The 288358-nt window shown below is 44.6% G+C and overlaps 2 protein-coding genes across 3 annotated transcripts; one reads left to right on the top strand and one right to left on the bottom strand.

Moving 5' to 3' along the window:
• The first annotated feature begins 28963 nt into the window (after window positions 1-28963).
• On the top strand, window positions 28964-44838 carry C4H11orf58 (chromosome 4 C11orf58 homolog). The gene is made up of 5 exons (XM_012780709.3): window positions 28964-29258; window positions 34622-34705; window positions 37863-37923; window positions 42621-42730; window positions 43807-44838. Exons 1-5 carry the CDS (start codon window positions 29196-29198, stop codon window positions 44038-44040), a joined length of 552 nt encoding a protein of 183 aa, XP_012636163.1. The 5' UTR covers window positions 28964-29195; the 3' UTR covers window positions 44041-44838.
• Window positions 44839-62700: 17862 nt separating this feature from the next.
• On the bottom strand, window positions 62701-277081 carry PLEKHA7 (pleckstrin homology domain containing A7). 2 transcript variants are annotated; one of them, XM_012780675.2, is made up of 28 exons: window positions 276966-277081; window positions 276770-276846; window positions 276633-276690; window positions 149021-149104; window positions 136060-136171; window positions 135153-135257; window positions 132713-132785; window positions 130856-130956; window positions 122460-122635; window positions 109010-109480; window positions 101467-101989; window positions 100845-100931; window positions 97987-98040; window positions 87379-87447; window positions 87124-87204; window positions 85823-85972; window positions 85107-85208; window positions 80329-80437; window positions 79948-80174; window positions 76610-76798; window positions 76407-76524; window positions 75381-75484; window positions 74335-74535; window positions 71155-71313; window positions 68680-68813; window positions 67800-67945; window positions 66136-66246; window positions 62701-64133 (listed from the first exon to the last, which is right to left on the bottom strand). In XM_012780675.2, the coding sequence occupies exons 1-27, from the start codon at window positions 277049-277051 to the stop codon at window positions 66146-66148; spliced, it is 3897 nt and encodes a 1298-aa protein (XP_012636129.2). In that variant the 5' UTR covers window positions 277052-277081; the 3' UTR covers window positions 62701-64133; window positions 66136-66145. The 2 variants fall into 2 exon arrangements, with proteins under 2 accessions (XP_012636129.2, XP_012636132.2); XM_012780678.2 differs by lacking the exon at window positions 66136-66246.
• Window positions 277082-288358: the final 11277 nt, after the last annotated feature.

Here is a 288358-nt window from a genome sequence, read left to right as displayed (position 1 = left end):
TCAGTGAGTTGCAATCTTTGTGCAGGTAGAGGGTCTTGCCTTGATGTTGACGGCTGCTGACTGATCAGGGTCATGGTTGCTGAAGGCTAGGATGACTGTGGCAATTTCTTAAAATAACCATGAAGTTTGCCATATTGATTGACTCTTCCTCTCATGAAAGATTTCTCTGTAGCATGTGATGCTGTTTGTTACCATTTTGCCCACAGTAGAACTTATTTTGAAATCGAAATCAATCCTCTCAAATGCTGCCACTGCTTTATCAGCTAAGTATATGTCATATTCTAAATCTTTCCTTGTCACTTCAAGAATATTTAAAGCATCTTCACCAGCAGTAGATTCCATCTCAAGAAAACACTTTCAACCAGGTACAGTGGCTCATGCTTGTAATCCTAGCACTCTGGGAGGCCGAGGTGAACAGATTCTCAAGGTCAAGAGTTCAAAACCAGCCTGAACAAGAGCAAGACCCCCCAACTCTACTAAAAATAGAAGGAAATTAATTGGCAAAATAAAAATATATACAGAAAAAATTAGCCGGGCATAGTGGTACATGCCTGTAGTCCCAGCTACTCAGGAGGCTGAGGCAGAAGGATTGCTTGAGCCCAGGAGTTTGAGGTTGCTGTGAGCTAGGCTGACACCCTGGCACTCTAGCCCAGGCAACACAGTGAGACTCTGTCTCAAAAAAAAAGAAATCACTTTCTTTGTTTATCCATAGAAGCAATTCCTTATCTGCTCAAGTTTTATCATGACATTGCAGCAATTCAGTCATATCTTCAGGCTTCACTCTAGTTCTAGTTCTCTTGCTATTTCTACCACATCTATAGGTACTTCCTCTAATGAAGTCTTGAACCCCTCAAAGTCCTGCAGGAGGGTTGGAATCAACTTCTTCCAAACTCCTGTTAATGTTGGTATTTTAACCTCCTCCCATGAATCACAAATGTTCTAAATGGCATCTAGAATGGTGAACCTTTTCCAGGAGGTTTTCAAATTACTTTGCTCAGTTTCATCAGAAGAATCACTATCTATGGCAGCTAAAGACTTACAAAATGTATTTCTTAAATAAGACTTGAAAGTCAAAAATTACTCCTTGATCCATAAGCTATAGAATAGATGTAGTGTAGCTGGCATGAAAGAAACATAATCTCCATGTACATCTCTATCAGAGCTCTTGGGTGACCAGGTGCATTGTCAATGAGTAGTAATATTTTGAAAGGAATCTTTTTTTCTGAGCAATAGTTCTCAATGGTGTGCTTAAAATATTCAGTAAACCATGCTGTAAAACAAATGTGCTGTCATCCAGGCTGTTTTTCTATTTATAGGACACAAGCAGAACAGAGTCAGAACAATTCTTAAGGGCCCCAGGATTTTTGGAACAGTAAATAAACTTTGGCTTCAACTTACAGCTACCAGCTGCACTAGCCTCTAACAAGAAAGTCTGTCTTTTGATGCTCTGAAGTCAGGCATTGACTTCTTCTCTCTAGCTATGAAAGTCCTAGATGGCGTCTTCTTCCCATAGAAGGCTGTTTTGTCTCCCTTGAAAATCTGTTGTTTAGTGTGGCTACATTGATCAATGATCTTAGCTAGATCTTCTTAATAATTTGCTACAGCTTCTACATCAGCACTTGCTGCTTCACCTTGCACTTTTATGTTATGGAGACAACTACTTTCCTTAAACCTTGTTAACCGATCTTTGCTAGCTTCAAACTTTTCTTCTGTAGCTTCCTTACCTCTCTCAGCCTTCACAAAATTGAAGATAGGGCCTTACCCTGGATTAGGCTTTGGCATAAGGAAATGTTATGTCTGGTTTGAGCTTCCATTCAGAGCACTAAAACTTTCTCCCTATTGGAAATAAGGCTGTTCTGCTCTTATCATGCATGTGTTTACTGGAGAGCAGCACTTTAAATTTCCTTCAAGAACTTTCTCTTCACATTCACTACTTGGTTAGTTGGTACAAGAGGCCTAGCTATTGACCTATCTCAGCTTTCAACATGTCTTTTTCACCAAGTTTAATCATTTCTAGCTTTTGATTTAAGGTGAGAGACATGTGACTCTTCTTTTACTTGAACACTCACAGGCCACTTCAGGGTTATTAATTGTCCTAATTTCAATATTGTTGTGTCTCAGGGAAGAAGGAGGCCTGAGGAAAGGAAGAGAGATGGAGGAGTGGCCAGCTGGTAGAGCAGTCAGAACATACAACATTTATCAATTAAGTTTGCCGTCGTTTATGGGCTAGATTTGTGTCACCCCAAAACAATTACAATATCATCAAAGATAACTGATTACAAGTCACCATAACAGATATAATAATAATGAAAAACTTTGAAACATTGTGAGAATTACCAAAACGTGACAGAAAGATATGATGTGACCACATCCTGTTATAAAAATGATGCCGACAGACTTGCTGGACACATGGTTGCTACAAACCTTCAATTTGTACAAAACACAAAATTAGCAAAGTGCAAGAAAGTGAAGAGCAATAAAATGAGGTATGCCTGTATGTTCTAGGGACAAGGCTAAATGTTGACAATCAAAAACAAATTCTACCACTTACTGAAGATTTATGTGACAGGCACTATGGTAAACATTTTACATATGTTTTCTCATTTATTTTAGTCTCCACAATAGTTTTAGGCAGTAGATGTTATTACAGCCCATTTTATAGCCAAAAAACTGTGATCTAAAGAGTTTAAATAATAGCTAGTTAGTAGTAGATTCAAACCAACGAATCTTTGACTCCTAACCCATATGCTTAATCAGAACATCATGCTGCTGCCAAGAAGCTTATGGTCCAATATTTCTCCATATGTAGTGCTCAAATCACTTGCACTAGAATTACTTGGGTTGCTTATTTAGTATGTAGATTTTCAGCTCTACTCAAGTTCTCCTGAAATCACTATCTAGAGTGGAGCCTGTATTTGAAACAAGGGACTCTGCTGTGATGATTTTTATGTATACTAATTTGAAGCCCAATATACAGTTTATGATTTGTCTACATGAATGAATTAAGTATTTAATAAATTCCCACCATGTACAAGTCATACCATGTTAGATACTGCGTTAGATACATTATTGTATGATATATTTTGTGTCTGATGGGTAAGCAAGAGAACTGACAATAACACTTAAAAATACATACAGCACAGAACAGTCCTATAATCTGTGAGATCTTGCCTTAACTGCTACAACTGCTGTTCTGTAACTGCTCTTGTATTGTTTATTTTGCATGTATTCTCCTTATAACACAGAATATAAATCCTTTGGGGGCTTCTATCCATCTTTTATTTTCATTTGTTCGTTTAGCAAATATTTAAGTACTCATTGAGTATAAAACATTATGTGGATACTAGAATATACTGGTAAACAAAAACAGATCCAGTCCCTTCATGGAGCTTTTAGTTTAGTGTGAGGAAAGCCATTTGTTAAATAATCAGACAAATATAAATAATGGAAATAATCAGACAAATGTAGTAAATGTAAATTACTACTCTGATACATGATACAAAGAAAAGGTATACTTGGCTCAAAGAATTTATTTAAAGAGATTTGGTATGGTCACAGAAAGCAGGGAAAGCTTCCCTAAGGAAGCAACTTCTGAATTACTCTCTGAAACATATATAAACACTAACTATGTAAAATGGAAGGAAAGAGAAGGAAGTATCTGAGAAGATAGGGTACATACAGCATGTGGAAAGACATTTGTGAAAGAGAGAAACATGGCAAGAACAAAGGATTGATAATAGCCAGTAAAACTGGAGTGGAGAGAATGAAAAGGAACTAAAAGAGGTCATCAGTCAAACAGTCTAAGGCCTTGTAGTCCCCGAAATTAAAAAAAATGAAAATGAAAATGAAAAACAAAGAATTTTGTCTTAATCCTAGAAACGATAGCAAAGCAATGAAAGAATGTACTGGTTATTCTCCATTTGCTCTCCCTCTCCCCAAACTCATTCTCCACTTAGAGCTCTGAAAGGCTAACCCCATGGACTGCATCATCTGGGATCTTTGTTGAGCTTCTGTTTGGATTTGGACAATGGGAAGTACCTTCAGGAGACTGGTAAGAAGAAAGAAAAAAGTATTTCTTCTCTATTCCCAGTCTGCTTTAGGGTCTCAGTTCTAATAGTGTTTGCATATCTGGACAACTATGGCTCCAGTCCAGCGGGCTCTGCTCTAGGGGTCTGGGCCCCCAATAACACTATTTTGATTCTCTTGTCCCTTCAGCCTTGAGGATGGTAATGGTTTCCTGCTGTTGCTGGTCTCTGGGTGATCCAGCATCTCTTGTTAGTTTTCTTAACCCTGAAATTTGATCCGAATTTCTCAGTCCCAACCAACCCACAGTCTTTATTATAACTTATGGGAATGCAAGGGATTTCCCCAAACTAATAAATACTGGAGGATCTCTAGACTTGCAGGATTAGTGTAAAATTCAAAAATAATCTATTTTAGGCTAGACATGGTAGCTCACACCTATAATCCTAGCACTTTGGGAGGCCAAAGCAAGAGGATCGCTTGAGGTCAGGAGTTCAAGATCAGCTTGAGCAACATAGCTCAAGATCCCATCTCTACAAAAAATACAAAAAAATTAGCAGGCATGGTGGCATGCACCTACAGTCCCAGCTACTCAGGAGACTGAGGCAGGGGGATCTCCTAAGCCCAGGAGTTTGAGGCTGCAGGCTGTAGGAAACTATGATGATGCCACTGCACTCTAGCCTGGGCAAGAGAATAAGACTGTCTCAAAAAAAAAGCCATTTACCCAAGAAGATACCAACATACATGCCTACAATAGATTGATATGTGGTGGGAAATCTGAATTATATGTTATAGTTGTAATGCCCCTGTGACCACTGCAGAAAGACTATTTGATTGAATACCTAAGTAAATGCTATAAAATGGAATTTTCTGCCATGATGGAAATGTTCTATATCTCACTAGCCACATGTTACTACTAAGAATTTGAAATGTGACTAAGACTAAAAAACTAATTTTTTTGTTGTTAATTTAAATCCAAATTTAGATAGCCACGTGGTGGCTAGTAGCAATTATACTGGACAGCACAGGCATACATGTTTTGCTTTCCCTGAAATACACTTTGATTATTTGATAAATTATTTGTGAGTTTCCTAACTTTGTAACTATTATTGTTACAGTTATTTTGTAACTTTGTAACTATTATTCAATTATAATCAATTATTTATTATATTGTAGCCTTCAATGTTAAATTTTACTTTCAGTGGCAGGCACAGTGGCTCACACCTATAATCCCAGCACTTTGGGAGGCCAAGATGGGACGATTCCTTGAGGCCAGGAGTTTGAGACCAGCTTGGCGACATAGCAAGACCCTGTCTCTGGCTAAAAAATTAGCCAGGTGTGGTGATGCATGGCTGTAGTCCCAGCTACTCTGGAAGCTCAGATGGGAGGATCATCTAAAGCAGGGGGATTGCCAGAGCTCAGAAATTTGAGGTTGCAGTGACCTATGATTGCATCACTGCACTACAGCCTAGGCGACAGAGCAAGATTTCATCTCTTTAAGAAAAAAATTACTTTAAAAAAAATCCCACATTCTTCAAAAACTAACCAACTGAAATTGAGATCTCGCAAGTTATTTCCCTAATGTAGAACAAAGGACTAAAGCCTAGGTCTCTTATTACAATTCTAGTGCAATTTAAACTACATCACACTATATTATCACCTACTAGATTATAAATTCTAAACAAAGAATAAACTTTCCAAATGCAATATACATGTTTTCCTATTATTGACTTTTATCCTAATTTTAACAAGGATCTTACAGCCTATGAAAGCCACAGCAATTTACTTCAGTGTTAACATTCAATGACATGAGCACACAGTTTAAGGTCAAAAACTCATGTTTGAAAAAAAAAAAAGAAACTAACTGGAAGTTTTCTAAAATAACACACACTTCATTATATAGTTCCTGGAGATTGTCTAATTTAAATGTTTAAAGAATTTTATTTAATTATTTTAAAGTGTTCTTAAAATTTGAAGGGAATATTTTATTAATAATTTGATAAATTGCACAAATGATTTACAAATAAAAATTAAAATTGATAAGTCATATATCTAATAGTATTATTATCATAAAATATCTATTATATATACCAATGTTCATGCAATTTTGCTAGGCACTATTCATATTCAAAACAAATTGCCAAATCTTTGTCATCTATGACTTCATATTCTAAAGAAAAGTTTACATGTATTTCTAAAAATCCTATAGTGGTCTTTTTTAGAAGAGGTCCTTTCTCTGAATTGTTTTAACCCTTCTATGAAATAAGCATACATCCATATACCAGCAAATAATGAGGATACTACATGGGAAAAACATGATAATTATGTAAATTGTTAAATTTACTCCCCCAAGTCAGACCACTGGAAAAGATTTCTACAGACATCAAAACTCTTCTCTTCCAAGACCTTTTTGCAGTCCAAGGACACTGGCTAGCTCTGAAATTCAGTCACTTTTTTCCATTAGTATCCTCTCATTCCCTCTGGGCATGGAGAATTTGGAAAACTCCCCATTCCAAGCCCACTGGCCAGCCTTGTTTTCCTGAGTCTCCAATCTTCTGAAGGTGTTTGATGTCCCAGACACCTTCAGAAAGCCTGTGTTGTACTGTAATATTTTATGAACAAGGAAAAAAAAATCCTGAATATTGTATTTTACATCTCAACTGAAATAGTCTATGTCCAAGAAGCTACCTATGCCATAAATATATATGTAATTCTTACCCACATATCTCTTTAAGTAATGTTTCCCTTGAACATTTAGCAAATAACTAAATAAATAAGCAATTATTATAAGATGATAAATACTATGAAATTTGAATTTACTGTAACATTTAAAATGTATCTTATATATATGCACTTTAATAAGTTACATAGTGAGTGCACAGAATGTTTTTTACTACAACATCAAATCACAAATCAGTGTGATACATTATAAGGAAAATATATAGTTCACAAATATGGATTAATGACCATGAGGGAATCCCAAAATATTTTATATGCTAATGCTAAATGATCAAATTATACTTGTAAACTGGTTCATGTAAGATTCTCAGAACACCTCGTAATGAAAACATTTTATTATTTTTATGAATGCATAATGCCTCAACACTGCCAGAAACATTCTTTTAAATTTTTGTTTGATTAAAATATGGCTGGTGAATATTTTTTATGAAAAAGACTATTCAAGATATAAAAAGACCTTTGTGCCAAGTCCTAGCCCAAAAGGAATTTTTAATTACAAAGACTTATTTAAATTACAAAGACAGTTTTAATTTTTTAGTTTCTCAAAGTATATCTTAATAATAGAAACTGGAAATAGAAACTACAAAGGAGAGGAGAAAATATACTGTCTTGAATGTTATAAAACAATGTATCTTTGGCTTTTACTCTTCTCCCCCATTAAAAACAAACTTTTTTTTTTTTTTTACAGACAGGATCTCACTCTGTGGCCTACACTGGAGTATAGTGGTACGATCATAGCTCACTGCAACCTCAACTTCCAGGCTCAAGGGACCTCTTACCTCAGCGTCTTGAGTAGCTGGGACTACAGGCACAAGCTGCCACCCCCAGCTACATCAAAAACAAACTTAGGCCGGGCGCTGTGGCTCACGCCTGTAATCCTAGCTCTTGGGAGGCCGAGGCGGGCGGATTGCTCAAGGTCAGGAGTTCAAAACCAGCCTGAGCAAGAGCGAGACCCCGTCTCTACTATAAATAGAAAGAAATTAATTGGCCAACTGATATATATATAAAAAATTAGCCGGGCATGGTGGTGCATGCCTGTAGTCCCAGCTACCCGGGAGGCTGAGGCAGGAGGATCACTCGAGCCCAGGAGTTTGAGGTTGCTGTGAGCTAGGCTGACACCACGGCACTCACTCTAGCCTGGGCAACAAAGCGAGACTCTGTCTCAAAAAAAAAAAAAAAAAACTTAATGGCTCATGCCTGTAATCCTAGCACTCTGGGAGGCTGAGGCGGGCAGATTGCTTGAGGTCAGGAGTTCGAAACCACCCTGAGCAAGAGCGAGACCCTGTCTCTACTATAAATAGAAAGAAATTAATTGGCCAACTAATATATAGAGAAAAAAAATTAGCCGGGCATGGTGGCGCATGCCTGTAGTCCCAGCTACTTGGGAGGCTGAGGCAGTAGGATTGCTTGAGCCCAGGAGTTTGAGGTTACTGTGAGCTAGGTTGACACCATGGCACTCACTCTAGCCTGGGCAACAAAGCAAGACTCTGTTTCAAAAAACAAACAAACAAAGTTAAAAACTTTATTTGTGCTTGTTTGAATTTATTTCATCTTTTTTTACAATGCACTTAAACCTTGTAACTTATGTTTTAAATTTTTACCAATGAAGTATCATTTATGAGTCCCAATACATGGGAATTTGCATTTCTCTCAATAATATCACTATGTAATATACCTTACAAATGGCATTCATACACCTATAATTTTCTATTTTTCTCTACCACCAGTTACTCAATAAATACTTGTTGAATGAATGAATAAGCCTCAGTGAAGTGCCCTAACTTCTCTTTCCAATAATACAACTTCCATCTCACCCTCTCACCTTTGAACAGTTCTTATGACAAATCAACAAGTCTAATCTGCTGCTAAAAGCACTGTTAATTATACTCAGAATCAGTTACATAAAGATCAATGCAATAAATTCCTCTTAGAGTTGAATGATAGAGAAAAATGTGTATCTTTTGAGAAATCCATATGCTTCCTTTTTATTAGATAGCAATACTATGATTTTCATTTATTCTGGATAGCCAGGAAGCTTAAAATCAGATATTGTACTCATTTCAGCTAAAATGATTTTTTCCATTTCATATTTAATTCCTTGAAAATAATTTACTTTGTTTCAAGAATTACAATGAGTGTCTTTTCTGGAAATACATGGAAACCTACTCTGTGCAAACTACTTAAATAAGACATGTTCCCTATTCTCCCACTTACATTTGTATTGTTAATTATGAAGCAAAAAAACGCAAAAGACCAAATGGATAGTAGAGTGACAACAAGCTAAGCAAAAAATAGCAAACTTTTATTTTTCTTTTTGAGACAGGGTCTCACTCTGCCACCTGGGCTAGAGTATAGTGGCATCATCACAGCTCATTGTGATCTCTAACTCCTGGGCTCAGGTGATCCTCCTGCCTCAGCCTCCTGAGTAGCTGGGACTACAGGCGTGCACCAACACACCCATCTAATTTTTCTACTTTTTATGGAGATGTGGTCTACTCTTGCTCAGGCTGGTCTAAAATGTAACCATTTATTGAACATCTTTGTATCAGGCACTTTGGTAGACATTTGCTTACACTACCACAATAATCCTGCAGTATTATTATGCTGTTGTTGATGTGAGAAAAATGAAGCTCTTAGCACAGGACTTGGCACATGCCAGGTATTCAATAAGTATGTGCTGAATGAATAAGGCTTTTCCCTACCTACCCAAGTAACAAGTTAAGAAGGGGTGAAGCATTATATGTACCTTGAGAGTTTCCTATAGAATACTCAAAGTGACAATTTTATAAATTAATAAATCTAGACTGGATTCTACCCAACTTAAAGGTGGACTTTATAAAACATAGTTCAGTAATCAGCACTTCTGGATAAACGAGGGTTTACATTAGAACTTACAGGGAATTTTTTGGAAGGTAAAGAAAATTTAATGAATTTTCCAGCAAGAATATTCAAATACACTCTCAGCAGCTTCTTAAAACACTATTTAACAGCAAAAAAATCTATTGTTATGAAGCAAACTTAAAGAAACTAGAGATTATCTAGTCTTTCATCCCTTCTGCTCATACTCATAAAGAAGTAGGCATTTGCCTACACATTATGATGAAAATATTCCCTTCTATCTCAAACATTCCAACCAGGTGCCTAAATTTCATCATCAATATATTTGTGTTAAATACTGCCTTTTCCTTCTACCCAAAAGAACATAAGTCTCTCTATTATAAAGACATCTGCACCTGAATGTTTATGGCAGTACAATTCACTATTGCACGGTCATGGAAACTACCCAAGTGCCCGTCAATTCATGAGTGGATAACTAAAATGTGGTATATGCTCACAATGGAATATTACTTAATACTAAGAAACGACAGTGAGCTAGCACCGTTTATGCTATCCTGGATTAAGTTTAAGTCCGTAATACAAAGTGAGATGACACAAGATCTGGAAACGGGGCTACACATCTACTCGCCATCAAATTGGTACTGATTGACTAAAACTACAGTGCTCAAAAAATGGTAGTGTTCAGCAGGGATTTGGGGGGGAGAGAACCACATCTTAAGGAAGTGGCGAGCATTGTAGGGTGGAAGGGATTATCTCTATCCCTTTTTAGGGAGAGATAAAGATATACATTGTAACCAAAATGTCTGAAAAAAAATCTGTAATGGGAAATGGGCAGGGGGAAGGGGTGGAGGGGAAGGGTATGTACTTACACGGTGGGTGTGGTGCACACCACCTGGAGGCTGGACACGCTAGAAGCTCTGGCATAGCGGGGTGGGGGAGGGGGCAGTGGCAAGATATGTAAGCCTAACAATATTTGTACTCCCATAATATGAAGTAACAAAAAAATAAAATTAAAAAAATAAAAATAAAAGATCTTAAAGGAAAGAATAGCCTGGTATCCCTAACCTCTTAAGAGTAAATGAGTTTATCAGATCTTAGAATGACTAGTATCAAATGAAAGCACTGGGTATCTGATGGGTTGGGCTTGTTGAAGGAAGGAAAGGGATCAGAAAGAGAAACCATGAGTGCCTGAATAACTAAAGACAGAAGAATAGGTAATTAACACCAGTTTCTTCCATATACCCTTCATGTCCTATTCTCATCTAGTTAACTTTCACACTTCTTTTCCTTTTTCCCTCAACCATCTGTACTGACATATCTATATGTTTTCTTCTATCTACTCTAGTTTTAACCCTCATTCCCACTTTCTTTCACTAACCTACACAGACCATCTGTAAAGTGAAATTTATCTGTGGATTTTTTTCACTCTTCCTGTAAACACCTGGTGTCCTCTTGTTGCTAGTCCTAACAACTTCTCTCCCCTCTTTCTCAGAAATTTCCTATTTTCAAAAGAAAGGAAAATCCTTCTTAAACACCCAATTTGTTCCACTTATCTGCCACCTGACAACCCAGTGTCTTCATTACATCTTCCCTATCCTCAAAATCTCCTTTAATTCCTGTTTCCTCGAGGACTCCTACCCACATTTTCCCAGAACTCTCACATAATGTTTTTGTATAACTGTTTGCAATATAACTCACATATGGTATAATTTGCCCATTTAAATTGTTAAATTCAATGAAGTTTAGTATATTTACAGAGCTGAGCAGCTATCACCACAGTTTTAGAACAGTTTTATCACCCAAAAAGAAACCCCATACCCATTAGCAGTCACTCCTCATTTCTTCCCACCCCACAGCCCCATGCCCTAGACAACCATTAATCTACTTTCTGTTTCTATAGATTTGCCTACTGTGGACATTTCATATAAATGGAATCATATAATGATAGTCTTTTGTGACTAGTTGAACTTTCATAAAATTGTTTTTTGGTGTTTTTGTTTTTTTGAAACAGAGTCTCACTCTGTTGCCCAGGCTAGAGTGCCACGGCATCAGCCTAGCTCACAGCAACCTCAAACTCGTGGGCTCAGGCGATCCTCCTGCCTCAGCCTCCCGAGTAGCTGGGACTACAGGCATGCACCACCATGACCAGCTAATTGTTTTTCTATATATTTTCAGTTGGCCAATTAATTTCTTTCTATTTTTTGTAGAGACAGGGTCTTGCTCTTGTTCGGGTTGGTTTTGAACTCCTGACCTTGAGCGATCTGCCAGCCTCAGCCTCCCAGAGTGCTAGGATTACAGGCGTGAGCCACTGCACCCGGCCAAACTTTCACAAAATTTTTCCTGTACTTTTCTTATGATTCTCATTTTTTCTTCCTTGTTATTTCTTCCTTGTTTTTTCTTCCTTGTTAATGTACACATCTTATCTTTCTGCTAGATTTATGCTCCTTAAAAGCAGAAGCATGTTGGGAACACCCTCAATGCCTAACATAGTTACTTATACATAGTAGATGTTTGATGAAAATGAATGAACAGATGAATTTTTTTCACCTCAGTTCTCTTTTACTCTTTCTTTTCCCTTTTTAGCTCACTGGTCTTACTCTTCCTATATTACTTTTTATTATAAATCATCTTCTATGTGAAAAAATTAACAAATTTTTAATATTTCCTCTATTTTTCAATAACTAGATTTTCTTTTCACTTCTCTGTTTATAGTCTTTCTTTTCTTACATTGTTTCTTTCTTTGGCTTACTCATTCCCTTAAGATCCTTTTTACTTTTTAAATTTTTTTTAGAGACAGGGGTCTTACTCTGCTGCCCAGGCTAGAGTACAGTGGCTCCATCATAGGTCACTATAGCCTGGAACTCCTGGGCTGAAACAATGTTCCAGTCTCTCAACCTATCTCAGCTATGACTACAGGTGTGTACCACCATGCCTGCCTAATTTTTAAATTTTTTTGTAGAGAAGAGGTTGTGCTATTGCCCAAGCTGGTCTTGAATTCCTGGCCTCAAGCAATCCTTATGCCTCAGCCTCCAAAAGTGCTAGGATTACAGGCATGAGCTACTGTGCCTGGCTCCCTTAAGATCTACCTCCACTTACCTTAACACCCCTCTGTACTCAAAGTAAATAAATGCTGAAGCAAAAAGGGACTGGCTCCCTTCATTCCTTCATTCTATAAATATTTATGAAGCACATTCTGTGCATCAAGCACATCTGTCTGGGCAGTGGGAATATAATATTTAAAAAGATAAACCAGATCCTTACTTCAGTGAGCTCTTGTTGTGAAGACATAGAATAAACAAAGTACATGATAAATAAAAGAATTTTAGATTATTATTGGTGATTAGAAGGAAATAAATAGGTTGTAAAATTATACAATTAGAAAAAGGAAGATCCCAGAATCCTGGAGAACCTATAACCTATACAAACATATCCTTATAGTCTGCCTTCCATTAGAAAAGGTGAAATGAGAAATCTTATAAGCACTAATGCTTAGGTAATAAAGGCTTCATTAAAAGCCTGACTCCAAGGCCGGGCGAGGTGGCTCACGCCTGTAATCCTAGCTCTTGGGAGGCCGAGGCGGGCGGATTGCTCAAGGTCAGGAGTTCAAAACCAGCCTGAGCAAGAGCAAGACCCCGTCTCTACTATAAATAGAAAGAAATTAATTGGCCAACTGATATATATAAAAAATTAGCCGGGCGTGGTGGCGCATGCCTGTAGTCCCAGCTACTAGGGAGGCTGAGGCAGAAGGATCGCTCGAGCCCAGGAGTTTGAGGTTGCTGTGAGCTAGGCTGACGCCACGGCACTCACTCTAGCCTGGACAACAAAGCGAGACTCTGTCTCAAAAAAAAAAAAAAAAGCCTGACTCCAAATAGCATACAGAATTTCACATAGATTAATAAAAAGAATAATATTTACATAATAGTACATTGTTTACAAGTACAATTCTTTGATCAAAACTGATCATGTAACTTTAATCAATTTAAATTCAGCTCCTGATTTCTATAGACAATGCTTAAGGATAGTTTGTGCTTTGATTTTTCTAAAGATTATAAAAATTATATTGTTTTAAATTAAATCAATGAAGGAAAACTTTTTATTCTTATTGATAAATTAACTGTTTTAAAATATTTTATATATTCTTTCAATAGCATACCATTAGAAAACCAATTTTTTCCTACTATACCTGGATGGCCATAATAAATTATTCTAGGCAAAAATTTTCCTAACTGCATATTGACTCTTAGCAAGTTCATTGTCATTCCTTTCTCTATGTTACTGATTTATTTTTGCTTTTGCTTTTGTTTTTACTTTCAGAAAGGAAACATACACATTGGTGAACAAATGTACCTTTCCATAATACTATTATCACTTTAAATAAGTTCAATAAAGGGTGGTTCTTAAAGACAGTGATCTAGTTCCTATTTATAACCCAGTTCTTTACTCTTTCCCAGTAGTACGCTAAAAGAAATGCCAAATAAAATCCTTAATATAGAATTTCAGTTCAAATGCTCACAAATTAATAAAAAAGTCAGTGTTTTACTTAAAGTAAATTTGTCACTTTTTCCAATTTTTGTTTCAGCCCTAAGAAATGAGATACAGTTAATTTTAAATGTAAAATTTAGTACACTATGCAAATCATATCTGTATGTCAAAGAAAAATAACAAACTTAATGAGGAATGTTAAAAAAAAAAAAAAAAAGCTGAACCCATTAGTTTAAAGATACATAAGAACAGCCAAAGATGACAAACATGCATAAAATTCAAAACATGGTGGGAAAGGGAATAGGCCCTGAAACACATAAATCAGTGTTTTGAATTCTTTTTCTCCATGGGTATAATTGTACCTTAGTTTCTTATAATGATTTATTGAGGTAAATATTCTGTATGGTTTAACAGCTACAGCTTCAAAGTGTCAGGCACAAGCTCTCCTTTATTCATGAGGCAGCTGAGTATTGGGATGTGAATTCACTTCTGTATTCTGGGACCTGGCAAAGTTTGTTTTTAAGGTCCTTATAAAGAATTCATGTTGATGCAGTCTATTTAAATGTGAAAAATACTGTGCTGTAATGAGCAAAATAGAAAACCTTTACAGTAATTCTGGAGAAAAAAGTAAATAAATTGAAGTAAGCCACACAGAATTACTTTCAGTAAAGAATGCCCCTGAGTTCATCTCAATCTCCTTTTTTAGATTTAGGGATAACTACAAACCCCCTCATCAGATGGCTACTAAACTGGGAACTGAATCCAATAACAATACAAAAATAAAATAATCAGAGAGAAATAGAATTAAGTCTCTGTTTGTAATATTCATATAAGAAATCTTTTGGGTTGATTTTCAATTTGCACATGCTATTGCTTTGGGACTAAGGTATATCCAAAAGCAACCAGTAATAATAGTTGCACAGGAGTTTATTAAAACTATCATATATTAATAGCAACTTTATAGTTTGAAAACAGGGAAAAAGTAAATTTACCAAATATATTTCCTTTGAAAGCATCATAGCAACAGAAGTTATACATGGATACTTAAGGCACAGAGACCTAAGAAAACCTTGGAATTCATTGATCTTATGTTTGTTTATGCCAAGTCTTTCAGCAGAAAATTCAGATTTTTGCCAAGGAATACATGTGCCTTAGATGTATAGGCTCGGCATGAAATGGAAATTCAACCTGCCTACACAGTGGTTCTCTGGTGCATCCATATTCCTACTCATCTGCCAAAGTGGCTTTATGATTCCCACAAGATAGTTTGCCAGTTTAGGGATATGGGTGCCAACTAAAAGTAAATCTTTTGAAAAATTAAAACATATAGTTTAAAATATACTTTCATTTTTGTAATAGGATTCAATCATTTCCAGGTAATATATATTATGCTTTCAAATTTTGTTCAATTGAGGGAGCATTTCACATTATTACAAAGATGCCACTAATAAATGGCTTTTGTCTTTTTGCTATTTCCTTTTAAAATTAAAGATTTCCTAAAAACTATGCCTGCTAAAAACTATTCATTAAAATATAAATTTTTTAGTTATCTTCACAGAGCCTAACATAGTCATACATGGGGTAACTGATCAGTAAATAAGGACTGACAGCAGGTAGCAACTTATTAGTTTTAAATGGCTCTAGAAAAGTTTTATTACTTTTCAGATATCTTTTTTCCCAGAATAATAACTTTTCAAAAAAACGCACACTAAATAAACACAGTATAAGATGTGATGCTTTGACATTACTTTCAGACAAAACACTCACAGATACTCAATACAATTTCTAGTTAGAGAACATCATCTGGAAAAATTTGCATTGTGTACCACGTTTAAATGACCCAAAATGTTTTGCATTGCCAATATGTTAATAGAATGGAGAGGTAGCATCTTGTACAACTCTGAAAGTAGCTTGCTGTCATATAACTTAATGTTAAGTTCACATAAAGGCAAGATAATCATGAGTCCTTAAAAAGCTAAAAAATTGGTGGAGAAAATATTACAGAAAGAACACACCTTCCAAAAAATGAATGCCTCACAGTCCTCCTCTACCAGCCATCCATTATCAACTCTTCTTTTCTCCCTTCAGCAAATATAATACCTTTATTATTAAAATACTGTATGGTATATGTATAATCTATATTTATTTGCCTTCAAATGATATTTATTATTTAAGCTTGTTTTCATTGTTCATCAAATGATGTATCCTTTTTCTATCTGTGAAAAGAGTTTGGGTATATAGGGTTGGTATGAAATACATCATAATTTTTCCCATTAAAATTAATGAAAATATTTTCAATTTTATAGTTTTTCACTAAACAGAATTTTCAGAAACAAATTAACATCTTTAAGCAAGAGATAGGTGTACTCTATTCAAAGTTTCAAAAGTTATCACAAAACTAGAGAAGAAAGGAATTAATATCAACTGAGCATCTTATATTTGTCAGGCATCATTCAGGTAAACACGTTAGTTCATTAATCCTTACAATAACCACATATGAGATGTATTGTTATTCCATTTTGAGTAGATGAGAAAACTAAGACTCAATATGAAATGAAGTGTTCAAGGTCATACAGCTAGTAAATAGCAGGGCTTAAATCAAATGTTGTCAAATCCAATCCTCTGTACTTATGTTGATTTTACTTCTCATCAGCATTCAACACAATCAACAACTCCTTCCTTCTTGAAACCCTAACCTCTCGGCCTCCAAATACTATATCTCCTGGTTTATTCCATCCTGACTAAGAGCCACTGTCTCTTAGCCTCTACTGTTAAATCTACTCTTTTTACCTGTCTTATAAGTTCTAGTATTCCTCAGACTCAGGCCAGAGCCCTCTGAGACTTCTCTGTCTGGATGACTTCATCCATTCCCATGGACTTAAATACCATCCCTATAATGATTATATATACATATATATATAATGTTTATATATATATAATATTTATATATATAATGTTTATATATATATATATATTCCTGACTTATATAAGCTTCAGTTTCACTAGCTAATTATCTACTCTGTTTCTTCATATCTCCACCTATATATCTCCAAGACATTATAAACTTAATATTCCCAAAGAAGAAATAAAAAAAAACACATAATTCCTACCCAACCAAATCTGTCCATCTTCCCCTATCTGGGTAAATAGAAATTCTGCCCATAGGTTGTTTAAGCTAGAAACCTAAGAGCCATCTTTCATTTCTTCCTTTCCATCAACTCCATTACCTCATCCATCAGCATGTCCTGTTGTTTCTACTTCTAAGTTATATCTTGAATTGCTCCACAACTGTCCATCTCCACCACTACCACATTAATGTAGGTCCCCATTATTTCTCCCCTGGAATATGTAACAGCTTCACTTATACTCCTGACCTTCTCTAATCCATTCTCCAATAGCAAGCTTCTTAAAACATCAAATTAATCACTCTTCTACTAAAAACATTACAATGGCTTACTTAAGTTCAATTCTTAAAATGTGGCACTTAAGATAAAATCCAGACTCCATATCATGTTCTGTCTATCTTTCCAACCTTACCTTAAGGCACTCTCCTCTCTTTTCACTACTCTAATACACACTGTTCTTTCCATATCCAGACCACACCAAGCTTCTTCCAGCCTTAAGGCGTTCACATTCTGTTCTCTCTACTTAAAACACTTCCCCATTAATTACCTAGCTAGCTCTATCTCATCATGAATCACTACCTCAAAGAGACAGACAGTCCCAAACCATACTGTTGGAGTTCCTTGTTTGTTTCCTTATGGCACTTATTATATTTTGTAATTGATATACATATTTAGTTTTCATTGTTGTCTACCAAAATAGAATATAAGCTCCATAAAGGCAGAGACTAATTACCTAAATTATTTATATTGTTAATTGTTATATTTCCCATGCCTAGTACAATATAGCTCTCAATAAATACTTGCTGAGTGAATGAAAGCCAGATGTGTCTGATTCCAAACCAATGTTCTTTCTATTGTATCATGCTGCCACTTTAAAGGATCTTAGAAATCATCTAGTCCAAACCTCTTATTTTACAAATGAAAAACTGAGAGCCATAAAGACAAGTGATTTGCCCAAGGCCACACAGTAAGTGACAGAGCCACAACGACCCCAGGTTTCTGACTTCAGATAAAGGCTTTTTCTTAGATAACATATTGCCTTATGTTGATAGTCCCACTCAAAAATATACCCAAGAAGTTTTCTGCAAATATAAAGTGGCCAAAAATAACAGTAAAAATTTTAGTAACAATTTACAAAGTCAGATAACACTAGAAAAGAAAAAATATATAACAGTAGTACACAATGCATTTGGTTGCCAAAATCTTTCACATAAATGTTTTTTTAAAAAGTTGCAAATACAGACAAAATTGTTCTCTATTTTACATTATAAATGATATACTTCACAATATAAACAACACTTTATTTTGTAAGAATAATACATTTAGAGTAAACTTTCTTAGATAAATCACACTTTGTTCCTAAAACTTTACTGTAAGTTTTCTTGATAGCCAGTAACTCTCCAAAATTCATATGAAATATAAAATTTGTATAATTTTGAAACTAAATAAGAAATTAAGCAAAGGATCTATAATTAACAAAAATCACAGATAAAAGATAAAAGAAGGAACAACCAAACCTTAGAATCCTATACAGCCTACTTCCAGAATCCAGTCACTAGTCTACAGAGCACTTAGCCATATGTAAATCTACTTAATAGATGAAGCAACTACATTGTCACATCTGCCTACTGCCTCCAGCTCTTCCATTCCCCCAGAGCTCAAATCAGGTATTGAGCACCTCAAATGGTACTAAACCATCTCAAGCTGCTACTGTCACCTGGTGACCAATGAAGGAAACTTTGATTCAACTTTTCTTTGCCAAGAACTTTTTACTTCCTTATAAGCACATGGTTTCCACACTCACTATCATTCCTAAGTGTGAATATATTTTTTAATTTCCATAATAAAAACTAGAAAAAACAAGCTCTATCATTAACCATTTAGTTCTTAAAAATAGCTATGTCTCTATCTACCTTCTTCCTCACCATCTAAAGAATTCTACATAATTTTTCAAAAGTATTAGAATAAAATATAAATTCTTTTAGTATTACAATAGTATTTATTATTACAAATGATAAATAATTCAATTATATTATAGTTCAAATAGGTTTATCTAGACTATCCCAGTGAATAAAAAATTATGTACAACATTGTTCTATGAAGAAAATTCTGCTTCTATGGGACTTTCATCTGACTGATGTCCAACTTTCCTAAAGTTACTATGCTAAACTTTCATAGTTCTTTTCATACAATCTGCCAAGTTCATTGTTTTTCCTTTATAACAATTTCACAGTTATTATAAATACCTTTGTTATTTACCTACCAGTAGTTTCAAATGTTGTATCTTTTAATTTTCATTGGGTCTTTTATGTCCACCAGATATGTCCCTTGCTACTTCTCATGAAAATATACGAATTATCTCAGAATATACTGGACTTCTATAGATTTCAAGGCTCTGATTTAAAAGTTGTCATTTAGAATCTGGCAAAACAGTCCTGGTGGAAAAGTTTCAAAAAATGAATTTCAGTAGTTCAGAGCCTTTTCCTACTCATCTTTAAAAACTCAAAATCCTATGTCAAACATAGACTAACAACCCGTTACTATAGTTTATTACAGTAGAATACTGCTAAAAAGGTGAGTAAATCACGTCTACCTTGTACAGCATGGAGCACTCTCCCATTCTATCATGGAAAGACTAAATCTATATTATCCAACATGGTAGCCAATTGCCACTCACTTGGCTATTAGGCAATGGAAATGTGACTAGCCCTAACTGAGATGTGCTGTAGTATAAAATACATACCAGATTCTTGAAGACTTAGTACAAAGAAAAGGATGTAAAATATCTCAGTAACTTTTGTAATGATTACACACTGAAATTATGTTATTTTAGATATATTAGGTTACATAAAGTACATTATTAACATTAATTTCACCATTTTTACTTTTTTTTTTTTTCCTCACATTTTTACTTTTTTTTGGTGTGGCTACTAGAAAATTTTAAATTACATATGTCACTCACATCTGTGACTTACATTATCTTTCTATATAACAGTACTTTCCCACTGTAATAATTAGGATTTTTAGTTGTTAGTTTTTGGTGTTTTATTTTCCTGAAAGAAATAGCTTGTGATTAATGTGTTGTTGTAGATAACCCATAGGAAGCAAAGTCCTTAATGAAAACTTATACTTCCAATGAGAATTAGAAAAAAAAAGGAGGAGGGAATAAAAGAGGGACAGAAACATTGCAGGAATAGACAATAAACATTAACTTTCTCTCTGCTAAAAGCAGAAAGTACTATGTATTCAAGAACATTATAACAGCTAAAGGAGTTTATTATTAAAACACTACTTAGCCAGGCACAGTGGCTGAAGCAAAAGAATTGCTTGAGACTGGGAGTTCAAGACCAGCCTGAGCAAAAGCAAAACCTCACCACTACAAAAAATAGAAAAATTAGTCAGGTGCAGCACACCTGTAGTCCCAGCCACTTGGGAAGCTAAGGCAGGAGGATGGCTTGAGCCCAGGAGTTTGAAGCTGCAGTGAGCTATGATGACACCACTGCACTCTAACTAGGGTGACACAGAGAAACCCTATCTGAAAAAAAAACAAAAAACAAGCAAACAAAACCCACTACTTAGCTAAGGAAGTAAAAAGGAAAATGAAAACAATAGTTTAATAATTTTAAAGTTTTACTTTTTTCTAAACATTCTCAGTTCTCTGAGGGAACAAAAATTAGCAAAAAAAAAAAAAAATCAATTGCTTTTCCCTGTATGAAATGATAGGTAGTGAGAAATTCCAGAGTTCTAGTCACCAAAGAGTAGGACTATAATATTTTTAAAAATAAGCATTAGTAGCCAGATGCCATGGCACACACCTATACACCCAGCTGCTGGGGGGGGGGGGGGCTCAAGCAGAAGGATCACTTGAGCTCAGGAGTTAGAGGCCAGCCCTTTAATAAAGACCCCACCTATTAATAAAAAGCATTAGTAAGCTTGATCAGTATCCATATACCAGTTCTTCTGAAAAAGTTCAAATGCTTCACATTAGAGATCATTTCATTCTAATAGTCACAAAGGAACTGTACAAATTCTATGGTCTGAGCATGTCGAAGTATAAATTGGTACAAGGTATCTGGAAAACCTTTTGACATTATTTTCTACTCCTAAGCATATACCCAAGAGTAATGCATGCACATTGATATAAAAAATGTTCATAGAAGCATTATTCATAATAGCCAAAAACTGGAAATAATCCATATTCCCATCAACAGGTGAATTCATAAAATGGAATGTTATATAGAAATAAAATGAACCAACCACTACTATATAATAACAGTAATGATTCTCACAAATATAACATTGTGTAGAAGAAGACAGATATAAAATCATATATACTGTATGATTCTATTGAAATAAAGTTGAAAAACCAGAAAAATTAACTTATAGTTTTAGAAGTCAAGATAGTTACCTTTGGCAGGGGCAGGGGGCCAGTAATTGGGAGGGAAAGAAGGCTTCAAGGGCACTGAAAATATTTCATTTCTTCACCTGAGCAAGGGTTACATAGATATATTCATCTTATAATGAAGTTATGATTTGTGCACTAAAATATTTATTCAAAAATAAAAATCTGTGATCATAGTAAAATTTTGTTTTATATTTCTAATTAAGACATCATTTGGAATTAGAAATATTTTTGCTAAATTGAGTTTTTTTGGTTGTTTTTTAGAAAGAGTGTCTTGCTCTGTTGTCCAGGCTGGAGTGTACTGGCACAATCATAGCTCACTGCAGCCTTGAACTCCTTGGCTCAATCCTCCCATCTCAACCTCCTGAGAAGATGGAACTACAGGCACACCACCACACCTGACTAATTTTTAAAAATATTTGTAGGGACAGGGTCTCACTATGTTACCAAGACTGGTCTTCAACTCCTAGCCTCAAGTGATCCTCATACCTTGGGCTCCCAAAGTGCTGAGATTACAGGCATGAGCCACTACACCCAGCCTGAGATTTTTTTTTTTTTTTTTTTTTGGAGACAGAGTCTTGCTTTGTTGCCCAGGCTAGAGTAAGTGCCGTGGCATCAGCCTAGCTCACAGCAACCTCAAACTCCTGGGCTCAAGCAATCCTCCTGCCTCAGCCTCCCGAGTAGCTGGGATTACAGGCATGTGCCACCATGCCCAGCTAATTTTTATATATATATATATTAGTTGGCCAATTAATTTCTTTCTATTTTTATAGTAGAGACAGGGTCTTGCTCAGGCTGGTTCTGAACTCCTGACCTTGAGCAATCTGCCCGCCTCAGCCTCCCAGAGTGCTAGGATTACAGGCGTGAGCCACCACGCCGGCTTGAGATTTTTTTTTTTAAGGTGATTTTTATCCTTAACATTACTTTCACATTTATTTAAACTGAATTACAGAGCTTTAGAGATAGGAGAGACTTAGAAGTTAGGTGAGTTGGGCAACACCAAATTAATATCAGTAACAAGACAAAAATTTAGAACTTTCATATTATATTGCAAGACTTTTAAAGTTTTTAATTTGAGAAAGATTCTATTAGAGAGACTTGGATTTCTTCGGAAATCTTGATGATTTATAATGCTAAAAGAAAAAAAACCACAAGTCACCAAATGTCAGTTATTCATTCTTCCATTTCAGTTATAATAAAATAATGAATAAATCATTAAACAAGGAAGAAAAGTCATAATTGGCCTTTTGGTGATGAACTTTACAAGAATTGGTAATCCACGTCCTTTGAACTTGTTTTTCAAAACTTACTCTTCATGAAGACTTATAGAACATTTGTGATCAATCAAATACTGTATTAAAAAAACAGAATAGTCTCAACACACTATTCTCTCTTACTTTCTCTCTTACTTTTTGCAGCCTGTTTGTAAACACGTTTAGGAGCAGCAGAATCAAGAGATATTGGTTCCTGCTGGAAAGGCACCTACATTTGCGCTATTAGCAATTCACAATATCCAAGCATATAACCACTCATTCTCTTTGTTTCCTTCAAACTTTAAAATATGGCACTTCTTCCTCTTTGTTTTTGTTTTTAAGCTTTTCTTCTGGCTCAGAAATTTAAAATAAGCTGTGGCAACATCCTTTACATCTGGTCTTTTCCTGTTTAATTTTCCTTTCCCACCCCCCACCCCCAACTATTTTGTTTTGGGGGAGGGAGAGAAAGGAGAGTTCTAAGAAAAGCTTTTATAACAGGTTCAAAAGTATAAAAGCCATTTCAAGCTCCAGACATTTGTAGCCTTTATTTCTTTAGTCTTTGAAAGGGCTTTTTAAATGTTAACAGCTAGGATAGAACTGCTTTCCTATACTGATGTTCCAGGCTTCATTTCCTTTGTAGTTTCTAGTTCTTTCCCACCCTCAACCCCCTAATAACCTCCATGCCAGCTTCTTTTTCAAAAGAAACAAACAACAATAAAAAAAAATTCATTCACCATGATGCATGTACACAGACAGATTTCTAAGATCCTATACACAGTGTCCACCTCTTCTAATTCAGAGACTTAAAATATATTGCTTTAATTGGGTGATTTAATATGCCCATTTAACATGTTTTCATTTCTAAAGTAATGACATATGTCACCTGCAAAGTTATTACAGCTAAATTAGCTAATAAGAAACTTTGTGGGCCCCCACTCCTCAGAAATGCTGAGATACAATCTTTGAAATATAACCATCAAAAATATGCTCATTTATGTACTCAAAATTTTTAAAAAACAGGCTTAAATCAATATGTACAGTATTATCCTTGAGTAGAAAAATATTACATAAATACCAAAAACAAGTTTGAAACATTTTATTTCAAGATCTTAACAATATTATTATTATTGGATGGTAAGATTATAAATGTTTTTTAATTTTCTTCTTGCTTATAAATATATATTAATTTATCATCAATGTACATGCATTGTTTGTGAAAAGGGAAAATATTACTCTTAGTTTAAAAAAAAAAGTCCTGTTGAATCTTTTCAGCACATCATATAGGTACCTTTTTTTATTTTGAGACAGGGTCTCTCTCTGTCACCTGGGCTAGAGTACAGTGATATGATCATAGCTCACTGCAACCTCAAACTCCTGGGCTCAAGTGATCCTCCTACCTCAGCCTTCTGAATATCTGGGTCTACAGGCATGCACCACCGTGCCCAGCTAATTTTTCTAGTTTTTTGGTAGAGACAGGGTCTGCTTCTTGCTGAAGTTGGTCTGGAACTCCTAGCCTCAAGCAATCCTCCCCCCTCAGCCTCCCAAAGTGCTAGGATTACAGGTGTGCGCCACCACACCCAGCCCCATATAGATACTTTAAAAAAATCCATACATATGCACACTTATATTTAACTACTTATACTTGTATTATATAAATAATTTTAAAGTATAATTTCCAAAATTATAAAATCATGATTCTCATACAAATATATAAAGAACATGAATAAAGATGTTAAGTGTCAGAGATATTATTTAACTTAGTAATTTTTTGTAACTTAGTAATTAATAAGGAAACCAGTAAGAAGTTAAAACCAATTCATTATAGAATTTGATTTACAGAGATTTATATTCTCTACTGGATAAAAATCCATTTGCATTGCCAAGAACAAGAATCATTTGCATTGTTATGGGTGTTAAATCAGCAGTCCCCAACCTTTTTGGCACCAGGGACCAGTTTCATGATGGGGAAGCCTGAGAAGGGGTCAACAGCAGAGGTTTGCAGCGTGGCCAGGGACTTGGGGACTGCAGGATTAGAGGCGGGGAGGTCATATAAACCTATGAAAGGGATGATTTTAACCTGAACACATGTAGTGAGAGATTCAAACTCAAGGTTTTTCATAGCCTGACTTTGATTAGCCTACAGAGTTTTGTCTCAGAATATAATACTTTCATGCTTATCAAGTTTCAGCATACTAGACACTATCCATTACTAAATACAAGCCCCACCCGGCCCCCACTGTTTTTCAAGGCCTAGCCCAAAAACTTTGGGAATAAGTTTATCATTCCCTCAGCCAAAACAAACTGTTTCCATAGCATTTTATTTATAATTTACTGATGCCACTTAATCATTCCTCTCCAAACTGTAAAGTCCTTGAGATAAGGGAATATATATTATTTATTGTGGTTTTCCTCAAATTTGGCATACTTGCTAATACATACTGAGTAAACACCATATAGAAGTGTTGGATTATATTGGCAGGTTGGAAAGTGCTTTTGGGGTTAGACAGATTTAAGGATTGAATCCCAGTTTAGTCATGCACTCACTAGCTATATGACTTTAGGCAAGCATTAACTTTTCTTAAGCTTCATTACCTAAAATTACCTACATTTTGAAAATTATAAAATTTTTAGATCAATTATAAAAAGCACCTATAAAAACACCTACCAAAGTACATGGTACATGGTGGGAATTCAATAAATGATAGCTCTAATTATGGCCCTAGGAATTTTTTCTTTAGTCTCAGATAAAACAGCAGCAGGGTTTTTGTACAGAGCATATTCTTTTTTTTTTTTTTTTCCCAGAGATGGGGTCTTGCTCTGTTGCTGAGGCTGGAGCACAGCAGCACACTCATAACTCACTATAACCTGGAAGCCATCTTCCCACCTCAGCTTTTCAAGTAGCCAGAACTACAGGTGCACCATGTTCAGCTAATTTTTCTTATTTTTTGTAGATATGAGGTCCTGCTACATTGCCCAGGCTGGTCTCAAACACCTGGTTTCAAGCAATTCTCCCGCCTTGGCCTCCCAAAGCACTGGGATTACAGGCATTAGCCCCTGTGCTCAGCTAAGACCATATTCTTTAAAGTTTTTATTTCTTCTTCAGGTTTGTTAAGTATGCTCAATTATGACTACCCTTGGTTGAGAGAATGTACTCAACAAACTTTTTTTTTTTTTTTTTTTTTGAGACAGAGTCTCACTTTCTTGCCTGGACTAGAGTGCCGTGGCATCAGCCTAGCTCATGGCAACCTCAAACTCCTGGGCTCAAGCGATCCTCCTGCCTCAGCCTCCCAGGTAGCTGAGACTATAGGCATGTGCCAACATGCCCGGCTAATGTTTTCTATTTTTAGTTGTTTGGCTAATTTCTTTCTATTTATAGTAGAGATGGGGTCTCGCTCTTGCTCAGGCTAGTCTGGAACTCCTAAACTCAAGCAATTCTCCCGCCTCGACCTCCAGAGTGCTAGGATTACAGGCGTAAGCCACCGTGCCTGGCCTCAATAAACATTTTTGACTGTCCACTACATGTTAAATGTTGGGTAGATAAAAAATGAGGAAGGCATGGTCTTTACCCTAGGAAAGTATTTTCAAGTTCTATTAGTCTCCTCTCTTTGTCTTTACTAAAGAAAGACATTGCTGAGTTTCTGACCCTCATTCAAGATACCACTCTCATACTATATAATTTCATCCTTCCTATATTAATGGAAAAACACTTATTAACAACTCTGTGGCCGGCATTGTGCTAGACACAAAAAATGGAAATGGAACAATCCCAATCCTAAAGAAGGCATTTCATAGTTCCATTCATGATAAAGAATATCTTTTCCTTGTTTTTACAATGCAAGAAAGAAGAGCATTACTAAGTTTCTGTACCACATATGCAGTTCTATTACTCTATAATTTCATCCTTACCTATAGCCTTCTGTATATGAAACTGAGTAAAATCTGATAAAATGATCCAGTTTTTATCTTTTCCTATGTTACTTTTTGGCTTGTGATCTTGTTTTATGGTAACTTGAAGACAGTCATCCCAGTGCCAACAATTCTGGTGAAAAAATAAAAGACATGTTGCTAGCTCAGTAAAGTTTTCTGGACTTGCACCAATTAATAAAGTTAGAATTGTTTACTAACTACTAATCTTATTGATAGTCCTTTTTTATTTAAAAATTCTTTTAGCAGTATAGAGTACCTATTCAGCCATTCCATTTGTTTATGATAGTATAGCTAAGAGTTTTAAATTGTATATATTTCAGTTTGTCAAACCCATTAAGATGAACTGTAGTCCATCCTACAAAACTCTGTAACTTAAAAGTAATGTAATTGTAATTATATTTATAGAACCTTAGTAGAATCAAGGGGTTAATGGACAAAATATTTTAATTCTAGCAAAGAGCAAGCAACTACTCCAAAAATGCTTTTTCTCCTGAATTTTGTCTTCTCCTCCATTATTTATGATTTATTCTTATCACAGAACTAATAGATTAAGGTGCCTTTTACTTCGTTATACTTACAAAATATGATCCTATTTTTTTTTCATATACTAAATAGTATGCTATTCCTCTGCTTCCAAAATAAAGAATTTGGATCTATAACTGCATAAATTATTAAAAAGCTGTCTCTCACTGGTCACACAGTTCCATAAATGGTTCAGTGATCTGAAATCTGGGAGACTAGTATTTGTACAAAGAAGGTCAAATTAGAATAACTGCTGCATTCAGAAGCTGAGGGCTAATCACTGTTTCACAGAATGTTCTCAATACCAAAATGCCATATCTGTACTATTATACCACTTACTGATTTTTTGCTTTCAAAAAATACTTAAAAAAAAATTTTTTTTGAGACAGGATCTAGCTTTGTCACCCAGGCTAGAATGCAGTGATACCATCATAGCTCACAGCAACCTTAAACTCCTGGACTCAAGTAATCCTCCTGCCTCAGCCTCCAAAGTAGCTGGGGCTAGAGGCACGCACCATCATGCCTAACCAATTTATTTTTTTGTAGAGTTGGTCTCGCTCCTGCTCAAGCTGGTCTCAAACTCTAGGCCTCAAGAAATCCTCGGCCTCCCAAAGTGCTAGGATTACAGGCCTGAGGCACTGCACTCTGCCAAAAAAATATCAAATTTTTGACCAAGGTCAGAAAGCTTCAGGATAAGTAAGAACAAAGATGTTAGGTTCAGGTCCGGTTAAAAATTTAGACACCTTGATACTACAGGAGTTAGTCTCCAGTATCTGAAGAATACATTCAGACATAGGTCTTTCTGAGCAGAGTAGTGATTGCCCGGGGCTGGGAAGGGGAAGGAATGAGGAGGGACAAATAATGTGCACTTGGGTTCCTTTTGGAGTGATGATTCATCTTTGAACTACATAGAGGTGATGGGTACTTAAGACTGTGAATGTACTAAATGCCACTGAACTGTACATTTTAAGATGGCTAATTTTATCTGAATTTCACCTCAGTAAAAAATTATTTTGAAAAAAAAAGCAGTCTCTTCTTACAGAGATAGACTTGGTTCAGTGAAGGCCTCAACAGCACAATATACACCAGCAGGGACATCAGATACCATCACTCCCACTTCACACAAATCCCTATGGAAAACTTACAGAATTCCCTCAGGTGGACCCCCGTTTCAATAATAGTCAATTAATTAACACTCAACGCCATACTTAATTCATTTTGGTAAGCATGAAAAAACAGCAAACTATTCATCAGAACTTTCTAGAAAGCAGCACCACCGGTTACCTAGAAATCCCCTACAGGCAACAGAGAAGGAACACCAGAGTGGAAATGGTAGAAGCCATTTTCTTAAAGGTTTTTGTTCTGGGTGGAGGGTACTCGGTGAGGATTCAATAAGCCTCAAACATTACAATTTAACCTAGGTGCTTAATTACAACGGACGCATTTGCCGATAGGGCAACGTCTCACGGTGAAATGCGAAAACCCACTCCAAGAGTCCTGTGGCGACGAAGCTCTCAACCAACGCTCACCGCCATACCCATCGGCGGGAAAGCTGCCTCCACCAGCCAAAGAGGGCGGAGCCTCAGAGGGCACTCCCGCCACGAAGCGCGAGCTGAGCCGCTGAGCTTCCGGGGAATCGTAGTTTTAGTCGCCCACACATCTTTTATTCTGGCCAGTATAGAGTAACTCAGAAAACTACAACTCCCAAAGTGCTTCGGGGTGGCGAGCGGCCGCCGCGGTGACGACTGTGGCGGAGAAGGCCCGGAGAAGCTCTGCGTTCTGGAGTAGCTCTGCTTGGGCCGGTGGTAGATTGCAGGCTGCTGGTGTCGCGGCTGAGGAGAACGGCGAGTGGGTTCGGCATTTCCTGTCGGGATCCCTACAAAGATGAGCGCTGCCAGAGAGTCTCACCCGCATGGGGTGAAGCGTTCAGCCTCCCCAGACGACGATGTAAATAACAATGGCGGAGTGGAGGAGGGTTGAGGCCTACTAAAGGCTGGGGTAGGCCGGGAAGGGTGGATGGAGGAGGAAGCGCCTGAGGCCCCGAAGGGGGAGGACCGAGGGGGAGGAACCAGAAGAATGAGAAATATCTCCCTTTCTTTATTAGAGTCAGAAGGTTTGTGGAGGTCCACACGCTAATTGCTGGAGACCTGTGTGGGAAGGGAAATTGAGGAATTAAACCCTGAGAGGGTCAAGAAGTGAAAGAGCTTAGTCAAGGGAGCCTCATGTTTGCGTTTTCGAGGGTTAATGAAGCTACGTTCTTGGGCCTTTTTACTCAGGATAGAGACGGCAAGACTCCTTGTTTAAGTTTAAAATCTTTCTATGACAGTGTCAAAATGTTCGTGCACAATTGGACAGATTTTTCCAGCCTGGATGAATTTTGCAATGTACTATTAAGAGTTAACCTTAACTCTTAACTGTACTAGTAAGAGTAAATGGAGAACAGTATTGAACCGAAAAAATATGCCAGGGCTGTAATTTGGTCCTGGCGTATGGTGGTGCAGTCTAAGATGAGATCTAGCAACCCATTTTGATGTCAAGTACCTCCTCCTCCTTCTAGTCTTCCCCTCAAACACTCCCTCCCAGCTTACCAATTTAAATAGCAAACCATTCGTCCCGTAAAGTAACAAATTAAATATTTACTACTGTGCCAGGTGTTGGGAATTCAGAGATGAATAAATATGGTGCTTATGTTAAGCTTTTTTGTATTGTCCTAGCTCCTAGTGCAGTGTCATGGAAACTGCAGGTAACCAGTAAACGTGAAACTAGGTCCTTCATACAATGGATAAAATGCCTTGGGAAAGTCCGTGGGGAAATTACTGGAGGGCGTTTGGAGAGGTCCTATTTAAGGATGATGAAGGGAAATCTAGTTTTCATTGATTGTTTAAATCTGAATGTTTAGAGTTTATTTTCTAGAGTACATTTCAGAGCCTTTCATAATATCTGACTTTGTGAACCATGAAAGGCTCACTGAATACTACTTTGTAGCAAACGAAATGGTGTTTAACATCCACCCCTTCTTTTGGTGGAAGGTGGGGTGAAGACTGTCAAATTAAGGGTATTTAAAGCAGTCGATTTTAGCTCTGCAGAAAGATTAGTAATCAGTAAAGATTTGGGGATGAATGGTTATCTAGTGTGGTTTATTCATACCCTCTCTTCTCTTGGCTGCTAGTTTTTAACTCTTTTCTTGTTAGTATGGTAATTCAGTTTTTGTCAGGAATTTATCCAGGCTTTGAATAACTTGGCAGCCATTTAAAAAGTTACTACATTGTTTTCCTCCTGGTATTTAACTGACTTGATTGTTAGGATGTTAGACACCTGTTTGGCTAGACTCAGAAATCAACAACCTTTAGCTTGACAGAAAACTGGTGATATTATGCAATTTAACAAAGTTAGAGGGATTTAGTAATTGCTATAGCTTCTGATGAGGTCTTTAAGACCTTTTCAGATCCTATAAGCATTGTCTTTTCAGAGGCAGCATTTGAGGACATGGTATTTACTGTTGGTACTTTAAGGTCTTTGAAGGGAATAACTGAAAGGACTTAATGAGTTTTTTAAAACATTGGGATTAGAAATTGTAAATGATATGGTTATTTATGTAAACATTGAAAATGTTAGCTCTTTTAATAGCAACAGAATCCAGAAAGTTGGTTTTTAGATAATTGTTTTGTTTTTAACTTAATTCTATACATTTTATAGTAGTTAATAAACTACTTTCAATATTCTACCTGGTTTGGTCATATACAATATGATGAAGAAAAAGTAGAGGATGGCCAAAGGATCAAAGCAAGTCACTTAGCCCCTCTGTGTCTCAGTGTCCTTACTTATTAAATGGACTGTTGTTAAGAAGCTCTTGAGAAAAAGTAAGTGAAAAGTGATTTGTAAGTTATAAAGCACTGTAATTCTTAGGTCTTATTATTCTTTTTTTTTTTTTTTTTTTTTGAGACAGTCCCGCTTTGTTGCCCAGGCTAGAGTGAGTGCCATGGCGTCAGCTTAGCTCACAGCAAGGCTCAAGTAATCCTACTGCTTCAGCCTCCCAAGTAGCTGGGACTACAGGCATGTGCCACCATGCCCAGCTAGTTTTTTCTATATATATATTAGGTGGCCGATTAATTTCTTTCTATTTATAGTAGAGATGGGGTCTCACTCTTGCTCAGGCTGGTTTCGAACTCCTGACCTTGAGCAATCTGCCAGCCTCACCTTCCCAGAGTGCTAGGATTACAGCCACCACGCTGGGCGGGTCTTATTATTCTTAAGGTAGTATTTTAAAGAAGCCTCTCTTTGTAGATAAGGAATTACAACTAAATGTCAGGTCATGGCTTACAGAGCAGATGATTTAGTGAGAATCAGAACTGAAGCTTCACTAGTACTTTTTTAAAAACTATATTGAGGCAGAAATAGTTAAGAACTAAATGGCCTATAAAAAGATATGAGGAGTCAGTCACATGGGGAAAAGTAGAGATTTGGAACTTAGGTAGCCAAAATTATGTCAGCATATAAGCCCCTCCACCAAAAAGAATTTAGAAGAACTGCATGTGGGTCCAGTATGACACAATGCTGTAAGTCTCATCTGCCTAAAAGAAATTGTTATTAGTGTTTTTTATATGCTTTTTAGTCTTTTACAAATAATTTTCAGAAGAATAAAGGAGTAGTGAAAAACTTTATTAGCAATTTTAATAGGAATTTAACAATAGCAAGCCCAGATTTCTAGTCTATATTTTCCTAATTTTGATGGTTTATACATTTGTCACACCATGTACTTATGGGATTGGTTCCAGGACCCACCCACCCCCATACCCAAATCTGAGCGTACTCAAGTCCTATGGTCAGCCTTGTGACCCGTGTATAGGCAAAGTTGGTCCTCCATTTACAGAGGTTTCACCACATGCCATTCCATGTTTGGTTGGGGGAAAAAACACATATAAGTGGACACTTGAAGTTCCAACCCATGTTGTTTGAGGGTCAACTGTATACCCAAAATGATTAGCAACCTCTGAATATAGCTAATTACTCATCAGCTGTCACGTGTGAACCTAGAACATGGCATAGAACCTATAATCATATCTCATACCTATTTCTAATAGGTTTTAGCTTTTAGTACTTTTTTTTTTTTTTTTTGAGACAGTCTCACTCTGTTGCCCAGGTTAGAGTGCCGTGGCATCAGCCTAGCTCACAACAACCTCAAACTCCTGGGCTCAAGCAATCCTACTGCCTCAGCCTCCCAAGTAGCTGGGACTACAGGCATGTACCACCATGCCTGGCTAATTTTTTCTATAAATTTTAGTTGGCCAATTAATTTCTTTCTATTTTTAGTAGAGACAGGGGTTTCGCTCTTGCTCAGGCTGGTTTCGAAATCCTGACCTTGAGCCATCCACCGGCCTCAGCCTCCCAGAGTGCTAGGATTATAGGCGTGAGCAGTCGCGCCCAGCCTTATTACTTCTGGTTCTTGCATTGGCATCATCAGAATGTAATACTTAAGAAATTTTTGAAATCTTTGATTGCTTACAATTTTGTATTGAAGATGGGTTTGTTACCTTTCTTCCATAATTGCAAAGCATTTTCATTTTTAGATTATAAAGTCAATTAGAATGATCAATGCAATGAATGTTTTTATTAAATATTTTTGTATCATCTTTTGCCTTCTAGTCACCTTTGTATACATCCCTGTCCTCACCCTTTTCCCATTAACAAACCAAATCAAGTATATTTTGATTCATACAGCATCATAAGAAATTAAATAAAATAGTCACACATGAAGGTAAGTCCTTCCTGCTGAATGACTCTCCTAATGAGAGCATCATATTTCTTGTTTGTCTCTTTTTTCTTTGTCTTTCATCAGTTCTTAGGTTGGAGAAAAGTCATCAGGTATTTCGTCATACAGGGACTCATAGTCTGAGATTTTTGCACAATTTCACCATTATTATTAGTTTAGAATACTACTACTTGTCATTTTGCGTTTGCCTTCTTATCCGCCTGGTAATTGTGAAATGCCTTCTGTCAGTATTTTTTTCTTTGCCATAATGGTGGAAAATGAAAAATTCTAAATTCTCATCTGTGTTCAATGAAAGCTAAAAGCAGACAACAGAGGCTTGATGTCTTCTTGAAAGTTGATGATATAATACTTTGGACAATGTACTGAGAAAACTTTTCCACTATTCTGTTTTCTTATTTTAGTCATTTTTAAGGATTAAAATAGTTATTAGTGTGTTGTAATAATTGATGAATTATAATAATTCTTACATTTGTTCCAAGATGTAGGGAAAAATATGATCACTAGGATTCCATAATGTTTCTTAGATATATAAAAGGGTTCAGTGGACCTTTTTTTGGGGGACAGAGTCTTACTCTGTTGTCCAGGCTAGAGTGCCATAGCATCAGCCTAGCTCACAGCAACCTCAAACTCCTGGGCTCAGGCGATCCTCCTGTCTCAGCCTCCCAAGTAGCTGAGACTACACGCATGCGCCACCATGCCCGACTAATTTTTTCTATTTTAAGTTGTCCAGATAATTTCTTTCCATTTTTTTTTTTAGTAGAGACGGGGTCTCGCTCTTGCTCTGGCTGGTCTTGAACTCCTGAGCTCAAATGATCTGCCTCGCCTCCCAGAGTGCTAGGATTACAGGCATGAGCCACCACGCCCCGCCCAGTGGACCCATTTGATAATTGCAAGATAGAATGGGGTTTAGTCTATTTTTGAAAATGAGTAAATTTTCTCTTTATTCTTTAGAAGACATTTAAGAAAGAATAAAAGTCATGACATCTCAATCCTAACGAATAATTAGAACTGCTAAAAAAAACAAAAAATTAAAATTGGGTCTAGTGGAATGTGTTGATATCCTGTCCCTTAGAATATCACTAAAGATAGAATTTTTAACTTCAACCAGCAACTGTGGCAGCCTTCTAGTTTCAAAGTGCTAGATGCTCTAGGGCCCTGCAAGGCTCTAGGGCAGTGAGTCTCAAAGTATAGTCTCCACATCAACAGCATCAGCATCACTTAGGAATCTGTTAGAAATTCAAATCCTTGAGTTCTCACCCCAGACCGACTGAATCAGAATCTCTGGGGTTGTTTTAATAAACTAAGTGATCTGATACAAGCAAACTTTTTGAGACCCAGAGCTCTGGCTGCACAAGAACTAACTAAAGGATTCTGCTGTGAGGCAATAGAAACAGAGTAAATTTGAATATAGTATATAGGCTTAACGTTCTAAGCAAGAAAAATGTACCTATGTATAGTTAAACCCTTGGCATTACAGGTTTAAAATTTTTAATACTTATTTTTAATGCTAAAAATATTAATGTACTAATTTCTTTCTTAGCTTGGATCTAGCAATTGGGAGGCAGCAGACTTGGGTAATGAAGAGAGAAAACAAAAATTCTTGAGACTGATGGGTGCAGGAAAGGTAAGCATTGGATGGTATGCATTTATCTTTTCTGTGAAAAATAATGCCGGTTTTTTTGTGTGTATGTTTAGTGAGAAGAACTGAATACACTTGGATCCCATTTTCTTATTTTGCATGTTTACTTTTGGCTTTAGGAAATACACCCAACCTAACCAACCACTTAAAATTTATATTATTTCTGAGCTACTTGTAGGATTCTCAGTGCCTTCTATCAGTGAAGTTTGGAGACTATACAGAGGAAAAATTTGGTTCAAGGATTCTCTGTGAAAAAAAAGGATGTTGAATCTTAGGACTTGTCATCTGCTAGCCCGGTGATTTAATAGAAAATGTTTCTTCTGGGCAGGTTATCTTGTGGGAACTTGGTCAAAGTCAAAAGTGTATCATATTTTATACCTCCCTCCAGCCCTTGAAGTAGTAACCAAGGGATTATTTCTATAGTGAAGTTTCTCTGAATGTATAGACCACTAGGGAAAAAAACCTCCAATTCTAAAAATGTTCAAGATATTTTGAAATGCCTCTCAGTTTGATTAATGTAATAGAAAGGTGCAATTGACCCTTGAACAATGCAGGGGTTGGGGGTACCGGCTCCCGTGCATTCAAAAATCTGCATATAACTTTTGATTCCCCAAAAACGTAACTACTGATAGCCTACTGTTAACTGGAGGCTTACTGATAATGTAAATAGTCAGTTAACACATATTTTGTATGTTACATGTGTTATATACTACATTCTTACAATAAAGTAAGCTAGAGTAGAGGAAATGTTATTAAAATCATAAAAGAAATTATATTTATTATTCATTAAGTGGATATGGATCAAAATAAAGGTCTTCATCGTCATTTTCATGTTGAGTAAGCTGGAGAAGGAAGGATTGGTCTTATTGTCTTGGGTAGCAGAGACAGAAATAAATCTGAGCATAAGTGGACCCACACAGTTCAAACCCATGTTGTTCAGTGGTCAACTGAATAAAATACAGATGCCAGGAAAACGCCTATTGTAAAAACCTTTATCCTAGCAATTTATTTTTACACATAAATACAGTGGTCTGTGGACATTTATTTTTTATAAGCAAGTAATTATTTTTCTAACATTGTCCCAATAGTCTTTCTACGAACTAAATAGGAAAGAAATAGGAAAACATTTTTTTCTCTTTTAAGCATCTTAAAATGAAATTCTGCCCTTTGTTTTGTTATACATATGGGAATACATACATGCATTTTGCCAAAAATTATTAACTACCTACTGCATGCCAGGTACTGTGCTGGGTCTTGGGATCACATAGAGCAAAAATACATGTTTGGAGCCATCATGCAATGGAGGAAACCAGATAATAACAATACAGAATTATACTTACTATGAGAAAGCCATGCATGTAGTGCTGTGGGATCACACAAAAGGATAGCTAATTCTGGTGTAGCAGTATGAGAAGGCATCCCAGAAATAGAATTGATCTGAATCTGAAAGGATGAGAAGGCGTTTGCTATACTACAACAGTAGGATTGGGGATAGGAAGAGGTCATGTAAAACATTGAGACCTATTGAAAGGAAGCATTTGTATACTATCTCATTAAACCAGATTTTCCAGTAATTTGTCATAGAAAGTAGTCTTGGTTTTTGCAAATACATTAAGTCCTCACTTAACATCCTCTATAGGTTCTTGGAAACTGAGTTTAAGCAAACTGACATAGAGTGTGTCTTCAAATAAAGTTATTTTATTATGATATTGATGAGGGGAAAAAATGGTTTTGTTATTCATTATTTCACTTAAAGTCAAAGTTTTGAAGAACCTATTGATGAAGTTAAGTGAGGATTTAATGTAAAAGATTTGCTAATGATATATAATGTAATTAATAGTTTAGGGGGTATGCATAGTCAACCTGGTAGAATGAAAACTCTTCAAATACTTAAGAAGAATATCCTAATATAAAATTTGGCTATCAGTAAATGGATTGTTTAGCATACATGAAATTCTTTGCAAGCAAGGCCAAGATTATAGCTTTTACCTTCATATGGGCTGTTTAGATTTATTCTGTTTTATGGCCAGAAAGTGTAATCCTAATCCTAGCCAGCTGCCATGAATATTTTATTGGTCACAGGGAGAACCAGCTAAGAAGTATGAATAGATCAGTGCAATATTATCATCACCCTAGAATAACTTAATTCCATTATATTTATATTCAATTCTTGTTAATGGGGTATCTGTTTTGCAGTCTAAAGTTAGCAGCACATTGAGTGATTGATTTCTTTGTGTGTTAACGGCATATAAGGCAATGAGGATTAATGCTTGAAGCTTTTCACTAGTATCATGCTTGCGTATGGAGAATGTCTCTGCCATTGTTTCAGGAAGACTTGTTACTATCATCTTTACAGATGATTGGTTAATAATGGTTTGCAAAGTCCCATTTAATCCTTGCCTTCACTCTGTTTTAATGAACAATTTATTTCTCATGAAACTAAATATGAACCATAAAAAGTGAATTGGACTAATAAATTGAGAGTACTTATATAGCCTGATTAATTGGTAACTTTGAATCATTTATTTTTATGTTTTATAGTACTACATTGTTTTTTTTTTTCTTTTTTTCATAGAAAGTACTGGAGTGAAAACTACATTGTTTTTAATTCTGTTCTTTTTGACAGGTTGAGGTAGCAGTTTATTGTCAAATAGTAAAGAGCTAGCTAGTTGACTATGCTATATATTTTAAAATCTATCACTTTGTACATTATAAGTGTGTTTTTTCATTTTTGCTAAATTTTGTTTGCTTTCTCTTCATGAGATATATTTGAGTCAGAAAGAGAAGGTGGGAAAGTTAAAGCAACTCATTTTACTGGCCTTTTAGAAAGAAAAATGTTAGATTGACTCAGTTTTCTTATTTTATATCCTTCTCATTTAAAATTCCAACCTGATCTCCACACCTGACTGTTTTTAATTCCACTTACTACCTTCTAACATATTATAATTATTATGTTTTTGTGTCTCCCCTCCCCATTCCTACCCTTGCTAGAATGTAAGCTCCTTAAAGGGAGGGACTTTAATTTAGTCTTTTGTCTTCAGTGTATCCCAGAAACCTGGAATTGTAATAGTTCCTGACACAAACACCAAATAGTGTTAAATTAGTAGTCTCAAATTCTAATAGATTTTCAACCTTTTTATAGAAAGAACATACTGGTCGTCTTGTTATAGGAGATCACAAATCAACATCACACTTCCGAACAGGTAAGAAAGTAAAATATAATTAGACTGGAGGTGTTAAATTTGGAATATTTATACATATTTTGGGATATTCTAACTTCTGTATATAATTGTGTAAAATAAAATGATTAAAATACAAGGAAATGGATTTGGAAATGTGTAATACATAAACATGTTATATATATCGCATAAAGTATCAAGTATCACATACTTTGATAAAAGAAGGTAGAAGATATATCAATATGATATTCTAACCAAGAAACTAACCTTTTTTTGTCTTTATGTTTACTGATTTGATTCAAAACATATATTTTAATTGTAGTGAGGTTTTATGCCTTATCTTGCCAACTGTGGCATATATAGAATTTTTTTCTCTATATAAGTTATTTAGCATATGTTATAGTTGGCATACTGTTATGGTTTGGAGTTTATTCACTAAGTTTTTTTCTGAAATCTTTGAAGAATATAAACTAGTTGCAGAGCATGAAGAAATAAACTTATTAAAAATAATTTTATGGGCTGGGAGCGGTGGCTGACACATATAATCCTAGCACACTGGGAGGCCGAGGCAGGTGGATTGCTCAAGGTTAGGAGTTCGGAACCAGCCTAAGCAAGAAAGAGCAAGACCCCCGTCTCTACTAAAAAATAGAAATTAATTGGCCAACTAAAAATATATAGAAAAAATTAGCTGGGTATGGTTGGCACATGCCTATAGTCCCAGCTACTTGGGAGACTGAGGCAGAAGGATCACTTGAGCCCAGGAGTTGGTGTGGGGCGCGGTGGCAACGCCATTCCAAGATGGCGCCCGCTTCTTGGTCAAACCCTGCTGTTAGTCTGACAAACAAGTGCTCAGCGCATGTGCAGAGTTTGTCTCCTCCCTTCCAAGTGCCTTATCCAATCAGACAATGCCCAGTGTACTTACTGCCTTTATAAGCAGCCGCTGAGAATGCCTCAGCGTCTTCCGTATCATGTAAGCCTAAAGGGAACCCCATTAAAGCACGGTCAGAAGAACTCCGGTTGCCGCGTCTTCCTTGCTGGCGAGGCGGGCGCGACAAGTGGTGCTGAAACCCGGGAACTTGAAACAACTTTGAGGCACCAGCGGACGACGACCTCGGAAGAGGTATAGTTCAGAACTGACGTGTGGGACGGCCAAAACTCCCCTGCTTCCAAAAAATGGGTAATATTCTGCTGCGGCACTTTTTGTGGCCTATTATCATGAAATGCCTGTATGATGAGACTTCAGGCCCGCGCGTAGCAGCTAGCCAAAGTGCACTGAGTGACTTGCAAGAAGCAAGCTCAGAGAGAAGCAGTAAGGGAGGTACCGCGGTAAAAGGTGGAAAAAAGGAATATAGAGCTCAAAAAAGGAAAATGCAGGGAGGGAAAGCGCAGCCCGACCTGCAAAGGGAGAGAAAGAAGAAAAGGGAGAAAGAAGGAGAAAAGGGAGAGAAAGAAGAAGAAAAGGGAGAGAAAGAAGGAGAAAAAGGGAGAGAAAGGAGGAGAAAAAGGGAGAGAAAGGAGGAGAAAAAGGGAGAGAAAGGAGGAGAAAAAGGGAGAGAAAGGAGGAGAAAAAGGGAGAGAAAGGAGGAGAAAAAGGGAGAGAAAGGAGGAGAAAAAGGAGAGAAAGGAGGAGAAAAAGGAGAGAAAGGAGGAGAAAAGGGAGAGAAAGAAGAAAGGAGAAAAGGGAGAGAAAGAAGAAAGGAGAAAAGGGAGAGGTAGAAGAAAAGGGAGAGGTAGAAGAAAAGGGAGAGGTAGAAGAAAAGGGAGAGAAAGAAATGTAAAGGTATCAAAAATAAAAATGACAAAGGACAGGACAGGACAGAAGACAGAGGAGATGCCTGCTTGACTACTGATACATTCCTGTTCCTGTTGAAGCTCCTAGCTCTATGACTCTGTTTAGATCTCACAGAGATTTCGGGATCACAGCTGCGATTCATACTGCTCAGGCTCAACAATCTATCTGCTGGAGTAGCCGCAGCCCTCGACACTCAAGCCTGAATCAGCGAGTGGATTTAGTACAGGACCAGGTGGACACTCTTTGGCAGCTTGCGCAGCTGGGTTGTGAGTGGAGAATGACCGGCCTCTGTGTCACTTCTGTGCTCTATGAGAACTTTACCTTTGCCGCTAATCTTTCTAAACAGCTGTCTAGGCATCTAACAGGCAACTGGTCTGAACAGTTTGATTCCTCACTCAGAGACCTGAGACTGGCCATCGTGCACGTGAACTCCACTCGTGTGGATCTGAGCCTTGCCACAGGACTGACAGCATGGATTCAACAAGCCACCCATCATCTGAAGGAATGGTCCGGTCTTGCAGCCGTGGCCGTTTTGCTGATCGTTGCGGCTGTTGGCGGACTGTGGTGCATCTGTAGGCTACAGGCCCAGAGACGGAGGGACCATGTGGTATTGGCACAGGCATTTGCTGCGCTTGAACTGGGACAGTCTACACAGGTGTGGTTGACCATGCTTAAGGGTTAGCCTAGGTTTGGGTTGCACCCGCTCCTACCCCCAGGCATTTGGCAGACATGGCCTTTGCACCAGAGAAGGCATGTCCTCAGTCCCACAACCAGCCTTTGCACATCTCAGAGTTTTGCTCATTGCACGAGGTAAGGTGGTTGTTGTTGGGTAAGTGAGGCTCTGCATCCTTGCTAAACGGTTGCTCAGTTCTCATTTAATTAATAAAATAGGGGGAGATGTGGGGCGCGGTGGCAACGCCATTCCAAGATGGCGCCCGCTTCTTGGTCAAACCCTGCTGTTAGTCTGACAAACAAGTGCTCAGCGCATGTGCAGAGTTTGTCTCCTCCCTTCCAAGTGCCTTATCCAATCAGACAATGCCCAGTGTACTTACTGCCTTTATAAGCAGCCGCTGAGAATGCCTCAGCGTCTTCCGTATCATGTAAGCCTAAAGGGAACCCCATTAAAGCACGGTCAGAAGAACTCCGGTTGCCGCGTCTTCCTTGCTGGCGAGGCGGGCGCGACAAGTTGGAGGTTGCTGTGAGCTAGGTTGATGCCATGGCACTCTAGCCAGGCAACAGAGTGAGACTGTGTCTAAAAAAATAATAGTTTTATGGAAAGTTTTTTTAAACTGAAAATGAATTTAAATTTTAATTCAGTCTGCTGAAAGGTGAAATTATCACCTATATAAAAATTAACCATAGGCTAGCCATGATGGGTCACACCTGTAATCCCAGCTACTCAAAAGGCCAAGGCAGGAGGATCGGTTGAGCCCAGGAGTTTGAGACCATCCTGGGCAACATAGCAAGACTTCGTCTTTACAAAAAAATAGAACAATTAGCCAGTCATGGTGATACTCACCTGTAGCCCCAGCCACTTGGGAGACTGAGGTGGGAGGATCACTTGAACCCTGGAGTTTGAGGGTTCAGTGGGCTATGATGCTACCCCTGCACTCTAGTCTGGGCAACAGAGCAAGACTCTGTCTCAAAAAAATAAAATGGACCCTAATCTTGAACATTAATAACAAGGCCAAATGACCTAGATTAAATTTAACAAAACTTTGAATAGCTTTATACTGATGTAGCATATGTAGCACATTTTAAAAATTAATAGATCTTTTATTTTTCTGGTGTGAAATAATTACTTCAAATTAATTTGCATTGCTGTATAAGGCAAAAAGTATCCTGAGCTTTGCAGAATGGAAAAATATTTCAGCTGTTGCATTTACTCTTTTAAAATTGGAAACATTAAAAATAAGGCAAATACCCTTTGTAATTAAATCTGAAATTCCTTTTTATATTTGTATTTACAAATTAAAATATAGGCCAGGAGTGGTGGCTCATATCTGTAATCCCAGCATCTTGGGAGGCTGAGGCAGGAGAATTGCTTGAGGTCAGGAGTTTGAGACAAGCCTGGGCAATGTGTAGCCAGACCTTGTCTCTATAAAAATTCTTTTAAAAATTAGCCAGGCATGATGGTGCACACCTGAAGCCCTAGCTTCTTGGAAGGCTGAGGCATGAGGCTCACTTGAACCTGGGTGTTTAAAACTGGAGTGAGTTATTATGATACCACTGCCCTCAAGCCTGGGGAACAGAGCAGAGACCCTATCTCCAAAAGTAAAAAATCATGCACGGAAAGCTCCAGTGGTATTGGTAATATTCTTGTTCTTGAGTGGTAGGTTTAGTAATTGTTTAGTGTTCTGCTTTATAACTTGGATACAATAGAATAAATATAAAACATATATATCTCAAATGCCGCATAAGAAAATTTTTTTTAAAGTTAATGTTGCTTCAGTAAACGTGATATGCAAAGAGAGGCAGAAAGAAGAGCCATCATAGGATTGTTTTATTTAGCCATTCTCTAAACAAGATTGCCTGCGTTTTTTCACTATTTCTGTTCAAAGTCAGATGCTTTTGTTTGTTGCAGGAGTTTTTTTAGGTGACTAGGAGAAAACTTTAAGGAGAACATTCATTTGTTATACTGTAAATAAGCTAAAACATTTAATAGACAAAGTGCTTAGTAATTAACATTTATCTTGAGGCAACTCTTTCTGAGACTTTTTTGTTTGAATTATCACATAGAAATTATTTTTATTGTCTATTAGGTAACCACCTGTGATATAAAAGCATATTCACAAAATTCATTATAAAATTAGTCATAATTAGAGAAATCAGCCCTGAATATAATAGCATCTGTATTATGGGTTTTTTTGTGTAATCAAATGTTTTTGTTAATTCGACTAAACATAACCAAAGTACACTGGACATGCAGGGGAAGAAGACAAGAAAATTAATGAAGAACTGGAGTCTCAATATCAGCAAAGTATGGACAGTAAATTATCAGGAAGATATCGGCGACATTGTGGACTTGGCTTCAGTGAGGTAGTAATTAACTTATTTTCATTGACTGGGAAAATAATTTTCAATTTGATACCGTTTATTTTTGTTGGATTACCCTAGCAATCAAAAACTCTATGTATACAGCTCCCTTTATACAGTTACTTAAAATAATTGTTATATGCCTTACTGAGTCCCTGTAGATAATTCAGAAGAGATGTTTTTAAGGATTTAAAAATAGATTTTCTAATACCAGCTTAATGTAAATTCTGCCTAATCATTAGGGCACATTTTTAATAGGCATGAACAACATGTTCACAAGTTAGATAAAATATTTCATATAGGCCGCATGTGGTGGCTCACGCATGTAATCCTAGCACTCTGGGAGGCCAAGGTGGGAAGATCGTTTGAGCTCAGGAGCTCGAGACCAGCCTGAGCAAGAGCAAGACCCCGTCTCTACTAAAAAAAATAGAAAGAAATTAGTTGGACAACTAAATATATATATAAAAATAAAATTAGCCGGGCATGGTGGCGCATGCCTATAGTCCCAACTACTTGGGAGGCTGAGGCAGAAGGATTGTTTAAGCCCAGGAGTTCGAGGTTGCTGTGAGCTAGGCTGATGTCACGGCACTCTGGTCCGGGCAACAGTAAGACTCTGTCTCAAAAAAAAAAAAAATTCTCATATAAGGTTAAAATACTGGTTTAGGAGAGTTCTTTCTCAGTTGTTTCCTAGGTGATCTCTTCATATTACAAATAATGTGTTACTGTTTACTCAGTATAATATGTAAAACATTGATAGTTGATTTCCACATAAAGATTAGTGGTTAACTTGCCTTATTTACTTAAAAAATATTATTTCAGGAAGATAACAATGGTTTTCAAACTGGGAGGATGAGGGAACAAGTGAGTGGTTATCAGAGTTCTTAAAATCCTACTGCAGTCTCAAGTATAAAACACACGAAATGTGTTTGATTCCTCAGTTCTTCCCTTAGCAGCCTCTGATTATAATATAGTCTTAAAACAAAGTGGACTATTCTTAAGATTGATAAAAATTGGGGTCTTTCTCAGTTTTTATACTGGCTAATAGTATTTATTCTTAAAAGAGTCTGTTAATGTTTTAGGTAGAAGATCATGATGGAGAAGGTGATGTGGCTGGAGATGATGACGATGATGATGATGATTCACCTGATCCTGAAAGTCCAGATGACTCTGAAAGTGATTCAGAGTCAGAGAAAGAAGAATCTGCTGAAGAACTCCAAGCTACTGAGCACCCTGATGAGGTGGAGGATCCCAAAAACAAAAAAGATGCAAAAAGCAACTATAAAATGATGTTTGTTAAATCCAGTGGTTCATAACTTCCAAACACTCAGTCTTTGTATTAAAAGTAAGCCTTATTGTTATAATGCACAGTGGAGGACTGCTTATAGAGCACAGACCTTTGTATTATAATTTTTAAAAAGGCCCTTTTAAATAATTACAAAGAGTGTTTGCTTTCAAATGCCATTGGTTACACTTTTATGGGCATGACTATAACCTTTTTGTAAAGAGTAAGAGTTGTATAAAATAAGAAATAAATACAGTACTCAACTTCCTTTCATATTAGCATCATCAACCCTCTAATCTCACCTTTTTACCCCTTCAGATGCCGTTATGGGGGAGACTCTTCTTTTTGTTTGTGGTAGCTATTTTATCATTTTTGTTCCTTCATATTTTTCTCTTATAAAAATTTGATACTGTGATATGTTCATGAGAAATATTCTTTAATTATCCTTTGTTATAGTAGAACTATTCATCATGGATATTTCTGCTGCCAATCACAATGTTAGCAAAATATTAGTTTCCTCTTACTCTGCTCTTTGGACCAAAGCAACAAGAGAGCAAGTACTTCACACCTATTAGGATGGAGTAACAACTGTCATACATTTTGAATGTTATGATCCCAAGCAGTCTTTATATAATTTGAATTACATTTTGTTAGATTTTTGATAAAATTTGGCCAGTTTTTACAGAACGAGTTAATTCTGTAGTCATTTAGTCCTACCTATTGAAAAATATGTAAAACTGGTTTTGTTTTGTTTTTTTTTTTTAGATACTATGTGACCAAAGTTAATTTTGTCCCAAAAGTCTAAATAAAAAGAAAACAGTTTCCCATATTTGGTTGTGATACCTTTATCCTCATGTAAAAATGAGGAACAAGTTTATTAAAGAAGCCGGAGTAAGAAATTCTATTCATTTTATATTCCAGTGCTGTTATATTGATTATCTAATTACTAAAAAGGAATATTACTTTCTAATTTTATTGCTGTTTCTGTTGGACGGAGATTAGAATCATCTGACTGCTGTTATGTGCTTGATTTGTACAGCCAGTTAACACAAACTGCATTATGGGTTAGTCAGTGGATCTTTGAATAATTAGATCCAAAATCTTAATCTTTCTAAGTAATAAGTTCAGAGTCTTGAGTCAAGCCTGTGAGCTGAACTGTTACACATCTAGATACTTAGGTATTTGCCATGTTGGATTTTTAAAAAATTATTTCTGTGTTTTGAAATTAAGAATGCATTAGGAGTATAGCAACTAGAACAGGTGGTTTCTGGTTGATAGACTCCATCTTGCAATATTTTTCACATCAAACTCTCAAGTTTTTTTTTGTTTTAGTTTCTCACATTGTTTTAAAATAGGTGCTACTCTCCATAGTAAAATATGAGTCAGTGGGTGGTTGACAATATGTGTGACATTTAAGAAATAACTTGGTTTAAAGAAGTTTGGATTTATTCAACAATTTTAGTTTGCCTATTGATTTTCAAATACCTAGTTTGCGTGGTTGCTCATTGCATTTTAAGTAGAAAGTGAAGACTGATTTATGTTTAAGAATGAAAGAGGGAGGAAGAGAGAATGGTATTATGTTTTAAAAAGTATTTTCATCAGTTCATTGTTTAAATATGCTGGGTTAAGTCTTGATTCTAATAATGTAAATAGAAACACCTTCTTCTGAAATAACTATACTAGAAGACTTTTTTCTTCATCTCTAAATAGAGAAATTCTGATTTCAATTATTATAATTCATGTATTGGATGCTAACAAAGTTTAGGGTTGTAATAAATTTAGATCTGTTGATCCATGTGACCTAGTGTTCCAGCACCACATTAAACATCATGGTGTCTCTTAAGCATAAACATTGGGGTTTTTTTCCTTAGCAAAGTGGAAAAATAACATTAAAAGAAGACTGATGTCATGCCATCTTGATATCCCTACTAAAAAAGTATCAGTGGGAAAACATACTGTTCATGGGAAAGTTTGGTGGCAGCTTTTCTATATCATTGATAATTGCATACCTGAAATACACTTCTTTCAAGTGTTTGCCTATATTCAAGTGTTTACCTGTACCAGTGCTCTCACAGTCTTTTTATTGACAATGTATTCAGGAACAGATTGCAATGCTTATATTAGGTTAAAAGTCCTCAAGTATAACTTTTAAAATCTGGGAGAATTGAAAGTACAGAAAAAAATCAAATAAGTAAACCATAGCTTGACAACAGAAAAATAGGTCACATTCTTTGAGTAAATTTTGAGGAAATTTCAGCTACCTGGTTAGCTTCAATTACTACTTACACATAGGGTGTTAATTATTACTTCTCTCCACTATAGCCATATTCTGTATATTTTGAATACCCAGAAACAACTTTACTTCTGAAATCACTAAAAATCTCACTTTTGACTTATTACTCTATTCCTTTACATCTGCTCCAAGTAAGGCCATAGGCTGTTTTCACCTGCTTTATAAGCCTGTCTAGACTTACTGATGTATCAATTCAGTATCGTGATTGTCAGTCTCCCAGATAACCCTTCCTAATGTCATACCTTCTGGAAAAATTCCAGGCAGTATCCAAACCCTTACAAATTATTCCTGCAGAAAGAACAAATCTTTGTTAGTAAAAATTGGTTTTAACTGACCTAACACTGCCTGTAATCCTTATTTTCTCTAGTCAGCTCTTCTCCCATTCTGCTTTACTGTTTAAAACCTCCACTCTGGTGGCTCATGCCTGTAATCCTAGCACTCTGGGAGGCCAAGGCGGGCGGATTGCTCAAGGTCAGGAGTTCAAAACCAGCCTGAGCAAGAGTGAGACCCCATCTCTACTATAAATAGAAATTAATTGGCCAACTAATATATATAGAAAAAACTAGCTGGGCGTGGTGGCACATGCCTGTAGTCCCAGCTACTCGGGAGGCTGAGGCAGCAGGATTGCTTGAGCCCAGGAGTTTGAGGTTGCTGTGAGCTAGGCTGATGCCACGGCACTCACTCTAGCCTGGGCAACAAAGCGAGACTCTGAATCAAAAAAAAAAAAAACAAACCTCTACTCTGAACCTTGTTAACCCTCTTTCATTCTTAACATGTCCTTGCCTTCTGTCTTATATAAAAGTAGAGGCCTTCAGGCAGAAATTCCCTGAACTTCAACTAAATCCAGAGACATGGACAAATGCTATAGGTCATATCCCAACTTTACCACCTCAATGATACACTGAGTGACCTTGAGCATAACTTGGTCTCTCTGGGTCTCCTTTCTGAATCAGTAAAATGAATATAGCAACAGTAACCACCTTGAGTGGTTAGTGTGAGATAAAATGAGCAAAAAGCTTTAGTGCATAGATAGGTAATATCAGTAAGTGCTGGGCACTATTAATCTTTTGCACCTTGTGAGCCTAGTGATTAGCTTCCCTTGAGCCTTCCTCTCAAATCTTTTGACCTTTTTCTGTGAGCATTTGTTCAAGTATTTAACATCTTTTTTAAAAAAATTGCTCCTAGGTACCACATACTTCAGCTGTAATCCTTCCCACACCTATATCCAATTTTAATAACTTGTTGCTATTACTGTCTCTATTTCCCTCCCTTCCATCCCCTGCCTCATTTTATTCCAATATGGCTTTTACCCACCCTTGACACAAACACCCTGAAAACTACTTTCATCAAATCAGTGATTCTCTTTTTCCTAAGACAGATCCTTTTCAGTTCTTTTCCTTACTTGACTTGTTAGCAGTACTTGCCATTGTTAACCAGTAGAATATACACCCTCCTGGAACACGTGAAGGAATTCAAAAGATAACTTTCGTATCCTTTCTGTCTGTATAGAGAACATCTGTAAAGAGAACAAAATCAGGCCCTGCTTTAACAAACCTTACATTCTAGTGGAGGGGGAGACACAAATATTTCAGGTGGTAGTAAATATTAAAACAAGGTAAAGATGCAATGAAATCACTAGAATAAGCTAGGGACAGCAGAGGGTTATGAGATAAGTTAAAAGAGAGCAGGAATTAAGATCATTAGAGCCATGGTATGAACTATGGATTTTATTCTGAGGAGAATGAGAAGAGCTTGGAGAGTTTTAAATTAGTGACATGATCTAATTAATAGTGCTTAGGCGGCTGTGTTAAAAATATTGTAGGGAGGCTGGGTGTGGTGGCTTATACAAGTATTCTTAGCACTCTGGGAGGTTGAGGTGGAAGGATTGCTTGAGGTCAGGAGTTCGAGACCAGCCTGAGCAAGAGAGGGACCACATCTCTACAAAAAATTGAAGAAATTAGATCTGTCTCAACTAAAAATAGAAAAAAATTAGCCAGGTGTGGTGGTGCTCGACTATAGTCCCAGATACTTGGGAGGCTGAGGCAGGAGGTTCGCTTAAGCACAGGAATTTGAGGTTGCTCTGAGCTAGGCTGACACCACCATACTCTAGTTCAGGCAAGAGATCAAGACTGTCCTCCCTCCCCCCACCCACCCCCCCAAAAAACTGTAGGGAGCCAACTGCGAAAATGGAGAGCATGGTTATGAAATTATGGCAGTATTTTAGGTGAGCCACAAGGGTTTGGACTAGGGTGCTAATAGTGGTAGTAGTGAAAGTAGTGAGAAATGGATTCTGGATATATTTTGAAGGTAGAGCCAACAGTATTTGCATAAAGATTGGATGTAGCATGTGAGATAGGAGTCCAGAATGAGCTCTTAGAATGGAATTGCCATTTACCTAGATGAGGAAAACTGATGAGTCATCTTCAAATGAGGTTCCTCCAAGGTATTTGTAGGATTTTCATGTTGGAGAGGATCCAGGCTAGCAGAAATTTATTATGATTCAAGGTCGTATGTGTGAACCTTTGTAGTCCTGCCTGTGAACATCAGATGTTCTAGAGCTGTTCAGAATGTCAGGTTTCTCTTTTTGTCCCTCCTGCCACTTTGACAGACTGGTCCTGCAAATGGCCTCACCTTTAAGAAGACACTCTGACTAACTTTCTCAGATCCTGCAAAAACAGCCATCTTCCTGTACTCTCTCATTCCATATTCACTACTTTTTCAACTCTTTCACTCAATTTAGAGTTAAGAGTTTGAGATGTCTCCTAGTTTTGTTGAAGCTGGAGTTTGCACTTCTTTTTCTCATTCTCCTTTTTGCTTTTGGGTGATTTCCCAGAGAAGAGAGAAATGACTTCATTCTTTTGTCTCCAAACTGGAAGTAGACATTAACTTTAACACCCAAATTACTATGGCTTGAACCCCCACTAGCTTGATTTCTGTACTTCAGCTCCCCACCCAACTCTCAGAAAGCATCCCACAATTATTTCTGGCACAGGAAAACCCAAAGGAATACCTCTTGTATGCTCCCTGCAAAGTATGTCCAGCATTACTGAACAATGCCTTCCCTGTTTTCTCCAGCTCCCACAACTGCTGTTCTCTGCCCTCAAAGATGCTTCAGGGAGCCTAACTTGCACCACTGAAAATGGAGCCTCTTGTGCTGTTTGTTACCACTACCAGGAGTTTCATATGGCAACATTTTGCCTGCCAATCTCTTCAAACTACGTGAAGCCATTTCCAAAATAATCGTTATATTAGCAATAAAAGATCAGTCCTGAAAATTGAGGCATAGTTAACGCAGTAAACATGAAACTCAGCTTTGAGCTTCCAAACAGCCGAAGCCAGAGAAAAACACACAACTTGTTATAACCCACATCTCTGCTTAAACTGGTGATGCACTTTCTTTTATCAAGCATACTAAATTCTTCATATTAAGTTCCAAGTGGAACTTTTTCATGTGAGTCTCTCTTGCAACCAGGAGTGATTTTGCAACACCACCTCCCACCCCAGATCAAGGGACATCTGACAATATTTGAAGATATTTTTGCATGTCACAATTGGGAGGTGCTATTGGCATCAAGTGGTTAGAGGCCAGGGATGCTGCTAACCATCCTCTAATGTACAAGACAGACCGACACAACAAAGAATTAACTGGCCCAAATGTCAATAATGTTGAGATTGAGAAATCCTGCCCTGGACCCAGGTAAGAGGGGCTCCTGCCTCGGGGGCCCATGCTTTAGAGGGCCCTGTATATCACAAATACACCCATATTTATCAAAGAGCACATGGGTGCCTATCACTCAGGATCCAGCACTAAGGGGGTGATGAGGAAAATTCACCACACCTTTTGTCGAATGTCCTTGAAACAAAAGGTGATTGTCCAAATTCCAGGAATGTTTGTAAGTTTTGCCACTGTGGATGTGAGAGTTAGACACTGCTTCAGAGTACAGGAGAATTTGAGTGGCAGAAGCACCTGAGAAAAGACTAATTTGTCAAATCTTTATAAGGATGTAATGGATTTTTGCATAATGTATTGTTTCCTAGGAGTGGGAAATAGAGGATAGAGTAAAAAGGGCTAGTATGCATATAATTGGGAGTCCCTGAAAGAGAAAGGAGAGTACACAGAAAATCCGTTTTTAAAGAGATGAGGCCGGGCACAGTGGCTCATGCCTGTAATCCTAGCACTCTGGGAGGCCGAGGCGGCCTGATTGCTCAAGGTCAGGAGTTTGAAACCAGCCTGAGTAAGAGTGAGACTCCATCTCTACTATAAATAGAAATTAATTGGCTAACTAATATATAAAGAAAAAATTTACCGGGCATGGTGGCGCATGCCTGTAGTCCCAGCTACTCGGGAGGCTGAGGCAGGAGGATTGCTTGAGCCCAGGAGTTTGAGGTTGCTGTGAGCTAGGCTGATGCCACGGCACTCACTCTAGCCTGGGCAACAAAGCGAAACTCTGTCTCAAAAAAATAAAATAAGTAAAAATAAAAAGATATAGATGAGAATCTTCCCAAACTGACAAAAGACACCTACCCACAGATTTGAGAGTCCCTACAAAGCCCAAACAGAATAAAGACCCCCTTCTCCCAAAAAGAAAATCACAGCTAGGTATGTTATAGTAAAAGTGCCTTGAACCAAACAGAAGAAGAAGAGAAAGCAAAACACATTATCTTTAAGGGAACAAAAATAAGACAATTGACTTCTCAACAGAAAAGAAGTCAGAAGACAATGTAGTGATTCAAAGCACTGAAAAAGTAACATAATGCCAACTGAGAATCCTATACCTAGTGAAAATTCCCTTCAGGAATAAAGGCAAAGAAATTTGTGTTGGCCGACCCACACAGGGCTTATGATCTAAGAGAAGGGAAGCACACAGGGTGAGTCCCACATTCAATCCAGATGTCTCTTAGGTCACTCCAACCCATGGTGAAGGAAACAAGCCCAAACAGAATTAGCAATCTTGCTTGGTGAAAGAAACAGCATTCGGGGCTGTTCAGGTGAATAGGATTTGGAAGAAAGAGTACTGGAGATAGGGGAACTTTAGAGGCCCCCCAAATCTTTACAAAGATACCCCTTTGGGTCCTTGGCTGACTCCTAAGATGCATATGAACAGGGTAAGACTATGAGAGTCTTATCAAAGAACAGCTGCTTGGAGACTAATAACTGCTAAACAGCTTCTCAGGCCCCCAGCCACAGGTTTTGGGGTGGACAATCCACCTGTGGGGAAAAGTGGTACCAGATGCTGAGCTGGTGCACCCTACCTTTCCTCCTTCCCTCTGCATCATGGCTCCATAAATTTCACTGCCTTGATAGCTCTCCAATGCTTTAAACATGTTTTTTTTTTTATATATTTTAGCCTGCTTTTCTACTTGTTCTCAGTGGGAAAGTTGGTTCAAAGCAAACTCATCCACCATTGTTAGAAGCAGGATGATTTTTTTCCCTATAATACATTTTGAAGAGAAAATTTTAAAGGCCTAGATAAATGAATGGATAAATCATGTTCAAGGATTAGAAGAGAGGGAGTCAGTTCTCTCTGAAGTAATCGCAATGCAACTCAATTAAAAAAAAAAAAATCCAAAGGCCAGGCATGGTGGCTCACACCTGTAATCCTAGCACTCTGGGTGGCTGAGGTGGGAGGATCACTTGAGCTCAGTAGTTTGAGACCAGCCTGAGCAGCAAGACTCCTATGTCTATAAAAAAAAAAAAAAAAAAACTAGCCAGGTATGGTTGTGTGTACCTGGAGTCCCAGCTACTATGGAGGCTGAGGCAGGAGGATCCCTTGAGCCCAGGAGTTTGAGGTTGCTGTGAGCTAGGCTGATGCCATGGCACTCTAGCTTGGGTGACAGAGCGAGACCCTCTCTCAAAAAAAAAATAAATAAAATAAAATAAAACTTCTATGGAAATGCAAAAGACCAAAAATAGGCAAGAGACTTGTGAAGAATAAGATAGAAACCTTGCTTTTCTGGATGTCAAAATTTACAGTGAAGCTCTAGTAATTAAAATACTGTGATATTGGCACATTAGAAAGAGAGACAACAGAATAGAAAAAAGAGCCCCAAAATGGATTCACACATACAGATACTTGATTAATGACAAAGGTGGCACTGTACAGCAGCTGGAAACAATCGATTCTTCAGTAAGTTGGTTATCTATAGCTATATGGAAAAATGAAACCTGGTGACCACTTCACACCTTACCTAAAAATCTATCCCAGGTGAATTGTAGATCTGTGAAAGACAAAACAAATAAAGCTCCTAGAAAATACCATAGGACAACACTTTATGACTTAAGTACAGGAAGACTTTTTAACCACTTTAGTACGAGCGTCGACTGTAGCCGACAGCGTGATATGAAGGCGCACAGCTGAGCATCCACTTTAGTCTATAATTTTGAATTGACTTTTCTAATTTTTTATTTATCAAAATAAAATTGTGAACATTTAAAAATAATGTAATGAAAACATATATGTATATGTTAACTATTCTCATTTACATGACAAGTGAAGCTGCCTATGAAGTAAAACAAGCTTTCAGTGCTTTCAAGCTTTCCTCATCACACAAGAGCAAAAAGGACTCGTCGTCAATGCACAGCACAAACTATCGTGGGGACTGTGAGTGCCGGCTGTGGGCAAGGTTTCGAGGCCGGTGAGCGCCGTTTCGAAGTGGTTAAACAGAATGCATAAAAACCACAAACTACAAAGGAAAAAGTTTACAAACTCAACCACCTGAAAATTAGTAATGTCTATTCGTCAGGACACCGTGAAGAGAGTGAAAGAGCCAGCCACAGTGTGGGAGAAGATTTGTGCTGCGCGGTAGAGCCTTCTCGGGCTCTGCCTCACCTCCTCTCAGCCTACGTTTTACTCTGTCACTGCTATTACTACTGCAGGATGGAATTTTCACTACCCCTCTCACTCTGCCCCAGGGCTTCTCAGCTGCCCCTGTGTGAGGTTCATGTGGGAATCACTCTAGTGTGTGATCTGGAAAATTGAGGGGCTTAACACTCTACAGGGATCCCTTCTTCAATGGGGGCCCCTGAACAAATGCTCCCCTCTTTCATGTCTCAGGTGGATAATTTTGAGGTGCATTTTACATGGCCCCCCAGAAGGTCTCAATGATTGAGCCCCAGTTTCCCACAACAGTGACCAATTTGAAAAGGCATCCTTCTGTTTCCCCTCCTTTCCTTTCTGCTTCTATTCCCTAGGATATTTCCCAAATAGCCTACCTGCCTGCAAGCCCTTGCCTCAGGTTGTTTTCTGGGGGCACCCTAGGCTACCCTACAAACCCAGAATCCCTACAAGTCACTAAGAAAAACATACACAATCTAATAGAACAATGGCAAGAGACCTGACAGGTGCTTTGTTACAAAAAAGGAAATCCAAATGGTCAACGAACATTTGAAAAGGTGCTCAACATCACCAGTGACCAGGAAGATGCTAATCAAACTTACTTCGTACTCATGAAAATGGCTAAAATTTTAAAACGCCAACTAAAGGTTTTGGTTAGCATATTAATTGCCCATTCCCACGTAACAAACTGGTCTAAAATAGAATGGCTTAAAATAACAACTCACAGTTCCCCGGGAATTTGGGCTCAGCTGGTATCTCTGGCTCAGGGCTCTCACAAGGCTGTGATGGAGGGGTGATCTAGGGTTGCAGTCATTCAAGATTTGACTGGGGGAAGATCCACTTGCAAGCTTACCCACGTGGTTGTGCAGGCCACATCCTTACTGGCTGTGTGTCAGACATCAGTTCCTTGCTGGGTAAGTCCTGCATAGGTTAGCTCACACATGGCTTCCCTCATAATTAAGCAAGTGAGAATGCAGAAGTGGGTACCCAAGACAGTAGCCGTGGTCTTTTTGTAACCTCATCTTGGTTGGACATGACATCCCATTGCCTTCTGTCACATCCTGTGCAGCAGAAGCAAGTTACTAACTCCAGCCCCCACTTAAGGAGAGGGATCACCAAGAGGTGAGGCCCACTGGGGAGGCACCCCACCATGGGGATGGACAGCAATTCTCACATGGGTGGTGGAAACATAAAGGAGAACTACAATTTTGGAAAACAGTTTGGCATTTTAAAGATATGCTTGTCCTATGACTTAGCAATTCCATACCTATGTATATACCAAAAGAAATTATTAGTGCACATGTATCAGGAGATATGTGTAAAAATGTTTATAGCACCATTATTTGTAATAGCTCCAAACTGGAAAAGCCCAAATGTCTTTCAACAGTAGAACAGATAAATAATTGTTGAATATGCATACATTGAAATACTATACAGTAGTGGAAACAAGTGAAAAACATAGTTACATTCAACATGGATAGATATCACTATGTGATATGATAATATGATAATGTGATGTTTAATGAAAAATAGCTAGACACAAAGGAGTGTGTTCTTTATTATTTGTACACACTTCAGAAAACAAATCAAACTAAGCTATAGTATCTGGCATGACTGCTTAGATAGTAAAACTCCAAAGAAAAGTCAGTAAGTAGTTACGATGAAAGTCAGGAGAGTGGTCACCCTTTGCAGGAATGGAGGGCCCACTGAGTGGCAACGGGCAGGAACAGGCTGCGTGTCCGGGCAAAGTTTTTGTTTCTTGACTGAAGTGTGGTTACACAGGTATTTGCTCTCTGATCACTCACTGAGCTTTATGTTGTTATTTTGTGTAGCTTCTATATGTATGTTACCTTTTGCTATAAAGTTAGTTTTCAAAAAACTATACACAAACCCACATCCTATTAGCCAGGCATGCACAAAAAGGGGCCTGGCAGAGTAAGTGCTCAGTGAATGTCAACCAGTATCTGTCTCCTGGGCTCATTCGGGTGGGAAATCCAAGGCATATTTGTGTCTGCCTCGCCTCTGTCCATGCCAGACACCAGAAGAAAAAGAAGGCCACAGAGCCCTGCCGTTTCCACCAGGGTTTGGCCTTGGAGGGGCAGAGGCCTCTCTTCTTGCGAGAGGGCCCAGTCTTCTCCCTGGATCATGGCAGGAGGAGGGAGTGTGAGCGGGGGTGGGGGTGGCTGAGGGGACCTGGGGCTAGGAGTCAGGGATAGGGAGCCCTTTTGGAGCAGTCACTGGAGCTCAGCTGTCAGAGACAAGCTGCCTGCCTCAAGTGGCTTTAGTGAGAAGACACAAAACCCCTCTCTAACCGCCCCCGCCCCTCCCCCTCAACTTCAATGCAAAGGTCAAGGGAATTTTCCTCTCCTTTAAATGGAACGAATTTTTCTTGGGCCCAGAAAGAATTATTTATCAGGTGTTCACGGCATTCCACGTGCCTTTACAGGGCCCAGCCGTGCTCTGAGGCACAACAGACAACTTTTTTCCTGAAAGCTCAGTTTATAGGCCAACTTCAAAGCCCAGGTTCTCAGAACAGGGCATGAGGCTTCAGTTTGGGGACTGACATCAAAGGGACGTGCACAGGTTGATGTGATGTTGGGTGGACAGCCGCAGGGCTGCCGGAGACAGCCTCGGAGGACTTGCCCGTCCTCAGCACCTGCAGCGCTCAGGGAGGCAGAGTGGCATGGCCCGGCCTCGTGAACCCCAACTTCAAAGGCCCTGCGCCATTGCTGTACCCAGTACTGGTGATCGTCTGAAATGGCAAGCAGTGGGTGGAGGGTACAAGACCAGGGTGGGAGGACAGCAGACGCCCCCAAACCTGTTTATCCTGCCCAGTCAGGGAAAGGAGAGGGGGTCTAAATGGAGAGGAAGCACCTCAAGCCCAGCTGTTCATAAGGAGGATCCTATATAAGGGCAAAACTAGCAGGCCAACATTTATGGAGTACTCCCAAGCCAGGCATAGTGTGAAAGGTTTATCTCATTTAGTCCTCACAATGGACCACATTAAGGGAGGTACAATCATTCCCATTATTTAGATGAGGAAGCTTAGGGAGGTCAAGTGACTTGCCCAGCAGGGTCACAGAGTTAATAAGGGTGGATTTGAATTTCCAAAAGCCCTGCTCCTCCCTACTACTCAAGCAACTTAAAAACAAGGGAACTGGGGATGTTCTCTGGGGGCTACAGTATAAAACACAGAACAGAGCAGAGCACGGATAGGCCTAGGCATCCAAAAAAGAGAGACAGCTCCCTGGCCAACAGGCCTGTGCTTCATTCATTCATTCATTCATTGAACAAATCATTTCTTAGCACCTTATTTGTGACAGGCATAGCTCTGGGCACTTGGGGCAATATAGTGAAGGAGATGATGTCCTTGCTCTAATGGAGCTTGTGTTCTTGTGAGGGAAACCAGCAATAAATAAATACACAAATAATAAATGGAAGAATGAGTGTTAAATGACTTTAGCTTAAATGCAGATAAACTGTAACTAATATGTGCATTTTTTCTATTCCTCATATGGGGCTGGGAACCATTCTCAGCATTTTCTATGTCCTAACTCATTTAATCCTCACTATAACTCTACCGAAGTAGGTATGAATATAATCCTTTTTTAAGTAGAGACAGGGTCTCACTCTTGCTCAGGCTGGTCCCTGAATGCTTGAGCTCAAATGATCTGCCCCGCCTAGGCCTCCCGGTGTGCTAGGATTACAGGCATGAGCCACCAATCCTTATTTTGCAGATGAGGAAACTGAGGCGCATGGAGGGGAAGTAACTTGCCTAAGGTCACCGGGCTGGAAGACCAGGACTGGATTCCAGGCAGCCTGGCTCCAGAGCCTGTGCTCGTTACTTCCGCGCTAAACTGGCTCCTTTCCATGGCATCAACCTACCGATGAGAGGATGGCCAGTCACAGTCACACAGAAAGGGGACACCTGAGGTGCAGTGCCATCTTATTCTGTCCTGAGAAAGGAAGCCCTGGTCTGGAAATGTGGGCACCCTGTCTGTGGGGCATGGGTACCCTGCAGTGAAGATGGCAGCTCAGTGACACTAGGACTCTCTAGTCCAGACACTGTCAGGGAACCTTCCAAGGAAGGTGTGAACCTCCAGGGTGGGGAGGTGGTGGTGGTATCAGTGAGCACCAGTGGCCAGTCTGCCTGGCACTTGGGTTCTCATCCAATTTTCTCCATCTCCCAACCCGGTTGATGTGACTGTAGCCCTGAGCAACAGTCCCACTGTTAGTGCTGACAAATCTAGTTTCTGAGCCCTAAAACCCAGGGACCTATGGCTGGGTCACGTGTGCCAAAGCAACACTTCTCCATGGGATCCCCAGGCAATGCTCAATGTCGGATCCCAGCCACGGAGGCGGCTTCCATTCGCTGAGCACCTACTACACGCTAGGCACTGTGTTAGGCACTTTCCCATAGATTTCTCTTCAGGCTGTCCTCATCGATTTCATCAGAGATGATTCTATTTCAAGGGACTCAGAATCCAGGTCTATAGGACTGTTTTCCCTTTTCCCCATCAAAATCTTCCTATAAATCCCCAGAGAGCTCTTCTCTTTTCTTCTTCTGAAGGTAACAGCAGCCACTACAGTGGTTAAAAGCTCTCTGGAGTCAGACAGATACAAAAGCTCAAATTTCAACTCAGTCACTTACTACTCATGGAACCATCGTGCCTCAGTTTTCTCATCTATAATATGGGAATAATATTAATAATACCTACATTCTGGGTAATCTAGATGATGCTACAGTAGAAAATAAACCCTAAAATCCCAGGAGTGAATACATCAAAGTTTATTTCTCACTCATGTAAAGTTAGCTATGGGCCTTGGGGCCTCTCCCAGGCCATTCTTTTCCCAAGTGGAGAGTTAGAGCTAGTCAGTTTGCACCTTGTGGTTCCCCCACCTGGAATCTGTGGCCTCTAGGTGGCCACTGCAGGGAAAGGGAAAGCCGGAGAGGCTGCACTGGCTCTTAAATGCTCAGCCCAGAAATGACACACATCACTTCCATGTGCAGCCCACGGACAAGAGCTGGAGACGTGGCCGTGTCTGGGGATAAGGGCCCAGATGATGTGGAGGAGCATGCTGCTATTCACAAGTAGAAACTGTACTTGGTGCCGAGCGTGACACAAAGTTTCTGATACAGAATAAGCACTTACTAAATGTAACCAGCCTCATTATTAACTATAATCATAACCTGGGAAACTATTCTGACCTGATGTTGGTGGAGCTTCAAGTATGAACTAGATTCATCAGCGGTGGGCAAGTGTCAGGGAGAAGGAAGAGTTGCTGGAGTGGAACCACAACTGTGCATCCCCAGAGCCAGGCGCCAAGCTCAGGGCGTCCACTCTAGGCTGCAGCTTGTTCACCGTGCAGCTCCCCACCCTCGCCATCAGCTCACTCTGCAGAGCCTTCTGCATTGTCACCCCAGGGCTGGTCCTCGTGGCACGGTGAGAAATGGGGAAGTGGGAGGCAGGCGCCACAGCACACCTGCCCGCTCCAATCTCACATCCCATCCCCCGAGCAGTCCGCAAGTGCCTGTGATAAGCTGGGCACTGAGCAAGAGGAGGCCGTGAAGGAGTGCACAGGCTGGCTCGTGAGACGGGCACATGCGGGCAGACACAGTATGGCGGTTCTCCTGTGGGTAAGGCTCACGGAAACCATCCCATGTTGTGAGGCTTGTGCTCTAAGCAATGGCCAGTTTGCAAGGAGACTGTCTCCCTCTGCTTAACAAGTTTTCCTCTAAAATAGTTAACGCCTGAAGCCTTAAGTTATTATCCAAGCTTGAGTGGCCATTGGTACCTACTGATGTCCAGGCCACTCTAGCCTGACCAGCTGATGTTTGCCTATCCATGGTGCCACAGCCAACCTGTTTGAGATATGTCTGCAGACTTCCAGGAATACCCAGGGGAGACCCCTGTGGTGGGCAGAAGGGAGCAGAGGCCATAAAATCTGTGTTATTACTGTCATTGGGACCTCATTTGTGCCCACCAGCTAGTGTGGCCCCAAGAAACACAAGTACCAGCAGGAAGGCCTGAAAGCGATGGCCAAGAAAACGCATCTCAGAGCAGACATGGAACATCCCTGGGGGCTCCCAGAACAAGGAAGGACTTTGAAGGGGGCTGGTGTCCCCACAACTGTGGGCCGAGATGAACTCAGGGAACTACTGCTTTTTACTGTGATTCTGACTGTGTCTCCCCCAGGCCAGGGTCTTCCAGGCTGGAGATTTGGCAAAGACATTGAAAGGATTTTGCTGACACACCCAAGCTTTGGGAGTTTTCCGTGAAGGATGTGATTCTCCAGCTCCTCCCAGGGATGACTCTGTCTCTGAACCCAAATTCTAGGCCTAGGAAGGGGTGCTTTCTAGGTCTAAGAGGCCTCCGGAGGCAACAGCGACTCAGACCAGCAATGAGCCAGCTCAGTCAAAAGGAGCCGTGCCCTTCAGCGAGCTGTGAGAGCCGCCCTCTGTGTGTAGAGAATGAGACTTGGAGGATAGTTCCAGGGCTTTGGGCCAGAATGGCAAAAGGGACCACTGCTATGGCCCAAACAACTAGCAAAACGTCCAAAGATATTAAACCAGTTAAGGACTGAGATGCAGCTTGGGGCTCAAGGGGAAAGCATCTGCGACTGATTAGTGAGGTCTACCCAGGGGCTGGAGGACAGGGCAGGGCTGTGTGTGACTGCAGACAGTTGCAGCAGCTTCCTGTCTGACTCGGTGAGCTCAGCCAAGGGACTTTGCCTCCGTCGTTCCACCTCAGCTCTAAGGCAGAGTGTGAGACAGTGAGCAGCTAAGCAACAAGGAGGCACTCGTGCACGCGGACAAAATCTCTTCCATCAGAAGGAGCCCTCAGCATGTGCTTCCTGCCTCTCCACATGAGCCTTTGAGAAGCTCAGCTGTGAAGCCCCTTTCCTGTCACTAAGCTGTCCCTAGTGTGCTCAGAGAGGTCCCTTTTAGGGGTCTGCATGTGCTGTTCCAAAGCATGGGGCTCAGCGTCTCTCCTCCAAGCCTGGCTTTTGACAGGCTGGTCCACGCCCTCCAGCCAGGGCTGCACCCTCCCCTGCGCTGTCCGCTCCCATCCTCGCCTGCTCCCACCTCATCTGCATTTAACATCCCTTGTTGGGTTGTGGCAGAGAATACTCAACAGACTCATATTAAAAATGCCCTTTAAAATTCAAAAGCTTTGAACTAAAGAAATACCTCGAGAAGTTTTCATGGAAAGTTCAGCTCCGCTGGTTCAATTCACTACACTTAGATGCACCTTTTCAAATAATAGGGAAAAAATGTAACAGGGTCAGACCCAATCAATACGCTTGTTCAAACAGAATTGCGGGGACTGTGATGTGCACACATTTTGTACTCTGCCTTTGTACCCTGCCACTCGCTCTGAAGAAAGGTTTCTTTGCTAGGAGAGCAATGAAAGTGGTAGCCTTTTGAGTAGAGGCGGCAGAGCAATGGCATGTTTACTGGGCCGGGAGGGGCTGCCATTTTTCATGTCTTCCCCAGCCTGGTCTCTTTGTTCTTTTCATAATGGCGCACTACCCACATGGGCAAAGTCCCTCGCGCACCCCAGCGTCTGATGCCGAGTCGGAAGCAGAGGGCTCGCTCCATTTGTCTGCCACGTCTCAGAAATGTGATTTGTGGATTAGACAAAAAATTTGCTGCTTCTGTCCCACCCTTGGTGAGAACACAAAAGGACTCGCCATGAGTCCTGTGCTGTGGCTATGGGAAACTCCCCAAGCCCCAGATGGGCTCTTGTCTGGCTGAGCCAAGGTCTGCATCCACCTGGCCCCCTCCCCTTCAGGTCCTTGGAGCCACCTGGGCAGACAGATGATGCCCTGGCCTTGGGCTGCTACAGAAAACAGCCGGGAAAATTGTGGAGACCCTGAAGGCAGCCAAGGGATTAGAGGGAGTAGAAGGGGCCAGGCTGCCGTTTATACTCCCACAGCCAGACTCCAAGGCAGGCGGAAAAGTGAATGGCTGGGAGAAAACAAAATGCTTGTTTGCAGCATCTGCACTAGCCTGGGCACGTCTACGTCATACACACTCACAACCCATAGGCACGACTGCAATCCTTTAAACAGCGTCCTAGACGCTCTGAAAATCATGGCAGTTCAGGAGGTTCAAGTGGGCATAGGGAAAAGATTTTAGTCCCAACCTGTTTTATACTAGATCCTAAAACATTCTTGTTGGTTCTTGCTACAACCAGACACCCTGGGCCCGTGTTACAGTTGGAGTTGAGGAGCGAATGATGCCAGCAGACGAATGCAGGAGAGGCACATTCACGTCCCCCGTGCCAAGTGCAATCCCGTTGCTTAAAACACTGCTCAGGCCCCGGGTCTCCTGAAAAGAAGGGAAGTTGGAACTGCTAGGCCACACCCTATAGGGTCCTTGGTCAGCCAGTACTTTCAGGGATGGCCCCATCTTACCTCCAGAGACGAGAGTCCTCTCAAGGGTTTGAGACGGGCAGTGACACGTTGCACGCCCACACGGGATGCGGCTCGAGTGTGCCTTTTCTGACCCCGGGTGCTCTCCGCCACATCTGAGCTGAGGGCCTGTCACGCTCTCTGTAGACTGAAATCTGGGCCACAATTCTTATTAAACAGGCTACTCCTCCTACTGGATGGAGCACTCCGAAAAGAGCAATTGGTTAGGGGGTTGCCATGTTTCTTCTTACATGAGACTGTATGTGAGAGACAGAAACTGAGAGCAACAGTAAGGAAACCACTGGCATGCTTTCAGTGCGAGAATGTCTACAGAATACCATCCTGTGTGGTGGCACTGCCTCCTGGGCTTGTGTTTTTTTGGGGGTGGGGGGTGGGCTTTGCACTCAGCTATGGAATCATCCCCCCTTTCATCTGTTAGGGAGACATCTCCAAGTAATGCTTAAAATCAGAGAGTATTTTTTATTTTAAAATTCAAAAAGAGACCAGTAGCTTAAAAAGGAACCATATCCCCTGTTCAGAATGCCTTGGAATCTACTTTCCCTAATTTAAATAGTTGGAAAGTCATTCCAAACCTCGGGTGCTCTTCTTGGCAGTGGAGAAAAACTGCCATAACAACAAACTTGGAAATATACACATCTCTAAATCGAACTGGCCTCTTGCCTTCTGTTTTAAGCACACATCACAAGTCAAAATGAATTAAATACGAATCCAGTTTGCAATGGTCCGTCACTAACCCGCTCCATTGGAACAAGCTGGCGGCGTGTGGGTTGGAAGGGGGCCCGTGGCATCCCCTGTGCTGTCTTGGATTGGATTGCAGTCTGTCTGCCAAACCAGCCCCACACGGGAGTCCAGAGCCCCGCAGCTCATCGACTGGGGTTTGGTGGGGTGGGGGGCCACCCCGAGCAGCTGCCGAGGCCCAGCCAAGGGCCCAGAAGCACAGGCCTCCTTGCCCCAGGCCTCCAAAGTCAATCAAGTGTCAAGGAACTGTCATCAGGAGAAACTTTGCATAGGTTAACACAAGCAGGGTTGAGAGCTAACAGTGGGGATTTTCCAAAGAAACGGAAAAAAACTAACAAAGGCCACTGGAAGAGCATATAACCAGCAAGAAACAGGAAACGTATCAGGTTAATATTTTAATCTGTACATCACATTTGTTTTTGCAAACCATTACACTTTTATTTAAATTAACGTTTCCTTGCAAAATATTCATTTCATTTTTCCAACAAAATCTTATAAAGGCAAAAATAAAATTTCATTTTGGCAAATGTCATGAAGTTGATACTGGCAGCATATGGAGTTAGTTAAAAATAGACGGCAACTTCTAAATATATTCAAGATTTTTTTTTTTTTCTGAGCGTAGTCAAAGACAAATTTTCATTAAAGTGTGGCTCCACCTGATGGAGGTTTTTGTTGGTTGTTGTTGTTTCCTTTTAAACATTTTCTGTACGCAGAATATCATGAGAACATGACTTACATAAAGGGCCACACACTCTGCACCTGGCTTGGTAGCCCCCTTCCTCGTTTGTGGCTGGAGTCAAGCCAAAGACCTGCCATGGTGGCCCTGCTGGTGGCAGGCGGTCAGGGATGCTGGGGGCGCCCTGCCTGCCCTCCCACCACCAGACCCAAGTCCTGGGGCAGCCCCACGGCGGCAGCAGAGGCTCCCAGCGCGGCCTGGCTGGAGGGGAGGCATTCAGTCAGGGATGCTAGGTAGACGTTACCCAGTGTGGAGTTTATTGCTATGATACAATAAAAGTTGCTTCCTCTCACCTTTTCTGTACTTGAAAGTGTATTTTTTCTTTTCTTTTTTTTTTTTTCTAATTAAAGCAAACTGCATTTTTCTTTCTGAGAAGAACCCTTTGCTGAGGGAACCTGGTGGGAAGGTTGTAGAGCCCGGTGCTCCTGAACACACTGTTGCCCTGAAACCAAACTCAGGGGCCAAGGCACGGACTTGGGCTCCACACGCCATCCTGGTGGATGGAGTTCCACACGGAACTGGTCACCAGGTCAGGGACAGCTGCTCTCTGCAGCCAGGGGCCCCTCTTCTCCCGGACAGCACGCCGACAGGCCTAGCGCTGGGATCCACTGCAAGCACATCCTCAAATCCAACTTTCACCTGAGTTTGTCGGAAGTTGGATTGGCCTCTGCTCCCCCTGCCCTTCTCCCCCACCCACACCTGTCACCCAGACGGTACCTGAATCTGTATGTGCCGCTACAAAATCCTGCGTCCACACCTTTCCAGCCCTTGAGGTGAACATTATAAAATATATTCTGGTGCTAAAATACAGTGTCAGTATTTTACAGTGTGTATCAAAAGTGCCTTTGTCACATGTAAAAAGGAGTCTGAACTAAAACTAGTGGGCACGTTAGGGCCTGGCCCTGTGGTGAACACTCCTCAGCTGGCGAGCTGCTCCGTCCCCCAGCCAGAACCCTGCTTGGCTGGAGGGGGCTTCCTTGGGGGCCGAAAGGTCGATCTCCTCGGAGGAAGCTGGTCCACTGGGCCCCGGGGCTCCAGGCTTCTCCTCTGCACACTGGGTCACGGGTCGGGCACTGCCTGGGCTGGCAAAAAGCACAGGAGACGATGAGAGGCTGGCAGGAGCCCTGCTCCCATCTGGGGGCGGGCGGCAGGCACGCCTGCGCACACACGCGGAGGGAACGGCAGACAGGCTAACACAGCAGCGGAGCGGGGGGCTCAGGCGACGCGGCTGCTGCTGGGGGACCCTCAGCTGCTAGAACTCATGGGCTCAAGGCCCACCCCCTCTGCTCCTAGACACCTGCTGGCCCCTAAATTGGGCTTCTGCCCAGACAGGACAAAAAGCCTGAGCAGAGACGCTGATCCCAGTCCGGCCCTGCCCTTCATTCACTGAATGACTGTGGATAACTCCCTCAGCTTCCAAGGGCTTTGTTTTCCTAACCTAAAAACAGGGTGATCACACCCACCTCCTAGTGAGAATGCGTGAGGGTGAGAGGAAACGTGGATGTGCCAGCTCACAGCCACGGGGGACCGACGCTCTCTCCTGCCTGTCTGTGCCTGAGCGGCGTTACATGCTCAGATCTCCAGGAGAAAACCGTGCACCCTACCGTGGCCCTGGCAGGTCTCTGTGGCCTTTATGAAGGACCTGGCTAGAGCACTTCCCTACGGTTCCTCAGACCTGGGGCCTGCTCTCCACACCTCCTGAGAGCCGGGCCCTGGGAGGCTGACCTCTTCCGCCCACACTCGGGCTGGCTGGGGCCTGCTGACTCTGCTCCAAGGCTGGGGGGACACCCAAGCCAGGGGACACCTGCTGAAAATCATGCCCTGTCCCCTGTAACACACTCTGTCCCTGATTTCAGTCTCTTCTGCAAACACTCCTGGGTGTGGCCCAGACGAACCCACGAGTGCTGATGGAGAACAAAGGCTCTGGACTCACATGGAAGGGGTTCAAGCCCTGACGCTTAGGGGCAAGCTGCAACTCCGTGGACAAGTCCCTCAAGGTCTCTGAGCTTCAATTTCTCATTTGTAAAATGGAGGTGAATATCTTTTGTTAAATTTTATTTATTTTTTGAGACAAAGTCTCACTCTGTTACCCAGGCTGGAGTGAAGTCGTCATAGCTCACTGTAGCCTGGAACTCCTGGGTTCAGGCGATCCTTCTGCCTCAGCCTCCCAAGTAGCTGGGACTACAGGTGTGTGCTACCACACCTAGCTAATTTTTAAAAACTTTTTGTAGAGGCAGAGCCTTGCTATGTTGCCCAGGCTGGTCTCGAACTCCTGATCTCAAGCGATCCTCCTGCCTTGGCCTCCCAAAGTGCTGGTGAGGTGGGATGTCAGGGAAAGGACTACCAAGGCCTCCAGTCTGACCCTCTCCTGTCCAGGTGGGGCGATGGACTCAGAAACAACAGGCCCAGGCCAAGAACTCACTGGACCAGGTGCCTGGCCTCCTGACTCCTAGACCAGGGCTCCTTCCCTGATCCCACCTGCTTTTCATCATCAGACGCTCACGTGGGCAGGACTTCGCAGGGGTGGGGCCAGAACACTCCGACTGGCTGAGGGCCAATTCCACATCGCCCTGGGCTTTCCTTTCTTTCTCCACTTTGGTGACAAGTAACTAAAAGGACAGTACCAGTCTTTGCTCTGACACCACTTCCGTGTGACCTGAAGTGAGCCCCAGGCCCTCACTGGGCCTCTTCCAGTCTTACAGTTCTTCAGTCTAAGCCAAAGCCCCAAGAGGCCAAGATCTAATGCTTCTTTTCCAACCCTGTGAGGCTGGTGGTCTGGTCCCTGGGCCATCAGGCTACACTGGGGAAGGAGAGCAGGGTGGGAGGGGCACAGTTCTGGGTCTAGAGATTTCAGGGAGGAAAGGGGCCTGGATCACCCAGTCTCTATTGTATCCGGGCCCCTGAGGACTGAATTCCTAAAAAAGCATCAGTTCCCCATTGGCTACCAGTGCAGGGTGGCCCCCCCAGCAGCTGCCTTGCGGTGGAAGGAAGCAGCAGCAGGAAGCACTGCAGTCATCTCGCAGTAGCAGGGAGGCGAGGCGAGGGCAGGGAGCAGCGAGGGGCACGCCAGGCGGGGGCTCTTACTTGGAAGGTGTTAGACAAAGGTGTAGTGGAGTCCGTTGGTTAAGGGGGGGTAAGTTGGCACCATCCTGGAGGACAAGGGGGCGTTAGGCGGGAGGAGGGCCAGCTGCTGCGCTAGACGGGCAACAGGAATTAAGTGGTGCGTTAGACTCCTCAGAAGCCCCCGCAGAACCAGGTGCCCCGTGTGGCAGGGCTGGGGTGGTGGGCGCCCCGATTCCTACCACCAGTGGCCTGGGCTTAGGGGGCAGATCCATGGGGCCTGATGGGAACCGGCTGGGCCTGGCCTGAGGTTTCTGGGTGTGTCCCTGAGACGAGAGGCAGCAGGAGTGAGAAAAGGCTGCAGCAAAGAACGTCGCTGAGCAGGGAGGTGAGAAAGGTCCCACTAACTGGCGTGAGCGCTGGGCGTGCTCGTCGGCTGGTGGTAAGGAAGCCGAGGATGGCAGAGCCACAGTTAGGCCAAGCACAGGTGAAAAGAGGGTGCTTTGTGGTAAGGAGTTGCCCCCACTGGAACCCTCCACACAAGGAGGAGCTCAAGAGTTGCTGAGACGCGCCCCGGGTTGTTAGGAGGAGGGTCTGGCTGAGCTATCTTCTGAGTCCCTAGCCACAGAACGCCACACGACCACCTCTCAGCCTACTCAGCATGTCCTCCAAGGGGACCAGGATAGAAAACAGGCTTCGACCGACAGGTTTTGGACCCTCCCCTTGTTGTTGGTCACTCTCATGGCCTTCTGGCCAGGGGCAAAATTCTGTTCCTCAGACCAGGCTCCCCAGGCAGGCTCTACCCTAGGCCACTTCTAGCCCCCATGGCCAGGGTTGGAGAACTGGGATGGGATGTGACACCACTTCAGGCTCTGTGATGGCCCTCCCCCGAAGGAGCACACCTGGCTGGGGCACCAGCCAAACACACAGTGGCATCAGCATCTGGGAGGAATGGTACTAGGTGAACTGTGAAGGCAGGAGGTACACACAGGGAGGGGAGATGTGGGTAAAGGGAAGAGTCTGGAGTCTCTTTCCTGGCTGAGACAGAGAGCAGCCTTTTTACACACATGCGCGCGCGCGCGCACACACACACACACACACACACACACACTCCTATCCCATGGTGGTGTTTTTTCCAGTTGGCCAGCAAAGTCCCCCTTCCTAAGTTCTGCTTTCTGACACAGGATACTCTGACAAGGTGAACAGCAGCTTTAGTTTGGGGACCAAGGCTGGGGTCCCAGGGAGGGTGAGGGGGGGGTCCCCCTTGCCTTGCCCTAGCAAGAAATCCAAGCACCAATGGCTTTCCTGTCCCCTTCTTGATGAGATCAGAAACTTTGGCCTTGGCTCCTTGGCCCCAGGGCCTGAAAAACCTGGCCATAGCCCGCAGTCTCTAAATGAAGGTGAACAGCAGCACCACTGCTGGCGCTCTTTCCCCCCAGCACTCCTGAGCTCTGGGCACCCCACGGTCTGCCCCACTGCCTGGCCTGCCCCACCTCCCCTTCCAACCCCTGCTGTGCTCACGGGACAGGACATCCTCTGGTCAGGAGAACACACCACTGACCCTCAACGACCAACACTGACACCTTATTTTCCACCGACTCCCTGGCTCTGGGACAGACCGTGCTAGGCCAAGCCCCAAAGAACAGTATGTGGACCTGGGCCTTGGAGGCTGGCACCCGTGGCCTTACCTGCCACCTGCTTGCTGCGCTGGGAGGCCTCGGAGGCCAGGGCATAGGAGATGTTGATGATGCGCTCCTGCTCCTGCATCTGCGAGTCCAGGTCCGCCATGCTGCTCCTGTCCTGGCCCGACGGTGCTGGCTGTAGGTTGCACATGCTGTGGGACGGGCAGGAAGCAAGCTCTGGGTCCTCGCACCCCTGGGCATCAGCCTCAGGAGGGGAGCGTTCTCAACATTTTGTGGGGCATCAAATACTGTGGACTTTCTCCCTAGACAAAGGTGTGCATGCTTCTCCCCAAACACCCAAACGATCACAGCAGCTTTGCTCCTCTTTTAGGAGGGCCACAGACCAGACCTCAAATTAATAACTCCAGCTGGAGGTTCCTGTTAAATTTGGATATGAAATGGCTAACCTAGCTCTAAAAGAGAGGCTTACAAACAAGACGTTTCTGAAGCTATGGAGGCTGAGGGGGCAGGAAAGCTACTTCCTAGGGCCCCTGCCCAGTGTCCAGGGAAGTGGGCAAAGCCTCTGGCACCCTCTGGACAAGGCTGGGGGCCCTGGCTCTGCTCTGCCAGTCTGCATGAGGGGGCACAGACCCAAATGCTGGGAGGATGATCACTGGAGCTGATCTCCAATCAGCTGCGCTTCACTGCCATGCTTGGTTCCATTCCCTACACTTGCTAGGGTCACTCAGAACCCAGTTTAGGGGGCGACAGCCCACAACAAGAAACCGCTGAGTGTTTCAGGCCTTTTTAGATGACCTAAGCAAGCTTCCTCACTGATGTGGTGGTGACGTGCTCGGTACCAGCCTGGCCCGAGGCCCATGTGGTTGAGACACCACCTACAGCTGGTCCTAGCGAGCTGTCAGGACTTGAGCGAGCAAGCGCTAACCTTGACCGGGCGAGGATGTTGCGGATCTTCTCAGCCTTGCGATACCGGGCCTGCAGCTCCTCAAGGCTGGGTGGCTCTTCGGGATCCAGCTCCACGTAACGCTCAGGGATGGAGACCTTCTCTGGTTTGGACAGCTGGGGAGAGGGCCAGGGGGTGGCAGGGCGACAGGCTCAGATGTCTAGGTTTGGAACCTGATTTCCCCAGCCCCACCCCCCTTACCATGAGGAAGCAAACAGAGTCCATAGGGGTTAAGTAACTTGCTAAGATCATACAATTAGTCAACTGTGGAATCTGTATTTGAACCTGAGTCTGACTCTGAAGCCCATGATCTTTCCACTACACCAGATGACTTCCTTCAGGCGAGGGAAGTGAAGGGTAAGGCAAAACGACAAGACGGGTCTGGATAAACATGACCATTCTTGATGCCACCCTCAGGGACTAAGTGATCTGACTACCTGACTACCTCTTCAGCCACAATGACCCACCAGTTCCTCCAGTCCCCCTCCCGCAGTGGGGCCTCTGTCCTGCCATTTCCTCTGAGAGGTTCTTCCTTTTGCTCCACTGACTCTCATCTTCTTGACCTCACTTTGAGAAGCCTTCTCTGGTCCCCCAACCTCTCGCTTTCTGTTCACCATTATCTCTGGCAGGGTCCTGGCGCTTAGCAGCCCTTTGGCAAATACTCCTTCAATGGATGAGGAATGGATGGATGATGGGTAAATGGATGATTGACAGATGGATGGGAGAAAGCAATAGTGCTTTTTGTCCCTACAAAAGCTCTCCCCATCTAGACAGGAGGCAGCTGTGCCGTATCTGCTGCTTTCCATAGGAAAATGGCCCCAAACTCCCCACCAGCATCTCATGCTGACCCGGTGGCAAACAGCTTGATGAAATCTTCTTGGACTAAGAACACCAAAGGCTACTTTTACATGCCCCGGGAACTTTTTCCTCTTTGAATTACAAAAGCACATTAAAATGGGGTTGGTTGAAGCTCCTGAAAACAACCTAAACCCAATCCCAGAGCTAATCTGGACATGGATTTAAACCCACACGCAGCCCTTTCACTCCACTGAAGGTGGCAAGAAATAAGCTCTTCTCTGTTATTACCAATGAAGGCAGATCTAGAGGAAGGAAGTAGATTACATTGTAGCAGGAGGGATTTAGGTTAGAGATAAGGAAAAACTTTTTCTCCGGGCTGGCAGGCCAATTAGGACACTATAGAACATACTGCCACTGCCAAGGCAGCATGTGGAAGCTTCTTTTGTGAATCTAAGAAAGCAAAGATTTCTTTGGCTGTTTCAGGTGCCAACAGGAAAAGGCCTGGGGGCAAGGGACTGGCCTTATTGAACCCCTGGAGCCCCAGCTGACCCCAGAACTCAGCGAGTCCATAGGCATCCATTTACCAACACACTGCTCCTTTGTTTCCAAAGACGGAGTGAGCCCCTAACACAGTGAGTCAGGTAGATCCCACTGGCTAAGTCAGCTGTGCACAGGCCCACCCAAGAGGCACCGACAGGCACAGGTCCTCTTCGTTACTCACTGTGCTGTCAGACCTGAGGGGCAGTCTTACTGAGGGCCCTCCTAAGTCCGTCCTTCATGTGGGTGAAAACATTTCCTGTCGTGCAGCTTCAGGACAGGCCAAGTCCTCACACAAATGTTTGCAGGACATTTACGGGCCACTGTGTGATGCATTCAACACAGTCTTTGTTCAGCAAGTATTTGCAGAGCACACACTGTGTGCCAGGCCCTGTGCTAGGGATACGAAGGTGAACCCAGCAGCCATAAACACCGCCCTGCAGAACTTACAGATGGTACAATGTGGGCGACAGGAGACCACCTATGTCTTGAGGGCCCTGAGTCTGTCATCCCCAGAGTTCCCTTTCTCTTCCCTTGGGTGGAGATCCGGGGTTACACGCTTTCCTATGCCTGCCCTGTCATGATTCATGTGAGCCACCAGAGGGCACCAGAAGAATTCAGACGAGAACTGTGCACTGTCTCCTAGCTTCTGCCAAGGCTGGAAATTTCACCTGTGATTTTCAAACCTGCCCCCTATTTTCCCCAGCTCAGATCGCCCACGCTGGCCTGACCCAGCCAGTTGCAAGGCCAACCCCTGGTGTAACAGTAACAACTACTGCACCACATGCCTGCTGTGTGCCGGCTTTGATCATTACCCAACCTCTCAGGAACATATTGATTCACTTAATCCTCACTACAACCCACTTCACTGTTGAGGAAACCGAGGCACACAGGAGTTAAAATTACAATTTGCCCCAAATTACAGAGATAGATTTGAACCTTCATCAAAATGCCTGGGCTCCTTTTATTGTCTCAAGCTGCTATCCATCCATTCTCCTGGGCCATGCTGGACCTGAGCCTGTCCCCAGTCAGAATATATCCCACAGTGGGAAGGCTGATAAGTCTGGGAGCACAAAGGCCATGTCTCCAGCGAGGGGACATGAAGGCAGCCCCTGCCCTCACCTCTCTGCTGATGTCCAGGTCATAGTCTTGAGGTTCCAGGTCCAACTCAGTGACAGGCATGGCCTGCACTTTCAACCAGCCATTCTCCTCCTTGTCCTTCCTTTCCCCTTGCATGGCCCGTTCCAGCAACTGCAGGTCAAAGTCCTGCTCACGCTTCCACTGGCAACAGAAGGAGAAGGTTAAATGCAGTCACTTCTGACTGCTGAAAGAGGCACACTGGTCCCCTTTTGGATGGGCCTTGCAGGCACGGGGGCCTTGGGAAGACAGACCCGTGACCCATTATGAAGAGCTGTGTGCCGTAACTCTGTGTGTGACAGAGAACAAGGCCTCTGTCCCCTTCATATGGCCTGTTCTAGATGTCTGATGGCTCTCTGATCTGGGTCCCCAGAGGGTTCAAACATGCATCCTCTGGGCACAGATCTAAGACCCACGACTTCAGGTTCACAAAGGTCCCCAGGAATGTAGAAGTTTCCCAGCTGAGAGGGTGACCCCAAAACAACACGGGACAGAGTTTTAGAGAAGGCATTTGCCCCTTCAGCTGCCCCACAGCTCACAGAAGGCTTTCTGGTTCAGGAGCCGCATGTCCCAGGCTCAGAAATAATGGAAAAAAACCAAGCCCTTCAAGGCCCTGATAAGCAAGTGGAATAACCAAGAGCCTCTTTATCGGGAATTTCCAACAGGATACAGTAGGGGATATTGCACCCTGAGGTCAAGCAGGAGCAGTGTGGGGCCAGTGAGGCAAATTACTGTGTAAGATGGTATCAGTTTGGGATATTTTCTTTAAATTAGGGGGGGGACCCTAAATTATATAAAATTGAAATGTTAAATCAAACAATGTTTCCAAGACTCTTCCACAGTATCAATTTTGCCATAAGCTTTATAAGAAGGAAAATCTAACCCAATCATTTTAAGATTCAACCACCCCTGTCCAGCTCCATGGTGGCTTTCTGCTCACCCATGGCCTGTATCCTCACAGGCTTTTGACTGCTGAACTGGTTGGTGAGACTAGAACAGACCTGAGCAGAAGCTAGGCAGATGTTTACCCATCCCAGGCCCTCTGCTCCCTCCCCCTACCCACCTCACAGAGCCCCAAATGGGCAGGATTGTCTTTGACACCCCTTTTAGTCCCTCCAAAACCCCAAACTCAGGGTCCTATCAGCACATTTCACCCATTCATGCACAAGCTCTCAATACTGACTCCAAACCAATCTGACCAGTCCTAGGTGATGGCTTTCCAATTACAGTTTGGCAGGATTAGGTAATTGAAGTTCCAATAATGAAAAATTAATTTAATGACTCACAAAGAAAACACACATTTTCTTACACGCTCACAAGTGCTCCAAACAGAGACAAGTCCTCATTTAAACCCAGCCTGATTGTTTCCACAAACAGGAAAAGTTCACTAGACTCTACAACATATCCTGGGGAAGAACCACGCCAATCCATTATTATTAAGCAACACGTTTATTGGCGTTGATGCAGAGACTTACACGAGTCTTTTTTTTTTTTTCAAGAGAAAAGTTACAAGGTATTCCAATTACGATTTTTAGATAATCTCTACATTTGAGACATCAAATTGTAAAAAGTCAGTTTTACTTCATATGACATTTGCTTATAAAGTTTAAAAGTTATCAGGTTTGCAGCTTTTAAAGATATGAGTGTTCTGGGATTTACCCCTTTGGTGTCTGACTTAACAGCTACAGAAGGGCCCTCTGAATACATAGGATATTTTGCTACTTGTTCAAGTTATTAAATACCAGAAACACAAAAGTTTTCCATAAGAAATTGTGTGATTGGACTAGAGGAATGATTTTTTAATATTTTTGGAGGCAGGGTCTTACTCTGTTGTCCAGGCTAGCGTGCAGTGGCCTCATCATAGCTGATTGTGACCTTGAACTCCTGGGCTCAAACAACCTTCTTGCCTCAGCCTCCAAAGTAGCTGGGACTACAGGCATGCACCATGTGCCCAGCTAATTTTTTTGGATTTTTTGTAGAGACGGGGTCTCCCTACGTTGTTCAGGCTGGTCTCAAACTCCTGGCCTCTGCCTCCCAAAGTGTTAGGATTACTGGTGTGAGCCACCATACCCAGCCTGGACTAGAGAAATTAAAACCGAACAATGTCAGCCTTGGTAGAATGTATTCAAACGTGCAATCTCTGAAGTCCATGTTTACTGTCCAGGTGTAAGGCATGGATTTTGATAAATTCATAGTGCCCAGACCTCTGCTAATGACTGAGGTCTGAAGCAGCGGGTTGGCTCAGGCTTGCGGGGAGGCTTTTGGGATGAGAGGATTACAAATCAGTAGGTCTGCACGAAGGAGGGCAGCAAAAAGGTGAGTCACATCTGGGCACGCTCTCTATGCTATGGAGACAGAGCTGCTATTATAAGCCTGGTAACAAATAGCACAGGCCAGTTAGAGAATGTTCAATGCAAACCAGAAGCTTCTGTAAACACAATCAGGCAGGATTAGAGAGGCAATGAGCGGTAACACTAAAAGCAAAAGAGCTTGTGCAATGAATTAGGGAAAGCACAGTCAGGCTAGAGGTTTAGGGAAGTACAGGATTTCCAACAGGAAAAAGCCAAATGGAATGTTTCCAAGAGGGACCTAAGGCGACTATGGACAGGATGCAGCACCAGGAAGCACCACCAGGGGGCAGCTTCCCCAGCTCTCCTGGGCACCCTGAGGCCTCAGCACCAGGAGCTGCGGGAGACTACCAGCCCTCAGGGTGTGGGCACAAACCTGTGCTCAGTTGCCCCCACTGAGCATCTGCTTGCAGGTTTGGGGGGCTGGGCTGTTCGCTTGTGTTTCCCCTCATTGAACCATATCACCTCTTCCTCCTCTATTCCCTGAACCCTGTAGTACCACGTCTTCAAGTCAACTGAGAGATTTAGAATACCTGCAAAGGCCCCTCTCAAGCTCGCCTCAGAGAACTGACTGGATATTTTCTCAGGCTCCTAGGTCTCTGCTCTGAGACCCTCACTCCTGCGCTGGTTCTGAGTCACCCTCTGCCCAGGTCACAGACGGTGGACAAGCAGCCCGTAGGGTGTTCTCTGAACCATGTAGGTGCACAACCCGCTCGTTGACTCGGGGGTATGACACGCTTGCGTTTGGGGTGCCTGGGGCAGCTCTGGGGAACCTCTGCCTCTCTCAGCCCCGCCTGCCTGGCCCCTCCTAACATACTGAGCCAAGATCTCCAGGGAGTGGCTGGCTGAGGTAGCGGGACGAGGGCAGGCCTGTCCTCTCTCCTTGGCTCAGCGTCCTCTTGCGCTCCCGGACCAGGGCCTTCTGGTGCCGCTTCATGCGCTCGAGCTGCTCTTCCGCGCTCATCTTGCCACGCTGGTGGTCCCCTGAGTACAGGCGCTCCAAGGCACTCTTGGGTCTCTGAGGAGCAGGAGGGCGAGAGACACACAGGGCTGCTGGGCTGGAAACACAGATGCAGCCACCCCCCGCTGGCTTCCTCCTTGTTCTTTGTCTCTCCCTCTCTCTCACTCACTCACTCACTCACACACACACATACATACACATACACAGCTCCTCCACAAAGACCCACTTCCTCTAACACATTGACTGCCACACTAGAAAAAACAAAAACTTTTCCCTGGAGCCATGGTGTTGTATTACGAAAATAGAATAAAAACTCCAAAAACAAAATGATCCTTTCTAATTTAATGAAAAATTTGTTATTTTTTATTGTTTTCTGTGCATTGAGTTATATGCAACTTGAAAAATAGTTCCCACAGCTCCCAAGGTGAAGAGATGTGTGAGTTACACATCTTTCAAGAGGCCCTGGGCTCAAAACTGGCGTGAGTTAAATACAACTCACGTGGCAGTTAACGTGCTAAGCGCCATGATGCTCCTGGCCCTCATGAGCTTTCTGGGCAGCACCCCACTCTGCAGATGTAGACGCTGATGCCCAGGCCTGTCCAGCTGGGCTCACATGCAGCATGTGATGAGGCCAGAACCCAGGGAGCAGACTTAAGTTCCCTCCCGTGACCCTGACAGGCTGGAGAGAAAGGTGGGCAATCTTCAGGAAATGGAGGGAACAGCAGGATGCCTTTCTTGGTGGGGAGTGGGTGACAGGGACCCTGAGCCCAAGAGGGGCTGACGTCACCTCAGAGGCCACCCCCAGGGCTCACGGGATCACCAGTCACTGCCCACCCATCTCAGAGCCCCTCCCTCAGCACATGATGGAGCAGTGAGCTTCCCGACAACTCAAGGCCACTCACAGGGAAGGTCACCTTGCTGCTTTCAGCATTTAGACCCCTCCGGAGCGTGACGTAGGGAGCAATGGTGGATGACTGCTGGAGCCTTGACGTGGACCCTGAGAGACCTTAGTGAGAAAAGAGAAGTGTGGTGGGGTGGACAGGCACCCTGCCTTTCCCTAAGCAGCCCCCGCCCCATTCTTGTGAGAGGACCAAGAGGACCCAGCCAACAACTCAATCTTCTTTCTCTTCTTCCCCAGGGCCTGGAAGGGCTAGGCCCTAGGTGGAGGATGAAGGGACAGACGGCACCCCTGGGCTGACGGGCACAGTATGCCTGCAGATCTGTGGACTACCCTAGGCTTTCCTTCCACGCGGAAGACCTGGGCTGCCTGACAGGTGGAAAGGCCGAGGGGCAGCAGTGCCCTTCGTCCCACTTCCTCCTGGTGCACTCTTATGCATCCCGCACAACCCAACTCCAGATCGTGGAGGACAATGGGAAGGAAGAAAGGAGAAACTGAGGAGAAAGTGTTTAAAGACAGGACTCACTGAGTCTTAGAGTGACACAAGAGGGAAAAGCCCTCAGGAAGGGATGAGATGGCCAAGCTAGTACCAGTCACCCAGCACCCCAGCCTGCAGGGTACAGCAGCTCTGAAGCCAGAGCACTGGGGTCATCTTCTGGCTCCATCACTGATCAGCTCATTAGCAAGTTATTTAATTTCTTCTGAGCCTTAGTTTCCTTATCTCTAAAGTGGGGATAGTAATAGTACTTCCTTCATGTGATGTTGTGAACATTAGGTATCCATAAAGTGCTTAAACGGTGCAGGGCTTTATAGTAATTGCTATCATCCTTGTTTCCGGGGACAGATAACAAAGGAGGAAGCGAATCAGGATGGGGGCCAGAGGAGGGCAGGCCAGGTCCTCCCTCCCAGCAGCCCCGACCGGCTGCTCCCACGCCTAGGCCCAAGCTGCAGGCACGAGGGTGAGAGGAAGCAGCTGAGGGTTGGGAGCAGTGTGGGTATTGTGGGTTCCCTGGGGAGGGCCTTGGCTTACCTCTGCCTGGCAGCGTCTGGTACCTGCTCTCAGGGCCCACAAGTCCGAGGGAGGGCTGGGCCATGTCCCCGCTGAGGGTCGCCAGCTCAGGCTCACTAACGTACGACCGGAGCTCCACCTGTGGGCACAGCCGCAGGTGGTCATACCTGCCTGGCGTCACACCTGGCATCACCCTCCCTCTCCCCAGGGCCCTTCCAGCTCACCCTGGAGTCCCCGTTCACACACTGCCCCAGCTCCCGGTCGCGCTTCCTCTCGTCCGACTGCCGCTTGAGGCCCCGCACAGAGGTGTGCCGGATGATGGTGGCCTCTCTCGGCAGCGGTGGCACGGCTGGGGGCTGGTCCTCCGGGCTGTAGAGTTCGGGGAGTGGGGGCCTGGGAGGTGCCTCGTCTTCCTGCTCAGAAAGAGAACCAGAACCACAGCCCAGTGAGAGGAGCTGGAGGGCCGCCACAGGGGTGGCCCAAAGGGCAGGAACAGGCCACTTCAGAGCCCTAGAACATGACCACCTCAGCCAAGGAGCTCGAACACTTCCCCTGGAGATGCTGTGAAGAGTGGGGATGCTTCTGCTCCATCTCTATTCTTCCCTTCTATTCATACATTTTTTTATTTTTCAAAGTGTCACCTCCATATACTATATCCCAAAATCAAGAACTCAGGTCTCCAGGGTCCAAGCTCTTGGCACTGTGCCAGCTGCTTACTCTCCTGATTTGGACAGCACCATAGGGAGGCAGGCTGCTGCCTCTGCTCTCACTCCTAGGTTAGTGGCAGCACCCCCACCTGGAGAACATACATCTGGCCCACTTCACAGTACTCAGCCCAAGCTGGCTCACTGGCCCTGCAAACGTCTGGATCCTTCATCAGGTTGGAGGGGGCAAGGGCAGAGTCCACGCTCTCCTGCCCTTCCCATCAGAAATGTGCACGGTTACAAAATATTTCCTCCTTCCTGACTCAGACAGAATAGGCGGTCAGGATGAGTGACTCATTGCCTACCAAACGGCCCACTCCCGAGAATGGGATGAATGCAACTATTTTCCTTGAAACTCCCTGTCCACAATGCTCTCTGAGGGCTGTGGTTCCTCTATACATCAACAGACTGGCTCCCGATTGCCATGAACACCCACTCCTGGGACTAATGACCATCAATCATGTCTTCCTCCTCCTAAACTCCTCTTAGTCTAATTTGGCTTTGTTTTTCAGAATTTTGCAGAGTTCAGGAACGGGCACTCCAAGTTTCCTTGGCAAAGGTTTACCAGCATTCTTTTAAAAGCAACACGCTTCATTGATGTGTGAAAGTTAGGCCGTCTGCCTAAGATACCCACTGTTCTCCAAGGATCAGCAGTTTCCAACCCTGACAAGACATCAGAACCACTAATTTCTAAAAAGATCCCAGATAGATGAACACAAAATTGATTGCCTTTGAAGAGAATTGAATGTCTGGAGACAAAGTGTGGGAGACATTTTATTATATACTTTTTAATATCTTTTGTTTTTGTACCTTTTGAGAGTACTAGCTAGTAAAAAAAAAAAAAAAAGGACATTAAATTCAAGAAAACAAGCCAGATAAAAAGGAAAAAACTATAGCTACATGCAACAATGTGGATAAATTGTAAAACATAATGTTGAAGAAAAATGCAACATATAAGAGTATAGTATTGTATACCAGCATAATTATAGTATTCAGGAATGCCAGTATATAGGTAGTAAAACTTAAAAAAAAAAAAACAACAGCAAGGGAATTATCATCCAAAAAGTCAAGATAATGGTCATTTCTGGCAGAAAGGAAGCAGCCAGGACAAGGAAGGAAACCACAGGCTGCTTCTGGTTGCCAGCAAAGTTCTATTTCTTGGTCTGTGTGTTAGTATAACATGGGTGGTCTCCATTATTATTTGTGAAATTATATATTCCTGTTTAATGTCACCTTCAGGATGGATATTATTGTTTCACAAATATAAATGTTAAAAACATGCCAACAACAACAGCAAGTGGTAAAACTGGTAAACACACATGTATCACGAGAAGGAGAGAGAGAGAGACCCCTGGTGCCCGGATGCTCGTCCACACTAAAAAAGCCTGAGAACCACAGAGGACCACACTATGAGCAGGAGCCTCTGGGACCATCTGCACGAGGGAAACTGAGGGGGCTCAGAGGGGAGATGGGACTTGCATGAGAACACAGTGAGAGAACAGGGACTGGAATTCGGGTGTACTAGCTCCTAGGCTATTGCTATCCCTTTCTGTTCTTTGTCCCAGCTGGTGGCACCTTGCCCTATGTCAGCAGCCATCTGCCCCAGACTATTGTTTTTACCTCCTTGGTTGGTTTTTTTTTTTTTTTGGTATTTTTTTTCTTACCTCCTCTTTTATAGCTGGAGCTCCAGACTGCCTCTAAGATCTGGGATTAGAAAGGAGATCTCAAGCTGGAAAAATTTACAGTGACTCTCTGGCTAGGTCATGGGCCACACCCTGGGTCCAGCTCTGGGCCCTGAGCCATGGCTGGAAGCAGGTGGATGGTGAGGAGCAGGGTACGGGAACACGTGTTTTACCCAGCACTGTGCACCAACCTCATCAGAGGTCCTAGGCACACATAGCGCCCTGGCAAGGCTCCTCCCAAGCCTTTGCTGGCAAAAACCTGGAGGCCCCCATCCCAAGGTCCCCTCTGTATGGCTTCCCTACATTTGGATCAGATCCCTTATGTTCTCCAGCCAAGGCTGGCCTGGTTCTAGAGGTGTGAGCTATCATGGTACCTGGCCACATCTTCCATTTCTTTAAAGTCTCCTGTGTCCCCAGACTCTGCCAAGAGCTTGGCCCCTCTCTGTGCCAGGCACACCAAGGTGTTGGCCCAGGCAACTACATGGGCCATAGATCTGACCTGGGACTGAAGGTCCAATTACATGAAAGATGGCACAGAATAAAAAAGCATAGCCAGGAGATAGGATTGGAGCCAGTAACTAACATGGAGACCTTGAGCAAATTTCAACGACTAGAGGTCTTAGTTTTCTTATCTCTGGGATGAGGATGCTGCCCTTCTTACCTATACTCTGTGAGGTCACTGTAAAGATCACAAGTATCCTGACAACCCAGCACAGTGCTCAACGGCAGGTGAAGGGAAGGACACTTTTCCACTGGAATGAGCTCGTGGCCCACGGGCTCATGCAACCGCGGGACAGCCCTCCACAGATGTGCAGAGCCCTTCCCTGGGGAAGCCTCGCCACAGCCACGCATCTCTCGCACAGCAGAGACCACAAATGCCACCCTACTCAGAGCGGACACTTCTTGCTGGGCCTCGGTTTTCCCAACTGCAAAATGAGGGGGTTAGATCCTCTCTCAGGGACCTTCCAGTTCTGGACGTCTAAGGCACAATGGCAAGGCAAATATGACTTCTTAACTGGCTCACGACTCAGGGCTCCCTTAGGCCTCTGGCTGGTTCCATCTCTCCAAGTTTTCCCAAGAGCTTCTCTGCCGGGAGAAGCTGATCCGAGGGCAGAGAGGGCAATCAGCCACCAGAGAAGAAACCGGGGCACTCGGCTCCCCGTCACCACTACTTACAACTTTGGGCTTCGTCTTTGTTGGTGACTGAAGGGGGGACGTCACTTTCCTCAGCTGGGGCGGGTGAGGTCGGTAGGGCACGTAGGTTTGCAGCTGGGGGAAGAGCCGAACCTCCAGAGGGGTCCGCACAGGGCTGGTGGGAGGGCTGGGCTGCGGGGGCGGCTTGCTCTCAGCAGTCGAGGGTGAAGGCACAGGCGGATGAGGAAACAAAGGCACCGTTTTTCTTTCTGAGGGGCACGGAGGGAAGCAAAGCATGGGATGGAACAAAGACCCTCTTCCTCGGAGGACAAGCAGAGGGACTTAGGACCACAAAGACCTGGCCCCCAACACTCCCACCCCCACCCCACGCTGGCTCCCACACCCAGGAGGATGGCCACTCACCCGGATTTTTGACCGATTCCACCAGGATTCTGAAGTTCTCCTTATTTGCACTCAGGCCTGCAATGACATCTTCAATCCTCCACAGATCCTTCTGTATCTGTGATTTCTCCTGAGGAAGATAAGATTGTGGTTCACTCATTGCCTTCTTAGCTCCCTACAGGAAGCTTCTTCTTAGAACTTATCCTGTCATTTCAGACACAGCCCCTCATCCTGGGGGGCAGAACTCCCTTTGGAAACCCCACCTGCCTCAGCCTCCCAAGTAGCTGGTACCACAGGTGCATGCCATGACACTGGCTAATTTTTCTATTTTTAGTACAGACAGGTCTTGCTCTTGCTCAGGCTGGTCTTGAACTCCTGAGCTCAAGTGATCCTCCTGCCTCAGCCTCCCAGAGTGCTAGGATTATAGGCGTGAGCCACCGCACCCGGCCAGGAGTGACTGTTAATAGGTACAAGATTTCTTTGAGGGGCTGATATAATGTCATGAAATTGATTGTGGTGATGGCTGTATAATACTGTAAATATACTAAAAACCACTGAATTGTATGCTTTAAAAGGGTGAATTTTATGGTATGTGAATTATATGTTAAAGCTATTGTTTTTTTAAAGTACAATGGGAGGACAATTATTATGTGTCAATTTACAAAAATAAAAATAGGACAGGCATGGTGGCTCATGCCTGTGATCCCAGCACTTTGAGAGGCTGAGGCAGGAGGATCACTTGAGCCTTGGAGTTGGAGGTTGCAACGTGCCATGACTGTGCCACTGTACTCCAGCTTGGGCAACAGAGTGGGATCCTATCTCAAAAAATAAAGTAAAATAAAATGAAAATAAAAAATAAAGTCCAAAAACTAAAAACAAATGAAAAATAAAATAAAGATAAATTAAAATAGTTGATTCTGCAACTAGACTCCACGTTCCTTGATACATTCCCCACAGGGCCTGGTACTTAGCAAGTTCTCAGAGCAGGTATGTGGAATTGAATAAGGGACCAATCATGTAAAATTCCCTGATCAAATACTTTCCAACAACCACGACAACAGACATCCGACGCCTCCCATCCCAAGGAGGCTTACACTCTCACCCTACCAACACCAAAGCACATCCTCAGGGCTGACAAGCAAATAATGGGCTTGATGCATGAGCGTCCTAAAACAGATAGATGTGTTACTGAACCTAGCGAGCGTGTGTGTGAGAGGGGATTATCTCCAGGGCTGACATCCCCCAGACGATGGGATGTTGGGAACAGGGGAAGGGGGATCAGCATCAGTCCTCTCCCCGCTCCACAGCTCCCTGGCAAAGCTCCCCCAGCAGCTGCCCCATTTTGCCTTCCCGTTACCCCACATGTAAGAGAAGAGCAGAGAGAAACAAAGGCTGCAGAGCTCCTATCTTTCTCCAGGGTGATGGAATTTCAGACCATAATGATGAGGAGAGGGGCACTTTGGGGGAGCAAGGAGGTGGAGCTTCATTCCTGCCTCCTCTTACCACGCTGGGTGGGAAGGCTTCTCAGTACCGTTTTCAGCGGAGGCCTGAACTCACCATACAGAAGTTGGGAGGGGAACGCCTACAGGTAGTCTCAGCTATCACTGCCTGTCTCACAGTTCCCTGCCACCAGGTGGCTGTATGGATCTTTGTAAATAAAGCCACCCTACTTTTCTGAAAAGGCTATGGATTTTCTCACAGCAAAACCTGGCCAAAGGAAGGTGAGTTTCCAAGCCCGGTTACTGAGAACTTGCATACGGGGCTGGAAGCATGTCTGCAGTGTTAATGATTTATCTAGGGCTCTAACAGCTTGCCTGGCCTAGGATTACACCAAGGGAGCCAGCACAGAGCCTGCTCAAAGCAAGGCTTCCTGAGCTTCCCCTTCACGGTGGCAGTTAAAGAAAGTGTGAGCAATGCCACAGGGCAGGGTGGGGTGGAAATTAAGCTGCAGGCTCCAGGTTGGCCTTTCTGCTACTAACTTATGAGGCTAAGTTCTCCTGGTCATCTGTGATAAGACCTGTATATTGTACCAATTTGCTTTTTGGAGGGGGGAAAAAGGATTCTGGGCCTGCTATAAGTTAAATTACCATAACATAAGGCACAGTAGAAATACAAATGGCTAGCAGTCACAGGAATAGGTGTTTGAACTATTAGTAATTAAATACAAATTAAAACAAGACATCATTTAATAGGCTGGCAAAAACTAAAAAGACTGATAACATCAAGTGCTGATGAGGATGTGGGCAAATAGGTTCAGTACTCTCATTTGCTGTGGGTGGGAGGGGAAATAAGTGGAGTCCTTTAATAGGAGATTTGGCAGTATCCACTGGCTTTTAAGATGTGTACTCATTCCAACCCAGCAAGTCCACTCCTGGGAGCCTATCTTAGATAAATGCTTGTAAACCTGCTTGAAAAGGCAGTTACGTGGATGCTCACAATGGCACCATTCATAAAAACAAAACATTGAAAATATTTTAAATGCCTGTCAGAAGAAGAATGGCTAAATAAAGTAGGAAACACTCAGACTATGAAATAGTATGTAATAGTCAATAAGAACTAATTTAATTTAAACTGATGATGTCTAATATGAGTTTCTGAGATGATGGAAATCTTCAATAATCTGTAGTGTCCAACGCAGTAGCCACTAGCCAGCCACATGTGGCTATTAAGCACTTGAACGAGGTTGGTGTGAATGAGGAATACATTTTTAATTTTATTTTTAATTCATTTATATTAAATATTATATTATATTGGGCAGCATAAACATGGGGGTATCTTTCCTGGAAAGTTTCCATGACATAAAGCTATGACAAAAAAGTGAGCTGCCAAGCAATGTGTGTGATCTTCTTTAAGTAAGCCTTTGACCTGGTCCCACCCCCAAATAAATAATTCTATGCATGTGCCTATTTTTGGAAATGCATAGAAAACAGTCTGGAAGCAATACCACTGGAGGCAATACCACTAACTAATAGCACCAATTACATATAGGGAGGGTGAGAGGCCTAGGGCTGAAAGGCAGGGGGAAGAGGAGTTTTTGTATCATTTTTTTTGTTTTTTCTTCTCATGTTCTAACCTTTTCAGAGAGACGTACTCAGGAATTACTTGTATAATTATAGAAACATACAGCCAGGTGAGGTGGCTCACGCCTATAAACCTAGCACTCCGGGAGGTTGAGGTGGGAGGATAGCTTGAGGTCAAGAGATCCAGACCAGCCTGTGTAAGAGTAAGACCCTGTCTCTACTAAAAATAGAAAAAAAATAGCCAGGTGTGGTGGTGGGCACCTGTAAGTCCCAGCTACTCAGGAGGCAGAGACAGAAGGACTTCGTAAGCCCAGGAGTTTGAAGTTGCTGTGAGCAAGGCTGAGGCTACAGCACTCTAGCGAGACTCTGTCTTGATTAAAAAAAAAAAAAAAAGAATGAAAAGCTAAAAATAAAAATTACTGCTAAAATTAATGTGGACCCACTGATGTCCAAGATGATAGGTATAACTGGATGAGATAGTTTTAGGAACCTGTAACTAGAAATAATTGAAGGACTTGGTCAACAATGTTCATCTAGTATTTTCAAGCTATTATGTTAAGTGCTGAACATACAAAAAGGAACAGTAAAACGTTAGCCAGCTTGGATGAAGGGTAATTGGGGAGCAGGGAACAGACCCCAGCAACAGCAAGAGACAGACAAGTTCAGGGGAGCCTCATAGGCCATCCCTGAGCCACAGGCAAGATTCTTCTTCACGTGGTCCTAGACTGGGCTTCCTGGGAACCATCTCTGGGTGCAGGGACAGCAGAGCCCTGGGAAGAGCCACAGGGCCTACAAACCTAAACTCCCTTGAGAATCTCATTCACTTTTCTGGGGTGAGGCTAATGTCTGGAGAGGCAACATATGCATTAAATCACTTGAACAGAGAGCCTTGGCTAGAACAGGGCTCATCAATTAGCAAACCCAGCACCCAAGGTGGCCCAGCATGGTGCCTCATGCAAAAGCAGCCTCAGATAGTGCTTGCTGAATTCAAATACATTACACAATTTAAGGGTGGGGTGGAAACCTGGGTGGGCACCACAATAGGGGAACACTGGGCAGGTGAGGACTTGGCCTGGAAGAAAAGAAACCACACAGTGCCCTTCATTGTCTCACTTTTGGGGGACAGAGGCAGCTATTAATGGGGTGGCCTGATTTTTAAGGGTAAGGAGGTAGGCCTCTAAGGCCACCTTCCCAAGTGGAGCAGGGGCCACAGAGATGGGTATCACCCAGCCTGGCTTCCAGAAATGCAAATGACCACCTGGAGACCAGAGGCACCTCAATGGGCTGAATTCATACCACCTCCTCAGGCACGTGGTGACAGACTTCTATCTGCAGGAATCAGAGGAGAGAAGGAGGTGGGGGCTTCCTGTTACTGTCTAAGTGAGGAGCTAGGAACCAAGATGGGGCCAAGAACCACGGGAACACAAATCACTCTCAAGTTGCTGTAAGGTGTTCAAGGTTGGCATTTGTCTCCTGTTGGGTCTGTTTCCCCAAATGATCAGAAGTAAAATCTTTCTGAAAACACTCAAGAGCTTGTCTTTGAGAGTGGAGAGGCAGGGGAGCTGGGATGAGGTTTCTCATCACAGCCTGGCTAAGGAAAGGCCTCCACGAGAGCGAGCTTGGGGTGGCCCCTTTACAAGGGTGGTGAGTCCAGGGCCCAGGAGGAGAAGGCCCCTGAGTAGTGCTCACAGCCCCCACAGGTAAGGGCTCTCTGAAAAAAAACAAACAAACAAACAAACAAAAACAGAGTTCACAAGGGATGAATAGGCCTTGGATCACCTGAAAAAAAAAGGCTCTTCTGTGTTGCTCCTGTAGGGTCTGCTTCAGCTGCTCCACGTCACTCTCCAACTTCAGGTACTCATTCCAAGCATTCTCCATCTCCTGTTGGCCAAGGAAATGCTTCTGGTTCTTAGTTTTTCCTGTGTCCCCAGCCCCCTCCCCAGGCCTCATGAGCCCCTGTGCTCCTAATCATGCAGACCCAGCCCGGGAAAGAGGGGAGGGGACTCAGTGGGCTTGCGCAGGCCTGGTGGGGGAGAGGCAGGAGCGGGAGGTAATGTGACATCTTCTCATTCCTGCTCTGACCCTGGCCACCTGCACTGGACCCTCTTCTACCCTGGGGGTGCTTTGATTTCCCAGCCCTGGCAGAAAGCGCCTGCAGCACATCAGACTGGCAAATGAAAAAGTACAAATTCTGCTGCCTTAGAGTTCACTGCACACAGTTCAAGGAAATAGCCTGAGGTTGCTCTGAGAAATCTGTTCCCTTGGGTGTCATCAGCCATCAGGAGCTGCTGATGGTAAGCAGCGTAAGACACAGGTAGAGACGGACATGCCACCCTCGGACAAGGGTAAGCTAGTATCAGGAGGCAGCCTGGAGAAGTTCTGCCCCTCCAAGACTCTCACCCCAGCCAACAACTCAATGACAGCTTGGGAGATGAGAAAAGCAGCCCCTTGCCCAGCCCATCCTGAGGGGGAAGTGTCTGCCACCCTCTACGTACAGTGATCTCCCTGGAGAGCTCAGCTCGGATGTGGACGAGGTCCTCTTGCAGCAACCTCTGCTGGTAGGCAATCTTCTCCAGGTGCTGAGGCTGGTCTCGGTACTGCTCCATCTGTCTGTGCAACACTTCCAGCACGGATTCTAGCTGGTCCTGCACCAGGAAAGGCCAAAGAGCAACAGGATATGGGGACAGTCCCCAGAGGCCACCCCACACCACACCAGGAACCAAACAAAGCTGCTGGATCTAACCAAAGCTGCAAGGGCCAGAGCCAGGCAGGGGCTGACAGGACCTCTGAGGCCAGCTCTCACTCCATGCACTGGGTGGGCTGGGGAAAGCACCTAACAGCTCTGTGCCTCAGTTTCCTCATCTATAAAGTGGGCACAAAGGCATCTAACTCCTTATCGGATAAATTATGAGGATAAATCAAAAAGTAGACAGAAAACTCTCTAAGCTCTCAGGGAAAAGGGTATGTTAAAAATTGTCACCATCACATATACAATGCCTTATTAAAATGCAGACAGAAAAAAAAGTCCACTTTAAGAGCTCACACCTGTAATCCTAGCACTCTGGGAGGCAGGCCGAGGAGGGTGGATCGCTCAAGGTCAGGAGTTCAAAACCAGCCTGAGCAAGAACGAGATCCCGTCTCTACTATAAAAAGAAAGAAATTAATTGGCCAACTAAAAATATATAGAAAAAATTAGCCGGGCATGGTGGCGTATGCCTGTAGTCTCAGCTGCTTGGGAGGCTGAGGCAGAAGGATTGCTTGAGCCCAGGAGTTTGAGGTTGCTGTGAGCTAGGCTGACGCCACAGAACTCACTCTAGCCTGGGCAACAAAGTGAGACTCTATCTCTAAAAAAAAAAATAGTATAAGAGACCAAACAATGGTAGTCTTCCAGTCCAGACTTGCTGTCTCCATGGCCCACATTCTAGGTAAAAAGGAGCTTTAAGAAGTGAGGGCCTCTGCCCTGTAACGACTGCAGCTCCTTCTCCAAGCCAGCCTGCCTCCCTTCCCTGGGGTCAGCACATACAAGCTGGTGGAGCTCCTCCAGGGAGGGGTAGGCCAGAGCAGAATCGGGGCGGGGGGAGCTGCAGTTCTTAGAACAAGTAGGCTGAGGTATCCCTGTAAGTTCTCCCTCTAAGAGAGAAACCCTCAAGAAGTACCATTTCAACACAAAGACATTGTTCTGGATAAGCTAACACCTGTTGTTCTATACTAACATGAGAGTCCAGTCTACACCTTAGGAATGATAGGACAAAATGCCCCTTCACCCATCCCAAGATTATGCAAAATTTATGTGTACTTTGTTCTCCTTGAGGGCTCGTATCTTGTCTTCCAAGTCCTGGAGGATCCTGTCTTGTTCACAGAAGATGCTCAGTTTGACCTATAAGCAAGAACAGGTTAGAGAGGGCCTGGGAAGGTGAGACGAGGGCAAGGCCTTGGGAGTGTGATCAGAAAGCCTTCGCTATAGAACCATCCAAACCCTGCCTGAAGCCGCCCACCCTGGGTCTGGGTCAGGAGGTGGCCGAGGGGTCAGCACCTCACTCTGCTCACTCACATCAATGTCACTCTCGGCTATCTTCACAGGCTTCAGACTTCGATCCTTGAGGAGGTCTCGGCCTGTCATCTGGGAGGTGAACAATTTAAAAGAGATTTGACCATAATGTTTGGGATCAGAGCTCAGGAAGGAAAGGGTGTGGAAGTCCTTGGCAGTGACAGGTAGGGTCATGGCATGGACAGAAACTCGGGCAATACCTGCTTTATCTCTATGCCTTTTTCATTTTAGTAAAAAAAAAACCCAAAATCTTTTCATGATCCAGGTAACACTTATAAATTCCTCAAATGAAAGAAAATGCAGATATTTGAGTTACAGGATCATCAATTTTAGAAGCATATATTTGCCCAAAATGAGCGTGATAAAATCTGTATGAATCTTGGAAGATTTGCCACTGATAAGACAGAGGTTTGCTACTGAATGTGGGGATAAACACATGGTACAGAAGTCCATCACCCCCTGCCCAGGGTAGTGGAGTGGGAGAGCCAGAAGGAACAAGCAAATCCCTGAGCACTATCGACCCTTAGTTCGAGGAAGTCTCTGAGCAGCCCACTTTCCTGTGAGTAAAGTCAGTCTTCCTCACCCTACACTATTTGGGAAGACAACCTGGCCAAGGGAAGAAGAAACACGGATAGTTCCCAGCTGGGTTTTTTAATTGATCCCTGAGTCTAGGGTTTACTTGTTACATGTATATCCCTTGTCCTGTCAAGAAAGGAAATCACAAAGCAATAGACAAAAGTCACCCAAACTGCCAATGGGATCTCACAACATTTCCTATCCCTTGCTTGACTCAAAGTGGGCAACACCTTGCTTATCTCTCAGTGACTCCTAATAGCTAAATCCAACTCATTCCATGTTTTCATTTCCCCCAATCTCCTCCTTGCCAAAAGCTGTGCAGGGAAGGAGGGGGATGGCTTTTTCACAGATGTGCCTCCCAAAGCCAAGACCAGGTCAGGGACAGACAGGTCTAACGTGTCACATGTGGGGAAGCCACCTCACTGAGCTCTGTTTTACAGATCTGGCCAGGAAAACAAAGGGTGGAGCTAGTGGCATCAGAGACAGGTGGTGTGTGTGCTATGAAAAGGGTCCCAATATGGATGGACAGACAGCTGCTGGAGAGATGGTCTTCGATCTCTCCTCTGGAAGAGATCAGTAAGTCTGGGAGGACCATCTGGGAGGACCAGTAAGTCTGTCAGTGTGAATCAGGAGCAGGAATATACTAGCAAACCTTCCCCTTAGTGCTCAAGCCCTTCGTGTGTCCCTCTCCCAGCAAACCCAAAGGTCAAGGGAAAGTGACCTCTTCCTGCCTTGGACTGATTCTGGGCTGCACACCCACCTCCACCCACTCCCATGGTCCCTTTGGTCAGTCACACAGAAGAGGGTGGGGACCATTGTTTTATTTGTCTTGGTAAAGTCAGTTCTGACCATAAGACCTGGCACAAACTCAGCAAATGCTTATTGAATTGCACATAGGTCAAAGGGGAACACATGTAGGTTGGTGTTGTAGAGTTCCTGGAAAAAATAGAACTCCCGCCAAATTCTGCTCTTCAAACTGGCAGATTGTGTACATACATGTATACACACAGTTGCAGAACACATGGACTAAGCAACGACCCACAAACAAATAGACTGTGCTGTCTCCTGCAATGGGGGCGGGGGAGGAGAGGAGAGGAGGTGGGGACAGGAGTGAAGAGATGAGTGGGGAGGAAGGGCGTGAAATTAATCCTGGTGAACCACAAGCAGCTGAACTTCTCAGGCAGGACTTGGGCTTAAACTCAGGGGAAACCAGGAGAAAAGCAGGTGAAAGCCATGTGAAGTCTTCGCTCTGTCACATCAAAGTGGAGGACAAAGAGCTTACCTACTCTCCAAAGGGTCTGACCCTTCGCTCATTTCCTGGGTAGAAATCATTTTCAAATTGAGGATTTGAGGATTTTTCCCCCCTAGCAAAACTCTTCACCTTATTTCACAGAAGCTTTTTACAGAGGATATCTTTTTGATACTTAAATAACAAGGCAGAAAATCTAACTGAGCAATGCCTCATTTATCCAACACCATCAGGAAAGGAATGAGACATTCTACACAAAAAGGGCATTTTGAGCAAGCTGAATCTTCTAAATGGTACTTTTTGATGGAAAGCTTTCTAAAAGTATGCCCCCTTTGCTGCCTTCATAGCATACTGCATATACATTCAACCCCTACCCCCAGGTTATTAGTATTCCCTCTTTTCTAAGAAGTAGATTTCTTTTGTCCCCTTTTATAAATAAGCACTGCTTATAAGGTGTTGTAAGGAATTCAAAGAGCTAAAAGAACAGAGAGGAGCTAGTTCTGTCTCTTCCCTCCCTTTAACTGGGTTTGGTGCCCCCCAGGGTGTTCCTCCCACGCGTTGTGCCTGCTGCTGCTATACTACTCAGCTCACCAGATTAGGATGTTCTGTTTGCTCATCTGTCTCTCCTCACTAGACAGTAACCTAATTAGGGGTGACTGTGGAGGCTGATGTATTTTCTCTGGATCCTCAAAGCCAGCCAGGGCCTAGCATATCGAGGTTATTTGGGCAATATTTGCTTAGTGAGTTCATAAATGTATCAAAATAAAGTGAGTTGGCTCTGCTTCCTATGGCTTTAGAGCACAGGCTCAGCGATAGCTGTTTACACGCAGCTCGGAGGCCCTTTAAGCTTCTGAATTTAGCTCTGTTCCAGAGAGCCAGGACTACTAAGAAATACTATATCCACAGTAGTATATTACTCTAATTTTCCTTTTAAAAGTATGATATGTATATTATGATACATGATACATGAAAAGTATGATACATGAAAAGTATGATATTATGATAGCAATATTTAAATTCATATAAAACATTAACTATGGCTGGGCGTGCTGGCACATTCCTGTAATCCCAGCTATTTGGGAGGCTGAGGCGGAAGAATTGCTTGCACCACCTGGGAAATAGAGCGAGACCTGTCTCAAAAAAATAAAGTAAAACAAAATTTCAACTATGGGTCCTCCCAGCAACTCTGTCACTGGAGAAAGTAAAAGTCTGTGGGCACCCATCCATTTGAAAAAGTCTCTGCATCAGAAGGGAATCAAAACCCCCCCAAGGCATCTTACCTCCCCTTCACCACATCCCAACACACTTCCTCGGGGCTCAGGATGGTTGGACACCATGCCTGCTTCCCAACCTGCAGTCTTCCTTGGAATGCTATGAGAGTTGGCCATGCTGCAGTCACTACTTCTGTATCAGTCAAAGGGGGTATAGGGGTGGCACGGTGTTCTAGTCTAGCTCCATACTGTTATCCAAATATCAATGCCTTACCCCCCAGAAAGAGCCCCTTTAATCCCAGGACCACAGTGGGATCTGAGGATATCTTGGCTCCTGCATGGTGATCAGCAACTGCTGCTCCCTCCCAAGAAACTCATGCTCAACTCTGTCTAGGTGAGCCCTCACTGTGGGGGCAGACACGCGAGAATGGAAACACGACACAAGCTGGTGGCAAGCCAGGCAAGCTCCCCCACCCCTTGGCAGCACAAAAGATGAAGTCACAGAACACCACAGATGAGAGGCTCAGCCTGGTGCATCAGCCAAAATGCTGAAGAGTGCTTCAATTTAAAGAAAATAAATCAAAATGACTTGCGGGAAGCCTGGGGCGGTCAGGAGAGCAACTGGTTAAGCAAGTGATGGAGCCGGCACTGAGCCAGAAGCAATGGAATGGCCCCGCTTGGAGACACGGATCAGATCATCTTACGCTTCTCCTGGGCCGACAGCCCCGTGCTGACTTCTTCAGCACTTTGTAAAGCACGTTGATCAAAGGTTCATTATTTTTAATCTGTTCCAAACAAAAAGGCAAACATAACAAAACACAACAGGTAAGACATCAAACGACACTTGAAGCAGCCAGAATTTGGGGAACTGGCAAAGTGAAAACTTTAAGGAAGATGTGAGTTGTGCAATTATAACGACCAGGTGCGCATCTTGGTGATGCTCCTTCCCAGACTTCAGTTCTCTCCCCTACAAAATGGGAATAACACGCTGTGTGACGGGATCTTTGTGCAGGCTGGGTTAAGTGACAGTGCGGATTTCAGTGCTCATTTCCTTCCTGGTTCTGCTGCAGAAGGCAAGGGGGAACAGGACAAAGGGGAGCTTTGCTTCTTCCTTCAATCCCCCCCCCATCACACTCTGTAAGAGACCAGTTTGAAGCAGTGCCAGGCATTAGTCTCACCCCCACCCAACACTGTCCACTTTAAGTTCCTCAGACCCCATTACAGGGGCTGCCATACCTGTGATGCATCTAAAAGATTATATCTTACCAATGGTCCCAAATGTTTACAGCTCCTTTCAGAGAACATTGTCCCCACCCTCTAGGACAGTCGATCTCAACCTTGGCCTAACGCTGGAATGGCCTGGGAAGCTTTAAAAAATGCTGATGGCTGAGTCTCACCCCAAGAGATTCTGGTGTAATTGGTCTGGGATGAGGCCTGGGCCTTGGGATTCTTTTTTTTTTTTTTTTTTTTGAGACAGAGTCTCACTTTGTTGCCTAGGCTAGAGTGAGTGCCGTGGCATCAGCCTAGCTCACAGCAACCTCAGACTCCTGGGCTCAAGCGATCCTTCTGTCTCAGCCTCCCAAGTAGCTGGGACTACAGGCATGCGCCACCATGCCCGGCTAATTTTTTCTATATATATTAGTTGGCCAATTAGTTTCTTTCTATTTATAGTAGAGACGGGGTCTCGCTCTTGCTCAGGCTGGTTTTGAACTCCCGACCTCGAGCAATCCGCCCGCCCGCCTCCCAGAGAGCTAGGATTACAGGCGTGAGCCACCACGCCCGGCCTGGGCCTTGGGATTCTTAAACACCCTTCTGGGCCATCCTAACCTGCAGCCAGGCTTGAGAGCTGCTGCTCTAAAACAGGGGTTCTCAAACTCTAGTGTGCATGAGAAGCACCTGGAGGGCCAACACACAGATTCGCTGGTTCCCGCCCTTGGAGGGTCTCAAGAAGCAGGTCTGGGCTGGGACCCAAGATTTTGCATTTCTAACAAATTCCCAGATGTTGCTGATATTTCTGGTCGGGGAAATGGCACTTTGAGAACCACTACTTTGAAACAATGTTTCTCAATGCTGGCTGCTGCACATTAGAAATACCCAAGGAGATTTAATTTTTTGTTGTTGTAAAAGAGTAATATACCTGAGTATTAACAATTAAATATAGTCTCTAAGGGGTAGGACCCAAGCATCTATATTCATTTTTAAAGCTCTTAGCAGTTCTAGTTCATGGACAGAGGTAATAATCTCTGCTCCAAAACAAAAGACCTCAAACTTTAGTGTGCACAAGAATCACACCAGAGCTTGATTGAAAAATGCAGAATTCTGGGCACCAGAGGTTCTAATCCGATAAAACCCTCCATGTCTGGTGTTTTTTATTTTTCATTTTTATTTATTTATTTTTCTGAGACAGGGTCTCACTCTGATGCCCTGGTTAGAGTGCAGTGCCATCATCATAGCTCACTGCAACCTCAAACTCCTGGGCTCAAGCGATCCTCCTGTCTCAGCCTCCCTAGTAGCTGGGACTATAGGCATGCGCCACTATGCCTGGTTAATTTTTCTATCTTTTTATAGAGAGAGAGTTTCACTTTTGCCCAGGCTGGCAGATCCCCATTTTTTTAAAATCAAGTTCCCAGGTGATCCAGTAGGTGGCATCCCCAATCACAACTTAAGAAACTCTGTCTCAGGAGCTGCCTCAGAAGCTGGTGGAAACAGACCCTGAGCAGAAAAGCCCTGACCTTGGGCTCAAATAGTCAGGATGAGGCCAGAGTCTAATAGACCTGGAACCACTGATGGCACCTCCCTCACCAGAGATAAAGACCTCTTTGAGGTTGACTGCAACCTTCTCTACCTACAAAGGGTACCCACCTGAGTGGCAGCAGGTACCCTCCTGTACCTCACCTTCCCAGCTGTTCATGCTGTCAACAACAGTGAACCCTTACATCCCACACTTCTCACCCAGCTAAGGTATAAGGTTCTAAAGATGGGAATTTCAATGCCAGAAATACAATTCAACAAATACAACTTTAGGGTGGACAAAGCACATAGTATATGGAAAAAGAAAGACAGGTGTAAAGTCAGTCACTGGGTCCAAATTCCAGCTGTGTAACTTTGCGGAAGTTACTTAACTTCTCTAATACTTGGATTCCTGGTTATGACATAGGGATAATTCCTATTGCCCAAGGTTGCTCATAGGATTAAATAAGATACATGAACTTTAAATGCCCAAATACTGCCAGGCAGGAACAGATGCTTAATCAATGTGGAGTCCTTTTCACCCTGGCACCACTGAGTAAAATGCCAGGGAAGTAAAGATTTCCAAAGAAACCCATTAACGTAAGTGTCTTCAAAGAGAGTGGAGTGTGGCCTTGTTTGATCACTTGGCACCACCAAGGAACGCTTACTTCAGGAAGAAAAAGCTCCACAACATGTAAGGAAACAAACACCACCGACTGATTGTGGAAACTGAGCATCAGTTGATCAGAGGAAGAGATGGGTTCTGGATCTTTGAGTTGATGGCCTCTGGGACAGGGACATGGGGACCCTGAGCCAGCACAGTGGGGGCAGGGAGCAGTCAGATGCAGGGAGGCTCCTCCTCCAAGGAGCCTTATCTCCACTCACCGCCCTCCCCCAGGACTGGGGAGGGACCTCTCACAAGCAGCTGGTCCAGGGGGCTGTGCTTGCCTCTGTTTTATGCCCAGAGTGGTCTACAGGGCCCATTCAATTGTGATTGTGTTCAAAGGGGCCCTCAACTCAGGGACATTTTGTGCCAATAGGCCTTGGGGTTTCCCTAATCCAACACCCATCCCACTCAGTCTCATCTAGCCTCTGTTATATCTCAGTAATAGGAATTCACCCCAACCCAAGGTGGTCCTCTTAGAAAAGTCTTTATTAAACTCAAACTTATCTACTTGTAGCTGCCATCTACTTAATTCCCCTTTAGGGGAATTAAACACATGGTGACATCCCAGAGCTTTACATACTGCCTCTACGCTTCTCCTGAATTGTCCCTAACTCCATCACTCTGCACTGTAGCTGTGCCAGCTGCTGCTGTTTCTTTTCCCTGCCCAGCATGCCTCCCCATTAGGAAACTCGTCCCTTGCTCCATGGGATGCTGGCTGGTGAGGAAGCAAACTTGGGTTTGCAGGTGGCCACCTTCCCTGCCTGTGTCAAAGTGGCTCTTGTTCTCCAAGAAAGGAGGAGGCTAGCACACCAAGGAAAAGTAGAACAGTGACATGTGGCCTAAGCTCCTTGAATGCAGCCCCTGGCTATGTGTGTTGGCATATTCCCTTTTTATTTACAGGTTGATTTGGACTTCAGAACCTGCAAACAAAGGTACCCCACCCTGTCACACCCAGCCATGGGTCTGCAGGCCCTCAACACCTCTCCTCCATGATTCCAGCCCTTCCCTCGTGTGCCTCCTGAAGTGTGACATCCCTCTTGGAACCCTATACCCCAGCAGGGTCTGAGCAGGGCAGAAAAGAACCCCTCCTTCCTGATCTGGGTCCCCTGCTCCTCTGAGGGAGGCTGATGGAGGCTGGGTGGCTGGGGGAAGTGGAGCCGGCCTTTCTGGTGGTCATGTCAGACTGATGACACACACTGAGCACAAACCCCAGCGTGTTTCTCACACATGCAGCAGGTGAGCCAGCCTTCTCCTAGGCTGCTGGAGCAGGCAGTTCATCTGGGGGACTAATTCTCTAAGAGGAGCTTAGTAACTTGAGTAGCAGCTACAAGAACAAGGAAATTTTGGTAACAACACAGCTATTTTTGATGACAAATAATGACAACTTCCAAAAAGTCCAAATCACTAGATAATGTTCTGACCATGTACAGCTCCTAGCTAGTAAAACACCCCAAGGATGCAACTTGTCTCTCTGTATCCCATCAAACACATTTCTTGGCATAATGACCCAAGCCTGGCTCCATGAAAAGCTTAATGTCTCTGGGTCCATAGCAGTAGAAACGGCATTTTAAGAAAGCCCATGTGGCAAAGTGCTGAAGAGCCTAACACCAATCCCTGCAACTGCTTGCGTGGCCTTGGGAAAGTCATTTACCTCTCTGAGACACAGTTAAAAGATGATACCACCAGTTCCCTTACAGGGCTACTGCAGGAGTTAAGTAATTCAACAGAAAACGCAATGAAGCTGGGTGCGGTGGCTCAGGCCTGTAATCCTACCTCTCTGGGAGGTCGAGGCAGACAGATTGCTCAAGGTCAGGAGTTCGAAACCAGCCTGAGCAAGAGCAAGACCCCGTCTCTACTATAAATAGAGAGAAATTAATTAGCCAACTAATATATACAGAAAAAATTAGCCGGGCATGGTGGTGCATGCCTGTAGTCCCAGCTACTCGGGAGGCTGAGGCAGTAGGATCGCTTGAGCCCAGGAGTTTGAGGTTGCTGTGAGCTAGGCTGATGCCACGGCACTCACTCTAGCCTGGGCAACAAAGTGAGACTCTGACTCAAAAAAAAAAAAAAAAAAAAGGAGACGACGCAACGACTGGTACACATTATACACCCTATTGTTAGTAAGCTTCTGTTGGAGTCGGGATACATAGGGACTCCTAGTGTTGCTATCCTGTGACTCAGTTTCTCTCTCCCTAATCCCTTGTAGCTCAAATTCTATGATCCTGAATTTAAAAAAACCTGAGGTGGAGCTTCACTGTTGGACCAATGCTGAGTTTCCACTATCACATACAAGCAGGCATCAGAAGACAGATATTTTCCGCTACTCTTGCTCAGGTACATTATTAAGTTCTCTCTGACACTGTGCACAAAATACTCTGATACACCTGTGTTTCAAGGTACACCTGTGCTGTTGGTGAGATAAGGCCCTCCCATAGGCCCAGGTACAACGTGGGTAACTCTATAGGTACGTCTGGGCTGACCGTGAGGTCCCGGGGTAGAGGTGAGAAAGAACTGCCCAGGCAGCTGGTGACTGACCGTCAGGGAGGTCAAGGAATGAGGACGTGGTACTGCCCGGGGTGGGTGGAAGCTCAGGGCTGGTGGATCTCTCTCCATGGGCATGGTAGGAAGGACTCTGCTTCTCCCAACAGGCTGCAGGAGGACTGGCTGAGCTGCCACATTTAGCCCACACAGCCATGGTTGAGCACTTTGAATCCTAAGGAATTCTAAGTATTCATACTTAGAATATTCCCTTAAGCTCTGCATGACCTGTCAGGTAAGCTGGAAAACCTCTTGGTCTGGAGAGAATGCTCCTTGTTCTCCTCATGTCCTAAAGCCAGGTCTGACTTTTTGTTCACTGTACCTTCCCCTCCTAAAGCCTAGGACAGAATCAGGAGCCTGCATCCTCTGCTGTTACCCCCCTAATCCTTACTGCCCTCACGACACCACCATGTCCTGCCTTCCCTTTTAATCTCGACCAACCCAACCCTCTGGCTCTTCAAGGCACCACATGCATGCCACCTCCTCCCAGAAGCCTTCCCAGCACTGCAGCCCACAGTAATTCTCACCATCTCAGCTCTGAGAACTGGGCCAAAGAGATTATACATGTCTGTTATTTGGGGATATTTCTTTTCTCAACCCAGATTATTTGGAGATTTCTCAAGACCAGAGAGCCAATTTTTCTCTTGCATTTCCCCATGTCTTTTGCAGAACTGGGTACAGAACAAGTGTTCAACAGATACAGAACTGCACTGGCTGGTTTATAATCAATGGTCCCGATTTCAACTCAGCATGGGGAGGCTCCTCCCACGTGCTGCCTCAGGTCCTGATATTCATAGCCCCGTTTCTAGGAGGCTGCATGGAGATCCTTATGTTTAAAAGCTCTCCGGCCATGTACACTGGGGACTGTGGGGAGGCATGCCCCTGTGGCAGTCACCTGGGTGGCCCACGGGCCCCTCACCCACCCTCTCAGACCCACAGCTGAGTAAAGGTCACATTCCTCTAGTCTGTTTCATGGCTCAGGCGTAAGAAGTGCTTTTCACAGTGGGAGCTTTCAGAGAGCGGTGGGAAGGGAACAATGGCATTCTCTTTCAGGCAGAATGCCTCTCCCGCCTGCAGGGGCTTTTGCGGGTTCTCTCTTTGCTATGAAGGCTGATTTAGAGCATGAAGCTTTATCACCTATAGAGAGGGGCCCAGCGTTCATCTCCTAGATGGAAATGGGAGACTACTGGTGAGCCTCAAAGCCACGTGATTCCACGTGGAATGTGCTCCCCAGCAACAAAACCGAAGGGCCCACCATACCACTCCATCCTCCTTGGTGGCTGAAAACTCACATCCGTGGCACCCTATGAATCGAACACACACACACACCATCCCACTGGAGGCTTTGAAGAAACAATCACTTATTTTTGGAGGGAGCTTTTGGTTCTAACCAAGGGAAGAAAGAGAGTCAGGTCTTATGCCCTCATTCTTTAAGCCAGAGATCTCACAAAATTCACAAGAAACTGAGAAGTCAGAGTTTGAAGCTACAAGAAATAGATTCTTCAGATAGAAACAGGAGATGTCTTCACGTGTGATCCAGATTTGACAAGACCTATGTGGCCCTCGGACTCAGCTCCACTGAGGTGACACTCTCAGTAAGGTGAGTGTCCAAGGAAGGTAGGACCTCTGATGTCACTCACCTTTAGATCCAGGTACTCCAGGTCTTTCTTTAGCTGGAGGTAGGTATCATCAGCCTTCAAAGGAACAGAGAGAGGGGAAAAAACCCAGTCATGAATACCAAAAGTTTACAAAACTCGGGGTTTCATGTATGAGTCATTTACATTGTGCAGCTTGAGGGACAAAAGACCACAGCAGACCAGCACATCCAGGGCCACGGAGGAAGCACAAATGTCTTGGTGCAGCTCAGAGCCCTCTCTCAGCATGGCAGGTCTTGCAGGTCACCATGGGGAAAGCCAGCTTGCCCCCCACTGGCTGCAGGGACAGTTTGGCAGGGAGGATCCCACTGAGTGCTGGGGCAGCAGTGCAGCTAAGGTGGGGGCGGCACTCCTGGGACAGAACTGGGAAGTCTGCCTGGAAGAGCACATGCCACACCTGAGCTAGGGCCCATTAGTACCAATGCTCTAATTCTTCTCATCAAACCTTCGGACGGGGTCACTTCACATGCATGAAGTAAGATGACCCTGATTGGTATGCATGGATGCCTAGAAGAGGCAGGGAGAGGACCTCGGTGACCCAGAAGATTGCAAATGTGACCCTGGGTTCTAGAACAATAAGCACCAGCAGCCTCTAAAAGTATGGAGCCAATAGAGCCATGTTGGGAGCTAGTTGAGGAGCTTCCAGGTCAGACCTATTGGCTTGTGGCATCTCTGACAGTTTGTCGAGTTCTTCAGTACAAATACCAGAAGCAGGGAAAATAAGGAAGAGACTCTTTGGCTTTGAGAACTCATGCTTTCCCGTGTAGTAGATAATAGCAGCCAAATGTAAGGCAGCGGGGCTGTGAAAGCTTAAGGAAAATGGCCCAGGTGCCAATTTCTCCACAGACTAAGAGGGTCTCCCAGGCTAGCAAGCCAGGGCTGGGGAAGGTGGTCCTTGTTGACAGCCCTGAGGTAGGACGACCACACAAACAAACCACATGAGACATTCAGGTGGTGCTTTTATGCATAGGAGGGCCTGAAGGACCATTGTCAGGAACACTAGTGGCTTGCAAGGTTTTATTTCTGTCTTTAAACTGTCCTCTTAGCCATCCATACTTTCCCAATCAGCCCAGTCCCTACACATGTTCTACAGGAGTAAGGACAGAGCAATGTTGTTAAAAATCACCCAGATTCACAACTTACGGTTTTTGCACTTATATTCATTTTTCTGAATACATTTCCTGAGTCCCTCATAACTCACTACAACAGGGCAGGGAAGGAAGGTGATAGTCCTGTCACCCTCCTCATCTGTCCCCTGCCTATCTCTGTGCAGCCTAGAGAGACCAGCCTCATGTGGCTGAGCCTATTCCTGCCAGAGGACAGCCTCAGGGAAGAATCAGTTTCTTTTAAGCTTCTCAATATGCCAGGGAGAGCAACTCCCTGGCCAGTCCTCGAGGAGCTTGCCTGCAAAGCCCGATGTCCTGGAAACAGCTCAGAGCACGGTGCCAGACAGGACCTGGATCTGGCTCCGTCTGCATGCTGCTAGCTGAGGGATCCTGGGCAACTCACCTCCCCTTCTGGATCCACTGGCCTTGGGTGTGGTCATAACTCCTATCCTAACTAACCTCTCTCAGCTTACTGTGAGGTTTGGCAGGATACGAGATGTGAGGATGCTCTGTGAGCCAGCAGGGCACTGTCCAGATAAGAGGTGGCACCCCACCTTCTCCCTCTGGGCTGGCCCACACATGCCTTGCAGCATCTCAAGGAGTGCCCACGGTGGCAACAAGGCTAACAGCCCTTTGGACATGACCACACACCAGCCTGTCAGTAACTACTTACAGCCAGAGAAGCGACAATCTCCCACCACATGCAGCCCTCCTCCCCAGCGCCAGAGGGGCGGGCTCCACCACCACCACACAGGTCTGGCAGGAGCATCCAGAAGCAACAGGCAGGGAGTGAGCGAGGGAGCCAGACAGCAAAGACAGACTAGAGCACGGGCACGAGAGAACACGAGCCAGCATGTCACTCCCCTGCCCCAGCCCCGAGAGGGCCCACCAGCGCTGACCTGGCAGGTGGGAAAGGCCAGCTGGTGCTGCAGTAACTGGCCCACGGCGAAATTTCGCACACTGGCCAAGTTGGCCTGGTGCCGCCGTAACCGGGAGAGAAGCAACGAGAGCTCCTCCAGCTGCAGGTGTGTAGACACAGCACGAGGAAGTTAGCCACCGCAGGGGCACACCGCTAAAATTACATTCTTCACCCCAGTGCCGGGACAGCACTGACGTGACACTGTTAAGCAATTATTACATTAATTCTGTCACGAGGACAAATAAAGGCACTGGCAGCAAAGGGGCTGCGGGAAGTTGTTTTTTCAGGAAAGCAACAACCAACAGTGCAACCTCACCCACACTCGAGCTCTGAAGATAACAGTTAACTACTCAAAGCAAAGAGCAGGGAAGAAACGAGCAGAGCTAACAGGAGAAAGGGTGGGTGGCTAGAAAATGTGCCCAGCAAAATTCTACTCAAAAGAAGTCCAACATTCCCCCACGCTTCCCCCCAAGCTCTTCACCTAATGTGGGAGGACCCAATGCCAGCTGGGTGACCCTGAGCAAGTCATTCGATTTCTCTGAGCCTCTCAGTTTCTTCATCTCTAAAATAGAGATTAGGGCATGTTTTCTCAGGACCTCTTGAGGCCATGTGCTCTGGGCCAGTCACCCACATTCAGCTCAGAATAAACCTCTTTAAATTAAAATACATAAAAACTTACATATATAAAGGGAATGGGGGTTGATAGCTGCCCTGCAGATTGCATCTGACTGGCTCAGAGGAAGGAAAACACCAGATGACATGGGGCCTAGTAGGCTATATCATATGGTTCACCTGGAGGGGGATGAGGTGCTGCTTACCGATTTTCCATGTAAACTGGGAGCGCTGACTGTGTGGGTCATGTAACCCATGGAGGGCATGGAGCGGCGGTCTATGTGAGAGGCGTTCTGCAGGCGGGGAGACAAGCAGTCACACTGATGGCCGGGCCAGGCACCCTGCCACCCACGCCCTGGGAAGCCTACCACTCGCTATTTTCCCCTCTCTGAGCCTCAGATGTCTCATCTGTGAAATGGGGACACACACCTTCCTCATGGGGGTATAACAACGCTAAACTGTGAAAGCTTCTGGGAGAATTATAACTTAGGTTGGGTTGTTATAAATAACTGAACTGATTGAACACAGACATCTTTTCCTGCCGTCTAAGTTGCAAGGAAGCAGATTTCTAGTTGTGTGACCCTGTGCAAGTTACTTTGTCTCTCCATGCCTCAGAGTTCTCATCTGTGAAATGGGCATAAGCATAGCACCTGCCTCATAGGGTGGTGGTAAGAATTAAAGCAAGGCCTTTAGAACTACGCCTGGCATCTAAAAGTACTGCAAAACTGTTAGCCATCACTATTATCCCGAATTGCTCAAATTTGTGTTCAAATCCCAGTGCCCCTACTGCTGGACCCCAGCAGCCTGGCAGAGCGCCCAGAGCCTCACCTTGATGGCATGGCCTCGAGCCTTCCTGGGAGAACCCCCCAGAGAGATGTCCACGCTCCTCCTTTGGTCTGGTGGCTTCACAGTGACCCGCTCCGCTGGCATGTGTGGCTGCCGGGGTGGGAAAACCCTCGGGGGCCCCGGGGGAGGGATGTCCGAGGGAGACGGAGGCACAGAGATGGAGCGGGGCACCTCTAGCATGCTCCTGCTCCGGCCCTGGTCGGTGAACTCCGGGGAGCCGATGCAGATGGGGGCGGTGGGGCTGCCGTGCCGGAACTGCTGGCGCTGCTGCCACTCGTAGAGCTGCCACACGGTGCCATCCCGGTGTGCCCGGCGCTCCTCACTGGACATCTTCAGGTGGCTGGCTCGGTCCTGTGCGTACTTATAGTCACTCGGCAGGTTGCGGGGAGGGGGCGAGGAGCCCCCGGACGGGTGTCTGGTGCTCTTGGGAAGAGTTTGGTAGTTTTCTGGGAAGGACAGGGGCTGGCCAGGACCCTGGCGAGGAAGCGTCTGGTCTGAGGGGAGGCTGAGGAGAAAGGGGAAGAACGGGTCAGGCGACCAAGCAAGGGGCCTGCCATGCTTTGGGGACACAGCTAAGTAACTCCACAAAGCCAGGCATGTGGGGGCTCTCACAGGACAAAGAACTGTCAAAGCCAGCGTGCAAGACTTCAGTCATTCCCCCTCTTTCCAGTAGACTCCAAAACTGCAACTCTCTGCCAGGACGACTTGGCTGCCCCAGGCCCATCACTTCAAGTGCAATGTGATTAAACCTGCCAGCTCCTTCTCTCCTGCTTGCCAGCAGTCAGTGCTTCCAATGGATGTGCATACTTCTAGGAAAGGCCTCACGATTCTCTGGGTTACCAAGATTCTTTCTCTGCCTGGTATCCTAGCACCAAGTTCTGGAGGTTCTTTAAGGAAGTCGCTAGCATCAGTTCTTTCCTTTTTTAAGACTCCTCTAGTCCAGATACTCCTCTCCCCAGACAACTTTGAGACCCTCCTAACTAGTTGCCACCCTGTCCACAGTCAACTCCTCTGATCTAATCACTCCCTGCCCCCCTAAACCTCCATGGTTCCCTGCCAATTGTGAAATACAATCTAATCTCCTGAACACTGTACTCACAGCTTTCTAGCACCTGACCTCAACCCACCCTGGAGTCCTACTGTTTGCTCACTGCTCCTCCTAATAAGGGCCAGGCCAGATGCCTGGGGCCCAAAATTGAAGGAGGTACTCCAAGGTGTGCCCCCACACTTGCCAGTGCCTGAGAGAGGGGCCACAACCTCTCCTTGGCCCAGGCTCCTCCACACCTGAGCAACTTCTCACAGTGGGAAAAGCAAAGGTAGGTAATCTGACCTGGGTTTGAATCCAAGCTTTACCATTCACTGGCTTTGTGATCTCAGGCAGCCCACGTGACTGCTCTGCCTTCCATTTCCTTACCTGTAATGTGAGGGCAGTATTACCTGCCTCCTAAGTCTGTTCTGAGAATAAATGAGACAGGTTAGGAAATGCAACCGCCATGTCTGATACACAGCAGGTCCTTCAGTGTGTGCTTCCCCTTCCCTCCCTCCTTTTTCTTGACCTTGTTCTTCCCTCCCCCTACCTGTATGGGGTCCCTTGCCCTGTTTACCCAAATCTCACCCATTCTCCAGGACACCGGTCCTGCCTCTCCTACGTGGGCCTTCAGCAATGCACAACCCTCAGTATTCCTGCTCTGTTTAACCTAGTTATCAGACTGTAACTTTTCCAAGGTCCTGTGTTGACATGACCTTTCATACTTGCAAGACATCTCTTCCCTGATTAAGCTGAAAATTTCTGAAGGACAGACACTGTATCTCACACTCTGTGGTATTGTCCACAGTCTAAGAAAGTCCTGATGCATAACCAGCCCTTCAATAAACATGCCAGCATATGAAAGCTGGATATGATTTCAAAAACTATCACTAACTAGCCATCTGATTGTATGAGAAGGAAGAAAAATTCAGCAGGGACAAAGCATGGAGTTTTACTATGCCTTAAAACTCATGCTACCTGAGAGGTAGCATGATGTTGTAAAAAGCTGAGTTCAAATCCCGATTCTACCTTTATTTATCAATTTTACCTAACAAACGTTTATTTAGTGCTTGGATTATGCCAGACATTATTCTACACCAAAGCTACTCCAGGTGTGGCCCATGGGTCAGCAGTATCAGCACCACCTGGGAGCTTGTTAAAAATGCAGTTTAGTGAAATAAGCCAGGCACAGAAAGACAAATACTGCATGAGCTCACTTATATGTGGGATCTAAGAAGGTCAAACTCACAGAAGTAGAGAGTAGAAGGGTGGTTAGCAGAGGCTGGGACAGTGTTGGACAGGGATGGCGAAAGGGGAGATGTTGGTCAAAGGGTTCAAAGTTTCAGTTGGGAGGAATAAGGTCTGGCTATCTACTGTACAGCATCCTGACTACAGTTAATGACAATGCATTGCATATTTCAAAATTGCTAAAAGTGTAGATTTTAAATGTTCTCACCACAAAAAAATGATAAAGCAGTTGAGGTGAGGAATATAGAATTCACTTGATGTAATCATTCCACAATATATACATATACCAAAACATCACATTTATCCCATAAATATATATAATTATTATCTGTCAATTACAAATAAAATACATTTTTAAAATGCTGGTTTATCAGTCCCAGTGCAGACCTACCAAATCAGAAATTCTGGAACGAAGGAGTAAGTTTATGAGCTGCCAGTGGGCTGCCAGCTATTTTAACAAGTCCTACAGATGACTCTCACGCTCCCTGAAGTTTGAGAAATGCTGTTCTAATTGTTTTAAAAGTGAATTCATTTAATCATCCTTAGCTATAGGACCTTAGGCAAGTGTCTCCTCTGTCCTCACAGTCACACTTTCCTTCCAATAAAATGAGGATGATAACCACTTAATAAATTATTGTGATGATTAGAAATAGTTATCATTCAAATATGGTAGCTCTTCCTCTTTTAATGGTTATTTTTGCAATGGCAGGAAGTATTCTTAAGACCTCTTCAACCCAGACCTGTGGAGTCTGTCGGGAGTGTCTGCTCACCACTAGATGGCAGGATTTGCTATCAATTTCCCAAAGTTAGGCATGAATGTGTCTTGGAGACAGGGGCAGTCTCTGAATCCTCCAACAGAGGTGGTGGCAGTGGCAGAAACCAGGCTCGGGGGCTTTCCTTGGGAGTTCAGGCGGGTGGGACTTTACCAACCATTGTTCATTCTGCCTGAAGCAAAATGCAAACCATGCAGAGTATTGTCCAAGCTGTCTCCACCCTCATGCCCCTCTGTCTGACCTGCCACCCACTCTTGGTGCCTGCCCACAAGGTCTGGTAAGCCAGAGTCCTCCCACAGAGCAGTGTCCCAAAGCCCTGAGCTCACCCTCTAACCTGTGCCCTATACTTACACACTGTCTGCCATTTGGGGCTGACCCCAAGATATGAGTACAATGGTCAGCCCTGGCTCCAGAGGCCAAACCATGGTAAGTAACCGATGGTGGAGGAAGGGCCAGGAGGTAGTGCTATAAGATGAGGTGGAGACCCCATGGGAACAGGAGCAAGCTTCCAGAGCAGCTTTGCCTCTGATAGCAGATCCACTTGCCAGCCCCCACCCCAGCCTTACCCAAAACTAGGGTTCAAGGTCTTCTCACACTCTGCTCTGTGGCCACAGCGCCTCCCCATCATTAAATGAACGCTAAACAGGATATTCTGATACAGTCACTATAAAAAGTCATGTTGAAATGCAGTATCATTTTTATAACCAATTACTTATGCAATAGATACTCCTCACCCTAACTTCCATATCAATCACCCAGGACTTTCACTTTCTACTCTGTTCCTTATTGCAGTGTTTCAGTCCCCTGACCCTACCCCCAACTCCCACCCCCACCTTTTTATTTTACAAGTATGCCTTACTTTAAACATGGGGTTGGGGAGAATGGAAGGCTAGAATTTCAAAACAAGCTCTTAAAATAGCTAAGATTCAAAGAGTATGTCAGTCTATCTCCTACAAGCCATATTCTAAAAGAGTTTAATGATGTGAAATATAGTATAACATGTATCTCTAAGTACTGAAAGAACAGTTAAAAATAATTCCCTGTGTAGTCTAAAGCCGAGAACACAGGATCACATTGCCGTCCAAAAAACCCTCCCTCCAATGTGCTCAGTCTAAAGAGACTAGCACAGTCTTAATTACAGGCAAAGTAGAGATAGCCATCTTCTATATTTTCAAATGGAAAATGGACGAGGTTTATTTATTAAGCAGCCAGATCTATTTATTACTTACTGTAAGACACTGCAAAGGTATCTTTAAAAAAAAAAATTGGGGAACGCAAGATGCAAAACTTTCAAGATATAAGGAATAATCAGGGACCGAGTAGATACTTTGTTCACTTAGGGACTGAGCACTTTCTTTCTTCTCACATTCTGCCTTTAATTTACTTTCATTCACTTTTTAGCCCATTAAGGTCTGCTTCCACCACTAGACTGAATTCGTTTCCTGATGTGTGCAGTGACCTCCAAAGCCAACGAACTGTTCTCCTCTACAGACCTGCTGTCTCCCCGCCCCTTAGAGAGGAACGGCTCATAAACCTAGGAAGTCCAGCGTCTCCCCAGCTACCTCTCCCCCTTTTCTTGTTGACTACCCATCCTTCAGTTCCCTGATGCACACCCCTTGCCCCCCGCAAAACTCAGGTCATTATGTGGAGCAAAATAACACAGGATATGGGCTGCCAGAAACACTTACATAGACACGTTTTATAGCCAACAACTTATAACTGCATATCAGCCACCCAGATTTTGAAAGTCCTCTCTGCACCCCAGCCACAAAGGTCTCTCAGTGGCCACACCATCTTACTGATTTCTTCCCCTCCTAACTTCGGAATTCTAGCTCTACTAAGGAGAGCATTTCAGGTTTGCTCATCTAAGCCTATCACAAGCAGGGCAGTGGAACAAAGGCCTCTGCGACTGAGCAGAAGACCAGCAGAAACCCTGAGGTTCTAGACTTTCCGTCAAGTGTACCCAGCCTTCTTGAAGGTGACACACCCAGGCAGAAGTCCTTATTTGCAGCACCTTGCCCTGCTGACTGGACTCTTTCCAACTGAAACTCTCTCCCACACAACACTCATGTTCCTCCTCCATCCCCCCACTCATCTCCTATATGGAGACTTGACTTTGGCCTAAACCTTGGGCTGGGGATCCTCAATGTTAAGACTTTGGCCCTCTGCTACTGGTCACTCTGAGCTAGGGATTCTCAACCCTGGACGCATAATAGAATCAGCAGGGGAGCAGGGGAAGGGGAAGATGTGGTTTTTAGAAACCTTGATGTCCAGGCTTCTAGCCAGACCAACAGAATCAGATTTCTGGGCACGGGACTAAGGCCTGAGTAGATGTTAAACCTCTCCAGGTGATTCCAATGTGTAGCCAAACAAGTTTTTGACTGTGGCCGCTATACCAGAATCACCTAGGGAGATTTGAAAACATACTGATGCTTTGACCTTACCCCAGACCAATTAAATCCAAATCTCTGGGAATGGGCTTCAAATGATCAAGTTGTGCAGCTAGGATGAAGAACCATGGCTCTAGGCTCTAAGCTTCCACCCTGGGTAATCTCAACTACTGCTAGGGTGTCAGTTACCACCTCGAGGGCAATGACTCCCAAATCTCTCTATGGCCTGCACTCACATTCCCTATAATCTCCTGGCCATCTCCACCTGGGCATTGCACAGGAGCCACATTCCTCATCAAGCTCACTTCTCTCTTCTATGCTGACATTGGTGCATGGCACCTACCTACTAAGCAAGCCAAATCTGAATGCTAACTCCCACTCCACTGTGGCCCTCCCCACTTTTGTGTCCAAAACAGAAATCCTGATTCCCCCCCAAACTCTTCATTAGCCTTCCCCATTCAGCAACCACCCAGTTGCTCAAGTCAACATTCTAGAGATCATCCTTGTTCCTCTCTTTTCTGCATCCTGCATATCCAATTCACTGGCAAGCTTTGCTGTTTCAACCTCCAAAATGTACCTTGAATCTGTTTATTTCTTTCTATTTCCATTGTCATCCTCCTGGGCTGTTGCAACAGCCTCCTCCCTAGGCTCCCATATTCTTCGTGAAATATTAGTTAGATCACACCACCTATCTGCTTAAAACCTTTCAGTGGTTCCCCCTATTGTTTTCTCAAATTCAAATCCCTCACCTTGGAGTATGAGGACCTGAATGAGACCACCCTGCCAACTTTCTAATCTCAATCAGCAGTGAGATCATCTTACAACCACCTACCAGGGGCCTGACCTAGCCCAGCACCAAGGAGAGCAGCTCCCCTTCCCTGGGTCCTTGAGCAGTAGCTTTCTGTATTCAATAAGACATAAAATGTGAAGAAACAGGACTGACACCTGGTCAATTCCCAGTTGGGAATGGGAAGGTATCTTAGCTACAACACAACAGGCCTTTCATTCTCCCAGTCTATTCCATAACAGTGTCTATCAGTCACTTAGGGGGTTTCCATTGTGATTTATCCACTGTCCACCCTTACAACTGCCCAGCTGGATAAGATTAAAGGGGTTTATAGCAACCCATAAATGCACAACACACCCACATACCTGGAAGCAGGCCTGGGCTATTCTTCTAGGAGCACAACCACCTCCAGAGCCCACAGCTAGAAAGTCTGGGCCTCACCAACAGGGAGAATGAAGTGTGGCATTTTAGAACATGTTATTAGGCCTGTGGCAGACTTGGTCTGAGCACTGGCACATTGACTGCGACCACTCCAGCCCCCGGGGAGCTCTCTGAATGCACATTGGCTTTGCTATCTCCTCTCTTGTCAGTGGTTTATTTTAGAAGCCTGAGGACAGTGAGGGGAATTTGTCATGTCTTCATAACGAAGACAAAACACAGTGGCTTCTGGGGACAACAGAGAAGCTGGTGACCCTGAATTCTTCGTGTTCACAAACGTGTCCTAATTAATCTAAAATTATAATAAAAAAGATAGTGCTTTGCAAACAGCAAGAGATGCATACCTTCTGAATAATTAAAAACCACTTCTTGAAGGAATGGGTGTGATAAAGCCTAATGTCAATAGTGCCTAAGCACTTCTCTATGTGCCTGGAATTAAAAATGAATCTGTATTTATTCGGGTTTCTACAAATATTTTTTAGATGCAGAGCAGCAGGAGCACAAGAGGAGAAGACCATTACCATCTACATGCTGAATGTCTCAAGGCATTCTTCCTGGGGAACAGAAAAGTGTGTGATCGAGTGACAGCTTTGGAGGCGCACAGATCGGCTTTGAACTCTGGCTTATGCCACTTATCCATGTGTCCTGGGCAGGCTCCTTCACTTCTGCCAGCCCCAGTTTCTCTGTCTAGAAATTAAGAATATCACTGCCTCCTTGCTGGCTTAGTTATGGGGATGTACATAGATAATGGAGGTACAGCGCTTAAGGCTGGCATTTACACAGCAAGTATTGGGTCAATGCCAGCAACTGTCACTACATTATCATGCCCATTATTATCAGCAATCCTGAGTCTGTTACTCACCTCCTGCCATCCCCCTTCTGGGCCTTGGCCCAGTGCTCCACCTGGGACAGGTTGCTCTTCCTCTGGCTGTGTTTTTCAGGGTTGATCCTGGGAGGAAAGGCCCGCTGGTACCCAACAGTCCCGTTCTGCTCTCCCGGGCCATATGAAGCAGGCAGCACACCATTCTTCTCAGCCCGCTGGGGCTGCGCCTGCTGGCCTCTTGGGCCACCAGGTAAATCCACAAACAAGGCATCCTCCTCGGCCGGCGAGTATGGAGATCTGGCCTTGCTCCTGTCCCGCTTGCTCTCCAGCAGGTCCCTTTGGGAACGGTACCGATCCCCCTCCTGCTCCTGCCTCTCAAAGCTGAAGAAGTCATCATGGCCATGATGAGGACAATCCCTTGAGTGTCCAGGTCCCACGCGGCCACACTCATGACAGGACTCTGTGTGGTTGGCCTGGGGAACCGCCTGCCGCTCCACCTTCTCCATGTCCCTGCAACAAACAGCAGCACATTCGGTTTGCTCCACACTGAACATGGTTTACACACATCACCTCCAGGCCTTGGTATGGACTGTTCCCTCTGCCCAGAACACCTTTCGTGCTCATGCCCTCACTCTGCCTGCCTAACTTCTACTCCTTTGAGGATCTGGTTTAAATGTCACCTCTTCCAAGAAGCCACCCCTAACACACACTTCCAGTCTAGAATGGGACTTTATGCTGACCCCATTGGCACACTAATCACACTGGATCATAACTGGGTGACCATCACTCAATCTAGCGCCAACTGGACTATGAGTTCCTTCTGGCTAGAGGCCCATCTGATCAGTCATCCTATACCCAGAACTTCTGTGCAATGACTGGTATGGAACAGGTGGTCTATAAAAATTTCTGAATGAAAGAATGAGTAAATTATACCTGTGACATTCTCATGAAGACAATTTCTGTGGTCCCATCCCACCCTGTGCTACTGATCCTGCCTTCCCGTTTTGCTACTTGTCCATCTGTGTATGTAGGGCTTGGACAGGAAGCTTCTGATCCCAGCATCTCTCCTGCTGGTGTCTGTCACAGCCCAGAGTACACCTGACAGCATAATTAACACTCTTCAGCGACGGTGAATAGAGAACAGGCATGGCAGCCCTTTTATATGACAGCTTATCAGGGAACAGCTCACACAGGAAGCCACAATAACACTGACCTAACAGTAATTCTGTGAACTAGTATTAGTCAGATTTTAGAGGTAAGGAAGCTGAGGCACAGGGAGGACTGATCATTTGTCCAAGCTCGTACAGCTGGAGTAGTGTGGAGCCCATATACTTTGGGCTCTGCTCTCTGCTGTCTCTCCATGTGTGTGTCTGGCCCCCACACACGTGAACCTGGAAACTGAAAAGGAGAATGCGGTGGGGTGGTAGGTCAGGGTGTGCACTGAGGCTACAGGATGAGCTCTGGGACATTGTGCAGGGAGCCTCTCTCAGGGCCACCTATTGCAGCTGCCTTTCTCCCTGGGACAGGGTCCTGGCTGTCTGCATCCCCATCACGTAGCACTGGGGCACACAACAGTGGCTCCACAAGCTTTGCAGGATTTATACTGGAAAGGCAGGGCACATACTCCAGCCCAGCCCAGATGGACCAGAAAAATGACCAGGGACCCTTAGATGGGGCAGCCAGTGTCTATACTCCTTAGTGAAAAGGTCACACCCTTAAAAGCTATCACTCCTCAAGTGGCCAAGCCAGAGGGGTCTTACATGCCAACATGAGAGTAATAACAGAAAAATTGGTGCATTTACAGCTCAGTGGCCAGACCCCAAGTGTGTCTGCAATAACTTCAGAACCTCAACTACTAATAATCAGCACAGATTCAGGGCAGAATCAATCCAGTCTGGAAGCTAGTTAGAATGTTGACATAAAGTGAAAATATGACTCCCAGCCCAGGGTTTGCTTCTCACTGTGTGTAGGCCTGCTGGCCTTAACTTTGGCATGGAGAACTGAGAAAAGCAATCATACTTCTCACTGTCTGTGTACCACTGATGCCCTTTCCATGGAAACCCCTAGCTTTGTGGGAAAAGAATTAATGCTTCTTTGGACCGCCTTTTACCATCACTAGAGGACATCTTTCCTCCGCACCCCTCACCCTGTATCCACTGCCCTTCTGATAAGAGCATTGCAATTTTCATTTGGGGCTCACCCTCCCCCACTCTCAATACATGTGGTTTGGGTGCTCTCACTCTACTGCTCATGTCCAGCTGTGGCTGCAAAGTCTCAGTACTTGGTTCAGGGGCTGACCAATGCAGGTCAATCAGAGTTAGCCCTGGGGCTCAGGTTGGAGCTGGTCTTAAGCTGCTGCAACTATGTGAGAAGATGCTGTTTGAGAATGAAGTCCTCACCAAGGAAAGCAGATAGAGAGAAACAGAATCCTAAAAAGCTCCTAGATCTAGCCATACCTAATCTAGATATAGCTTTGGACATTTTGGTTGTGAACCAATAAATCCCCTTTTTCATTTAAGTTAGTTTGAGTTTGGTTCCCATTACCTATACTGGAAGGGGTCCTGCCTATTATATCATTCTATAATGACATACTGAAATACTGATCTCTGAGGGCCCTTCCATCACTAACATTCAATGTGTCTATAAGCTTCAGTAGTAGGGAAATACTCAGGGGCCTAACCTGAAGAAAACGTAATTTTTACTGTAAGCTAATAAAGAGACAACTCTGTTCCACAACTCTGTACACGTGAGAGGTTTTTACCTTTGTTTTTCCTTTCATCCTTTAATCCTCCATAATCAGATCAGTGTAACCCACACTGGCAGTCTTCAAGTTGCCTAAGTTGGCCTTTATCTTCTTTACTATTTCTCAAATTCAAGAAACCACCCACAGAGGATGAACTAAGGCTGCTGCAGAGATGATTAAAGCTCTGGTTGCCCTCTGGGTCACACCTTAGCCAAGTCATTGAAGCTTTATAGCCTAGCATACTGCTTTGGTTTCACCTGCCCTGCTATTTCCAGTGGTTACTCCAATTGTGAAACCCAAGTAACTGTATCTCCTTGTTAGCCATACCCCAAAGATAAACAGCACCTTGTCATAAAAGCTAGATAGCGAAACAAATATGCCACCTATGCGTATGACATTAGAATTGAAGGAAAATGAAGAATTCTCCAGACCCAAGCATTGTGGGTGCTATGTCTCAGCCTAACCAACTATAATGTGAATTTTTCTTTCTTTACTAATCAATCACCACGTATTTACTGAGTACCTAGATAGCCCCCACTGTGACAGGCACTTGTGGGGTAAAGAAAGCAGTACAGAAAATAGCCTTTGCCTTCAAGGCCAGATGACTCTAAAGCCCTATTTAATTATGGGAACCACATTTACTACTGTTCTCATAAACAATTGACCCCCAAATCATGGAGTCTTCTAGTCTATTCCAACCTTGCTACTAATTTTATAACCATAAATGTTAGTCCTTATTGTGTGAGTACATGAGTATAAATACTCCCATATGCCAGTACTTGCTGGAGATAAAATTGTTAGGGGGATGATAAATCCTTTTCTTCCTATTAATACCAGCATTGACTACAAAACAAACTTTTAGGGGGTCGCTAAAAAAACAGTAGTCTACTTGCTACCAGGCAGTTTTCTAGCCCCTAAGACTTTGGGGTTATGAATAGCTCCTAAGTCCCATGGTTCCTGGGTCTTACATAAGACACACATTTGTGTGAAGTTAAGAAAGGTGAAAGATATGTACCCTACTCCCAGTCTTACCTGACTTAAACATTTAACTTACTAAATTATGGGATTTAAGGTCAAAAAGGTCTTCTAGTTTCCTCCCTGTCTCCTTGCATTTCCAACAATTTAACACATGACTTCTCAAATCAGGACACTTGTCACAAAAGAAATCTGCAATGCTCGATTTAGTACAACGATGGCAAAGAATGAAGCACCCCTTGGCTGTCAATGACAGTGTCACTCAGAGGACCTGGCCATGCAGAACATAGATGTTTAGCTAAGTCCATGCAAGTCTTTCCCAGGTGGGCTGCTATGCAGGTCATTGACATCTGCTATCATCGTGAACACCTGAAATCAGTGACTTTAAAAACACAGAGAATGCCTGACACTCAGTGACCATTTTAGCCTAATGTATTACTTTTTGAAAATGACAAACCCAGAGGGCATGGGGTTTAGAGCCAGTTGGACCTGGATTCAAGAACTGGCTCCACCATATGTAAGCTGGGTAACCTTAAGCAAGTGACCTCTCTGGTTTCAAGTTCCTCGTCTATAAAAATGGGACAACAGTCCCTGCCTTCTTGAGCTGTGAGGATTAAAGGAGACAATGCAGACAAAGAGCATAGCACAGTGTCTGGCATACAGTATGCCCCCAAATATAAATGTCTTGACTACCCAGTATCTAGTCTCTCCTTCTTTGCCCCAATTTTTTCAAAGCAGCTACGTACCCAGCAAAAAACCTTACATTTCCCAACCTTCCTTATAGCTGAGGGTGATATCACATAGCTCTGGCCAATAAGATATAAGCAGAAATTGCTAGGTGGGGGTCTTCCAGGAAGTCTTTAATAGACTCAGGCCAAGCTAACCCTTCTTTTCTTCCTGCCTGGAATTTAGACATTCTGCTCAATTGCAAGGTGACAAAAATAAGGATAAAAGTCATAAGCTAAATGCTGGGTACAAAGTGACAAAAAGCCCGTGTCCCTGATTGTATCATGGAGCTACTGTACCAACCTGGACTACCCACCCCTCTGGACTCCTGTATTGTGAGAGAACTAACACCCAATTTGATTATGCCACCCTAAGCTGGGTGGTTCTATTACTAGCGACCAAACAATCCCTTACTGATATAAAGGGCTAAGCTTATCACTGGCTGGGGCTGGGCCCCTCTATTTCTGGCACATCACAGAATGCTATGTGCCTGCTTAGAGCAAATTCTTATTTTCCCCTGCAAGTGGGAAGAGTGCATATCTAAGACTGGTGATAATTCTCTCTTATTTCTTTTCTTCACAAGAACTTGGATGTTAACAGATCTTACCAAGCAACTAAACACTGATTATTTTATGCTGCTTCCAAACCCTTTATCTCACCAGGCAATCAGGAACCGTATTTCCCTCTATCTTAATGCTAAACACACACCCCACACACACACACATTAAATATTAAATCTCATTCAAAAACTGAGGTGGGGCCAGGCGCGGTGGCTCACGCCTGTAATCCTAGCTCTCTGGGAGGCCGAGGCGGGCGGATTGCTCAAGGTCAGGAGTTCGAAACCAGCCTGAGCAAGAGCGAGACCCCGTCTCTACTATAAATAGAAAGAAACTAATTGGCCAACTAATATATATAGAAAAAATTAGCCGGGCATGGTGGCTCATGCCTGTAGTCCCAGCTACTTGGGAGGCTGAGACAGAAGGATCGCTTGAGCCCAGGAGTTTGAGGTTGCTGTGAGCTAGGCTGACGCCACGGCACTCACTCTAGCCTGGGCAACAAAGCGAGACTCTGTCTCAAAAAAAAAAAAAAAAAAAAAACGGAGGTGGGAAGAGGAAGGACAGCTTTTAGGGGCTTAGTTGAGTCTTGGCCTTGTTGGGAGACACAGCCCTTCTGTCATAAACCCATTGGAAGGACTCCTCCCCACTCACTTTACCTAAATGGCCAAACTAGTAGCCCAAGAACAAGGGCCAGGCCACTGATATTCCTGGGGAGTTTGATGTGAGCCAAGCCAGGTGGCACAAGTCCTGCCGCAGGAAACAAGCTCACCTGTGTTAACAGGCCCTGGGTCCTGAGCAGTGATCCCCAATCTTAGGAGTAGGGTGGGCTCAAAAGCCAGAACCCACCTTGTGCACAATCAACATAGACTTGTACAAAAGACGGGAGAGAAAGGGGCACAAAGTATCTAGATAGCCCTCAGGCAGGCTTGCTCACTTGATTTAGTTCCTAGCATGTGAGGAAGGAGATAGCTGGAGAGAAACAGGAGTCAGTTTCTTCTTTTCCCCAGAGTTAACTAGGACAGTACCCCTGGGATGTGGGTGGATATCCTGCTACCTTTCATGCTCTGCTCTACCTTAATTAACAATAGAGGGCCTCATAGTTCCGAGGACAGACATACTCCAGAATCCTCCAGGCTTCCCTCCCACGGAGACCAGCGAGGCTGCAATATGAATGAAACAGCCAGACTGCCAAGCTGAGGCTGCCTCTTGCCTCAGAACAGTGATTATTGGCAAAGCCTCTTGCAAAGTTGTAAGGCTTGACAAACTAGACCAAGAAGAGAGGGAAGCTATTCCAGATATGCTGGGTCTCCCTGCTTTGTTCATTCCTGCCTGGAGAATCCTCTTCTCTTCCTTCTATCTGGGCAAGCCGTGCTACCTTTTACAGCTCCAACCTGACCCAGTGTGAAGCTCTCACACACGCCACGCTCACTCACCTTCCATCTCCCTATGGCAGTCACAGACAAGGTCATCCACATTTTTATGGCCAGCACTTAGTTATTATTACCATATGTTGTTTAGCATAGTTATTACCATACCAATTACCATAGTTATTATTACCATATATTATTACCATATTATTACCATTATGCCCTACTGTGTGCCAGGTTTTGACGTAGACCATCTCTAATCCCTACAACAATCCTACAAGGTCAGGACTTCAAGCCCAGAGAGGCTGAGGACACTCAAATGTGAGTACCAGGTTACTTACAATAAATTGTCTCTGAAGGCTAAGGCTGCTGGTGGCAGCAGCCATCACTGCCTGAGCACTTACTAAATGCAAAACCCTGAGCTAAGTACTTTATTGCCTCTTGTTCTCATCACACAAACCCAGAGGACTGTAGATGTTATTATTCTTTCATTACAGGTACTGAAAGTGAAGCTCAGACAAATGAACCAACTTGCCCAGGATCATGCCACTAGTGACGTTAAACAGGACTCAACCCCCATCTGATATGATTCCAAAGCCCTGTGCCAGGCTGACAATGTGTCTATAAATTTCTTCTGCTAATGGTCCAAGAAGCTTGTTGAGTCTCAGGGGTTGTCCAGTTACACTTTACTCAAGGTGATCAGAGTGTGGAAGTCCAAAGATTTAGTTCTCCAAAGAGAGTGCAGATAGCCCAAAATGTATGGGCCATTTCTGAGCAGGCTGATTCCCTACATGAGCCCCAGCACAGTGTTCAGAACACTACTAGGCATCCCAAGTCCTTATCTGAACATCTTACAGGTAGAAAGTTTCATAGTTTTGTTCATCCATTCATTCACCCACCAGCCCAGCCAAACATCCATGCACTCAATGCTGATTGTAATCTCAAAAGACATAACCTTGAGCACCATTATCCCGAATGCTGAAATCCTGAAAGATAAAAATTCCTGAAGTCTAAAGTCTCTATAATCATAATCCTGAAAGATTAAAATCCAAAATATTGAAATTCTAAAAGCCAGATTTGGTATTGGGGAAGCCAAATATCATTCCTTCTTACTGTATTCTTTACAACACAATGGAACATTTCACAATGTGAAATTGTTCCCTTGCAAAAAGGCTGTGGTAAGTTAAATGTATGAGGCTATTTAATGGTGAAAGATAAAAGTTTACAAGCTAATTATTGTTGGTGCCACAAAAGAAGAAAATCACTTAATTGCAATGGCCGAGCAATAATCAGACTTTCAAATGGACCGTGTATACTTACAAAATTTGTAGACCACAGCCACTTTCCAAACAGAAGTGCAGTGGGTGTTGCAAAAATCACAGAAGTGAAAATGCAAGCAAAAAACACAAGAAATCTCCCCTGCCAAATTATTCAACCGTATACGACTTCTGCTCCTTCACACATAGCGCCAATTCGCTATGCTACGTATTTCTTCTTCGTATCCAATACCGGAAGTATAAATGGTGTAAAGACTTAGAGAGTTCTAATTCCTTTTATGCGTTTTTTACAAATTTGACTCCATGAAAGTGCATTATCACAATGCTGACTTTGTGTGTAAGCATTGTGTATGCACATAAAAATGCTGAAACTTTCTCAATAAATGAAGAGATGGCTTTTTTGTATATCTGCATTTATGAAAGGTAAAATTTCTTGAGATCTCAGCTCTTTGGGTGACTGCATATGTGGATTGTGTCTTTCAGGATTATGACCCAAACCCCCATGCACCCATTCATTAACTGAACACTTACTATGTGCCAAGCACTGATAATGAGAACTATGTAGGTCTCATCTTTCAAGGAGCTTCAAGTGTGGGAGGGGTGACAGTGAGAAAGTAGGCCAATATAAATTCAACATGAATGATCTATGATTAAGCAATGACAGAGTACTAAAAGCAGGGGCATCTAACATACTGAACAGTCAAGGAAAGAGGAAATGACCTATGACCTACACCTACGCTAAGACCTAAAGGACGTGTTAGACTTGGTAAGGGTGAGAGGGCAAGGGAAGCAGATGAGCAAAGCCTGGAAGGATCCTGGTGCCTAAGAGAGGGACCTCTATCTACCTCTCGGATCTCATCACAAGTCTATTCTTTCCCTTGCTCACTTTGATTCAGCCACACTTGAAGCTCATTCTTGCCTCAGGGCATCTGTACATGCCATTCCCTCTGCCTAGAACACTATTCCTCAAAATATTGCAGATCTGACATTCTTATATAAATGAAGCCTCACCTCCACATCATCTTATAGAGACCTTCCCTGACCACCAACAAAAGTAGTTATTCCCCATCCCCTAGTCCCACCTTATCCCATTATCCTTACTGCCTTTGTGCATAGATCATGATACAAACTGTCACAGTGACTTACTGTTTGCCTGTTTATATACTATCTTCTCCCTCCACCCTTCCAGAATGTAAGCAGTATGGGATGCTGCCTCTCTCTTTGAACGTTGCTGTATTCTCAACGTCTTTAACAGTGGTTTGATCCACAATATGCCCTCAATAAATATTTCTAGAATAAAAGATTAAATGGATGAATGTATGAACACATGTACCAATTCAAGTTGCTGAAAGAAGTTACAATATAGGCTAGGTGCAGTGGCTCATGCCCTCAATCCTAGCACTCTGGGATGCCAAGGTGGGAGGATTGCTTGAGCTCAGCAGTTCTGAGACCAGCCTGAGCAAGAGCGAGACCCTGTCTCTACTAAAAATAGAAAATATGAGCCAGGTGTGGTGGCACGCACTTGTAGTCCCAGCTACTCGGGAGGCTGAGGCAGGAGGATCATTTAAGCCCAGGAGTTTAAGGTTGCTGTGAGCTATGATGACACCACTGCACTCTAGCCCAGGTGACAGGGTGAGACTCTGTTTCACAGAGTCTCAAAAGTTCACAAAAGTTCAGTATAGTCAGGGCATAAAGACACAAAAGTTCAGTACAGACACAAGACAAAAAAGACACAAAAGTTCAGTATAGTCGGGGCATAAAGACACAAAAGTTCAGTACAGACACAAAACAAAAAAGACACAAAAGTTCAGTATAGTCGGGGCATAAAGAATGGGCAATGGCAAGGGATGAACCAAAGGTGTCTATAGGCAGCAGGCCCATGCAGGGCTTCAAAAGCTTTGTTAAGGAAATTGAATTTTACTCTGAAAGTGACTAGACTATAAGTTCCTTTAGTCCAAAGACAGGTCTATAGTTACACAAAAGAGCAGAGAGGTTTTGAAACTGAGAAAAGAGATGAGTTGTCTTCTGATACTCACTTTTGTCTGAGTTGTTAGTTTTGTGAGCTGTAAATGCAAACTGCCCTCCTTGCTTAGTGCTTTAGTTTGTTAGGACAACGCATCATCCTTTGACACGGATGAAAAAGCAGTCCAGTGGGGGAAGGTGGGAAGACAGATTTCACAGAGGGTGCAGGGAATCAAAAACCAGAGTCTGGCCAGTGGAAGAACATGGAAATGGGGGAGAAAAAGTGATGAAGGGAAATGGAGAGCAGGCCCCACCAGCAGTGCCTGTTGCCCTCACGACACAAGGCATGGGGCGTCAAGAATACTGGCATGAATGTCTATCAAGGGACTCTGAAGCCCGTGTAGCTGCCGAGAGGAGAAAGGTCAGAGGTGCACCAAAGGCTCTCAACTCTGCTCCTGGGTCAGAGCAAGGTGGGAAGAAGCTGGGGAGGTGGGAGCTACAGAGCAGGCTGAGGGCTGGGGCTGCAGGGAGCCTGGGCTGATGAACCCCAAGTCATACTGCTAGGAGATGAGCATATTCTGGCAAGGGAGAGAAGGCAATTTGCTCACAGGAAACTCATCATTAATGTGATTCAGAGGATTCGTGATGAAACTGGAAGAGGGTAAGAGAAAAGGGCTGATAATATTATCAAAGCAAACTGTACAGGAGCCAACATATTTGATATGGAGCACCTACTATGTCTCAGGCATTGTGCTAAGTAAACACTTTATAATTCATTTATTTGATTTAATCTTTGTAACAACCCTATGAACTAAGGAAAAAAATGAGGTTTAAAAAGCCTATATAATTTACACAAGATAACCCAGCTAGAAAGTAGTAGAGCTGGGATTTGAACCTAGGTCTATCTGACTTCAGAGACTAAGCTCTGTGAGGGGGTACTTAAGGGAAAAGAAATAGCTATGGTAGTAAGTCAGGGGTAAATCAGCTGGCCTGGACATTGGTTGTTGGTATTGCCTTTACCCCATCCCGACAAGTCATTTCTTAGTTCTCTGCCCATGGTCCTCTGCCCATAGCCCTAACGTTTCCTTGGGAGCTAACTTTCAGTCCCCATGGCCTGAGTAGGGCTCCACCTCTGGTTTTCAAAAGTGAAGCATGTGTCTCAGGCCTGTGCCAATCAGCATGGTGCATTCCCTGGCCATAGCAGATAGTTTAGGGTATAAACGTGGTCTAAGCCTGTCTCATCAGAATGAATCTGGAAAAGACTCTGGCTCTTTCCTACTGGACTTTAACCTTGATGACATGAGTCTAAGACCACTGCAGCTATCTTGCCACCAGATCTTAGATGTCCCAAGGATCTCCACTGCAGCTCAAGACTGAATTCAGCCCATAGGTGGGCAGAACCTAGAGCCTAAAAGAATGATTTATAATGACAATGTCTGAGCCTTCGACCAAGTTGTTTCTAAGATCTGTCTTGAACTTTTCAGTGACATGAACCAATAAACTCCCACCTTTTTAAGGTAAATTTGTCTGCATTTTCTGTCACCTGCAATCAAGAGTCCTAATATAGGCTGGCTGCAGTGGCTAATGCCTATAATCCCAACACCTTGGGGGGCCAAGGTGGGAGGATTGCTTGAGCCGACGAGTTCAAGACCAACCTGGGTAACATAGTGAGACCCTACAAAAAAACAGAAAAATTCACCAGGCATAGTGGCATGTGCCTGTAGTTCCAGCTACTCAGGAGGCTGAGGCAGGAGGATCTCATGAGCCTACGAGTTTGAGGCTACAGTGAGCTATGATGATGCCACTGTACCCTAGCCTGGGCAACACAGTGAGACCCTATCTCAAAAACAAAAAGAAAAAAAAGAGAAAAGAGTCCTAATATATAACACCATTCATAAAGAAAGCATCTGCCTGTGTGAATAAGGATGGAAGCATCTGAGTGAGAATTACAGAGGGCGAGAACAAAATGCTACTCTGGGGGCCACCCACTTACAGAGATGGAGGTCTTCCAATGCAGATCACCAACCTGGAGGAGAGGCAAGATTTAGCCCTGCCTGATGAATAATTTTAACTAACCAAATGTCTGAACATCTTATTCTGGAAAAACAGAACATTTAATAAGTGTGTATTTGCTTGGACGACAATTTCAGCTCTCAGAAAGTTAAGAGGAAATGCTATTATGTCTTTCTTGTGACTTGGATGGTAGAACAGGCTGGTTTCTTTTGTAAAAAAATGGAAGAAATCTTGGTCAAACCTGATCATGTGGTTTTAAGAGTTTATTAAGATCATATTAAGAATAAATGTCAAAAAAATTTCAGAGAAAAGCCAGAGACAACATAATGGCCTGAGACCAGGCAAAGGGAAGGAGCCCTTCCCCAACCAAAATCTGATAACTAAAAAATAACCAAATCTCTGCTAGCTAATTAATCCTAATGGTTCTAGGCAGACATCATTTATCAATCACAGCATTTTTTTTCCTGTAAAGTCCAATTTCATTGTCAAATTCTCTTTTACCCAGTACCCTAGTCAGCCACAATGAATTCAGCAAAGTTGGGACAGAGGAAGAAACCATTTGACATCTCTGCTGTAACAACAGGGAACTTGTAGAGCTCAAATTATAAAAGGATATGTAAAAGAAATGCAAGGTGGTGCACAAAATTAAGCACAAATCACAGTGGAATGGGCCCACATGAATGATGGCAAAAAGGGTAAAGTCTAGAAGGAGCTAAGGTTTATTTATTTAAAGCAAAACAAAACAAAAACAAAATTTCTGTTTTCATAAGAATTAAAATATAGGATGGAAGGGCTTTAAAAAAGATGAGACATAGGTATCTCTGCTTGGGGAAGATGGCCCAGCATTAACAGAGAAAGCTGAATTCTTCAACTTCTGGACTTATTTCCATGTCTTCATCAAGAAGAATGATCTTCACCAGGAAAAGGAGAAACACCTTGGTTAAGAGAGACTGAAAGTCCAAGATGGGGAGGAAGAATGGAAAGCCCCAGCCTCCCGTAGCTGTGCCTCAGGGACCCAAAGGGAACTTGGAGACAGGCTCAAAGAACCTCTTGGGTGATCTCTGAGAGATCAAAGGAAACAGGGAAAAGGGGCCAGAATACGAGGGACTGGCAAACAGCATCCCGGGTCAGCCGTCAGCAACATGACAGGCAGTCTGTAGCAGATTTTCAGCATGCAAGACCTTTCTTGACTGCCCTCCCCCTCAAAATCTGGTGCTCCAAGCTTGTCCCTTTCACCACACACAAGAAGAAATAAGAAGTACACGAATGCCAGTTTCCATGGCTATAGATCCCATATAGTCATTTCACCCTTCCAGGCCTTAGAGTTTCTGTTTTTCTTTTATTAAGAGACAGGGTCTTACTCTATTACACAGGCTGAAGTACAGTGGTGTCATTATAGCTCACAGCAGCCACAAATTCCTAGGCTCACATGATCCTCCCAAGTAACTGGAACTATAGGCACATGCCACCACACCTGGCTAATTTTTTGAAAAAGATTTTTTAGAGACAAGGTCTCACTACGTTGCCCAGGCTGGTCTCGAACTCCTGGCCTCAAGCAATCCTCCCACCTCAGCCTCCTGAGTAGCTGGGATTACAGACAGAAGCCACTGTGTCTAGCAGTATTTCTATTTAATGAATAAAATGGACTAGATAACTTCTAGGGGACCTTCCGGCTCTGACAGGCAACATGTGTTAGCTGTTTATGCATCCTCCTCCTGGAAGTACTCATTGTTAAAAAGGATTTCAAAGAGAGGGCAACAGTTAATATAAGTGAGTGAACAATGGAATTTCAGGCACCCAAGATGATTTATCTGGGTCCCCATGCTAGCGTAGGAAGTGGTCTGGCAGGGACCCCCCATCAGGACTAACCTCTTCAGTGACGATCGGGACAGCACCTGCGCAGCCTGGTTCATGGCCCTGACCCAAGCGTTCATGTCTTCCTGGGTGTCGGCACTGAAGTAGTAGGTCCTCATGCCCGAATGCTCAGCCTGAGAGCCCACCGTGGAGCTGTTGTAGATGAGAGCTCGCATCCCCGTGTGCACAGCCTGTAGGCATGCAGATGGAAACGCAGGTCAGAGAGAGGTTAGCACACATTTCCCTTCCAGGAGCAAAACCAAGGAGGCACTCTGGCCACCTTCGTCCCCTTCCAGGCTAAAAGCCCAAGCACTGCCCAGCTTGTTTTTACACCTGGAAAACGTCACAGGCTAGATTCCTCTTTCTTAGTGCAGTCAGGCCCAGTGACAGCTGTGTCTGTTCCCCACAATAAAAGCCCCACAGCTGTACATGTTTCCTACTTATCTCCCTCCTGCTTGGGGTATTGGGTGGGGGGAGCACAGAATCAAGGCTTATGTCAGAAACAGGTGTTTTTGTTTTTTTTTTAAAACCCTCATATTTCATAGAAGTAGACTCTTGGGAATTCCTGTTTTGGCTCTTCTGAAGACTGTGATTCCTGCTTTGGCTACAATCAAACAAGAATTAAATCAAAATCAACTGCAATAGCAGGTGGCTTGGTGTGAATGTTCACTGCGCCTCACTGCTCGGGCATGAAATGTGGTGTGCGCTCATCAAGGAAGCAGCTGCTCTGTCTCTCCAAAAAAGTCACTACAGAGCTAACAGTTCATTATATATTCTTGCACACCTACTATGTGCTTCTGCCTCAAGATGCTTTCAAAGAACCTGGAAAAAGGTACCGGCAATGACCGCTGAAAAACAACTGGGATGCTTTGCAAACTAGAGGCAACACCAGTTTTCCCTCTCATGCTCTGATAAAGCAGGGGCCTGTCCTTTAAATTTGCAGAGAAAAATCTCACCAAATCTACTTCGGAAGATGGTGCAGCAAGAGGAAGATTTACAAAGTACCTACTATGTGTCTCCTGGGTACTCCCACAACTTTATTCTCATTTTAATCCCAATAGCCATTGCTTCTTGGCTTTTTCGCTAAGATCAAATACAATCCCAACAGACTTGAGAGGTAGACACAGAATTTCTGTTCTACAGATGTGGCAAACAAAGTTCTGAGATGCTAAGTAACTTTCCCAGATTTACACACCTGGTAACAGATTCTGATGCTATTTATACATTTGTTTATCACTTTTTTACCATCTGTATATCCTCCCTTTTTAAGCCATGAAAGCAGGAATTTTGTCTGTTTTATTCACTACTATATCCCCAGGAATAGTACCTGGTGCATAGTAGATGCTCAATAAATATTTGTTAAATGAATGAAGAATTAGCATCCACATCTGATTCCAGGTCCATATTTCTCTGTATAATGCTCCCAGGTTTTATCCAGAAATGAGGGCGATTATACAGATTACTCATCTGATAATCTGGATACAGAATGAAATGTAGATTCCACACAAGGACCAGTCAGAGGAAACAAAATGAGAATCAAAAACTGGAAAATGACATGCTTCTAGAATTACTAATGGTCATGGATGAAAACCTCTCAGATGAACCTTTACTGTCCACTTCTCCTCTCTACATTCTTAATATCCAGGTCCAAAATGCATACCTAATACAGGCCTGCTGCTGACACTCACATGTCTGAGTCCATCCAGCCCAGTGCCAAGGGAGTCTGAGCAAACTTGGCCTACAGCCAAGGGTCTCTATAGTCACTACAGCAAACCTGCTATCTTTCCTTTACATGTATAAGGTGTCCTCCACTGTCCCAGGAAGGATTCCTTTTATTTTAAGCAGGGTAAAGATGTGGCAATAAGAACACAATGAGAAGAAACTTGTGCATGCCTTACTGTAAATAAGTAGAAATTCTTAGAAAAGAATTTCCTGGACAATGACAAGATCTGACAATCATCCCAGGGTTTTTTGCCCAGTGACAAAGGGTTCTGGGACAGGCATCCACCCCACCAGACACAAGCATAGGGGCATATTGTACCAGGGTACAATAAAGAGTAGATCTCTCTGTACAAAAATTCATGGAGCCAGCCTTGTCTAAGAAATCAACATGGTACATACCTCGAACATGCAGGCATGGTTTGCATGTGTGTCTACAAATGAGACTTAAGAGTTACATTTACCATTGCAATGGAGTTACAATCAAATCAAACTGCCAGCAGGTGCTGTGTCCTGAGTAACAGGTTCCCAGCCGCATTCTGCCTATGTTAGGGGGGCATGTTAGACGTATTAACTGCAAAGCCAAGAAGTACAGGGAGTTTCCTTTTCATCTGGCTAACTGAGCCAAGCCCAAAGTGCCCTGAGCCTGAGGAAGCAGCCAGAACCCAGATAATGTGAAGTCTTCTCACTTCTGCCCTACTCTTATCTCAGAGATGGTCCCTTTTCCTCTACCCTTTGCTTTGCAGTTAACACAATCCTGCTAGGCAACTCTGCATAACCTAACAGAACCAGGCTAGGCCTAAAGGAAATAAGGATGTGAGCAGAGAAGAGTTTTCCTCAAAGACATAATGCCACTAGGAGATGAATGCTCCTGGCTCTTGCACCTCAGGTCCAGGTACCCCACTGGTGAATGGAGCCTCACACCTTGAGCTCCCAAGGTCAGCATTTAGAAGAGGAAGAGATGGATCTGAGAGATACACAAAGAATAAAATTGAAAGGGGAGAGGAAAAAGGTAGAAAGTATAGGAGCACCCAGAAGGCCAGAGTCTATCAGCTGACTGATTCATTCTCGAACTTATTCAACAATAATTTATTATTTACTGAGTAGTTATTATGCGAAAAGCACCATACTAGAAGTTGGAGGGACAGCCTTAAACAAGGCCATGATGATTTACAGCCAACTAGAAGAGAAAGACCATGAACAAGTAACTACAACTGTAATAAGTGTTATCAGTAAGCTCAGGATGCCATGAAAGAGGGGGACAGGGGAACCTGGCCCCACCTGGAGAAGACTCACCTGAGGAGCTGAGGCTTGACCTGCCTTCCACAAGAGAAGCCGCTGTTTGAGTAGGAGTAGCGGGGAAGAGATGTGTGGGGCCTCAAGAAGGACAAGAACACACAGCGTGTCATCCTCAAGGACGAGGCCGGAGTGACTGGTACAGTGAAATGGGGGGGAGAGCTGCACGAAGGGGGCTTCTGAAGTTGGCAGGGCTAAGTGTCATGTCAAGGTTCTGTCTTCATTGAAAGAGCAATGAGAGGCTATTAAAGGGTTTAAGCTGGTGGGGGTGATATGATCAGATTTTGTTTAGAAAGACCACTTTGGCTGCAGTATGAGGAAAAGGTTAGAGCTGGCAGGATCATGTGGGGGACTTGGATCAGGGGCCACCACGGGAGCACACGTGAGAGATGGTGGTGGAGGCAGAGAAGGGGAGGCAAGGATGGAGGCTGCAGAAAACTCGCAGCTAATATCAATAGGCCTTGCTAATGGACTGCATATGGGAGGTGAGGGAATGGCGAGTGTCAAGGACGAGATTCTCAGGTTTATGATGTGTCCATTTCCTAAGAAAAGAAACTTTTCACATCCAACCATTGGTCTGACTACAAGCAGCACAGTGAACAGGGTAAGAACTTGGGCTTTTGGAGTCAGCCTGAGGTCCAAGCTGGGCTCTGCCCACAGGGTAACCCTGGATAAATTGCTCAGCCTCCTATGCCTCAGTTTCCTCATCTTTAAAATGGGACTGTGGGTAACAGTAGTATTGACCCTATAAGGCCACGTGAGGATGAAACCAGATAATGCATATAAAGTGCATAGAGCACAACCTGGCATTTGTAAAGCTCAAAAGATATTAGTAGATGCTATTACAGGGGCAGTCACTGGAGCAACCTAAGGAAGTTGACTGAATGAGCTTTCTAGAAACTTAAAGACTCTTCTTCCTCTCCTCCCCATCACTAATTTACGGGGGACTAAACATGTAATATAAGTAAGCTTGAACCCGCCATAACCTGGGGAGTGTGAGCACTATCGCTGACGGCGATTCCTGCTGCAAATGGCTGTTTCGTGTGGTCCCTGTGGAACAGGACCAGGACTGCTTTCTGTTTCGTGTGGAACAGAACTAGCCCTTTTAGCCAGGCAGAACTAGCCGATGGGCAAATCAACCACTTACAGCTCAGTGACAAAGAGCCATGGAAGTACAGAAGAAGGGTACCCATCGTGTCCAGAGGGCTCAGGGAAGGCATCCCAGAGGAGGTGACCCTGAGCAGAGAACTGAAGGACAAGTAAGAGTTGGGGAAAGGGCATTCCAGGTTGTGACTGACGCTCAAACAGAGGCCTATGGGCAAGAAACATTCTGGGCCTTCGAGTACCTGTGTATAGCTGAGGGAAGGTATAAGACAGGACTGGCTAAAAATGTGACTGGGGAAACACGCTAGGGTCTTGTAAATCAAGACTGGGTTTTACTCTGAAGGCAATGGGAAGCCTCTCAAGGGTTTAGGATGGGAGTACAACCAGAACAAACGTGCAGCTTAGGAATAGTGTGGAGGATGGATTGGAAGCTGCAGGAGTTAGAAGGCTGAAGCAGTGACAGCCAACACTTACAGAGCACTTACTGTATACTATGCACTGTTCTAGCAGTGAGTCACCTAGGGGAGGGATGGTGGCAGCAGCAGTGGAGAGGAAGAGATGGATCTGAGAGATACACAAAGAATAAAATTGAAAGGGGAGAGGAAAAAGGTCTGCTCTAATAACCCATATGCAGATGCAGACTTTAGAACGAAGGCATATATACTCCCAATAGACTATCCATGCAATACTAGTCTGTTGAATAGAACTAAATACATGAAAAATCATGTCTCTTAACATGTCTTCAGCCAGAATCTAGAGCAGCAGTCTTAACTTCAGTGGCATGGACATTTTTGACAGTTTGGTGAATCCTATGAACCCTTCTCAGAATGTTAAGCACACAAAATAAAGGAAATAGATTATATTGAAATATGTTTATCAAAATATTTTTAAAATGTGTGGTACACTATTACAGGGGCTTCTCTAATGATATATTATATAACAGATATAGTGGCAGATATAATAACCATTGTAATTTCAAAGTGGTGATGAGCACAAATGATATTTTAAGACATTTGCAATGACTGCAATATGATAGGAAGTTATTTATCATTTCTACTGGTGACCAAGTCACAAGTACCATTGATACACATTGTGACTGCTTTCTTAGTTGAAAGAATTGTTGTATTTCAGTTGAAGGTTAAAAATAAAGATGTGATTTATCTACAACACTTGGGGGTCTATAGATCTCAGGGTAGGAACCCTTGGTTTTGAGAGAGGGAGAACAGCTCAAAGGGTGGCAGTAAAGGCATTTTCCCCATTCAAGACCCTCAGACTGACTCCCAGCTGCATGGGGATATTTTCTGCTCCTGATCCTGGATCTAAGGAGCCAAGCTTGCTCAGAGATGACCAATAAGCCAAGGAAGGCTGTGCATCCAACAGGAGGTCTGCTGAGAGGCCCCCAGGTGAGTCAGCAGAGCAAGAAAGGCCTGCTGGTCAGGGCAGAATAGCTCCTAGAGGCCCCCAGGAGTCCTGCTTGGCTCATCCTGCAGTCCTGGCTGAGCCTAAAGGTCTATCTTGCAACCAGACTTCCTGGTGAAGCCTAGGGGCTACCAGGCTGTGGGCACAGTTGGCAAAAAGATGACAAGGAGAGGACCATATGACCTTTTAGGCTTTCCTACCTACTATTGCAGATACTCCAAACAATCTCAGGTGAGGTGCCCTAGCAACTGCTGGAGAACTTCAATTCTGGATATAGAGAAGAACCAACATCAGAGGCAAGTATAAGGCCCAGGACACAAAACACTGTATTTTTTCAGTATTTCCAAGAACATGGATCCTGAACTGCCCCCAGGGTCCAGTTGTGGCCCCTAAAAGAACGATGCTGCAACCCAAAGGAAAAGGTAATTCTTTCAGACTCAGGAAACTATCGCCCCTTCTGGAGAACCAGCTGAACACCACCAGATCTGTCTGCAGTAGCTTTATTCTGCCCTCACACCCTGAGGACCCTAAAGACACCCCAACCCCCACCCAATACGTGATGCCTTCTGTCTCCCAGACAAAACCTTTAGGGAACACTCTTGGTGAAGTCTTTCTAAGGAAAAATTTTTTAAAAAGAAAAGAAATGTAAGACACATAAAAGATGTCTGCCTAGAATCCATTTTCACACCTCCCAGTGAAGTGTTAAGATGAAATACAGATACAGTTATGATAAGTTACTTTGAGGACATTGCAAATGCTGTCCTGCCCCAAATCACATGCAACATCGTTACCCCAACTGTTTGCCGACTAGCAATGCTCAAACCCTAGAAAGGAGGGTTTTCTGAGGAAGACTTTCAGGCTGCAAAAGACCAAACTGAAAGCTATTGGACAAAATGTTTTCAGAGCCAGCAATAAGCAGGACGCTCTGAGCTTTGAAACAGAAGTGTTCCTAAAATGACACAATAAACATCAGTCAATTCAAACCACCTCTTCTGCCTCTTGCGATGTGTGTGTAGCAGGTGACCAAGGCATGGAAGAAACAGCAGGGAAGAAAAGAAAATAATTGTACCCCCCCCCCCAAGACAACTGAAAGAGGATAGAATTCAGGGCCAAGTTCTGCCCCCTTCATCTTCCAGCTTTGCAACTTGGGGCAAGTTTCTTAAGCTCTCAGATTCTCACATTCCTAATCTATAAAATGAAGGTAATAATACTGCCCTCAATAATGAACATTAAATGAGGTTATATGTATAAAAGTACATCCCACATCATAAAAGGGTTTACAGATATAAGGCAATACTATTCCGCGCAATATGAAGTGAGGCAGGATTCCGGAATCACCAATCCATAGCAATTATGGAGTGACATTTGATAGCATCACTCAAGGAAGAGAGAAGTACAGCTCAACCTGCCAATGAACAAAGCTGAAGCACCAACTCATCACTGAGCTCCCTTAGGAAGGAAAAGCAAAAGGAAGATGAGACTGACTTTCCGACCTCCAGCACCATCACAGATTCCAAGACACTGATAGAGACTATCATTTTGCAAGAGCCTTTCCACAGACTGAGGACTAGCCACTAACACCACAGACATTACCTACCATGGTTTCCTTTAACCCTTCCAGAGAACACTGGAAGTCTTATCTTGTGCTTTCCCATGGCCCTTTTACTATCCATGGCTGGAAAATGTGACTTCTATCAAGCTCTGCTTTGGTACCTACTATTGAATCCTCATCTTGTACCCGCAACATGGGGATTGCCAAGCAACAAAAGTAGAAAGGGCAGGAGCTCCCTATCCCAGCATTGCCCCATGTCCTGAGCAGCTATGAGAGGGCTGTGCTCTGTGGCTACTGGCACCAAGGGCTGCTTGTTTCAGTGCTCTCTGGGACTCCCACACCAATGGCCAGTAAAGTAGGTCTTCAATCCACCCTATCCTCACCATCCCTGGGGGACCCAAGAAACACCTGAAGTGAAGGAATCTGTGGAGGCCACCAATAGTGAAAGCCTCGGGACTCCAAAGTTTGAGCCTAACCACCACCTTCCTAGAGCCTCCACACCTGGCCTCACAGGTGCTAGAGGGCATCAGAGGACTGCCAGCCATTATCCTGGCCCCACTCACTCCAAATGGCATGGCAACAGAGGAAGCAGGAAAGGAGTTTCGCTGGTAAAAGGATCTGCTTGGGAAACATTAGTGATCTAGAAAATAAACCAAATTTCATTCTAACTGCTTTTCAACAAGATAAACAAAAGGGACAAACCCAACAATCTCTTCAACGTGCTGGCCCCTAATGCTCAATGTGAGTTTTCATAAAATAATTGATATAAATCCATTATGAGGGGTCATCAATTGCAGGAAATGGCTGGATACTAGTTAGACTGGCTGATTAAGGTGATAAGAAAGCACAAGAAGGGCTATGTTCAGTATATAATCACAAGACTGGGAGTGAGGCCAAGCGTAGTGGCTCACAGCTGTAATCCCAGCACTTTGGGAGGCCAAGGCGTGAGGATCACTTGAGGCCAAGAGTTTAAGGCTGCAGTGAGTTATGATTGCACCTCTGTACTCCAGCCTGGGCAAGAGAGCCTGTCTCTGTTTTTTTAAGAAAAGTCTTTAGTAATTACAAAAAGAAGGGTCTAAATATTTGAACACTGCTGGGCATCTCCAAAGCTCAGATTCAAATGAAAGTACTGGTGATGTGATATTATTATCCTCATTTAAAATTTATAGCCTTGTCTTTGTTAACCTATGTCTGAAACTCTCTAGCATCTTAACTTCTTCCTCCTTTTCAGAAAAAAGCAGCTGCTTTTATGAAGGTGTCTTTTTGAGAACACCAATTTTCTTAAGGTGGAACTGCTGCACTAGAGGGGAAGGGGCGGTACCTTAAAGGAGTACTTGCGGCTTATGCGATCCTCAGGGGCCACTGGTGAGATCACGTAGCTGGGCAGAGGGATGCTCCCGAGAACAGCTTCTTCTCGGCTGTCTTTGAATGGAAAAAAACACATCAGAACCACCTTCTGGGCACTTTCCCTGGGCTGGTCCATCCCACTGCCCTGCTTCAGGGCCCCTTCTGTCTTCCAAGGACTATAGCAATCTCCTCTTAACTGATCACACAGGTGCTCCCTGGGCACCTCTGTGCTAATGCTGGAACCACAGGGGTGATTCCAACAGGGCCCCTTCCTTGATGGGGAAGACAGGCGTGTAAACACCCTCAACCTGCTAACTCCTGAAACTGAGCCGGTGCTGTGAGGACACAGAGGCAAGGATGGCACAGTCTGGGGAAGTCAAGAAGGCTTCAGAGGATAATGATCTTCAAGGATGAGGAAGGGCAGTCTGGATGGAGCAAATCTCATAGGCAAAGGTACAGCATATATGAAAAATCCTACCTTATACTTCTATTCTCTCCTTCCTCAAAGCATCTCCATCACTGGAGGTAACTTACTTCCTAGTGACAGAGTTGGTCCTGTTGCTCTCCTACTCAAAGGCACTTGCTGAATCCCCACTAGATACAAAACAAAGCCCAAATTCCCATGCCATCTGTGATAGCCCTTTCATTTTGGCTCTTACTCACCTCCTAAGCTTTATCTCTTAGTATATCTTCCATGCAAGACTCACCTGGTCACCTTCTTCTGCTTCTAGATCTTTACTCAAGTTATTTCCTCTCCTTGTAGTAATGTCCATCTCCCCAAAGCTCTATGCATTCTTAAAAGCCCAATTCAAATCCTCTCTCTTCTTTTTTTTAATGGAGACACCTTGCTATATTGTTATTTTTATGGCCCATTGTCATATACATATATAATTTTATAGCACTCTATTGTAACAGTAATAAAGTAATACCTTGAGAGTAATGTGAGCAATACTGATTAATGCTATGCTAAACAATCTCAAATCATATAGGAATTCTTGTGTCAAAGTTATGTAGAATTTCAGTCTCTTCTTTTGCTTGAACAAATCACTTCATATAATCAATTTCTCTGCTATTGCAGCGAGCTATCTCTAATTTAGTAAAATTTGGAAAACAGAGTATCAAAGTTTACTTAAATTCTATGTAAAGTAAAAAGCTAGTCAGTATCCTGTGAAACCTCTGTGTTTTACTTTGGAAAAAAAATCTTTCCTCAAATCCTCTCTCTTCTAAGAAGCCTCCCCAGATTCTCCAACATGGAATTCACCTCTCACCCCCTCTGAAATGCCTAACAACTTTGGCTGTCTTTTAAAGCACAAATCAGTCTGGTCTGGTCTTCAAAGTAAGCTGTTTATTTGTTCCTCCACATTCTGAGACTTTCTTCTCAACACTGTACCGTCCCTAATTTTATATACTGGAGCTCCATAAAAACTCAGGTGGCCAATTCACCAGTTGCCCATGCAATATCACAGAGGACAAATTGCAGGTGACAGATTACAAAATACAATGATTTATCCATACTTCTCACCAGTCCAAATGTGCGTATGTCTCAGGTGGGGCAGAAGCTGAGATGACTCTGGATCTTAAGACCCTAAGCAATAGGCAGATTGGATTCTGTTTAGTTTAACTCAATAGATTAAATTTCCTGTGTCGGGACTGGTAAAACTAGAGTCACCCACCATCCACATATGTAAAAGTGAACATGTTGCCAGTGTAACAGGCTGCTATTTAGCTCAGGCCATTGGTCTCATCATTGAGTTTGAGAAGACTGCCATTTGTATCCCCTCTCCACTTGGGCTATCACAAAGAGCCCTTGGTGGCCAGAGCTTCAGCTCACCTTTATAATAGAACAAGCAATAATCAGCAAGCACAAACCACCTCCTTTTCCACAGCCTCATTCCAGAACTGTCCTGCAAAGCAAAGCAAACAAGTCAGGGCAATATCTGAGCATATTGTTCCCCCTCCCCAGTCATGTATACCGATTCTGGAACCAAGACTTGCCCATATTCACTCTTTCTTTTAATAAATCAATGTTTTATTGAATAGCTATTCTCTGAATAGGACATCAAAATTCAGATTCAATGACAGTTTATCCCCAGGGAGTTTTATTTTATTTTTGTCTCCTGGAAATAAATTAATACAAGCCATCTTCTTTTAAAAAGCAAAATGTGAATTCAAAAATATAAGCCTCACATTAAGAAAATAATCAGTTCTTAACAAAAAGGAAGTTTTTGTTGGCTTTTTTTCTTATTTAGGTGCTAAGCTGTAAAATATCTTCATTTATGCTAATTGGAAAACTGAATTTACATAGAAAGAGTTTAAGTTTGAAAAGAGTTTAAGTCAGCTAATGAATTAACTGAGGCAAAGTTCCATTTGACTAAGCTCAGTTCTATACCATATGGTACTGATTTTGCTGCTGTGTCTTCCTTCCATTCAATATAAAAAGATTTGGATTCTCTTTGCTATCAAATTGTCTCATAACAAAATTCTGTCTTTACTCAACTAAAATGTAGAGATTTGTACTTATTAAGAACATTTTAAATAATTGCAAATATTCAAAAACACATGGCCAAGGTAGGAAAATAGCAATGTTTTGGGGTCAGTTTTCTCCCAAAGCCAGGAAAATTCCACAGCTTGTTTTAACTCTAGAAAAGCCTGTTAAAATATGTCTTCCTTCTGCAGCAGTTTTTGACAAGCTTGAATTAAAAAAAAAATGACAATTTCTAAACCTAAACACAATGAGGATTATTGATTCTCTACTTACTAAAATGCTAAAAAACAAATTTAACTTGAAGATTTCAACTATATATCAGTTTTATTATATTTCCTGCATATAAACCACATGATTTCTAAGGTCTTGGCACACGATATTTGCTTTGTTTGGAGAGCTCTCATCTATCCTTCCATGCCTGATTCAAACGTCACTTCCTCCAGGAAGTGTCCACAGCACTCTGCACAGATCTCTGCTACAGCTACCTGGGCTAGCGGGTAGGAGTTGGGGAAATGAATTATTTACAAACCCCTCCCCCTGACCCTCTGCATTTCAAAGAAACATCTTTGGTTTAGTGGAGACACTGATGCAAATGGAAGAAATCAGAGGGTTAAATGACTCTAGTAAGAAAAAAAGATGGGCAGATATAAGAGAAGAGAGGGGAAAAGAGCTGCGAGGGGAGAATGGGAGCAAGAGAGGGTGGTGCCAGGAGAGCCTGAGAAGAGGCTGGAGAGTTGTTGGAGCTGCCATGGGAGAACCAGGGGGAAAGATTCCAAGGGGATGTTCAGGATTTCTTCTGTGTGGTGTGCAACGTAATGCTTCCCTCTCTTTCCACAAAGCCTTGACTAAAACTGGCATCATTGCTTTGTGGTTTTTTTGGATCTGATACTATATGAGAGACTGGGCTGGGTGATGACTTAACACACCAGAGATGTGCTACCTGCTTCCCCTGGTAGGTGAGAGTTTCTCAAGCGCAGGAGCCACCTGTTATTCGTCTCTTGACACCTGCACTGAGAGCACTTACAGGGCAGGCACTGGGGGAATGAATGAATGAAAGGCAAGGAGAAGAGGAAGGTGAAAGAGATATGGTCTCTGGCCCCAGGAGCTCACAGCCTAGCCAGGGCCAGAGGACCAGAGGTGGATCAACTGGCCATGGGGATAGCAATGAAGGATGGCCTCGGCAGAAACAGAGTAGACAGGGCTTCCTGACCGAACATGTGGTGGGGAGGAGGATCTGGTGATGATGCTGAAGTTTCCACCCTGAGTGCCTGGGAGAGCAGGGGTACCATCACTCAGATCCAGAAAAAGCAGTCTGGGGGAAAGAGAGAGAGTGAGAGAGGGCTAAGAAGCCAATGAGCTGAGTCTGGCTGATGTGGAATGTCAGATGCTAGGTAGCTAGCTAGATATGTGTGCTAGACATGGGGGAGAGGAAAAGATAGACTTTTTCAGCCAAATGATGACAAAAACTCTTTGACATCAGGAAGGCAAGTGCTGGCAGAAGACTGGCAGTAAGGCTGGATTCATGCTGAGCCACCCACACCATGGCCTGGGTCCCAGGGCAGCCAATAGCTCCAGGGGCCAAACTGGTCAAGTCGGTTTTGGGAGAGAAGCTATAACCACTGATCGCATAGTCCATTCATAAGAACACACAGCAAGTCCCTCAGCACGGTGGGCAGAATCAACCTGTCCCAGACAAACTCAGGAACAGAAAGCTTATGAGCCTGTTCCCAGCTTCCTGGGGCAAGAGCCATTCCCCCGCCCCACGCTCACTCCTCAGCATCCTCACCTGCTTGTGCAGCCAGCCCCTCACCACCACTGGAACATTGAGGTTCCTCCGGATCGCCTGGTCCCTCTTGCCAAAGCTGTGGACTTTACTGCTGGACTTTATGATCTACGAGAAAGCAGACTTGAACTCTAGCAGTAGAGGACTTAGGGAGGCACAAAAAAGCACGTGTATGTTTGGAGGACTGTCGGCTCTTTCTGCCTTACTCTAAGCGGCAGGACCCTTTGATGAAAAGAACAGCAACAAGCCAGGAAACAGGCATGCACATGGCTACAGCATTCTAATTAAAAGGTGAGCCCAAGACCTGGCAAGCCTCCCAGCTGGGTCACAGAGAAAAAAATTTAAAGGGATTTTTCAATCAACTTTCAGCAGCTGTTAGCTCTAATATGTCCTATGGCTTTCTGGAGCAAAGCTACTTCTTGGTCACAGAGTTTGCCCATTTCCATATATTTTCCCCTCCTATCTGGGTTCACCTCTCAGCACTTTCCCTTTCGCCACAATGCTGGTTCTTTTCCCTGCGTCTCAGTGTTCCCACACCTTGAGCACAAAAACTTCTGGGCCCTTCTCAAAGGCACTCTTCCTCAGGCCCATCTGTCACCAAATCTCTCCAGGCTCTCTAACACACATCCACAGGCGGACGAGAGGTGTGGCCCTCCCCACCACGCCAGCAAAGTGAAGAACATGCTCAAGGTCCGAGGCATCAGTCCTGGGTCTGTCAGCAATCATCTATTCTCCTGAACAAGGGTTATAACTCCTCTTGGCCTCAATATTCTGATCTGTCATTTGGGGAGAGCACTTCTTATGGCTATCCCTCACAAAACTATAGAAAAGATCAATGGGCTTCCTTTTACAAAGGGGCTTAGCAAAATATAAAAGAGGGGGAGGAAGGAACACATGGCCAGGAGCTCACCTTGGGTCCAGGCTTTGCCTCCAGGGTGGAAGTGGTCCCAGCTGTGGACGTTTCACTGACCATGCTGGACGGTCTTTGGTTTCTCTCTTGCTTCGACATATGTGGATTTGGCCTGTGCGGAGACATAGGGGAATCCCGTGAGTCAGTGCCAAGCTGCCGAGTGGAAAGCGAAGTCAGATTTGTTCCAGATTGGAACTGGTTGCTGGGCCTTAAACAACTCAGGCCTGATCTTTTGGAGACCACCTGATTCCAGACTGCAGCCAGAGGGCCACATTGCCAGCCTAACCATGTGCTTCAGGGAAATAAGGATGACAGATGGCACGTCTCTACAGACTGACACCCCACAAAGGGGCCCAGATTGTCACCCTTGCCTATAGTCCTAAGGCCCCCACAGTCTTAATCAGGTGTCTGTTATGACAGTCTCATCTGATGGGCATGTATAGTCATACCATTCCTCTCAGCAAGCAAGAGCAATCCATACCCTTACATACACACACCTCCATTTCCCTGGCTCCCAAAAGAAGCTGTTTATAATTAGTAACAAGAAATCACTTGCACATACAACCACACCCCCAGATACACACAGAGAATCGCTTACATAAACACCAGTGGGGTTTGCCTCCCAAAATAGACTACTCAACAAAGAGACTTATTCTGGAAGCATGCTATCAGCCCCAAAATAGAGCCATCGGAGATATTAACCCTTTGTGCCATGCCTGGAGAGCAGGAAGAAATTAAACAAGCCTCGGGCCCCAGTGAGCATCCCGGGGCTTCCCCCATCAGCATCCAGCAACATGGAGATTCCCGCTGAGAAACTGCCCTGGAAGGGCCAGCACTCTGGGGACATCTCAGTATGACACACAAGAGACACTAGACAGAGTCCATCTCACCTGCCTCCACAGAGCCTCAGCATTTGCCAGCGTTTTTCAAATCAGCAGCAACAAATGCCCCCACACAAATTCAGTATCTACCCTTGAACAGCTCGATGCCTGATTCCAAGACCCTGCCGACTCTGGGATCAGCAAGAATTTCTCAAAACAGAAGTCTCAGAGTTCTGCCCCTGGGCAATAGGATTTGGGCAGTTAGAACCAGGCAGACTGTAGTAAACTGAGGCTCTCTGCCTGAAGCGTGGAGAAAATCTGCCCTGGAGGCCTGGGCCAGGACCCTGCAGAGCTGGAGCTGGGGGAGTCCAGGCAGGATGCAGCTGAGGACGAAGCAGTCTGGATGTCCTCCACCCGGCTCACTTTTAGAGAGATGCAAAGGGGGAAAAAATCTTAGTTTCCACCCTGGAGGTATGCTGCTTCCTTCAAAGACCACTGCTGCTCAAAGGATAAGTGATCCGTCCCGTGCCCTGAATCAGAGCTCTGACATTCCGCATTATGATGGAAGTTCTCTGCAGAAGTAGCCGCAACCTCTGTGTGCTCTCCAAGCAGCGCCAACAGCAGGACCACCGTTGCGGGCACCCTGGGGCTGGGCCCTGCAGGATGCTTGGCAGCTGGAGGTGCAAGTCCTACCAGGCAGAAAGATCACTGGCTCCTTATGAGCTTAGGCACTCACTCCAGATTCCCCGCCCCCGGCCTCCATCCAGCCAGACCTTTGTTACTGCTCCCCACTCGGAAGGAGAATGTTACCACGCTCACTGCTGGCAGAAGCTGTGTGCAGCAACAAGAGATAATCACCGCTGAGGGGTGGGAAGGGGCTCCAAGAGCCTGCCTTGTCCACCCCCTGCCTCTAGGCAGAATTATGTCCAAAACATCCTCCCGGAACCTGCTCTTGCCTGACTCTTCAGATTTCAGAGGTTGGGACAAGGAAAAAGAGTTCTCAGGTTGCCTCAGTTATGGCAGCTGTATCTCTAAGTGAAAATTCAGGACACCAGGTCCAACAATAAAAAAGAGATGTTTGCGATTTCATCAAGTGTAATTTGCTCCCACTTAAGACACTAATAGAGGCTTATTATAGAATATTTGAGAAATATAAGGAAAAGCTGAAAGGAGAGAAAAACATCACCCACAGTCCTGCTACTGAAAGGAAAAGCATTTTGTAACACTTGGTATAATTGCTTCCATTCTTTTTTATATGTCTGTTTTTGGGGCAACGGGGGAGGGGAAAGAAAGGTGCTTCTTTGTTTACATATAATCATGATCATACTGTGTTTATGATTCTGCATCTCCATTTAAAAAAACTTACTGTAATATAAATATCTTCTCCATTATTTTAAACTAATTCACATCATCTTAAATGACTGCATCACATTCCATCAACTAGATATGCTATTACTCTTCTGTAAGACAAAGAAAAGAGTAACTGGATTTGTGATTGGCCCAAGAAATCCAGGACAAATGGACACTTTTGCCATTTCTGCACCTTACAATTCTGAGCGCTAACTTTAATTGCCCTCCTCTGCATCCTGACCCCATGTCCCCCTCCCCACCTGGCTTCTGAGATGCTGGCTGGGGAGCTTCTCCCAGCTAATAGCACAGGAAGAAAGATGACTGCCCCACAGCTTTGGGTAGGTCAGGAAAGAGGACACAACTCCCATCTAGGGAGCCAGCAGGGAACAGATTTTGGCTACAGAGGGACTGGTTATGTCCCCAGCATCCATGAGGGACAGTGGTGGGCAAGAGGGAAAGAAGAATAGGAAAAAACACACAAAGACAACTCTGTTCCTCATGGACACCACCACTCAGCTACACCCATAAGAAAGCTTATTAGGAGATATGACTCAAGTTCAAACTAAATCTGCCCCAAGGAGGAGACTGTGTTGTCTCTGCAAAGAGGGGACATGTCTTCACCAGGGGTCCCCAGTGGGCAGAGACAGCTCCCAACACAAGCAATAGACTCAACTGTTATCCAGCAGTCCCTGAACTGGCTCTTTGAAAGAACAAGGCACACAGAGCTACCCACTAGTCCAAGTAATGAGATCTGCCTTTAGAGGACATTCGTAAGAAGCTCCTCAACATGCATCATGATCTCTCAGGTCTTCTAAGTTTGAGCATGACTTTCAGAAATAACTATGAGTTATCTGGAATTACAAATAGCTTTAAAAAAAAAAAAAAACAGTCATGGTCATGTTTGGGAACACCATTTGGTATCCAAAAATGGGGTTATGAAAAAAGTTTCAAAAATAATTTTCTCACTTGGCTAAAAAACTGGCTTGATGGAAACTCCAAGAAGTGGTTTACGCCAATGGTCTGAGCAACGGAAATGTCAGTGGTGCATGTGTATAGTCTCCTGCAGAGACAACACTGAAAGGAACATCACTCACTTGGATTCTGGTACATTTGCTTTCAGCTAGTTACATCTTATGGGTGTTTCCCACTTAAGAGCTCAGTGGGACAGACACTGATTTGTCAACCAAAACCACTCCTCAGACAGTACACTCTTCAGAGTGTACTCTATTGACAAGTCTCACCCAAGAACTTCCCTCCCCAGAGAAAAGCTTGTGCCCCTGAGCTGAGCAACTGCTCATTTAGTTCCCACCAGCATGTCCTCAGGCACATTGAGTCACCTCAGATCCCAGGGAGAAGAGACCAAAAAAACTTGCACACACAGACTCTTGGTGTCATCAAATAAAACCTATTAACTTAAAAGGCTGTTTGCCAGGTTTCTGTGCTATCTGGATTCCCCAAGTACAGTGGGATGATCTGAACAAAGACCTCCCTTTCCTTGGCTTGGGCTGCATGTGAATGCTGATTATTTTACTGGAGGGGTGTGGGCTGAAGTTGGAAACAGTGAGCTAGAATTTTAATGCAACTGCCTCCCATCTGAAATGAACAAAAGAAGTAAGGACTACACAAAATCAGTCTGGAGAAGCCCAACTGGAAAGTGGCTTGATTCTCCTCCGAACTTTGTTATGGATGTCAGGTGAGCTTGGGCAGGAGGTCGCTTTCTCTGTCCCTCCATTCCACATGTATAAAAGGAGTGCTTCTGCTTCCTGAATATTTGGGACTAAATGCACATGTAAGATACTGACAGATGTAAGAAAAGGAGGTTATAAATACAGAAGCACTTTTTTCTGTTGGGTCTGAATTTAGGTGAGTTTGGTTAATGGGATCCTCAGCTGCCTGTCAATCAACAGTGTGAACTAAAGCAGGCTGAAGTGGGGTCACAACCAGACCATTCCCCAACCTCTCTGTCACAACAGGGAGGTCACTAACCCAAATATCACCAACCCTTAAAAGACAGGGCAAGGTCAAGCAAGCAGAGGGACTGGGCTGTATTTGTTGAGCACCTACCGTGTGCCAGGCACTTTGCCTACATTATGTTATTTAACCCTGCAGAGTCAGTTTTAGCATCTCCATTTCTAGATGAGGAAATAGGCTCGGAGAGATTAATGACTTTCCCAAGACAGAGAAGCTGGACTTCCAAGCCTGGCTTTGCCCCAAAGTGATCAGCTGTGGCAAGGCCCAAAGTCTGAGGGAAGCAGGTGTTTGCTCTTCTCAGCTCAAGACCAATCCCCAAACCAAGAGGATCCAGGGATAGTGGAGAAGAACCCAGAACACCTGGATCTCAGCCAAGTCCTGCAGCTTACAGACTCCTCTACAAGTCGTATGAGTTCTGGTGCCTCAGTTTCCAGTTTTCCAAATGTGTAAAACCACCTCTCATCTCACAAGGTAGTAGAATAAATTGAAATGACGCTTTGAAAACCATGAAGCACTGCATGAAATGAAAAGGATTATTTGTAATTGTTACCAGTAGAGACCCCAGAACTTAAATGCCAGCTATACTTTACTTTTATTTCTAAGGCATTTCTCTCCAGACAGCACAAGGTGCCAAACAATTAACTTTAAACAACAAGCATTTCCTATAAACATCCCTATAAATATCTTATCTGAAACTTTTTTTTAAGTGTAGCAACCCTGTGGCTGAGGGATTCGGCTCCCATTTTCCCCCCAGGAGAATATTAAGGCCAGAGACATCAAGGATATGACAGGAGATTAGAAAGCTATGGGGAAACAGAAATCTTTTACTGAGACAATCTCATTAAATGACACCTGTCTCCCATTAATTCCTGGGAAAAAGGGCCCCAAATTCATGCTCTGTATTCAAGGATTCTACACACAGAGAGCTCAGCTAAAATTGCTGGTAAGAGAGGAGGGGTGAATGAGAAGAAGGCACACTCACGACACCAGCAACATTTTTAAAGAGCTTATACCCATCAACTAAGAGTCTGGGATAAGCAATGCACAGTGAAAATCAGGGAAAAAAGAGAGCTCTTATCCCAAACAGGCAAATACCTCCACACCCCCTCTTCCCAGAGAAGGAGACACACACAGACAGACCGCCAACACTCACTGTAAACTCCCCACACCCGGTGTTGGGGGGGTGTCTGACACAGGTTTTCATTCAGTAACTATGGCCTCATTACTCAACTATGGCTTACTGTGTTCCTTCCCCTTATCCCTCAACTCCTCTCCTAAACACAGGCTCCAGTTCCTTACCCCACCCCAGGAGCTATAAACCAGCCCAAAAGCACACCTTACCAGGCATGAAAATAACTCAGTAAGCCTTGTGCTGAACCTGCACCCCTGTCAGTATCAGAAAATTGCCCCAAACTTGGCCCAAGCACAAGCCCCCACCCTGTTGTATGACCCTGGGCCGGTCTCTTTCACTGTCCAGGTTTCTGCAGCTTCCTCTGTGCAGGGAGAGAATGAGACCTTGACCCCAACTGTTCCTTCCACCTCTGCTTTACTGTTGCAGAGATGCTACAGTTCTATAATCGGCAACTTTGGCAAGCCCTCTTCTAGCCTATCTGCTCCTCCTAGCTTACCAGCAGCCACTTCTCTCATTAGACAATGGCATTTTTCTAATGGAGATCGGAGCAGTTCCAGGGGGTGGGTAGAAGAAGAGGGCAAGAAGGGAAGTCACAGGAAGAAACGAAATTACTGTTTGCAAGCAGCTTCCCTTCCTCACACAGCAGAGCACCCACTGCAGTGTTTTCGCCAGCACAGACAGAGCCGGTCGCTGTGTGGCAAAGACTGCGTCCCCAATGCCAATGCCCCTAGAAACAGCAACACCAAAAGCCAAGCCAACACCCAGGTGTTTGAATGAACTGAGGTCCCCATCACGATCTCTTCCCCTACCTGTGACTATCACAAACACTGTCTCCTAGTCCAGGGAGGAAAACTGAACAGTCAAGTTTCTGCATCTGCTTGCCAGGTGTTTCCATTTTTCCTCATTTTTTCTGCTGCCATGGTAACCAAATGCAACAGGCAAAGCTAGTCCAAGACTGCCAGTGTCTAGAGACAAGGTGCTGGCTATATCAGCTGCAGACAGCAATGCATCAGCCCCACAGGCCAGGGCTCAGCAGATGAGCATCAGGGCAGATTCCTCTGGGAGTTTAGGACACCCCTCCCCCCCCAGTGCTCTCTAAATCTCTCAATGCCAGCTTTACCAACTTGTAGCTGCAAGAGGAACAGGAGACAGCCATCTCCTAGCAGCAGGAGATGCCCCACCCCCAGGGCCATAATCAGCACATGCCTCAGCAGAGTCTGCAAAATGAATCCCCTTTAACAACAAAGTTGAAGATCAGGAAGATAATTCTTACCTTCAGCAAGACAGTAACTTGTTAAGTGGTATCCTCTAAATACCACTCACAACATTCCAGTCAATTCCAACTTGTGTTTCTTTTCCAAACAATCCAATGAGAAAACTGAGGGCTGCTCAGACCCCAGTGGAAGGAACAAGCTAAACTCACTGGGATGCTGAGAAAGGCAGACCAAGCAAGAGTATCCTCCCAGCGAGGAACCTCCAAGGTGATATTGCATGCCTTGCAGCTGGCTTCTCAGCACAACAGCAGGCTTCTGAACTTCCCAAGCACACTCTCTCAACCCGAGGCCCCACCTCAACATCAAATGGTTGGCAGAGCCTGGGGATCGGTGTACACAGCCTGCTGTCAGTCAGCTGCCAGCGTCACTGCTCGGGAATGCTTCCCTCCGCTTCCCTCCTCTTCCCCGAGAGCTGCAGAGGCGTTTGTCAGCGGCTTCCTGGGCAGCCCAGCACTGTAGAGAAAACACTCCCGTGCGTGAGCTAGCTCTAAACACCAAACTGCAGTCTGGGAAGTACCCTGTGCCAAGGACTACTCTTTTAGGAGGGCCCCTGTGTGTGGCCCTTTTGGCCACAAAGGGTCTGGCTTCAAGCTCACAATTCAAGAAGGTCACTGAGAATCAGGAAAGAGGCTTAAGAAGAGGAGCTAAATGATCCAATCACTGGAAATTAGGCCCTATAATAAAAAGTTTGAAAACATTTTCTAGAGAAAAGACTATAGAGGAGGCTTGGCATCTTTCAAGCAAGTGTGAAGTTATTACAAATCAAATTTTATTACTGCAAATGCAATTACAATTAAAATTGCTATGCAGCAGAAGTAGCCTATTCTGTCAGTACATTGAGTAGGGCCAAGGAAGAGGACTGTCCCCTAAAGACCTCTGAAATGAGAGGCAGTCCGACATAGTGTTTAGAAGCACAGCATCTAGGGCCAGACTGCTTGGATTCAAATCCTGACTCTGTCACTTACTAGCCATATGACCTTTAACAAGACTCTTAACTTCTCTGTGCTTTAGTATCCATGATAAAAATGGTATCTTCCTCATAGGACTGTTGTGAAAATTAAATTAATATAGGTAATGCACTTAGAAAAGTACCTGGTAATTAATTCCTCTAAGTGTTAGCTATAAAAATAATAATAGTAATACTATTATAACTTTAAAAGCCAACTCTAATTTTAGGAGGTAGATTGCTTCATTTAATGTTAAAGATGAAATTCTGGATCCTGAAACAAGGGATGCTTAGAAAGTGTCTTTCCTAGAAAATTATAGACTGGGTTGAAATTTGCTTGACTATAACTTTTAGTCATTGATCTGACACCTGCCATAAGCAGCAACATGATGAACGTACCCCACTTTCACCTGACAGCCCTTCTTGAAGACTTTTACCACATCCTCCTTCATCTTCTCTCCTGCAGATTCATCACACTAAGTCAAAGGGCAGGGGTTTCCCCATCCTTCGCCATAATGGTCCCCCTCCTCAGGGGAATCTCAATTGCTCAACAGCCCTCTTAAAATTTAATATCCAGAACACAGTGTTTGGAGCTTGGCATGCCCTTGGTGCTTCATCAATTTGTATTGAATGAATGAATGACTGTAGTAATTCACAATCACATGATATACCAGAACTATTCTCCCCCTTTCTCTATGCATTGTACTTTTATTAATACAGCCTGAGCTTACATTAGCTTGCCCATGAGGCATTCCCTGTTGGCTTGTGGGTGAGGAGTGCTCCCTGGGGAGATAAGGCTACAGAACCCATTGACTTATGCCCACTCCCCTCCGTGGTTCTAATAAAGAATTGGGCAGCATAACAGAGAAGGTGAAATGAGAAAACAAGTGCTCCAGTCATGCAGAAAAAGAAGCTTGTCAGTGACAGACTCAAAATGTCCTGCTTCCCTTCATAAATCTGGACTATGGATTATCAAGTGTAATCATTAGCACTATCCAACAAATATTTCTGATTCTCTCCCCAGGTACAAGGTAGATATGCACTTCCCTGCTCCCCTTGAAGTCAGACGTAGTCCCTTGACTCCCTATAGTCAATGAAATGTGAGTGGAAGAGCCAGTGCACAATTCACCAAGCTCCGTTTTGCTTGCCTTTTGTGAAAGCAGAGAAATGAAGTAAAGATACTCCCTCAGTAAAGATGCCCTCAATTGACCTGTGATGGACATGAAGCGAAAGTGAGAAATCAGCCTTTGTTCTTCTGAATCACTGAGATTTGTTTGTTTTGCCACAGCAGCCCCTAGCCTACCCTGCTTGACTCTGTGTTGCTGACAGGGGAGGAAGAACACTCGGTGCCCCTGCCTTCTGGCCCCATCACATCATAGCTTTCACATTATTTCTCTTCTCCGTGCCTCTAATCTGTAAAATGGGAAAGCATCTTTTGGTGGGCACATACCAGTTATTCCAAGCAGCTCAGGTGAGTTCTACCTGCCGACAGTGGTGGAGATTTACCTGTTCACACCAACAATGCCTCAAGAGAAGTCACCATGGAGATGGGCTTTAAAAAAATTTTTTTTTCTTCTCACAGATGAAAGAACTCAGTATTATTTGACTAAAATCTACCTAAGATTGTCACTGTAGCTCAGAGAATAACAGGTGTCTAGAGGACACGTAAAGGTGAAGAGAAGAACCTGAGAGTGATTTGGGAGGGATGGAGACAGCAAGTCATCTAAAATCAGCGGTTCTCAAACCACCTGATCAAAAATCACCTGGAAATTTTGTTAAAACACAGATTACTGGGCCCAGAGTCTCTGAGTCAGTACATCTGGGGCCTGAGAATTTGCGTTCCCTATAAGTTCCCAGTTGATGCTGATCCAGAAACACATGCTTTGAGAACTACTGCTCCAGAAGGATTAGCTCTAAGAAACTTGGGTGATGGCTCTGGCAAGGAATCGTCAATGTAGTTACAACTCTCCAGCATCTGGCCTTCACAGATCCTCTTGGGAGGAGAAGAAGAGAGCCAGTTTTCTTTTTCCACCAAAGACATTAGTGTGAGAGGTGACGTGAAGGGACACCCTATGGTCATCCCACCCTTTTTTCCTCACCACATAACAAACTACACAACTTTAAAAATTAAGATCCTCTAAGGGAACAAAACAGGAATCTCGTTCATTTGCATACTTAAAAAAATGGTTTCTGTGAGGGGAAATCATACCTTATCCTCCAGAGCTTCCCCAAGGAGGTAAATCTGGGTGTATTTCAGGAGGAAGCACATTAGGTAATTGGCTGCAGCCTCCCTCTCCAAATTTGCCTCCACACACCCCCTTGATAAACCTCCACTACAACTCAGTCTTCTTGCCCTTTGACCCCACCAAGGCTGGGCACACTCAGCTGTAAACACCCCTTTATCTAAATCCTCCCTCTCCCTCCAGTTTAGGGCCGCTCTTCAAGAAACCCTTCCCATTCTCTCATCCCAACTGCAGTCGATCAATCACCAAGACCTATCAGTTTTACCTCTCAGGTATCTCCAGAATCCATCCAGTGCTCTTCATGTCCCACTCTAAAGAAACTGGTGTGGATCCCCCAGGCTTATCCTCTAGGTCTTTGCCCAGGGTATTCGCCTGGATTGGACAGATGTCTTTTTAAACCACATCCCTTCCCAGGATGGGGAGGCGTTCCATGGTCCCTCAGCCAGGTTGGAGTCCTCTTCATCAACTCCCACTGACCATGTGTTTCCTCTATCATGGATGTTTCTTATTTCTGATATCTTGTTTCATCATCTATCTTCCCTACTCAAACCGTGAGCTCCTCACCACCAGGACCACGTCTGTCTGGCTTGCTGCTGGACCTGTAAAGTCCAACATAGCCCCAGACACAATGTAGGCACTTACTAGATATTTAATGAATAAATGCAGGAATGATCCCAGCATAGGGATATATAGTTCACAGGAATCCTCCCTTCCTCTCAATGCCTAAAGCACATTCTGCCTGTTGCAAAGAATGTCTGGTCACCCAGTGCCATCCGCCACCTGAGACAAGTAGGTACCCCCATGACATCCAGGAAATGGGCTCTAGAGAGAAAAAGTGACCCTTGAAAAGAAGGAACATCTTTTCCTTGGGAACTGGATGCAACTGAGATTAATTACAGAGATATTTTGGTAGGAGAAAAAGAGGCTACCTTCCCAGAATTGGTCAGGGGACAAAGTCTTCTGTTAAGAAGGAGAAGAAAAGGAAGTATATTTGACAGTGTTTAGTCATGGGAAGTCCGCATTTTCTAGTGGCTCCTACTGAAGTTGGTAACTTCCAAAGCTAAGGGTTCTAATGGATCTCCATCTAGACCTTAATAATGACAGGTTCCCATGTCTCCGGGATGCCTAAGAGCCTAATGAAGAGGACTGAACTCAATGAGTCCAGTTCCTCCCAAGAGCTTCTGACCTTCAGGATTCTATAAACACATTCAATCTGAGCTGGAATTTGGTGAATCCACATTCTTGCTCTGTTTTGGTGTGTTTTTTTGTTTGTTTGTTTGAAGACAGAGTTGTGCTCTGTTACCCAGGCTAGAGTGCCGTGGCATCAGCCTAACTCACAGCAACCTCAAACTCCTAGGTTCAAGTAATCCTCCTGCCTCAGCCTCCCAAGCAACTAGGACTACAGGCATGCACCACCATGCCTGGCTAATTTTTCTATTTTTAGTAGAGTCGGGGTCTCATTCTTGCTCAGGCTGGTCTCAAACTCCTGACCTCAAGCAATCCTCCCACCTCAGCCTCCCACCTCCCAGAATGCTAGGATTACAGGTATGAGCCACCATGCCCAGCCTCCTGCTGCTCTGTCTTGACACAGCTCTTTTTCAATCTGACAGACAAGACAATCTTTACCTTCCACTAACTCTTTCTCTACTATTAATAATATTACTGCTTCCAAAGTCAGATCCCCAACTCCAGACTCTGGCAGTCATGTCCCATGAACCACTAGCATCAAAACAACTTAGCACGCTGCCTCTGACTATGGCAGGGGCTGGACTCAACAGACCTTGAAGCCGAGCTCCCCTGGGATGTCTCCCCTGGCTCTCTGCTTCTGGTCATGTGACTTTGGGCAAGGGACTGTACTTCTTTGAGTCTCAGTTTCTTCATCTCTAAAATGGTGATGATGGTCTACCTCTCAGAATTATTGTATCAAATGAGATATGAATGGAAAGCCTCTGGCACAGAGCAAACACACAAGGAATGTCAGTTTTTACTATCATTATAGATTTCCAGTTTTAAAAGTTCTGTAGGATAATGATTCTAAGCTGAAAAATGCTATAGAGGTGTAATGATATTATGTTTGGAATCTGCCTCAAAATAATCCAGGGGATGAGGGGGAGGGTATAAATGGAATAAAATTAGCCATGTTTTAGAAATAGCTGAAGATAGGCAATGAGTACACTGAATTTATACACAACTCTTTCTACATTTGTGTATGTTTAAACTTTCCATAGTGAAAAGTTTAAAGGTATAAGTACAGAGGGAGGGAAATGCTGTAAAAATATAAATCCCAGTATTTTAAGATCATTATTTGGTCCAAGTAACTAAACAGATGAAGAATGATTTGAAGAAGGAAAAAATACTTAAAGCTAACATCCCTTTATTAGCTTTCTCCCAAAATATTTTCTTCAAACAAAACTCTCGCAGATGAGCAGGAGGCGACAGAGACACTTGTACACATTTCTTGGAAAAGCATATTTCCTACTTGGGCTGTATATGTATTTTTAGGCAGACAAGCCCTGGGTGGTAGAACCCGCCTCTGGGTACCCAAGAGACCCTGCTGAAACTGAGCTGAGAAGGAGGAAAGTGCCCAAGTTAGGAAAAGAGAACAGAAATAACTCAGATTGTTCAGGGACGATGGGTATTACCAGCTCTCCTCTCCTCTAAGCCCTGGCTTTGGACTCTTATTTGAGGCTTCCCTGGAAGGCTGGTTCAGCTCAGTCTGAAGCTATATATGTGTGTGTTTGTGTATGTGTGTGTGTGTGTATTTTTTTAAGTGATGGGGTCTTGTTAGCCTTGAACTCCTGGGCTCAATCCATCCTTCCACCTCAGCCTCCCAAGTAGCTGGGACTCCAGGCATGCACCATCTTTCCCAGCTTATCTGAAGAAGCTGCATTTTCATCCACATGAGTGGGTCCTCTCAGAGCACAGCCAGTGTGTTAGAGGATGCATCAAAGGAAAAGATTCATTCAGGGAATAGGAAACTTTTAAGAGACTCTGACAATTCCCACCACAGTACATCCCTACATCATCTCCCCTCTTCCACATGTTCCCACTGAGAGGAGTCTGGAGAAGGGAAAATAAAATTCTTCTTGCATTTCACTTTGAAGCCACCAACTCACTCCAAGGTCCTCTGAGAGAAAAAAACAGTCCAGCAGGTTTTGTTTTGAGCAAATGACTTTAAGCTCCCAAACTCTGCCTAGATAAGGAGAATATATAAAAATACTTACTCTTCTTGAAGAATGAATTCGTTGTTTTCTGGAGAAAACTGCCCGGTCACAGGATGCCTGAATGCTGTGGTCTGCTGGTTATGGCTAAAGAGAAAGAGAGATGATGAATGAGAAGTCACATAAATGGAAAGAGTACAGACACAACAGGGCAGCAATGTCTGGGGACCCTTGTCACCGAAGGTTCCTCACAGATTGAGAAAGAAGGTGGGCCTTTCCTCTGAGACACACTTAATCTGTCAGAACCCTACCACACTGAAAAGCCAAGAATTTCCAGCTCAGGTGCCAAAGCCCACCTAAGAGGCAGAGATTTTAATTTTAAGGAAGTCTTGGCCCCAAGAGAACAATGCATCTTGGAGAGACATTCCATGAAGTACTTACTCCAACAACCTGAAATGTTAAACAAAAGTTACTTTAAGACAGCACGAGCTACAACAAGAATGAAGGAAATCAGACACTTTCGACAGCTTCTCAAAACTATGAGCCAGTGAAAGAATTCTAAGAATTAACCACCTACCCAGAAAATTTTATTCTTAAAATTCTTCTCCCTACTACAAAATGTCTTCACTTCCATGATGGGATATAAATACATGGGCATGTCGCTGCAACATGACCGGCACAATTTCAACACCGTAAAGTTTCTATGGCCCTTTTGAAGTGAGGAGGGATCCACTTCCATGCCAAGCTGACAGACGCAACCAAAGTGTGTAGGTGTTTTGTGCACTGACAAAAGTTGCCTGGTTCTTTGAAAAGGAGGAGGAGCTGGCTCTAGTGCCTGCTGGTTTCCTCCACAAATAAACAAATCTTTTTATTATAAAAGAATATGATTTATTAAAAATTTCTTCAAAATCATAGTCATTTTAGACATTTTAGAAAATATAGAAAGAAAAAAATCACTCATGACCTCACCATGTAGAGATATACCTGGTATTTTCTCCTTCCAAGTTTTATCCCTCTATCTAAAAAGACAATTGTGACTTTACTGTAGATAAAAATCTATGTCCTGCTTTTCCACATTCTATTAACATAGAAAATGTCCTATGTCATCAAGACTTCTTCATTTAAAATAGCTGAATAATAGTCTTATCATATGGATGTAAGTTTTTTTTCATATAATTGTTCAAAATATGTCTACTAGGCACCCATGTGCTAGGTACTGCTTTAGGTGGTAGAGATACAAAGTGAATAAAAAAAGTCTTTACTTAATTGTGCTTATATTCTATAAAGATTTACATTTCTCTAATGCAGGTGCCCCCTACCCACTATTATAATCAATATATCTTTGGAGTATAGGCTTTTTCTGCAATTCAAATTATTTCCTTGGGTTAAAGTCCCAGAGGCAAAATTACTGAATCAAAGGGCATGATCATTTTTTAAGGTTCCTAACACAAACAGTTAAAATGCTTTCACTATCAGAGTCAATAGATCATCTCGGTTTGGTAATGTTAAGATAGCCCCATCTCCAAACTGAGCACTGAGCCTCCCTGGAGAGGTCTAAATTGGCATAGCACAAAGGTTAAAAAACAAAAACTCTCTAAGCTTACAAAGTTTTTTCTTACTCTGCCCAAGCCCTGGTCAGGGCCTCCTGTGCCTGGTGTCTGGGGTAGGCTGGGCACTGAGGGTTAGAGCAGCCTGAATCCTAACAAGCCAAAGGTGAAGAAGCAGGCAGAGCTATCAGGCCGGGCTGCTCCCTGGCCATACAACTGTGCACCACCCCACCACACCCTCACCCTTCCCAACCACAGCCAGCCTCTGAAATCACAGCTCCTGGTCCCAGGCAAGCATGTGGAATCCTATGACCTCATCTGGCAGGCAGGCAGCAGCCTGGTCTTCCCAAAAGAGCAAAGTTTAGCCATGAGCACCTAAGACAAGGACAAAAAGCATAAAGCAGCTCTTCTTAGCACTTGTTTTAGAAATCCTTGCACCACATTCAAGAGTTAGGCTTTATTTACAACCCACCTCTTTCTAGATAGTCATCTCTACTCACCAGAGAATTTGAAAATGCAAACTCTAATTCATTTCTACCTGGACCAAAGGAAAAAAAACAAAAACAAAAATGCCCTGCTCATAATGGAATAACAATAAAGCAATAACAACAGTATCCACTATTGCCTCTAAAGGGCTTTACAGTCTACAAAGCATTTTTTTACACACTGGCATATTTATACCATCAACGCCCATTTTATGAATGAGGAAACTGGGCTTGGAGAGGTTAAGTAAGACTTGCACAAGATAATTTCGTCAACAAGTGAAAAGGCTGGGACATAAATCCAGGTCTTCTATTCCTATGTTCTTTGTATGATAACCTGCTGTCCGCTTCCCTTAGCAGTCTGTGGGCTGGCAGCCTCCTGGCCATGATCAAAAAGCCCTGAAGACAAGGCATCAGGAAAATAGCACCATCTACAACCACCTACACCATCTACAACTCCCTCTCCCTCCCTCCCTCCTCCTCCTTGTGCCCAGGGCCAAAGTTCAGAATGACAACACTTGCGTGACACCCAGTAGCCCCCAAATAGCTTTTGGTCCTACCCCAAGATCAGCTGGTAGATCTCTGGCAGATGAGAGCAAAGAGACTCTCCTATGTGCCTGGAGCAGATCCAGCAGCCAGCACAACCTTAACAGCAACTCCAGGGCTCCCCACCCACAACCTGTCCCAGCTTAAATAAACCCAGAGTCTTGAGTCAATGAATCTTGCGCTGGAAAGTACAGGCACTAAGATGAACTTTACATTCCAACATTCTCAGGATATAATTTTTAAAATTCAACAACAAAAGGTGTCATTTGCTCAGATCTAGAGGCAGCTCCCCAAACTTTCTTCCCTAATACGTATGCTGCTTTCTTTGCCAAAAAAGTTTTTGGTCACAGCATCATCACCGCCATCTCCTGCATCTACAAGAAGCTTTAGGTGTGCTCACATTCACATCTTACTTGCCCCTCCCAACTACCCACTGAGGAAGGCAGGGCAGATCCCCATGTTACATATAAGGAAACTGAAGTCCCAGGTTATGAGATGTGATTGGAACACTAAATTATAAAAAAAAAAAAGTACATTAAGAAAAGAGATGAACCAGAGTAATGCTTCTTGAATACTGAAGTCTTAAAATCTGATCATTTTTGATCAAACACATGCAGCTTGCTAATAGCAGAGCTTCTTGTTCAGCACTCTGACCAAAGGGACATGAGTTAGCTCCCTGGGCTATTCCTTTCAATCTTCCCAAATACCCAGTAGGGCAGGTGATATGTCATCATACCAGGCTACAAGTGAGGAAGGTGAGGCCCAAAAGGAGTAGACTATTTACCCACAAACACAGTCCACTCCTGTGTTCTGGGGCCACCACCACGCTTTTGGTCTCTTTTCACTAGCCAGGCTCACACTTACCAAGCAAGGGATGCCAATTAAACACAGGTTCCCCAAATCCATTTGGAGATCGCAAAGTCCTCTAGCCTTTTTTGCTGTCTCTGACCCCTTAGTCCAAAAGTCCCCAGTCTGCTCCATTTCCTGATTCTAAAGCCCATGAAGAGGCTCATGTCCTATCACCCTGTCTCAAGAAGCATTTAGCAGGCACAGACACATCCCCTGAAATACCTGTTCTTAAACCTGAATTGCCACCTTGCTCCTTGGTAGCACAGCGATGGCCCCGCTGGGGGCCAAGTGGCTGGTTTCAAGGGAGCACAAAAACTCTTCCTCACAAGGGCTCCTGTTTCTTTTCAGGATACCAACAAAGTAATTTGGCAAATGAGGTAAACATAGTCTAGCTTCATTTTCAAATCCTATTCTTCCTCCCAGAAGTAGCTCCTCAAAACTGAATGACAGCCAATCTCACCTGGGAGAGGACCAGGGAACACAGACGGAAGATGGCAGGGCAGCATGAGCCCTGTGGAGGCAGGCCACAGCGAACCATCCACATAAATAAGCACGTCTTCACAAGCCCCGGGCCCAGAAGGACTTAGGTTAGGCCCTACACATGTCTGACAGCAAACACAAAAGACTTGATAGAATAAAGTGAGGACCAGGAAGAAATCGAGACCAATTTGAGCTTGATCTAAGAAAGAGCCTAGCTACAATCACAGATAAGGCTAGTCAAAATGTAATGGGTCCTACAGTTTTTTGCAATGTTTTTGCAAGATTTTCTGTTCCTATGGGTTTTGACTATAATGTGAACGGTGACTCTGGATGGTGAAACATAAAGGTTACAATTACTTAGCACAGCAATGTTTGTGGAGTGGCAAGAAGTTCTGGAGTTGTGTGAATGACACTCAACAGTGGAGGTCAGAACACCCTGATGAACCTGGTTTTCTGACAGTGGTGGTATTGGTATGCTGAGAGTGTGACAAATCTGCTCCCTCAGCACTACCTCTTATCTGGCCCATGCTATAAAGAGGGGAAGAAAGAGCTTAAAATGTAAGGAAAGTATGCGGCCTAAAGGCCTGAGGAGGGGCTCTATCAAGGATTTTCTTATTGTTATGCTCAGCAGTATTTGCCCCTCTGAACCTTCTGGCTCCCCAGTGTGGCTCCCAGAACACTGTAAAAGAGTCACTCTGTAGGTCTGAAGCCACATTCAGCACTGCCTCCAGGCTTGTTAAGGCACTTACTATCTTTGTGTCTCAAGAAAACCAAGGATTCTGGATAACCTACGAATCCTCCTAGTTAGGTCCCCAAACTAGAAATTAAAACTCCAAGAACACAAGAAATCATCTCCTCCTCTTCTTCAGCTCTCATTCGGGTCCAACAACAGCAATCAGGAGTTGAAACCACGTCTCCACATTTCCTCAACATTTCTTAAGCTCCTTTTGATTTATTTTACTTAACACTTTTATAAAACTGTTCTTTTAGTGGAAAGTGTCACCATTGTTAATGTGGCATTTCTAAGGGGATGAGATTCTTATTGAAATGGTCTTTGGAGCTTGCACTATTTTGACAATGTCAAGATTTATAACAGCTCACTGCACATGGGCATTCCTCTGACCATCATTTCTTCTAGAAGCATGGGAATCAGGACTTGTTGAGCCAATGAATTGTCCCCAACCTCTCAGCAAGTGGAAGCTATCAGTTAACACAGCACTAGTCAGCCTCCTTCAACATCAGCCCCGGGCAACACGTCAGCACAGAGCCCTGGAGTCAAAAGATCTGAGTTCAAACCAGAGCAAGCACCTCACCTCTCGGAGCCCCAGTTCTTCCATTTGCAAACAGAGGATAAAAATGTCCCTCCAAAAGGTTGTTATGAGGATAAACTGAGGGAACATATATGAAAGAGCCTTGTAAAATGATGCTTGGCACACAGAAGGTACTCAGTTAATGTTTTTTAAACTTGACTGTGCCTTGACTATAGCAATGACTAACAGACATCTAAATTTTAACAGGGCAAGAAAAGAATGAGCCTCCTTCTCCCCAGACCCAATACTCCTCCAGGCTTCCCTATTTCCATTAACAGCATCACTATGCAAAAACCTTGGAGTCACCCTCTATTCCTTTATCCTTTACCTCCACGTATAATATGTAAGGCACACAGAGGCAAGTCCTACTGCCTCTGTCTACAAACCGCATTCCAAATTCATCCACTTCTCTCCATCTCTATACAGGAACCCTACTCATCTCTTGACTAGACACTATGACAGCCTTCTAACTGCTCTTTCTCCTTCCACCTTGGCCTCTGTGCCAGTGATCTACTCACTGGAAGCCTGATAGATCTTTTAAAATAAATTAGATCATGTCACACTCCTCCATGCAATCTACAACATCTCTATATCACACATAGAATAAAAATAAGCTCCTTACCTTGGCCTATAACACCTGAGATGCCTTGCCCCTGGACTGGTTCCATCCTCATCTGCACATTCTTCCCCTTGCCCATCCTGGCCCAGCCACACTGGCCTCTTTTATATGTTCCTTGAACACCAAGCTGTCTCCTACTAGATATCCTTTGTACTAGCTGTCTCTTCAGCCTGGATGCTCTTTCCCTATATTCTCACAGCTGGCTCCTTGTCATTCACATCTCAGCAGAATTATCACCATCTCAGAGCCCTTCCCAACCACCCACGACAATAGCTTCGCATCACATCACCTATTTTAATTGTTACTGTTATTTTACTCACTTGTGTGTTTGATTATTGTCAGCCTCCCTGATCAGCAAGTGTATTCCATGATAGCAAGGCCCTTGCCTGTCCTTTTACTACAGCATCAGCCTATAACAATGCCTGGCACATAGGAGGTGCTCAAACAATACTTACTGAATGAAGAAAGGAGACAGGACTAAGGAGACTCCTACCTTAAAGTGAGGCTATACCTCCAAATGGGAGCTACCTAATCCTACAGAAATCTTGACTCAGGTAACAGAGACAAGAACCTAACAGTCATCAGCTCTCAGAAGGCAGTTGGCTTCTATTCTTACTGCCAGAGGAAGGAAGAGTGAGACACCAACATGCCAAGAACACTTCATCCTTGGCTCTCCCTGAACTGTGTTACAATATAATTTGGAGAAATTAGCCCTCCCCTGCAACTTCCCCACACCCCTGCAAAGGAGCATTAATATACTCAAGAGAGAGAATCAAAGAATAGAATGCAAACAGCCTCGAGGAAATTACTGTGTGATTAAAAATACACAGGAGGATAATACAAACATCACCTGCATCTCCCTTGTGTGGACTGGGAGTGTGTTTGGTGTGAAACCTACAATTTGGTGCCTGATTAAACTCTCTCTAGTACTGCTCTCTACTTATTTCACGTGTTTATTCACCTCCCCCTCTCCCCTCCCTTAAAGTGAGATCCTAAGTTCCTGGAGGGCTGGGAGCAGTCGTTCACTTATTTCTCCTGTATCTCCTATAGTAAAGAAGCAGGAAAACCCATGGAGTAGACACTTGAATTCCTTTACCTCAACAGCCTGAGCACACACACATGTCAACTTCAGGGAGAAGCCGTGCAGAACCCATCTTATTTTTTTAATTTCAGCAGCTCAATGCATGACAGAGCCCCCAGGGAGTGGGGAAGGCAGGGGCCTGCGCCAGGGCTGGGAGCACGGAGTGGCATAGAGCAGCGCCAGGCCTTCTCCACCCCACACTGCCCACCTCTGGCACACACTCCATACCAAAGTCGGTAATAACATAGAAAACTAGTCAAACCCCAGACCCACCACCCGCAGGGCAGTCGGTACCTGCGCTCCTTGCCCAAAGGTGCAAAGAGGTGCAGAGCCTGGCACAGAAAGAGCTGGGCATGAGAGAGTCACAAAATTAACTGAGCAAACTTAAAGCGCTCGTACCTTGCAAAGAGGGAAGTCTGTCCTGTGCAAACCCTGGCTTTAACAGACTGAAGACTTCTAGCATTGACAAGCTCTACATTTCACTAGATTCTCCAGAGGTTTTCACATACACTCAGTGGCCAACTCATCTTGTGAAGGACCTCTTCTGACCCAGTAACCCACACTGCAAACCTGTCTGCTTCCTCAGTTTCCACACAGAGCCCAAGGACTTAGGGTTGCTGCTTGGTGAATAGAAAGTTTGAATTTTGGCTTCTCAGGATCTATGAGAAGATTAAAGCCATGCTCCTAACAGAATGAGGAAATCAAACCTGGAGAGCCCTCCCCTAGTTTTATTTTTTAAAGGAAGTTGGCAGAGAAACAATGTAATAGGAGCCAAGTACCAGCTTTGTTACTACACCAGCTCTACTGCCCCAGCAACTATTCAACCGCCCTGGGCCTCAGTTTCCTCATCTGTAAAATGAGGGCGTTAAACTCTCCATCTAGAACTAGGACTGCATGAACTCCAGGCACAGCAGGGTTGCACAGACTGCAATTCAAATCCCAACTCAGCCACACGCTGGTAGTGCATGACCTTGAATGAGTCAGTGACTTTTCTGAGTTTATCTGTTAAAAAAGGAAGATTAATTCCAACCCTGCAAGGTTGTTATGAAGAGTACTGATAAAGCGCCCGGCCCACAGTAGACACTCCAACCTTCAGTGCCTGCTTTATTTTTCTTTTGCTAGCTCTAAAACTGCACTCCGATAGGTTATTTTGCTTTTTTCCATGTTGCAAACTCTAGCATGATTAGCCTGCTACAGGACAGAAACTCAAGAACACACTTTCTCCCCTTTGAGTTAAGGCACAACACCCAGCCTCCTGTTTAAATTTCTATTTAAAGAACTCGCCTGCCAGGCAAAGTAGTTTAAGATCACCAGGCACCTTCCTTCAGCGACACTTTTATCCTCCACAGGGTCAAGCCCCATGGTTTGGAAAGGGCAGCCCAAGAACAACCACCTCCCAAGCAGGCTGGTCTGGGCCAGGTTCACCACATTCTACAGAAGTTTTCAAATGTCATGGGAAACATTTCCAATCTCAGAACACCCAGTTTTATGTTTCTGGTTAATGCACTGAAACAAGTCAGGTTCCTCAACTATAAAATGAGAAGGCTGGACCAGGAGATGTTTTAAGGATCTTCCTCCCAGCTGTAACATTTTAAGACACTGAGGTTCATCTCAAACTACTTCCATACACAGAGCTGTAGACTGAAATGTAAGAACAATACACACATAACTGAAAACACAAAAGAACGGAGGCAGAAGAGTTCGCCTCCCTGATCTCACTTGCCAACGAAATATGCTCTGTAACAACATCAGGGAGTACCTGTAGTTAATGATACTTTTGTCCTACTTACGCCCAATTAAATTGGATTGTCATTGTTTTTTTATTTAACTGTAGGCGCTCCCAACCAGTGAAAACTTTCTTTCTCTCAGTCACTACTTGGCTTTCATGAATCAGAATACATCGCAGCAAATTGAATCCCTATGAAACCAGTACAGGACTAACCTGCTCGCTCGTTCTTGCTGGAAAAGGCAGCTGACACACTCACTCTGTCTTTGAGGTCCATGTTCAGAATTGTGTCTTCCCCGGCCACAGCCTTAAGAAATCTGTTCAGGTCAGACAGAGAGAGAGGCTCTCAGACTGCCTGCTCTCTCTCAGTTTCGGTTCTTGAACAGCTGCCTCCCAAGGTGTTACAAATCCAGCAGCCACTTGCTCTTGCTCATTCATTCTCCTTCCTCTCCACCCCCACGCAAAATCTGGCAACCAGGCAGGAACACAGTTCCAGCTCTGAGTCACCGCCCCACTGTGGCCAAGGGAAGCAGTGGCTGGGGTAAACAGCCAGGCAGGTACTTTGAGTCTCTAGGACCTACTTCTGTTCTTTAAGGCCATGGGGTCAGCTGCCCCTCTAGAACCAGGACATAAGAAACACCTCTACCTGCTAGCTCTGGACTCAGAAGGAATTGCTCACTATAGTTTTGTCCTGCCACACTGGGCTGAAATCAGCCTCAAAGCAGAGCCTATCTTTGGTGGAGAAACAATGGCTCCTTATCAATACTTCACACCAGTCAGGGCAGGGAAGGGGTTGAGCAGTTATGAGTCACCATACCCAGTCCCCCTGGCAATCCATGATTCTTTCATCACTGCCTGGGATAGCTAAGACTCTCTCACTACCAGTTTAACCGAGGCTCTCGCTCCCAGAATAGGCCTGGAAAGGAGAAGGGCTGAGTGGTTAGAAAGGGAAACCAAGACACCAAACTCACAGATCAACCCTGTGGCTCTTTTCATTGCAACCTGTGTAGGCCTACAAGTCAGGATGCAGGTGACCACTTGAATAAAAGCTCCACAAGGCAGACACTACTCTTTTCAGAGCTATGTTCCACTGCTTAGCATCATGCCTGGCACATAATAGGTCCTCAATAAATATTTGTTGAATGAAAAAAAAAATTCAGGGGATTTTGTTCTGCATCTCCTTAGGATGACAGCTTTACTAAAACTTGTGTCTGCCATTTTTTCTTTATTAGAAATCTCCATATCCTTTGTAAATCTTAACACTGCCTGTAGTGAATGTTCTATAAATCTTTAAGGTAGAGATGATTTACTGTGAAACTAATGAAGCTCAAGCTTTAAGGCCCCTCATTTTAAAAGGCCCCTCCAGGGCCCCAGGAAGGGCCCACCGGTATTTACATGCTTTCTGCAATTCTTAAAGAAGGCCTCCCAAATTGCATAAATATCAAGCCCCACAAAATATTGATTTGCCATAGCAGAACGAAAAAAATGAATGACTCATGAGCCATTCTGACATATTACCCTAACAAGGACATTCGCTTTGACAAAACTTGTTTTAACCACAGAAGACATATACTCTAGCCCAGGGGTCCTCAAACTTTTTAAACGGGGGGGGGGGGGGGGGGGCAGTTCACTGTCCCTCAGACTGTTGGAGGGCTGGACTATGGCTTTAAAAAAACTATGAACAAATTCCTATGTACACCGCGCATATCTTATTTTGAAGTAAATAAACAAACAGGCAAAAACACCCGCATGTGGCCCGCGGGCCGTAGTTTGAGGACACCTGCCCTAGCCTATAGACACATTCTAATCAATCACAAGTCAATTGCTACTAGACTAGATTAGGTTTAAGAGCACAAATCCCATTCTTCAACACCTATTTAGCCCTACTATGTGCTTAGCACTCTGAGTGCTTTGGGGAAAAACAATGATTACATCATAATCACCCCCAGCAAACAGGAGCATACAATCCAATAGAGAGATTGGATGGTCAATAGAGAGAATGATAAGGTCATAAACAGATATAATATAAATATGTATTTCATACACACACACGCCAATTAGAGTGGGTGCCATAACAGAAGAGAAATGCAAAGCACTCTTACTTGCTGGGTTCAAAATCCTAGAAGGCAAATTGTATTATCTCCATTTTGCAAATGAGGAAATTGAGTTAAGGGCCATTCCAAGACCATATAACCAGTAAGTAACAAGGTCAAAATTCAAGCTTGGATCTGCCTTATTCCAAAGTCTGGGCTTGTTCCCAGTGGCTACACTTCAGCCAATGGCCATCTGCTCCAGAGAATCTCCAAAATGTCTGGGAAGACACACTGGCTTCAGAGGTAGAGGAAGCACATCGGCCCCAGCAGAGGTTGGCAAGCTTCCAAGGCCCACACTCCCAGGAGTGGAGGAACAGGAAATGCTATGGGTTTATTCATCTACAGGTATAATCCTCATCCACCAGGAAACACCCTGGCAGGGATCAATAACAGCTACATGGGAGCCAGAAGGGGCCACATGCAAGGCCATTACCCTGTGGCTTTGCCTCCAAATTCCATCATCCTTGTTGCCAGATCAATCATGCTGGAGCACAGCTCTCATTCCATCATCTCCTGCCCACACACCCTCCATGCCTCCTCACTGCCAAAGCCTCTTTATCTCTCACCACTGCCCTATACCCTTGGCTCCTGACAAATTCAACTGCCCACCAGTCCCCAAGTCACCCTGTCTTTCCTACCCCCAGGACAGCTCCTGCTGTCCTCTTCCCTAATGAATTCTGCCTAACCTTCAAGGCCCCTTCTCTTCCAAGGAGCCCTTCCTGATAACTCCAGGCCATCTGATTTCTCCCTTCCTAAATATTCTTAGCACTAAAGGTTTATACTCCTAATATAGCAATTATATTTCCCAATAACTCTGTTCACTTTACTTTTCAAAAATTATTTCAGTACATGTTACAGAAAGGTATAAACTAAAAAGCAATTCCCTTTTCTACCTCCAATTCAGTGTCAATCCCAGAGGCAACTACCTTTACCAGTTTCTTGTGTATCCTTTTTGGGTTTTACATTTATGAAATTTTTGTGCATTTAAAATTTTGTGCACCTATCTTTTTAGATTAATTTTTTTTTTTTTTTTTTGAGACAGAGTCTCGCTTTGTTGCCTAGGCTAGAGTGAGTGCCGTGGCGTCAGCCTAGCTCACAGCAGCCTCAAACTCCTGGGCTCAAGCAATCTTTCTGCCTCAGCCGCCTGAGTAGCTGGGACTACAGGCATGTGCCACCATGCCCGGCTAATTTTTTTTTATATATATTAGTTGGCCAATTAATTTCTTTCTATTTATAGTAGAGACAGGGTCTCGCTCTTGCTCAGGCTGGTTTCGAACTCCTGACCTCGAGCAATCTGCCCACCTCGGCCTCCCAGAGAGCTAGGATTACAGGCGTGAGCCACCGCGCCTGGCCAGATTAATTTTTTAGAAAAAAATTTACCTAGGTAGAATAAAATTGCACACATTGTTCTATAACTGACATATCTTGCACTCCTTCTTCTCCACATCCATATGCAAGGATGAGCACAAGCAGCCCCCTCCGCACACAGCTCCCCTATGACCCCTACACCATACTAGACCAGCCTTGAGAGAGAGAGAAATGGTCCTACACGCCAACCTGTCCCGATATGTATCAGAGATTCCCAATTGATGACCTGCAAACCAATTTGTCCCAAACATTAGTTTTATTTGAGCTACCCAGATTGTAAAATTTGAGCCAAAGTTTAAAAATAGAAATATTTCATATAAGAATCTAGCTCATCTTGTAAAAAACAAAAACTATGGCAACAGTGGGCCCCCATGAGAAGGAGAATGACCCTTCTATGTCACTACAATCCCCACCATTCCCTACTGATTCTCAATATTGGGGCAAACATAAAGTGCTATCTATCATCAGAGCTACATTTCTAATTTTCTGATAGTAGAGAAATGTCTTTGTACCCATTGTTTCAGCCAGAATTGGGAAAACAAAAGATAAACAGAATAGTATGGCCGGGCATGGTGGCTCATACCTATAATACCAACACTTTGCGAGGCTGAGGTGGGAGGATCACTTGAACCCAGGAATTCGAGGCTGCAGTAAGCTATGATCATGCCACTGCTCTCTAGCCTGGGTGACAGAGTGAGACCCTGTCTCCAAAAAAACAAACAAAACCAGAGTAGTAGGACGATTTTAAAAACAAATTCAAGAGCATAAACACAAGCTGCCTTTTTGTTATTTCTTAAGTCTCTATGGACATTTGAGTTTGCAATGCCTATCTTGTACCAATAGCACTGATTCTAGAGAAGACCTTCATTTCAGGAAGAAGATCTGTTTTAAAAAATAAAGATGTCTTGCATAAGAGTAAGAACTAAAGAAAAATGGCAAAAATTGGCCTCAAATTTTCCCTCTCATGAAAAAAAATCTTAGAAGAGTCTTTCTAGGCTGGACGCAGTGGCTCACACTTATAATCACAGCACTCTGGAAGGCCGAGGCAGGAGAATCACTTGAGATCAGGAGTTTGAGACCAGCTTGAGCAACAGTGAGAACCCTGTCTCCACTAAAAATAGAAAAAATTAGTTAGTTGTGGCACACGTCTGGAGTCCCAGCTACTCAGGAGGCTGAGGCAGGAGGATTGCTTCAGCTCGAGTCCAAGGTTGCTGTGAGCTAGGCTAACACCACAACACTCTAGCCCAGGCAACAGAGCCTGTATCTAAAAAAAAAAAAAGAGTATTTCTGACGACTAACAGTGGAGTGGACTCGCTCTTAGCCTTGCCTGACTAGGCTCCTAAAGAGGCAGACCCCAAGCCAGCCGCCACACTCCTTCTTCCAGACTGAAAAATTTAGAAAGACACCACCAACAGTGCTGTCCCTAAAGAATCCAAAGGAAGGGAGGCACCAGGGGATACAGCCCCGCTGGACACCCAAAGGGGCCACTGACAGCAGGCAGGGGCTCCCGAAACAGAAAAGCATCTGACCAGGTGCTGCCTGCGACAAGATCAGAGGCCTCCCCCAATGTGAAAAATGCACAGTCTACTGTGGTGTCTAGAGCACAGGCCCTGGAGGACAGCCCTCTACAGCTGCCCACATCACAGATAAGGAAACTACCCCAGATAGCAACTGCAGAGTTGCCACCAGAAGGAATCTTAAAAAGGCCCACAATTACATGATCAGACCTGAATGATACTGCATTACTTGCCCTCCAACACTGACATGTGACATCAATATATACCTTCACTCATTTAACAAATATTTGAGCCAACTAGATGCCAATCCCATAGTGTTTACACCTGCAAGGTGAGTAATCAAAAAGAGAGAGGGGGTGTGTAACCGTTTAGTTTCTATAGCCTGCCAAAGATGAACAAAAGGACAGAGTTTTTCAGATGTTCAGACTGGTGAATGATAATCTGTCTTCTTAGTCAAGAGCTGTAAATTCTCAGTTTATTAAGCCAAGTTGAGGCCTATTTTATTACAGAGAGTAACCCTGGCTTTCCAGAAGTCACAGTATTAAAAGTTTTAGGGCTGAAAATGACTCAGCTCACTTCATCCAATCTCTTTCTTTTGTAGATGAGGAAACTGAGGGCTGGGAAGGTGCAGGGAATTGCTCAAGGTCACAGTTATTATTGAATCACAAATTAACATTAGATTCCGGAAAACAAGGATTAAGAAAAAAACACCATACATTGTTTTAAAACTAATTTCCTTCCTTCAACAAAACCCATCTCCCAGTGACTAATTTCTACTAGCAAACATGAAAAATACATTTTAGAGCTGGGAATCCCTGTGTCCAGTCAAAAGACCTCACAGAGAAATCCAGCGTCGTTGGTCTGGAATCGAGTGGCATACAAAACACACACAGGGGAGAAGGCCCGACGAAGACAGGAGCAGAGACTGGAGTGATGCATCCACAGGCCACAGAATGCCAAGAACTGCTGACAGCCAACAGAGGCAAAAAGAGAGGGATGGAATGGAACCAACCCTGTTGATACTTTGATTTTGGACTTCTGGCCTCCAAAACTATAAGAGAATAAATTTCTGTTGTTGTAAGATACCAAGTTTGTGTAATTTGTTACGGTAGCCCTAGGACACTAATACAGAATCTGGATTAGCTCAGTGGCTTTGATTTACCACAAACCAGAGTAGTCAACCGTGTGGAAAAGCTGTCATAAGGGCCAGGAGGACCTTGGGACTCACTTAATACTAGTAAGATATAAGAGATACAATGGACCATACTGCTTATATATCACCCTAGTAGGGAATGTAATTCCCTTCTAAGCAAGGGAAATGGCAGTGCTAAATAGTTTTATAACTTTTTGAATGAGAAACTTTTAGGTACAGATAAACTGTCAGATAGTATTTTTCAGATTCATTTGCATTGACTATGGGGAAAAGATTATGAAAAATGATAGTCATGGTTTGTTTTTTTTTTAATTTTAAAGACTGAAATTCTGTTATGTGAAGTATGACAATATAAAAACACATATTTAATTTTATACTAAATCCTTTTTTAAGGTCTTGGCATTTAATATAAAGGAAATCCACACATTTTCTAACTTTCCGTAAGTTCCAAAAAGGGAAGGAAGAAACCTCAGACTTGAAATTTTGATTTTTAAAAATCATGACACTGTTTTACCATGAAATTGAGTAGCTAATTTTTGGTAACACTTTTTGTTTCTTTGTATGTTTGTAATAATGGACATTTTAAAACACAGGAATGTTTTAGTTTGTACAGACTTTCACAAATGTATGTTAATAAAAATTCATATTGACTCAAGAAACAAAAAAAAATTCGATTTGTTCCCTGAGGTCAAGGATGGTCACTGGGAGACATAGTTTTCAAGGAATAGAGTGTTAACAATGTCACAGAGTGGTCTCTGAACATCACTGGCTGTCTGCCTCCCGTTGGAGGAAGTTTTCAAGCCCAGGCCAAAAACCCATCTGGCAAGGATGCTGCTAATGAAAAAATGCAAACCCCAGGTATACAATCAGCCAAGATGACCTTACGCTCCTCTCCAGCTCTGTGAATCTATGAATCCATAAAATACACCATTTGGCAATTATGTGAGTCAAGAGATGTCTGTAATACATGGGTGGGATGCAAAGACCCCAAGCATGAGGATATTTATGGTGGGAAAACAGAACCAAGGCCCTGCCCAGAGCAATGGCTGAGAACTTACGGCAAGCTCCCAGGAACCTGGCAACAAGAGGTCACAGCCCTACAGGTGAGGCTGGTTCAGGTGCTTGAAGCCCTTTCTCATAGGAATCTTACACTGAAACCGGCAAAGTCTATGTTGAGCTTTCTCGTTTATTCATTAATTTAAAAAAATAAACAACAAACATTTATTTCTTACAATTCTGGAGGCTGGGAAGTCCAAGACCAAGATGCTGGCAGATTTGGTGTCTGGTGAGGGCACATTCCTCATAGATGGCACCTTCTTGCTGTGTCCTCACACTGTGGAAGGAGCAAACAAGCTCCCTCAAGCCTCTTTTATAGGGACACTAATTCCACTTATGAGGGTTCTGCCTTTCAAGCTCTCTCCGCTAGACACATAACCCTAATAGCCCAATGTGGCCAGTACCCACTAATAAACTACTGAGACTATATGAAGAATAATAGTACCCCATTTCCTGAATATCTACTGTTGTAACTGCTTGAGACATATGCATGTGTCATCTCTAATGGTTACTTCAGTAGTACAAAGTAGTATCATCTTAGAGAACTGAAGCATGAGAGAGGTTAAATCATTTGCCCAAGGCCACACATTTCTAAAGGAATTAGGATTCCCATTGGAATCCAAGTCCAGAAGCCAAACTCATCTCCTGAATCATGATGTCTCTTCTGCACCCTACTGTGGGACATTTAATTTGTTCAAGGTAAATACCAATATTAGGCAAGTGGGAAGGAAATAGGTGGCTTTCTCTCTCTGGGCCTCAGTCACCTCTGGAAAATGGGGAAAGGTTGGAGATGACGAACACAGGGAGCCCTTCCCACTCTGACACCCTGGTGCTGCCCTACAGCTAAATGTTACTAGATTCCTTTCCTCTCAATGTCACCTCCACACTGTGGGGGCTGAAAGAGTGGTGACAGGGGAGGCATTAATTATCTAGCTTCATCCACAAGGAGGTCATAGCTGGTACCTTTTCCCATGCTGCCTAGAGGTCAGAGCAGTAATGGAAGGAAAAAACGAAGAACATGCACAAAGTCTGCTGTATGAGCTCATTTGCAGGTGTGCAGCACGGAATGACCCACATAAATCTTGACATTTAGCACTTTTCTCCATAAACCAGGGCTGTGCTATAAAGTATCCGCACACAGATCTAAGGGCTAGCAGCCCAGAGCTCAGGGGATGGCCATGAGGAATTAAAGCACAGGGTCTTTGTTTGGAAAAGATAACGTTATCTGTGGGGTGTGAGAAGGAAAGTAGTGCAGCCACATTTCAGTGGAAGGAGCCTCCCACAACCGCTTCCCACAGTGTTCATGCTGTTCATCCTGAATCAGGTTGCAGAGCACCCTCAACCCACCCTGCTGGGGACCTCTAGCTTGGCAAAGCCTCCCTCCTCCTTCCCAGCTGCCTCCTGTAAGGGTCTTCTAGCAGTAGTGTTAAAGGAGCTTAGAGACTCCAGAGGCCCAACACTAAGGGGTCAGGGCAGGGGGCACTGCCATGGGCCTGAGGCACTTTTCTCCTCCCTGGCCCAGGGAAAGGGGCCATCCCATCTTCAGTGCTGGGGGAAAGACGGGGACATCCAGTCAGGGAGGGTCTCTCTCTGCCTGTCTTATTTCAGAAAAGGGCAAAATGGGATGATTTCGGAAACTCCCCACCCAAGCCAGTTTCCTCTTCAATTTCCTAGTGATGCCCATTCAGGAAGGGAGTCCCAGCTAGAGGAACATGGCAGGAAGAAGGCACCTGACCCACAGGACCCCAAGTACCTGGGGTTTCCAGTGAGCATACCACTGAGCCCAGATATTATATGTTTATATAGATGTTTCTAGTTTTATTTAATAAAATAAATAGATGATAGATGTTTCTAGTTTTATTTTAATGTTTCTTTCTCTCTCTTTTTTTTTTTTTTTTTTTTGTTCTGCAGGAGGGAAAGACAGACAGGAGAGGGGAGGGGGAAGGAGAAAAGCATCAAAGTCAGTGGAAATAGTGCGGAGTTGGAACCAGAACTGGGTTCCAATCACAGCTCCAAAATGGCAGTGTAAGCTTTGTAAAATACCTTATGCTAATAGTACTGGCATCAAGGATGTGAACAATAGGGATCAATGCTCTTATCGGGGATCCCTTCTCCCTAAAGAAAATCTACTATCTGCCCACATCCCTAACAGAGAGCCCACCATGCCAGTATGCCAGACTTCTGCAGATACCCACAACTGGTGATGAGGGAGGGGAGGGGAAAAAGAACCACATAAGTGGACAGGCATGGTGGCTCACATCTGTCATCCCAGCACTTTAAGAGGCCAAGGCAGGAGGATCCCTTGAGGCCAGGAGTTCAAGACCAGCCTGGTCAACATAGTGAAACCTCGCCTGTACAAAAATTTTTTTAAATAGCCAGGTGATGTGCATCTGTAGTCCCAGCAGGAGGATCACCTGGGCCCAGAAGTTGGAGGCTGCAGTGAGCTATGATTGCATCACCGCAGTCCAGCCTGGGTGACAGAAGAAGACCCTGTCTCTTTAAAAAAAAAAAAAAAAAAACACACACACACAAACAAAAACAAACCCCACATAAGCTAATAGAGGGATATCCATAACAATAACATCAGTGAGCATATATTATATACATATCACATCACATAATTACATTCCAGGCACTCTGCAGGTATTATCTCATACCTTATTAGAATCCTAGGAGGTAGTTAATATTATCTCCACTTTATAGATGAAGAAACAGGATGAGAAAAATTAATGGCCTTGTATAAGATTACATAGCTAGTAGAGGAAGAGCCAGGATTCAAACTCAGGCTTTTTGACTTCGGAGTTGGAGTTAAAGGTTGCACTATTCCCCATGAATAAAACACAGCCAAATCAATTCTCTACATTGCCAAGGCAATAAGAAAACTCTGGTACAGGGAAAGGGCTTAACAGAAGAAGCTACTGTTATTATGGTCTCCATCTTCTGGAAATAAATACCAGCCCCCTTATCCCTGCCTAGAAGTCCCAGCACTCTGGTGTGGGCACTGGCTGGAAACCTGCAGGTTACTTGCTGCTGTTTTTAACCTGTAATGACTCCTGCCTTTGAAGAAGGTAATGTACAGAAATGAGAGTGCAAAGCATCCTTAACTGCACCATCTACCTCTCCCGAGCTCCTCCTACTTTAGAGAGCTGCACATCACTGACTCTGAATCACACATTTACACTGTGTCTTTCCTGATCCAGACTCAATTCCCCAGCGTCAAATTGTGTCAGCAGGGAGGGATGCAGAAAGCAGAGAGAGAGAGCTCAGTGAATCTCTTTCTCTGCTAGTGATGGCATCTGATGCATGTTAAATACCTCTCTGCAATTCCTCAAGTGTCTGTTAATCAGTGAACCAAGAATACAGAGGCCGCCAATGAAAAATCTGCCATTGCAGGAAAAAAAAGCAAATCATAAGAGGCCTCCTTACTAATGCACAAAGACTCCTAAATCTAAGGGGAGTTGGTAATAGTAACAGCCTGGTCATTGAGACACTTGGTCCCACTGGTCACAAAGCAAGACAGTAAAAGCACCCTCAACTAAAAGGGGCAAAATCTTCTCCCTAGTCTCAAGTGGACACTAGCTGGACCAACGAGAGAATTTGCCAAGACTGATTAAAACAGAAACTTGTAAAAATCATTTGCTATTTACAAGCTTCATTTTCCCCTTCCCTGTAAAGTAGCCCCAGAATACTATCAGTTCTCCCCAGCTCACAAGATCAAACAAGATACATGACAGTCCCCAAGGTTCTGCTGCCCACCAGCCTTTTCAGGCTAAATATCTTCCCTGGGAAAGCTCATGCCCTGCCACATTATGACCCCTAAAGCTGTCTCCTAAGTGCTGTACATGCTCTTGAGCCCCAGATCCCTATATTCCACTGCCTATAGGACACTTCTTCCAAGGTGTCCTCTAGATACCATTAAATCAACATATTCCAGTCCATCCTTCCTAAGCTATTTCTCTTCTTCTATCCCCCATCTTGGTGAAGGTCACCACCATTTAGTGGTTTTCAACCAAAAGCATTTAAAAAAAATGGCAGTGACATTTTTGTTATCTCAACTATGGGTGTGTGTGGTGACGGTGGTGGGGATTTAGCGTGCAGGGAGAGCCCAGGGTGCTAAACAACACTGGCCTCCACAATGAAAATCTGTCCCTTCCAAAACACCAACAGTTACAGTATTCAGAAATGTTGGAAGTCATCCCAACTTTTTCCTTCATTCCCCATCGGTCATCAAGACTAGTCAAGTCCACTTCCCATATCCCCCATCCAGCCCAGCCTCTCCACCCCCAGCCACTCTCAGTGGGATGACTGCACCCGTCCCTAAGACCATCATCTTACTGCACCCACCCGCCCGCCTATTCCCAATTCACTTTCTATAATCCTCCAGACAGCTACCTATAAATAGCTCTACACTTACAAACGGTGCCATTCCTTGCCTTAAAATCATCCAACAGCTCCCATCACCTTTTGGATAAAGGCTAAACTTGTCAGCATGGCAAACAAGGCCTCTTATCTGTTCCCTACCTCATGGTTCACCAATCTCACATGAATACTCAGGCTCCAGGGGTGCCTTGGTATCTTCACACACACTGTTCCCTTTTCTTGAAGGCTGTGTCCTTATCTCCCTGGCTTCTATTTGTCCTTTAAGATAAGTGCAAGGATCACCTCCTAGAAGCCTTCCCTGATACCAGGCTGAGTTAAGGGCTTGCTTGTGCACACTGGGATCACATTTGCCACCACTTTCTGACTGCTGTTGTGCTTGCCCTGCCTCTCTGTCAGCTCTGCTTCTCCAGCACAGAGCCCAGTATTTAATATCACTTTAATGAATAGCCAATGAATTAGCATTTACAGCTTTAAAGAGCACTGACAGCTGACAAAGCATCATCTCACATGACACAATGACCTGGAGAGGTAGTTACTTTCATTATTACCATTGAAGAAGATGTTAAGTCTCTCGCCAAGGTTAAAAGTGGCTAGCTAAGGGGTGGAACCAAGACTTGAACCAGGCTCTCTTACGGCAAATTCTTTGTTCTTTGTCACCAACACCACACCATGTGAAAGGCTACAGAACAGACATTCGGTTGGGGGTGAGAGACGTCATCATCCTGTCTTCTGCAGACTTGCCCTACAGACAGAGCTCTGAAAAAGACATCACATTACCCAGCTGCACAGCACCATTCTTCCCCCATTCCCCTTCTGACACCCCAATCACACTGTGCAAAAACCCCAAAGCCAGCAGAAGAGCCTGGTTTTACTGTTGAGAAACAGCCACACTCTGCCAGCATGCAGCATGATGGCTCCAGTGTGCTGGCTGGGAGCAGGGAGGGATGGCACAGACCAGCGGTTCAGCGGCAGCATTTAGAGTTGCCGTGCAGTAAGTACACAAGCTTTAAATGGGCTGCCTGTAGAGAAGGTGTGTTAGGCGAGACTTCTGAGTGCCTGTGAGGGGGAGAGGGCTGGGGAGGGGGAGGAGCCGCGCAAGCTGTCCCGCTGTGCCACGTGAAAGGCTGCTAGTTCCTAATTACTTTCTGAGAGTTTTCGTGAGCACCTCACATATGCCATTTTGCTTCAGGAACACAAAGCAATTAGAAATGGGGTTTCAGACTTTACAGCTCTAACCGAGGCTGCAGTGGAGAGCATTCCCTCACACACATACACATTTGGCTCAAATGTGAATTTAAGGGTCGATTAAGGAAATGTGCAGTTTGGTGCTGCAAGCCTCCCAGGGGGCAAGGAAAATGACAAACACTCATTTCAGGGCTCTGGGTGGCAATCACTACCCACTTCCACGGTGTCATTCAGACATCACCATGACAACCACGGAAAGGCTTCCTTCCTCTGTGGCAAAGACAATAGAAATTTTAATTAAGGCCATTCATTTTTTTTTCTGACCGATAGAAGGAAAACATCCACAGAATGTTACCCAGAAATACATGACCGGGAACACTTTCAGAATTCAAAAACATGGAGTCACATGATAAGTCCCTACATCCCCAAAGCCTACTCCCCCACCCTCTCAACAACCCAAATTTTTATAGATTTCATAAATTCAGACTTGTCTGGATCTTTTATCAAACATTATAAAACCAGGTAAACATTCCAATTTAACTTTCTATGAGAACAGGATTTTAGTCATTTTTATTTCAGTAATAAAATTTAAAAGTTCTGGTACATTTTCATAAACTTCAGTGGTCTTTGGACAGAAGCAGATCTAGATTTGAACACCTAGAGTTTGCACTCCTGTGTGACTTTGGGTTAGTTACTTCGCCTGAGATTTAGTTTCCTCATCTAAAGGACAGAAGTAATAATGCCTACTTTGGAGCATTTTGAGGAGAAGCAAAGATGACCATAACATGCCAGCACTATGCCTCGTCCACAGTGAGCTATCAATAATAGCAGCAAATATCATTATTCTGCTTACTTTGTCCTGAAAGAATTAAGAAGGCCCTTTCTACTCTTCCTAGGAAATGTCTCTGGCATGTGTCGGATCCCCTCCCTTCCCACAGTTCTAAGTCCAGGCTTTCATTGTCCCCCACCTGGAATATTCCAACAGCCTGCTAACTGGCCTCTTTGCTTCCAGACTTTGCTCGCTTGCTCGCGCTTACTCGCTCTCTCTCTCTCTCTCTCTCTCTCTCTCTCATTCCCTACTCTCAGACCACCCCCCCCCCATATAAAACCCAGATCTCTGCTGGTCACTCTGCTCTGGATGAACCTGTGATAGGACTATCATGGGGAAAAACATGGCTTCACTGAAAAACACTTTAAAAGGTCTAAATGAAAGGAGAGCCATAAAACAACAACGTTGTAAAGATGCTGATTCTTTTTTAAATTAATCCATAAATTAGACATGAAACCAATCAAGATCTCATAGGGATCTTTGTAAATCTTTGTGAGCTGATCAAAATCTAAATGGAAGAGCAAAAGGACAAGTATATAGCCACAAACACTTCTACCACTGCAGAAACTTCTATTGGATGGTGATATTCTAGAGTAACCAATTTTTTGAATCCATGGGTTTTACTTTAAGGAAATGTGTTCAATATAGACCAAAACTTAGCATAAATATAGGTAGGAGGGGTGAAAATATTTTAATAAAAATACTAACAGGTGACTTATGATTAGGAGTGGAGAAAACTGGGTAATTTTTTCTGCCAACCCAGTGTTGAATGAGGCCTGGGAAAGGGAAGGCGAAGAAATGAGGCCTGGGAAAGAGGTAATGATCTTTATCAAAGGCCTAATATGTCTCAGGCACTGTGCTATGTGCTTTCCATATGATTTTTATTTAATGTTCATCACAAGCATATAAAATAGGTAGCACTACTTCTGTTAAAGAGTAAGAAAATCTTTAAGAAGGATAAGTGATTTGCCCAAAGGCTAAGAGCCCTTGTAAATGATAAGAGCACAAACTGAACCTTGTTGTCCAGGATTTCTCTTTCTACCATACTTGTGAGCTGTTCCAGACCCACTCTTAGAAGTCCCAGGTGCCGGCAGGGAGCCCAGGTGCCGGGGCTGTGCAGGGAAGTGTTGGTGAGCTCACCTGGGTGAGGTATGGGGGGCAGGCACTTAGTGGAACTGCTCCCCCCCTCACTCTCCTCCTCTCCTTTCCCTGAGAGGGTACCTGGACCTTACTTGCAGACAAAGACACATGCACACAGCAAATGGGAAGGCCTTGAAGTCCCAGAGTGTGCCACACTCCAGCACAAGAAATCCAGGTCACACTCCAAGTTGCCAACGTAATATGTAATGGGAAAAGAATGCTACACGTTTAAACCTCTCACAGGTTGTAAATCCTCAGCTTTACTCCAACTGCATGACAGCAACCTCTGCCCTCAAACATACAGTTGGAACTCAATAAATTTCACTTTGCTGATGCATAAATCGTGTTTAAAAAGCATATGCACGGTCCAGTCTGTCCTCAGCCCAGGTGGAAAAGAGGAGACTACGGTGAATTCTTATTCTGTTAAAACCTTGTAACGTTCATGAGGTGTTTTACTAGGTTACAAGTAGGCTATGAAATGCTGGCATAAGCAATTATACTTGGACAATAAAATGGAACAAGTTACCTAAGAGCATAGACACCCCACCACATTTCTTCCTTTTGCTCCTATTCAGCTTGACATAACCACTTATCACCCCCAATTAAGATCATCTTTTCCTTATAAGTAAAGTTGTGCACAAAATTGTACTCAACATTGTAATCATTAATAACTTGATGGCCTTTGAATAGCCTCAAAGGGCAAGGAGGAAACGAGAGGACGAAAGGCAGGAGGCTTTGAGGAATGCCTTGACTCCAACACCAGGTCAGTTTATGGACAAACACTTATGAGACCTCTCACGTTTTTCCCAAAAAACCTTTTTTCTAGGATAGAAATTCTCTAACTAGTTCAGGTAGACAAAATGTGGAAGTTGTATTCTTTTTGCATAACCCAGTGGAATGCATGTTTTATGAAATAGTTTATTTTTGGTTCCCTACTTATAAAAAACAATTCATACCTCTTAGAGAAAAATTGAAAAACCTAGCAAAGTAGACAGCTGAAGGGAAAAAAAATCACCCCTAGGTCCACCAACCAGACAACTGACTGAAGATCAATATTTAATTTTTTCAGTTGATTCTAATGAGGATAAACTAATATAAACGAAAAGTTTAAGAGAACTGTTACAGGGATTTAACCACTCTCCATTAAATTCCACCATTAGCAACTCATTTATTTGGGTAAGCCTTGCCCTTTCCAGCATGTCTTTTCTCTTATTTGGGGGGAGGGGGTTATAACAGCTTTATTAAATATAATTCACATGTCAAACAACTCATCCATTTAAAGCACAATGCAGTGGCTTTTAGTATATTCAAAGTTGTACAACTGTCACCCCCAATTTTAGAACATTTTCATTGCCCTAAAAAGAAGACCCTATACCTTCTAGCCATTACCCCACCTCCAGCCCTAGGCAACTATTAATCTATTTGCTATCTCCGTAGAGTTCCCTATTTTAGACATTTCACATAAATGGGATCATATACTATGTCATCTTTTGTGACTGGCTTCTTTCATTTAGCATAATGTTTTCAAAGTTCATCCTTATTGAGACATGTATCAGCACTTCATTGCTGTTTTTTTTTTTTTTTTATGCCATGATACTTTTATTTTTTTTTTCTCCAGATTTTTTTTAATTTTATTTTGGCATATTATGGGGGTACAGATTAAGATTTCAATAAATGCCCATTTCCCCCCCTCCTCCCACAAGTCTGAGTCTCCAGCATGACCATCTCCCAGATGGTGCACATCTCACTCATTATATATGTATATATCCTCCCCCCTCCCCCCTGCCCAATACCCTATTACTGCAGTACCTATGTGACCACTTAGGTGCTGTTCAGTTAATACCAATTTGCTGGTGCTTGTTTTTCCATTCTTGGGAAACTTCACTTAATAGTATGGGTTCCAGCTCTAACCAGGAAAATATAAGATGTGCTATATCACCATTGTTACTTAGAGCTGAATAGTACTCCATGGTATACATATACCACATTTTATTAATCCATGCTTGGATTGATGGGCACTTGGGCTGTTTCCACAGCCTTGAAATTATGAATTGTGCTGCTATAAACATTCGAGTGCAGGTGTCTTTTTTGTAGAGTGTCATTGGATCGTTTGGATAGATGCCCAGCAATGGGATTGCTGGATCAAATGGTAGATTCACTTGTATCACTTTAAGGTATCTCCATATTGCTTTCCACAGAGGTTGAACTAATTTGCAGTCCCACCAGCAGTGTAGGGGTATAGAATTTTTTTATTTCCATCTTGATTTCTTCATTTATGAAGTAATCATTTAGTAGGAGTTTGTTTAATTTCCACGTTTTTGTGTAGAAATGTGAGTTTCTGTTAGGGTTGATTTTTACTTTTATTCCACTGTGATCTGAGAAGATACATAGTATGATTTCTATTTTTTTTATTTTCTTGAAGTTTACTTTGTGTCCTAGGATATGGTCAATCTTAGAGATGTCCCATGAGCTGATGAGAAGAACGTATAGTCAGTGGATTTTGGGTAGAATGTTCTGTTAATGTCAGTCAGACCCAATTGTTCTAGAGTTTTGTTTAAGTCCATTATTTCTTTATTAATTTTCTGTTTGGAGGATCTGTCTTGTGCCGTCAGTGGGGTGTTGAAATCTCCGGCAATTATGGAGTTGCTATTAATCCATTTGCTTAGGTCCAGTAAAGTTTGCTTTATGAATCTGGGTGCACCTAAGTTGGGTGCATATATATTTAAAATTGTTATCTCTTCTTGTTGAAGTGTGCCCTTCACCATTATATAATGACCCTCTTTGTCTTTCACTACTTTTGTTGGTTTAAAAACTAAATCATCTGAAATTAGAACTGCCACACCAGCCTTCTTTTGGCTTCCACTTGCTTGGAATACTGATCTCCACCCTTTTACTTTTAGTCTATATGCATCCTTGCAGGTTAGATGTGTTTCCTGAAGACAGCATATACTTGGCCTGTATTTTCTTATCCATTCAGCCAGCCTATGTCTCTTGAGTGGAGAGTTTAAGCCATTCACATTTATTGAGAGAACTGATAGGTAAGGTAGATTACTGTTCATTCTGTTGGGTTGGATGTTGTTGCTTTGATTTCTCTCTTGAGCCATTGTACTATCTGGCCTTTAATCTTTGGGTTTTGGTTGTTTTTATATTCATGAGTTTTTATTATGGTTTTCCATGCGTAACACTGTTTTGAGTACTTCTTGTAGGGCTGGTCTTGTCTTGGTGAATTCTCTGAGACTTGTCTGAGAATGTCTTTATTTCTCCTTCATATATGAAGCTTAGTTTTGCAGGGAAAAAGATTCTAGGGTGGGCATTGTTTTGTTTCAGAAGAGTGAGAATGGGGCCCCAGTCTCTCCTTGCTTGTAAAGTCTCATTAGAGAAATCTGGTGTTATTCGAATTGGCTTTCCCTTGTATGTCACTTGCTTCTTTTGTCTTACAGCTCTTAGAAGGGCCTCTTTAGTTGATATTTTGGTCAGTCTGATGACTTCATGTCGTGACGTCTTCCTGTTTGCATTGAATCTCCCAGGGGTCCTCTGAGCTTCTTGAACTTGTATATCGAGATTTTGAGCAAGGCCTGGGAAATTTTCCTCTATTATATCTTCAAATAGCTTGTCCAACCCTTGGGTGTTGTCCTCTTCCCCTTCTGGTAAGCCTATGACCCTCACATTAGGTTTCTTCACATAATCCCACATCTCCTGTAGGCTTTGCTCTTTTCTCTTGTTTCTCTGCTCTATCTCTGTGGTGGTTTTATTTAGTTGGAGGGTGTTATCTTCAATCTCTGAGATTCTTTCTTCTGTTTGATCTACCCTGTTCTTGAGACTTTCCACTGTATTTTGTAGTTTCCTGAATTGATTCTTCATTTCCAGGAGTTCAGTTAAACTTTTCTTCATTGTGTCCATTTCTTTTTCCAGATCCTGGAGGCTTTTTGTGGTTTCTTTGTGTTGGTTATTGAGTTGTTGTTGCAGGTCGGTGAGTGTTCTTATGATCCACATACGAAATTCCTCTTCTGTCATTTTGGTTGCCTGATTTGGGTTGGTGTCTGTTTCTAGGGGGCTGGTGCTCCTCTTTGGGGGTGTGTTTTCCGTTTGGTTCTTCATATTTCCTGAGTTCTTTCGCTGATTTCTTCCCATGTCGATCAGTTGTTGTTTCTTTCCTTTAGGTTATTGTTTGGGTATTCACACACCTTGTTTAGTTTCTGAGGCGTTAGGTGGTGTCTGTGGGTGAGATTGGACCATTCCCTGTATATTGAGTCAGTGGGTGCCGTGGAAAGGCTGTGCAAGATGCCGTCCCTGTCAGTAGGTGGCGTTTGCTTGGAGGAACAGGCTATGCTGTTGATTTTGTGTCCTGTTATCAGCTCTTGTTCTGGGCGGAGCTGGGTTGGGTAAGCCTGCCCTCAGGCAGTTAGCAGGGGTCAAAGTTCTGTTCTCTGCTTCCAGCTTCCAGGAAAAGCTGTCAGGGCAGGGCTGGAATGGTCCCGCTCAGCCAGAAAGTCTGCTTGTGAGGGTGGGGCTGTCTGAGACCCGCAGTCTGGGCAGGCCTCGCTTCTTTCCACCCTCCCCAACTCCACAGCTACTCCTGGGCCTCTGCCAGCAGGCCAGACCACGTGCCACCAGGCCTCCCCAGATTGTGATGCCGGCGGGGAGGTTCCCTGCGCAGAAACGCTGCCTGGGCTGGGCGCACAGCCTCCCTTTGGTGGGAGGGTTGCCCTCTAGGACGCTGATCTGCCCCTGGAGGCACACACACCTCAGCGGGCTGTTCACAAATATCCCTTCTGTGCCCCGGGGAATGCTAGACCTCGGTGCACGGGATCTGGTCTGCAGGTCCGACCTCTGGGTCCCAGAGTTCAAACTGTATCCCCACCAGGGGAGGAGTTCCGGTCCCAATTCACCCACAGGGAGCCCAAGCTGTGTGTGTGTCTCTCAGCCTCTGAGTCGGCACCATTCTCCTGGGAACACCGTGCCAGCAGCACCCGGGAAGGCTGGCGGGTAGGGCGCTCACAGTCTGAGTTCCCCTTAGTCAGCTGTAGGGTCCCAAAAGGGAAGGTCCCGTTCCCTGGAGGTGCCTCCGACTGGTGGCTGTATTGTCTTTCTGGGCAGCCGTGGGTAGGGTCGGTGGAGGGGAGAAGGAGGCAATATGGCGCCTGCCGCGCGGCTCGGGTCTGTGCACACGGAGGTGCCCCGAGGGATTTGGGAGTCTGGTGCCGTGTCCGCTACAGGCTCACCGCTAGCTGGCAGCGGCCGTCTCTGGGCTGGTGTCCCCAGGTCTCTCCACCCACTGGGAAGCCCACCAGCAGTCCCAAATGCAGGGGAGGGGAAAGGTGATTTATCCACCTACCCTTCCCGCTGGTCTCCGGGCTGCTCCGGCGGTCTCAGCTTCCAGTTCTCCTCCGCAGCCTCCTCCCGTGGAGTCTCCTGGGGTCTCAGATACCCCTCCTTCTGGCCCTCGTCTGCTGTATGCTCGCCTTCTTGCTTCTTTTTTCTAATTTCTGCTAGAATCTGTCTTTTCTGCAGAGACACTCTTTCTGGCAGTGTTTCTCGTCCGCCATCTTGATCCTCCTGATGCCATGATACTTTTAAAATCTTCATTGCTTTTTATTGCCAGATAATATTCCATTATATGGATATACCACATTTTATTTATCATCAGTTGATAGACTTTGGGTTATGTTTCCAGACTTTGGGTTATGTTTCCATCTGGGGGATATTATGAATAATGCATCTAGGAACATTTGCGCACAACTTTTTATTTGGATGGACATGTTTTCATTTCTCTTGGGTATATACCCAGGAGTGGAATTCATGAGGCATGTTGTAACTTTATGTTTAACCTTCTGAGAACCTCCAAACTAGCTTCCAAAGTGGTTCCACCATTTTACATTCCTACTAGCAGTGCATAAGTATTCTAATTTCTCTACATCCTCACCAGCACTTGTTAATTATCTGCCTTTTTTAGTATAGACATCCTAGTGTGTAGAAAGTAGTATCTCATTATGGTTTTGATTTGCATTTCCTTAATGGCTAATGATACTGAGCATCTTTTCATGTGCTTATCGGTCATTTGTGTATCTTCTTTGGCCAAGATTTTCTTTTAAATTGCAAGTACCTCTTATTTGAGATACTCCCTGAATTCATATCTTAGTTATTAGCTGAATTATCCTGGACAAGTCACTAAACTTTTATTAACTTCAGGTTTCTTATCTGTAATGTGGAGATCATACTAACTGCCCAGTAGAGGATGTGAGGATTGAAATAAGGCGTGTAAAGGACTTAGATATCTGGGCACACTCTTAACAGCCAGCAAGGAACAGTTATTATTAACAGGCTTATCATTAACACTTTACAATCCATGCATTCTTTGAAACAGTTCTTCCCACAAGGGGAGAGTTTAATATCTGGAACAGAGAAGTTAGGAGCGGGGGGTCTGGGGAGTTCAAAAGAGGGAGAAAAAGGAAAAAGAAAACAGTTACTAGTGGACCATTTTCAGAGTCATGTTTTAGTTGTCATTGCCGAAGTCCAGCCTAGAGCCTGCTCCTCCACCTTTCTAATAAGGATGTAAGCACCTAATTCTGTTATTAAATCCATTTCTGTTTCGAATAGCAACAACAGTTTCTCATTACTGCCACTGAAACAGGAAGGAAGCAGGTCTGAGTCACAGCCCTATTACTGCAGCCTTGCACACTGCATCACATATAACATTAAGGTGATCAGTAACTGAAATGAACCAAATGGAATGAGTAAATGAAAGAATGGGATGAATAAATGGACAAACTGAACATGTTTGGGGTGTGTGCTCAGCTAGGTGAATGAGGACCGCTTACCCAGAGAGTGGTAGAAAAGGCTGAGAAACAGTGGCCAGCCCTGACAGCCAAGGTTCTCACTGACCATCCATAATCCATCACCATCACAGACATCTATATTAGAGTATTTTTCATTTCGTTGTTGCCAAATATCAGGGATTATGGATTCTAGAAAATGCTGTTTTTCTTTATTTCTTGAAATTGTGAGTGAGAAGGTGAAAAGGCCTCCACTTATGCTTCTTGGCATATGAATAGCTCACAGCAGAAAGTAAAGGGAGTCAATGCTTCCAGATCCAACATAAAGGCGGGTTGTTCTGACAAGGTCCAAATTACAGAGTGCTCATGGCAGAAATAAAAAGAGACACTTTTCAGAGAAATTACATTTTCCAATTCAATTCCAAAAGAAAGAATCAAACCAAGAAAACCCTTCAAAGCCTTCCCACATGCTGATTTAGTTTCAACAGCCATGGGGGCAGCACACAGTCAGACTGCAAACAGGCCTTTGACTTTTGTTCTTGCTATGTTCTCTTCCTCCAGAGACTGCAAAAGGATTGCTGCCACATTGTTGACTGTTCAACGTGGTGCAAAGACAGAGCAAGCTCCACATTCCTGCTATACAATTTCGCAAATCTCTATCTTTCCCTGATACATTTACAGCTGAAATTGCAGAAATCTCTCAAAAACCTTGAAGCTATCAGAACAGGACAGGTTTCACTTTTGCAATCCATTTTGTGGTCCTGTTGACAGGGCTTCATTGGCTTAAAACATTTGTTATTCTTTCATGTTACCATTTATTGAAATAATTTGCAGAACATTCCTCCACTCACATCCCCTTATTCACTCAGCACAAGCAACTTCTGAGTGCCTGCTCTGTACCCATCCATTGGGAATACAGTTCTTCTAAGCTCCAGACAGATTTTTTTCAGGGTCAACACTTCTAAAGGCAGTGTTTCTGAAATTATTCATCATAACATTATTTTCACAGTCAAAAACTGGAAATTAATTGTCTAACCATCAAGGAATAGTTAAGCAAAATTCAGTGGTGGGGAGCCTGTGGCCTTAAGGCCACACGTGGCCTTCTAGGTCCTTAAGTGTGGCCTTTTGACTGAATCCAAATTCTACAGGACAGACTCTTTTATTAAAAGGGGTGCAGCAGAGAAAGATGAAACTTTTCTTGCCTCCTTTGGTGCTTAGAAAAGAACAATCTTGAAATCAGAAGGCTGTAGGTTTAGACTAATTGTACAGCCATTAAAGATTATGAATAATCTAAGCTTAATAGATTTTGTATTAAATGAAAACCAGCCAGGACCCACACTGTATATCAAATATAATCTCTATGCTTATAAAATGCAAAGAATGAATACTGAATAAAAATAGGCCAAAACATTAATTATCCCTTCTGCATACTTCTCTGAATGTTCCTGATTTGTAGAAAATTTAGAAAATAAGGAAAAACATAAGAAATAAAAATTACCTGTAATATGCCACCACTGTTACTAATTTGGTATTTTGCCAACCATTATTTATATAATAAAAATTCATAAATATATTTTGCATATATTGCTAGCAAAATTTTAAAACTTTAAAATGGGGAATAAAAAAATGTTGTTTAGATATATAAAGATAATGTAATGTTAAAAGTCAAAATCACATGCGTGACTAAAAGCATATTTGTAAAAAGACTTCTCATGGCTTTGCACCCTGTCAAATTTATTTTATGTATACCCATTTAAAATAAATAAAAATTATTTCTCCACTTCTCCCAAAAAATCCAGAAGAAAATACATTTAAGGTGAAATGAATATGGGTGCTTTCCCCCTTTTCTCTATTATCCAATTTTTGGTGTAATACAGTTATGCTACCATCATAGTGGGGAAAAAAAAACCTTTTCAAATTCTATGCTTTCCTCAAGGTTACTATAATCCAAAGTATCCTGACAATTTCCCTTTAAGCAACCTGAGGCCCAATCCCCTCCCCAAGCTGCCTTCTGTATCAAAGAGCCCCAGGGAATAGCAGGATGGGGCCCTCTGGTGAGTCCCCCCTGAGGCAGGGAGCTCAAGGACACACGCAGTGCCTTGGTACTGCAAGAAGTTGAAAAGCTGGGTGAAAAAGCCTTTGAAGACTAGCAAGGGATATCAGTTTATTTTTCAACTGCCTCCGTATTTCATTCCCTTAAACATTCTTCCCCAAGGCTCCCATTCCACCCTCCCCTGGAATGAGGGTGAGGGATAAGGCACTGAGTACTCATTAGTCTCAGGACCCCACCAGAACTCAAAGTCACACTCTCAATATGAAGTGTTTCATTTATTTTAGGCAGGAATCACCTCTACAGCTGAGGAAGATGATGCTCTAGAAGGCTAGGGGATGCACCCAACCAAAATCCAGGCCTTAGTCCCTAAAGGCAGTGCTTTCCTGGACAGTAGAGCTTCCAGGTTCCTGGAGTCAGGGCCAGCTCTTCTCATGCAGGCTCTCAGCATTGCCAGAGGCAGGTGGCAGTCTATGGAGCTGGATGTCACCCGGTGGTGACAGCCCTAAGAAGTTCAAACTGACCATCTGACAAACAGTAGGACTGTTATGCGCTGAATTGTGTCACCCTCCCAAAATTTCTATTTGAAGTCCTAACCTCCAGAACTTCAAAATGTAACCCTATTTGGAGATATGACCTCTAAAGTGGTGATTAAAATAAGGTCTTAAGAGTGGGCCCTAATCCAATACGAATGGTGTCCTTATAAGAGAAGGAAATTTGGACACACAGAGATGACCATGTGAAGGCACAGCTGAAAAGTAGCCATCTGCAAGCCAAGGAGAGAGGTCTCAGAAGAAACCAAACCTGCTTGATCTCAGGCTTCTAGCCTCCAGACTGAGAAAATAAATTTCTGTTGGTTAAGTGCCCCAGTCTGTAGTATTTTGTTATGGGAGCCCTAGCAGACTAACACAGGGACCTCAAATGCCAGATAGGAGGAGTAGGCAGGTGGGTAATCAACCCCACAAAAATCAGGGACAACAGAGCAAGAACAAGCCAATTCAGGCTTCATAATCTGGAGAGATTTGAATCTCGGTTCTCCCTTCTACTCCCTGACCTCGAGTAAATTACTTAACCTATTTCCTCATTTACAAAATGGAGATAGTAGTAGTACCTTCTGTGTAGAGTTTTTGGGTGGATTAAATGAGATATGCACTTCACATGCACTGGCATATAGTAAGTACTCAACAGCCGCAAGTATGAATAATATTAATAATCAATATTAGTAGTGCTATCAGGGAACAGTGTCTGAGGTTAATGGAGTAACAAAACAAACTTCAGTTCCTCAGTCTGTTTTCTTTTTCAATATGTTCCCATGAAACTGGAGCCCCTTTATGTTCACTGCCTTTCCCTTCAAGATGTTCTGTTCCAAGAATCAGTGACAATTATGCCATGTACTATGTGTATTCTGGTGAAATTCCATCCATAAATTACTAAGCAGAAAGAAACAATCTCACACGACGCACAAGGCAACATCTGAAGTGAAAGAGAAGGGAGCAATAGTACCCTGGATACAGAGTGCGGCTTGCTCCCCACTCCACCATCTGAGGCAACAGCCTGGACAGGAGCGAATACTGTACCAAGAGCCTCAGCACCTGGAAAACCATAATCTCACTCTGTTGCTGAAGCTCCTCAGGGGCAGCTGGGCTCAGTTTCCTCACCTGCAAACTGAAGTACTGCACTAGCTGAGCCTTGCTGTGCCAAAGAGCCCAAAGACCTTTATTCTCTAAGTTCGCATGTGTGCATTTCTTTGAAGACTGATGCCTGCTTCAGTGCCCAAATGAAAGCCTCGTGCAAGATTACCATGCTCCTCTGTGGGTGCTGGCAATGAGGGAAAAGAAGGTGTCATGGTTTTGCTTTTCATAGTAATCTGACAGCCCTTCAGAAACCTCACCATAAAAAGAAACTGGCTCTTGGCAGAGGTAATAACCTAAGGGCCAAATTTTGCAGAGACAATGACCCAAAAGAGGTATGGCAATGGTCAGCAGGAAGAGAGAGATTAAATTCAAAGTGAAAGAGCAGAAGATTAACTTTATGGGCAGAAAGATGACAAGGGTAATATACTTGGCCAAATACAAGTCTAGAATTGCTGTGCTGAGTTCTGCACTTTTCAATTTGAGAAAATCTTAAGTGCTGGTAATTAGACCTGAATCTTATCATCACCAATTAATATGAGTAATGTTTTATAAACACTTCCACAACCAAGGTGTCATTTAATTCTCATTCACAACAAACATTTCTTTCTATCATAAGCAGATGAGGAAAGGAGCTCAAGGAGGTTAAGCAACTTGCCCGAGATCACACAGCCAGGAAGCACAGGGCTGGCAGGCAAACTGCAGACTGCAGTCCAGTCAGTGGTCTTTCCAAGCTTATTTATGCCTTCCCTCTGCAGGCCAAAACTCAGACGAGGAGGGAGTTTGTATTCAGCGTGACTTCATTTACATTTGTAATCTAGCACATTAGCCAAGTTGGGAAGAAGCCAGCCTTGCCAATTTTAAAAGTGAAGTCCCCAACATAAAAATAAATGTCGTAGGATACTATTAGGGAACATCCCTGGCTTCTCTAACTAAAGCAGCTGGTCTCAACTGAGGCATTTGGCAATGCCCGGAGACATTTCTGATTGTCGCAACTGGAAGGTGCTACTGGCATCTAGGGGGTAGAAGCCAGGGATGCTGCTAAACACCTTACAATGTAAACGACAGCCTCCACAACAAAGAATAATCTGGTTCAAAACTGATGATGGCACTCTCCATCTAAGCAAACTAGAAGAGAGTAAGATGGCCTATGCTTTGCAAAGAACAAAGCAGCAAACAAATATGAGGTAGAGGTAACATTCTGGACTTGGCTTCAGGTTCTTCTAGGCTTCGTTCCAAACCTAATTTACTGTGTGATCCCGAGCAAGTCACTTAACCACTCTGTGTCACATTCCCTACTGTAAAGTGGGGGCATGGGAGTGGCATTGGGGGGGGGGAGACATTTTTTAACAAAGTTATTCTCAAACATTCTTATACCTGATAATGACCTGGGATTCTGGCTAAGAGATTCTGCATTTTTAACAAGGACCCCGGGAATCTGTTATAGCAAATTGCAGTTTCAAATAGCATGAGAAAACTCCAAAAAATGTGTGTAGATTTTTCTAAGCAGGATTTACAAGTTTGGGAAATGGCATCATCAGCACCTCAGGTATTAACCTAGAAGCCTCCTCACCTATTGGAAAACCAAAGGGGGCTCTCTCAAGGGAGCTCCAATCACTCTACAGCTGAGAGGGTCTGGGAGGCAGCCCAAGCAGAGAGGCAAAAGCTAAGGAGCAGCTGTAAGCAGCCCCCGAACATGAGAAGCCACTCACAGAATAAAGCTCCAACCACAAACACACCAAAGAGAGTGGGGGAAAGAGGTAAGACTTAGGACATCAGTCACATGCATTAGCCAACAAGGAGCACAACCACTCTTGAATCACAAAAAGGAACCCACAGTCAAACCCAAACACACATGGCAAAGGGGCTCCTTCACTCACCGTAATAATTTGGTCCCTTATTAACGTTTCTGGGAAGAGGTATCTATAACATTCAAGAGGAAACTGGCAAAAGGGAGGCCTCAGGGATTCCAACCTGTAAGAGAGCCATGCAGGGTTGCACACTCGTTGCAGGTACCTGCTACTTTGACCTGTCTGTCCTCTAGGCCCAAACTGAAAAGCCATCCTCTGCCACTCTCTCACAGCCCTGTCCCTGGCCCTCCCACTGTGCTCCAAAATTTTGAGAAAAAAGTGAACCCAGGCCCTGGCTGATGAATCAAATATAAACACACCCCTATCCTGCTTTTCCTTTTTATCTTTAACCTTAACCGAAGCATCCTCATCCTATCCATGTCACCTGCTTAGTTACCAGGCAGAGCGACACAGCCAGAGCACACCCCAGGAACAGAAAGGGGTGCAAAATACAACTACAGAGATTTCCCATCAAGCCAATCCCTTTCATGAAAGGCCTGATACAATGTTCTCATTTGTTATTTTACACTTTCTGCTCCCAAAAAGGATGTGGCGCAACCTACTACTGCAGATATCACAGGCTTCTAACACATGTCTTCCCCAAAGGGACACTGCTGATAGGATATGTCAGACACACCTCACTCCTTATTCTGGGAGAATCCCTGAATATTAGACTCACCTGTGGAAGGTTTTTAAAATGATGCCAGAGCCACAATCCAGACCAAATAAATGAAAATCTCTGGCCACTGGCATAAATATTTTTTAAAAGCTCCCCAGGGGATTCTAACATGCCGCCAGGGGTAGCATTCACTAGACTAAGGCCTTGCAGTGGGAACCTTGGAACTCGGGAAGCTGAAAGTAGCAGCGACATTCAGTACCAAAAAGAATTTGGGATAAAAATAAAGGGAGAAAGAAAAAGCTTCCCCTCTTCAAAATGAGGAATAACAATCTGATATGGATATTTTAAATAGGAGCTGAAGAGCAGAGAACTGGCATCTTTATTGAGGGCACAAAACCACTGGGTTTTGCCTGTTAAATGCTGGTTTCATTTCAATCAAGCACTATACTGCATCAAGCACTGAAGGAGAAAACAGCAAAGAATAAAACAAGATATCTCATCTTAGGAGTACAGACCTTCAGAAGAGGTCAAACTAGGAGTATCGAGCAGTTAACGTTAAGGCATGATCTGCGGGTGCTGAGAGGGTAGGGAGGGCAGGGAGCTGGGGGAGGTCAGCCAGCCTGGGCTAGGTCCCCAGGAGGCTTCAGGCTCCACCTCCTCTGGCCTTCCAGCCTCACTCAGATACTCCCACAGGTGCTGCAAGGACTCAATTCCCAGTCTCTTTCCTGTGTGACTTGCTCCACCCTGCTGGCCTGTTGCCAGCCAGCTCTAAAACGCCTAAGTCAGGGGACACAAGGGGCCTCTTGTTGACCATGAAGTTACAGCTATATTCATTTCCCTTCCAAATTAATATCCTACTGCCCCATAATAAAGCTGTTGGCTCCCAACAAAGGACACAAGCTAAGAAAGGTGGTCAAGCTGTTCCGGTGGGGGGCACAGCTGCTTGATGCCAAGGGTGGGAGGGCCAGGGTGGGACCCTCCCCTCCCACACCCCTCCCACACTGACAGCCAGCTTTCCCATCACCAGAAGGTACTCAGACGCCCCTCCCTGCCTGGCCATCCTCCTTCACTGCATATTTACCACTTGGCCAATGCTCTTGAGACTAAAACACAATTAAATCCTTGCTCCAGCCATGGTTTTTTTTTTTTTCCCAGAGAATGAATCTGATAGACCTGCAGCGTCAATAAGAGAGCACCACTCTGAATGCTAATTGCCCCGCGAGTGCTGCAGAGGGCATGGACGGGAGAGGCTGGGATGCTGGCCTCCACAGCACAGGCACTCCAGGATTCAGAAACCCTACCTGGCGTTATCAGCGGCAACTCGATGCAGGGACCGCCCTCCCAGTCGCGACAGCAGTAGCCAGAGACCCTCAAGTTTCCTCCAGGGTAACATAAGGCTGGTGGCCCGAGTCGCAGCGGTCAGGGAAGAGAGGCTAGGGGGGCTGCCAGCAGATGGTGCGCAGCTTTGCTCTACTCTGCTCCACTCTACTCCACTGAGGGGAACTGGCAGTGGGTGAGGATTTAAAATGCAGCAGATGAGATTTAGGTTAGATTCACAGACGAACTTCCTGACAGAGAGGGATGCACTGGAAAGGCTGACCCATTACTTAAATTTCACTGGTGAACCACAAGAGGCTGATTGTACTGTCTGCCAGGAAGAGTGAGTGGCCAGGAGGCAGCCTTCTGTGCACAATGGTCAGAGCAGGGACCTCACCCAGGCTGGCCCATAGCCACCTAACACCACCATGACTTTTTTGCTTTATTATGTAAGGTAAATAGAATAGTCTACCAATATACACTTTTAAATGTGCTTATTCTTTGAGGAATTCCAGTGTTAGGAATCTAATAGAAAAAAAATAGTCAAATATTTTTATTTTAGGAAAAACATAAGCAATCAAAATGCCTAACTACTCAACAGGGAATAATTAAGAAAATTGTGGCACATGTACACCATAGACTATTATGTAGCCAATAAAAACGTCTTTAAGGAATGTGTAATGATATGAGGAAAATGCACATGAATAAATGTATAAAGCATATTAAACTATGTATTTTACCAAAAAAATTGTATCTGTGCATTTCAAAAAAGAATGCGAGGAAATATACCAAAACGTTAGCAGTAATCATCTCTGGGTGTGGAAGTAATAAACATTTTTATTTTCTTCTTGTTCAGTATTTTCCAAATATTCTAAAATGAGCACATTAACTGAATAATCAGAAAATGTAGGCATTTAAAAAGGGGGAAAAAAAGAGCAGTCGCTTCTGACACACTTCAGTGCCATAAATCTACTTCATCTGCACAGCCATTATTCCCAGAAAGCAAAACGGTGACACTCAATCTTGTACTTGGCACGACAAACATATTCTCGCTTCCAAATGGCCCAGCATACCCACTGCCGCCACCTGAAAACCTCTCATGACCATTTCCAGCTGGGAAGCATGGGGTCTTCCCCCTCAAGAATTCATGGGGCTGTCATTCTGTGGCCAGACCCTCCTTCACATCCAGTTATTATAATCTACAATGTGCCTAGGCGAGTCTGAAAGGGAGGAGAGAAATGTAGATTCTTGCAAAGAATTGGGATTTATTGGATTAACCCTGGGAAGTATTAGACTGATTTACAGTCAACCACTATTTACGGGATATCCACTAAATGCCAGGAATTGGACAGGATGCTTTCATCTGCTTTGCAAAGTAGGAATCCTTCGCCCTGTTTTATACATAAAAAATGGAGGCTCCAGAACTCAAGTCAACTTGTCTCAAATCACACAGCCAGTAAGTGGCAGGTCACCTGACCCCAAGTCAGGAAATGTCTTTCTCCTCAGCCACCCCCAGCATGAGCACCTTTGGAGAAAATATGAATGCAGACCACACCTCTCCCTTCTACACGTACAACCCCACTCCTAGTATCCCAAGACAGGCTCCTTTACTGTTTCTTGCCCACTTGCTATCCCCACCACCTCCCATGGATGCAAATACACCAGCCCCACGTACAAAATGGCCAAATTTCCTAACCTGTCTCAATGATCCTTAGGGATGACCCAGCACCGTGAGGTAGGGTTCGTTATAAAGGCCCTCTCTGGAGGAGTCTGAGACTCTGCTGAAAAGAAGGGGTCCTAGAGTTCACAGAAAAAGCACATTGCCTTCAGGGTCTCCTTTATGCTCACAATATCTCTAACGAAGACAGGACTCTTATCCCCTTTCACAGATGGGAAAACTGAGGCTGGAAAGCAAGCTGACCTGCTTTAAGTCTAATAAGCAGCAAATGTAGGATTAGAACTCAGGTCCTCTGATTTCTGACCCAGTGATCTTTCCATCACAGAAGAGCATACTAAGAGCTCGGTCTCTGAGGCCTAATCAAATCTCAGCCCCACTACTTACAAGCTGTGTGGTGCTGGGCCTCATACTTAACCAAAGTCTCATTCCCCATCACAACATGAAGAAAACAGTCCCTATCTCAGGTGGTTGTTTTGAAGATTAAATGGGATAATAACTATAAAAGAGAGAGCGCAGTGCCTAGAACACTGTTAGCTCTATTATGACACAACCCTGATGGGGTAGCTGCAGGACTTTTCCATCTTGTCTCCACTTATCCAAGACCCAAAAGGCTTTAGTCTGGGCCAGGCGTGGTGGCTCATACCTATAATCCCAGAGCTTTGGTAGATCAAGGTAGGAGGATCACTTGAGGCCAGGAGTTCGAGACCAGCCTGGGAAAAATCGAGATTCCCATCTGTTCAAGGAAATTTTAAAAAGCAGCTGAATTTGGTAGTGTGCACCTGTAGTCCCAGCTACTCGGGAGGCTGAGGTGGGAGGATCACTTGAGCCCAGGAGCTACCGTGAGCTATGATCATGACACTGCACTCTAGCTTGGGCAACAGAGTGACACCCTGTCTTAAAAAAAAAAAAGGCAAGGCTTTAGTCTGAAAACAGGCCCCTGTCAGGAGCTGCACCAGTTTGGATGGAACCAGCTTTTTCCCTTGCAAGGCCTGCCCAGTAGCCACCACCTAGTTTTCAGATCTTACTGAGATGACTTTGAACATACTCCTTTTTCTGCCATAAAGGCATTTCCCTGCCCTCCTTCCTCCAACTCATCCTCAGTGGCAGGCACAGGGTCCTGGACTTACAGCTGTAAGTCCATCGGGACACTACCATATTATCAAATTTGGTTGTTTGCTTGCCTGTCTTCCCCACTAGACTGAGAGCCACTTGAAGGCAGGGACTGTGCTACACATTGTTTTATTCTCAGTACCTGTCTGTATTAGTTTCCTACTGCTCTTCCACAAATTACCACAAATTTAGTGACTTAAAACAACACAAATTGACCATCCTAAGGTTCTGGAGGTCAGAAGCACAAAATCAGTTTCACTGGGCTAAAATCAAAGTGTCAGCTGGGCTGCACCCCTTTGGTGCCTTGGGCAGAATCCATTCCTTGACTCTTCCGGCTTCTAGAGGCCGTCCACGGTCCTTGGCTTACACATCACTCTGACCTCTGCCATCCTCCTCATATGTCTCCTTCTCTTCACTATGATCCTCCTATAAGGACCCTTCTGATTATATCAGGTCCACCCAGATGGTCCAGGGTAATCGCCCCATCCCCAAATCCTTCCCTTAATCACATCTAAAAGTCCCTTTTCCCACATAAGGTAACATTTACAGGTTCTGGGGATTAGAACATGCACATCTTTGAGGAGCCATCACTTGGCTCACCCCACTATCATAGCACCTGGCAGATGCACAGTGACTGCTTGCCTCATGCAAGACATCATGCTCCATGTGGTCCTAAAGCACTGAGCAGTAGAACCTTCTTGGCTAGTTTAGTAGGAACCCAAAGCTTAGACTCCATATTCTAGCCAAAATTTCTATGGAGGGCCCTGAAAGTCGTTCGTTCCTCTCTCCATAACCTGCAGTTCCAGGTTTCTCTGGCTAACCTGGAAGTATTTACCTCCATACCTCCACTCTAGGTAAGTACCTACTAGTTGACTCTCTGAACTCTGAAAGTATAGATAGATGACTCAATCTCGAAAATCATCCAGTAATTGCCCCTCTCCCCCCTTTTTTTTGAGACAGAGTCTTGCTTTGTTGCCCAGGCTAGAGTGAGTGCTGCGGCATCAGCCTAGCTCATAGCAACCTCAAACTCCTGGGCTCAAGCAATCCTTCTGCCTCAGCCTCCCAAGTAGCTGGGACTACAGGCATGCACTACCATGCCCGGCTAACTTTTCCTATATATATTAGTTGGCCAATTAATTTCTTACTATTTATAGTAGAGACGGGGTCTCGCTCTTGCTCAGGTTGGTTTTGAACTCCTGAGCTCAAACGATCTGCCTGCCTCGGCCTCCCAAAGAGCTAGGATTACAGGCATGAGCCACCGCGCCCGGCCCCAGTAATTGCCCTTTAGAGAGACTGATAGGCACAATCTTAGCCTTCCTAGAGCTCACAGTCGACACAGTGTCCTCATAATGTGAACTAAAGCCAAATGGTAGCAGGAAAAGGGCTCTATCATTGAGCAGCATGAGTCAGATTTGATAAATATGGCACATTCTTTGAAATTCTGTCAAAATCAGGCCTTAAATTAGCAGGCTATGGCAGCAACCTAGCAACCCAACCACATTCATTTCCACTTGAGCCTGGTACCTGAATAAGGAGGTGTCAGATCCCAACAGGAGTCAGACCACATAGGAAAGGGGTCCTGAGCTCACTCACCTTATGGAATGCAGGAGGTGGCTATACGTGACAATTGAAGGAGCCCAAGCTGGGCTGTCTTCTGCAACCTTGGATTTGTTAATCAACCTCTCTGAGCTTTCTCAATATACACACAATGAGCCCATTGATATTGACCCACAGGTAAAATGCCTAGTGAGTAATATGACTTCACTAAGGGCTGGCTCCCTTCTTCCTGCCCCAGAAATAATAAAGCTGGCCTAGCAAGTAAATCCATTAGGGGAGAATGTAAATTAGTGTAAATGCACTGTTTCCCTGAGCTTAACCAGTATCACTTCCTAATTTCAGCCATGTCTTGTCCAACCTGTACTTCCACTTTTTTCCTTTAAATAGATCACAAGGACTCTAGCCATATTCCAAGCAGTAACAGCTGCCAAATGATGAGTTTGAAGTTCCAGCTATATTTTTCTTCAAACACACATGAAAAATATTATATAATCATGTATAAAACTATTAAAAATATTCACCCCTGTATTACTCTGGTGGAAAAAACCTGAGTTCTGGTCCTGACTCAACTAAAAACATACATATTTTGTATGCCCAAATCACTTCTCTTCTCTGAGACTATTTTCTCCCATAAGAAAATAAAAAGGATGGTCCAGAAAAACCTTTCCATTCATTCTCTTCTAGTTCTGACAGTCTGAGACTTATTGACCCAAATAAGCAAGAGAACCCCAGCAGGGAACTTTTTAAAAAGACAAATACCACTCAATATGATCAGAATCATTTATCTTAACACCAGAGAGAGAAAAGGATGAGAGAGAGAATAACAAAGAGATGTGTACCCACCTTCCTTCATCACAAAAGACTCTGACTTTGTGCTTCCCTTTTATGGAGTTTGTTATAATACCAGCAGTGTTTCATGAGAGAGGGCGCTTAGTTTTGTAATGGGACAACCTGGATTTGAATGTCAGCTTGGGTGGCAGTTAGTTTTATCACCTTAGGCAAACTATTTAACCTCTGATTTTCTGTAATTATAAAATGGGCAATACCTCCTTCACAAGGTTGACTGGGGATTAAGTGTGAGTAACTTGTATAAAGCACCTGGAGCTAACTGGATGTAACAGACATTTGCTATCACTATTATGCCTGTACTAATTGGTTGTGTACACATCTGCCTCTCCCATTTAATTGTTTTTTTCCTTTTTTTCCAAGAAACAGGATCTCATTCTGTTGCCTAGGCTGTAATGCAGTGGCACAATCATAGCTCACTGCAACCTTGAATTCCTGAGCTCATGAGATCCTCCCGCCTCAGCCTTCCGAGTAACTGGGACGACAAGCACATGCCACCAGACCTGGCTTTCTCCTGCTTAATTGTAAACTCTGAAGGCAGGAATGTCTTGCTCATCTTTTTCTCCCCCACAGTGCCGTAGCACAGCACTTCACATAAAATAAAGAACTTGACCTGAATTTATAGGGAATCAAAGCTCACAGAAAGAGGCCAGGTGTGGTGGCTCATACCTGTAATCCCAGCATTTTGGGAAGCCAAAGTGAGAGGATTGCTTGAGCCCAGAAGTTCAAGACTAGTCTGGGCAACATAGTGAGACCCTCATCTCTACAAGAAAATTTTAAAAATTAGCCGGGTGTGGTAGTGCATGCCTATAGTCCCAACTACTTAGGAGGCTAAGGCAGGAGGATGGCTTGAGTGCAGTAGTTGGAGGTTGCAGTGAGCTCTGATCACACCACTGCATGTACTTATGTACTCCAGCCTAACAGAACGAGACCATCTAAAAAAAAAAAAAAACTCAGAGTGCCTGCTCCAAAGCAGGAAACTAGATATGCCCAAAGATGTACAGATAACAAGCAAATCTCCCCTGATGAAAACAAATGTCCCTACTTGCAAAAAAAAAAAAAAAAAAAAAAAAAAAAGTTGTTAGAAATCCACCAAAATGTAAGCAGTGGTTATCTTTGGCACCTGGTCCACAATTCTCCCTTTGTACTGCAACATCCTAAATTTTCTGCATGTATATAGAATAGGAAAAATTATTATAAGGATAATCATTTTATTATCCTTTCTGAGTCAGAAAGTCAGAGACCTGTAGTCCATTCTCTGTCATTACAGTATCTGGCTGCCGGACCTCAGGCAAGTCACTCCACCTTCCAGTAAAATGACAGGAACTCTACTCACTCTGGCAACACCGCCAGGCTGCTGTGGGAGCAAGGTGCCCAGGTCCATGCTGTGGAAACCCTTTCTCTACTAACCAGAGCTCTGCAATCTCCTGGGCATGCCTGGAACCCCACCAGTGGCTTTTCACTTTTTACTCCAAACCAGATCTGTATTCCTCTATTGGTATCACACCTTCATAATTGTTGTTCTTGTCATAAAAAGAGAAAATAACCCACAAAGTATACAGCCTTTTTCTTATCTTATAAACATGCTACAAAAGTAATGAGAATGAATTTGGGCCTTTTTCTTATCTTATAAACATGCTACGAAAGTAATGAGAATGAATTTGGGGCTGTGATCATAACTGTTAAGGAACATGACCCGTGTTTGCAACACCACCAGCCGGGAGCCCTTATTTTCACAGGGTGTTTTGTTTCTTCCTTTAAAATTTTTTTTCTAACACATTGAAAACTTCAGACCTATGCTCACTGGCAGATTATTTGGAGCAAAGGGAAGGAGGCAGAACAGCTAACCAGACACATCAGAAAGAAAAATGGGACCTTGAAAACTCTGAGCCTGATGGTTGGCTTTAGACCAGACATATCCCCTGGGTAAAGTCAAACCAAACCAGTAACCTCTTTCTTAAAAGGCACCACCAGGCAGGGTGAGTGCAAGAGGGTTACAGTCTCACGCAAGTGACACTTAAAAGTCAAAGCCATGAAGGTGCCCTGTCCATAAATCCCACAGAGCCTACGGATGAGAGAACAGACAGAGGCACCAAAGGAACAAACTGACCTATTAATAAGGACTTCTTTTACTCATTTTACAAACTTATATCCAGATTTAACCTGGGATGTTAGAATAGGTCAATAGAAGAAAGGCAGTATGCAAACACATTTGTAGAAACTTTGGTTTATTTCTACTCTGGGAGACAGCTCTTCAGATGCGTGATTTCTGACAAGGGTGGTCAGCTATCCACAATAACAATTACATAACAGCTCAACTTCCTCATCAATAAAATGTGGATAATTAACTGCATCATAAATTGTTCTGAGAATTCAATGAGATAATACATGAGAGCACTTAGAACAGTGTCTGGTACATAGTAAGCTATCAGTAATATGTAACGCCACATGACAGTTCAACATATGTTATCCCATTTGGTCCTAAGAACAACTAACTATGTGAGGCAGGTTTTATTATTCTCATGGGACACTGGGTCACAGATAAGAGGACTTATCCAGAGTCACACAGCTACTGACAAGTATCTGATTGCCAGAACTATCACTCCAGAATCCTGGCTGGACCAGAGAAGTTTGCTTTAGCAGGAGTTTGAGCAAGCTCCCTTTCTAGCTCAGCTGTGCTGTGTGCCTGCAGTCAGGGATTCACAGAGTCTCCAAGGCCTTTTTAATAAATAAGGAGGCCAGGCCGGCGCGGTGGCTCACACCTATAATCCTAGCACTCTGGGAGGCCGAGGCGGGCGGATTGCTCAAGGTCAGAGTTCGAAACCAGCCCGAGCAAGAGCAAGACCCCGTCTCTACTAAAAAATAGAAAGAAATTAATTGGCCAACTAAAAATATGTAGAAAAAATTAGCCGGGCATGGTGGTGCATGCCTGTAGTCCCAGCTACTCAGGAGGCTGAGGCAGCAGGATTGCTTGAGCCCAGGAGTTTGAGGTTGCTGTGAGCTAGGCTGACGCCAGGGCGCTCACTCTAGCCTGGACAACAAAGTAAGACTCTGTCTCAAAAAAAACAAAAACAAACAAGGAGGCTGGAAAACAGGTTTGATGTGAAAGTCGCATGAAACCCTACCAGGACAGTTATCACATCTCACCCTAGAAGCCCAAGTATGGCCTCGAGTAGCAGCACGAAATGACATTTCCAAAATTCTTATTTTCTATGTAACAATAATTTTAAAAAACTTCTCAGCTAATGATCTAAAGGTCCTCTAGTTACCTTAATTAATAAAATATAATAGCTACCAATTAGTAAGCATTGTGTTAAATCCTTTACAAACATCTCATATAATAATCCTTACAATTATCCCGAGGGAGTGGGGGAAGTATCCTTATCCCTATTTAACAAACAGGCAAAGAAACTGAGACTCAGAGAGGCTGAAGGACATAAAGCTAGTAAGTAGCGGAGACTGAGTTTGAACCCAAGTCCCCAGATAAATTGCCATGCCCTATCTTTGTCAATTAACCCCTTATTCCCTCTCCTCTCATTCTTGGGTACCCACAGGGCATAGGTCTGGAATACAAACCTCTTTTACTTCCACCAGAGAAAGTACAAACCCTAGGGAAGAACCTTGTGCTTTTGCAAACCAAGACTGCAAAGGCTGCCAGGGTTTTTCTCCTCCTGATCTTGCCTGATTCAGAACAAACCATCAAAGTATCCCTCTTTTAGCCAGGGTTAGCTTTCCTGCCACCTATCCCAGGAAAAGGCTCCCTGCCGCAGCTGCTGCTGAGGAATACAGTGACCACTGTCAACCCTGTGCCTCTTTTAAGAGGCAGGGGAGAAGACAAGCCAGGAGCTGGTGCAGAGACAGACTGCCCCTTTGCCCAGGTAGCAGGGTGAGTCAGGCCCCAGGACAGAGGTCTCAGCTGGTGGCTGGACTCACCACAGCCTGCTCATTAGGAGCAGACATTAGGAACAAGACAAAGAGAGCCTCTAAACTAGCCCTGTTCAGTCCTCTGTCCCTACCACCCATGGTGACCCTGACCCCGTCACCCCACAATCCCACAGCCTCTCTGACAACGGGCCTCAATTTCCTCACAATCCCTGATGCCCCTCCCACTCAACTCACAGTGCCCACCTACTCTTTCCAGAATCACCTTGGGTAGCTGCACCCTAGGCAGTGACTGGGCCATAAATGAATATTCAGCCATGGCCAGCAGGCCAAAAGGCAGGCAGACATTAGATGGCAGGCTTGGGCAGACTTTCCATAATAGGAAAAACTTGTTCCTGAACAGGGCCATCTCCAAACCCTCAACATGCAGAGTGCCAGCAGCTCGGAGCAGGGGTGGAGAGGATGGCAGTCTAAAAGCAAGACCTGAGTGTAGTGGGGGAGGGATCCCACTGAGTGTACACACAACAAACCCAGGTGGCAGGACAGGTGGCATGGATTCCCCAATAACCCCAGGTAACAGAATCAGCAGCCTCTCTGAAATCAAACCCTCCTTCACTCATTTCCTCCCCTTCCTCCCCTTCCGTTGGGAGGCTGGGGTGAAGTGGGGACTGTGTGTCCCTGGGCAGCCATGGGGCAGCCCAGCCCATGGAGACCAAAGCAGGGAGGCAGGTGAACCCAGCAAGCCAATTCTCTGCAGAAAATTGGGGAGAGGGATGTCAGGGAGCACAGCAGCTTGTCTCAGAGAACCTCTCTGATCTGATGCACAGCCCCACACCCAGAGGTAAAATCTCCTTCCCTGCACTCCTGGACTCCCATGAGCCCACTCCCCTCCCCACATTACTGGCCCAACCCTTACATAAGCCCAGCCCCCTCCTGTACTTCCAAGAATGTCAACTTCCAAGACATGCTCATCCTCCTCCTCCTCCCCACACTCTACAAGTCCTTCAACCTTTGGTTTACAGAACTGATGACTCCATCTAAGCCAGCAGTAATAATAGCTGCCCAGGTCTCTAAGGAAGAGGAAGCCTGAGTTTGGCAACTCTCCATCCACCTCCCCAAAGCCCAGCCTCATCCACAGCCTTCCATGTAAGGCCTGAGCCTTTCTATTCCCATTTGTTAGGGCCCCACCCAGAAATACCCTAGCACACACACACACCCTGTCTTAGATAACCCTGCTTTCTGACAAGGAGGGGAGGGAAACTGAAACCGCCTGAGGGAGGAGCTTCACTCCGCCCTCACAATTCCCCACCTAGACCCCCACATTCCTCTCCTAGGAGAGACAGGCCAGGTAACCAGCCACCTGACCCCTTTGCCTCTGCCCACAGTGCACAGACAGGGGTCTGAAAATACACCCAAGGGCACTTGTGGAGCCTGCGAGGAGGTTTTCAGGCTTTGGGGCTGGGGCAGGGCAGGGATTTTCAGGCCACTTCTGACTCTGCTGAGAAGACTCAGGTCCTCACACACCTGGTCTGGAAGCTTCTTTAGGAAGCCGCCCTGAAGCAGGGTATGGATTGAGGTTCCTTTTGAAAAACTAAGGAGGAAAAGTACAAGCTGGTTCCAGATAGATAAAAACTGAGGGGTGCTCCCTTTCTGCTTCCCCCCACAAGACAGGGCTATCACACAGACAGGGAAGGGGATCCCTTCCACGAAGTGCTGGTCCCTGGGATAATGCCCGCATCCTTCTCAGGAAATAGACTGCAATATGTTAAGCATAAACCTTGATTGCCGAAGCCAAAAAAGAAAGGGGGGGGGGGGGACCTGCAACCACCAATCTCATTTCCACATTCCCTCTCTCCATCCTAGACACATCAATAATTAACTTGCCTACACAGGAGCTTGCCGGCGTTGCCATAAAAGATGAGTAATAGCACCGGGGCCCCAGCCACATTTCCGCGGGCTTCGGGGCTTGGAGCTGGGACCCGCGCCTGGAACAAAGCCTCCGCATTCCTCCGGGAAGGTGTGTCTGAAACCAGAGCTGTCACTGGCGAGAAACTGACCCTTTACCTCTTCCTCAGCCCGCGAGTGTGGGTGGAGAGGCTCCCAGGGGAGGGGACAGGAGCCCCAATGCGCCAGGTGGAACCCTTGGCGAGGTCGCCTTTGCTCACAACAAGCCCCCCCATGCCCACCCCTCCCACCCTGTCCAGCTGCTGTCCCTGTAGCTCGTACGCCTCAGGGGCCGCAGGGCCCCCAACCCCAGCCCATTTCGGGAACCAGCGCTGTCTGCTGCGAGATAATGTTACCATGAACGCATGCTGTACTTGGAGACCCGATTCTTAAAACAACAAGGCAGCTCCCTCGGCGCCCTTCCCGATGAGTAACCCGAAGCCATCCGCTGGCTCAATGAATCCTCCCACAGAAAGTCCAGTGGCCGGCTACGGCTCCCTCCACGCCAGCGCTCAGACACAAAGCACCCCCAAAAGCTGCCTGAGCACCCTGTGCCCTGCCCGCCCGCCAGCCCGCAGACCCCCGAAAGTTGCAACGCGCGCACACACCTGCAGGCCCCCCTTGGCGGCCCCAGCCACCGCCCCAGGGCAGCGGGGCATGCGTCCCGGGGCGGGCAGCTCCACGGCTCCATGCGCCGGCTCCGTGAGACCGGGCTGGGCACCGGTCAGTGGTGCTGGGCGGCAGAGAGCGCCAGGGCCTTAGCGCGCCCACGGCACATTGCGCGCCCTCCTCGTCCTAGCCCGGGCCTTTCCGAAGAGCCCACACCCACTTGACATCAGCGCGGAGCAAAGCACGTGGCGCAGCGCCAGACAGCGGACCCCGGCGGTCCAGAGCGCGCGCCAGGTGCTGCCGCTCGGCCAGCACCGGGCGCTGGAGCGCAGCACATTCCTCTCCTCGCAGACGATGCTGCAAGCGGGAGGCGGTAGGGAGACGGAGGAGGGGGAGGGGGAGGGAAACCGGCTAAGGGGCAGGACCTGCGGCCTCAGACTGCGCTGCTCTGGCGCCCAGCCAGCCACCAGCAGACTTTTCATCCGTTGCCGCAAGTGCCCATTGACTGTGAAGACCAGCCTGCCCATGAGCCAGGTTGCTGTCCTCTCCCCTCCAAAGAGCCCCCCAAGAGCCCTGACCTTGAATTCTCTTCCCCAGAATGATTAAAGGAGGGTTCTCTCTAGCAACCCCTACTAAATTGCCCGAGCTGATTCTGACAAGCCAGGAATGAATACTTGGTTGGCTGTGGTTGCTGACCCCATCGTCCCGTCCGGGAGACCGCTATCAGGCACCCAGCCAAGCGGACGATACCCTCTGGATCAGCTGGTCTCTTTCTCTCTTCCCTCAATGCCCTTGGCAATAAGGGACGGCTCTCCTGGTTCTGCAGGCAATCAGAAACAGCACCGCCCAGCAGCCCACACACACTTCTAATTCATTCATTAGCATCCATCCAAATATTCAAACATTCAAACATTTATTAAGGCTTAGTACGTGCCAGGAGCAAGAGAAAGAAGATAAAGTTCCTACACTCATAGAGCTTATAGTCTAGTCAGGGAGAGACATGTTAAGTACAGAACAAAGTAATTACAATTGTTGCAAGGGTATTGAAGAGGAGCTATAAGAATGCCCAAGGGAGCCCTAAATTGTCTCGGCAGTCAAGAAAGGCTTCCCTGAGGAAGTGACACTTGACTGCTGAGGTATGAAGATGAGACATCCAGGGCCCGGGAAGTGCAGGCACAGACACTGTTTGGTAAAGTGTAAACTTGCTCCCACTCACAGGTGGAGATGATTATGCAGAGGAGAACTGCCATGCCAGGACACCTGGGCTTTTGTGTAGGTGGGGCATAGGGAGGCTCACAGGCCCTAGAAGAAATCCTGGCTGTCAGTCCAAAGAGGCCCTTATGTCTGTTTTCTTACCACCACCTAATCCAAAGGTAGTCAGGAATCTGCACTTCTGGCTTCAACTCCATCATCAATTTGCTGGGTGGCCATACAGAAATCCCTTCCACTCTCTAGTTTCAGTGTCTCTATCCAAATTGAGAGTCTAGATTATGACAGTGGCTTTCCATATATTTTTTAAAAACCCACATTCGCTTCTGGATAAATATACAAATGTCATTCTATTAGGTACCTTCTATGATGACAATACCAAACTATCTTCCAAATCAAAAATTATAATATTGAATATGCTTTTTAAGAATGCACATGCATCCTTGGGTGAAGGAATAGGTAAAAGAAAAAAAAATAAAAAAAAAAGAATGCACATGCCCTTTAAGTATTAAGCAATATTCTGTCTTTAGATGAGTATGGCTGAGGATGGCTTGGATGCAGGAGTAAAGAAATAGCCTCCAAGCTCACCCTTCTGTTATTGGTCCCAACCTTCCCACATAAACCCAGTCCCCATTACTTATCATCTCTAGCTTTGTTTCTTTTATTCTTTCCAAGATAAATTGGCAAGGCAATGAAGAGAAGCTCTGGGTCATCAAAAAAAAAAAAAACAACAACAAAAAAAAACAGGCATGCTATGGAAGACTCCTTTGAATGATAATTTCCAGTAATGCTGAGAAATAGGCACTTTGAAAGAAGCATACAATGTTCCTGGGGACAATTTGGCAATATGGATTAAAAGCCTTAAAAATGTTCACATTCTATGAACCATCAATTCCACATCTAAGAATTTATCCACATGACTTAATTGTGGATGAGCACAAAGATTCATCCACAAGGATATTCATTTCACCATTTCTGTAACAGCAAATAAATGGAAATGACCTAAACGTACAACAGGAAATTGGTTAATAAACTATGGTACATCCTTACAATGGAATATATGCAACTTAAAAATGATATATAAATATAAAATATTTACTACTGAATAAAACAAAAGGCTACAAAGCAAATGATCCTAATTGTGTGTATGTGTGCTTGAGTATGTTGTGGGGGTGGGGTTGGTAAGCACATATGTTCATTTTTCTTACTGGTTGCTTCAGAACCTACCACCTGAAGCAAAACATAATGCCACTATGTTATATCATCCTCATAACAAATCCATTAACCGATATTAAAGTTATAGAACCTTCATATTAAAACAGGATGGAATCAACCTTACAGGCAACCAGGAACACAGTTCAATTTTCCAACACCATCCACTCACCATTAGGGATTTGACAGTAATCTTAAAGGTAGAATGTTTTTGCCCCCAGACTTTTCATTTCATATAGATTTTTGTTGTTCTTTCCTTGAATCTAACTTTAGTGTGCATAAAAATAACTGTCCATGGTGATTTAGGGTATGTTTGACTTCATGAGATTTTTTTTTTAACCATGCACTCTGACTTTAGAACCTAATCATTATATGAAAGTTCAGTAAAAAAATGACTGCCAGAAGGATATTTACTAAAATGTTAACAATGTCAGAATTATAGTTGATTTTTATTTCCTTTCTTGGGATTTTCTATGTTTTCCAAGTTGTCTGACAATAAACATACATTACTTTGCTAATCAGAACATAAAATGCTGCTTAAAAATAACAGGGTTAAAAACCCTCCAAAAGATAAAGTAAAAAGAAACTATTCCTGGGTTTTAAAAGGGGTGACTCTGACCATGCCCTTCATATTCTTCCCCTCCGCAAGCTCTGACAGAGCCACAGTTGGTGCCCCAACACCCAAGGACAGATAGTACATCGTCGCTAGGATACCATGCAGGAAAAACTGGCAAGAAAATTATTTTTACATTTACCTCCTGGGCTGTGCTTATAACGATGCCCAGAAGCTTAAACTACAGGTTCCAAAATGAAGCAGCCTCAACCATCAGCTAATGGATCTATCCCCTACTTCCAAAACTCCCTACCAAATATTCAGGGTTCTTAATAAGCTGTGGGCACACAAAGCATATACCCTTGGTCCTATGGACTCAAAACTGTTCATCCTGCTTTTCCCACACCCAGTATGCCACCAAGCACACAGGCGAGAACCAGCTGAGTAACAGCAAGCCATAAATTAGACTGGACTCAGTGATAACTGGTTGGATAGTCTCTGTCTCCGCTTCCCCTTAGTAAATAGCCTCACAAAGGTTCTACTTTACTTTTAGGGCCATGGATGTAAAAGCACTTAAACAAAGTGTACTGCACCACCCCAGTGTAGGGAATTATTACTTAATAAAAATACATGCCGGGACTTTTTGGGGGAGAAGGGAGCTGGCTAGTTGTAGGTCCTTTAGCACAAGGCTCTTAAACTACAATTTGTCTCACAATTTTGGGCTCTCCAAAAATCTAGAGTGCTCACAATCAGAGGCAATAGCAGAGATAGGAAAGATAACTCTGCCGATTTTCTCTTGTGGCATAACTCAGGAACTCTTAAGTCAAGGACAGAAGGTAAGTAGGATTAAACCTCCAAGCTAGGGACCCAGGTTTCTCAAAACACAATAGGCAGCCAGGCATGGTGATGTGCACCTGTAGTCCCAGCTACTCAGGAGGGTAGGGTAGATAGAAGGATCAGTTGAGCCCAGGAGTTCCAGTCCAGCCCGGGCAACACAGTCAGACCCCATCTTTGAAAAGAAAACACACACACACACACACACACACACACACACACACACACACACGGCAAAAAAACACCAGGGCAGGATCTAAAGATGAGAGATGTTTGTATTATTGGACCATTTTAATTCAATAATCATTTAATCCCCTACCAGTCATTGAAAATAGTCATACTCTGTGCTCAAAATAAAATGCACGACTTCCAAGCCAGAGAGAGCTGCCATTATGTTACATTTTAAATCTATCTAGAGTCTAATCAAGCTAACTTTGCTGTTATTGTGTCTATTAAAAAATGGGGCCTGGCTGGGCACGGTGTCTCATGCCTGTAATCCTAATACTCTGGGAGGCAGAGGCAGGCGGATTGCTCGAGGTCAGGAGTTTGAAACCAGCCTGAGCAAGAGTGAGACCCCCGTCTCTACTATAAATAGAAAGAAATTAATTGGCCAACTAATATATATAGAAAAAATTAGCCGAGCATGGTGGCGCATGCCTGTAGTCCCAGCCACTCAGGAGGCTGAGGCAGTAGGATTGCTTGAGCTCAGGAGTTTGAGGTTGCTGTGAGCTAGGCTGACGCAATGGCAGTCACTCAAGCCTGGGCAACAAAGCGAGACTCTGTCTCAAAAATAAATAAATAAATAAATAAATAATTTAAAAAATGGGGCCTGGGCGAGGTGGCTCACACCTGTAATCCTAGCATTTTAGAAGACTCAGGTGAGAGGTATGCTAGAGGCCAGGACCTTTGAGACCCACTTGAGCAACATAGCAAGACCTTGTCTCTACAAAAAATAAAAAAATTAGCTGGGCATAGTGATGCACACCTGTAGTCCCAGTTGCTTGGGAAGCTGAGGCAGGAGGATCGCTTGAGCCCAGGAGTTTGAGGTTACAGTGAGCCATGATGATTCCATTTTACCCTGGGCAACAGAGTGAGACTTTGTCTCAAAAACAAAAACATGAGGCCTCTGTTTAGAGAGTGAACAGAGGGGAGGAAAGCACAAACATTAAGGGCTGGTAATTTTGATTATTCCAGAATTGTTTCTGAGAAGGAAGTAATAAAAACAAACCTGAATTTCAAAAATAACTTTAATAGGACCAAATGTATCAGAAGGTCCACCCCCTCAAGAGCTGACCAGCCCTCCACAACCAGGCAACAGCTCAGGGACAGAAATGAGGCATCCTGCCTCATCTAAGCTGGAAACACTGAACACACTGATCGATCGAGGAAGCCAATTTGGGCCTGGGACTTGGGACCTACAGGTCATTAAGGTGGGAAAAAAGACTACTTGCTCCATGGTCAGAGGCCAAAAGCCACCCAAATAAGAGTTTTATTAAAATGAATAATTAATAATTAAATACATAGCTTTACAGATTTTTTTAAAAATCAAAGAACAAAAACCAAATCACAAAACACCTAATTAGTCAAAACACATATATGATCAATGATCATCATACTTCCATTTTAACAAGGTTAACCCCAGGTTAGAAATGCAAATTCCAGGGGCTCACCCCTAGAGAATCTAATGCCAAAAGTTTAGAGTGAGCCCAGGAATCTGCATTTGAGCAAACACCTCAGGTGATTTGGCTGCTTATGACCTAGAGCCCATACTTAAGAGAAATTCTAAGCTAAGAGGCCAAGAAGGCGTAACACACCTGTCTAATCTTACCTTCTAGCAGGAGTCACCTAAGTAGGCTTGAATTAATCCATAACTGAAGCTGAATGGAATCCAGTTGATACCTCTTGTGAAACCTCACCAAAATTACACAACTAGGGCATGATGAAGAATGCCAGAGAGAGGAAAATACAAGTAAAGGAAGCACCTGTTATTTAGGAAATTCTATAAAACTGTTAATTTTTAAAAGGATGAGGATGGTGTACTTTGGGCACCTGTCTAGTCTCATCTTTTACTCATAACTTTTTTCTTCCCTGAACCATTATTTCCTCAACTCTAAAATGGCATTAAAAATACCTACCCCTGTAGTATTTTTATGAAGATTAAATAACAGAATTGAGTAAGTGCAAGGGACACAGTAGGTACTAAATGGTGGCTATCATTATTCATTCAATTGATACACATTTTTAGGGCCTTCTACAAATCAATTATTATGGGCACAGGAGATACAATGGTGACAAAAGAGACAGGGAGAGAAATACATACAATAAATAAGTAAACAAATTATTTCAGATATTGATGTGCACTATGAAGAAAAGGAAACAGTGATATGTGCGGCTCAGGGTATGTTATCAGGAAAGGCCTCTCCAAGACGTGGCGTCTAAGCTGAGACTAGAGGATGAGCATTCCAGCCAGAGAACAGATGGGAATAAACTGTTCCTGGGAAGAAGGAAGGACAGTGAGGCTGGAACTCAGTGACTAGAGGGGAGAGTAGGAAATGATGAAGTGAGGAGTCAGGTTAGCAGAAGTTACACTGGACCACGTAATACCCGATAGGAATTCGGATGCTCTTCTAAAGACAACAGGATGCCATGGAAGGAAGGGCTTAAAAGAAAAGAGGCATGATCTGGTTTGCTTTTCAAAAAGATTTCTGTAGTTTCTACGTGGAGAATGGCCTGGGGATTAGAGACAATAAATAAAAACCTAATATTTATTCAGTGCTTAGCTGTGTGCTCTGAACTGTCCTCAGAACTTTATATGTATGCTCTCCTTTAATCCTCATGAAAACTTTTTGATATGAGTACTATTATTATTCCGATTTTATAGATGACAAAGCCCAGGCATAAAGAGATCAGGTAACTTGCCCATCGCAGTGAGTGGAGGATCCAGCAGGCAAAGCCAGTCTAACTGCAGTGCCATGGCAATGCCTTTGGAAAGAAGTGGGGACAAGCAGGGACAGAGACTACTCCAGCAGTACAGGCAGGAGAGGGTGGTGGCTGGGCCAAATGGCAACAGGGAAAAATGCTGACAGGGATTCAGCTTTGCAAAATGTCTTGGTGGTAGAGCCAACAGGACTTACTGATGTGATTTATGATGGGTGACGGAAGGAGAAAAACAAAGATGACTTCCAGGTTTGGGGTTTGAGCAACTGAGTGGATGCCAGTGCTATTTCCTGAGATGGTTAAGCCTGGAGAAGAACAAATCAAGGGGAGGGGAGGCGTTAAAATTAACCAAGAACTCTGTTTTGGACATGTTAGCTTGCTGTGTCCATTAAATGTCTAAGTGGAGACATCACGAAGGCAGTGAGCTGTGGTGATCTCCATTCAGGGGAGGGGTCAGGAGTGGAATCGGCGGCACCCCATCATCCTGTGACTCCTTACTGGGTGTATGGGGAGGGGAGCTCTCTCAGCTACAGACCTCCAGTTGATTGTAACAAGCAAGAGCAAAGCCACATCTCAGCATAAGATTATAACTCGCTCTGAGGCTAAAAGCGCCCTGCCCAGCCCACTCTCTGTGATCCAGCAAAGTCTGCATCCCAGCCCCATCCTCTGAACCAGCTTCCTGGGAGCCTAAGCAGCATTCTTTTAGGATGACCTTCAAACACCAGGTCTCCAGAAGGCAGCATGAAGCACTCCAGCCCTGGAGGAAAGGATGGAAACAGGAGCCACAGAAGAAAGGTTATCGTGCATCCTGCCGGTTGTGAGAAAGGATTCCTGCACCCCTTTTCCACTTCAACACTCCTTTTTTTGGGCCTCCTATCAGTGCAACCCATCCGAGTGTGAGGCTCTGGAGCCACTTGCAAGGGCCTGAGTGCCATGATAATGAAAGGGTTTCCAAAATAAGCCTCCCACATCCAGGCTTCCCAAATGCCCAGGTTACAGCATTTCCAGAAAAATACCAACCTCGCTTGATAAAATACTTTCGGTATTGACACCTCCCTGGCTCAGAGGAAGTGGGTGTGTGCTAGAGGTCAGGTAGAGGTTGGAAGGAAAAAAAAAAAAAAAAGCAATTCTTAAAGTTCAGCTGAAATGTCAGGAACATGAAGCAGCCCATGTTTACACAGAGCTTTCCAAAACCGAGAGTAGCTTCCAAGTAGCTTCAAAAGAAATGGCTACATCGACTTGTCCAATGAAATGGCTTTTTAGCTTAACAGAAATAGTATCAGACTGTTCTCATCCTCCTTGTCTCCTTAGGCTTAATCTCCTAATATATACTCTTGCTGGTCCTGATTATTTTATTTTTTATCCATATTTTATCCCTTTCCCATAAGCTGCGTCAAATCTACCACGGAACAGAATAAAGCAATAAATGAATGGACAAATAGTGCACAGTCTTGACATTCCTGGATATTAAACTTTCAGATCCATGTAATCAATAAAGGTTGCTTAATGTGAATATTAACTGGGGGTGAAAGGGAAGAAATACCCTAATTAACATGTAAGATACTTTAAAAATTTGATCTTTCTATGTAAAAAAAAAGAGTCTGGTTATAATTAGCACCTGTATTGTTCATGTTTTTCTGTCCCTAATTGCCTAAACAATAATTTATGGGGAAAGTGGGTGAAATTCTATGTACTACATGTGTAAGGGTGATTTTGTGGCTCTTAACCATTCAAACCAGAAACAACAGGATGCCGGTTCAATAACTGTGCTACTTCATCTTCCAAATAAGACTTGTCAAAGCCACCGCAGGGAAATCAGAATAAGACTCAATCTAAACCTATCCACAAACAAAGCTGGAATCTGTCAGTCCTTTCCTGGTGTGTGGAGGTAAAAGCAGATCAATGCCCACTGCTATTCTCTGGCGTCCTTCTAAATGCAGAAACAAGTTTTAGAAGATGAAATACTCAGCAGCCTGGGAGCACAACTTTAGAAACATAAAAATTATTAGGTTTTCTGAATCACCGCCATGAGCTAAAATCCTTACTGAGACTAGTGGGCCAAAGATAGAAACCAAAAGCCTCGTCACATTTACAAACATCACCCTAAGTGCCTTCTTCAGGGATACTCTCTAGCACACACCCGAATATAGCAATTATTCAGATGCCTAAGTGCAAGCAGCACATGTTTTTGAGGAGGCTCATTCTCAAGGGAGCAAAGGAAAAGTGGTATTTTTGTCTGGCATCTTTTATCACCAGAAGTCACTAGAACCAGTATCTTGGCACTCCTAGAGCACACAGTAATGACAGATGCTTGTGACGCTCACCCTGAGGACTTGCAAGCTTGAAGAAGAACAGACGGATCAAATCATGCCTTGTTACAGTTTGAAATGTGTTTTACTGTCTTCTAATATTTTGAAGATTGACAATCTATGCAGTACACGGTAGGTGGCAACACTGAGCCACCAACACATACTGTTTGCCAACCCTGCTGAATAGAGAAAGTTTAATAGGATAATGAACCCCATTCTAAAAATTAGGTCTCTATTAGAATAATGACAACAGGGATAAAGTAATTAAAAACACATGCCTGACAAATTTGGAATCGAAAACACTATCAAATGTGCTTCCTGACATGTTGTCATTTTCCCACCTCCACTCTCCCCAAACAATGGGCAAATCCAATTATTCCTTGAGACACCTGAATTGTGCCTTCTCTCTCCCTTTCTCCCTAGTGGCTTTTATGAAAATAATATTCAACTTCAATATGTCTGCACTTCAGGAGACAGTGTGACAAGAGCAATAAACACATTCACTGTGTGCAGAGACCAGGGAAAATGAGTTCTGAGACTGCCTTTGCCAACCCCAGGTGTGGACTTTCTTTTCCCTAAACTCCAGAGAGATTGGAATGTAGCAGCTGTCAGAAAGCAGCAAGGGCCTATGCCAGAAATTCCGTTGCTGAGCTGCTCTAATTGCCGAGAGATAAGAACCCATAACTCACACAGACACTTGTGGCTCATGCTCAGAAACAGCAGGCAGAAAGGAAAGAGCAGGCGTTCTGGAGTCAGGCAGACTACACTGTACCACTTATGTGACCTTGGGCAATCTGTCTCCCTCCCCTCTGAGTTTCACTCTCCCTCATCAGTGAGGACCACCAGCAATGTGTACAAAGTGCCTACTACGGGATTGGACTTAGAGCTGATGCCCTATAATGTACCAGAGTTGTTATTAACAATCTCTGAGGCTGGGCGTGGTGACTCATGCCTATAATCCCAGTACTCTGGAAGGCCAAGGTGGGAGGATTGCTTGAGCTCAGGAGTTCAAGACCAGCCTGATCAAGAGCAAGACCCTGTCTCTACTAACAATATAGAAGTTAGCTGGGCGTTGTGGTGTGCACCTGTAGTCCCAGCTACTCAGGAGGCAGGAGGGTCACTTGAGCCCAGGAGTTTGAGGTTGCTATGAGCTAGGCTGATGCCACGGCACTCTACTCAGGGCAACAGAGTGAGACTCTGTCTCAAAAAACAAACAAACAAACAAACAAAAAACAATCTCTGAAGGGCACTGTGGAGTAAAATGAGATTGGAAAGCTAGGCACAGTGGCTCATGCCTGCAATCCTAGCTCTTTGGGCAGCCAATGTGGTAGGATTGCTTCAGGTTAGGAGGTCAAGATCAGCCTGAGTGAGACCTTGTCTCTACAAAAAATAGAAAACTTAGTCTGGCATAGTGGCATATGCCTGTAGTCTCAGCTACTCATGAGGCTGAGGCAGGAGGATTTCTTGAGCTCACGAGTTTGAGGTTGCAGTGAGCTATAATGACACCACTATACTCTAGTCTAGGCAACAGAGTAAAACCCTGTCTCAAAAACAAAAAAAAAAAAAAAAGGCTTAGAGATAGCCATCAAGCTCTCTAGACAAGAGACAGTTACACCCTTGAAAGGACCTTGATTTTCTGTGAAGGCACTATAAAAATCAGTCACACAAAATCCCTGGATGCTTTGGTCTTACTCATTGTTCAAACAAATATTTACCGTGTGCCAGGATTGACCAGGCACTGAGGACAAATGGCTCTAGCCTCATGAGGCTTATAGTCTAGTGGGAAAGACAAACTTTCAAAATAATCACATAAGTAGATGTAAATGTACATCTGTGATAAGTATTACAAAGGACAGATATATGGCCATCTGTAACTTGGTCACCTAAAATGAGGAAATTGGCCTGGTCTGATTAGTTACATGTTAAGTAGTTAATAAGACAAAGAGGAAAGTTGAAGGGAACCTTGTTCATAAGAAATTTAACTTAAAGGAACAAACTAGGAAGCACTTAGCTACCCCTTAAAACCTTACCAACTCGGATGTTTTTCTTTCCTAACAGTAAAATCCAGAAAACCTACTCTGTTCCCTTTTTGTTTTGGCTGCCAGGAAGCTCCAACTCAATGTGAAGCTCAGTAGTAACACAGACCCTTAACTGGTGTGCCTTTATATTCTTCCCAGCCCCTTTGGTTTGTCTTCTTTCTCTTATTTATATTTTCCCTACTCCTGATTTCAAGTTCCTATTTCTATTTTATCACTGAATCTAGTGTTCATGGACCTTTGGTGGAAGAAAGCAGGATACAAATAGAGATTTGTATAATAAGACTCTAAGGTTAAGGGGCTGAGCTGGAAAGAATGAACAGAGTATACTTTGTGTCCCTCCTTGGCATGTTACCCCAGAGGCAGGAAAAGACATGTAGCTTGGTCTGCTTTTATATAAGCAGTGTGTTTCTTGTGGCTTGTGTGATACAGTGCAATGGTGCTTTTTTTCCAGAGCCACTTTATCACATTATATTTCTACCCTAACAAGCAGTTTTCCTTTTTTTCATCTGAAATATTTACTGGTCTATATTTATAGTGAAACTACATTCTGAATATTCCAAGATAGTTTCCCCCCCCCCCCGTTTTTTTTGCAGTTTTACTCTTTTAATAAAGATAATTCATTAAATATATAACTGAAGCTTTCCTTTTATATCTTTGAAAATCATGATGTATACATAAAACTCCTTCATCAAACTACATATCATCATTTGGGGTCAGAAACAGTCACTGTCCTCACACGGTTAGTTAATGCTCCCGTGGTTGGAGGGCTGAAAACAGGATAGATAGAGATGAGGAAGAGATATGAGAAGGCTGTTACCATTTTTCAATTTGTAGTTTATCTGCACCTCATTTAAAAAAAATAGAATGTTTTAGTAATAAAATATGTTTCTTAAAGAAAACTCTGTTCCTCTTCTTGGGAAGATGAAGTTTTTATAAATGATAATCCAACAAAATTCCAGGAATCACAAACTGTGGCTCTTACCCTTTTTGGACCTGGCCCTCCTTACTTGATGAAAGCTTTGGACTGTCTCCCACAGGAAAAAAAACACATAACATAGTTTCTGACACATAAACACAATTTTTAATTTTAGAAAATTCAAGGACCTCCTAGAGGGCTGAGTGTGGTGGCTCACGCCTGTAATCCTAGCACCCTGGGAGGCCGAGGCAGGCAGATCATTGGAGCTCAGGAGTTTGAGACCAGCCTGAGCAAGAAAAGTGAGACCTTGTCTTTACTAAAAATATATATATATAGAAAGAAATTAGCTGGACAACTAAAATATATATATATATTATATATTAGCTGGGCATGGTGGCACATGCCTGTAGTCCCAGCTGGAGACTGAGGCAGGAGGATCGCTTGAGCCCAGGAGTTTGAGGTTGCTGTGAGCTAGGCTGACGCCACTGCACTCTAGCCTGGGCAACAGAGTGAGACTGTCTTAAAAAAAAAAAAAGGACCTCCTAGAGGAATATTCATGAACTTCTTAGGCAGAATCCTCCCAAGAATGGAGCAAATACCTGAGGGTACCCAAGACGACAGTATGGTAAAAACATTTAAAAAAACAAATACTATAAATAATAGCTATATATGATATAGATAAGATCTATGAAAGTTAATTAAAATAACATGACAATTTTTAAATTTGCTTATTTAGTTTTTTTTTTTTTTTTTTTTTTTTAAGAGAGTCAATGTAAAGAAAACTACTACATGGCTATTGCAAAGATGCAGAGGTGGGACAGGCTAGAGTTCAGAAGGCTTGCAGTTTAGGAAATGCTGCGTGGGGGATGCACAAACTCCAGGTTCAAAACCATGTCGTTACAGTCTAAAAGTCACTCAGGAAGCAGGTCATTGAAGGCCACTATTTTTTCTTTTTTCTCTCCTCATGTTCCGCCAGACTAATAACACATCCCCCCACAGCCCCCTTGCCCCACCAGGCCTTCCTTCTATTAACCAGCCAGAGGACTCCTGGTTTGCTGCAAAGATTATCAGGAAAGGTAAAGGGGCTGGGGACTCACCCTGGGCTGCTGGGATGGCCCTGGCTGTGGTGAGGTGACAAATACCAGCTACATTTCACTGACACTCAGATCTGATAAGATACAGACATCACCACAGGAAGTGAGTTCAGAGAATGCTGTGTTTGCCAAGCCAAAGCCAGGGCCACTAGAGCCTGGGACAAGAAGGGTTAGGGAAGGGCCACCATTAAAACAACCAAAGCTCTAAAATTCCGACCTAGCCCAATGGAATTGAGCAGTCTCCCCTGCTGGGCTCTAACTTCCAGGAGGAGAAGGACTACTTGTGTATCTCCAGGCCCTAGCTCAGTGCCTGGCACATGGTAGGCATTTTGAGGGAATGGAAGAACTCAACTACTTTGGGGTAAGGGAAGATAAGCATCTCATCTCTTTTCTTCTTTCCTCTGGTACCTACCAGATGCTTTATATAAGTAGATGCTCAAGAAATGATTCTTTTAAAAGCAAACTGCCTGCCATAACCAGTAGTATTTAAAAATAAATAAAGATAATTATCATTTTTTAAAAAAGGAGCAAATAAATCCAGCAAATATGGTGCCTTTATTTTTTCACTTCCCATAGGCAAGTTCAGGGTGGCAAAGAAAAGAGCAGGAGTGACTGAGCCCAGAACTAAAAGCTGGCTGTGGCTCCCCCAGGGCTACAGACACAGGCATGCCCCTCCGCTAGCCAACTGGCCCTGACGTCATTTCTATCTACTCTACTCCCTACCCGGGAAAGAAGTTTAAGGCTGAGTGTCACACCAAGACCCATGTACCCTCCGCTCTCTGGATAAACAATTCTACGAAGGAATGGCACAATTCTCTCCAACTCAACCCTAGTGCGTGCCTCCAAGAAATAACTACTTTCAGGAGAAGATAAATATTACAGAGTGAGCCATCCTGCCTGGCTGGGTGGATGGGTCAGCAAACTCCTGTGGCCACCAGTCGCCCTTTAGAAATGCACCCCAGGGTGCTTGGATGATGGGGTACCCCTCCCGAGGGTTTCTCTCCCCAGTTGGGTCAAATGTTAATGACCAAACAAAGGCTCCATAATCTCAGAGCTGGAAGCTACCACAAGCCCATCCCTTTATAGCATCCTGCCAACTGGCTGTCCAGCTTAGTCACCCCCAATGATGAAGGACTCGTTACCTATTGAGGTAACCTACTTCATCTTGGGCAGCTATATTGAAAGTCTAGATCTCTAATGTTTTCCTCTGAAAAAGAAGATGGTTTCCTAGGCACTCATGAACAATCTAGTCCATAGAGAGTGGCACCACAGAGAATTTGATTCAATTTCTTCTTCTGCCAGCCTGGTGGTGAAGGTGAACTTTTAATTTAGAACCACTGACTCATAGAATCTCTAGAACAAGAAGCAATGGCAATAATAGCTAACATTTACAGACCACTTACTATGAGCCAAATATATGCGAAGAGGTTACAGGCATTATCTCATTTAATACGATATTTTCACATTCTCCTTTGCACAAGATATTATTTATTAGCTTTTTTATACATGAGGAAATAAAGCCTCAGAGTTTATGTAACTTGCCTCAGGTTATACAGTGAAGAGAGAGGTGAGCTAGGAAGGAAACCCAAGGTTTTATATTTGTTTTGCTTTATTTAGCAATCGAAGCCTTTAAAAAATAGACTATGTCAAAACCAAATATGTAAAAATAAAGCAGCACTGTGTGTGAAAGCCCTGAAGGCAGTGCACAAATGCTGATAATTATAATAACACATCTTGAACTCTTCTACTGAAAGCACCTCTGTTGAAGGGAGTTCTGCTGCTTTGTTCACTGCTGTGCCCAGCGCAGCTCCTGGCACATGGAAGGACTCAATAAATAGACCTGACTGAATGAATCCAATGTTTACAGGCACAGTTCTAAAGACCTTACATGTATTAGCTCAATTAACCCTTACGACAGGTTCTATTATGCCCATTTTACAAATGAGGAAACTGAGGCACAGAGTGCTCAAGTGGCTCTCCTAAGGTCACACAGCGAGTGGTAGCACAACTGGAATTCAAAGTTGGGGGGTCAGATTTTGTGCCTCATTGACAATACCAAACTGATTCATTCCCTTAGAACAGAGCGGAGGACAAAGACCCGAGGCCTGGAGAAGACTCACTGAGGCCACAGCAACAGTTAATGGAGGAGACCTGGTCCTCCGCTGGGCTTCCACCATCAGCCACTTCTGCACCCACAACATTCTGCTTGTTGATTTCTCCTTTGCTCCTCATTATCCCACAGTGAGGCAGACATGAGCACTTTTAGCATCACCACGTTAGAGATAGGAGATGGCCCTGGGTTCCCAGGAATGCTGTCATTTATACAGAAACTCAGTGACCAGCACCTCCTTCAACTTGGCCACTGCTGAGGAGCTCAGTCTGCTCTTCTCGGCCTCGTTGTGTGAGTGCCCAGCTGGGGCTTACACACTATGATCCCAAAACAACATTAGGGGAAGACAGCGAGGAAACAGAGTGCCAGAGAAAAGGCCAAAAATCATAAGGAGGAGAGCGAATAGTGCTTTCATTGCTATTTCACAGCAGTTTGATCCCAAACCCACAGTTTAAAAATGAACTGCAGTGTCCGCTGTAAACTGCTGTCTTCTGGGCTTTGTAGCTCTGCAATAAAAATTCAATCTAAGCAAAGCAATTTCTCCACTTAGGCAATTTTCTTCTTGTCCCTCCCAGAGATGTTAGAAGACTGTCTTTTAGAATAGTAAAAGATAAACCACTAAATGCCCTTTAGATCAGATTTCATAAAATTCCCACTTCAAAAAACCACCAGTGATAATAAACAACACTGCTAATGCTCAAAGTCGAGTTAAATGAAGCAGAATTACTGCTCTAGATTTCCATTTCAATGTAAAACCCACCTCTTGAATTTGCAAACAGATCAAACCCTATAAACTTTTTAAAACTGATTCTCAAAACTGATTTAAAACCTAAAGCTGCAGTGTCTGATGAAAGAGAATGCAAGCTACATATGTAATTTTAAACTTTCTAGTAGCTACATTTTAAAAAATAAAAAGAAATCGGTGAAATTAATTTTAACAATATATTTTATTTAATCAAACATATCCAAAATATTATCATTTTCAACATGTAATCAGAATAAAATTATTATTGGATACTTTATATTCTTTTTTTTAGAATTAAGTCTTTAAAAATTAGGGGTGTATTTCACATTCACAGCACATCTCAATACAGACTAGTTGAATTTCAAGTGCTCAATAACTACACATGGTTAGTGGCTACCTTTTTGGACAACACAGACCTAAAGCTTTCAAGTCCCAATGACAAATGTCTGCATAGTCTCTCCCTCCATCTGATATGGGAAAGTGCACAGACAGCTTGGAATCAGAGGCTTTTTAACAGCAAGAATCTGCTGTTGAGCCAAAGCACAGGATCTTACTCGTTACTTTACAACATTAAATCCTGTCAAATCAACCACAGGCTTAAAAGATAAATTTTATATTGTAGCCACTCAAATTAAGTCACTGGGGGAGGGAGTGGGCCTGGAAAGAAGGGGTCATTATAACAAATAAGAATACTGATAATCCCTTACATTTATGGAGGCCACATAGATGTAGGTGCTCACATTCATCATCTCATCAGATACCCACACCTAATAATCCTGAGACACCAAGAACCTTGGTGACCAGGATATCACCCAGGTAGACAGAGGCAGCATCAGGAAAAACTAAGCTCAGGACTTGGCCTCTGAATCCTGGGTTCCCACAGGAGCCACAAAAGCAAAATTGCCTGCAGGTACTTATTTAAAATATAGACTTCCAGGCCAGGCACAGTGGTTCACACCTGTAATCCTAACACTTTGGGAGACCTAGGTGGGAGGATCGCTTGAGGCCAGGAGTTCAAAACCAGCCTGAGCAAAATAATAAGACCCTGTTCCTACAAAAAAGAAAAAAAAAAAAGGCTGGGCATGCATGCCTGTAGTCCCAGCTGCTTGGGAGGCTGAGGCAGGAGGATTTCTTAAGCCCAGGAGTTTGAGGTGTCAGTGTGCTAGGATGACACCACTGCACTCTAGCAGTGAGACTCTGTCTCAAAAGAAAAAAAAAAAAAAATATATATATATATACATATATGTATACATTTATATAGACTTCCAGGTCCTACCCAGATACACTGAAGCAGTTTGGGGGTGGCGGGAAGTAAGGTAGAATCCCAGGATTTGCATTTTTAAGACATTTCCCAAGTGATTCTTATGTTGTCTCTGAGGATGACTGTACCAACCCACTTTGAAAGTATTCAAGTGCCTCCCCTTTAAAAAGAAAAATCCAATGCGGAAAACACCACACTTGATAAAACAGTGTACTACTCTCCATCCAGCAGACTTCATTTATTGAATTTAATTGTTAGCATCCTTCTTTCACTTATGCTGAGTCAGGTATGTTACAACAGACAGGTTTATAAGACCTGTTCAATTCATGCTGAGTAAATTATTGGAGAAATTTTTCTCTGCAATTTCAGTGACTTTGCTCCAAGGATCTTGGAGAAAATTTCTTCTCTGACTTTGATAATAATTACAATAGTCCATATTCATTTTGTGTTTACTATATTTCACAAATATATATTACCTCATTTAATCCTTAACGACAGTCCTATGAGGTTGGTGCTATTATTATGCTTTACACAACTCAGAGAAAAGGACTCTGAGACTCACAAGAGTTAATACTTTTAATCAAGCTTAATTTGAAGTCAATCTGTATAATGCGAAAACTTCATTATCATTAATCCTCCTAATGCTAAAAATCACTAGGTTTCTTTCCAGCATTTAATGTGCTGGACCCTATGAACACTGTGCATCTCCACCAACAGAGCCTGCCCACCCTTTACACAGGTGCCCGTCCTCTGTCATCTCACAGCCCCTGCAACTGACTGCTGTCTGCCTTCCACAACAGATTGAGCATTCCTTAAGGATAGTACCTCTTTCTATCATACATCTCTATACCTAGCAACTTCACGAAGCCCTGTAGTACTTGGTAAGGGATGGATGGATGGATGGATGGATGGATACACCATGACAGGTGGAGAGAGATGTCCAGATCACTGGACTTTACCGGCTAGGTAAATGGAAGCTTCACAAAGTTTCTAAGCAGGGAACTCCTGATTCAGGAGTATTTGGCACTCCTGAGGGCTACAAAGGGACATGGGGTGGGGGAGAGTAGTTGGAGGTCCTACGGATAGATCTGAAAGGCAGAAGGCACAAAGCCGGAATGCAGCAATGGCCATATTAAAAGTCTATTTCAAAGAAATCAGGAATGTGGGCCCAAGAAAGGAGGGATCTGATCAGGAACAAAAGTGCTACAAAGTCTCCTATCACTCTCTGGCCTCTAAGGACATTGCTGCTTTGCCCTCTCATTTAGGTAACCAGTGCTCTGTTTTGTTTTTAAGGAAGAATATATTCCCTGCCTCACCATCCCAGTCGGCTCACAATGGAGCCACAGATACAAAGCTGTGGGGATCTCCACTGTGGTTTCCTCCTCACTTAAGGAGAAGCCAGAGCCTCTGTCATCGAAGTCCCTGACTTTCTCAGCGTCTCCTCATGGGGGCAGCAGGAACCACCTGTGGCACTACCCATGTGCGGCTTTGCCCATCTGGGCGCTCCTGCTCTGGCTCCCTGGCTCTTCCTGCTGGAGACCTACAGGTGGGCAAGACGGGCCAAAGATGCAGCGCCCAGGCCAGCCCATGCCCAGTCGGGCCCATGGCTGAGGCTCCTGCGTTTTCTCCCAAACAATCTAGTCACTGGATACCTAGCTAGGACTGGAAACCCCCACCTGCCAGAGCCCCCACCCTGAGACCTCCCTTGAAAATGTGAAAGCCTCCTTCCTCACCCGGTCTCACCAGGCAGGATTGTATCAGCCTTAAAGGGAAGTGGGGGAAAAGAACTTGGAAACTGGACACAGAATATTTTTAGGGTTTGAGAATCACAGGAATTTGGGTTTGTTTATGCCAACTTTCTTTTTTTGATGTGTTCAAAGAATTCCACTTTAAGTGTCTCCCAAGAGGTTCACAGAATCAGTATGCACAGAGGATGCCACAAACCTGCCCACAAAGCCCTACTGCAGTGCCTAATTAGAATGGCAAATCAGGATATTTGCAGGCTCCAGGTTTTGAAACGAAATTTCTGCAGAAAACAACGTAAGAGTATTCATTGCTGACAGGCCTCGACTTGCTGTGGGTCTTAATGAACATTCTACTAGACTCAGGCTCTGCCAACACATACCCGCCACACAGAGAAGACCTGGGGAATATCCCTCAGCCGCCGCTCTGCACTGTAAGGTATTTTCCTCTCTGCTGATCAAAGTGGAAGGAGGGGGAGACATTTTCAAGTTTAAAAACTCTCATCCCAACTGTGGAATTTGCAAACCCCTAATCCCTGGGTGAAAGGGTAAAGTAATTGGGTCATCTGGGCTGCTGGTTCCTAAATGCAGCCACATCAGCATTCCCTGGGAGCTTGTGGAGAACACAAGAGCCCCCAGGACCTGTGCAGACGGAGCATTTTTAAGCACCTTTGTCGGCCACTGACTAAGCTACTATTTTCTCAAGCAGTAGGTTGTAAAATCACTCCTGAAGGCAGCACCTCACACCCGTTAGGAGGCTATTGTCAAAAAGTGTTGGGGAGGATGTGGAGAAAAGGGAACCCTGACACATTGCTGATGGAAATGTGAATTACCACAGCCATTATGCAAAATGGTATGGAGGTTCCTCAAAGAATTAAAAATAGAACTGCCCTATGATCCAGTAATCCCTCTACTGGGTATATATTAATGCCTAAAGGATATGAAATCAGGATGTTTTTGAAGAGATAATCCGCACACTCATGTTCTTTGCAGTATTATTCACAATAATCATGATATGGAATTAACCTAAGTTGGATGAATGGATCAAGAAAACATGGTATATGTACACCAAGGAATACTATTCAGCTTTTAAAAAAGAAAGAAATCCTGTCATTTCAACAACATGGATAAACCTAGAGAACACTATGTTAAGTAAAATAAAGTAGGTACAGAAAGACAAATATTGCATGATCTCTCTCACATGTGGAGTGTAAAAGAGTTGAACTCACAGAAACAGAGAGTAAAATGGTAGTTACCAGAGGCTGAGTGTGGGTTGGGAAATGTTGGTCACAGAATACAAAATTACAGTTAAACAGGAAGAATAAGTTCAAGAGATCTATTGTACATCATGCTAACTACAGTGACTAACAATATATTGTATATTTGGAAATTGCTAAGAGTAGATTGTAAGTATTCTCATCACAAAAAAAGTATGTGAGCTATTACATGTTAAATAGCTTGATTTATACATGATATATGTATACATATATCAAAACCTGATGCAGTACATAATAAACATATGCAATTTTTACTTGATAATTAAACACTCCCACCCCTACCGAATGTATCAGAATGTTCTACATTGCCTCCCTCCCTTTCTCTCCCACCAGGAAGGTGTCAGCAGTAACAATGAGGAGGAAAGAAGGATAGATAGATGAGAGAGTATCTGCACGAATGTACACGTTCACACGCACGTGCGCACACGTATACTCACACCCCACACGCACACCATACACATACAGATGACTGGCGGGGTGAGCTGGGAGGCAGGGAGAAGGAGGGACACACACTCCCCACCCCCTCGGCCTCTCCAACAAGTTCACAGGAGCTGAAGAAGATAAAAAGCACCGAAGCTTAAAGAAGGAAGATATTTTCTCAAAAACACGGCTGGAAGTACTTTAGAAGGACTTGATCACGAGCTCCAGGACTCCACAGCCCCTCTGTGAAGCCGTTGCCCACTTCCCTGCTCCTGCTCCCGGGGCATCAACACAGAGGGAGACCGGCAGGCCCCACAGGTGGCAGGTCTACAGAGAGGCTGCACTCCAGCCTCTACAGCATCACCCTTAGGTCAGGACGTCATGTTCCTGGGTGTGGTATTCAAAGTCTTAGTCTTTCTTCTGCTGCTTCTCCTCCTGTCTGTCCATCCAGCCCACCCAGACCCTTGTCATTCCCTTACTCTGGATTCCTCACCTCCAAGCCTTGCCCATGTTGGTTCCTCCTCCCAGAAAGCTGCCCAGCTCCCACTCTCTTTACCCTCTCCCCATTTCTATTTAGCAAGCTCTATCTGTCCATCTGTTCCAGTGAAAGCCCCCCAGTCCCCCCTCCTTTGTGCTCCCCTCCCATGTGCCTTTCACCTACCCCATCTCCCCTGCAGGTAGGAAGGGGGGTTGAGGGGTCCTGCTCACTTCCCAGGCCTCATTTACATGATACTTGATGCTCAACAGCTGAAAACCATTTAAGGCTAATTCACTGTCCATTAAACCAGGAGTTCTCAGATTTCAAAGAGCATAAGATTGGAGGCTCGGGGGATGTGAATGTTAAAAATGCAGACTCCCAGAGATTCTGATTCCATAAATCTGTATAGGACCCTGAAATCTGCATTTTTAACAAGCACCCCACTATACACACACGAATCTGATGCAGATGGTCTGTGGATCACACTTAGAGAAACACTGCAAAGTGTTATTAATTAACTTACAACACATCCCCCCCAAATTGTTTGCTCATTCATTCACTCCAATGTCCATCTGCCCACTGTATGCCCATACTAGGTATTTGGGAGAATAAAGACGAGAATTAAAATTGGATCTTGCCGTGGGCATCTATCTAGCACAGGAGGTAAGACATGGATATAAGTCACCAAGTACAAGACGAAAAGTAGCAGATGCTGTCAGAGCACAGAAATTGTGAGTCAGAGAAATTCAGAGGAGAGACAAAAACCAAACTGGAGACAAAAGGGGGCAGGGGAGGGGAGGGGCCGAACAAGCCAAGATGAGGTTCTAAGAAAGAGAAACCAGTCAATAAAGTCAAACCCTACAAAGGGTGAGGGGCTTGTCAACAGCCTTTGGCCTTGGTGAGTAGAGGGCCAAGCAGATCTCAGGGTGGAGGGTGGAAACCAGACAGCAAACAGTTAAAGGGTGAGTGAATGAGTGAAGGCAGAGGGAGGGGCATGGGGAGAGGAGCCCACAGGAGAGCAGAGGGCTGAGAATGATCTTCCAGGAGCTGAGAAGGGTTTTAACCTTCCTATAGACTGTGCCCTGGAATCTCTGAGGCAAGAAAACAGAACCAACAGATGTGGACATGACTATGATTACAAGTGAAATCTCAGACTAAAGCACAATGGCCCTCAAAGAAATGGAAGAAAAGCACCCACAGCAATGATGGAAAGAGATGCCCAATCCACAGGTTTCAGGGATCCAGTTCTTCCTGAATGTTCCAGGGAGCCAGAAAGAAAGGGATAAGAAGGCAGTGCTTATTCACAAAGGAGAGATTTTCCTAGTTTTCTCTCCTTTGGGAAGATCTGGTAGATTTTTTTTTCATAAAAGAAAATCTCCTCTGGATACATTATAGAGTCCTAACTCCAAAGCATGGTCCACAAGGCCCTTTGCAATCCAGTGCCCAAGTACTATCCAGCCTGACTGGCCACCATGGCCCCACAGGTCTCTCAGCCTCACACACCCATCCTTAGCCACAGTCCCTCACCCTGTGCCTTTCACACCTCCAGGCCAACACACACACGGCTACTCTGCATGGAACACCTTCTTCCAAACCCTGACTCAGATGGATACCCTGGCCTAGCTCCCAGGCCTTTACACCCCTGATCGAATGTTTCTTCCCCACCCCACCTCCCTGTTCACATCTCCCCAACTACTTCGTCCTCTGCCTCTGTGTTCTCTTAACACTCAGAGAGGCCTTCTACCTCTGCATTCATCACACCATGTAGAAATCACCCATTACATGCCTGCCTTCCCCTCCCCTTTAGCGCCCTGAGAGCCGGGAACCATTCTGATTTACATCCCCAGCATCTTTCCATTATTTCAAATAACCAATGTTTGAAATAATAGGCATGGTGGCCTGTAATCCCAGCACTTTAGGAGGCTGAGGTGGGAGGATCACTAGATACCAGGAGTTCAAGACCAGCCTGGGCAACATAACAAGACCCCATCACTACAAAAAAAATTTAAAAATTAGCTGGGCATGGTGGTGTGTGCCTCTAGTCCCAGCTATTCAGGAGGCTGAGGAAGGAGGATTGCTTGAGCCCCGGGAGTTCAAAGTTGCAGTGAGCTATGATCATGCCACTGCACTACAGCCTGGGCAACACAGTGAGACCCTGTCTCTAAAAAATTCTTTTTAATTTTAAAAAATAATAAATTTTACTGAGTGCTTACTATGTGCTAGGCACAATGTTTAGAATTCCACCTGTATTTTATCATTTAATCCTTCATAATTTTATGAAGTTTATCATCATCCATACTGCAAAGACAAAAATAATCAAAGCTTATAAGCATTAAGTATCTTGCTCAAGGAAACTCAGCTGGAAAGTGGGATACTGGTACAGGAACCCAGGAAGTTTCACTTTGCTGTTACCTAGAACATAGACAAGATGGCTGGAACTCAAGCAGCCATTCTGAGCTTTAAGATGAAAGTCATGTGCTAAGGATGGCAGAGCAGCAAAACACAGAGTGCTTGGGGCCAAGAAGACTTTGTGAGGTCAGCCTAATAGCTCTGTGAACACTACCTCCAGACTTCTATGTGAAAGAGAAATAAATCTGTTTAAGTCACTAGTAAGCCAAGTTTTCTATCATTTGTAGCTAAATATAACCCTAACTAATACAAATAGAAATAGTCACTTTTAACTTTAAAAAATTTGCCTTCATCATAACACAGGTAGATTATCTTTTATCTGAAATGCTTGGGACCAAAAATGCTTCAGATTTTGGATTTTCAAAGACTTTTGGAATATTTTCAGAATATATACTGGTTAAGCACCCCTAATTCAAAAATCTGAACTCCAAAATGCTCTAATAAACATTTCCTTTGTGCATTATGTCAGCACTCAAAAAAAAGTTCTGTAGCATTTTGAATTTCGGATTTTTGGACTAGGGATGTTCAACCTATGGTTTTCCTTTAGTATTTGTTGACTTTAAAAACACAAAAGGACAAAGAGCCACTATATATTCAATGAAGTTTTTTCATGAATTCACTAAATTTAAATGGATTTTTATTTGTTCTTTCACAATGGCATCTACATACATTTGAAAATAGTATTTTTTTTTTGACAAATGATACATTATTTGTTCAGTCAGCAGAGAGTGTCTGGAGAATTTTCTGATCCACTGCAATAATTCTGAGGTTCCCCAACAAGGGGTCTGCGACCCAAGGTTGGGGAACCACTGCCCTGACTGACACAAGGGGTCAGGAAAAGCTTCGTGGAGGAAGTGAGGTTTGAGCTGTGCCTTGAAAGCTAAAGACTAAGTTGCCAGATGCATAGGAAAGGACATAGAAAGGATGTTCTAGGCAGAGGGGACAGCATATGCAAAGGCACAGCGATGATACTATTAGTTCCCACTAGATTGCACATTCTCACAGACCAGTCTTCTTTTTTTTTCTTTTCTGAAACAGAAAGCTATTTATTATGATCACTAGAGAAAATGCAAAGAGGTCTACCTTAAAAGTAGAGATATTTTTTTCAGCATATTATGCGGGTGCAAATGTTAAGGTTACGTATATTGCCCATGCCCTCCTCCCCACTCGAGTCAGAGCTTCAAGCGTGACCATCCCCCAGACACTGCACATCTCACTCATTATGGTTGTATATACCCATCCCCTCCTCCCCCCTCCCACCCGCGTGACACCCGATAAATGTTACGCCTGTATGTCCACTTAGGTGTTGATCCTTTAACACCAATTTGCTGGTGAGTACACGTGGTGCTTGTTTTTCCATTCTTGAGATACTTCACTTAGTAGAATGGGTTCCAGCTACACAGACCAGTCTTAAACCTGGGCCTTTCTCACAGTAATCAGCAGGATGGTTGATTCACTAATGTACATAAGAATAAATGACTATGAAGAAACCAAAGAAAGTTATAAGAAAGTTCTTTTGTGGATGCTAGAGTGACTATAATCTATAAGAAGACTTAAAGTTCTAAGATGTTGTGCAAAATTTAAAAAAATTTAAAAAAAAAATAAGAACAATAATGGACCCTATCCCAATTTAAAGGTTAAATAAGCTTGAATAAATAGTGAGGACTAGGGATTTTCAGAACAGTAATAAAACTAAGACTCTGGATCACATGTTTGATATGTACATTTCATTTTATGCTCTACATATTTTTGCACTGAAATAGAAAAATGTACACTGACAAAGCTTATATCAGAGCCGTTTACTGATTAATTTTTAAGGTTTAAATAAATAGTCCTGCATTTAAGCATATAACTTAAACTACCCGCTACAGGTAAATTTACCTGATTTACTGGAAAAGCTGATGTTTTTCTAATTTGGATTTATTTTATTTTTCTGTTCAAATAAGTGAAAAGTCTATTCTTTGCAGGAAAGACAAAGCAGATTTAGGGGGTTCTTATGTGTTTCTTTCCACTCTCCCTCAAGAAACTGGTAAGATGGGAATGTGACAAATTGCACCAGGTTTATAAAATAATAATTTGGCCTTTATCACGATTAGAAGGTTGACTCACTGAACAGAAACTTAGATAAAGTTCAGAAACTGACCCCTCAGACCCACAGGAAGCTAAAATGAGTTGGGGAGTCAGAGGGAATTCAGGACTTCACTGGATAAGAAACAACATAAAGACACAGGAAACTCCACAAGTTAAGAGGAATTTGTAGGGCTTCTGGCCTTATATATTTTGTTAAACAATAATAAAAAATTATTAAATAACAACATCGCCATAAATGTTCTATCTAGCACACCTGGAGCAAAAAATCAAGAATTAATAATATGGGATGTTATAGTTATTTGAAAGGTCACAGCAATCCTTCAAATACATTTCTTTGGAAGGGGGCAAAATAAAACAACAAGAAAGTTAAATATTAAATACACACCTTACAGTTGTCTCGGGCTTTATTTTCTTTCTTTCTTTTTTTTTTTTCTTTGAGACAGAGTCTCACTTTGTTGCCCAGGCTAGAGTGAGTGCCGTGGCGTCAGCCTAGCTCACAGCAACCTCAAACTCCTGGGCTCAAGCAGTCCTCCTGCCTCAGCCTCCCAAGTAGCTGGGACTACAGGCATGCGCCACCATGCCCAGCTAATTTTTTCTATATATATTAGTTGGCCAATTAATTTTTTTCTATTTATAGTAGAGACGGGGTCTCGCTCTTGCTCAGGCTGGTTTTGAACTCGTGACCTCAAGCAATCCGCCCGCCTCAGCCTCCCAGAGTGCTAGGATTACAGGCGTGAGCCACCGCGCCCGGCCTCGGGCTTTATTTTCATATGTGCTGTTTCATTTGAAACAGTTTCTGCAAATGTCAGTGATTTTTAATTCCCTTACTTACAAGATGGATTTTTTATTTACTCAAATATTTCCTAAACTGCTGAATACAAAGCACAATGCTAGGCACTCTAGAGAATGCAAAGAAGAAAATCTAAACTCCCAATGAGCCATGGGTTCTAGGCTGCTGCAGGCTAACAGATGAGATTTGCTGAATGAATGAATGAATGAATGAATGAATGAATGAATGAATGAATGAATGTTCTTCCTGAAGTACTTCTCGATACCCAACCATGCGGCAACTTCCTACTACCCATCCTTCAAGGCCCAGTTCAAATACTGCTTCCTATTGAGATTTCCCTTTTCCTGTCCCATGGCAAGGAATCCCTCCCCCATCTACACAAATCCTCATGAGGACACTTGCTACCTTACAGTTCTTTACATATCTGCTTGTCCCCTCTGAACTGGGACATCTTGAGGGATCATGACTTACTCATTTGTGATTCCTCAGCATCTACTATTACTCCTAGCACCCAATAGAGATTCAATGAGTGTTTGAATTAATTGAATAAGTCAGTTACTTTCAGAGTAATAGAGTAGATAACATATGTACTTAAGCTCAGAATCAATGAAGCTTAAAGGAAATTATTAACCTAAATGAAGTTCTAAATTTTATTTTCCTCTAGGCCATGCCAAAGATGAGCCAGCAGTCCGTAATGGAAGGACAGTAAAGACTACCTCCAGAAAACTCTAAAAAGGTGAAGGGGGAAAGACTAGGATTTTAAGGATCCAGTTATCTAAAATTAAGGCAGGCTTAGTAAAAGCACAACAGGAATCTAAAATGACTGAAGGATGGTTAAAGACCCAGTTTTCTAGAAAAAAGAGGGATTCTAGAGACCACACACAGCCACCTAAAAAGCCAGGGGTGGCAGTGTCAAAGGACTACACTCAGCGATCTAGTGTATAGAAATTATGTTCTTTTTGGACACTTTCCACAGGGACCAAACAGGTATATTCTATTGTCATAACAGAGCAGCTCAGAGGACGTGTACAGTGTGGGCACGCACATGCACATGCTCAATGCTCACTCTGCAGTAGGCACTGTGCTGGGCTTGGAGGGAAGAGTTATCAGTGACAGCCTAGCAAGTGCAATGACAAAGGGACAGTAATCCCCCAGGGCAAGTTAACACCCACTTAGAGTGTGGACCACCTGATTCCCAGAGGGGAGAGTGCCTTGCCCAAAGTCACACAGCACAGTAAAGATTAGATCCTCAGTTCAGTCTTCCTCCCATCAGCTGGTTCTGTGGCTCTCTCTATTAATTCAAAAAACCAGCTGACAACGCTTCAATAATCCCATGCTCACAATGCCACAGTAAGATTCACAGGTAAATGGTATTTTAATTACACCTAATCCAGGTCTGTGACAGGGATAAAGGACAATCTTGGATTTTGCGGAAGGTCTGATGTCTGCTCCTGTTTGGGCCCAAATCCATAATCTGTCTACACAGGACATCTCAGCCGGCTTTACTCCCTGCTTCCTGAACCTGGATGAGAGACAAGAAGTGGCAAACCACCTTTTACCTGAGGTCTCTGACAGCTGCGACATTCCACAAGCACTGGCCAGGCTTGTCAACTCAATCTAAAGCAGTTTAACCAGTCTCTGCAAAAGTTTCTGAAGAACAGACACATCCAGTACAGACAGCCCAGACAATCCAACAGAAGTGGTAGGTTTCAGTGCTACTTTGACACATTATCTCTTTCTGTTGCTCTAGGTGGTATCAGTCACCCTGCTAAGGAATTGTTCAAAAAAGCAACAGGAAGCCCAAAGAGGCAAGAGTCTTTCATTCAAAGCGCCAACAACAAAAAAAGACTTTACTTCACAACAATTTTCAATCTCAATTACATGGGGATCTTCAAGGATACATGTTCTTGCAAATCTGAGATACAAAAAGAGGTTTAGGCACAAAGATGTTTAACACATTATTACTTATGGCATTAAAAAACCGGAGACAATCTCAGTATCCAAAAACAAGGAATTGGTGAGATAAATGATGATACCTCCATATGACAGAATCCCAGCTCCATTATGGAAGGACCTTACGCTGAAGATCCAGGGCCCATTCAAATATTAGTAATAAAAAAAGCCTATCATGCAGCTACTTTTCCTGTATGATTCCATTTACATGAAATATCCAGAAAAGATAAATCTATAGACAGAGAATACAGATTGGTTGGCTGCCGGAGGCTGGAAGAAATGGAGGAAAACTGCTTAAGCAGATAAGAGTGTTTACCTTGTAATGACAGAAATGTTTGGAACTACATAGAGGTGGTGGTTATACAACATTGTGAATGTACTAAATGCCACTGAATTGTTGTTCACTTTGAAATGGTTCATTTTATATTACATGAAGTTCACTAGAAAATTATTTTTTATCCCTGCTACTCAGGAGGCTGAGGCAGGAAGATTCCTTGAGGCCAGGAGTTTGAGACCAGCCTGGGCAACATAGCAAGGCCTTGTCTCTAAAAAAAAAAAAAAATTTTTTTAATTAGCCAGGCATGGTGGCAAGTGCCAGTAGTCCCAGCCACTCAGGAAGCCTGGGCAAGAGGATCACTTGAGCCCAGGAGTTAGAAGCTGCAGTGAGCTGTGATGAAGCCACCGCACTCAAGCCTGGGCAACAGAGCAAGACTCCATCTCTTAAAAAAAAAAATCAAAATTAAAAAAATAATTTTTTAAAGATCATATCTCAGATTTCATGTCATGACATAACATTTATGAAATATTTTAAGTAAAAAGAGAAAAAAAGATGTCTGTATATGATTCCAATTTGTGGTGAAGAATAATGTACATACGGACATGAGAAAAGTGCAAACATGCAAACAAAGACTGATTAACTCTGGATGGAGGAATATTAGTATAATTTTTACTCTTCATCTATGTGTTTCTTCTCCATATTTTCCAAATTTTCTAGTCAAATATGCATTTTTTCTTTTCTTTTCTCTTTTTTTTTTTTTTTTTTTTTTTTTTTTTGAGACAGAGTCTCACTTTGTTGCCCAGGCTAGAGTGAGTGCCATGGCATCAGCCTAGCTCACAGCAACCTCAAACTCCTGGGCTCAAGCAATCTTTCTGCCTCAGCCTCCCAAGTAGCTGGGACTACAGGCATGCGCCACCATGCCCGGCTAATTTTTTCTATATATTAGTTGGCCAATTAATTTCTTTCTATTTATAGTAGAGACGGGGTCTCGCTCTTGCTCAGGGTGGTTTCAAATTGCTGACCTCAAGCAATCCGCCTGCCTCTTCCTCCCAGAAAGCTAGGATTACAGACGTGAGCCACTGCGCCCAGCCCATTATTTCTAAAATAACAAAAAACTCTCCGCAAGTACAAGATATACAGACTTACATATGGAGAATGTAAGACCTCAGTGATATTTTAAATGCCTCCCCAAATCTAGAAGAAAATATGCTAAGATTCTAGGCTATCATTATCTTGGGGTAGTAGGATTATGAGTGACTTATTTTCTTCTTTGCTAATTGCTTAATTGCATAACAGATGTAACCAGAGAAAAAAATTTTGAAAAGAAAAAGAAAGAAAAGAAATTTGAATACTCTAACTCAGAAGCACAGGCAGCACCACTGCAAAAATGGAAGTATCAAGGCTGGAGGTGGAGGAGGGGTTCCAAACCTCTGCCCAAGCTAGGAAGCTCCTTGTCTTTATACTTAGTGACTGGCCACCCACCAGCCACCGCACCCTCTCATACTTTTAGCCTGGCTTCCCTGACACCACTGTCTGAATCACTTCCAATTTCTCTCCATACAGTGGGAACGGATAGAATTATTAATAAACATGACATCTGGAAACAGAATTCAAAGCCCATCTTTTTTGTGCCAGATTACCTCAGGAAACTGCAGAAAACATGTTTGTAAATGTTTAATAAAATTCACAGAGCCAAGAAATGTGCCTACATGCTTGGGTTATCTTTTTCCAGGCTCAGCACCCTACGAGGATGAGGTCTAAAGGAGATGCCAGGCCAGCTATAAATCAAGTTTGAAAAACGGAACCAAGTGGGGCCGTAAGAAGTAACATCAGGTCTGAATACCCAGGGTAGTAACAGAGGAAAGTAATGAACCTGAATTGGTTCAGTGAAACCACAGTAGTGTTGAAACCACCTTGATTAGAAAGGCAAGGCAACAAAAGGCCCACTCAGTTGAAATCTAATCTGTGTTAATTAACGCCCCCAGAATAAAAACATTCTTTATCAGTGTGTGGTTCCTGGCTAGCACTCTCCCATAAAACCTGGCTCCTAGAGGGAACTGTGGGCTCCCCTCAGCAGCCACACAGGACTGCACCTGCCCACCCCCCAGCACAGGTGCCAGGAGGTGAGGCTGCCTCCCCGGGGCCAAGTCCAAGGGAAGGAGCCCATGTGATGCTCATGGATTTTCAGAGCTAAAACCTACTGCCCTCAAGGGACACACTGACAGACCAGGAGATGAGTGATGGCAGGTCCTGTCCCCTACCCAGGCAGTGTGTGACACACACACACTCCTTCATATCCACACTCGCTATCACACTCTCCTATGCTCCTTGCTGTGAATCGGCTTCTCTCCACTTTGGGCCACCTTCCTTACAGTCCCCGTGGCCCTTCACTCCCGGATGCTGACTTATGTTCCCTTTTGTCCAGGATGCAGAGCCACTGGGGCCCCTGCTTCTGAAGCCAGGTCACAGCTTCAAGTCCCACCAGCCCTGGAGAAGCATGCTACTATCCCCACGTGTCTGACACCCAAAGCAGGATGCATGGGCATCAAGGGAAACAGGAGTAAGATGAGATGGCACCAAAGATCTAGATTCCAAATTGCCCCTGTATTTATTCAAATGTCTCCTGAGATCTGAGTAGGGGACAAGGGGAGAAGGACAGGAGGAGGGTGAGGGAGAAGGGGACATACATACCTCCCATCCCCTCCCCTACCTGGCAGAAACAAGCACTGCTCAAGTCATGAGGTAGGGAAATGTTTCCCTAGGAGTTCCAGGAAGGCACTTCCGCCTTTACCACTAACCCATGTGAAGCAGTAGGTGCTAACTACAAACAGGTGAATTGAGAAAGAGGACCCATAGCCCAGGGTGATACTCCACCCCTAAGGCCCAGCTCAGCCACAAGAGAGGTACTTAAATAATAAATAACAAACAACAAAGACTGTAACAGCTACACCCCACGGCTGAGGCCTCCCAATGCCTCAGGGCAGAAACAGTGCCATGAGGGACCCTCACCCCCAACACACAGATGGGGACACTGAGGCACACAGGGGGCTGGCCCAGGAAGAGAAAGCAGCTCTCTTTCCAGTTACCTGCCAACTCCTTGAACCCAAACCTGCCCTCAAGCTTCCAGGTTCCTTTCACCATCTCCGCTCCCACCCTGCCTGTGTATCGACCCCAAGAACAGACCCAGCTGGCAACTCCCCCCTCCACCCCTCCAGGAAGGCCACAGCCCCTTGTGCCCTAGGGAGGCCACTGGCTGAGGAGCTGTATTCTCCAAAACATTCCTCATTGTCAGCTTTTTCAAATCCAAAACACAAAGCCCTCAAGTTTTAGAAAAATCAGGTCATTCAGCGAGGTTTCCTCAGTGAAGTCCCCGAACCGCACCCACCCCCAGCTGGTTTCTCTGCCACTCACGAGGATGACCCAGGCTCCAGAAGGAAGGACAGAATCTTGGCTCCTCGCCAGGAAGGGCCCCCAGCAGCTTGCGGTGGTCCTGACGCTAGGCTGTGCTTGGTTCATGGGAGGAGAAGTCTCAGAGAGGGGCAGAGCACCTGCTTCTCACACCTGCCCTGGTCCCTCAAAGGCTCTCTGCCTCCCTCGGCTTCCAATCAGACGCTGAGAGCTCGGAGAGTTTACAATTACCGGCTACAGGCAATCGGAGAAGTGGCCCAGAAAAGAGGCCCTCCAGCCCTGCACCCGCCCCAGCCATGCCCAAAGGGGGGCATCCTGAGCCGTCATTCTTCCGAGGGTAGCATCTTCCCCAGAAAGGGACATATGTCATTTCACTCCTGGGGTTACACCCACCCTGGCATCATCCAAGTGGGAGACAGGATGCTGGCAGAGCCGGCACGTGTGAGTGTGGAAGGTAATCGCAGCCCCGCTCTAGTCTCCTGGGAGAGGGTGGGGAGGCCATGGATTTTTGAGTCAGATTGTCCTGAGATCAAATTGAGGTTCTGCCATTAATTAGCTATTAAACTTAAGTCATTCACCTCTCTGAGCCTCAGTTTTCTCACCTGAAAATTGGGAACAGAACTACCTACACCTCACTGGCTGCTGCTGAGATAACATGAATGAAACACCTATGGAAGGAACTGGCACACAGTAGGTGCTTTATGAAGATGTCCTGTTGGGCCCAACGACAGTGCACCAGGTATAAAGCGGGAGCCTGCATAACAAAATCAGGCTGACATCACCCCCACTCCAGAAGGGGAGTAGACTGGGGGAAAAGTAGAACAACCTTTAATCTGTCCTCTTTCCAAAAAAGGAGGCAGTGGGAGGAGCAGCAGGGCCTGAGTCCTTCACACTGCCTGCCCTGTGCCCTGGACGAGGAAGCAGCCCTGTGGCTTTGGCAGAGGCAACTGATGTAAAGGGTAGGGACGTGCACAGGCCCTGGAGACGTACTGCCTGGGTTCAAATCCCATCTTCGCCTCTTGCTGGCTGTGTGACCCTGGTGGTGGAGGGGAAATACTAGCCTATGTTTTTCTCACTCTAAATGGGAATTATCAGTGTTCCCCTGAGGGGGTTATTGTGAGATCATCTGTATAAAGACCCCTGGAAACATGCTCAATGTGTGAGCAGAAAATGCCCAATTTCTTCTAGCTGTGGTTATTTTCTTCACTATGCAACACTCCGCTCCCCAAAACAACCGTAAGTCCTCTCTCTCTGCAAACTCAAGTTCTGCCTGTGGCTACAGGAACCTTGATGTGGCCCTTGGGGAGCCTCCCTTGAACTTGTGTTTCTGAGAATCTCTCATGCACCCTGATCTGCCCAACACCCAGGAGCAACAAGAAAAATCATAGTGCCCAAGATGTGGGGCTTGGTCACTGGTGCCTTGGGAATTAGGTGGCACTGAGGGGGCTTCTGAGTTAAAGATACAAGTGAAAAAACTGCACACTTGCTCCTCCTATCTCAGGACAAAGTAAACCCACACCCTGCAAAAGGGGTAATGAGGAGCAGGGGACAGACTGTGACACTGGGGACGGCTGCCATGGCCCCTCCTGGATTCAGCCTCCCCATCTGTAGACTGGGTGGCCTTCCCCTCCCTGACCCAGGATGTATTATGAAAAGACAAGGTGTTGTACGTAGTACAGCACCCCTGGAAGAGACGGCTATGCCATCCCTGTGCAGCTCCAGGTGGTGACAATAGAAAAGCAGAGAAGCAAGCACCTGACCAGTTAACCGTATTTGATATCTTCCAGATTTCAGCATCTTTTATTTTTAGAGGTAAGTGCTCCAGTTTGGATGAGGTATCTGTGGGTTCCTTATACCTTGCTTAATTTAGGACTTTTTTTTCACCTTTTTGATGGTGGGGTAGGATTTCAATACAGCTTTACTCAGCCACCTCTAGATTTTAAGCCCTAAATTTAACTCCAAAGAAACCTATCTTGCCCTACTTCATGATTCTAACCCTCAGAGAAAAACTATTACCTGCTTCTGAAAATCAGAGAGCCCTGACAATGAAGCACCAGGGAGGCATGTCCTCCATCACAGGGTGCTGGGCTGTGGCACTAGAGCTGTCATCAACTGACTGGGGAGAGGGGCAATGGGGGAACAAACGGCCCTACTTCATGGCCTAAATCTTGAGGACCATTTCCCCTGGGGGCCAGGACAGCTATTTGTGCAGCCAGTTAGAACAGCCAGGGTGTGGCCACAGGTGTCCCGTTCTAACAGCTCTAATGTCCACAGCAGGTGTCCACAGGGATAAGGACAGCCTGGCATCTGATAGGTGGGTACACCACATTCAGACAAAAGAATTAACTATCTGTCCCTGCACTCCAGGCCCCAGCCTCTGGTTGCTTCCTTCTTCTTCTTCTTCTTCTTCTTCTTTTTTTTTTTTTAAGAGACAGGGTCTTACTCTGTTGCTGAAGTACAGAGGCACAATCATAGCTCATTGTAACCTTGAATTCCTGGGCTCAAGCAATCCTATTGTCTCAGCCTCCTAAGTAGCTGAGACCACAGGCGTGTACCACTACACCCGGCTAATTTTTAATTTGTTTTCGAAATGGTGTCTCACTATGTTGCTCAGGCTGGTCTCAAACTCTTGGCCTCAAACAATCCTCCTGTCTCAGCTTCCCAAAGTGCCGGGATTACAGGTGTGAGCCACTGCATCTGGCCTCTTTTTTCTTTTTAGGTTTTTTCTTACTTTATTATATTTGTAATGTTGTGAGATGCTGTCTCTTTCTAAAACTTTTGCATTACCCTAAACAGAAATTCTGTAACTATTAGCGAGTGATAACTCTCCATTTCTCCCTCCTCTCCACCCCCGAAAATCTCTAATTTGCTTTCTGTTTCTATGTTTTTGACTATTTTAGATATTGCTTTAAGTGGAATCCTACAATATTTGTCTTTTTGTAACTGACTTATTTCACTTAGCATAATGTCTTTGAAGTTCATCCATGTTGTGGCATGTGTCAGAATGTCCTTCCTTTTCAGGGTTGAATAATATTCAATTGTTTATATATACCACATTTTGTTTATTCATTCATTTGGTGATGGAGATTTGAGTTCTCTTCACCTTTTGGCTACCGTGAATAATGCTATAATGAACCTGGGTGTACAGATATCTGTCTGAACCCCTGCTTTCAATCCCTTTGTGTATATGCCTAGAAGTGGAATTGCTGGCTATGGTAATTCTGTTTAGATTTTTGAGGAACCACTAAACTATTTTCCATAGCAACTGCACTATTTTACTTTCCTACCAGCAATGCACAAGAGTTCCAATTTCTCCATGTCCCCGCCAGTCCTTGAGCTGTACCCAAGCCCCAGGAAATGGCCTTTCCCTTGTACCCCAGGATGTCTGCAAGCTGTTGGGACTGACTGAAGGACTCCCAGATGATAATAATATTAACAGCGAAGGACTACAATTACAGCAGCAGAGTTTCACCCTAGGTTCCCATTCAATTTGGTAAAACTCCAGGCAAAAAGAATGAAGGCTGGAAGGGTAGGGCCTGCCTTCTTCTGGAAGTCAGAGCATGTAAAACTGGAGGGCCCAGCCAGAGGGGTGCCCTCTCTCATAGGGTGCTGGGCTGCAACAGTAAAGCATTCATCAGATAACTGGGGGACAACTAGCGGTCTCCAAAGTGCACTCAATCCTGAGGTGCTCAAGATGACCCACTGTAGGAATAAAACCATAGAACAGCTATTCGTGTTTATTTTTACATCAGCTTTTTAAATATGTGTATGTGTGTCTTACAGGGCCCAGAAAAGGGAGGTTTGTAGCCTAGAAGTTAGGAGCTCAGTTTTGGAATCAAAGATCCTGGTAGGTGAGCAGTGGTATCACCAGCAACTTCTGTGGCAAATTAATTAATCGTTTTTGGCCTCAATTTTTTCCTCTACAAAACGGCAACGTAATAACACTAGCACCTATGTCAGAGGGTGGCTATGAGGAGTAAATGAGAGAGTCCACATAAAGCACTCAGTGCAATACCTGCCTGGCACATACTGACTCTTTTATTAATAACAAAACAGGTAGGATTGAAGATGCACAAAGACAGGAGAAGGAAAACCCTGGATGGAGCTGGAGAGTGAGGACAGATGCAGGGGGCAGAACGAGAGGCATGGGTGCGTGTGTGTGTTCATGCTGCGCATGGTTATAAGTCACCACCCCCTGCATTCCACAAACATCCACTGGGCAACCACCAGCATGAGGCACCTTGAAGGACGAAGTCAGGCAGAGTCTTCCCTTGTGGAGCTCATTTCCAGGGCCACGCTGTGAACTACGAGCCCACCAGGGCACCAGGAAGAACCAGCAAGGCTCAGGGACATCTGGAGTCACTAGCCGGGATACAAAAGTGACACTGGGAGCTCACAATAGAGAGGGCCTGACCGAGATCCAGGGCCTCTAACAAAAGGTACCAATCTCTTACAGTAACAAACACCACTCAGAATCCAAGTGGACCCTTTGTTTCAGTTCCCTTAAATTTTCCATCCAGAGATTATTTTTTAACCTTTTCTCTTTCCCAGAGCAAACTCTGCAGAAGGACTTTGTCATCTCAGATAATGGAGCAGAAACTCTACTCCCTGCTTTGCTCCCTCAGTGAGCCCCACCCTGCTCTGGCCATGAGGGTTTTATTTCTGTCGCACGCCTGTCGCATGCCACGACCCCCTTTTTCACCACAGCCACCTCACTGGGCTGTCCCACTCATGAAGAGCTGCCTCAGCCTTGTTGCTTCACAGAGTGGCGAAATGGCTTCCTGGTTCATCTACAAATGAGATGCATATTAAATGACTTCTCAGTGACAAGGATCCAGCGTTAGGGCCTCCAGATACAGGGCCACTGAAACCCTCCCAGTCAGCACAAAATCACTGATTCCAACAGAAATGCAAAAATCATTCTGGGACACATATGCTCTTGATGTCCTATGTTTTTTAATTCCTACCTTGTTTTTCAAATTGGCTATTAAATTTCAGGTCAGCAACTTACCAGTATATTATTAACTGGTATATTATTAACTGGCAAATGCTTTTGTGGCTTTGCTAGTTAAAGTTTAGGAAAGAACATTCCCATTAAAATATAATTTCACCAGCAACCCCCAGAACAGCACAGAAAACATTCCATTAGGGCAAACCTCAACTAATCCTCTCTCCCGTGCCTCCCTCCTCCCCAGACAACACAGGATTTTCCCAAGCTGGCGTCTGTTCTCCTACAGCAAAGATAAGCAAAAATCTGGGTGATTAAAATTGCCCCTCAGCTGGGTAGCTAAGGTCTAGACAGTGCTGGTCAGCATGTGTCTCTCTGCCAGGCTGAGGAAGGGGAAGGAAGAAAATAGCTCTGCTTAAGGCCACAAGCCCCTCTATCCCTGGGGCCCACCCCTCACAAGCCACAGTGTGGGCACAAGTCACTCCTGCCAGGGAGTCCTGGGCCCCATGGCACCCCAAATCTGGGAGAGAAGAGCCCACCCCCTATCACCCCCACCTTGCCTCCTTCTACCAGCTCCCCATCCCAGACACTCAGGAGCTCTCCAAACTAGGTACCTCTGGTGGACAGGCCAGGAGCTCAGAAGAAGCCCCAGACAGTCCCTTGTCCTGTGCTCCCCTGGCACCAGAGCAATTCAGGTACCATCACAGGACATGCAGACTTGCCAGCTTGCTGCCTCACCCTACCTCTCACCAGCCAACCTCAGCACTGGATCCTAGGCCTTTCTTTAGATCTATAGGCCAGAAAGAGGGGCCCATGCAAAGATGAGGAAGTCGTTCCCCATCTATCTAGCCCCCAGCCTCCCTTGGGGTGGAATGGGGGATCAGGGCATATGGGAAAAAGGGAAGGAGGCCTGCACAGAAGGAGGGAGGGAAGAAAGAAGAGTGATAAGGGGTGGAGCAGGAAGAACAAACAGAACCCCACTTAGTCCAAGCCAAAACCAAAACCCCAACTGGGATCTGGTGCAGGCAGAGGGAACGGATAGCTGATGGGATCTATCCATGGGAAGTTACCTAGGTGTCAAGGAACAGCTTGCCAAAATATCGGCCACCCTCGCCTCCCAAACACCACAAGGGAAACTGCTCCTGGCTCAGCTCTAGACACAGACACAGTGCACACACGAGGTGCCCCACTGGGCCACATGGAAAAGGCTATACTCTCCAATCCTACTCCTGCCCAACCTCAACTCATGGGCAAACCAGTGCTAGATCAGGCCTCCTCCCAGCCACTGTCTATGGACTCAGGGCCTTCCACAACAAGGCCACTCCCACTGCCCTCTGTTCTCCAGGGTCCTCTGGATGTTGCTGTCCAACTGTTTCCTCCAGGCCATCTGGGGTGGCTCGCCCTGTGCTGTATCCCATTAACGCAACACACTGCCAGACTTGCTGCATGCCTGCCTACCCTCTCTGAAGGGCTGCTTTGTGCTTCTTGCTTACAAAAGAATAAAATTGTTTTTGCAGCTGAACAACACAGTTTGGAGTCTTCAATGGAGCAACGGAGGCCAAAAGCCACCCAGCATACCCATGACTCCTGCCACCACCACCAACAGCACCCGCACGCAAAGGCTGGCACAACTGACCTGCAAACTCAATAAGGCTCAGAGGGATTTCTAAGCCCCTGCCTGACATCCTACACCACTGCAGATGTCTCAGGGACACTAGTGTCTGGCAGCCTCCAGAAATGGATCTACTGCTTTCTCTAAGCTGTCTCCGTACCCACCTATGCCAGGAGGATCTTAATGTCTAACCTGGATCGTTCCTACTTCAAGTCAAGTCCATTTGGGCCTCAGTAGAAAAGCAGACTGCCTGACGCCCTTCCTGGTGACCTTTGATATACCATGAACCCAGAAAGCTGACCTCATGGGCCACGCAAAGGAAACCAAAGGGTTTCAGGGTCGGGGGAGGAGGTGGGAAAAGATTCTGGCTCTTTTGAGGCAGCTGACTGCCTGGAGCTGTCTCACTTCCCCATCTCCCGTCCCCACCCCCAGATGTCAACTGCATCCTATCACCTGCCTGCAGGGCGCTCTGAGCTGGGAGGGAGAAACAGACAACAGAATTGGGGCTAAAAGATCTCAACAGACTGATTCTCTGGACCCAATACAGCCATATGAAATCTAAAAAGGATGAGCTTAAAGACCTAAATTTGAGTCCATCCCAATACAGCCATATGAAATCTAAAAAGGATGAGCTTAAAGACCTAAATTTGAGTCCAAAATCTCCCAGCAAAAACAGTACAAGAGTAAAGAGACAAGCTTTACTGAGCAGCAGCACTTGATGTAATATGATTACATCTTAATAAATAACCTATGTTGATTTTAAGTTGCATTAATAGAAGCATAACATTGAGAAAAAGAGAGATGACATTCCCATACTATTCTGAGCTGGCCAATCACCAGCCAGCATACTGTGTTCAATTCCACCTATCACAACATCAAGGAGGACATGCATTGTTGACATACGTCCCTTCACTGGAGGAAGTTATATCTCCCATATTGTCCTGTTGCAATTGTCAGCCACCATGCGCCATCCCCAGGGGAGGCCCGTGATCCAAGCAGGGTTCTGGGAGAGTGAACATCTCTTTTCCTTGACAAGGGCGTTAGCAGAATTGAGGGGAGGAGAGGGAACAGAGCCCTCAAAATGCCCTTTGAGCACTAGGGCCCAATAGTGCCAAGGCTAGCTCAGGTTTACCCTCGCAATCCCCAGTTACTGGAACCAATATATTTCCTTTTCTGTTGAAGCTAGTTTGAGTTGGGCTTCTGTCACTTCCAACCTGAAGAGCTAACTAATACACAGACTTTAAGAAGATTGCTAATACAACAGAATATGCCCAGAGTGGTGTCAAAGACAGCAAGTAAACTAAAAGCCATGTTTCATGAGGGAACAATAATGACTTAACTTGGAAAAGAAAACACTCAGAGCCACATGGGAACCTCTTCAAATACTTAAAAGGAGAAAACTTATTCTCTGTGGGGAGGGAGGGCAGACTCAAGACACCAGTGGATTGTAGACAGAAGTGTGATGGAAAAAATAAATTAAAAAAAAAGACACCAGTGGAGGTTGTAGAAAGGGGAATTTCTGGGAATTTTGAATAATATAACAAAACAGATGAATCTGAACCCACCTCCTACTCCATTCCCTCAGACTCTCAGGATAAAGCAAATCCCTTTCTCACTCTAAAGTGGTTTCTTATCTTGTGCAAATGGCAATTTCTATAAGCCTCAGCTTCCAATCTGTACAATGGGGATAATAATCCCTCCCCTACGAGCTTCACGATGTTATTTTTAAGGATCAAAAGAGAAAATGTAAATGGAGAGTGTATTAGCAGATGCTGATATCCCAGGACCCATCAATGACTCTTTAAGAATTATCTTGAAGAAACAACCAGAGATGTTCATAAACACAACAGCACCATTCATAATAATGAAAAAAATTAGAAACAACCTAATGTTCAACAATTGAGAATCAATTACAAAAACTAGATACTGTGCAGCCACTGGAAACTATGATGTAGAAGAACAAAATGATGAGAGATGTCTATAACAGATTAAAGAAGCAAAATCAAAACCATATGTACAACATGATCCTGAGTTTATAAAATTTATATTTGCAATGAAAAAAGGAAAAAAAATGTTAACAGTGATTATCTCTGCAGGATTACAAATATTTTTTCCTTCTTGGGGCTTTTCTGTTTTCCTAATTACATAATAAATGCGTAGTCTTTTTAAAATCAAGGAAAAGTTACATATACTTTAAAGTACTTTGCCAACTGTAAAGAGCTATGCAAACAAAGTAACGTGGGTATCAAACAGGTGTCCCTGACTCACCTCTTTTCTGATCTGAACATAGCAATTGGCCCTTGATTACAGAATATCTTACTTGCTATTTTTTAATAGACACAGATGAGTATGGTGAAGAAAGCACTAGATTCTTGAATCAAAAGACCCACATCCATAATTCTGCGTGACCTTAAGGCAAGTCAATTTCCTCACCAATAAAATGAGGAGAGTGACAGTACTGCTTTGTTTGCAGGTAAATTTAAACATTTATTGAGAACCTCCAAATGCCAACCTGTTTTGTAATTTTATCTACTAACATACAGGAAACATTTTCCACGTCCTTAGTCAATATTTTACAACACCATTTTTAGCAGATGCATAGTAATTCACTGTACAGAGGTATCATGACTAACTTAACCAGCGAGTACTAGGAGTTTTTAATTTGGCTTGATTTCTGAAATAGAAATACTTAATCTCCTCAGCAACCCTTTGAGCTTATGTGAATTCCAAGTGCTAAACCGTAGAATACACTCAATAAATGTAAGCTTGTTGTTACTACTCAACAACCACAAGCACTATATCTATTACCACTTGGGTTCCAGTGAGATAACCAAGTCAGTCAAGTATTTTAGGCTTTGGAAAATGTTTCTCTGGAACCCAGGAAAGATGTTAAGGGCCAGAGATTTAAATGGAAGTGACCCATTTTCAAGGTCTATCCAGACAAGAGAGCATGAGAGATGTGGAGAGGGAGAAGACACAGGACACTGAGAGGGTAGAAAGAATGGACATATTAAATACTTGAAGTATCATCAGGATAAAAATACAGACAAAGGCACATTTTTAAATCTTGCCTCCTTCTAACACCTCCAAACATTCTGATGACTGGGCATTAACATACCAATACAATTATACATGTGCTGTGACTCAGCTGCTGGATTTTCATAAGTGCCTGAAAAACTATCATAGAATCCTTCTGGCCAATAATGACACACACCCTGCCATAATAAAACAAAGGGTTTCCTAAAGAGGCATAAAACTCAAGGCCTCCAGTGAATCCATGGACCTAGATGGTTTTATGGCAAGTAGACTAGTCATCAGAAAGGAGTGGTTTGACTCTGACTTGCCCCTTCCTTGTGTCAAAGACCCTCTCAGAGTCTCTGTTTCCCTTTTTCTCCATTTCTGGCCCATCTGCCTTACAAGTCTGTGGTGAGGACTGTGCAGGCCCATGTCTGAAGCACCTGATGATCTAACAAGCACTACAGGAAGGCAGAGAATATTATGGTCTCCCTCTGATCCCAGCCACTTGCCAAGCCCCAAGTCAGCTCTCTCACACTGCCCTCCAGTCCCTCCCTCAGAGGGGCAAGGACTTGGGCCACTAGAAAACCATCATAAACTGCAGTGTTTAAAACCAGGAATTGTGTCACACACAACATAAAGAGGAGATGTAGGGTCAGAACTCTAGCTAAAGGATCACCAGCTCATGGACATCAGACTTGACACGGGCAGGGACCACGGAGGGGGGCCCCCAGATCAAGCCCCTTCACACCAGCATGCAACAACTGCCTCAAACTCTACCGATGGCAGCATTGGGAAAAACAAGGAGGTGAGAAGTTTCTCTTTTTGCCACTCCCCTAAAATGCATGTACTGTGCTGAGTCATGGGGTAAAAGAACCAACTTAGACGCTAATGGTCCAATCATAAACACGCATTAAAATAAGTGAGGGACTTAAAAGAATATACAGCCAGGGGCCCTAAGCTCAGAGATTCTCATTCAGTTGTGGGGTGAGGTCTGGGCATCAACCACATTGGCAGCGCACCAGACGGTTCTGACGTGCAGACGGAATGCCGGACACACAGGAAGCATCCATCCCGAGCAGGTGCGACATGAGATCAGGAACTTAGACTGAGCACCTGCTTCCCATGCCAGGCCGTGGGCCTCGAGCCCACCCTGTGTGCCTCATGTCCAAGTCCTCCCATGCCACCACCCTGCCCTCTAGTTACTCGGCCTGAGTTTTCCTCCCCATCCACTGTGAGTATCACACAGGCAAGGCTCAGTCAGGGTGACACCCACTCCTGCCTCATCTCCCACTTTCCCTGGTAGCCGGCCCAGTCCTCCTCACTCTCAGACACCCAGGACTCTCCTGCTGTGGCCAGGCCCCTTAGGGCTTGAGCCTGCAGGGGCCCCTCCTCCACCTTCCCCCATCAAAGGACCATTGCACACTTTTTACAGTGAGAATGCTACTCAACAAGCAGGTATTTATTTATTTTAAAGATTTTATTTTGAAATAAAATCTTAGGCTCAATTAAAAATAGTTCAGAGAGTTCTTAGTGCAACTATAATATCAAAACCAGGAAGATGACACAGTGATACCATTAGCTAAACTACAGACCTCATAGGAATTTCACTGGTTTTTATACATTCTCATGTGTGTATGTGTGTGTGTAGTTCTATGAAATTTTATCACATGTATGTATTTGGGTATGCACCTACCACAATCAGGACAGAACAGTTTTCTCACTTGAAAGAAACACACCTTCTCTTGAATCCTCTACTGATCTGTTCTCCATCACTATAATTTTGTCATCTCAAGAACTTTATATAAATGAAATCATACAGCATGTAACCTTTTGAGATTGTTTTTTTTTTAAAACTCAGCATAAGCATGCATTTACTACCACAATAAAGACACTACCTTTTAGAAATCAATCTCCCAAAATCTTATCCATTAATGGTTAGGTAAATCATGATACAACTGTGATATGCAGCCATTAAAACTGATGAGATAAATGTTAATAAACAACAAAGAAAATTTTCCCAAATATACAGTCAGCCCTCCACATCCATGGATTCTGTATTGGAACCTGTGGATACGGAGGTATCCAACTGTAAGAAACGTGAGCACTTTGGTATTTATCGGGGGTCCTGGAACCAATCCCCCAGATACTGAGGGGTGAATGTATAGTGAAGTGAAAAAATACAAAATAGTATATACTGTATTATCCCATTTTGTTAAAACACACATACATATACATAGAAAAATAGACAACAAAATGTTAATGGTGATTATCTCTGGGTGATAGGATTACAGGGATTTTTATTTTCCTCTTATTGCTTATCTGCATTGTCTAGATTTATAATACTGAATGTAGGCCACATGTGGTGGCTCATGCATATAATCCTAGCGCTTTGGGAGGCTGAGGCAGGAGGAGGATCACTTGAGGCCAGGAGTTCAAGACCAGCCTGAGAAACATAGTGAGACCCCATCTCTACAAAAAAATAGAAAAATCAGCCAAGCATGGTGGCGTGCACCAGTAGTCCCAGCTATTCGGGAGGCTGAGGCAGGAGGATCACTTGAGCCCAGGAGTTTGAGGTTGCAGTGAGCTATGATGACACCACTGCACTCTAGCCTGGGCAACAGAGTTAGACCCTGTCTCAAAAAAAAAAAAAAAAAAAAAAAAAAAAAGCGAATGCGAATAACTTCATAATATAAAAAGCAATTTTTAAAAATGCTTGGAGTAAAGCTCCAATTTTGTCACTTTTAAAGCTTCCAGCTTTAAATTATATCCTCCTTCCGGCTAGCAAAGTATTGTATGTGGGTCTCCATTCTAGGATTCATTTTATTCTGAGACTCAGTACTGCTGCTTGTTGGCCAGCTGGCCTCCACCTCAGGACAGGGCCACACTCACTGCCTGCCCCCTTGCCAGGCATGGGTGTCCATCAATGGACCTGAGGCTGCAACCATACCAGAGGCTATCTGGCTACAGTTCCAAGGATCAAATGAAAGTCTCTGAAATTTCTCAGAGTGTTTGGCCTTCTAACGTGAGTGACATCTCTCTACCACCTGGGCCTTTAGAAATAAGCCCTGGGAGTGAGCTATGATATGAACCTTGGGAAACTGAAAGATCTGAGGTTAGCCAAAGCCTCTTTGAACTTCTGATTTGGAGCCTCCCTGGCCCACAGAGGAAATGATAGTGCTCCTCTGTGGCTTGCCCTGTTTGAAATGTTTTCCTTGTTCTAGTTCGAATAGTTCACCCTACTCCTCATTTCTCCTCCAGCCCCTTCTCCCACCCAAGGGCAGAAGTCAGGCTGGAAAGGCTGGCTCAGCCACAGAGCAGAGGCAGAATGGCATGCGCCGGAGTGCTGACGAGCACAGAGACGTTACAGGAATGTGCCGTGCAACTGGAAGGAGTCGCCCAACTTTTATAAGGCCCCATTTAGCTCCCCTCTAATTAAGTGGGCTGGGCTAGCTGATATCTAAAACTCTCACCCTCTGGACAAGCTCTGCCCAGACTACTCTATAAACCGTGGACTCCTCTATAAACTGTGGTCCCCAACCCCCAGGCTGTGGGCCAATACTGGCCCGGGGCCTGTTAGGAAGAGGGCCACACAGCAGGAGGTAAGCGGTCAGCAAGCCAGCAAAGCTGGAAGCTTCATCTGTATTTACAGCCCCTGAGCTCCACCTCCTGTCAGATCATCAGCAACATCAGAGTCTCATAGGAGCATGACCCCCTGCTGTAAACTGCGCATGCGAGAGATGCAGGTTCCATGCTCCTTATTAGAATCTAATGCCTGATGATCTGAGGTAGAGCTGAGGCGGCGATGCTAGTGCTGGGGAGTAGCTGCAGAATCCTCCCCAAAACCATCCCACCACCCCCGCCCTGTTCCGTGGAAAAATTGTCTTCCATGAAACCAGTCCCTGGTGCCAAAAAGGTTGGGGACCGCTGCATGAGACCATTATGTGTGCAGTGAGAAGCAATGCTTCCACTCTAGTAGAACAACCAGCCCAGGGAGCACACTATTTTCTTAGAGCAGTTCAGATGTTTTTCCTGTCACTTTTTTTTTTCTCACCTGACATTTACTTTCTAAGCCAGACTCAAGGTGAGGGATCATGCCTGTTTTGCTCACTACCATGTGCCCAGCTCACATGTCACAGTAGGCACTCAATAAATAACTATTGAATGGACGCAGGCATGCACACTTACACGCCAACTGTTCGTTGAGCAGAGTACCTGGCAGTGTGCAGTTACATCCCAGGACACGGAGCTGTGCCCTTTATCACAGCTGTCTGTTTCTTCCTACTGTCAGGACCAGCACATCATCCAAGTCATGAACTGAGATCCCCCAGACCTCCTCAGCCAGGGCATCCCTACCCCTCCCACCACTAATCTTGCAGGTGGGTAAACATTCTAGAAAGGTGAGACAACCTTCTCCCCTCTCCCTCCACCGTTCTACACTTTAACTCATGGCCAGATGAATCACCCTAAAACTGTTTCCAACCATGTCGACTCTCAGTTCTAAAGCCTTCAACAGCCCCCATCACCCAGAGAATCCGGCAGTCCCCAAGGCCAACCAGCCTCCTTCCCTTTCTAAACAGGCTCTCACTTCTCACCTCCAAGAACCGCCCCCATTTCAGCCCAGACCCTCCAGCTTTCCACTACTGTTCGCACCCCTCCCTCCTCAAAGAAGCCTTCCCAGACCACCTCAGTCCTGCTGCTGGCTGCTCCTTTTCAGACTTCCTCCACCTCTTGTTTTCTATGCCCCTATTTATCCCTCCCTAACCCATGCTGGATCCCTCCAGGACAGTGTCACCCTCTCCTCTGTGTCCCCTCAGTGCCCAGCATTACACCCAGCAGATATGAAAAAAATACCTGTTTTTCCCATCCTGCTCCAACTCAGAGCCCCCCACCCCTCACCAACCACCCCACGCCAAATCCACATGGTAACAGTGCCTACCTGTCCAGACTACAGCCTCAGCTCTAGGATTATTGGTAGCTTAAGCAAAGCTCACTGGCTGGAGGGCAGCTGGGCCTGTGGTCAAATCTTAGTTTTATCAATTCCTACCTAGGCAACCCAAGCAAGTTATTCAATCTCTCTGAGCCTTGGTATCCTTGTCTGTAAAATCAGGTAGAATATTTCCTTCATCTACAGTCTGCTGTAAGGGTGAAACAAGATAATATAAAGTGCCCAGCACCCAGCAGACCTGAGGCAAAGCTTCCCCCTCCCCCTTGGCCACCCATCATTAACCCACTGGCTCAGATCTTGTGCATGAAAACCGGTTGGACAGCAGGCACACCTCCTCTTCCCCTCACCTCCAGCTGGCTCCCTAAGGTAGAGGAAACAAAGCCCGAATTTTACTCTGACTCCCCTCAAGCAGGGAGGTCTCAGGAAGAGGTCTTTGTCAACACAACTTTAGTTCAAAAGCCTCTTTATGGGCCAGACACAGTTTCTGTTTGTAAAGAGGGAGGGAGAATCAGCCTGCAGCCTAATATCACTTAATACTGATAACCAGGCCTTTTGTTCACATCCCTCAATTAAATTCTGCAGTAATTAGTGGCCACCTACTCCTGTAGCTCCAGGGAAATAAAGGAGACAAGAACAAGGCATGGTCCTTGTTCACAGAGACCAGACACAAAACAGTTAGGAGTAACACAAGACAGAAAGTCACCCACGGGGAAAGAGAGGTGCAGCAGGTCTCAGCAGACGCAAACTTGATGGGCTTTAGAATCATGAAGAAAATGGTAAGGGGGTAGTAGCAGGCTAGATGCTGCACGTGTGCTTTCCATTCTTTCTTTTGATGTATGTGTACATCTTGCTGTATTCAGAAAAACAGATCCAGAGCATCACTTAACAGTTGCATGGCTCCATAATTTAATCAGTTCCTAATTGATGGCCAGTTAGGTTGTTTGCAATTTCTTAGTATTATAAACAAGGCTGCAATGAACATTCCTATACATGTACCTTTGCAATCTGTCTACTTACTACCTTGGAACGATGGAGTCATAATGACAGAACTGCTGAGCAGTCTGTACTTCTGATTATCTCAATAAATGATGAAACCATCCAATGTGCATATCTGGAATTTTACCCTTTCCCAAAGCATATCCATATAAACACACACACACACACACACACACACACACACACACACACACACACACATATATACATACAAATGTGCCTCCTCTCTTTCTCCCCCGCCCCCATCAGCAGTTCAGGCCCGCACCATCTCTCATTTAGACCTGCCTAGGAGTCCTCTGGTACTTCTTCTCTCCCTGCCACCCTGGGAATGAGATTTGTAATTTACCAACCTGATTACTCCGGTGCCTCAAGTTATTCTGCCCCAACCCCACCACCTTCAGAGTGAAGCCCCCAGTCCTGCCTTCATGAAAAGATGGTTATTCACACTTTACAGATATGGAATCTGAGACCCCACTTGCTTAAGGTCACATAGTGAGTGACACAACTAGGGTGATGCCCCAGCTCTCCCTATGATCAAGCCCCAAAACCAGAGAATTGAGGTGGCACGAACCATACACCAGCATAGCTCCCTGAAAGTAAAACCTTACACTCTTTTTTCTCTTGCTCTTTCTAAGGCCTTTCACATTTTCATTGTTTTCACGAGATAAACTTGCAAGATACTTTACAACTTGGCCCTATAAAGACAGCAAGATGAAAAAAAATGCATTTCCCCCTTCTTGAGCAGATAGGTTTATCTAGCTAATCTCGCATCAGAGCAATTCTCTTTAGTTTATAAATATTTTTCATCATTTGGCCACCTAGTGGCCCATTAACTGATAGGCAAATCCATCTTAAGCAAGCAGGTGTATGTACACAGGCTGGGTCTCCATATCGTGCCTTGGGTCTGTCACTCAGCTGTCACCACAAGGAGTGGCCATATTGGGGAGTGTAGTCACTGGCTAAGAAGCAAGGTGTCCTGCCACGGGCAGACTGGAGGGAGGCAGAAGTGGCAAGGACCCACAGCAATGGCCAACAGCCATAGGAAGTGCAAGTCAGGACAAAGAGACCCCTGCTTAGACCTCCCTGATCCACAGAACCTCTTTAATTCCCATTTCCCCCAAAGAAACTCAGTCCAGTGTTCAGCTCAAAGAAAAAAATGCTCAAAACAAAAAATGCTACATCAGACCTTTGGGAAGAACTTCAATCACAAGAACAGCTAAAATCTGTTGAGCACTCACAGCATGTAAGACACTGTTCTCAATGCTTCATATGGATTAATTCTTTGACAAACCTATGAGACCAGTGCTACTATGAGGGCACGTCTAGGGCCGCACACTGGTGGAGCCAGGATTCTAACCAGAGCCAGCTCCATAGAGAGAGCCTGCCAAGTGGGCTCTCACGCAGACTGGGTCCACAGGGGATGGTGGTTAGGGAATCCCCAAACATTCCTCTGATCCAGGATGTTTCCCTGGATCCACAGCCACCTCCCACAGGGCAATCCTGGCAAAGGCAGAACATGCACAAAGGCATAGAGGACAAAAGCTGAAAGGCATCAGAGAAGAACAAGCTGTTCTTTGCGGCAGTTATGTTTTCATTTGGTTTGGTTTTTTGGGGGGGAGGGGAGGAAAAGAACAGTAAAGTAGGGCCAACTGATGAAGGGTCTCACATATCAGTCTTAACTTTGGACCTAATCTAAATGAGCAGAGGTACACCAAGTGCCTGGAACTTAGCACACAGTAGGCCTTCAATACACCAGTTCCTTTGTCCTTAGGCAGAGAGGTCAGTGGACTCGCTAAGGTTAAGTCAATGAGTGACAAAATCAAATCTGCATTTCAGAAAGAATGTTGCTCTGTCCCTCTTGCAATCTCAGATGAAGCCCTTGCAGCACAATGCAATGTTAATGATTATCAAGACATAATATTAAAATGACATAATACAATGATACATGCACTTGTCAGGTGTTCACTATACACCTGGTATTATCCTTAGTACTTTATATATGTTAAATTAACTTAATCCTCACAATCTTCCTATGAGTTAGGCACTATTATCATCCCCAGTTTACAGATGAAGGAAACTGATGCCCAGAGAGGCTCAGTTGGGAAGAGTTGCCACTGGGATTCCAACCCAGTTGGTCTGACCTCACAGCCAGTGCTCCTGACTCCCAGGCAGCCCTGGTCTCAGGGTAGGAGCACCTCCTGGAGCACCTGCAGCTCATCACCCTGCAATGACACTCCAGACCAGACTATGGGGATGTCTCCCGGCCCCCTCAGCCCCCTACCCCAGCCCTGCTCTCACCATTCCCACTCAGCCAAATGCAAATCACCTCTAGGCTGAAGATACCATTTTCCCCCAAGAAGCTGCTAACAGTAGACAGAGGGGGGAAAAGAGATGCAATAACTTGGCTCTTAAGCTGCAAAGAGAAAATGAACAAACGAGGAGGAGTAGGCCACCAGATCCCACAGATTTCAGGGTGGAAAATGTGCAATTAAAATGCATTCTGCTAGAGCCCAGCAGTAGCATTTCAACAGAGCCACCATTGTCTCTGTCTAAACTGCTGCTGCCCACAGCCCAGCAAGCGGCAACGAAACAGGCTGTCGTCATGGAGCCGGAATGTGGGGTCCTGGCCCTCCCCGATGGCACCAGAAATACCGCTCTGTTTACCCATGTTGCCCTTATTTAAAACAAAACAAAAAGCCCCACTCCACCCTCAGCCCTTCAGCATGCAAGACACCAGGGAAGGACAGACGGTGGTGGGAGGACATTCCATATGCCAGCACTGCGAGGCGGGTCTACCAGAAGATTCCCAATAATCCAGCCAGGCTGGGAGGGACAGGTCTCCCCTAGGATGCTGGAAAAGTTCTTTGGGGAATATATAAAAATCAGATACAAGCAGATATCTGCATGGGGCATAAACAGAAACTGCTAAGCCCTGGAAGGGCCTCAACCCCTTTAGAAAATCTTTATGCCTAAAGAATTTGGAATCTTTGGCCAAGGGCATAGTTAATGCAGACTCCTTGCATAAATCAGAAACCCTGCAGGGCAGAGACAGGCCCATGTGTCCAGTCAACTCCAGGGCAGAGGCAAGCTAAGGCCAGCCGGCTGGCCCTGGCTACGATACCCTAGCCTCCACCCCAACCCAGAGAAGGGGTGCTCCACAGACAGGGGCCTAGAACCCAGCTCACACAGTGCTGGGCCCAGAAACAGAATGTCCAGGGTGACTGGCACATTCTGGCAGGGACAAGTCAGCACCTAGAAAGGGATACTCTAGGTGCTGACTTGTCCCTGCTCCACTCTGCAGAGGTCTCAAGGACAGGTTTAATCAGTAACCTCAGACCAGAGCAGGAAGGAGAGTTAGCAGTGCTCAAAAACCCATTCATCAGTTCTAGATGAGTGTGAAGCCCATGATACCAGGGCCCCAAACAAACCAGTTTTTTTTTGTTTTTTTTTTTGAGATAGAGTCTCACTTTGTTGCCCAGGCTAGAGTGAGTGCCGTGGCATCAGCCTGGCTCACAGCAACCTCAATCTCTGGGGCTCAGCGATCCTCCTGCCTCAGCCTCCCGAGTAGCTGGGACTACAGGCATGCACCACCATGCCCGGCTAATTTTTTGTATATATATTTTTAGTTGGTCAATTAATTTATTTCTATTTTTGGTAGAGACGGGGTCTCGCTCAGGCTGGTTTTTGAACTCCTGACCTTGAGCAATCCGCCTGCCTCGGCCTCCCAAAGTGCTAGGATTACAGGCGTGAGCCACCACGCCCGGCCCAAACCAGTTTTTAAAATCTATTCTTCTGCACTGCCCTCTGACCTCAGGTTCATGACCCTTGGCAAAGCACAGGTGGCCCTTCCTGCTCTGGCTCTGTTCCCCTCTCTTATCTCTCAGGCTTCCTCCCCTCCATCACTGTCCTCTTACATGCACACACACACACTCACTCCTGATTGCTCCAGAGATACTGAACTGCCTAGAGTTCCAGACTCTATACCCTTCTTGAAGACACTGCCTTACCTTCTGCCTCCCTCCTGACCTGGCTTACTCCTTACCCTTCGGGGTCCCACTCAAGCATCACGTGCTCTACAAAGCTTTCCTGGACCTCCCAACCAGGTGAGCACTCTGAGTAACAGAGCAAGGACATGAATAGAGCCTCTTGGAAAACTAGTAAACTTTTTCCCGATGGAGGTAGGGTAGGAGATGGGGTGTGGAGAGGACTGTAACTGACTCCCACATATGTGAGAACTAAAAGCAGGGGCAGTCAGAGTGGAGAAGATTTCAATTCCCCACCAACGAGGATGTGAATCACAGGAGAGGCTGTCTTGTTGGGTAGTAAGCTCTTCCTGTTATCCACAGGAATTCAGTGGAGGCAGTTTGGTCAGCACTGCTGGTATCTCCATATCGGGTAAGCGGGTAAACCACATCAGAGATCACATGAGGAACTTGAGACCTTTCCATAAGGGCCTGAGATTTTAGGGGTGGAGGTAGGGAGGAGGGGTGCTCACGGCAATGTCCTGGGAAGAGGGGAAGCTCTGGGAGCACAACCCCAGTCCTTCCTGTACAACCAGGAGAAGGGAAGAGCAGAGATGGAAAAGAGAGAAACTCCATGGGGCAGCTGATTTGGCATTACCTGGAGTGGCCATGTGGTTTACTACAGCTTCTGATCTCTAGTGTAGGTTTGTGGAGGCTAAGACTTTCCTCTTGTTCCACCCCTGTACCACCACCACACCCCACCATGACTACTGAACACAGATCAAGACAGGAACAGCCAAAGAATCCATTGCCTTCTCCTTCTTCATTCCCCAACCAAGCCCCATCAGCCTCCTCAGAGAGAAAGCATCCTGGGTGCTGCAGCCCCTGAGAGGCAGAAAGTAGGTAGGATGAAGGCCCAGACCAAGACAAGCCGGCATCTGGGTCAATCATTAACAATATTATTATCATGAAGAACAAAAAAACAGCATTTCATGAAGGCTTATTACAATACTAGGCACTGTGCTAACCACGCTACCTACATTGATTTGATCAGTCTATTCTATTTTTTTATTTTATTTTATTTTATTTTATTTTTGAGACAGAGTCTCGCTTTGTTGCCCAGGCTAGAGTGAGTGCCATGGCGTCAGCCTAGCTCACAGCAACCTCAAACTCCTGAGCTCAAGCGATCCTACTGCCTCAGCCTCCCGAGTGGCTGGGACTACAGGCATGCGCCACCATGCCCGGCTAATTTTTTCTGTGTATATTAGTTGGCCAATTAATTTCTTTCTATTTATAGTAGAGACGGGTCTCGCTCTTGCTCAGGCTAGTTTCAAACTCCTGACCTTGAGCAATCCGCCCGCCTCGGCCTCCCAGAGTGCTAGGATTACAGGCGTGAGCCACCGCGCCCGGCCTGATCAGTCTATTCTATGTAGAACAACCAGAATGATCATTCCTCTAAAGCAAAAGACAGATTATACCGCTCCTCTGTTCAAAGTCCCCCATTAGATTCTCTCCTGATTCAGAATTAAAGACAAAGGCCTGCACCTCTCGGATCCCAGCTCCTACTCCCTTAGCTCCAGCCACTCCAGCCTCCTTGCTGTTCCTTCAACACGCCAAGCACACACCAGCCTCAGGGCTTCTGCACTTGCTGTTCTCTCCTCATGGAATGTCCTGCCCTTAGATGCCTCCATGGCTGGATCAGATCCCTACCCAAATGTCATCTCTGCGGAGAGGCCTCCTCTGACCATTCACTCCCAGCCCTCCTGTCCCCTTTCCCTGCTGATTTTTCTCCATAGCACTTACCGTCTGATACTATCTATTTTAGCTACTTTGTTTGCTTTCTCTCCCACTAGCATGTAAGCTCCATGAAAGCAGAGACCTTAATCAATTTTGTTCACTGTCCCATCCCAGCATGTACAACAATGTCTGGCATCAAGTAGAAACTCAATAAATATTCATTTAATAAATGAATGAATGACCCTAAGAAGTAGGTATTCAAACTAGCTCCTGATTAAAGATGTGGAAATGGAATCTCAAAAAAAGTTGACTCACTGTCCAAAGTCAGACAGCTGGCAAACAACAGAAATGGGATTAAAATCCAGGCCTGGGCCGGGCGCAGTGGCTCACCCCTGTAATCCTAGCTCTCTGGGAGGCCGAGGCGGGCAGATTGCTCGAGGTCAGGAGTTCGAGGCCAGCCTGAGCAAGAGCGAGACCCCCGTCTCTACTATAAATAGAAAGAAATTAATTGGCCAACTAATATATATAGAAAAAATTAGCTGGGCATGGTGGTGCATGCCTGTAGTCCCAGCCACTCGGGAGGCTGAGGCAGGAGGATCACTTGAGCCCAGGAGTTTGAGGTTGCTGTGAGCTAGGCTGACGCCACGGCACTCACTCTAGCCTGGGCAACAAAGTGAGACTCTGTCTCAAAAAAAAAAAAAAAAAAAAAAGAGTTGTCACAAAGCCTTGGTGGTAGGTGGTCAGAGAAGGCTTCCAGAGGCAATGTCTGAGTCTTAAACGATGCACAGGAGTTATTCAGATGGAAAGGGGGCATTCCTGGTGATGGAAACTGCAAAGACAAAGACACAGAAGCAGGAGAGTGCTACAAGCAATATGATGTTGCTGCAGTGTGTTCAGGCCAAGGGGGATGGTGTGATTCCACAGGACAGAGACCACATGAAGAAAAGCCCAAGTTAGGAACACCTGGGAAGGCCCTGATCAGGAGGCACATTAGGACAAGGCCTTTGGGACCCTGGAGGGAGGACAGGACGCAGGCAGGACTAGCAATCAGAACCAGCTGCACCACAGAAAGGCAACCTTTACCAATCACAGGTGCCGGACCCCACTGAGAAGGGAGGCGTCCGATGGGCTCCGACACATTTGTGAGCACACGGGAGACATGCAGCCCCACCACAGCCCTCATGGGAATGCTGCAAAACTGCCAGGGCACACGCTAGCAGAACCATGTCACACCCTGTGCACAATCACCAAAGTAGGGACCTTGCTGACTGGCTGGGGGCAAAGAGTAAGTCGGGGAAGAAAGACCAGAAAAAAAACAATTTCTTTCACTTTCACTTTGAGCACACCAGAAATGAGGAGAAGACACCCTGGCCTAGCAGTGGAGAAACCTGACTAGAGTTCCAGCTGTCATCGAATGACCTGAGTAACCTTGGGCAGGTGACCTCACCTCTGGGGCTCAGCTTCCCCATCTATAAATCAGAGCTGCCGTCATGAGCCCCCACCCTATCCCAACCCTAACAGCATCCTAGAAAGGCCCAAATCAGATAAGTACCAGCTGTGCACAGCTGTATAAAGCACTTACTGTATACCAGGGAGGGTATAGGAAAGGGACAGGACAGCCCCTCTGCATGGAAGGTTTTAACAAGGTGGTCCAAGCAGGTACTGTAGGACACCAGGAGGGCATTCTCAGGCACATTCTCCAGCCAGTCTGACTGCTGAGCCCAGCCCAGGGACAGGGAGTGGAAGTAGTAAGCTGTTTTACAATCCATCAAATTAATTGCCCCAAATGGGAAATTTACAGGCCTCCTACAGCCTCCTGTGTATCCCATAATCTCCCATGGCCCTAATCTCCTGAGAAAGAATGTGTGGGCTGTAATCTTTTCAGCCCACTGTTCTCAGGGGCAATGCCTTGGAAAAACCTCAGTCCCCACCAGTGGTCACTCCCAACCCCAAATCCCCCAGCTGGTGGATGGGCAAGGCCTGGCTCCATCCCTCAGGAGCCACCCAGGCTGACCTTGGCCTCGACTTTAACCTTGGAAAGGAGACCTGCCCAACCAGCCCCTTTGGCAAATACAACTTTTGCTCCTTCCTCCTTTTCCTCCTTAACATAGAACAGCCTGGCAGGAGGCAGAGCCAGGAAAAGTGGCTTTGCGGCAGAGACTCACCCACGGGGCATGGTGAAAACAGCCCCAGATGAGGTGTCCAGTGTTGGTTCAAACCACAGCTCTCCCTATCCCTTCTGGGAAACCCCTTTCCCATCTCTGGCCCTTACCTTCATCTGAGAAATGAAGGGACTGTAAAACTGTCTCCCAGGAACTTCCCATTCTGCCTCCTTATGACTCACTTTCACTCACAAACTGCAGTAAACCTGGATCTCTGCCCAACTGCCAGCTCTACTGTCAGGAAGTCTCCCAGCTGGAAGGTGACACCCCCCAGCCCCCCCACAAAATAACTGTACCCCAATACCTCTTCTTTCCCTCCAAGTCATTTTTACCCCACACAAGGCCTTGCCTCCTCCAGGCCTTTGCTGCTGCTGTAACCTTTGCCCCCTTCCTTGTATAATGAAGTCTTTGTCTAGGTCCAACTCAAATGTCACTTCCCCCATGAAGGTTTCCTGGATCCCTCCCTTCTCAAAACCCATCCCCATCTCTCCTTCTGCCTCCTACAGACAACTGACCTTGAGGGCAGGGGATTCTCTTACTCTGCACGACCCCAACCAGTGGGCTGCGGCCCATTACTGGTCTGTGGCCTGTTAGGAAATGGTCACACATCACCTCCTGAGCTCTGCACACCCCCCACCACGACACCCCACCCCTCCATTCCCTGGAAAAACTGTCTTCCACGAACCTGGTCCCTGGTGCCAAAAAGGCTGGGGACTAATGCTATTACTTATCGCTACTGTCAGGGAACTCACTTTATCACAAAATATCTCAGAGGGCAAAAATTTGAAGACAAAATCCATTTCATTCTCTAAAACACCTGGCACGTAACTGGTCCTGGATCACCACTGGGTGAAGTTTTCCTAGATAATGTTTGGAAGGCCAGTCTCCTTGAGTTGACTGCACCTGCTCCTAACCAGTGTTTGTACCCTCTCTCCTTGACAAAGTGCTTTCTCACTACCTCACGGAAGCCCTGCAGGGAGTGACAGATATGATCCCCTTTCACAGAGAGGACAAAGGTCTAGCTCAGGGTCACAAGCCAGGCCAAGCCAGGCCTCAAACCTAGATCTTTTAATTTTAATTCTAACCTTGTGTTCTCCCCACCACACCTAGGGACACATGTGACCTGGAGCCTGTTGAGGAGATCTGGGCTTGGAGAGACACACACTCTAAACCTCTCCTTAGGATATCCCTGGGAGCAGAGGGACAGTCAGAGACTCTGGACAGAGGAATGACAGAGGGCATTTACTCCATATTCTCCCCTGCCTCCATCCCATGCTTGATTATCTCTGGTGACAGTAAACTCAGTACATCTGAAATATTTCAGAAGGTTCTGCTGTAAACAAGTCAAAACCTTTCTCTCTGTAGCTTTCACAGAGAATGAGACTTCCACGTGACAGCCCTTTTCAGCCAGCCTTCATGTCCCTGTGGGTCTCTTCCTCCCCATGTGAAATACTCTCAGTTCCTTCAGTGGTTGCTAAGGAGACAAGGTATCCAGTGACCATCACAGTCAACACCTCAGGAGAGCTCCAAATAGTCACACATCCCTCTCAAAAAGGTGATCCCAGCTACTCCATCTGTGATTTCCCCAGATAGAACAGAGCAGCACCATCACCTTCTGTGCTCTGAGGACTATACTTCCATTAATGTAACCTAAAACAAAATTTAGCATTTTGGGTGGTCACATCATCCTGTTGGCTCCTACGTAGTCCATGTCAATAAACCTCTCTGTCCCAGAGTGACATCTCACAGAGGGCCCTGGCCATGCAGAAGCATGGACAAAACTTATCCTTGTCAGCTTGTTAGAGCAGGAAGTGCAAGAACTCTGGAGTCAGACCTGGACTGGAATCCTAGTCCTGCCACTTATTTACTGAGTGACCATGGACAAATCACCCTCTCCAAGTTTCAATTTCCTCAGCTATAAAACGGGAAATATTTTTACCTCTGATTTGAGAAATAAATGAGATCAAGTATGTAAGTACCTAGCCCACACCAAGAACTTGCCCCAGGTCAAAGCCGGTAAGTGGTTGAGCTGGGATGAGATTCAAACCTAAGCCTGCCATTCCAAAGCTTAGTGGCCTTAGGTACCAAGCTACAGCCCCATACCCTATTTCCCTGTCCCACTGTCCTTACCATCATCTTTGGTTTGTATATCGCTCCACAATGAACTGTGAATTCCTTAAAGATGTCCTTGTTTTTGTAGCCCCAGAATCTGGCTGCATGCCCCTTGGCACAGAGTAGGGGCTAACAAATGCTGATGAACAAATGATTATATGAACAAGTTAATTACGCTGGCTTCAAGAAGACAGATGCCTCTTTTGCCCTCTCTCAGCAGCTCCAATCATATCACATGGGCTGGGTGGTAAGAAGTATTTATTTCATAAGGGCTTACAGGACTGAATCACGCCAGCACTATCTGCCCCTATCCATAGCAATGTTTGCCTTCCCCAGCAACAAAATCTCCAAGACTAGCGAGGTTTGCTGCTCCTGGAGGCTGAGCTGTGTGTACACAGAGGAGCGCTGGCTGAGATGGTCCCTGGTGACACCAAGAGGGCACAGATCCTAAGTGGGAGAGAGTTGATTCCAGGGTTTCTCCAGGGTTCCCCAGCTCCCGGGGGCTTCATTAAAAACATCCTATCCCTGTTCCCAGGTAATTAATAATAGGAAAAAGAAAGACACACCTGCTCATACTCAACGGACCATCTCAAAACCATCCATGCTACAACCTTATGGAGCACTCTCGTCTCACCATCTGTGCCACTGCTTGATGCCACACAGTCCCCGTAACCTAAATACGACCAGTCCTTCATGGAGTGTTTGGCAGTTCTTCCTTAGAACCTTTCCCAGCTCTTCCTAAGGCTGTGGAGTCAGTGACAGCCTTGCTTCCATCAATTCTGAGCCTTAATTTTTCCCATCCCATCAAATTGGCACACAATTATCAGCCTCAAGGTTGTAGCATGGTTAAATGAGATAACTACATAAACACTGTGGCCATGTACACAATAATATTCACCCAACATTAGTTTCTTTCCTTCTGATCTATTACATCCCAGAGCCTTGACTCACACTGCCCTGGGCACAGTTCAGCTCCAACCCTACAGGGAAATCCTTGAGAGCATGGATGGCATCTCCTCTGGCCACTGTAAGTATCTGTATGGCTCTGAGAACTCAGTGGGCATTTGAATACTCCCAATGTTTAGCTGGTGAGCCAACCCATTCTAATTCACTTGGTCATTGTGGACAGGCAAGACAGAAAATGTCTATTTCCAGATAATTCCCCAGAAGGGGTGATTGGAAGCCAACACAGAGATAAACAAGGATGCCATGTGGTTCCTAGACTAGAGAGAAGTCTTTGGGGACACCTGAGCCAGGATACCCAGGCCCATCCCTCAACCTCTGAGACTCCCAGGCTACAGCTCCCTCGGACGCAGGGAGGCACCTCTCGGTGGCTGACTGGCTTCTCAGAAAGAGTCTCAAGGAGAAAATATCACAGAGTTCAAATAACCATTTAATAATAATTTTCTGAGTGCCTACTTGTTCCAACCACTATTCTAGGCACTAGAGGTACAGCCTTAAACAAAACAGGCATGATTCCTTACCTTCATGGAGATTGAATTCTAAGTGGGGAAAGACAAACAAATTAAAATAGAGTATGTCTGGATCAGGTTGAGAACTCTAAAGAAAAAGACAATAGCATCAAAAGACTAGAGTATGCTGGGAGAGAGGAGTCAAGAAAGGTCACCCTGAAAAGGTGACATCTGAGCAGAGACCTGAAGGAGAACATTCCAGACCAGGAAACAGTAAGTGCAAAGCCCTAGGCTAGTTGTGCTTAGCAGGAACAGGAAGTGAGGTTGGGAAGGTAGAGGGGGTGGGGGTAGGGATGGGACCAGGCGATAGGGGAGTCCTGGGTCACTGGGAGGACTCTGGATTCCACTTGTGTATGAGCTGAGGGGTGACCCAATCCACCTTCCACTAGGAAACAATCCCTCCAGCTGGTGCATTAGGAGAGGGGGAGAGAAGCACAGGACCGGTTAGCAGAGCTAACAGTCCAGGCCAGACATGGAGGTCGTGAGAACAGTCTAATTCTGGATACGATCCAAAGTAGAGTTGACAGGACTTTAAAAGTTCCCCGGAAACGTGCCTGATGCCAAGTAGTCCTGAGCATTACCACATGTTTGTACTGGGTAGACCAAAGGGCCTTCTGAATTTGGTGCTACTTGTCTGACCTTGCACTTGCAGACTCCTTGGGCCTCTGTGTCCTCATCTATAAAGTGCAAGGAACAATACCTTTTAGGGCTATCATGAGGATTAAAGCAAATACCATGTGAAAAGCACTGGTCACAGAAAAGTACCTCAATGGCTGTGAAATTCCCTCCGGGCCTGAGTGGTGAGTTGTGATCCGACTGAATCCTCTCCATGACAGCACCTCCTCACCCTGCCAACTCTGGCCACCTGTCCCACCTGCCCAGCCTGGGATGGAGCTGAGGCATCAGGCAGCCCCAGCGCACCGTCCACCCTCCCGCCTCATCAGTACCAGGAGTCCATTCTGAAGGATCAGCAGAAGTCCCTGGCAGTTCTAAATATGTCCTCTGACTCCAGCCCACCAGAAACAACCAGCGTTGGTGGGTCATCCGGGGAGATTTCTGCTCTCTCAGTTCCTGTGGCTCTCCCTGCAGGTGGCACCGACCTCACCGGGCCATCGTGAAGAGCCTGAGAGCACACAGTGGGCCCTGGGTAAGTGGTGGTTACGTGGATACAGAAACAAGTCTGGACACTGCTTCCTTTCTCATCTTGGGCACCCTCCTGACACCGGACTGCAGACCAGAAAAACAGCCCCAGGTGCAATGGTGTTAAATGGTTCCACTTCACATGCTTGCAAACGTCACTTCCACAGTTTCCGTCACACCCGCAACCTCAGTTAAAGTTTAAAAGCCCTGCACGAGGACCTTCCCCAGACCCTGCACATAAATTATCAGCCATAGAAATAAATCCCAAAGGCCTCAGAGAAATCAGGACAGACTAAAGGAAAATAAAGCAGTGGGCCTAAGAGAAAAATGAAAGCCTCTCCACTGTTCCTCTTTTCTACTATCTCTGGGTGGATTTAAGGAGGGGTGAGTGTGCAAGGATGTTAGGATCAGATAATTGTCTATAGCAAACAATTAAGTCCATGAGGAATTATGGTGAACCTTGGGGAACAAAAGCCTAAATATAAAGATTTTCCCTCAACTCGAATCCATGGTCTTTCCCTTACCCACAAGCCCCCACACCTTTCCCCCAGAAGCACTGAGCACGCAGGCCTGGAAACCAGACTCCCTCTGCCAGTGGGGTCTGGTGAAGGCCAGCAGGTGACAGGTACCCTGCTCAGAGCCCTGCGAAGGGGCGAGGCGAGGAGAGCAAGGCAGCCCTCAGCCCCTCCCCTTAGAAGGCCCCAGCGTGTGAGTAAAAGTGAGGGCACCGTTGCACTTCCAGGGGTGAGGTTTTAACTAGGCCACCCCTGGGACACCCACGGCACCTGTCTCTCTCCATCCCTTCTACTTTAAGGCAGGCGTGCTGCCAGGCAGCGGTGTGGGTTACCAGCCTTCTCCTCGTTTGGAGGCCAACCCTCACCTGCTGGGGGGTCCCGCACAGGCTCCAAGCTCCTCGCAGCCCCAGCGCTGTGGACGTCAGCGTGAGCTGGAGTCTGAGAGTCACCATCACCCTAGCATACTCGGCCTTCCTCCTCTACAGCCAGGGAGGGCCCCGGTCACAACCCTGCTTACACCCTTCCCTGGATCCTCATCACCATCGGGACAAAATTCCAACTCCTATAAGTGGCCCATTCTGCAGCCTCCCCGCTCTGGTGTCCTGGAACACACCACGCTCTCACGTGGCTCTGCCCATGCTGCTTCCTCTCCCGAAAACATCCAAGCTCCCTTCTGTCACCCAACAAATTCCTACTTTGTTTTCAAGATCCAGCTCGAGCTTCCCACACGCAAGCATTCCCTGGCCAGCCATCCTCTGCACCCCCCAGACCCCAAGTTTCCCTTATCAAATCATTTGCATAGTATCTGCTAGTGGTTGACACGTCTGTGTCCCCACCAATCATAGGCTCCCAGGCCACTTGAGGACGCCAGTGGTACCTTGATTCAATAACTGAATGGCTTATGTACCAGATACCTTCTGGGGCCAAGTAATATAGGAGTGAACATAACAGACAAAGTGCCTGTCACAGAGCTAATGTTCTGGTGATAATAAATAGCCAACACACAGTAGTACTTTCTATAGTCAAGACTATTCTGTTAGCTGGGCGTGGTGGTGTGCACCTGTAGTCCCAGCTACTGGGGAGGGTGGGAGAGGCAGGAGGATTGCTTGAGCCCAAGAGTTTGAGGTTGCAATGAGCTACGGTGATGCCACTGTACTCTAGCTGGGGTGACAGAGTGAGATCCTGTCTCAAAAAAAAAAACCTATTCTGAGTATATTACATTAACTCATTTAATCCCTGCCACAATTATTATCATCTCCATTTTACAGTCAAGGAAACTGAGGCTCCAGAGTACACAATTTGCTAAGGATCACACCACAAGCTAGTAAGTTGCAGGAATGGGATTCAGGGCTGGCTCTGTCCCAAAGCCCATTCTCCTAACCACTGAACCATCCTGCCTTTCAGTGCTGTTTTCTCTACCATACTTTATTCATTTTCATGTCCACAGTGCCCCAGCCAGTGCTTGGCACACATCAAGTGCTCAGTGAAGGTCTGCTAAACGAACAGACCCCTGAATGATGAATGCTGGTCCCCTGCCTGAGGTACCCACCCCTCCTCTCTTCCCCACTGAATCCCAACTCACAAGACCCCACAAGTCTTCCCAGACTCATCCAGCCGACGCATTATTCCCTCTTTGATGCTTCTCTCCATGTGGCACCTGCACGACTTATCCTGATATTTAATCACACACCACCTGAACATCCTATCGCCTGTGTGGACATCCTGCTTTGCCAGCTCCCTGGTCTCCCTGAAATCTCCCAGAGTTTAACAAATATGGTACCAAGCACACAGCAAAGAAGGATAAAGAAATGCCAAACTGAGGCCGGGCCACAGCACTCACTCTAGCCTGGGCAACAGAGTAAGACTCTGTCTCAAAAAAAAAAAAAAGAAAAGAAAAGAAATGCCAAACTGAATCTGACCTACCCTCTCCATTTCTCCATCATCACTGGAGCTTTTTCTCCCTCTGCCCTGAGGAACCAAGGCAGGGCTCAAGTTAGACATAACCTTTGCTACAACTATATCCAGATTACCTGGACCTATAGGCTATAACAGCCACGGTCATAATTCGGGTGCAGCTGTAGTTAAAAACAGCAAGTAAAGTTGGATATTTTTAAACCTCAGTTAAAACCCATCAGGATGTTCAATGCCCTCCATTAGAAAATGTCCATAACTGAGAATCTGAGCTAGCTGGACAGTACACACAGGTACCCTCTGCATATATCAGAAGACAAGAATCTCTGCAGGAGGTAAGTCAAGGAATTACCCAAATACCCAAATATATTTGGACCAGGAGAGCCATTATAAAGAAGAGACAAAATATCTGTTGTTCATGGGAAAAAATGCTAAAATTGATTGAACTCTACTATGTTTGGGGAGCTAAGTACTTTACACATTATTATTCTTGCTTAATCTCTACAAAAGACCCATGGAGTAGATACCAGCATTTGTGCCATTTTACAGCAGTTAAGTAAATTGCCCAAGTTCTACAGCCACAAATCTGGCTCTCAAGCCTGTGCACTCACCCACAACCCCATAGCTGCCCCTATCTAAAGTCTGGAGTAGGAATAGCTAAACCACGTATGATGCCAAGTCCAGTCAGAGGCCCTCAACACGGAGACAGTAGCCTCTCAGGGAGGTGGTCCCTTCACATACCCCACCTGATAACAGCACACCAGACAGGCAGGACTGTCCAGTCATAAAGAGAGCTCATGAAGCGCCTGACACCCTGGGAATACAGGCCTGAGGCCACAGCCAGCTCCAGAAAGGTGTCAGATTCACAGGGATGGTTACAGCCAGGGACCCCTTATCAACCTGCAGGAAGGAAGTCAAGAACAGCCAGGACGGAGTCTCCTGGGCCACAGAATGCTTAACATAACTTAAAAGCTGAATCTTGGAGTGGCTCTCTGCTTCAGGTTCAGCCAGGTCCCAGCCTGGAGCTATTGGGCCCAGGTAACCCGTTTCCCGTATGACACAAGGACTGGTTTGTGGCTGTCAGGACCTAGTGAATTGTCCTACCCCGAGGCTCTGTTTCTGGTACAAGGACATTTCTGCTTCCTTCACAGATCCACACTGCTTACATCACTACCCTCCTCACAATACTCCTAAGGGGGCTATGGGGACAGAAAAGCCACCTATCTTCCCCCTGCTCCACCCCACAGCCTACATCTACCTCTTCCCACCAGAAATGTCCCAGGACAAGTTGCAAAGCAATGGCCCCAGGAGCTGCAGGAAAGCACTAGAGTGAGGTTGTTATGCTACTTCTCAAAATGCCAAACCCTTCCACTATGAAGAGGAGCTATTTTCAAAATATTTTTTCCACTTTATCAGAGTGGGGTTGGGGCAGAGGGAGTTCCACCCTTAAAGGGAGTCAAGTGCAAAGCAAAGGCAGAGGGTCTGTCTCCTCTCCTGAATTCCAGACCCAGGAGGGAGAGCGGCTCAGGAACCTCTGTGAGCCTAACTGGCCGGTGGGCTTCCTTCACTCATTCACACAGGCAGGGGGCAAGATGGCAAGACCGCTAGGCCCACCTCAGCCAGTCTCTGAGCTCCTGGGGCTGTGAGGCGTAGCCCACCACAAAGGCCAGAGGCTTCCCTACACGTGAGCTGGGGATGGGGTGCCAGGTTCTGTGCAGGAGCTATGGCAGCAGAAGGCAATTGGCTTCCTGTTCTGTGAAGAGATATTTAAATTAGAACCCAAAGTGCACTCTTTATTCCACAAGCTGCGTGTGTCTGAGGAGCCCAGTGATACGAGGGGTGATAATTGTGCTGTGAGATGATCCTGCTGGTTCAGGATCAACTGTCACCAACAGTTAAAGAGAGCCCCAGACCCACGGCCCAGGCTGCGCCCTCTCCTCCCTCGCCATGGCCACGGACTCCGGCCTGTGTGAAGCACCAGCATTGCCCTGAAACAAACCAGAGCAGCCGCCACAGCACAGCCAGTCACCGAGCATGGGGGAGACGGGCAAGCGCGGCACAGGCAGACTGTGAAGACCCAATTAGGGAGCGCTGGGTGGCCCTGGTTCTGCTCCCTTACACCTGTGCATCCAGTTACTGTATTTAACCTCCCCGTGCCTCAGTTTCCCCATCTGTAAAATGAAGATGATGATAGTACCTACCTTATAAGGCTCGAATGAGGACTAGAGGGATGTCTGCTGAGCCCTTACAACAGTGTGCACGGTCAGCACCGGATAAATATTTGTTAAAAAAAACAAAACAAAAAAAAAAAAAACAAAAGAAAAAAAAAATAGGGGCTCAACAAAAGCACCTGGCTTCTCAGTGTGGAAGCCCCGTGGCCCCAGTGTTCGTCTCATAGCATCCTAGAACCAAGCAAAATCCAACTCAGACCTTAAGGGAGAAAAACAAACTCTCTACTGGCTCGAGGCGGCAATCAGCAGAACCCGAGACCTCCCTTCCCCAGGCACAGCCTTGAAAGGCCCAGCAGGATCATCTCACAGCACAATTATTACCCCTCGTATCACTGGGCTCCTCAGACACACGCAGCTTGTGGAATAAAGAGTGCACTTTGGGTTCTAATTTAAATATCTCTTCACAGAACAGGAAGCCAATTGCTTTCTTCTCCCCAAAAGAATTTACATCCCCTCTGAGTTTTAGAAATCATCTGGTGCCAAGCACACAAACACATCCACACACATCTTCAGGTGAGGAGGGTTTTATAAAGTTGAAGCAGAGGCCGACTGAGCCTTCTCCAGCTTCCACCCACACACCGAAGCTAAAAGAAATGTAATTATCCAAAGCCTCGGTAAATGGATGTAATTTCAGTTACCACCAATTCCACTTAGAAATGCATTAATGGGTACAGTGATTATAGATATTTAGCTTTACAGCATTTATCTTTTTTTTTTTTTGAATCCCCAGGTCAAAATGTGTTGAGGAAAAAAATCTTTCCAAACACTTTTTTTGGGCAGGGTAAGCTATCACTTCTCCCTGGGACCCCGACTTTGCATCCTTCCTCCTGCCTCAGCTTACAAACCCCGACTTACTCCCAATTCCAGTCGACCCTCTCTCCTTGTAAGTCTGCAGTTTCAGGAGGGTCCCGTCAAATGTCCAATCAACCAACCCACAGCCGTCTAGCCAACACTGTGCCCGACACTGTCCCCAGGAAGCTGGAGAGCTATTCACAGTACCGAGTCCCAGTCCCAGCCCCGCCCCACACCCCCAGGACCAGCTCAGGGAAGACCGCAACACCAGACGCCTCTATGACTGACTCGCCACCACCGCCTGTGGGACACGTGCATTCTCCCACACACAGGCAGCATTCCCATTTCTCAACTCGGTTGCCTTCTAAGCAGGCAGTGTTCAACCACTCAGAACAACCTGTCACCCCAGCCCCTCAGGAGGACTCTAGGCGGTCATGGGGTTCTGAGATGTGGATCTGCTAGTGCCCCCCCAGGCGGACACAGTGCCCATTGGCCACCCACAAGATCAGCCCCATGGCCTCCCCCTGGGACTGACAGCATTGTCTGGGCAGAGGTGAGGGCAGCACATTCCCACCTTTATTGAGAAAAACAGAGGCTCACCAGGAGCCTGGCTCTCCAGCAGCCACCCTGGGTGACGGGTTGGGCATTCACAGACAGCTGGACCCCACTGATACCCTCTCAAGGTCTTTCACACAGCTTAATCCTACCAATTTGGACAGATGTCCTCCTGTAATGAAAGAGACTCAGTGCCTGAGCACCAACTATGTGCTGAAAAGCATGCTAGGAGCTTCAGACAGGCTGTCACACGGAATTCTCAGGTAACACTGGGGAAGAAAACAGCATCATTACTGTACAGATGGGGAAGCTGAAGCTCAGAGATGCTTCCACTTTCCGTGTCCAAAAGAATCACCTGTGGAGCTTGTAATAAATGATTCCCAGCCCCACCCAGCAGAGGGTCTGACTCAGCATTCTGGAACACTGCTTTAATTCATGTCTACCCTCCCTGTCCCTCACCAGGTGTCCCAATATAGATGCCAGGGTTATTGCCTCCCTCCAAATAACTAGGCAGTGCCAATCCTGGGAACCCTCTCCATTGGGGGTTGGGGGGGGGTTGGACAGCGAGTGTAAATCAAATGTGTCAATCATAAGTACAAGACACCTGTTCATTTCTCTCTGGGTGGACACAGCCACATAGGGCTTCCAAGATCAGGACTCATGTCTTTGGTATTTAGCACCAACCATTTAGTGGCCGGCTTCCTTTTAAAAGACAATTCTCAATAAGAAAGCACAATTCTTCTCTGGCAAGCCTGACCTTAGGAGACTTCCCCAAGAGAACCAACCACAGCTCCTCTGGCAACTGGGCCGCATCTCACCTTAGGAAGGGGCTGCCTTTATAGGAGCAGTGATGGTAACGGCTAATTCCTATATAGCACGTACAATTTGCCAGGCACTGTTCTAAGTTGGGAGGCATAGTCATTGTGCCCATTTTACAGATGAAGAAACATCTGAAGACACAGAAAGGTTTAATGACCTTTCTTAGATGACCCATCTAAGCTAGCAGCAGAGTCAGGATTTCAATCCAGGCACTCAGACCCCAGAATCCATGTTTTATCGCCACCATGTAGCACCACTGCTCATACACAGGAGTTGGGGATCTCCTAGGGTAATATCCCCCATACACCACTCTTCTGAAGCAAGCCACTAGTGAGGGATTTTATCCAGGGCCTGTCCCTACTCCTCAGCTCAGCACCAGCCTCTTGGAGACTCCAACAGGCACACAGGTACTATGACATTTGCCCCCAGCCCCTAGCTCCTTTGCATCCTTTCCACTGGCCTCTCCTGCCTTGGGCTGCCCAGTGCTGTGCTCCACAGCTGCCTGGCCTTCCTCACTCACCCTCAGAGCCTCCAGCCCCAGGCACCCATACTGAAACTGTCCTGTGTCCCTCTCTTCTCTTGGACTGAGGACTGGGCTCTGCTAGAGGGCAGAGACAGTTACCTCTATTTCTCTCCACAGCACCCAGTATCAAGACTGGCTGCTTAGTCAGAGTCTGGTGATTGAATGGATGCATCCCTGATCAAAAGCCATCCAGCCTCCAGGTAAACTGTCCCTCCAATAAGATGCTCACCACTTCTCAAGGGGGCCAACTGGCTCCATCTGTGGACAGGTGCAGACACCTCCATTTGCAAGTGGAGAGGATATGCTTATTGCAGAGGTTATTGAATTAATCTAAACCACAGCTCTGGCTCCCCTCCAACTGGGAAGAGGACATTCTCCTCTCTGGCTTTAACCAGGGGGAGAGAATACAGGGGGCTGTGCAGCCAGGGGCCTACATACAGGGCTGGACTGGGATCTCTGCCCCCCTCACCCCCCAAGCACACTGGCCACCTTCCCCACACCATAGACTGTTGCAAGAAGGCACAGAAGGTGGCCAGAAGCCCCAGGAAGAGACTGCATACTAACTCCAAGCTGTCAGATCTCGAGAGGGTGACGGCTCTGTCTTGGCAGGAAAAGCCTCTGAGAAACCCTGAGAACTCTGGCTGTGACGTTGGCAATGCTCTTCTGGCAGGACCTGAAAGAGACAGCCTGGCCCTAAGCAGGCTTAAGAGGCTCATCAGCCCCTAAGCTGCAGTCAGCTGACATCTGGGGGAGGGGTGACACTCCAGCTGGGGGAGGTCCACTCCCCCAGAGCACAAGGGACCGGCCCACAGTCAGTCCACCCCACCCATCACTCTTCTGCCCTGTGGGGACTTCCTTAGGGAGGCCCGAGAAGGCTTCTGCCTCAGAGTCACGGGGAAGGTACAAATAACCAGTTTTGAGGGACAGACTCTATAGGGAGGAATCAGAATAAAAGCAGTGGTGACAAGAGCCAAAGGCACCATGTACCATGGTAGAAACTGCACTGAATTTGGAGCCAAGAGGATGCAGTTTCAAGTCCCAGCTCCCGCAATGATGCTCTGGCCTTGGGAAGATCATTTAACCTCCCTAACCCCTCAGCCTCAAATGCCTGATCTGTAAAATGAGGGTAATCAAAATATCTGCCTCTAAAATGAATGTATGTGTTTTTCAACTACAAAACACAATTATTACTGTCGACACTTGTGCCCTGAGAAGCACCCGACAATGCATCTGTCCTTCAGTGGTAAGAGCTGATAACCAGGTGGCTGCCCAGATTGAGAAGCGGACATCTGCTCAGCCCTCTAAATTCCCAGAAAAGAGGCAAACCAGGAGCTGTTTCCACACCTCATTACCCTGGGCTCTCAGTCCCCAAACACCTGCAGCCTGGACAAAACACCTGTGGTTTGGGGACAGCCCTAGGCCTTGAAGGATAGGTTATAGAGTGTTATTTTTTAATTAACTTTTTTCTTTCTTTCTTTTCTTTTTTCTTTCTTTTTTTGAGACAGGGTTTCCCTCTGTTGCCTGGACTGGAATGCAGTGGCATCGTCATAGCTCACTGCAACCTCCGACTCCTAGGCTCAAGCCGATCTTCCTGCCTCAGCCTTCTGAGTAGCTGGGGCTACAGGTGCATACCACCACGCCTGGCTAATTTTTTTTAATTTTTGTAGAGACAGGGTCTTGTTATGTTGCTCAGGCTGGGCTTGAACTTCTGGCCTCAAGTGATTCTCCCACCTGGGCCTGCCAGAGTGCTAGAATTTCAAGGGTGAGCCATCACACCTGGTCTATTTTTTAATTACCTTTTTATTTGGAGATAACTGCACATTTCAAGAAAAGTTGCAAGAGTAAGAACTGAGCAAAGGACCGACATATGGCCCTCACCCAGCCCACCCACCATTAATATTTTGCCCCATTTTCTCTGCCATCTATTCCCTACCACCACACATACCTTTTCTCCCCATAACCACTTAAGAGCAAATACTTCAGTGTATATGTCCCAAGAATAAGGACATCCTTTTAATACCAGAATAGTTATGCAGTTTTTATTGGTCCAAACCAATTTGAGTTGAGTTATACTGCATGCACGCTCCTGACCCAGGCAATCCCAGCTGAAGGCAACCAGATTGCTTCTGCAGCAGCTGAATGTGATTAGGACTCATAATTCGTGACTCTAGCCCACACATAGCTGTGTGTGTATACAGAAGAGGAGCTCACATTTATTGGGCATTTACTATGTACTAGTCACTTGCTAAACCCTTTCAATCAATTAATTCATGTAATCTTCACAGTTAACCCCATGTTGCTGGTGACGAATGAAGGCTTAAAGAAGAGTAGGTAGCCTGCCAGGGTCAGGAAGCTGTATGTGGTAGAGCTGAAATTAGAATCCACGTCTGACTCTGGCACCCATACATTTAGCTACTGCCTCTTTACAGATGCTATCACCCACATCCAAAACCCTATGCATTTTTCTGCATGAAGAAGTTGCCTGGCTGTGCATTGGGCTTCAAGAAAAACCAACCCTGCTACACGGGCCAGTAAGGGGGAAGGGGGTGTGAGTGAGAGCAGGCTGGATGAGACAGAGAGGTAGTCTGGCACAACTCATAACTCAGCCCAAGTAAAGATGCTCTGAGGTCACAACAGCTGCTGATGTGGGTTTCTTCGAGGCCCGCTGTACATCCTGCTTTGGAGATGTAGGGCCCAGAGAGGCTGGAAAGCCAACAAGCAGCCTCTCCACACTTCCCTGTCACCTAAGACTTAACAGGGCCCATACATATTTCTGTTTAGGAAAACACAAAGCCATACAGTAAACACGAAGAGTCTTGCCAAAATGCCGAACTGAAAGGAAGATACAGTAGAGGATTCCATAATAAATTAAATTGAGGGTAAAGTCTCAATTCATTTTAGTCTGCCAATGAATTTTTGGACAGAGCCAACATTATGATGGCATTTTCTGCAGCTAGTGTCCCAGATGAATTGGCCCTCACCCTCTTCTGTCATTAGACCTGTAGTCAAAAAGTCTGAGAAGCCCTGGTCTGAGGGAGCATGTCCAGGCCTCTCGCCTGAAAAAAAGCTGAACTAATACAGTATGCAACTTTAGGGAAGTCACTTTACCCTTCTGAGCCCAAATTTCTGCACTAAAAGATGCAATAATTGTGAGACTCAAACCAGAGGATGTTTGTGAAGCACTCTGTAAACAATAAAACGTTAACTCAAAATACTTCTCATTTCAGAAAATTGAAAAGCAAATGTTTTGACAGCCATTTAAAAACAACAGGCAAATAAAACCATATTCCTCCATGTTTTTCCCTCTGCCAATATTTACTTAAGACACCATGCCAGTTTATTGAAATGCTGCTGTCTTGCACTGAGTAAAAAGATTTAAACCAGTGCTGTCCTCTGAAGAGACAAAAAAACCAGAGCAGGGATCTCATTAAGTCACTAAATAGTCCACATCCTGAAGTGCTCTTTTTTTTCTTTTCTTTTTTTTTTTTCTGGAGACAGAATCTTGCTCTGTTGCCTGGGCTAGAGTACTGTGTTGTCAGCTTAGCTCACAGCAACCCCAAACTCCTGGGCTCAAACAATCCTCCTGTCTCAGTCTCCCAAATATCTGGGACTACAGGCAGGTACTACCACACCCAGCTAATTTTTCTATTTTTACTAGAGACAGGGTCTCTCTTGCTCAGGCTGGTCTTGAACTCATACTCATGACTTCAGGCAATCCTTCTGCCTCAGCCTTCCAGAGTGCTAGGATTACAGGCATGAGCCATGGCACCCGGCCCTGAAGTACTCTCTTAAGGAATCTTTTCCCAAAGTCTCCTATTTAGGAGGCCCCAAATTTACTCCCATAGATATCAAAAAGAGTGCTATCAAGGCACGAGAAACCTTCACCCACCTTCGTGACACAGGACCACCTCTCCCTACCACCCAGTATCTGTCCTCTCTCTGAAATATACTCCTCCAATGGGGAAAGAGCCTTAAGAAGCAACCTGCAACCATTTTCCTAAAGAGATTTTCTTAAAGAGGTTTCTTTTGAAGGCTGTTTTGTGACTGTGCTACAAATGACGGCTCTTAATCCTTCCTTCAGCTTTCACACAACACTCACTGTTGTTCCTTTCCCACAGAACCTAACGTTTAAATCTATGAATCAGTTTTCACTCTTGATAAACAACCAGGAAATGAAACATAAAGTGTGGGATTTTGCCAAAACTTGCCAAGCTGGAAGAACTTAACCTTCAACAATGAGAGGTTTCAGAATTCCCATTTTAAATATACACAAGCTGCTAGTTTGCCAGAAATGCTTTGTGGGACTGTTACCTCAGCATTTGAAATAAAGTTTCTGGGACTGCTGTTCCCAGCAACACTTCAATAAGAAAGATGACAAGTGAACCAATAGGTTTGGCACTCTTTACAAGACAAATTTCACTAACGTGAAGTTCAACATTTGTCTGGGAAGGAAAACATGGAAGACAGGACAAACTCCTTCCTAGGGGTAGCTTGGAAGACTGCCCATGAGGTGATGCAGAATTGAACTTCAAGAGGGCAGCTTCCTGGGCTGTCCAGTGTTCACTGGCTTCCCTGCAGGGCTTCTAGGCTTGGTGCCTACAGCTGACTGGGATCCTCACCTGGACATCTGTCACACTTGGTTCATCCTTCACTCTCTAACAACTCATCCTCTCTCCCTTTAATTTCAGACTAAAAAACAGGTTGCCAAATACAAAACTCACACCCTAGATACTTGGCATTATCTCCAAAGGGGTAACCCTCTGAACGAGGCTTGAAGCCTTCCCTCATACCTGGTCCCCATTCCCTGCCTCCTGGAACCCCAGGCCCCACCCTGGCTCCCTGCTCCCTATGCCTGCCCAGGGGGATCTAGGCACAGGCACTTGTGTTCTGTGGTGTCTTGGAGTGGAGCATCGTGGTGGTGGTCCTAGCATCAGGTAAATGCCCTGACATTTGCATTTAAAACTTGGTATTTTGTGGGGTGGTAGAAAAAAAAAACTTGATATTTCACAATATAGAGATGAGCTATAAAATTTGTTAATAATTTAACATAAAATTAACAATTGAACAAAAATCCAATAATTGATTTTTCTTTATTTAGAATGACATTAAATAGCAAATTTTTAAAAACCATGACAAGTCAAGGGAAAGACTGCAAAAGAAAAGCTTTTTATTTTAGTACCTTTAAAGACACTTTTATCTTTCCTTTTGAACAAGAAGCCTTGCATTTTCATTTTGTACTGGGGTCCCACCAACTATGTAGCCAATCCTGCATCTAGGACCTGCTTCAGGCCTAAGAGCTGGTGAGGGGAAAGTCAGCCTTACCCCAAGCCTCAGAAATGTCTTTCCCAAGAATCTCACTGCTTTCACTTAGGGACAGGAACCTACAAGGAGAACGGCACCTACACAGAACAGCCCTGCAAGGTCCCAAAGCTAAAACTGAGGAACTTGAAGCTAAAAGGGACCTTGCAAAATCAGCTGGTTCCTGCCAGGACCCTGGAGCCATGTCACAGAGAATGCCAAGACCCAGTATCCAGGGAGAGAAGGGGGCCTAGTCTAATGGCCAACAGATATCTCAATCCCCAGATGTAGACCACTAAGGTTATGAGGTGAAGAAACCAGAGGAGCCTGCTTGAGCCTCCACTGGCCAGGTTCCTGCTTTGAGCATTGTTCTCAACAACAAATGACAACATCCAAGAAGCCGGGGGTTCAGGCCCCAGCCTGATTTGATGGGCCTGTTCCTGGCTGCTTAGCTTCTTTCACCTTGCCCATTCTTCTCCATACCCCTGATCTCCTGCCCAGTAAGTTTTCCAAGACCTGGAATACTTAGTGAACTCACTAGGCCTCTTTTTTTTTTGAGACAGAGTCTCTCTTTGTTGCTCAGGCTAGAGTGAGTGCCATGGCATCAGCCTAGCTCACAGCAACCTCAACTCCTGGACTCAAGCAATCCTCCTGCCTCAGCCTCCCGAGTAGCTGGGACTATAGGCATGCACCACCATGCCCAGCTAATTTTTTCTATGTATATTAGTTGGCCAATTAATTTATTTCTATTTATAGTAGAGACAGGGTCTCACTTTTGCTCAGGCTGGTTTCGAACTCCTGAGCTCGAGCAATCCTCCCGCCTCGGCCTCCCAGAGTGCTAGGATTATAGGTGTAAGCCACCTCACCCGGCCTCACTAGGCCTCTTTAAATCACTGCTTCTTCAATAAATACCAAGTGCCTACCCAGTGCCCAGGTCTGGGCTGGCACAGGTTCAGAAGCAGTGTTCCGGATGCCTGTCTTCAAGGAGCAACCTTGGCATAGGCAGGATAGCTGAGTCTCTCCTCTCTGCCATTCACCCTCCTTATTGACTCAAGACCCATTCAAAGCCTGCTGTAGGCAGAAGTCAACCCATAAGGTCCCATGAAATCCCTAAAGAGTGGCCCAGTATAACACTCCAACTCCCACAGCCTCTTTTAGAAACTTCTCCTTCATAGGTCTCATGTTTGAAAAGGTTTTGTCTGCCAAAAATGTATTTACTAAGAAATAATTAATGTCTTCCATTTCTTACTAATCAGAGATGTGCACCACCACTAATCAGCACAGGAGATCAAGGGCCACTGCCCTTCCAAGGCACCTCAATTCCCAGAAAAAGCAAAGATGGGGTCTGGCCGCCATCTCAGAAGCCTAACTCAGAGAAATGGCACATGGGCACGAGTCTCTTTCAAGTACTGATACTGACTCGCACCTGTGACCTGGGGTAGAAACCACCAGTACTTCTATTATTACCACAAGGAGAATTAAAGACCTATGTTCTAGACCCAGCTCTAGCACTTTGGCCAAATCACTGAACCTTCACAGACCTAAGTTTCATTAACTGAAGAATGGAGATCATCCCTGCCCTGCTGCCTCTCGGGACTGTTGTAAGATCAAATAAGAAAAGGTATAGGAAAAAAGCCATCTGCCCTTTGCTACAGAAATGTCCAGGATTACTGCAAGTTTCCACATCTGTAAAATGAGACTAGTAATAAGTCCCTACCTCATCAAGCTGTTGTGAGAAATCAGTAATAGTTACAGAACAGTTCCCGGCACTTTTCAAGGACTTGAAAAGGTTAGGCTGTTACATAACTGCTGCTACTAGTATTGCTACTGCTGTTAATGACACTAGTATCACAATCACTATTATACCTTACTAACTAGCTAAGGGAATCATGGGAAAGTAGAGAAGTCCTAAAGTACAAAAATTCTTTTTAAAAGGAATATCAGCATCACCTAGACTAGAAATGGGAGAACCAGAAGTAGATTTCTTATATCTTTTGTCCCCTATTAATGCAAAATTAAACTAAAAGTACAGAAATCAAAACTAAAATTCCACTCTGGGAGGCTGAGGCAGGCGGATTGCTCAAGGTCAGGAATTCAAAACCAGCCTGAGCAAGAGCGAGACCCTGTCTCTACTATAAATGGAAAGAAATTAATTGGCCAACTAAAAATATATACAAAAAATTAGCTGGGCATGGTGGCGCATGCCTGTAGTCCCTTGAAGCAGGAAACCTCGAGCTAAGACAGGTGAATTTTAGTTGTTTTTTTTTTTTTTTTTTTTTTTTGGCAGGCTGAGGCAGGAGGATTGCTTGAGCCCAGGAGTTTGAGGTTGCTGTGAGCTAGGCTGACGCCACGACACTCACTCTAGCCTGGGCAACAAAGCGTGACTCTGTCTCAAAAAAAAAAAAAAAAAACAACTAAAATTCACCTGTCTTAGCTCAAGGTTTCCTGCTTCAAGAAACATACTCTGGAGAGTATCAAACCATCAGCTAAATACAAGGAGCAACTGATGCATCCTAAAAACCTCACACAACTTTCCTGGCCAAGGACCCATTAGGAAAAATAAAATCAGCCATGCAAATGCTTTGTCCAACTTTACTGAGCCATGTTAGAGAAAGACCCCTCCCACAACACAAAAATCACCCATTCAGAAATGTTCACAACAAATCTAAGAGAGCAGACTGAAACAATTTTTACATGGGGAAAAGGAGAATAATTTCTCTCAAATCTTTAAGACTCTCAAGAAACTGTCACAGAGGGAGGTAGGAAATACAATCAGCTGCCACAGGGCCCTGCCTTAAGGGTAGGGCAGAGAGTCACACACTGCTTTCCTGGAGGCCTGGGAGGAGCCAAGGCTCAAAGAGGGACCATGCATAGGGACCTCACAGACAGTTACCATGGAAGAGTCAGCAAAAGGGCAGAAGGCGTGACTCTGGCCTTTAGAGTTCCACCTGCCCCCTCAAGAACCCAGCTCACAGCTATGCCTAGTACATCAGGGCACTCGCAGCCCTTCCTCCGGTCAATGGGTGATAGGCCCTGCTCCTCTGGGAGACCCGAGAAAGGCATGCCTGGATCCCACCCCTCTTGCCTTCTCAGAAACACTGCTCCAGCAACTGTCCCGTCTCTTTCTTGCATCATCTATTTCTCCCTCTCTACCGGATCATTACCATCAAAACATGCTGTCCAATCTCCCACAAGAAAAGAAAAGCACAGACAAGAAAAGAAACCCATATCCTCTCCAGTTACCAGCAAATGTCTCAACCCCACTTCACAACAAAACTACCTGCAAGATTGGCCTATCCTGCCTCCACCTTTAGGCTTCTGTGACCATGCACTTTCCTGGGCCTTCTCAAGCCTTCTCAGTCCCCTATCGGATTCACCTCTTTTCCTTTTAAACACCATGCTATCCCAAGGCTTAGGATATCTCTTTTCTGTCCATACTCTCTTCCTAGGGGATTTCACCTGTTCCCATGGCCTTGAACAACATCTGTAGTGCCCAAATGGATCTCTTTAGTCCTCTCTCCCCACAAGCTCCAGATTCATACATCTATCTGACATATTCACATCGCGAATGTAAAATGGCAAAACAAGACCTCATGACTCTCTCCAACTCCAAACCTGCTCCGACCCTAGCCTTCCCAGCTCGATGATGGAAGCACCATCCACTCCGGTGCTCCAGCCCCTAGGAATCAGCTGTGACTCTTCTCTTTCTCTCACAGACTGCATCCGACACATCAGGAAGGCCTATAGACTCTACTTCCCAAACATAACCTGAATGTGACTACTACTCCCCCTCTCCAGTGTACCACCCTCAGGCAAGCCACCTACCTCCAGCCTGGACCGTGACTGCTGTCCTCCTACAACCCACTGTCCTCATAGCAGGTGGAGTGAGCTTTCTGAAAATGCTAATCAAATCGCGCCACTCCCCTGCTCAAAACCCTCCAATGACTTCTCATTGGGCTTAGAATGAAGTTTAAAAACTTGTGACTTCTTCTCATGCCACTTTCTCCCTTGTTCACCACGCTCCAGCCACACTGGCCTTCCTGCTCCTCGAACTTGAAGCTCTTCTGTGTCTGTTCCCTCTTCCTGAAATGCTTTGCCACCTATCACCTCGGGATGGCTCCTTCCTGTCATTCAAATTTTACCTTAACATTCCCCTATTCAGAAACACCATCCCTGATCTCCCAATTCAACCAAGCCACCCAGTCACTCAACCTTATTTTAATTTTCTGCTTGGTAGTAACCACGATCTGGTATTATTCCGGTTTATTTACTTATTTTCTGCTCCCTCCCCTCCTCCACTAGATTGCAAGCTCCATGACTACCCAGAACTTTGTTCATTCTGTAGTCCCAATGCCCGAGAACAATGTGTGGCACGCAGGAAAACTTTACTAATAACAATATTAATTGATGCAGTTATGAGCCAGAAAGCCCCACTGACAGAGGTTCTGACGGTCCCGGCCTGCTCCCCAACTTCACACACGTGTAAGAGGCAGAAGAGAACCACAGCGAAGGCCCTACACCTCACTTCTATAAATCTCACCCATCAGTATCTTGAACTATTGTGCAAGAGCCCAAACCAAGGAAAGAAGTTCCCGGGTTCTCTTGAAATACGCTGCTCCACTACTGGCTAACAGGTGAAGAAATGAATTCTGACTCACCGTCCCCCAAAGTACACCCAGTACTAGTCAGACGGCTGTCCAGACCTTTGGCTTGTCCATTCATTCAGCGAACAAACATTTGCTGAGTGCCTACTCTATGCCAGGCACTGGGGCAAAGGATGAAAGGCAGTTTCTGACCTCACGCAGCTCACCAGGCAGCGTGAAAAACGCCGCGACACAGGCTCCTGCCCTGAGTGGGAAAGTGACTCTGCTAGTGCTAGAGTCTGAACGGCGCTTTATTTAACTCACTGCCCCTCAATCTGACTTCTGCAGACCCCACAGACCCAGGGTACCCTGGCTAGCGAGGCAACGCTCCAGGGCTTTTGCGGAGAAGCAACAGCTTGACTAAGGAGGCACCAGTGCCGGTCTCCGTTCAGCACCCGCTGAGGAAACACCGAGTGTTCGAGGAAGATCATTGGTCGCGGGTTCTCCTCCCCACCCCCACCCTCCCCGCAGGCCCGCGCGGAGCACGGAGGGCGGGGGTGTGGCTGCGACTCCCCGCGACCGTCCCAGAGAACGCGGCCCGAGAGGGAGGCCTCCCCCAGCGAGATTCCCGTCGTTTCTTCTTCCCCGCACGCCGAACCCCGCAGGGCCCCGACCCGGGACAGAACTCCTGGTTCCACTCTCCCCACCCCAGTCCACCCGGGCGGGTCCCGGCACCCACCCCGCCCGGCTCCGCGCGGCCCGAGACCCCAGCGGGGAGGCGTGTCCGGCCCGCACACGGGCGCCCGAATCCCGCCCGATGGCTGGGTCCGGGGCGCGCAGTGCAGCCCCTGCCTCCGCAGAGGGCCGGACCCCAGACCCCGGCCCAGGCCCCCACGGAGAAGCGGACCCCGTCCCGCCCCCTCTCGGAGCCCGCCACACAGCGCGGGCACACAAAACCCCGGAGTGCGGCCGCGGCGCGGTGCGCGCCAACCCGCCCGGGACCCGGGAGCGGGGGTGCCCGGCGGGAACGCGGCCGGCCCCCGCCTCACTCACTCGATGAAGTAGCTGGCGCCCTCCTCCGTGAAGCCCTCCTCCCAGCCGCGGGGCAGGTCTGCGGAAACGCGAGAAAAGTCCAGTCAAACTTGGGCCGCCGCGGCGCGCGCCCCCCGCCCCGCCGGCCCGGCGCCCACCTGAGCGGATCATGTGGCCAGAGTTGACCGGCTCCCCGGTGCGCGGGTGCAGCCAGGTCGTGCGGCGGAGCTGGTCACTGCGGGAGAGAGGTGCACCTGTTAGCGCCGCCGCCCAGGAGGCGTCCGCCCGGCCCCGCGCCCCCGCAGGACCCCGCGCCCGACCCCAGCCCCCGCATCCCCCATCCCCGCGCCGCACTTGATGAAGAAGACGCGGCCGTCCCGGCACACGCCGTAGGACCAGTGCTCAGGTAAAGTGTCCCGCCCGCCCGCCGCCGCCGCCATGTTCCCGGAGCGCGGAGCCGCCGCGGGGCGAGGGGGAGGGGGCGGAGGCGGGGGCGGGGGCGGGGGAGGGGGCGGCGGGCAGGAGGGACCCGCCCGCTCGGTGCCCGGCGGCGCCCTGGGGCGCTCCATCCCCGCGCGCGCTCCGCGGGGCGCGACCGCCCGGCCAGGTGCGGGCTCCCGGAGTCCGAGCACCCGCGGGCCGGAGCGCGGTGCCTGCGGCCTTTGTCCCTGCGCCTTCCCCGCCCCCAGCCCGCTTGCCCGGGCTCGCCCCTTTGCCCCTGAGACCCGGGCGGGGCCGGGGCCGCGGGCGGGGGGCCCTGGGCAGCCGTCGGGCCCGCGGCGGGACCGGACGAACTCCGGAAAGGGCGCGCACCCGATTGCCGCGGGGAACCCGGTCCGAGCCCCGCCGTAGAACTTCCTACCCAGGAACTGCACTTCTTCAGGAACCCAGCGACACTGAACAGGTGACTGCCATGTTCCCGCCTCCGACTCTCCTCCGTAAAGTTAATAATAGAGTCTACACGGGATTGTTGTGTAGACTGAATGGAGTAACGACGGTGTAAAGTGCTTAACTGCACCCTGGCACGTAGTAGGAGCTCTATTGATGCCAGGCCGAACACTATTTGTTTCATTTTCCCGAGTTTGCTCCGGGAATGTGAAGCAGGACAGTGCAGGTCCTCCTCACACAGGCCGCGCACATCCTGAAGTTGTGGGGATCGCAGGCTTCTGCCTTCAATTCCTGTCAAGTATCAGAGAGAAGGGGTGTTGAAGGCTGGACAGCATCTCGTCCATCTTTGGAAGAGCAACAAAGAGCGGCTGGCCAGGCAGAGTCTCTGGTGGGGGCTCTGGAAGGCTCTTTACCGGGCTGGCGCCTTCTCATATTTGGGTCTTTGCTTCCATCTCAGCTCCTGGGGGCTCCCTCCCTGGCTCCTCCAAGCAAGGAAGACCCATCCTCTCCTCCCTTTGCTCTCTAGTCCATTACTTGTTTGCATTTAATTGACGTTGTCTGTGTGTGTGTTTATTGTTTGTGATATATTATTAATAGTTCCAACCTCCCACACTGAAACGTCAGCCGGATGAGAGGAGGGCCCTTGGTCTGTCTCATACACTGCCTTATCTCCAAGGCCTGCAACAGAGCCTGACTCATGTATGCATTCAATAAATGCAGGATGAGTGAACGGAACAAACTCCACACTCAGACACCACACACACACTGAGCAGGAAGCTGGGCTCTGGGTGAGTGTCAGGCCCAGCCTCCCAGGGACATGGGCTCCCCTGAAAGTGAGACTGAAAGTGCAGTGTGGGCATTCGTTATTTAGAAGGGTGCCCAAATAGGTGGAGTTAAGCTGGACCCTGAAGGGTCAGGTGTGACTGGGAAGAGAGCACTCCAGAGGGGAGGGATGGGAGAGCAAGCACAGAATTGTGGAAAGGTGTGAGATGCTGAGGAGACCAGAAAGGGGCCCTTCCTTGGGAACAGAGAGGGGTGCTGGGACAGGAGGCAGTTATCGGTTAGGAGAGGGATGGTGTGATTGTGGAGGACCCTTAGGAGAGGGATGGTGTGATTGTGGAGGACCCTGGACACCTGTCTGAGGGAGATGCCTGCCTCTGAGGTGGTTCTTGAGCAAATGAAAATAGGAAAGTAGTGTTTTTATTGTTGAACATTGATTTAAAACAATACATTGGCCAGGTGCAGTGGCTCACGCCTGTAATCCTAGCACTCTGGGAGGCTGAGGCGGGTGGATCACTGAAGGTCAGGAGTTCGAAACCAGCCTGAGCAAGAGCGAGACCTGTCTCTACTATAAATAGAAAGAAATTAATTGGCCAACTAATATATATAGAAAAAATTAGTCAGGCATGATGGCGCATGCCTGTAGTCCCAGCTACTCGGGAGGCTGAGGCAGCAGGATTGCTTGAGCCCAGGAGTTTGAGGTTGCTGTGAGCTAGGCTGATGCCACAGCACTCACTCTAGCCTGGGCAACAGAGTGAGACTCTGTCTCAAAAAAACAAAACAATACATTAAACAGGCAAAGGATATGAACTCACAGTTAATAGAAAAGTAATATGAGTGCCTTTTAAGCAAATGAAAATATACTCAGCCACCCCATAGGAGAAATGCAAATTAAAATTAAGGAGAAACACTATTTTTTAGATATCAGATTGGAAAAGGTATATGTTGTGGAGAAAGATATTCCTGTTCATTGTCCGTAAAACTATAAAATGGTTTTGTCTCTTTGAAGGCAATTTGGCAACAGCTACTGCAACTTAAATGCATATTCTATATATTTAACCAAGCAATTCCACTACTAGGAATTTATCCTACATTAGTGCTTATGGGGGCACAAATACCAGTATACTAGAGTGTTCACTACAGCATTACCAGTAGTTATAAAAACTGGAAACAACCTAAATATCAAAAAAGAACTGGTTGATTAAATTGGCATACTCTTCAATGGAATACTGTGCAGTTTAAAACAATGAGAAAGATTTCTATGTACTGGTATAGAATGGTCTCTAAGATATTAAGTGAAAAGGCAAGGTGCAGAACCATGTATGTGATATGCTACTATTAGTATATAGTTATAGTCCCTAGATTAAAAGTCAGGAAATAAGGCTGAGGCGGGTGGATCACTGAAGGTCAGGAGTTCGAAACCAGACTGAGCAAGAGTGAGACCCTGTCTCTACTATAAATAGAAAGAAATTAATTGGCCAACTAATATATATATAGAAAAAATTAGCCGAGCATGGTAGCACATGCCTGTAGTCCCAGCTACTCGGGAGGCTGAGGCAGCAGGATTGCTTGAGCCCAGGAGTTTGAGGTTGCTGTCAGCTAGGCTGACACTACGGCATTCACTCTAGCCTGGGCAACAAAGCGAGACTCTCTCGAAAAAAAAAAAAAAAAAAGTCAGGAAATAGGTAAAGTGATTGCTTCTGGGGAGGTAAACTCTGTGATAGAAATAGTAGGAGATTTATTTTTCCTTGTGTTACTTTTTATACTGTTTGATATTTTTACCATTTAAAACATATATGTATATTTAAATATAGAATAATATAATTCATCATTAGATCCATGAAGAGATCCTTGAGAGATCCATAGGAGATACCGTGAAGTTATCTCAATAAATGCCAAAAGATGTAATCAGTAAAACCCAATACCTATCACTGACTTTAAAAATTGTGTTAGAAACTAAAATTAAAAAAAAAGTGACAATATAAAATGCTGGTGAGTATGCAGATATACTTTATATCTCATATATAACTAATGGGAATGTAAAATGATACAGCCAATCTGGAAAACAGTTATGCAGTTTCTTTAAAATTTATTAACTAAACATTTACTTACCATATGACCCAGCAATCCCACTCCTAGGCATTTACCCCAGAGAAATGAAACATTTGTCCAAGTAAAAACTTGTACATGACTATTCATAGTAACTTTATTTGTAATATGCAAAAACTGGAATCAAACAAAATGTTCTACGATAGGTAAAACAACTGTGGCACATCTATACCATGAACTACAACTCAGTAATAAAAAGAAACTAACTATTGACACATAGAGCAGCTTGGATGGATCTCAAGGGATTATACTGAGTTGTTGTTTTTTAAAAAAAAAAAAAAACAATCTGAAAAGGTCACAAATTATATGATTCTATACCATTCTCATAAAACTGTAGAGAGGGAGAACTGATTAGTGGTTACCAGGGATTATGGCTGGTAGAGAGGGAGGACAATGTAGCTACAAAGAAATAGCATGAGGGAGATCTTTGTAGTGATGGAATAGTTCTGTATCATCATTACAATTGTGGTTACACAAATTGAGACTCTTGATAAAATGACATAGAAGTATACACACACATTGTACCAATGTCAGTTTCCTGCTTTTGATATTGTGCTATAGTTATATAAGATGTAACCATTGGGGGAAACTGGATGAAGAGTAAATAGGGATTTCTCTACTATCTTTGCAAATTCCTATGAATCAATCTATAATTATCTCAAAGTAAAAAGTTAAAAATGTGTTAGAAAATTATAAATAACCAGATGTTTCTTTTGAGAGTATCTCTCCTAGACATACACAAACGTTTTTTAACAATGAGACATTAAAGATCTGAGACCATGTAGCTAGTTATGTAATACAGCCTAGACTCAAACACCTGTCCAGGGCCCTTTCCAACCTAATCATCTCAGGACAAATCACCACCCACTGTGATAATAGGAGCTTTTTGTACAGAGTCTCCTTCCCTTGATTGGCCCTGGTGAAGGGCTTTATTTTACACTAGATGCTCCAGCTGAGGTTCATGGCACTAAGCCATCAACTTAAATGCAAAATAGTTCATGTTGGCCAGGTACGGTGGCTCATGCCTGTAATCCTAGCACTCTGGGAGGCCAAGGCAGGCGGATTGCTCGAGGTCAGGAGTTAAAAACCAGCCTGAGCGAGACCCTGTCTCTACTATAAAAATGGAAAGAAATTAATTGGCCAACTAATATATATATATAGAAAAAAATTAGCCGGGCATGGTGGCGCATGCCTGTAGTCCCAGCTACTCAGGAGGCTGAGGAAGAAGGATTGCTTGAGCCCAGGAGTTTGAGGTTGCTGTGAGCTAGGCTGACACCATGGCACTCACTCTAGCCTGGGCAACAAAGCGAGACTCTGTCTCAAAAAAAAAAAAAAGAAATAGTTCATGTTCAAAGATAAATCAAAATGTGATTGAGTCAACCAAACATGTGCCTAAGAATTTTCAGCTTCCAGGTAACCAACCATTTGGTACCGTCCTCTAAAAGGTATCCTGTACTATCAAGGAGATAGCATGGCATGATGAAAGAGCATGGAACTTGGAGTCAGACAGACCTGGGTTTGACCACAGGCGACACCCCCTCACTAGGCTGTATGAGCTTAGACACAGGGCACCCTGTGGCCCAGTCAAGTTGCCATGTAAAATTAACCATCACAATAAAACACAGCCCTTTCCTTGGGGATCTCTGGTATAGAGACAGGTAGCACCCTGCAGCTCTCAGATTTAGGCTCCCTTCTGTCTTTTAAATTCAGATGAGAATTCTTCATCCTCCTCCCTTCAGCCCCCACTTCCCAGCCTCCCAGCCTGTTCACAGCTCTGCCAGCTCAGGCTCTTCACTCCCTTTCCCTTTTGGTTTAGCCAAGAAGCCCTCTCTGTCTGATATTTTTTTCTTTTTTAAAATCTCTCTTTAACTTTTATTCTACAATGTGTGGAACAGTTACAAGTATAGTACAAAGAACTTTTTTGTAAACCATTTGACACATAAATTACCCATATGATGCCCTCCCCCATATGTTAATATATGTTAAGATATATTTTTTACAAACAGGGACATTCTCCTACATAATCACAATAAAACTATCAAAAGTCAAAATCAGGCCTGGCGTGGTGGCTCACACCTGTAATCCTAGCACTCTGAAAGGCCAAGGCAGGCTGATTGCTCAAGGTCAGGAGTTCGAAATCAGACTGAGCAAGAGCAAGACCCCCGTCTCTACTATAAATAGAAAGAAATTAATTGGCCAACTAAAAATATATAGAAAAAATGAGCTGGGCATGGTGGCACATACGTGTAGTCCTAGCTACTTGGGAGGCTGAGGCAGAAGGATTGCTTGAGCCCAGGAGTTGGAGGTTGCTGTGAGCTAGGCTGACGCCACAGCACTCTAGTTCGGGCAACAGAGTGAGACTCTGTCTCAAAAAAAAAAAAAAAAAAAAGTCAAAACCAGAACCTAATACTGCCATATTACTACAATATAATCTTCAAACCCTATTCAAGTTTCCCACTTATCCCAATAATGTCCCTAACCAGCAAAAGGATTCAGTTCAGGACTGTGGGATACATTTAGTTGTCATGTCTACAGCCTTCAATCTGTAGCAATTCCTGATGTCTTCCCTTGACTTTTATAACACTGACACTTCTAAAGATTATAGGCCAGTTATTTTATAAAATGTCCCACATTTTGGGTTTGTGTGATGTTTCCATATGGTTAGATTTAACTTATGCATCTTTGACAGAAATATCACATAAGTGATGCTGTATTCTTCTCACTGCATCCTATCAGGCAACATGGTTTCAGTTTAGCTGATTACCGATGACATTCACTTTGATCATTTGATTAAGATGGTTCCTGTCAAGGTACTCATTTCCCCTTTATATTTTGTAAAACAAGTTTTTACAAGGAAGTACTTTAAAGCTATGTAAATATTCATGTCTCATTAAATATTCTATTTATATCTGTATATACTCATGGTTTCCTATCTTATTCATTGAGTTATACAATCTGTTATTATCATTATTTATTTTGATGCATAAATTGTCCCAGATTTGGCTAGTGTGAGCCCTTTGAGCTGGCTCCTGTGTTCCTTTGATAGTGTTCCCTATCATTCCTTAGATATTAATACTTCCTTGCTTGCAGGCACAGTAAGATGTTCCAGGCTCATCTTAACACTTTTTTGTAAATCTGGCCATCTCTCCAAGGAGCCTCAGTTCCTTTGATTGGAAAATGATTTTTAGAAACCGAGATCTGGGTGCCAAGTATGCTCATTGCTATTAGGGTGTTGCCGTGCCCAGCCCTCAGTGAACAGAGCTCTACACACATTTATATCTATAATTATTTCTATATCTAGATGTATAGAGAAACATAAATATTGAAAACCACAAGTTCACATCAATACCTGCAATTCTAATACAATAATAACAGTAACTCCCTTCTCCAACAGTGAGAGACCTAGCTGTCATGATCTTTAATATATTTACTCATTTCATCACTCAATCCCCCCATATGTAGCCAATCTTCCATCGGGCACACTCCCCATCCCCACGTGGATGTCCCCCTCACCTCACCCAGCTTCTGACATCCAACGTTGACCACCACTGCTTCTCCCCGTCTCTCCCCTGAAACTTGACCGCCTTCTCACTCGGTCCTCGCCCCAACTGGTCTGTCATCACACCCACCCCATGGATGCCCTCCTTACCAGCATAGGCCCACTCTCTTTATTGGATACTGTCCTTATCCCAGTTGGGCTCCAACACTGCAAGCTGGGCTACCCCTGTTGGGAGCACACTCCTTACCCCACATTGCCTCTTTGGTACCCTTCCTCCCTCATCCCCCAACACACACGTCCAACACATGCTTGCCTTACTCAGACCCTCCTAATGGTTCTTGGACTGATTTCTTCAGAGGGGAGAAAAGAGCCCCAAACTTTTCTTAACAGGCCACCCTTTGTCACTTCTCCCATTACCAGGTCACTGGTCACACTTAGCTTCCCAGACTCATAGAGATATACAAACCTGACACATCTGACAGGTCATTTAGAAGTTCTAGACTGGAACAGCCCCAAAATACTGCTGCACAGCTCAGGGTTAATGCAGTAAGTAGTTTGTCATGCAGCTTCGGCAACTACAGATACCAGTTTCATTCTCTTTCCAGAGCACTCAGAGACACACACTAGGTCTACATCCCAGGATGTCCACAAACCATCCTCAGAGCACAATATACAAGTTCTGATCATTGTTTTACAACATACTGCAGAGCGCATGGAAATACTTTACAGCACGTAAGGCAAAAAAAATCCCCAACACCTTTTCTCATAAATATGGTCCTGCTTTAGCAACCGGTCTCTAACATGAAGCCATTCGGACATCCTATCAAGTTACTTAAAACCAAACTCTGCTATGGAGTATATTGCTTAATAATTTCTGTTTGACCACAGTGTAGTATAGTTAGAGAAGCCACATAGACATAAATTCTCAGTCCTGATTCCATCAATTATTAGATATGTTCTTACCCTGAACCATCCGTAGGATGGGAGTAATGATGTTTGCCACAAAGAGTGACTAAGGATGAAATGAGAGCGCACGTGTCTGAGCACTCTGGAGAGAACGTTAGTTTTACCACTCTCGATCGTTATGCAATACTGCAGTGCAGGAAAGACGGACACTCAGCCTGACTGAGAGCAGCCTGTCTGCTATGTTTTGGGCATTTTCTATCCATTCATGTGCCTGAGAGGGAGACATTTCGATCATGGACTCTCTTGTTCAGCTTTGAGTATGAACAGGAGGAAATGGTCTGAACCACCGAGGAACTGGTATGGGAGACAGAGGGAAAAGGGCAGCCTGGGTCCCCCTCTTCCCAGCCAGCTCCCTCAGTGCACACAGCCTCAGCAGACAGCGCATCTGGCAGGGATATCAGAAGGTGGTCCTAGCCGGGCATGGTGGCGCATGCCTGTAGTCCCAGCTACAGGAGGCTGAGGCAGAAGGATTGCTTGAGCCCAGGAGATTGAGGTTGCTGTGAGCTAGTCTGATGGCTACGGCACTCCAGCCCGGCAACAAAGTGAGACTCTGTCTCAAAAAAAAAAAAAAAAAAAAAAAGGTGGTCCTGCAGCTCAGGTTCTGACCTGGGTAAAATGGGAGGGATCAGAGATGCATAGACTTTTAAAGCTGGAAAGGTCCTTAGAGATTACCTTTGGCCTTCTGTTTTTTTCTTCTATAAAATGAAGGGCTAGAAAGGTCCCTTCAGGTCCTGAGACAAGGACCTGAAGGGACCTTTGTGACCCAGAAAGGACTAGAATCCATGGCTCCTGACCTCCAACCCCGAAGCACTCCCCGGAGGTCAAAGGTTCCCTTTGGCTTGCCTGTCAGTGCTCTTTTAGAAATTGCCCACATTTACGGGTAGAGAGAAATAGAGGGCCAGAGAGAGAGCAGGACTTACATTAACTCAAGTGAAAAGGTCAACAAGAGATCCACGCTCTCTCCCTCCTCATGGCAACAAGGTCCTTATGCTTGCTTTTCCATGTCTGCTGTAAGCCACACAGGAGGAGCCCAGGCCTCACTGTGGCAGTCATCATGATGGACCCCCCATGCACACATGTCATGGAGTGGGAGCTCATAGCATCCTGGGAAGGCTTTGGAAGGCAGCCTGTGGCAGGCAGCAGGGGGCTGGGTTTAGGGAAGGTAGCCAAGAAGAAGGAAAGAAGGTCACAAATATTGAGCCCTTCCTGTCTGTCAAGCTTGATCATCTCGCCACAACTACCTATAGGTAGGTTTTGTTGTAGCGATGAGGAAACTGAAGCTTTTAAAGTGAGGTAAAATAACAGCAATAATATTTTTTCAAAGGGGATGAGAGGGAAAGCTCTTCTTTGCAGAAAAATGCCAACTAATGAATGTAGACAGAATGATAGCATCAGAAAATCACTACCTAACAACCCTACCTAACCCTACAGTAACTACTTCTGTCAAGAATCATCAGTGGATGCTGGAACATTGGGCAAAGGCTGTTGCAGAACAGGATATTCCACACAGCCTACAGGTACCATGCCATGCAAATTACAAAGGGAAAAAGGTACCTTTACAATGAAGAAATCTAAGGGATACCCCTTAACCAAGAAAAATCAGGTGCCTCCTGATGAGATGATGCACTGAGAACACATCACACTGACAAAGTATCCAATCTATATCTAATCATGACAAAACAATCAGACAAGTCTACACTAAAGGACATTCCAGGTCGGGCGCGGTGGCTCACGCCTGTAATCCTAGCACTCTGGGAGGCTGAGGAGGTAGGATTGCTCAAGGTCAGGAGTTCAAAACCACCCTGGGCAAGAGTGACACCCCGTCTCTACTATAAATAGAAAGAAATTAATTGGCCAACTAATATATACAGAAAAAAATTAGCTGGGCATGGTGGCGCATGCCTGTAGTCCCAGCTACTTGGGAGGCTGAGGCAGGAGGATTGCTTGAGCCCAGGAGTTTGAGGTTGCTGTGAGCTAGGCTGATGCCATGGCACTCACTCTAGCCTGGGCAACAAAGCGAGACTCTGTCTCAAAAAAAATAAAAATAAAAAAAATAAAGGACATTTCACAAAAAAATATAGCTTGGACTTTTCAGAAATGGCAAAGTTATGAAAGGCAAAAAAGTTGGAAGACTATTCCAGATTATAGACTTAAATATAAAACCATAAAGCTCCAACTAGGAAACAAGAAAATATCTTTGTGCAGCCTTGGGGTAGGCAAAGATTTTGTGGACAGAACACAAAGAGCGTTAACCATATGAGAAAAAAATGGTTAAATTGGACTTTATTAAAATTAACAGTTTCTGTTTATCAAAACACATTGTTAAGAACATGACTAGGCAAGCCACAGACTGGGAAAATTATTTACAGTGCATATACCTGACAAAGGACTTATATCCCGAATATATAAAGAACTCCTACAAAACTACAATTTAAAAAAGAACAACCCAATAAAAAATGGGCAAAATACTTATTAAATACTTCACAAAAAAAATGGCCAATAAGCATGAAATGGTATCCAACATCATTAATCATCAGAGAAATATAATGTAAGACCACAATGAGATGCAATGTCATACCCACTAGAATAGTCAAAATAAAGAAGATCAACAACATCAAATGTTGGCAAGGATGTGAAGTAACTGAAACATTCATAACATTGTTACTGGAGCATTCATACATTGTTAATGGGAGTGTAAAATAGTACAACTACTTTGAAGAACTGTTTTATAGTTTCTTATAAAGTTAAATATACATTTAGCCTATGACTTACTCACCACTTGGTATTTACCCAAGAAAAACAGAAACATGACCACGAATAGACATATAAAAATATTTATAATAGCTAAAAATTAGAAACAACTCAAATGTCTATCCAAGATAATGAATAAATAAATTTCAGTACATATATTTTTCTACAGTAGAATATTGCTCATAATAAAAGGGAACAGGCCGGGTGTGGTGGCTCACGCCTGTAGTCTTAGCACTCCGGGAGGCCGAGGCAGGTGGATCCTTTGAGCTCAGGAGTTCGAGACCAGCCTGAGCAAGAGCAAGACCCCGCCTTTACTAAAAAAATCAAAATAAATTAGCTGGACAACTTTAAATATATAGAAAATATTAGCCAGGCATGGCAGCACCTGCCTATAGTCCCAGGTACTTGGGAGGCTGAGGCAGGAGGATCACCTGAGCCCAGGAGTTTGAGGTTGCTGTGAGCTAGGCTGATGCCACCGCACTCTAGCCTCGGCAACAGAGTGAGACTCTGTCTCAAAAAAATAAAAAATAAATAAATAAAATAAAAGGGAACAAATTATTGATAGACATAACAGGTGAATCTCAAAACATTATGCTTAAAAAAACCTAAAATATAATTTTGTTCAATTATATTGAACAAAAGAGGACAGGCATACAAATAGTATGTTCCATTTATATGAAGTACAAGAACTGGTGAAACTTGTCTCTGGGGATAGAAGTTGGAAAGAGGCTATGGGGTGAATGATGGGGTAGGG

The sequence above is a fragment of the Microcebus murinus genome, chromosome 4, assembly GCF_040939455.1.
Source record: "Microcebus murinus isolate Inina chromosome 4, M.murinus_Inina_mat1.0, whole genome shotgun sequence".
NCBI classification, from domain to species: domain Eukaryota; kingdom Metazoa; phylum Chordata; class Mammalia; order Primates; family Cheirogaleidae; genus Microcebus; species Microcebus murinus.
The sequence above is the reverse complement of the archived record's forward strand: the minus strand, read 5'-3'. Positions and strand labels throughout refer to the sequence as shown.

Coding starts and splice junctions, on each gene's coding strand:
- PLEKHA7 (XM_012780675.2), bottom strand. CDS start 277,051: ATGGCGGCGGCGGCGGGCGGGCGGGACACTTTACCTGAGCACTGGTCC. Junction 87,448..97,986: donor TGGAGTACCTGGATCTAAAG/GTGAGTGACATC, acceptor TTCACCTCCCAG/ATGACAGGCCGAGACCTCCT. Junction 76,525..76,609: donor GTGTGAACGGGGACTCCAGG/GTGAGCTGGAAG, acceptor CTGTGCCCACAG/GTGGAGCTCCGGTCGTACGT.
- C4H11orf58 (XM_012780709.3), top strand. CDS start 29,196: ATGAGCGCTGCCAGAGAGTCTCACCCGCATGGGGTGAAGCGTTCAGCC. Junction 34,706..37,862: donor GACTGATGGGTGCAGGAAAG/GTAAGCATTGGA, acceptor ACCTTTTTATAG/AAAGAACATACTGGTCGTCT. Junction 42,731..43,806: donor GTGGACTTGGCTTCAGTGAG/GTAGTAATTAAC, acceptor TTAATGTTTTAG/GTAGAAGATCATGATGGAGA.